Source organism: Chaetodon auriga, chromosome 22 (genome assembly GCF_051107435.1).
Source record: "Chaetodon auriga isolate fChaAug3 chromosome 22, fChaAug3.hap1, whole genome shotgun sequence".
Classification (NCBI taxonomy): domain Eukaryota; kingdom Metazoa; phylum Chordata; class Actinopteri; order Chaetodontiformes; family Chaetodontidae; genus Chaetodon; species Chaetodon auriga.
The window spans coordinates 7,680,180-7,968,537 of NC_135095.1; the positions used below are offsets into that span (position 1 = coordinate 7,680,180).

Sequence of the window (288,358 nt, forward strand, 5' to 3'; positions counted from 1 at the left end):
TCAAACTTACGGTTATTTAGCACAATAAACAGTGGAAAGGTCAGAGTTTTGTGGAGAAAAGATTATATTTATGTCCTCATTTATGATTTATTAGTGCAGCATCTTTGACCCATTTAATGACATCCAGCTGCGTATGTGTTCCATGCAGTGGTAATGAATGTTTTTGCGTTGAACACCATTCTTATCATACATAATTGCACATAATGCAAAGTTCAAGAAATCAGAAAGAGAAAGTGTCCCCGCTCTAGCGCTTTTGCCATTTATTCTTTTTTATGATCTAGCCTGTGTATGCTTACTTAAAGCACGCTATGTGACACCAAGTGCACAGTTATTGTTGTATACTTGGGGACAATTTTGCGGTCAGCAGTCGTCGCCTTCAGAGCAGCAGGCGTATGGCTGGAAAACAGCTCAGTTTATTTCCCAGATGTCTCACTGGTTAAAACTGTGCGAGGAAAGTAAATAAGTAAGACTTCTTTTTTTTCACTGAATTCCAGTGCAGTTGCTTTTAGCAAGGCATTGAATCCACAAAGACTCGGATATTTGTTTAATTTATCCATGTCTTTGCTTTGAGGTTTTTTTTTTTAGCTTCTTGAAAGGCTAAATGAAGGGCAGTAAATTATCAGCTGTAATGTAATATGAAATGAATACATTCTGAGCTCACGTTTGAAACGCTTTCACTCGGCAGTATCAGACAGCAGCTGGCCTTGTGATGAAATGCCAGTCATTTCATGTCATCTTGCGTACATAAAGCTAAAGCTCTTTCATTCATACTATGTTCACTTTTGTCTGTTTTTCTTTGGTTTAGAACTGCCTGGAGGTATCGCAGATTTCTTTCTTTCTCTTTGCATTTTTTCTTGGGGTTTCTACGAATCGAATCCTTGTAATTTCTCTGTCATGTCTCATAGACACTTCAGTAGTGAAAGATGTCTTCAGATCTTTCACTGAGGTAAAAGTAGCAAAAACCTGTTGTTCAAGTCCACCATTCAGCACCCTGAAGGTGCAGTATTTTATATTATTATAAAATTTTAACATATATTCATATTATGTGTGGATTTTAGTTCAAAAATAACTAAATGTATCAACAGAATGTGAAGAAACTGTTCTGATGTCTATGTATTGTATGACAGACTGAACCAAAGCCTTTTTTTACTGATCCAACAATCACGAACTTCGGTTAGGTTGAAATAAACCCTTATTTCACTGAGTTTGATATGAAAATATTCTGTCTCTCTGTGCTGGTGATGTCTGACCTTCCTCTTACTCCTCTCTCGCTTCACACCTCTCCTGTGTTTCCCACCAGCCATGTTTTTGTCACCCTGTAGTCGTGATGGAGCCACTGTAAATCACATCTGTACTGTGTTTGAGGCCTTTGAAGCACTACTTAATAACCTTTTTAAATCTTAACAGTAAACAGTGAACATAACATATGACCAGTAATACTAGTGTCTCCAAAGAGAAGGCTGTTATGTGGTTTCTTGTACATATTCATGGACTGAAACTCAGCTTTTCCAAATGGAAAACAAAACATTTGTATAGAAGGTCAAATGGGAATATTTGGCAGCAGGAGGTATAATAGTCTTAGACAAGATGACTCTGCTGCAGGATTAACTAGGTCATGTCTTGGTTTGAACCAAAGCTTGTTTTATTGTGCATTCAGTAGAATAGCTCTCAGGATGTGAATAGGCATCTGGAGCTGACATCTCACTACACGAGATGTGCAAGGCTCAACCCATAGTGTGGGGGTTGGATATGGACCTTTGCATGGGTCAGAGGCAATTGACATTAGTTTAGACATGGATCTTAAGACACTGCATGTCAATTAGTATAATTGCAAGGCAGAAATTTAGAGCAATTAAGGTAGATGTAGTGGGATTTATGACATCTGTAAAGTACACGGATGAATGTTGTTCTGTAAGTGTGTGTGATGAAGAAACCTGTTTCATGTGTCTTAGGAGGATTAAGTGCAGCGTGTGCAGTTAATTCCATTGGGCCCACGCAAAAAAGAAATAAAAAAAAAAAAAAAGCTGCTATAGGTTGCTAAAAAGAGATACAACTTGCCTTCAGAACACTTGTATAACCATAAGCAGCTGCCGTCGTCATAGATGCTTCAAACTGTCTGTCAAGATGGTAACAAGAGATCCTTTGGTGCCAAATGGCTGGAATATTGTGCCGCAAATGCCAGGCTGAGTAGTTTGATTATAACTCCAGGTACCCGCACTAAAAATAAACATGTGGCAATTTAACTAAAATTGTCCAATAAAATTTATAGAATCACACCTCAGAGCCAACTCCACACAGCAAGATGATTGCCTATTCTTAAATCTTTGAAGAACGCCTTGTTCCAGCAATTACTCACATTTTCAAGAGCAGGGGCTGGTTTGATCACAACATACTTACACTGAGTTTTTCTGGACACAAATGGAGGCTTTTAACAAAATGCCATGGAAAATGTAGACAGCACTGAAATGTCAGATCTCTATATAATTGACATGCAGCTTGCTCCGTTCGAGGGCATGTACATATGCGGTTATCTGAACAAGTGGTGCTGTCATGTGTTTACCTGCAGGCCCGCAGGTCTGTTTTTTTCTGAATGTCAACCTGTACTCAACGCTGAAGCTTCTTTAAGTTTCTACACAGTTCAGTTGACTTACTGCGTGGAAAACTGCACACCAACTATTGGGATAAAAACATCAATAGCCAACTAAGATGCAGAGAAATGTACTGGGGTTGCCAAATGTTAATGTGTATAAATAATGAAATAAACTAAAGGTGTGTTCAGGCAGAACGCAAAACTAATTTTCACCTGATGTCATTTGCGACTGATTTCAGAACTCACCGAGCGCTCCAGTCCTCTCTGTCCTCCCCATCCAGTCTCTTTTGTTTTTCCTCCTCTCTTAATTTTAATTAAGCAAATTGATAAAGCTCTGGGATTAGCGTGACTGATTGATTTAGCATTTCAATGCTATAACATTGTTAGACCATTTCTAAAAAAAAAAAAAAAAACAGATAGAAATTGATGCTGTAAAAAAGATGATAATGTAAAGAGGATGGCCTCTACAGCTGGGTAATGATTCTAAACACACCCCAGCATCCGCAATGGATTTCCTCAAGTAAACTAAGCTGAAGGTTCTGCCATGGCAGACCTAAACATTATTGAAAATCTGCAGATAGACCTTAAAAGAACAGTGCATGCAAGACGAACCAAGAATCTCACAGAACTTAAAGCCTTTTGCAGGAAGAATGAACCAAAATCCCCCAAAAGAAGTGAAAGACTCTGAGTTAGCTACAGAAAGCCTTTAGAAGTTGTGATACTAATAGCTGTGGCAACATTTCTGTAGAAACAAAACTTATTGTGATGCCAGAGGAGAAGTCAGTAAGATCCATCCTCCGGGCACCATGAATCTGTATAAAATTCATGATCATCCATTTGATAGTTGTTGACATATTTCAGTCTGGATTGACTGTCAGACCATGGACTGACATTGCCGTCCCTCGAGCTACCTGTGTGCAGCGTGACTTGTAAACATAGGAGAACATAAGTCCAGATTGTGAAGCATGAAGGGATATTTTTCATGACTTTAACTGTTACAATTTGTGAAAATAGTGCACTGCACTGTTTAAACAGCAAACTGCAATTCAACATTGCATGAGAAACAATAACTGCTCTCATGCAGATCCATATAGTTTCCATATCTTTTATTCTATCCATTTTTATCCCTTTCTGATTATTGTTCAGGGTTTGCAGTTTTCACACAGCAAGGGCCTCTGCACAAACACCGGTGCAGCAACCCCAGCCAGTCTCCTGCATCTTTACCGACTAGGTGTATGTGAGCATGACTTCATGCTGCTGTACAGTATGTGTGCACACATGAGGCCAGTCACACACCCAGTGGTTCAGAAAATGACTCAATCTGACCTTAGTCTCGACTAACAGTGTGTAGGAGCTACATGCCCTATAAACTGCACAATAGGCCTAGTGCCTGGCAGGTAAACACATACGCACCAAGAAAGGTCATCCTATACAGCTTCTAACAAGATTAAAAATGATTCATGAAATCCACCGTGATGCTTTTCACCCTCCTACAGAGAATACCTCTTTACCTCCACAGCAGAAGGAGAGAGAGAGAGAGAGAAGTATCTAAACTCTTCAAACACCAAACTATTGCAAAGCTGAAGAAGCGGCCTGATTGCATGGCAAGTCAATCTTGAGAAAGACCTTACTAAAGAGTGCACTCACCATGTGCAGCAGTTTTAAGGCTGGATGGAAGGAGCTGGCGGTACCTTCTTTCCTCCAGCGCAATCTCTGCACATCAAGCCGTCGAGTTCAGATGAGGCAGGTTTATGCCCGTTGGGCCGCGTTTCAGTGTCTGTGCACATGAACATGTGAAAATATTGTCCTTCTTCCTATCTGCATGTGTCTATTCGTGTGTGCATGTGTGCATACACTGCATTTGCATCTGTATGTATGAGTCCCTAGACTGCGGGCCATTTTATTATCTGAATGGGCCCAGGCAGCACTGGGCTGGAACCAATCACACCAACCTGCTATGATAGGAATCCTGGGGGACAGCATCAACTAAATTCCTTCACTTTTCCATCTCCAATGTGGCTCCTCTTTACTTTATATGCACATGAATCAGCCAAATATGACCATTTAAGATAACTGCAGTCATCAAATTGTCAGACAGAAGAACACCACCGGCATACACATTGTAGTGAAATAGAGTAAACACAAATATTTTTACCTTGCATCTGCGATCATGCAGCCAATGCCTATGTGCATTTTATTGTTTTATGTTTTCAAAATTGATAACAATGCATGACCACTTTGCTTTTAACTGCCTGCACCATTAGAAATACAAATCATCATAAGAACCAGAACAGAGCAAGTACAATTATGTCTGACTGTCAAAAACTGGCATTGTATTGTTAAGTTTTGTCATCGTGCGTGATAATAGTATGAGCTGTTTGTTTTATTTCCTACCACTAAATTAAACATAACAGTTCACTTAAACATAACAATGATTAGTTCAGGTGCTGCCTCCATCGTTGTGTCACTTATACACACAGTAAAACATTAAGGTTCTGCAGCCATAGTTGTGGCTCTGTGAGGCTGTACTTTGACACAATAGTGCTTTATGCTAAATGCTAATGTCAGCATGCTAAAATGCTCACAATTGATTGATGTTCATGTTAAGCAGGTAGGTATAATGTTTAGTATAGCATTTAGCATTTAGCAGTTCCCCTTTAAGGGGTCACCAAAGCGATTTCAACCCATCCTGAAGCAGTCCACTAAGTAGATGTTGAGATATCACAAAAGTCAGTGAGCCTTTGGGAACAATTAAAATCTGTGAAGAACTTCATGCAAATCCATCCAGTAGTTGATGTATTTCAGTCTGAATCAAAGTTGTGGGCCGACTGACTGACAAACACATCAATATGCTATCCATACTGTGGCTGGAAAACATTGGATATTCATTGGCCCTTCTTCAAAGCCCAATAACACGAAATTACCCCACACAAGATCTGTCACCAGCCTTTGTTTATTGCATCTATAATTAAAAAAGAAAAAGATAGAAAAAAAAATGCGATCATAAAATGTAGCAGCCTTATTACTCATTCCAATTTTAAAGTGGTTGGAAGGCATTAGAAGTATGAAAGCTGATTTCTCATCTCAATAAACACCTGCAAAGCTGCTACTTAGCTTCAAGGGAGTTTCACATTATTCCATATTAGTAGTGTTGTCATGACCGTGGCTTTGTCTCCCGATATGATAGGCCGAATGGGTGGAGGAAGTGATTCATGAAACGTGCTTTGTTTGCTTTACTTCCTGCCATCGATTAAGGATGGAAACTGCACAGAGCAGTTGTGCTGCTAAATGTTTCATACGGCATGAATTAAGAATGTGAGGATCCCTAAGGGAAGACGAGAAAAGGCAGTCGGATAGTGGGAGGAAAAAGCACTGAACAGTAGGAAGGATTACTGACAGAGGTGTGCGTGTGTGTGTGTGTATGTGTGTGTGTGTGTGTGTGTGTGTGTGTGTGCTTGTGCATGCACCTTGTAGGTTAGTTTTTCTGGAAAGCCATAGGGCACAGATGCAGTGGCTGCCATGCCAGGCATACACAAATCCTAGCATACAAGCTAAGTCACAGGCACACATAGTAGAAGACCACTCATGCACATCAGTAAAGCTGATGATCTTGAAGTGTAATCCATCCTGAACAACAGCTTCGCTGGTTCCTTCAAACTCATTTCAAAGCATGTGCTCCTTTTAAATTTATGCCGGGATCAAAATCCATTTAACCATGTTTTGAGGCTCCTTAATTCAAATCAATAACAACAACAACAAAAAAAAAGCTTACAAAATCTCTGAAGGCTATTTCAGATGAGGAGAGATGGAGCAAAGAAGAGATGGAGGAGAGCAATGGGAATACTGTAAACAAGGAAAAACAATTTGCTGGATCAAACTTTATTCGCAAATTCACGCTCTAGCACATTTATCTCAGGAAATTTCCGTAAACACTTGAGACATTTCCTTTTTATCAATTCAATTCAGCTACAGTAAAGTGGCAAAAGACGCCGCTCTTTCACCCATTCAGTGTTTGCAGTCACATGATATCCCCTTTAGTGAGCCTCAGCTACAAAATATCAAGCTTTTTGCACCACTTACACTAAATGGCACTCATTTTCTGATGCTTATTTAGGTTTTTTATTTCTTTAACTGTATGTTTTGACCAATAACCCATAGCCAAATCAGCTTAGTGAAAACTACAGGCTGATTTAATCCCACAGGGTCTTTTCAGGTCACGTTTTAGGTATCAGCTTCACACCTTCCTTGTTTATAGACGATTGAACTACCACTGGGCCAAGGAGAGAAAATATACTTGATCTAAATGAGTGCTGAGAGAGCGGGAGGATTGGGCTCTCCAGGAAAGTGGGCTTTCTTTGAATTCAGTCAGGGAAATGAGTGTTGGCTGTAATGGGTTCATTAAGGAGTTTGCCAGCAGCCGGCACACTGGCATGGCTGCTCAAATTGTCCTCCTTTCAGTGAATTCCAGAGAGTTGCTTCTCACTGAGAGGAGAGGTGAGCACACTGAGTCAGTCTGAGAGGACAGGTGGCGCGAACAGGTCTGTGGAAGTGCAGGGACAAACAGAAACACAACAGGCACGGAAAGAATTAGCTGCATGATTGAATTAAAGCTGGAGAGAAGATGGAAAAGATGTCTGGCACAGTAATGCACCTCTGAGATACACGTGGGTGAGAATCCAAAGGGAAAAAAAAAAAAAAAACAACATTCAGCTCTCGCAAATTTTGTTTTGTGCAGGGTCTGAGCCATTGATTGGCTTTGTGTCTCCAAGCAACTTAAAAACACCGTTGCGTATTCAGCTTGTATGGCAGCCCGGCCCTTATTATAAACCAACGTGCAGTGTTGTGGGCCTTCAAACTCACGGACCTATTGCTCACACAGGAGTTGCAGGATTTAATTTTACTGCATTTGTAAGGGGTGCCTCTAGCAACATGCTCCATCAATTTAATGCAGTGGTATTTCAGGTCTAAATACCTGCTAACCTGCCGTTCCAAAATCTCCCACAGGTGTTTAGCTGATTTGAGGTCAGCGATCTTTCTGTCCTAAATGGAAGCATCTGCCTTCTTTATGTTTCTGCACTCATTTATTCAAGTCTTTTTGTAATTGGCCTCTTGCTTACCTCCAACTTTAATGCCAAAAAGCATTGTTTGTAACTTCCCTGCAGGATGACACACACAAGTCACAAGACCAATCGCGTAAACTTTGCCTGGTACAGGCGTCTTTGCACAGGGCAGGCAGAACAACCCAGTGTCATTTTATGGAGCCTTGCAGTCATTCATTCATCCCCATCTCTCTCCTGCTTTCCCTCAGACTCCCTCTGTAAACCAATACTGATCCCAGGCAGCAGAGTGGCTGACTGAGTGCCTGTCTGGGAGACACACCGACTGTGCCCAGTGGTGGATTAATGCGGTTACTATTGAATACCCGGGTTAGGAATCGATCTGTCCATCCGTGGCATGAATGTGTAAGGAGGTGGGATCTGGAGTGTATGGATGTGATCTCTTTGTGAAGTATGTGCATGCTCCAGCACAATGTGTTCACATGCGTGTTTCTCAGATTTGTCGTGACCTTTAAAATGTGCTTGTTTGTCTAGTGTTGACGCGCGCATGTGTGTGTGTGTGTGTGTGTCATTGATTCCAATACGCCGTTGGTTCTTTTTCACGTGCCTGCCTCTGCGTGTGCGTGCGCAGTTTCTAGCCTTCCCTTTTGATTCTCGTTAATTGTATCTGTGGGCCATGTCTTTGCTGATCACCTGTCTCCATTTGGACGACGGATGGAGGGCTGATTCCGCGATAGCTTTCTTCATTGCCCGATGCAGCTCTATTAAATCTACTCTAATTTCATTTTCCTGGGTGATTTGGCCACATGTCTCCAGCACACAGGTCTCAATGAGCTCTAGATTGAATTGGATCAAGACATATCAGTTTCTGAAGAGATCAGACTTAGCTTTAGTTCCATGGCAGCAGGAGTGTGTTTTTGATTTGATTGTGCTGGGAGGCATCTTTTGTATGCTTTTGAGTGGCCCAAAAGCAATATGTGTGTTGTTTCTGCAAGCACCACTTTTTTACGGATAGACAAAACTATCCATGCATAATGAAAAATGGAAAGAGTGATGGAAGATTGTGGATAAAAATAGAGGAGTCATACTGAAAGTAAACCAACAGCAAGTGTTAACATCCAACTAATTGTACTAGCTGACCCAACTATTTTGATAAATCCATTTATTACTGTGGTTTCTCTGTTCTAGTTAACTTTCTGTTTTGCACCAGCTGCTGTACTTTTAGTCATTTATTAAGATTTCAGACTTTGTCAAGGCTTTATCATCATTTCCTTCTTCGTCTTATCAGGTGGTCAGGGGACGCGGGTCACACCCCGGTTACATTTGAATTTCAGCTTCTAGACAAAATCAGTCTATTATCAAATGGGCTGTTTGAAAGTTTTCAAACCAAGAAGAAGAAAAACAATCAAGTCCCATCTGGTGCGTTGAAGCAGAATAAAATATGACTTGTTATTATGGCATTTCTTTTCATTTATTGTTCACGAAAGGGTTCATTAATTCAATTCAGTTCAGTGTAAGGAGGGCTCTCGAGGCTTTTATTCCTTTATTAAGACCTTTATTTAGTAATCAGTGATACTCAGGAAAAGGCCCCGTTAGGTGTGACATCAAGAAGCGCAAATAATTGAAAGAAAGCACCACATAATACTAAAAACACTAATAATGAATAATTTACTGTTATGTTCACATCTAAATCTGTATGATCTAATGTTGGATTCTTCACATGCACTATTCCGTTGATCCGATCATACAAAGATACAGAGCACACAAACACATACACACCCTACTGTGACCCTCCGTTTTGGCAAAAATTTCACACCACGGGCCCCTCCCCCCACCCACCAGTTACTACCTCTGGTCTGTAAATCAGTACCTTCCGGTTGCTTCCCTCCAGCCTGCTGCCTCAGTGACTCCATGGGTGGGTTTCTTTGACTAAGACCATGCAGCAGCATGCAGCCGCTGGTGATGGATTGTGCCATTACTCTGTGACTTCCCTGCTGTTTGCCCGTGGTCTACCACAGTGTGTTAGAGTCGATTGTATGTGTGTGTGTGTGTGTGTGTGTGTGTGTGTGTATGCGTGCGCACATGTAGGCACTTTTATAGTCCTATAGTAATGAGGTCCAAATGTGCTCATGGGAAAATATGAGGACAATTTCTCAGAGTAAAGACTTTTTTTACCATCCAGTAGTGGTGATTTGAGGATTATAATCTGTATTATTGTCTGAGTTATGGTTTGTTTTAGATTTGGTGAGCGTGGAACAAGCTGTAAACACATTAACAGCGGAAATTTACAGGCCGAAAAATTTGGTTGTTGATATTTCTGTGTGGTTTTGTCCCTCTCAGCGACACCTTTCAGATTACACACAGTCGCTGATTCATTGTTGATTTAAAAATATGAATCGTGCAATATTGAAAGTGTAGTTTTAAGACCAGGGTTTTATGTTAATTAACATAAAGGTATGGGTGGAACTGGGATTAAGCCTGGATTAGGATGAGAGCTAATAGTATTCATGTAGTATTGAGGTGTTAGGAATGCATGCAAAGTAAAGGGCTGCACAGGTATTGTAATAAATTTGTTTTAAAAAATTGTGTTTGGACATGCATTCTCTAAGTGTGTATGCATGAAGATCCATGTGTGGGTGTGTGTGTGCACCACAGAGCTACGAACTCTGGGATTAACAGAAAGTAATCATTCCGTTTAAATGGAAACTACGTGCTTGTGATCCATTAAAATCACAAACACTTTTGCAGAATTCAGATTGACAGAAAAATGACCCCCTGTCTGAACGGGCCTGCATGTGCAATAATCTTCTGCTGCGTTGTTTTTTCCTGTGTTGTTTCTTCTACTTTGTGTTTGAGGAAGGTTTCAAGTCACAAGTCTGTTTTTGGAGACTGCTCACAATCCCTCTCTTTGATTTTTCACCGTAGCAGCCTACACTCATAGGATGCTCTCCTACACCCACCCGCCTCCACATCTCCTTGTGCTTAGTCTTCAGCCCAGCCGGTATTGTGCAACAATTCCCGTCACGTCACAAAATTCAATTTCAGACCATACTGAAAAGTTCAAACAGACATCCCAAATGCACACACATCACTTGTTTTTCTCTATCTTTTGGCGGCACCATGACTGTGCATGAAATGACGTGACCACCGACAGCCTCGGATAATGAACCTGTGGGTTCTGCACACCTGTGGGCCAGCCCACCCCAGACCGACCTCTTCAAAACACACAGCGCACAATTCAACATGTGTGTGACAAAACAAAATAGTCCTCAAGAACTCATAACAGCACGGTGATTTGTTGTCTCTTCTCTGTTGCACTTCTTCACTGTTAGACAGTTTGACCCAAACAACATGTACTAAATGTGAGATACTTCATGATTACCTGATACGGAGCCTGATACAATGTACTTCATCCACTCTCGTGCCTTCCTTCATCACCCTCTTGGCCTCCGGGCTCCATTCCATTCAAATACTTCCCTGCTCGCCTATATTATCTTATCATCTTAAATCAAAGAGGCAACTCCTTCCAGATTAATTTCATCTAATCGAGTAAGCCTAAAGCGAAGTGAGCCTAAAGCTACCTCTCCTCTCACTTACCCACACAGGAACCAATCACTAATAATCACCGTCCTCTTTATCAATCCGATTAGCTGCACCTGGAGACCGCCACTTCTAGCTCCTGACGCTGATGCAAACATCCAGCTGTGTTTGGATTCCTTCCGCTGCCTTCCCTTTCTACCTGCGGCACATTGCTGTAGCTGTTAAGTGCTGTTTGCTGTGCTCTGTCGTCTTGTGTGAAGCCGGTTACTAAATCTCCAGGGGGCACCGCCTTCCACCTCGATGTAAACCTGCTGTTGCATCCGTTCTAATGTGACAAAGTCTGTTGATTGTGCCTCAAGAAGGCTTGTTAAGGAAATTAAGCTGTTTGCACCACCCACCCTGCTGCTGTTTGTGAAAATACAACTTGTTGCTGATGATGTTCATAATATGCAGCCTGATTTGTAGCTGCTATCCCTTCAACCCAAATTCATGGGGTTACTGTCGTAAACCTGGTTTTCTGAAACTTGCAAAAATTTCAAATCTACACTTTATATTCAGTGATTTATGTGCATAAATATGTGTCTCCTGATTGAAATACAGCAAACCTGCAACAGCAGTAATTTGACTGCCCAAAGTGTGTTTCTCAGCTATTGTAGCTGACTCAGCTGTGCTGTGCTGCCTGGAGGTAGAGAGAGAGAGAGGGAGAGAGAAAAAACTTATTTCAGCCCAAATCCCTGTCATTCTTATGCCATCCATTTAGATTTGAACATGACTACATCAGTGGATGGCAGAAGAAAACTAAGCTGCTCCACCTCGTCATAGTGGGGATTACAGCCTAAACACTCCATCGCTGTGACTCATACATCAAAATAAGGTTACAAGTAAGGTTGCAAACTGGTCTTTCCTTCATTTTTGCATTGTTCCGTTTGTTGCTCCTCATATTAGTTACTCTGTATCATGATTTCACTCTGGTCATGTCTCATCACCACATGCATGAAACCAAAAATCATGGAGTTACTGTGAGACAGCTAACGTCGTCTACACCCCATCTGCTTTATAATACAAGACAGACACAACACTGTGTGCGAGAACTGCCAATGACTCAGCAGCAAAAAAGCAAAAAGAATGCCCAGTAATAATCAGTGATAACATGAGCAAGCTAAGCTAACTAGCCTCCACTTTCTGAGTTGAAGCTAGCTTCCACTTCGCATCTGAAATACAAACTTATCAGCAAGCCGGGTGTTCCAAATGTAGAGTGCAGTAAGATTACAGATGTCATATATTTATCAAATCTTTAAAGCTTACACAGTTTCCACTGAGGTGAAAAAATATTATACTTAAATGATCCTTTCTGAAGAATGTCCTCAGCACATGCTGTGCCTTTTTTGTCACCTTAAAGTCTATGTAAGTGTACTCACGTAGCCCTTAAGTACCACTTGAATAATACTTGAGTATACTTTGAAATAGTTGCTAAATTGGCAACTTTTTACAAACTTTAAGTGTGCTGAAGCACACCAGAGAAAATCAAAGCACACTTGCAATTGTATTGTATCACCACTGTGTTGGAAATATACTTAAATATACTTTAAACGAAGTGAAATGAAAGTACATGCTAATAGTGTTTTAGAAATGACTTCAAAAGAAGTATGCTACATAAGTACACTTGATTACTATTAAAAGACACTCTTTAAACTACAATTTATAATACACTTTCAATAAAGTACACTTTTTATAAGTACTTTGAAATACCACTTTAAGCGTTGCTGCATTAGTGTAATAATTTTTAATACATTTAAGTAGAACTTAATTATTTTAAAGTACACTTTTTTAAAACTACATGTCAAACGTACTTCAAATGAAGCACAGAAAGTACAAGTGTACTTGACTTTTCTATAATTAAATTACATTTCTAATGCACTAAAGTATACTATATGCACATATATGTCCATAAAATATTTTATCCTATCTGCCCCCCCCCCCCCCAAAAAAACCCCTGCACAATAGCTAAAGTATCATTTTAGTATATATTTCCTAACACACACACACGCACACACACAGAATAGAATAGAAAGTTAAGTTTGTCTTTCATGAAAGAAAAATGAAATCATTAACAGGTTGTACCACAGCCGACTACACAGAGACTGGGAGGAGCAGAAAAAGACTGAGGATCTGAACTTCTTCTTATTTTCTTTTTTAGGGGAAACGATGATTAATAATTGTAAGGAAACACGCAGTAAGTTTCTAAGAGAGGGCGATGAGAAGCTGCGAAAAACCAGTGGTTGACTCATACAAAGGCTGAGACTGTGATTGGTGACTAGAGTGAGAACTGTGGAGTAATGATAAGGGAGCTTTTTCTACCCATGAGCTCAGCCCAGGAGAGTAATGGCATGGAAATATAGACTTTCTTTTTCTTCCCGCTGTGGGCTCCTGGCTCAGGAAAGGCTTTACAGAGTAAGCTCCTCAAGTATTTGGACAGTGACACACTTTCTTATTATTTTGGATGTGAAATGACAGCATCGCTGCTGACTGCCAGCTTTAATTTCAGGGTATTTTTCTAATGTCCTAGTTGAAAAGCAGAGCTACAGTCCTTATTTTCATGTCACCCCTTATTACATTGCGCTTAAAAGAATTTCAGAAGATTAGGATTGCAATGAATTATCATTTCTCCTTTTTTTTTTTTTTTTACTTGTCAGAAATTCTTCATGTGCAATTACTTCTGGGAGAAGAGACGGAGCCGGGAAGGCAGAGCTCATTGCTGATTTGAGACAAGCAAGGTGAAGAGCAGAAAAAGATGGAGATACGGAGACAAAATTAGAGTGAGAGAAGTGAAGGGCAGGAAAAGACAGACTGGCAATAAGAGAAACACCTGACAGCTCCAGCCCTTCACTCCACTTTGCCAGCATGACGCTTTACACCTCTGCAGTATTTGCCCCCAAAACAGCTCCTCCTGTGGGCTGTCAGCCTCGAGACTGTCCCTCGTCACACCCAGACGCCATCCACAGCCTGACAGGCATGCACAAAGCCAAACTAACACAGAGACAGACATACACAGTCACAAAAAAAATTGTACACAGGTATGCTGTCAGGTATGCATACACATCCCCTGATGGGTGCGCGTACATAAAAAACCCATGCAGACACACTCGCAAGGCCAAGTAGGTGGAAGAAGAGTCCTATCAGCTGTCCACCTACAGGTTTGAGAAAAGCTGGAGCCTCACCAGAACACACACACATGCACACACACACACACACACACACACACACACACACAGGCTTGTCACTTTTACTGTGCTAACCTGCTGAAGCTTGCATCTGATGGTGAAATGTGGATGACAGTCGTCACCCCAAGTCCTCTGCATCAGTGTATAAACAAAGAAGTGAGGTGAAGTAAGTGGCAGTGGTGCATTACAGTTCGCCCAGACAAAATCCTGCCTTCAGGAAGAAGCATTGCATTGCATCAACTAGAACAAAGGGAATAAGAAAAGCAGACTTTCTTTCAACTAATTGCCTGATAGGCGTGAATCGACTGATCTTTGTGAAAATGTTTTATTGCCAGCGGCAATTTCGGCCACCTGCTCCACAACTGAAATAGTCGATTCATTAAATGAATGACCGACCTGCTGAATGAACAAATCAATCACATTTTGACTGTGCTGTTTGGTTAAAAGTTAGCACTGCCTGCCAGCCTGAAGATTTCATTTAGTGCCGTACGAATAACGCATAAACCTGCATACAAGTGAATCAGCCATTGACTGACCTGCCCGTAACCGAACAAAATGCCTTTAACTGAAATGAATCTGATACTATCTCTCTGCATCATTTTGCTTTTCATGTGTCACAGAATGAAAATGGCGAATGCGCAGGAAGCATGATAATTTGTTTTTGTGACTGTGTTTGATTAAGCCCACTCTGCTGGTTTTGGCAACTGAAAATAAATAATGAACACCATGCCTAATCAATAACAATATGTTTCACTGTTCACAGCCAAATTGTGTGATGCAGGATGTGTTATTAATGCAATTATCTCCCCTCATGCACAGGTTATGATTTTGTGTATTATCCCACTCAGATCAAAATTCAATCTGGATACGAATACTGAAACTGTATAAAGGTGAAACCACTTTTGCAGGTCCAAATTCTGGCAAGCACAAATGACTGTCTACTAACTGTCCATTCTGATATGTTTCAGATAAAAAAGCAGAGATTAAGGGACTGACAAATTAGGAGAGTGAAGAATTGAGGTATAAGACAATGATTAAATGAAAGGCAGGTAGCAAAGTAAGAGAGCTCCAGATATGAGTGAAACAGACACATGCTCTGTGTCGGTTCTCCAATGAGTTAAAATCAGCTGTTATTCCAGAGCTTGGACTGGGCCGTCCTTAAAGCAATCAACAGACAGACTTAGAACGACATAAACAAGGCCGAACTAGAGAAACATTAGCAGAAAACAAGCCTTTTAGAAAGTAACAGGTTGTGAATCAAATCAAAGCCATCCCACAGTAATAGGCCCCTCCATCTTTGCAAGCACTCTGATCACTCTCTATACATGGTTTGACACCCAGAACCACTCTGCAGTCTGTGAGGAGCTGCTGAGAGCCCTCCCCTTTCATGAGCCTGCACACCCTCCTTCACACAGGAGGATGTCCAGCAGCTGCTGGGCAGGTGCAAGCTTGGCATTGCACCAGCAGCCAGGTGCACCAACAGGGCTTACGCCTGGTCTTATGCTGAGTTTGGAAGTAACTTGGCTGACCTACATCCAACCTAATAGTTATGCCAGTTGCACCATTTAGGTTTAAGCATTCTTCTCAACAACACGGCTTGTAACAGTGATCAACGCTGTAACAACAGTGGCGCATCTTGCGTATTGACTTCACAACGACGAACAGCATTGCTGCATGTTTTTTCAACTAAATGCTTATTTCACATATTGGTCCATTGTGTCTTCACAGAGAGCGAGCGACACAAGCAGACACATACGCAAGCCGGAGCAGAAGCCCCTCCCTGCAGGCCATCACCTAAGGACCCCTCCCGTTAAGGCACACATGGAAAAACTCAAAGTTGTCATGTTTGGACCTTTTGGAGTGAGCCAGGCTGCTTCGTCTGGACGTGTGTGTTCGCGGAAAGCCCTTCACACGACAAGGACTCTTCAATTCCTGAACTTGACGTAACTCCGGCAGGTGAGTACAGAACATACAGCCGTTTACATCAGCGAAGGCGGGTGCAGCTGGGTTGTGGACTCAGGCGCAGATTAGCATACCAGCACTGTCCATGCAATGAGCTCATTCGACCTAAACTAATTAATCCTCGTGGATTCTTGTTAAGTTTTTCATGCGTGATCCCATCGCGTTCACTGACCAATTAACATGCTACATTTAGCACCAAGCACTTTGTTCAATGTATCCTAGCAATGCACACTCCTAGGAAATGGCTACAGTCACACGGACATGCATCGCTTACATGATTGATCTTAACAAAGACCTACTTAACAGTTAGGACCAGGCTTAGTAAAGACCAGTTGGTGCTACCCATCCCAGGGCCAGATGGCCTCCCAGCTAAGGTGCTCAAGATCTATGCCATGGAGCTTTCTCCCATCCTCCACTCTTACCTCTGAAAGACCTTCAGGACAGTATCAATACCCATCCACCCCCTGAAAGACATCCATCATCATACCAGTGCCCAAGAAACCCTGGCATTCAGAACCCAACCACTACCAACCGGTTACACTCACTTCAATAATCATGAAATTACTGGAAAAGCTACTCCTGACCGCCATCATGCCAGATATCACACTACAGCTGAACCCCCTCCACACATACTGCCTCGACAACAATCTGCATTCCCACACTCAAACTCTCAGACATGAGCAACAGAGCCATCACCCTCTCAATCATCACTCATCACTCAATCATGTGTTGCCTTTATCTGTATGCCGCTGTGTTTTGGCAGTGCGCTTCTGTGTTGAACTGGCTGCGAAAACAAATCTTCCTGTGGGACGATAAAGTCTGAATCTAAAGCCTTGCTTAGCGGTTACCAGGGCCTTGAGGAAAAAATAAGAACAGGGGAGCTGTATTTTCACTGCTTGCTATTTGTAAGACTGCATTATTGAGCAAGAATGACAGATACTCTATGCGCTGAAGAAGTACTTGTCAGAGTTCACTGTAGTGCATGGGCTAAACTTGTGTTGATAGCGTAAAGACTGGGCTGGTGCTGTCTTATACACTTGGAGTATATTGCACTCTTTTCCTTTTTGAGATAATTTGGTTGTAAAACGAGTCAGTCAAAGCACTTAAATCAAAAAAACACAATACATTTATCTGGTTTTGGCCTCTAAATGATGACAGTGTGCTGCTTAACTATTGTCAGTTTTGTTAACTAGTTGTTAGCTAGCATGGTGAGCATCTTCTCTACATCGATGTCTAAAACACTGGGCCATTATGCACAGCACATCCTCAGGCCATCAAAAGATCCTTAAAGCTACAACAGGTTTGTGAACTGTGGACAGGCTCAACACGGATGTCAATAACCCGGGCATGACAAAATTTAACAGCAGCTCCAACAAACTTCACGGCTCCTGTACAATCATCTCTCATGCTATGAAAGCTCCTGATAGTGGTCATTAATCATTTGAGTAATTACAAGACAGAGAATAAACAGAGGGGTTGTGCAGCTCCATCACTCTGTTTTTCTTTCTGTCATTCACTTCAGCTCATTACTCCTTTAGATATTATGTGCACAGGTTTTGCTTTCCTTTCATCCCTTCTTGCTTCAGCTATGATCCCCACTCCTCTCGCTCTTCACTCACTTATTCCCTCTTTCTCCCATTCTCTCTGTCTTGCCAGTGCATTGCTTCTGTGTTTGAGAGGATGAGAAGCCATTGGCAGGTAATTTGAGCGAAAAACAGCGTCTCTGTTCTATAGACTGATATGCCAACAATGATACTCACCAACTCAACCTTCCCTAATTACTTCCCAGCCAGACATAGACACTTTGTTGTTTACTTGTGTGTGTGTGCGTTTGTGTGCATCTCTGCTGCATTGTTTGCAGTTGAGCATTTTTCACCGAAATGGGACTTTGTCTCCAGAGCTGACTGGCTAGCTTTGAGCCCGGGCAGTAAAACCCATTTGGGGGTATTATGGACTGAGCGGGAAAGGTACTGTGCATGGTGGAGTAGATTAGGGAGCGATTCCCTTGTGCTCCCCTCTGCCTCTTCACATTACACAGCTAATACACACAGGCTCTGTGGCATCGCTCGTCCCTTGGATCAAACCAGATTTTTATTTAGTCAGCTGGGAGCCGGCCAATTCATGCTGCACTCAACAGTATGGCTCGGCAGACTGTTTTGCCATGCATTTACGTTTGTTTGGCTGTCAACCAATTTTGGTACAATATGAAAACAGGTTGGGACTTGGCAAGGTTAGATTTTGTTGCGCGCCAACAGGAAATCATAAGAAAGTCATCACACCTGCAAGCATTCGCGCTTCTTTCCAATCATTTCCACGTGCACACACATAAGGAAGAAATATCCACCAAAATAGCAATTCCTCCTGTATGTTTTCATCCCATGAGTTTACTGTATATTGCTATTCTAGCTGACTGAGATTGTTAGATAGCTCAGACACATATCCCATATCCCTGGATCTCTTTTGGGGTTATTTTGTATTTAGCCTTCTAGTGGCTGGTCTCGCATGGCTGCACAAGCCTCTTGCTCAACGTTGCGCCGGGAATCCATAAAGCCACCCTGAGGATTCAGGCCTGTCAATTTGTATTTTTTCCAAGAATACTGATTCCTGCCCTTCATGCTTCTCCTCTATTACTCAGCCATAGGGTTGAGGAAAAAGAGATGAACAGGAAGAGACAGAAAGTAGAATGTGCAAAAAGACTGGGCCAAGCCAAGGAGGCTGCAGTGTACGTTGTAAAGTGGGGTTCGGAAGAGAGGCCAAGTTTGGCCAAAAGAGGTTCTGGGGTTTGACGGGAAATACGAAAGGGTGTGAAGTGGAGGCCAGGGGCAGGGGGAGTGAGTGGAGGATATTAAAATGCTTGAGGGGAAATCTGGAAGCAACAGCATGGAAACGGTCTGAAGGGAATGGATGGTGTGGAGGAAAAAGTTGAAATAGAAGCGGGGCATCAGGGTTGCAAAAGCAGTATGGGAAGGGAGTGAAGGAATGACTGAGTGTGAAGTGGTCAGCGAAGTTTGCTCAGATTGGACATGACGGTGGGAGAGAAAGCAGGAGAAGGGAAAGGCTAAAGCAGACCTATGACTGGAGGAGAGATTAGACTGCTGCCTGCCTGTCTAGGATTGATCCGATGCACAACAAGGTGGCTGTTCCTGATCAAATATGGATGATGAGCCAGCAGATTGTCAAACAGCCCGAAGCATGATCGGAAAATGAAATAGAACTTCTCCTCATGTAAATCTTTAGCCTTTGTATTTGTTTATGATCTAATTCAGAAAGTTCTTAACCTATTTAGAAATCAATCATGTTTTCAAAAAGGGATTTGTTTTCACTGGGACACAGTCTTATTACAGCAAAACAATGCTCTTCAGTTAAGCTTCTGTAAAGAGGCACAGTTTCCCTTCTATAAATGGCCCTTTTACAGGCTTTAGACTGAGTCTGGCAGATTTAAACCAACGGGAAATTTACACACAATGGCTTTGATTAGAGCCTTGCTTCATGCTCACCTCCTATTCCCAGACTTCTGTTTCCAAGTATTTCATAGCATCGCATCCAAAAAGCTCATATGGGATCATTTCAGATTCCCAGAGAAATATATTCATTACCATGCAAATTAGTTTGGGAGTCGGTGACTTAAAGCATTCGCCATACTTCATTTCAGACTCTGTAAATGCAATTAATTGGACCTCATTCACAAGAAAGAGAATTGCCTGCAGATAATTGTCATTGTCGGGATCCTATTAAAAGTTTCCCCCCTCCCCCGTAAAACATAGCATTGAGAGGAAATGCTAGCCATCACGTCACCGCGACATAGGCTCCATAATGGGATAATAAAACCTCTTTCATCTGCCATGAATAGAGCGATATTCGCAACAAAGCAACACAAAATGATTCCCGACATGATTTCTGAGAGCACCCCTTTCAATTACCGTTCTGGAACAATCTATGCAAAATAGGCTACCTGCAGCGCCCAGCTGCGACAGATGCCGTATAAAATCCTACTTAGCAAGGATTGGGGAGGAGAAATATTGAAGCTTGGGTGAGACATAAGGAGATGTATGCAACTGGAGGACTCGAACAGAAGGATTCAAATGCCGTACAGTACGCAGACGTAAAGATCAATGAAAACAGGGGAGACGCTGTTTCTTTTTTCCAAATCCAGCTGGTTTCCGCGTCATAGAATAAGTAGCAATGTCAAATCTGGAGGAGGAGGAAGCAGAGGAGGAAGAGGGTTCAAGTTTAAATCTGGGGCAACTAGTCCATCACTGTGGTGATTATCTAGGATCCAGCATGATAGGGGTCAGAAGCAGGTGACAGACAAACAGCCCAGAGCAAATACAGATGGAGTCATTGGACGCTTGTTGTGTATGCTCAAGCTCAGTAAATCTTTGCCACGGAGGACAAACAGTGCTTGAGCTCTGATTTTTTTTCAACTATTGGTTGGAAGGTTAACTCCATTCAGTTATTTAGGAAGCTTAAAGCTGCATTATCCATATTCTTTACTTTGACTCTAATTGCTCATACAGTTGTGACAAACACACAGTCTCACAGATTCAGTCTCTTTTCTCTCCGCCTTTTTCACCAGACAACCTCTGATACACCGACTGTACCCTACCTGCCCACTACTAAATATCAAGGAGACAAAGTCTGCAGCTAGCTCTGGGAATAGGTAGATATTATATCTGATTTTCTCAGGAGTTGTCAGGATCAAACCAGAGCTCAAAAAAAGAGAGCAATTCTGTATTTCTAGCCAGTAACACTGTTCCATTTGAATGCTAATATTGCTCTGCATCTGCTGGAGGCAATTTTAAAAAGAGTGTTCAACATTTTGGACATTGTGCTTATTTCTTTCTTGCCAAGAGTTAGATGAGGGAATCCATACCATTTAAATGTCAGTCTGTTTAAAATGAAGCTACAGCAAGCTGCTGATTAGCTTAGCATAAAGACTGGAAACAAAAGGAAGCGAGTCTGTCTGTCCAGAGGTGATAAAAATCTGCTTGTGCTACGGTTTTTGTACAGATAAGAACAGAACAAACAAGATATTTCTATTAGTGAGCTTTAGAGGTGCTGGTAGGCAAACCAGGCGAGCGGTTTTCCTGGCTTTAGCTTCATATGTCATGGACGAACATGAGATTGGTATCAATCTTCTTATCTAATTCGCAGTTTAACAAGCAAATTCAGCGTATTTGCAACTATTCAACTATTCTGTGATTGAAGACAATGATTTGTCAGTGCTGTTGTATCTGTCAGTTTGTTTTGACCATAGATTAATCACTGCTGTTTTAAGGATCGTGTTGTCAGTGTGATGATGTCGACATTTAAATTAATCGTTTCGGTTACATAATATTAGTTTAACGTGGAAAACAGCCAATACTCTTGATCAACTATGTTTGTATATTGTATTTAAAAAAAACACACACACATTCATGCAGCTATTTGCTGTACCTTTTGCTCAGTTTTGTGTTTCCCCCTTTTAGGGTTTTCAGTTTACTTTTCACCTTGTTCTGTGTTTATTAAGGCTGATATAATGTTCACTGGTAGTTTGACTTTTACTGTGCCTGATGCAGTCTCATTTTGAAAACCGCTGTGGTCTGATCCCCACTTTGTTAACTAACTTACCCTTTATTTCAATTACAAATGTAACATTATGTGTTCCTAATCTCTATTCAATTTTCTTCTGGCCTTGGGCAACGTGCCAAACCAGGAGGCAACACAAGCAAATGCACCTGTTACCCATTTGTAAATGACAGCAGAAAGATCGGTGTAGGGAACAGTTGGGTCACTCTGTTCCCACCATGTTGTTTACCTGGTATCAGGATTCACCCCTGCTGCTGGAGTGCATATTATCCCTTAGCTCTGTTTCCATTAATCAAATGGCTACACTGAAATTTTCATTTGCTGCACGAAAAGAACACACTGCGCTATGGTCAACTCCACTCGATGTAAGATCAGGGTTGAGATGGAGGGTCAGGACATTTATCTCATGCGTGTAATCATCAGCGTCATCTGTGATGGTAAAAATTGATTATTTTCCACGTGTGGGCGAGGATACATGCACGCCACCGCGCACGCACACACATTCATCGTATGTGCCCATTCCCTGTGGATTCTCAGGTAATCAGAGATGTCAGGGGAAGGTCCCCAAATGAAACATACTTTGATTGTAGTCACACATTTCCATTAGCTGAGTGAATAATTACACTGTATGATCACATCATCTCATCGCTGGGTGTTCTGTCCCTGCAGTTTGGGTTACGGCCAGCTGATAGGAAATGTTAGCACTAGATTGAAGAGTGAACTAATTATGTCTCAATTCCACATCATAAACGCAGTGACGCACAAAAATAATAATGCAATGATAATGATAATGCAGTATCACCGGTGCATGGAGGTAGCTTTTATCGTTCAGTTTTGGAACTTGCGTAGATACAATAAGAACAATCTGGCCATGAGTGGGTGTGGGAGAGCAGCCTCAGTGCTGGGCTGACTGGGAATGAGGAAAACGTGGCATTGGCCTCGTGAACCATCTGCATGCGTCACACATCGACACGGTAATAAATTACATGAAAATAAGTCATGCTTTTTTATCACACATGCAGTACAAGTAATATATCAGAAGAGGAGACTGATGTATAATACTGGATTGTAATGGGAGGGTTCATCAATGATTTGGTGAGTTTTCCCTTCTAATTCGTCAACACACAGATTAGTCAATAAAAATCAATTTTTTTCTCAGATATAGATTCGATAAATACATCCACTATGGCATGAGAGACATCACAAATGATTGAGGGGTTGGACACCAGCGGCGCAGCTTCACTGCGCTTTTACAAACCTGCAGGTAAACAGGAATGTGGCACAATAACTGCAAATATTGCCATGTTAGCATAGTCACTGTGAGCATGTTAGCGATGCTGAGCAAAGAACTGCTGTGCCTGCAGCCTCATGGGGCTGCGAGCGGCTGTGAATCCTCATTCTTGCTGAAAGAATAATGCAGGGAAATGCTAGCTATTGTCTCACTTGACTTGTTTAGGATTTGCTTGTTAATTTAACGTGTTCCATTTCAACAATGTCAGCTAGTTGTCAAAAAAGACATACTGCATTCATACGTATTCAAAAGCTTTTATGTCACATTGATATTGTTTTCACTGAAGGCCAAAATGAGGAGACTTTTTGTCGTCGCTGAGGGCCAAAATGAGCGATGTTACCATTATGCTGACGTGTTATCAGCCGAGCAATTAACTTGCTTTTCTGCTCCAGTATTAAGCCTGAGATCTTTCTTTCTCCCTTCCTCTCCGCGGTGAATCCCTGTCTCACACATATTCAGAAAGCTGAAAAGGCTTCTTGGCTTTCTCTTTCTCTTAATCCATGACAGTAGGAGCGGGCCTGCTGTGGTACCAATAAGAAGACTTTGTTCACTTAAATCACTGAGTGGCAAGCTAAGTTCAAAGCCCTCCTCGGTGGCCCAATAAAGAGGAAGTGGCTTGTGTCTGGACGGATCAAAGGGAAGAAGCACAGAGAAAGGTCAGGTCTCAGATGCTCCCACACTGAGAAGCTCGGTGCAGCGCTGAGAGAAGGAGAAGCTCCCCGCCAGGTTTTCTATTACTGACACAATGGCTGCTGCTAGGCTCATGCTAGGTGATGTGTTATTTTACATGTCAGAGGTAGCAAGTGGCATCAGCTAAATTAGAATTTCAAGTTGAGTTTGCAGGCCAGAGATGCAGAGAAGATCCCAGTGCGTATGAATGCCACAGACAAGGACTCGCAGGTATATTTTCATTCATTATTGAACCAGAAGAAAATTCCAGGGCTTATAGCAAAGTCTTTGCTTTAAATGTCTTCTTGATAATTAATCTTTGAAATCCTGTGAGAGGATTTGAAGTGTTACTTGGAAGTTACTTGGACGCAGCTTGTTAGGCTCACAGTAAACACAGTCCACCTGACAAGAGTGCATACCATTCCACATTAAATCATGTACTACAGGAATACTGCATCTTGGTGGTACTTACTTATACCTCAAAGCATATTTTAGGAAAAAAGTGTTGTGTTGTCAAATTAAAGTTGTTACCATTAGAGCCAGAGGATCAGTCAGTCCGTTTCCTGCTTTGTTTCTATAACATAAAACTATACAGCCGTGTGAAGTTTTTCCCGTTCCTCCTCTTTTGCCTTATTAAGGTTTGACCGACTTGTAAAGTCCTTTCAAAATCAATAAAACATGGTGCTGACTACTGCTGGTAATCAGTTACAGAGCTGTTACAGAGAGTCTTATCAGCAGCAGAGGCATGAAAACTGAAGACTGAGAAAAGCGTTCACATATGGAGCCCCAAAGTGTGAATATTGAATAAATAAAGACATTATAAGTTATCATATCAATTAAATGTGAAAATACACAAATGAAGCAAGAATTGTGAAATAATTGAAGAGGTCATCCAGACTCGACCTCATTATTCTGAGATGCTATTTCATCCTTCACATTTTGAAATTAAATGAGTTCTATTTAATTTGAGACCACATTAAAAGTAAGCAACAATAACATTAGACTATATCTAACTAGATTGTTTACACAAAAAAAACTTCCTCTCCCTCCTCCATGTCTTCTCTTTCCTGTCCCCCCCTTTCAAGGCAGCACACGCTGATGACTAGCGAGCTATTTGTGGAGCCTTATTAGCCTTACCCAAAGTTAAGTTTGTCCCATGGGTGGTGCTAAAGGAAAGGTTAGAAGGTCAGGATTCATGGTGTGGGGAGCAGGAATAACCGCAGGGTGGAGATTTGCTCCTCTGAAGTCAAACTGTTGGCCAAGCTGACTGACATCGTGCCCAGCTGGTAGCTGAGTCCTGCTGTTTCCACTGAGACCAGTCACAGAGCACAGAGGAAGACACGGTGCAGCCAATGGAAGTTACTATTATTCACTGAATATTGAACAGTCCGGGCTGCATATTAAGGGGGACTGATTGATGTTCACAGTCCCATAGCCAGAACAAACTTCTTTGACAGGCATCTGATTTCCCCTGGGTGGGGATTATTATTATTATTTTTTTAAGCGTTCATTAATCATTAAAAATGATAATTGGAAATATTGTTGGATGGAATTCAGGGAGGAATAGATGTAGTTAATTTAATTTTTAAGAGACTGTTGCTTCATTATCCTTTATGCAAGATTCATAATTGTTTTTCAATGCAATGTGATTTTCTTAAGTTCACTTACAACCGTGACTCCAAGAAAGCTGGGATGCTGTGTAAAACGTAAATAAAAGCAGAATGCGATCATTTGCAAATGAACTGCGTTTACCAACAACAGCACAGTTAAAAACCTGCCTCCAGTCAAAAACGTGTTCGTCCTCTTGTTCCTACAGTTGAATATTTGAGCTTCACTGTTCAGTTTGACACTAAAAGGCTGTTTTCACATTCATCTGATGAAAGGTAGAAAGTTTCTCTGTGCTCACTGAAAATCCAGTTTTAAAGAGGCGGGCCTTTGAGCATGATTTGTGACATCACAAGTTGTCTGGAAGAACAATCCCGGTCCCGATGTGCAAGCTCGAAGCCCCCCTTACACAAACACTGAGAATGGACTTTCAGTAAAGTAAAAGACAGCTGCTGTGAAGTCGTTAAACTTTTGAAACCACACACAGTTGCGTAATCTTAGACGCAGGATGTTTTAATGAGGGAACAGGAGTAGATGTCATTTTAAGGAAAAACATTATTAGTCAAAGTACAGTGTTTCATGCACCTCTTAAAACACGTCTCGAGGGGATCTTTAAGAAATGTACTGTAGGCGTCTTTGGTCATCAGTAACTACACTGACAGCACATCATATCTGAAAAAAAACAAACAAACAAACAAACATTTTTTAAGTGCTGCAGCTGGTTGAAAGCTGCATCTGAGCCATATTTCTTTCATGCCATAGAGGTTGACTGAATCTGCTCCAAATGTTCCTGCCACAACAGATCAATAGGCCCGCAGACAGGACACTATACAAAACCTCGTGGAAAGCTTGTGAAGCTTGCAGTAATTAAAACAGAAGACATTACAGTTGACAGGGAGTGGGAGAGGTGGGTTATAATACACACAACAGCACCCTGAGCACCTCTTCCCACGGCCGTGTCAGAGCCTGCGTGGAGTCTCTCCTCAGGACAACAACTGTCAGTGAAAACTTTCAATCAACTCACAGCCAGTTTTCATACACTGCAGTGGAGGCAGCAATTGTTAATAAGTTTACCAGCAAGAGTTTTACAAAGTTTTCCTGAGCCCATGTATTAATATCCTTAAGCCAATCATGTGTTCACAAAGTGGTGAACCTCTCTCAATCCTCGCTTGTGATCGACTGAGCCTTTCCAGGATGCCCCTTTCATACCCAATCATGATGCTATCAGCTGTTACCAATCAACCTGTTAACCTGTGGAATGTTCCAAACAGGTGTTTTTGGAGCGTTCCACATCTTTCCCAGTCTTTGGTTGCTCCTGTCCCAACTTGTTTGCAATGTGTTGCTGCATCAAATTCAGAATAAGCAGATATTTACAAAAAACAATGAAGCTGATGAGGTAAAACATTAAATACATTGTCTTGTACTGTATATGTCAAGTCAAGCCATGTTTTTCACAGCATTCCAGTTTTTTTGGAATCGGCGGGAAAACCACACTTACGAAATGCGCAACAGTCAAATAAATTCAATGAAAAGCACAATACACAAGCTGACCATGTAGCAAAGCAAGAACTTAATGAGACAAAAACCTTAATGGCCTGATTCCTTCTCAGTTGTGTGTAGCTCGAAACCTGGATGCAGCCGTTCACTGGTTCACCTCCCATTTAGAAATCATGATTGTTTTAGTTTGAGACTCATTAACTCTAGGTTAATTTCGCCCTTTTTACTTTCCTAAATTCCATCCCCTGCCATTCGTCTGGATTCTAGGAATGGCCTGTTTACCCCTAAATCTTGGATATTTGCAAGCTGGGTCTCTGGAAGTACAGTACAGGGGGGGGGGGGGGGGGGGTGAAGCCTCAAAGGAATCTGACAAGTTGTTTAATGTGTTTTCTCTCCAGTTTTTCATTAATGCCACTCTTATTTTCTGGTGCCCATGGGTCACTGTCTAAATGAGTTTAGGAACACTCATTATCTGACTGTAATGATTTGGAATTTCACAAATACTGAGGCTGTTTCAATTCGCTCTCCACTATTCTTTATTAAACTCCATCGGTTGATTAATTTGGTGTGAGTGCACATTTTGTAAAACGGTGGCGGTTCTTAATTTAAGCTCGAACGTTGCCGTTTGAAACTGCATCTCTTCAAAGGCATCATTAAGCATCAAATTAACAAAATAAAACAACAGGGCTCCCTTCGCTGCTTGCTTATCTCTCTGGGCTGCAGTAGTTACAGGTATCAGTCACTGCTGCCTCCACAACTGAGTGTTTTCATAGTCTTGGCCGCAGAAATCCCGCGCCTGCTGCTCTGACGGGGGAATCATATTTCTACCAAAGGAATACGTTTATCTGATTTTTCAGAGCAGTTGCTGTTGGCAGCGGCCTGTGGATGTTTCACTTCAAATCCTCATCTACATTTTAAAACACAATTTAAACTCCACAGATATTTGACAAATCCATTTGAACTCCAACAGAGGCCCAGACCCCAGCGCCAAGCACCGGCGAACACGCAGAGAGTCAACAGAACCAGTGCCACAGTGTTGATTCATGTTGAGAGGGAATAAGATAATGTTTCATTGTGGTTCACAGCCAAAAAAAAAATGAGTCAGCCAGTATCTTTCTCGTCAACTTTGAAGCCTCTGAAGGGGGGTAACATCCTCCGAAATAGCAATATCCGACTTAGTGTTTTCATGCCTTGTGTGCTCCATTCTGTTTGGAGTTTCAGAAATGTTATGTAAAAGTGAAGGAGGGGGATAACTTATGTAGGCCACGGCTCACGCCTTGTATCCAAGCTGAAACAAATGGCTGCTTTTGTCACTGTGAATGTGTGAGAGGAAGACAGAGGAAGACGGCGCATTTGTGCTTAATTGCGTAATTTGCACTGAAGGAGTGTGAGCCTGAGTTAACGTGCAGGTGCATTGGGTCTGTGCGCTTATGTATCGGTGTGTGTGCCAACGAGGCTTTGGCCTTGCTGTACAGTTAGCGCCACAGTGACTGACACAACGCCGTGTAGGAGGCAACACGCCAGTGCTCTCCAAGCAGGCCTTCAATCGACTGTCTGCGTTGAGTCTGCTGCTTTTCAGATCAGCACTGCAACACGGAAATGGAGAGAGGACGTGAAGACTGAGGGAGAGTGATGGCAAAGAGAGGGAGGAGCGCAGATGATTTGGGGAAAACTGTCCACTGTACTGACACAACTAACTGAATAGAGTAATTACATAGAGATTTAGAGGTTTACAAGGACTGATGGGGAAACATACAGCAATTAAGCATTTTATTGCACCCAGTGTAGTTTACAGTCTGGTTTACAAGAGCTCCAGTCTAGTGCACATTACTGCAGCAAGGCTAAGCAGGGATAACTTGGAATCTCTATAAAGGAACTTGTTGGAAGTGATAGTCCAGCTGACAGCTCCAAAATAGAGGAGCAAAATATCTGGCTCGAACATTGAGTTATTCATGGTTATTTGTTCCCTAAGGACCGCAAGATAGTGCAGGCACAGACTTTACGTTTCACATGCATGGCAGGGTGTGCTGAGGTGAATGCACAGAGGCCTCCAGAGCCTCGCAGCCAGCAGACAGAGCGAGCTCCAGCTTGACAGCAGCAGCCACAGTGCAGAGCTGTCAGTGACGCTGTCCGCGGTGCTGAGGTTCAGGCACTGGCGCTGGCCGTGGTGCTGTAACTCCATTGTGTTCGTCATGGGGCTGAGCGTCGCTCCCTGGCGCTGTCCATGGTACCAGTTATCCATTGTGCTGTCCACAAGGGCTGTCACTGGCACTGTCCATGGTGCTGAAAGTACATCGCTCACTGCACTGTCCATTGGCCATTTAGGCACTGAGACACAGACAAGTGGCATCATTTCTGTTCCTGAAGCAGTGAAGGAGGACGTATTCAGATTCTTTACTGAAATACGGATAGCAGTAGTACAGTGTGAAATATACCATTAAAAGTATGCATCCCGTATTTAAAATAAATCTTTAAGTTTTATATATATATATCATAATTTTTTAAGGTGATATGGTTGTTAAACAGAAACATTTTTCTTTATATGCAGGTGTATTTCTGGCCACCTGCGACTATAAGTATGCAGCATATTCAATATTCACTTTTTTTTTTAGCTCAGTTTTTGGTCTCCGCCACCATATCCTGAGGCCATATCTGGCTCTTTAGCAGCTAAATGCCTCACTATGTTCACCAGCTAGTTGCTAACTGCGGCCACGGCGTTTGGTGCAGAGCAGGTTGCGCACAGTGGGTTCTTGGAGCCTTTTCACAGAAAACAGATGGCCGCTGTGACCAAAGACGACGCTATGAGAGCGATAAGAGTGAACAATACACTGAAGTTTCAGAGCAGACAGCCAAACAATGAGATGAGGCTTGCTATGATGCTCCGTAAAGCTAAGTAGGGCTTTAAAATTTGGTGATAATACTCTGTTGGTTCATCACTTGGAGTGACCCCTGTCACACTGAACAATGTAATAATGGTCATAAAAATATGAATTATAGCCGCTTTAAGTACAAGTATGGAAAAAGCATTCTGAACAAGTAATGAACCAAAAAGTAAAATGTCTCTTTATGCAGAAACATTTACCTTGTGAGTGTTACAGTATTATATTACAGTGTACATAATGATGGAGCTCTAATTCTCACAGCTTCGTACTGTTTTGGTTAATTTAACCCATGGTGCATCATATTTTCCATCATTATCAGTGCAGGAATTGAAGGATCCAAAGCTATCAGATAAATATAGAGAAATTAATATTTCATAAGAAGAAATATAAAGTGGCACAAGATTGAAGTACATGTGTACCTAAAACTCCATTTTAGTACTTTCCACCCCTGCCTTGCAGTATAGTTTTAATATGTCATTTTCCTCAATGACACTTTTTATAGAGTAGCTTTGATCTCCCAGCAATGGAGGGAGCCATATTTTTTTAACTGTGAAACATTGGTTTTGTAAGAAGTACGTGACCAACATGACTGGGCTCAAGACGGCAATAAAGTCCATTCAAACTTGAATTTAGTGCTCTTCGTGATCGCTTTAACTACTCCGTGCCGTACAGTCGAGCACAATGTCTGTCCATCAAACATGAGCGCTGCGTGAAACGCGCACCTTTTAAAATATACATTATTGTGCTGCATTCTGTGTGAATCTCCTACTGAATAATATATGGCTAGTGGGCAAATATCACTCAATCATTATCGATTTAAAATCAATCAGGCATACACAATATGAAATAGAAAATCAATAAGAAAAATACAGCACTCCGTGTTTCACACTGATTTGTATGACGTGAAACGATTTCTTTCGTGTGCGGCATCAAGCTGTTGTGAAATCACCGAAAACCGCGACCTCAAGTGACACACTGCTGACGTAATATCGATTATCAGAATGTTTCACTTTGGACACAATCACCTGGAGTCGCACAGTGCGCACTTTTCCTCTCGCTCTTTTCTCCCACTGTCTCTCTGTCTCTGCCCGTCCATTCTCCATCCTGCCTTTCCTCCTGCAAGCATGCTGTGATCTCCATCGACTTCGTGCCAAAACCGAAAGCTTAAAGGACTTTTTTTCTTCTTTTTTTTTTTTTTTTCTTTTACGACCAACCCTCCTTCATCCATCCAGGCGTTCAGTCACCGGATTTTGCGGGACCGCGTTCATTTTCCAAGCCGGTCTTGGGGCTACGCCGTCGGGACTGGTGATGCTGGAGAGATTCGAGGAAAGCTACCACAGGTGAAAGGAGGTTTTACGACGCTGCGGTATAGATGATTGAACACTTTGAGCATTAACTCAACGCAATCTTCAGGCACCGGCGCACCGCGCTCCCTTTTACTGAAATATAGGGCGAAAATTGAGGTTAACACACTTTGGGACAACTAAAAGGGACGTTTACCAACTTGTGGTTCAGAGCGAATAGAAAAAATACTGCGTTATTTCCCAACCAGGGATTCCTAAGGAAGATGTGACCTTTTCTTTTGCGCACCGGCAATCCGACTAACTCAAGGAGCAAAACGCTGCTTCTCCACCACTTGCTCCATCCTGACATGTCTTTTTGTGGGATTACACGCGGAGATATGAGCATTGTGAGAGGCCGAGCTGGATTGTGAGATTACTATCTTTGCTTTTTATTTGTCTCTTCAAAGAGGAAGTGCTCGGTTTGTTCAATGGCTTCAGTGTCCAGGTTGTCAAGACGCAAGGATGCCAGCCGCTGGCCGAGAATGTCGTCAACTTTCTGGGCTGTGCTGCTCCTGACAGCGCTGCTGGTCCTCTACTGCGGTAAGTCCCGGCGCTCATTCCTGACCGCACATCTCGGCTTTGGGGAGCGTTGGAGAGGAACGCTGGTGCGCAGCGGGTGTCATGAGGGAACGCTTTGACCAAAAAAAAAAAAAAAAAAAAAAATATGGAAGTGGTATTGACGATCGCTTTTAGCGTATTGATCTCACTAGTTGTCGACGTGACATTTCCCCCCTTTTTTTCTGAAAACACGCTTCTGGACTCAGCTGCAGGAACACACACTAAAAGCCACGTAATCCCTTAATCTTTTTCTTCCCTGCGCTCACTCATGCACACACAGGCAGGCATGAGCAGACTTGTGCAGAGAGAGGGCTTGGATTAGAGGGAGATGTGTCTCATTGTCTGGAGAAAAGACTTTTCTTTGGATAGGAGGTGGGACACAAGTGTCCCAGAGGCCTAATTAAGTCTCTTGTGACTCCCTTTAATTCTCTCTCACGAACACACACACACACACATATCTCTGTCCTGAGGACTGTTGCTGTCAGTCTGACTTACTGAGGTCAGACAGTCATGCATCTGTCATATTGTCTCCGGACCAAACGCTGGTTTCAGGAGATGGAGCATATGAAGAATTCACATGAGGCATGCTGTAGAAAACAGACTTTTTATCTCCCATTAAGCCCTGCTCAGTTGGGCAAACAGTAAATCTCAGCCCAGGCCATAACTCAAATATTGCCTGAGGATAGCCTTATTAGGCGCACACACACACACACACACACACACACACACACACACACACACAGTCCCAGTCTCTCTCTCCACTTCTCTGGCTGAGGATGGCTTTCCATTTCTTCTTCCCTGGCGCCCTCACACCTTCTCTCCCTCTCGCTTCCCTTCTCTGTCTCAAACTGCATCTGACTCACTTGTGAGGAAGATATCCAGCTGGCACGCTGCGCTCCAGTCTGCTACGTGTGAAAAACGGAGGATATGTGCAATAGCCATGATAAGCCCATTAAAAAAATATTTAAAGAAATGTAGCTATTTCATTAGCCGCCGAGCTAATGATGAATATAATGGTCTGGTGTTTGAGCTTATTAGCTATGCCGGTGTTGTGCAGATTCATGACCATTTTCTAGAGTTTTCTTCGTAGGCTCTGCAATGGCCCCTCTGCCCCTCTTTTCTTCTTTAACAGATTGAGTTTGCTTTGTAATCACACCAGCCTCAGGTCAATCAATCGGGTGGGATGGGGGTGTCTATATGAGGTAGAGCTTAAAGCTTCAGGATAGGAGGGTCTTTTTCTTCTTTTATGGTGCCTTCAGCCATGTCGATTGATCTTCTGCTTGTGTCCAATCAATGGTGACTTGGGTGTTTGTTTCAGTCAGCAGTGTTTGACTGGCCCCCCACCCCCACCACTAAGGACCCCGACCTCCTACCCAGCAACATCTCACCCCTACTAGAACTTAATAATCGGAGCAATAGCGATTCTTTGATTTCTTGCTCTCTTTAGTAATCTCTTCACTCCATACTGCTCTGAACTGTAGTTTGTGCAGCGCTGAGGCTGAAATCACTCTTTTTCTCTTCTCTCATGACATCAGTGCTATACAATAACATAACATAGACCTCGCTTGCTTCTTTCGTGCTACCGATTTCTGTATTTTAAACTATAGCCCACAGCCTCCTCTTCTCCTCTTGGCTCCTCTTCCTTCGATTTCTTCCCTTTTAGCTTTCTCTTTTGTCTTAGCTTGTGGTCTTTTTGGCTGATAAATCTCCAATCATCTGAACTCGCAGCTCAGAATATTTTACTGCTTTCTTTTTTAGCTTTGTCTTTCTTCTCATCCATTTCCATTTTGTTTGACCTTCCTCATCTATCCCATTCTCTGCTCTATTTTGTTAATGTGTCCTTCGATGTCCCGTGTCTGTTATGGTACGTACCTCCTGATATTACTCAAATTCAATCTTTATCTCCATCTCTTGCGCAGTTTTCCTCATATTCTATTCTCTTCTTTCTCACTTGCTCTTTCAACCTCTTCTTCTCTTTCCCTTTTCTTTCACACTCTGTCATTTTTGCCTCTATTTTCTGGTGAAGGTCTGCGCTGAACTGACCGCCGCATGTTACTGCATGTTATGCAGACTGAGGTCTCTGCTCTCTCAGCAGTTTATTCCTGCCCCTTGCTCGTCATCTCTTGTCCTCTCGCCTGTTCCGCTGCTGACCTCCTCTTTCCTCTTCTCTTCTCTACTCTACTCAAATCCAAATCATCATACCAGAATTCATAATTTGATGACTTGAGTATTGTTGGACTTGAAAATGAGGTTCAATTTTGCATTTTTGTCCTTTTCCCATATTAGAAATTAACCCAGATAGCAACAACTTCACGTTTCACGGTCTCTACATTTTAACGCTGCAACCAGCAGCTTATTGGCTCAATCAATCCATTAATCACTTGGTCTGTTAAATATCAGAAAGTAGTGGAAAATGCCTTGTAGAGCTCTAGGTGATGCCATCACGTGTCTTATTTTGCTCAACCAATTGTGCAAAAGCCAAAGATATCAATCTACTGTAATGTCAGAAAAACCAGATAATTGTCCCTTCTGATGAGCTGGAACTGTCAAATTTGTTAATTGTGCCTAAAAAAAAATAGGAGCTGATTAATTTTCTGATGATTGATTATTGATTAATTGTTGCAGTTCTACTAGATTTTATTGCATTTCTTCACAAAATATTATTGAATTCTCCTTTACATTCTGTTTTCTAATGTTTTCTTAATTATTGTGTTCTTCTTTGGCCATTAATACACCTTTTTTCAATTCTACATCGGCTGGCTAGAAAAACAGTATGTGTAGGGTTTCATAAATGCTTTTATGCCAGTCTGAACAATCTAAACACATCTGAGCTTTTCATTAGTCTGAATGACTTCTGACTGAAAGAAAAAAAACCTGGTACGTATTGTAGAAATTTACATGCACGGTGTGTACTGTATAGCTATTGTTTGTACCAAGGGCAGTTTTGCTTTGCAGTGCTGCTGTGTTGTGCAGCCAAAGGGAGGAGGGGGATTGAGGGGAGCTCTGTGATTATGGCTATGACTCATATGGTGCCTGTCACCTAGAATCAACATCCAACTTCACACGATCTGCCGTCCTCACTCAGGCCCTTCTGAGAGGAAGAGATTGAAGAGAGGAGAGGAGACAATGTGGTGGAGGGAGGGACAGAAGTAGAAGCAAGAGCAGGAGGTGGCTCGACATCCTGCTCGTGCCTCGATAAGAAAAGGGAGAGGTGAGGGTAGAAGAAAGGCAGGAGAGGAGGGGGAGGCAAGAGGGAGGGGGAGGAAGGGAGTAATGAAAAGGAGATTTGGAGGATGAAAGAGAAAGGAAGGCAGAAAGAGGAAGAAAAAGGAGAGGAGCCCTGTTGAGGGTGAAAAGAAGGCACGGTGGAGAGGGGAGCAGGAGGCAAAAAGTGGGAAAAGAAAGTGAAAGGAGAGAGAGAGGCTCAGAAGATAAATGGCAGCAGCTCAACAATTTAACTGCTCATACCGTGTTGGAAACTCTAATCACACAAGAATGCTTCGGTACCCTCTGATTACATTACAAAAGAAAAAATAAAAGCATTGTATTCTGTGCACTAGCTCCCTCCTCTGGAAGCTCTCAGCCATGCATTTGTTTGCCGACGGTGCTATTATGTATTCATGAGACTGTAGCCCTGCATGTGAGTCCGGAGGAAGATAGAGCCAGAAGGCTAGCTAATCAGTATGCTAATCTTAGCTTGGGAGAGCTAAGGAATGTAGCCACGGCTGTGGTCCTGCTCTGAACTGCAAACAAGGAGAAAGGGGAAGAGATGAGGGAAGATAGAGTAACAGTCAGGGAGGAGGAGGAGGAGGAGGTGGGGCAAGTGATAGAGAAAAAGAAAGAAAGAGAGGCCATGCACAAGTCCTCTCACTGCAACCTTCAGTGTCATACATGTTGCAATTGCTGATTCATTCCAGTCTTCTTTTATCCTGTGTGCACATACACACACCTACATGCTCAGACAGACATACGCGCTCAAGGGCAAACCCATTATTCAATATGCTTTATTGGCGTGAATGTAACAAAGACACATACATTAGAGAGATTAATGAACATAACATCAAAGTAGGCACATATGTCACATTGACGCACACACGCGAGCACAGCTGTATCAAAGCAGTTACTCAGGGTCATCCAGAAATATGTTAGTGCCCATGACCTATTTGCACATACGTGAACATCACCCTGCAAGGATTTTTGAGAAGGCAGAAAGGTCGAGCACACGCATGCATGAACACACATGCCACTGCTGTCAGGGACAAAAGCTCTCTGCTGCCACTTAAAGCTGTTCCCATCAGATCTCCCTGTCTCTCTGCACGGTCTCCTGTGTTTCCTTGTGCCTGTTTGTTTATGACTCGCTGCTGAATCGATGGATTGTTGACTGTTACTGAGAACAGCAGCTTGGGGGCATCCATGGAGAAAAGATGGTGCGGCGTGCTCAGGCACCTCACCCTGTCGCTCGAAGACCTCCAAACACATAATCACACGTAGGCAGTGATACAGAGAGTCTCAGATCGGTTCGCCTGCACGCACACACATGCACAAAATCTCTGTTGGAGATCGTCTGATTCACAGGGCGAGAAAATGGGACTGGACTGACCCCGAAAAAATGCAAGAACTTGTGGGTGAGCACGTGGACATATTTGAATATCTTATCTTATTTTCAGCATAGCCTGGAGCCTCTTCCTCTGCAGGGAGGGAGAGACGGAGAGAGGAGCCACAGCCAGGAAGCAGCAGAAAGGGCTGCCGATGGCCCGGGGACATAAATTCATAAAGGGAGTCAACCTGTTGAGTTTTTCCACCGAGAAAGCGAAGAACCACATTATGGACCCCCGGAAATGGGGCCAGAGACCGCATACATATTTGAGCAGCTTTTTAGAAGACAGCTTTGCAAAATTTAAAGACCATGATGAGTGTCATTTGAAGGGGGGGGGTTTGACATTGCTGTCATCGGGTAATGAGAATGCCATCAATGGAAAGCATCATGTTTGGTAAAGGCAAGGAAGGAATATCAGGAGTTTTCACGACTTCTTAAATATGAAGCAGCTATGGGATCTTTTTCAGTGCGCGCAGGGACCCATTGACATTAAATGGGAGGTGGCAGTGTGGCCACAGGCGGTGTGTTTTTCTGTGCAGCCCACACTCGTGTCAACTCGTTGCTACTTACTGTTGTTGGCAGTGAGTGAGGAGAACATTGTAGAATTAAGGGAATGCTTGTTGACAGGGATCTTCAGGCATATGGTTGCTGCTCTTGGCTCTGACTGTAAGGCAAAGGGCATCCATCATCCCACAAGTTTTACTGTAAAAATGTCTGGATGTTTGGACACAATTACATCAAAGCAGGGATGCTTTTTTTTTTTTTCTTTTTACAGTGAGAAATTGCTAAAGTGGACAAGTAAATCGCTTCCTGTCTGAACAACATTTCCCAGTCTCTATTACAAACGTCTGTCAAACTGCATAAAGAGTTTGTTGACTGAAGTATCTTCACAACTATTGATGGGTTGTCATGAGATTTTGTACAGACAGTAATTGCCACAAAAGGATGAAGCCCTCTGACTTTAGTTATCCCCTAACATTTTCTCTAGTGCCACCAGCATGTTGACACTTTTGCTTTTGTAACATTTCTCAATCAATTCTGTATGAAACGAGGCACAGACATTAATGTGTATCTCAGGATGGTTTTTATAACTGATTAAGAAATTATGGATCACTTTGCTGACTCATTTCATTCTGTTCAGTGCAGTTTCATCGTCACTGATTTTATAGTTCACTTTTTTTTTGGTAACTGTTCAAGTGCACCTCAGTATGTGCTTTAGTCAGTGAATACATCAGCGCATGGACTATTCATCACTTATTCTGTTTTCAGCATAGCAGTGTGTAGCTAGTCCAAGCTGTTGCGTTAAGTTCAGAACTAGCCTATCATACATGGACTGTATGTGAGGTTAATAGGTTGTGGTTGTTTATGTGGCCTTCATGGACACAGCCTGCTGTGCTTTACTGCTGAGCAAACACTGTGCTCAGTCACCAGTGAGGGGAGCTCAACTGCTGAAAGCTGCGTATCTGTTCAATTACAATTTAGATTTAGTGTAGTAATTTAAGTTTTAAGATCAATTGTAAATGATTTGTTCATACCCCTACTAAGAAGCAACTTTTAGCATTCTAACAGGAGATGATGAACAATGTAAAGATCCCTAACCATCAGCATGTCAGGTAGTTCATACATTGCCATGGAGCTCAAAGCACTGCTCTGCCGAAGCCCAGCCTCACAGAGCTGCTAGCATGGATGCTTAGTCTTGTTCAATAATGGACTACAGTCATATTCAAGATAAGCAGCCACCACTGTCTAAAAAAAAATAGAACTCAAACAGGATCATTTTGACATTACATTGACAAGACTTATTGTTCTCTGCAGCCTCTCACAGAATCAATGAATGTTGGCCTTTTGGTGGACAAGCCTAATACACATAACACTTATAAAGCCAGGTATGCAATCAATTACAGCCTCAGTGCTTCTCGTTTCAATATTACCACTGTGTGTGTGTGTGTGTGTGTGTGTGTGAGTGAGTGTGTGTGTGTGCCTGCCTGCCTGTCTCTTGTTAAACTATTGATCTTCGGTAAACACACAAGGAAAAACTGCTTAATAGAGGGATGTAATGCCATTCACTGTGGCAGAGTATGAGCATGGGCCATTCTATACACAAACCTTCGCTGGCAAGGAAACAGTGGAGAGTGCTTTTTAAGTATAGCAGGCTTTTTGTTGCAGCCGCAGTAAATCCTACAAGTCAAGTTCATGCCTGTGTTTTGCAGTTTTGTTATCACAGCTTCATCTGTAGTGAAACAGCACACAGCCTGTTCCTCCACAGATGCTCCATGGCCTCAGAACAGTTAACAGCTACAACAGTTGGTGCACTTGTTTACACTGCGATGCAGTAAAAGTTGCATTAAATCCGCTTTGCTGTCTCACTGATTCTGTTTTTCTCATCGCTTCATCCTCTGTTCCCGGGTTTTAAGCCATTTCTGCCTGCACCTTTGCAGCCAGATCCTGCTGTGTAAATAAAAAAAAAATGGATGCCATAATAACATGCTAATACGCTGTGACATTTACTTAATGTGAAAACAAATTGTGAAGTGTTTGGAGTTGGGCAAAGTATCGTCATAGCCGCTTCCATGGCTAATTGCACCTTAAATGCTCCGTGTCCCATCGTGAATTAATTTGGTGTCAATGTGACTTTAATTACCATTAAAACTGCATGTATAATATTTACATATCATATTGTAAGTCGTGCATGACTGCAGGGTTCAACAGGTCGCAGTCAAAAAAAAAGGCAAGTGTTAACTGCTTGTCCAGCTCTGTGATGACAATATAGATCAGGAGTTTCTTATTAAAGTGAAAGTACACACACAAAGTTTAAGATTCGGGAGCCTCAAAGTGATTAATGTTAAGTCTTTGAAACCAATCCTGTAAATTGTGTGAGATGGCTTAATTGGGTCGGAATCCGGACAGAGTCTTGCGGTGTGTTCCAGCCTCGAGAGGATTCATGGATGTGCACTTGTGCTTGTTTTGCCTTGGGCCAGTAAGCCCATTCAAAGAGAGATGCTAAAGCTACTCCCCCTTTATTACTGCAAAAAGCAATTGCTTGGAAGAAAATGCCAGAATGGTGCTTTGAATTCCTGGAGGGGCCCATCACTGAGACGCGGCCCACGGAGCTGAGACAGCTAGCATCTGGAGCAAAGACATGGCGGTAAAGTGGAGAGAGAAAACGGGGAGGAGGGAGGTGGAGACGGGGAAAGAGGGAGTAGGATGGCGGAGAGGCAATGAGAATGAGAGAGTAGGAGACGGAAGAGAGACGGACAGAGAGCACAAGGGAGGCAGAGAAATGGTGAGTGTGAGACGAGGAAAGGGGTTGACGAGGGAGCAGTAGAAAGAGCTTGAGAGAGAAAAAAGGACGGCGCAGGCAATGAGACAAAAGACAGACAGACGAGAACACTCAGACGGTCCACCAATTGACAGCCGGTTGGGGAATAAAGTCAGCTAACACAATGAAGCAGTCGGCAGACAGACTCGCTGCGGAGTAGCCGAGAGGCTCTCAGAAGTAGAAACAAATATTACATTAGAAGAGACAGAAGCCATTTGTCACAGTGGGAGACCTGAGAGGTAGTTAAGAGGCAGAATATAGGGACCCATGGCCTGCTTGATACATGTCGCCACAAGGAGGAAATTGTGCTGAAGTCAACTCCGTTCAATCAATTGTCTGGTGTCCTTCAATGACTCCTGCACTTAACAAGATAACGCCGCTACAAAGTTTTTGCCAGCCCAACTCTCGAGAACTTGTTATAGGGCCTTGAGGGCTTCCCCTCATCCCCCCTCCGGATCCTGTAGTCCCTGCCTTCATCCTCTCGTCTCCCCCATTCTGCCAGCCTGTCAGCCGCAGCACCTCCACATCAAGGCCCAGTGACATACATGCTGACAGCCACGATTCAATGTTAATGTTTGTGGAAGATAAATCTGCTGGACATTTATGGCCTAAATGACAGCTGCACTCTCTTTGCACCCAGATGTCAAAGACGGTTGAGATTGTGAAACCATTTCAAGGATTGTTAGAGACAGACAGACAGCCAGCCGGTCACCTGGTCAGTCAGTAAGTCAGTTTGCGTTTGGCTCTGTGCCACAAGGTGCATTACCTGAACCTCAATTTGAAATGCACTTCATTAAATAATAGCTGGAGTAGATTTTTCATATAACAAAAGCATCTATTTTCTTGTTGTCTCTCCCTTTCTGCCTTTTCTATCCCTCTCTTTCTCCCCAAGTTAAGCTCCTGACGCTGTCCGTGATTGATATGGAAATTACAATGCGCTTGCCCTCATTTATCTTGCACTATTGCTTGTTGCTGCTCCAACAACCATTTTGGGATGCAGAAACGATGAACTGATTTGTGGCTGCTGTTGTAGAGAGCAAAAGGGATATACTGTAAAGATTTGATTTGAGACCCTGCATAGCCCAGAGGATGAGGAAGGTTTCCTGTTCTAATGGAAAAGCAGCGTCTGTGCCTGTGAACAAGGCATAACTCCAATATTTCTAGAGGCTCATGTGTCCCAGAAGCCGCGTCACTAATCATATGAGTCCAATCTATCACAGGATGTATAAATAAGTAATACAATGCAGTTGAATAATTTAAATCTATGCATGTATGACTTTAAGACCTCCCCATTTAACTAACATTAACCCGTGAGTATGAATATTTACATTTAATTTCCTCACTTTCCCTGTTTGAGTCATAGTACACATTTAATCACGTTTAATGCCAACTCATTTTCCATTTTCCTAGTTGTTATTATATTATAGGGCCTATAATAACAACTAGGAAAATGGAAAATGAGTACTACCAATAATATAGGCAGTACCCAAATTGTGCGATGTCAGCGGGTTCAAGTCTCAACACCTGTAATTTGTTCTTTTGAACGGATATTAAACTGATATTTGACACTATTAATTATATGAAAATGGATATGAAGCTGGATGTCTCTTGAATTTTTTTGTTACTTTTAGCTAACTTTTTTAACCATTTATCCACCACTGTTTCTGTATCTTCACCATTTATATCCACTACGTTAAACTGTCAACTGTTTATCCATTAATTTGTGTCTTTTTGAACCATCAATTAACATCAGCTACTTCAACTATTAACCTCTTACTTTTACTTAACTAATTCAGCTAATTCATTTTGGTATTTCAACTATTATCCATTACTTTAAGCTAACTGTTTCAACTGTTAATGGTTAGCGAACTACTTCAACTATTAGCCTATCCATTACTTTTAGCTAATTATTTAAAGCTTTTAAAGATGTATTATTTAGACTCATGTCAGTTATTTACATTCATACCTCCACCATCTAATCCAACAGATGCTGATGCAACATAATTAGAGAAGTTCCCGCAAATATGACAATGTTGCTTATGATTAGCAACAAGTTTAGTGCAGTATCAAAGCAACTCTCTTTTGCAGTGACCATTTTGGAGGAGAAGTTAAGGTTAAAAATCCTTGAAGTGGATAAACCTGATCTCACACTACAGCAGCAAAAAGCCAACTGGTATGACAGACAACACTGGAGGATGCTGCTGCCTGAAAAGACACAAAGCAGTCAGATAAATAAGTAGCTGAGCTAAATGTTTGCACTTTTAACCTCTTTCACAGCTTTAACATCCTCTCGCTACAAGATTCTTAATTGGATAGATGGAGTGTATTTTCTACATGAGACTTTTTTAAAGATTTCACTTCATGAGCCTTTAGTCACACAAGTCATTAACTATCACTGTATCTGGTGAAAAAATGAACACGTTCTTTCTTCTGATGCTTCAGCAAGTTTGGTTTGTACCAGGTCTGTACTGATACATATTGCTTCCAGGAAATAGCCACTGCCTCAAACTCTTGAGTCAAGCCAAACTGACTGCCAGCGATTGAGATGGGAGCATTGCAACCTTGAAGAGTGCTACAAGTACCATGTGAAGTTTAGTTTGCTTTAGCACTACAAACTCGTGAACTCATCTTGACCCGACTTGACTGGGCCGCTGGTAATAGCAGCTCCTGTACATACTCCCTGCCCTTGACACTTCCCATACATTCGGCTAGCAAGGCTGCAGAGTGACTCTTTTTTCAGTAGCAGACCACAGTTATATTGAAGATAAGCAGAGTTCAAAAGAACCTGTTTGATTTACTTCAAAACATAGAACTATTTTGAAATTACAGATTGTTGATTTAATGGAAAATTATTCTCAGCTAGAACTGACCTGATTTTCAGATAGGAGCAGAGTAAAAGCCCTTCATGATTTCATTTCATTTCATCGACTCAATGCAGGCTGCAACTCAACTGAAGGACAGTGAAGCATAAATTGCTTTACTTCCACTCAATTCTAGCACATCCTCTTAGTGTGCTATGTATGTTGGCCAAAAATGTGTGCAATGAGAAAACCTTAAATGTTTGATATATTTAATGGTCTGGTTTAGGCCAAGACAACATAACACTCAAATTTCCTGGCAGTAGCTGGTTGTTGAGAGGCGTGTTTGTCAAGCCTTTTGTCAATCGTCACCTCTGGGGGTTTGTCTTGTAAAAAGGGGGTGAAGATGATCCCTGTCTGCTCTATTTCTCTTTAGCCTCCTGACACAGTCTGAGGGAGAAGGGAGCAACATGCAAGAATAGAGGCAGAGATGCAAGACAGAAAGAAGACGAGTGTGCGAAGAGGGGTGGGACAGAAGGTTAGCACTGCTGCAAGGGACACAGTAGGAAATGTTGCCTGAAAGCGCTCAGCGAGCTGCAGCAGCGTAAATCCAGCTGATACTCCTCTACATGCTGAAACACGCCTCGGCTATGAATGCGCGGCAGGCTGGAGGAGATTTTGTATTTCTCCTGTGCTCTCGTGCTATCTCAGTCTCTCTTTGTATACATTATCCCCCCCACCCCCACCCCCACCCCCAAGCCTTTGGCAGTGATAAACCCCTTCATTGTCACAGTGACAGCAGAACATGCGAGTTATTCCTGCCTCTTCAGGGTTGAAGAGCTCATTATGACTTCTCAGCAGGGACCCTATAGGCAACAATATATGTGATGTGCGTATGACATAGTGAGTGGAATTCATGCAAATGCACTCTATTTTGAATTATATTGTTGATTATTACACTTTTTGCGATGCAACACACATTATCGCTGGCATAACCCACATTTGAAGTGGAAGCCTCCATTTACTCCAGACCAATCTCAGGAGCAGCATATTGAGATAAAAAGCCAAACATAGTTTCTTTTGATTTGCATGCTTTTTGCCACATTTTCTGTCTGGTTTCTTTCCATGCATGATATCATCTTGGAATGTATTCAAATGGTGGCTGATCTTGGTGCCATTTGTGAAAATGACACATTTTCGCACTGATAATTTGATCTGATATTGGACTTGTGTAACTCTTAAGAAAATGCTATCCCACCTCAGGCATTAAACTGGGATATTATCTGCCATTATTTTGTGAAGGAGACACAATCTGCATATCTTCAGTACTGTCTCAGACTCTGTGTGAGTAGAACAGGGAAAAGATATGAAGTGACGGCTATTATTATCACTTGTTCGCAGCAGAAACTTAGAGTTTAAAGGGTCAATACACCAAATTATTTCAAAAAATGTGCTTTGTTTTAACTTATTCCAAGTAATATTGAGATATACTGATTGTTTCGGTTTCATTTGCCCAGTTTTAGTACCTCAGTTTGGTCTCATAATGAAGGTGAATGGAATTTCAGTTTCAGCAATCACAAAACCACAAACAAAATTCCATTTGCCTTTTTTCTGTTGGGATTTAGGTAGAAATCTTAGTGTAGATGGGCACATGAAATCAAAACTATATTCATATTTCGTTGGTTAGTCCATAGACACTGAATTAAAACTATTTTGTCAATGACAACTATTTTTTTTGTTATGTTGGTATAAAAAATTCAATATAGGCAGAGTTACTAATCTATTAAAATGCAAAAGATGATGTTGCAACTATGGAGCATGAAATGAGACTGGTTTGCACTTTTTTTTTTTTTTTTTTCCAAAATGTGGTTGATTTGATGCTTTAAAGACTGAAAATTTGCACTCCAGAACATCTAATGAATGCTTCATTTTGTATTAGCAGCTGAAATATCAATGATGTGGTATTTCAACAGATTTTGTGTCATCCCTTACATACTAATTGACAAACAACATATTTCTTCTGACTCTCAAATTATGAATAATTGTCATGGATTGACTTTTACGTGCACCAAACTGTACATCATCGACTCAGGGCTGCATTGAGTTCTGTATACAATATTGGTTGGTGATTTCATTTTGATAAAAAATGATCTGTTATCACAGGAAGATGCATGTGTCACCAGCTCCCCAATTAAATCAGAAGCTCTTGGTAGCCAGCGTCGGCTGATGAATCAATCACACACACTCGCATAAATGTAATAACTTAATTTGTCAACGTCCGGGGAGACCACATTGAGCTCCATGTGCCCAAAGCTTCCAGCAGAGAAATGAATAGAGAGAACTCCTCGCCATTTCGCCCTCCTCTTCATCTCCTGTAGGGTCTGTCCCGTACAACTTAATCACAGCTATAATCATCCCGTAAGAGCAGAAGTTATCATTTCATCAATTCCCTTTGGCCCGTGGAGGACATTACAAGCAGGATATGAGTTTCAAAGTAGATAGTACTCCCATTCAGACACACATACACACACAAATTATTGCTGTACAGTCCTCTCCTGGAGTGCGGCATGCATTATTCAGCAACATGCTAACATCAATTAAAGAACTATCACATAAAAAATTTGTTCTTTTTTTTTTTTCTTTTTTCTTTACCTCTGAGCTATGGAGGTGGGGGTGGGGGGTGGTTGACATCTGACGATGGGCGTTATTTTTTTTTGTATTCTAATCCCATCTTGCATTGAGAGGACAGATGTTGGCAAGCTAATTAACAAATCCTTTGGCGATGTCGAAGTACGTCTTCGCATTCAGAGGCTTCAGGAGGGGAGGGTGATGTTTTGTTGGATCATACACACTCAGCATCTCAATACACAAGCATGCACATCTTGCTACTGTGTGTGTGTGTGTGCGTGCACAAGCAGTGAAATTCACTGTCTCCCTGCACTACAAACCACCACCACCACCACCACCCCCTAATCCCCTGCTTTTGGAGTGCTGCATGATTCTGAGTGCAAGTGAAACCAAAGCAGCGACGCGGGGCGGATAGAGGGTGGGGTGACTCGTTTCCTATTTCCTGTTGACACACTGTGTCATCAGCAGCCATCAACTGTTGCTATTTTGTGTGGAATGAGACAGGGGCATCAAATTATTGCTTTGATAATTCAGATAAAAGTAACTTCTGAATATTTCAACACTTTTGCATCAGAGAAGTATGTAATAATTATGAATCCAGTTTCTCAGCAGTTGTAATGTTACATTTCATTTGGGACATAATTGCAGATTGAGCAGTTTTGTTAACTGCCATTCATTTTTTTTGGAAACCGGCATTTATTAGCCTGTTTTCAATGCTTCTTTAAAGGGGCATCCCACCGATTTTACACCTGAAATTAAATTCCCTCCTAATGTCATCATGGGAGGTGATTCACAGTCTGTGAAAACAGATGTAACATTTTTATGTATTTATTGTTGCTCATAATAGAGCTTTCTAAAGTCAGAGAAAATGACTCCTGATGATGTCATCAGGGTTATCTTGGCTTGGACCTGGAGACTATAACATTTTGAAAATCAAGCCTGTTTTACAAACTGGGGCGAGGAGTTTTAAAGCTGCAGTAACTGTTTTTTGTTTCTTTGGAGGAACTAAAACAAGTTGAAAACATGACATTGACGCCACAAACTTTCGATTAATAAGGCGAACTTGTTAGCTCACCATTACTTATTTACACATGCAGCAGTTACGGAATCATTGGCTTTCATTCTGAGTTGTGTTTCTGGCCACCAGATGAATGCGTATCCAACAGTCACTCTCTTTTAGCTCTGTTTTTGGTCTCCACCGACTCCTAAGCAAAACACTTGGCTCTTTAGGTGCCAAATGCTCAGTTATGTTCTTAAACTAGCTCCTAACTGTTTCTATCCCCCTTTTGATTCTGGGCAGGTAGTGTTGAGTGGGTTTTTAGAGCTGAAATTTGCTGGCTGAGCATCTAAACAATGAGCCGAAACTCCCTGAAAAGCCATTTAGTTGAGAGGAGTGGCAGATTTGGGTGATAATTATTTGTCGGTTCACTGTGAGCGACCCCTTTCACATTGTCGTATTGTTATAGCACTGAAATTTGATAGTCTATACTGTAGTAATACAGTTAAGCTGCATTATGAGAAATCCAGCATTTTTGAAGCTTGACCCGTACGAGGGACTAACGGTCAGCATCAATGCTCTCTGCTGCAGGATTTTGGATCTTATATTTTGAATGTGTCTTTTGTAAGCCTCCCAACTTATGCAGTCCTAATTGCAGGAGTACCCTTTTGTCTCATTGCCATTTGTATTTTAATGGTTCTTTAATGTTTCTTTTATAGTTGTTTTAGTGAGTCGTGGTAAATTCTCGAAATGTGTCTAGAAATATATTATTATCAGCCAAAAGTTGATAATGACTTCCATAATGAAGAAGAGCAGAAATACATTTGATCCAAACTTTAATGCATTTTCACTGGTTTAACCTACAGATCATGTCGCTAAACTGAAAATACTCTGTGTAGATAACACTAACCTGCATGTGTCATACAGCATATGCAGAACTGTGTATCATTAAACATCCATGTGTGCTGCATTATGCTCAGACTTTAATGTGTGTATCATACTGTATGCTCATGAATACTTAACTGAAAACAGCTTTTTTAATAATACAACCACATATACTTTGTCTCTTGAAATGTTAAAATGTTTTCTCTCTCTCTGTCTATCTGTGCTGATGACTTGATTTACACTGCTCTCTGGGCCTCAGGGTTCACGCTTGCTTTTAAGCCTGCACTTTACTTGCCTGAGCTGTGACTGCCTGATCAGGGGGTCTGGCATCCTCTCACCCTCACCAGAAACCAGGGCTCCCCTTGTCAAGGTGGCAACTCACTGGAGCGCATTAGTAGTTATGTTAGTGCACAGAGCCGCAACTCATGGAATCTTTCTCTTGATCATCTGGACACAAATGTATAAATTCGTACACGTGATTTACACAATCTGCCAGTTACTCTCTTTTCTCTCATTCTCGCACACATTCTCACAGGAGTGCATACACACACTTGACATTGATATCCTGGAGGTTTATCATAACCTGGACCAAACCCCACTTTTAACCCCAGCCACAATCTTTGTTCTTACAAGTGCAGCGAAACGCAACAAGATACACACACATACTCCCACACACTCACTCATCCATATAGGCAGAGTATGCAAATTCAGAAGATAGTGGAGAGAGGGTACCAAATAATGAATCCTCTTCCTACTATTGCAGGGAGATGAATGGCCAGGAGGGTGGAAATAGAATTTCTTGATTTCATAACCCCGTTCTTTTGTTGTATTGTCATCCTCCGTAACGAGGTCACCTCAAATCTCTCCTCACCCACTGGAAATCAGGGAATGGGAGTATGTTAAGAGAGAAAAGAGGAGTGAAAGAGGGCGAAATGTGATGTCAGAAATGTCGGTTTTCTTGAGGGGCCGATGTTAACTGTGTAGATTTAGCAGCAAGTGTGTTGACTCGGAATAAGCATGAATTGTGTTGTTCATTTTCAATGTCAAGATTTGTTAAGGTTTGCCAGTGTGCACTTGGGGCATGTGGATGCATTGTATGACTGAAATGAATGATCAGAAGCTTGTGAGTGAACCCACCCTTGAGCACACGTATGGACACACACACACACACACACACAGTGCTTTCTGCTCTTTTAATGGTTCTCTGTGTCCCATATAGACACACCCACACCTCCTCCACCCTACACCTCCAGTCACAGGAAGGGGCACTAAGTTCTCATCCCTTGGGAACCACCAAGAGAGATTAACGTGAAGTATTTCTCTCTCCACGGTGGTTCACTTCTGTAGTGCTGCTAATCTAATGCACACATTATTCAGCGAGGCCCTGCATCTATTAATGGAGACCATGGCCAGATTTATCGCCCAGGTTTAACTGTATGGCAAAATAGCGCATTAAGCAGATGATATCACAGCATATATGAAATGATTATGCGAGCCAGCAGATAAAAAAAAAAAAAAAAAAAAAAGAAAGAGGCTGAGGGGACGTGCTTAATTAAATGCAAGGTCCACTGTTATACATCACTGGTTTTCTTGTGCATGGACCACTTAATGTAAACTGTGAGGAAGGGAGCTGTTTTCCTTTTTGCTTCTCTTTTAATAGTAAAGAGCTGATCTACAGTGTTTTATCCCACCTCCGCCCACTCCTTCTCCTCTTTATTCTTCTTCTCTGCTGTGTCATCTCGAGAAGCCACTGTGCCCAAATTATGCCTCCAAATTTCCTCCTGCTTGCTGGATTTTCACAAAAAAGGGGGCAAATGGCTTCCTCTGTGGCTCATTCCTGCTGCATCTGTAATCTCTTCCTCACAAGAAGAGAACATTGCTTCAAGTCCATTAAAACTCCAGAAATCTGTTGTTTGACTTTGTTAAGTTAACAGTTTGTGCTCAGAAGAGCTCAAACTGGCACTTTGAGGACTAAATGCGAGTAATGAGTGTTCATACTAGAAAGCTGTGACCTTTCTGTGAGGACACGCACTCCACCAACCCTGCTACACTCCTAACGACCACCCGTCCCCTCCTTTAGTTTGAGCATGAAGGCCTCAAAATTCAACAAGACATCCCAACAACCAGTGTCACATTTAACAATGTACCATGCTACTCTGCAAAGCGGAGAAGCTGTTCCCTCACGGACATGCAAAATTTAGGTCCTGTTCAGGGAAGACGGATTTGAGCATGATGCAGCAACCTTTAAATAAGCCATAGATTTCTTCTCCGTTCTTTTATCAGGCTAAGCACACAAACCCTGGGATAATTCAGGCAGAATTGAATGCTCACTCTATTTTTCCATCCTGCTCCTCGGTGCTCCCGGGAAGCTCCTTTATTGAATAGCCCTAGATGTTGTAAAGAGGAAAAGTGGGAAGGGACCAACAGTGCTGCCAAAAATGCAACAGTGGCTCCAGGGTGAAGCAGTCAAAGTATTAGTCTTGAAGTGCACACGCTCTAAGTGATGGAGAGAGTATAACATGCATGCTTTATATTTTATGTACAGCATGGGAACATAATCCTCTCCCTGTTCTTTTGTGGCGATTGAATGCATGCTGTCTGAAATTTGGTGTTGGAAGTATAGACGCAAATGAGCAAAAAAAAAAAAAAAAGAAGAAGAAGATTGGATGACCTCTTATTTAGCATTTAGTATTAGTATACAGATATTTAATAACTGGGCTATAACACACTATAATGTAGTATTAATACCTACTTAACATTATTACTATGTTTTATTACGTTGTCATTCGTTATCTGTTCATACAGCAGCCTCCACTTATGTGTTCCCACAGAGGGAGTTAGAGCTGTTGACCAAAACACTTAAATTTGCTTCCAACCACATTATAGTGTGTTATAAACCATGTTTTAAATGTTTATATAGTACTTATAAAGGCTAAATATGGGCACACCATTCTATTTTCATTACTTTTACTGTGCAAAACTGATGTCAGTGCTCACTCGAAAGCAATTAGGGTTGTTTTAACCGTGGGATTAAGGACGAAACACCTAAATGTAACTGCAAAGTGCTTCAGGAAGCTGTGGACTATGTGATATTACTCAAATGTGAGCCAAAACCTTTTAATGGTTGCATAATAAATAAAAAAATATGTAGCAAAAAGCGAGGGTGATCTAAAGGAGACACCCCAGCTGTGAAGAGCCCTTTGAGCCAGCAGGAGACCTTGTGTTTGCTGGCTGTGCTTATGCCAAGCGGCCCCTGGTGAGTGCTTAGCTGGTCTTTAACTGCTCACGCACACATACACGCGCACACACACGTGTATCGGGTTACCTTGACTGACAATGACTGGGAATGCAGCCATACAGTCAGGTGGACAGAAAGACCATGTGAGCCTGATTTTCTGCTGCAGAGGTAGAAGAAGCATTTGCAGAGAGACGGTCACACAGACATCATACGACCCTCAGTACTAACAACTTCCAGCATGCACACCTACAAGCCACAACTCCCACGACAGCTAACATCTGCTCTTTGCTCCCTTCGAGAAGCACACATGTACACATAAACAGAGTCACATCCAACGTGCTTTCCTGTGTTAAATAGATGCACATAAGCGGTTCCCTTGGGAAAGTGTAGGTGGAATATATAGGGGCGTTTCCAAAGCCCAAGGCATGCTAAGTCACTGCATTCTTAGACAACAGGCTCCTAATAGGCTTTGCCTGAACTCAGTGGGAGTGAGGTTTGAAAAAAAAAGGGTTATGAAAAAACAAATTCTCTAATAGCACCCAAGATAGTTTGTCGGCAAGGGACTGAGCAGACTTTGTGAAGTAAAAGCTGTAGTTTTATAGGTGCTGCCCCCAGGCCTTGGTATAGTCAAAAGTGAGTAACAGGGAGACTATTTGGCTTGTGGATATCTTTGATTTTGTCAGTTACTTATTTGTCATTGGTCTCTTTTCTTGTCTTCCGTTATCTCCACGATCCGATCCAGCATATCCTTCCATTTTTCTGTTCATATTCCTCAACAGTCTCTAGTTCCCTCTTTCTTTCTACTTCCTTCTGTGTCCATTGTGTTCCTACTGCTTAACAGGGCACCATCACCAGCAGCGGAGCTATAAAGTGCTTCATTTTACGGTAAGGCTTGTGGCTCCAAATAACTCTTGGACAATTTTGCCTAGTCATGCAGTTAAAATCTGTGTCACAATTGCTGTCCAAAACATCAGTTCCTGTCACAGGCAGCAATTTTGATGTGATTTAAGCGGAGGGGAAATGTGCACAAAAGCCAATTACCGCTGTGTTTTTTGTTTCTTACTTAAGAACCTCGGGCTTACTCCCCTTGTCTTCTCTTTCTCTATTTATCCCTTCATCCAAATCAGTGGAGGGAAGAGGAGTGGAGTGGAGAGGAGAGGGGAAAGAGGAGAAGTGATGGTGGGGAAGATGAGATAAGAGGAAAATAGAGGACTAGAGAAGAGGATGGAGGCACATGTGGAAACTGGAAAGGATATAAAAGGAATGTGCAGTGAAAGACAGTGGATTAAAGAAAACTAAAGTACTGAAGAGGAGAGAATAGAAGGAAAAAGTAACATGGAGAGCTTAACACAGGTCAATACAGCCAACGGTGACTTTTTTTAAAAGCACTTTATCGGTCATTCTGCTTGTAAGTTCAGGATCAGGATGAGTCCTTTCAATCACTGATGTGGGAGCATCATGTCTTTGCACTGGGGACTTCCATGCCATCAAGAGATGGTGACTGTTTTTAGAGTGTTTTCAAAAATGCACCATATTCTACAGTCTCTACTCAGCACCTGGTATAGGGGTTGCAACGCAAAGCTACTATCTCTACCTGTCTGTGTCACAAAAATATCTGTTTTTTCATATCTGTATTTAGAAGATGCCAAAAGTGGACCTGGTTTATACTGAAAGTTGTCAGAAATCAACTAGTCTGCTTCATTTTCTGCATTTAACTGCGTCCTGCTGACCTTTATACTCCTCATGTATATGTCTGTAAGTTTAGCTGCCAACAAAACAATATAATGCTTTAACCATGTGTCTGAATTAAATGATAAAGCATGGTTTATATTTGAACCCCACCTTCAAAAAAAAAAAGTACATCAGAACAAAGTAATAAAAGCTGTTTGATTGTTAATGGTCCAAGTAGAAATCAATAGTGGAAACAGAACAGGAGGTTAGTGGGAAAATGCAGTCCTTGTTGCATTAGGTCATATTGCATGATTTTCTTTATAATCTGAAGGTTGGAGGTTTGAAGTCAGCTGATGAAAACTCAGAAAGCTACTGACGAAAAGCAGCACATAGTCAGTCCATCCTCACCAGAAACATGGCCGCATCGGTCGTCTATGCAAGCAGGTTCTTATTATTACGACCCCTTTTTACGTTAATTGTGGGGTAGCGACCTCTAGCGGCTGTAGTTATTACCTCCTTTTGACTGCAACAAAGGAGAAAGTCAGGTGACGTAGAGAGTGGTCTGCCTGTTTACTTACAAACCCTACATTTAAGTTTTGTATTCATACATCGTTGGAAAGCCAAGATTCGTGTGATTCTTTTGATGCAAACGTTTTCAAGGTACAATCCCAACAGTTAAACTGAAAATATGAGCTTATATCCCTAAATATAGTTTTTCTGAATACAAGTATTCATATTTATCTGGATGAATATAAGGAATGGCATTTTTTTTGGAGAACGTCTAGACATACCAGAAAAACATATGTGAAATATTCAGTTTCTGTGGTACTGTTATCAGTTTTTAGTGGGGTAAGGCTTCACGATGTAGTCGCATTGTGTTGTCCACATAAAAAGGCCTAGATATAGTCATCTGAAAGCATCTATTTTCAAAAATAAAAAATTCAGACAGAAATAAAAAACCTTCTACTTCAGTGTGTTCAGACATCTATTACTCAATGCCTATAGCACTTACCGTGACTGCTGGAGATAAACCTTTCAAAAGAGACCAAAACCATGCATGTAATCCAAATTATTCAATGACAGCTTTCAGTTTTCTCAGGAATGGGAGGGGCAGAAATTGTATGAAATGTCTCTAAAAGTGAATGAGAAATCTCTTGCCATCTGAAACACTTTTTTTAGAGAGATGGTCTCAGCTCCACAATTTCCCATCTACTATTTAGTCATGCAAGTTTCCAGGCTTCGGTATCAGACCATGAGGTGAAAATAATCCCTTAGCAACATCAGTGAAGCTTCTTCCTGAACTTCCCACCAAATCTGGAAAAAAATGAAGGTCTGTGAAGGTTTGAATATCAAACTAAACCAACATGTTGATTGCACTTTGGCATCTGAATCATGAAAAGTTATCCTTTGGCTACCAGCACACTCTGTTCACACTGTGCAGACAACAATCACCTGGACTGCTTTTAAGAAAAGTCTGAACCTGATGATTATCACGGAGATGATGTTATAAGGTGTCCCTTTTTGTGTTATTTTCAAAATGTATTAATAAACATTAATATGTGATGGATATCAGAGATCCTGACACCTCTTTAAAGACTGAGCATAAGTGGTGTGATGTGGTGTGTGGTTAGCGAAGCATTGATTCAAGAACTGGAACATGGCTTTAATAATGTCATCCTGGCCATTCAGGAGCTGTCCTTCACCTGCCTGCCTCATAAGAACAATAGTGCAATGTAGGGAAGGGAAATGAAACGCATAATCCCATTGGTCAAAAACAGTACTGTCCTCCCTAAATGTTTTAGGTGTCCTGGCAGAGACACAAAGATCTTGGGCATTGCAAATCAAAGCTGGGCCTTAAGTCCTGATGGCCTCCAAGTGGCCCAGTTTAAAAAAGCCTGCCAAAAACAAAGAACAGAATAGCTGATGTCAGTGTCCCTGAGATAATACAGGAGCTGAGGTACAGGATAGGGTGAGAGGGAACAGGCCAGGACAGAGGAGGACGGTGCAGGAGAGGACAAGAAAATAGAAAGGCCTTCATTTTATGGTTTTTGCCTTGAGAGTGTCCTTGTGTGCTTTGCATATTCATGATGGTGAAGGAACAGGTAGAAAATCAGAGTCAGGATTTAGAATTATTCCCAGCTGACCCCCCTGGCAGTGAAATTGTAATAATCCAGAAGCGATTTGATATTCAAAGGTATATTAACTTAGTGGGTTCAGTCTCTCTTCTCAATGGCTGACTAGCTCATTGACTGAATGACTGAGCATGTTTGAATGTGCTATTGCATAACCTTTACCTATAGTGGGGACCCTTATTTTATCTCATTTAAAGTGTTTTATGTTATATGAGCTTGGAGTTTTGTTTCCAAGCAACACACTGCTACTTTACCCATCACGTCTCCAACTCTAGTCAAGGCAGGTTTATTTGTTTAGCAACTTTAGCAATTCAAAGTGGTTTACATGAGACAGAGAGGTAAGAAGGAAAATATCTAAAAAATCACAAAGCAGTATAAAAAGACAAAAACAATAAATAAACTAGTTGATAAAAACAAGCTGGAATAGAATAAGACAAATCAGTAGAATAAGAATTTTGGCGGCTACTTCAGACATATTTTCCTGTGAAGAGGGAAGAGGAAGGAGTGTGGCTTCACGCTGTGGTCAACTGTTTGAATGCAGCACCAAGGTTTAATAATACTGAGACTGAAAGTGTGTTTAAGAGGATATCTGTCTCATCACATGAGCAGTCTCTGTACTGTGGTGTGGTCAGAATCCTGACTGGAAAACGCTGAAACAATTGTTTAGGACCATGAAGGTGTTAAGCTGTTGAAAATGTCCTTTTCGCTGATCATACTTTGAATTATGAGGTGTGATATAGGCCTGCAGTTGTTCATCCATGATTTCTCTATGTAGATCACTCTCTTGCAAAACGGCTTAACAACTGTTTTCATCCTGCCTGTTGGAAATTGCATGAAAGTGGAGAAGTGTTGATTATTTGTAAAGGTTCTCACGCCATGCTGTTAAAACCATTTTTTGAAAAAGCCTCGAGGCAGCAGAAGGAGGACTTCAGATGTTAGATAATTTCTTCCAAGGTTTTTATAACTGATCAAATTGTGTCATCCTAAATGAATTGGTTTTAAGAGAATGCAAGGGCACTATAGACCCCATGGCTGTTATGGAGGAACTGACGACTTGTGGATTTTGTCAGTAAAGGATTAGGAATGTGTCTTCCTAATACATGAATTCAGGGGCTACTGACACAGGATGTATTATTATTACCTGCATTATTATTATTATTGTTCTTGGCTGGAAATGCAGCTCAAAGTACTGTGTAACAAAGAAGTCACATGTGCGTCACTTAAAAAAGACAGAATAAACATAAAAGCAGGGATTTAAAATTAATGCCAATTAACATGGAGAATGAATGCTGTCTAGGACTGTTCTAAATTCTGACTGTAAATATATGATATTAAATTTGCTTAAGTGTCAGAATGAGTTGAGTGCATCTTGTTCATTCTACTACTTGTCAAACGGTGATCTTGCCTTATCAGCTTCATCAGCGCGGGCAGGAGAGAGCTGCTCTCGCTTTTTGTCATCTTCGCTATCAGAGAGGTTGGTGTTACAGAATGTGCTTGTTCAGGGTGGAGGCAGACGCCGTGGCTGTGACCGTGGGCTGAATTTAATGCCACCATTAACCAGCACTTCCATTTTATCAGTGAATCCCAAAAGGGTGAGGCAGGGGAGAGTGAATGGAGGAGGGAATTAAGAGGCTGATCCATGAGCTGGTTGTCAACATGTTGACATTGAGGCGGGGGTGTTTTGTCTTTGTGGGGCCGAGGCTGCTGTTTGTCAGGGTGCAGCATCTTAGGCCTGGCTGATGGGTGTCTCAGACTGAACCAAAAATGATCCATCGGTACTTTAACTCCAGATCTGCTTGGGGGGGAGGCTGTCTGCCCTGAAAAGAAGCCTGGATCCCCAGAGCAGATTGAAGTTATCAATGTAGTTGATCCCTCTCAAACCGTAGGTTTTGCTGAGCCATGTGTTGATTTCTGAGAGCGTGCTGACCCTGTTTATCCCTGTGTCGACTGCTGCCGGTTTTCCACTCATAAAAAAAGTGGGTGCACACTTTGTCTAGATGGTTGAACAATTCAGTGGAATCCTGCTTTAGCACATCTGATTGCTCTCTGCTAACATCATTTGCTCCCACATTTGGGATAACTGGAAGAATTTCGGAGTGTTTGATAGTTGGGAGATTTTCCTCTTTGATGGTAAGACCATAGCATCTGGGAAGCTGTGTGTTTTCATTGTCTTTCCAGTCATGTTTCTGACTGCAGCATCTTATAGATTATAGATTGAATCGTGTCTTTAATCGAGTTTTTCCCCCTTTACTCTCCACATGATTTCTTTGTCTTTTTCTGTCGACTGGCTTTTTTCATGATTCTCCCATGTTCATTCGTATCAGCAGCCATCTCCACTTTCACCTCATGGAGATTTATGAATGGTTTGATGCTGTTTCACAGTCTTAATGTGTCAGGGTTGCCTGTGGTCCATGTCCATGCTCCCTAGTGAAAATCACCTGAGCTCAATCCATAAATTCTTCCCCCTCTGGGAGTACAGTCTTGCACCTATCTCGAGGTTTAGCAGCCAGATTATCCCATCAGGTAGAAATCCCATTCACAGCACATGACGTCACAGGTTTAGTGTCAGTGAGCCTCAGGAAAGTTGCAGCGACATTTAGAAATAGTTCTCTACTTGATTCTGATTAACTGAGTTACTGTCTGGGTTGCATTCATGTTTGTCCTCCAAATGATTTAGTTATTGTAGGAAATCTCCTTAAAAGTGTTGTAGTGTGAGACAAGCAGGAAAAAGTAGCGAAAATAACAGCGAAGCAGAGAGCATCTGCACTGTAGCAAAAAAGAAAGCAGGGACAACTGCAAGCCCTTATGTGACATTACTGGGTCATACTATTAATATGCACCACATGGGGCTTCCTTGTATTCGTCTTTTTTAAATATTAGTATAATTCAAAGAATGCTATTCTTAGTTCAGGTGCCAAAAGCTGTGTTTGTCAGTGACCAGATCATCGGAGGTGAAAAAGACAGGCTCGTGCATGACTGCTAATGTCACAGCCTGGTAAATATATTTTGTGCTGCAATCAAATAAAAGGAGCTGCATACATAATATTTGTTTTATGGTGTAGGAGTCGTAGTTGACATGAGAGGATCCTGAAGCTAGAACGCTCGCCAGAAGTCTTTCAATCATTATTTAAAAAACAGTCTGACACATTTACGTCACATCAACATCATTCCCCAGCCTCATCAGAATCCCTTTAAACTAAGTCCCTCAGCAGAACCTGTCAAGCAAACCACTGAGGAGTACAAAGTGCATTGAAGAACCTCTTCCCAAGTACAGATCAATTTTCTTTGTGATCAGCCGAGCTTGATGAGATAAAAGTGTTTCCAAACGTTTTAAAGGCAAAGCTGTTTCCCTCTCTGTCTCCCCAGTCAGCCACTTTGAAGGCTTAGGGCTCTTTTTCCTCTTTCTTCTCTTTCCTTGACTATGCTGACGGTGTAGAACTGGGCTTCTCATTTCGCGAGCCCTGCGTGAAGCAGCCACCGTGCAAAATGTCATACATTCATTCATTCATTGTATCAGACACAAGAATGGATGCCATATCTGATACTGTCATTGTTAAACATTCAAAAAGACCATTTCCTCTTTTTGTTTACAAGGTTCAGGTCTTAAATCAAAGTACTGAATCCTTCCCGAAATATTATCCTCTCTGCTTCAGACATATTTTCCTGTGAAGAGGGAAGAGGCAGGAGTGTGGCTTCACGCTGTGGTTCAGGATTTAAACCTGCCCGGGTGGTGGCAGTCTGTGCAAGCGCCAGGCTGTGGTGTTAGCCAGTGGTCCTGCCAAGCGAGGCCCCGCCACATAAACAGGATTCCCCCTTGGCGAGCAGGCTGGCATAGCAGGCCCCGCGGCCCTTTGAAGTGACAGGCCCCCTGAGTCCCCTGGGAGAGGCTTGGGATCTGATCCCTCTGCTCACACACGCACTTGCCAGGACACAAATACACACATATTTGCAGATTCACATCCACGCGGGCACATCCACACGCGCAAACACATAATCTGCTCTCGCTCAATCAAGCACCCAAAAAATATGATCTGCCCCCGTGTCCAGCAAATAAACACAAGCTGCAACACACTAACCAGACTACAGATCTCTGTAGCCAGAGCTGATAAAGGGCAAGCAGGAAGCTCCCAGAGTGCACCTGGCTCTGTGATGATAAAGGAGTGGGTCGCGGCTCCCAGCATGCATGAAGGCTTTGGCCAAGGAAAGAAGGCTGAGGTTGACTGACAGAGGGAGAGCAGGATAAAAGCAACAATACATTAAAAACAGCTTTATCTATCACATGTTTTTGTTGTTTTGTGCCATTTTATCATCACTTCTATCACTGCTAAGACTAAAAATCATGAACCAATAGAAATGTCTGCACATTGTACCAGTTGCATTTTCATTAACGCACTCAACAAGCATATGTTCTCACTTCAAGTGGCATCCAGCCACATAGTTTTGGTATTTGAAATATCAGTCTTTGAGCTTTGTGCCTTTAGACTATGGAATTTCGTTTTTATGAACTGACCCTATTAACGAAGACAGACATTTTATGACTTTGCTATATAAACGTGTCTTATGGCAACCTCGTTACATTTATAAACCATTAATTTGCAGTAGCAAATACGTTTTAAAAGAAATGTCATGAAGCCTGCTTGTATTTTTATACCAGTATAATGAGGAAATTCGGTTTCATGAACAGGTGTTCATGTTGCAGCTCACTTTGGGGGTTTTCCCAGCCCGGAGCTTTACTGTTCTGGCTCAGTCTCACTGCTCTCATCAACCTTGTTTCAAGCCACAGCAGGCAGCAAAAAGCTCTAAAAAACAATAGTATTCAAGGTGCAAAAACACAGCTCAACAGATTTTGAACGTACATTTGGCCAGATCGCCAGAAACACGACTCCAAATGAATGATAATGTTGCTCTGAGTTTGCTGGGTGTGTAAATAGGCAATGTGCTGTATTAAAAAGTTGATTATCAGTGTTCTGTTCATAGGTTGTTTCTGCTGCTTCTAAGGGGCCAAACAAAATCTGCTATTGCAATTTGAAGATTAAGCCAAGGCCATGATTTGTATCTTATAATAGCATGCTAACAACCACCCTGACCTCCATCCTATGACCCCTGTGGAGTTTAGCAATGTCACGCTTTCTGGATTGAATTTTGCCAGTGAACATAATCCAGAGAGCAATTACATTCATACATTTGAAATGCATACTGAATAACCGCTTTGCAATATATGATCACTATGATTAGGATGTTTATGGAGGCTCACCCACATGCATCTTCACGCTGGTCTGAGCTCATATTCAAGCACCATACACAAACCATCCTTTCAACTAAAACGTGCAAAATAAGTTGTTGAAATAGTTTAATTAATTCGCCTGCTCTGTCAAGTGTTTTCCTGCATGATTTAAATACTTCTCGGCCTCTGAATTTGCAAATTGACAATTATAATTATTGGATTTTGCCGGGGGGGGAAAGCTAATGATTTGAGCTCATTCTTTTGGGATTCATTTCATTTATGTTTTGAAGATTGTGTATACTAATTGATTAGCTTTAATCTATCTAATTGTTTGAGTCACTTCGCTCATGGCAGTGTGGATTATGTCACGCGGCTGGGGTTTTGGTTGGGTTAGTAGGCTACACACTTCCTCTGAATGTGTTGCGTTACTCGTCTGCCCACAAACTGATAGGTGTTTGTTATACACATCAGTGGTGGACACAGTGATTGATTACACTGCAAATGGTGTGAAAGATTAAGAGAGAGGGGAAGACGGAGACATAAATAAAGACAGAGCTTGGTGGGAAATACAACTGAAAGGTGCACAAGAGTTAAACAGAAAGATAAAGGATAAGAGAGGGAGCGAGGAGGAAAGGCCAGAAATCAAGAGATAATCAATGACAAGAGAGAGGCTATCAAAAGCTTTCAACTCCGCGCCGAGCTTTGAAAGGGACTTCATCAAAATTGCTCCCCTCAGCCCCACCACCCACCCACCCACTGGGCCACCAGCTTTTCCTCTTGTTGACTGTGGTGCACTCCATCAGCCAGGGGCATGGCAGCAGCAATGGTAATTGAGTTGCCTATTATCGATTCGCTCATGGCAGCCCTCCTTCATTCTATCTGTCACTATTAGCTCGGTGAGTAAGGGGACGCTGAGAGTATGAAGGGAGAGTAGAGTTTGGATGGTGAGGTGTGAGGTCTGCAGAGGAGGAAGTAGAATGACAAAGGAAAGTGTGATCAGAACATACTGTGCTTTATTAGGGACCGTCTTATAATTATTGGCCTTGGGAGGGAGCCTGAACTTCATGATTATCTTCTAAAAAAGCAACACTTTCCCCAGTGTTATTAATATTTTGTGAGCCCTCCCCGTGACTAAGGAAAAAAAAAAAAGAATGAGGTAAAACATTAAATATATTGTCTTTGTACTGTTTTTAATTGAGTACATGTCAAAAAGAATTAGCAAGTTATCACATTCTGTTTTATTTATGTTTCACGAAGCATCAGAACTTTTTTTGGAATCGGGGTTGCGTAATACGCTACACAAGGCAGGTAAATAAAATATAAATATGACATAGAAAAAAAAACATCCTCTGCTCTGCCACAACAAAAATAGAGAGGACTTTTCCTACCCTAATAACTTTCACACAGCCCCTTACAGGAAGGTAGTGAAGGTTACGTTTGAAGTGTGCCATTTTCCCCATATATTTTATGAGCTGTGTCATTTCCTCTTTCCCACCTTTCCTCTTAATTTTCTCTTCTGCGCTCCCTGTTTGTCTTATGTTTCCCCATGGTTTTCCTTCTTTTCTTTCCTCTCCTGGCACTCCACGACCCGCCTCTACTCTTTATCTTCCCTGCTTTGTCAGGCGATTGAGAGGCATGATGCGAAGGCAGGAAACAGGGAGGGAGGGGATGAGGGGGGTAATAAACCCAAAGATGAATCAAGGACCAAGCAGTGAAACCCACATCTTCCTCTCTCTCTCTCTCTCTTCAGGCACAGAAGGGTGTGGTGGTGAGGCTGGCAGGGTAGTAGCAAGAACTGCTGAGGACTCACAAATCCTTGCACCTGTTTTTCTTTTTTGAAGGCCCTCCGCCGATAAACGCATGTAAATAGTCAAGTCTTGTAGGCAGTCCAGATGACAGGCAGCAGATGTTTACCCCAGGGCTCAGTAAATCACAGGTTAGCTGCTTTGATTATGGACCCTCGTCAGTTCCCAGAGGAATAAGTTGACAGGCTTTAAGGCAAGCTTGTGGTATGAATTATAAATAACACAGTCGGTTGCTGCACTTCGATGGCCATCCGAGGAAGGTCTTTGCTTCAAGGAACACAGTTACATTGAAGGAAAAGGTATAAATGTGACAGATAAACTCGTATTAAGGAGGATAAGGATAGAATAAGGATATAATTCCTTCAAGGGTTCCAACAAATGTCAAATATTTTAACAAGCCTGTCTCCTACAAAATAGTTTTATGTACCATTAATTTGTTTTGCCAACTACTGTATATTGTGGATGAAGCCAAAGTGCTGTCTGGATCGCTGTTAATGGCTCTTATAATGGAGGATGTGATTATACTGCATGGAAGTCATATAGAGGAGGTTATATATGGAAACTCAAAGTGTCCAATGTTGGATGAATAAGATGTGAAATCAATGATTACGTGATTAAATACAAATAGCACAAGGAAAAGTGAAATAATACAAAAAAAATCTACTTTCTTCACAATGTCTTTGTCTTTGAAGTCAGACAAACTGACAGGGCCACTTATTTAATTAGATGTAAACAAACAGAAGGCACAGCCAATCAGAGAACTGGCCTTTGTACTAATGATAATTAGCTGTTTTGTCAAAAACAGGGGTCATTGGAGGAAATGGAATTACATAAAAACAGACTTTGGGAATAGGATAGTTTAAAAATTAGAAACTGCTAAAATTAGATAAAAATGAATGCAAAAAATTATGATTTAAAAAATATTTTCACAATTTCTGGCTTAGATTATCTATTTTGCCTGCATATTATTCATCTGATTATTTATTATGACGTCGTTATTTATCTAATATTGGGCACTTTAGGGTTAGGTCTCCGTAGCTGGGGCGGATAACTGGGGGTCAAAGACAAGAGACAGTTTTTTTTTCCAAAACATTTGGTTAAGAGTCAGCAAAGATTGTTCTTCGTGTCTCACATTCTCAATCAACATTGAGTTTTTCAGTATTTAACCAAGACAGCCTTTCCCAACCAAGAGCTTTGCACTGCTTAAACATACCCATAATCATATAAATCATGCTTTACTTGCGGGGAGTGGATACTGAAGACTGCAGATATTTTCAGTGGGAACATTTTATGTTGTGTTTGGTAAAAAATGCACATGCTAATGCAGCTTTGTTGCATATAAATGTCATTTTCAGGTGGTAGTGTGTAAACAGCAGACTGTAATTTGTGTTTATATTCAGCATGGATGCATGTTGTATCACTCGTTTCTTTCTGTGTTTGACATGAGTCCCTCAAAGCAGCCAGTGTTTTCCTCCTCACAGAGGAGCTATCTGCTCAGTAGGTGGTAGCACATGAAGCCAGTACAAACTGCCCATGTGTGTGCGTATGCGGCAGTGTGTCCGTGTGCATGGGTGTGTGGCAGCCAAGTAGGCAGTCAGGCATCATGCTGCCACTGTATCGAACGACAGCAGTGGATGCCAGCTACGCTTCCGCTCCTCACATGAAAGGAGGAAGGATGGAAATGGTTGTGGTTCAGGGGAGAAAATGGGGGAGTGGGGGTCGGGGGTGGGGGATTGCTCGGGTGGAAGCAGGGAGGGATGGATGGGGCGGATGGATGGCTGAGCGTCCCGAGGAGGCTGCCAGGCACCCAACTTCCCTGCACAGATGGAGCCCAACACTGCCCAGCACCAGCCAAGTAGTCCACAGAGTGCGTGTGAGTGTGCGAAAGATGTATGTGTTGGGAATTTTAAGGTGTGTGGGCTAATGTGTGTTTATGAGTTTGCGTGCGCGAAATTGGATTTTTAGCTGAGTGTTTCTGTGTGTTTTAGTGCGTGTGCAGGATTTGCTGAGATATGAGCAGGGGTTATTTGTACAGTACAGAGTTTTTTTGGGGGGGGGGGGGGGGATGGCGGTTGGAATGCAAATGCTCTTCAGTAACGGGAAAACTCAGGCCTCAGCTCATTTTAATGCTTTTTTTTTTTTTTTTTTTTTTTTTTTTTTACGCTTACTGCGCTGGAATCAATCAATAAATAAAGCAAACGTGGGGGGGGGGAGGGGGGAGAAAACGTGCATTTGTTGGCAGAAAATTGTTGGTGGATAAATATGTAAATGTTCGGTGCCGCTGTGAAACATCGCCATTGCCCTCCGAGCATTTTGGGCCTACTTTAGATGCAAACACATGAGTGATCAGAGTCAGAGCCTTGCTTGATAGCGCTCCTCTCGAGGAAGCTTTCAGGACATGAACTCCCTTTTTTCTCCCCCTCTCTTACTTTCTCTCTGTCTTTCTTCTTAATCAGTTTGCCCCTCTCACTTTCAGTTAATCAACCTCTCTCTCTCTCTCTCTCTCTCTCTCTCTCTCTCTCTCTCTCTCTTGCTCTCTCTCTCTCAATCTGTTCCTCTCTACCTCTTTCATACATTTAATTAACAAACCTCTTTCTTTTTTGTCCTGCAGATTCTAGTCACACGAACAGTATGTTGTTGTCATCACTCCTGTGGTTCATGTAAAACCTGCACCTCCCTGCACTGAGGGAGGAGGTGTGTGTGTGTGTGTGCGTGTACCATATCAAAGGAAACATTTGACTCCATTTTGACTCCACCTTGACTCCTTCATGGATCAGCTGCTGCAGTAAAAGCAATACCAGACATTTTTGCCCTTGGTGGCTACAAAGGAAGATGATTATCAGGGATTTACGTGATGTGTTTGTGTGCGTCCATAAATACTATATGTATAGTTGTGTGTGTGTGTGTGTGTGTGTGTGTGTGTGTGTGTGTGTGTAGGTAGGAGAGATGTGATGATGAATATGTTAGAGGCTGCCTTTGGCTCATGCAGGATGCAACCTTGTGTGCCGCTGTGCCTGTACATCTGGGCGGGAGCACTGATCTATAAATTCTCATGTGTGATAATTTTTTTTCTCTCTCTCTCTCTCTCTCACACACACACACACAAAGAGAAATAGATGTCACAGGTGAGGCAGGCCAGCGAGCAAACATGTGGCACTTGCCAACACCCCGCAAAACTAATCTCATATCTGCTTTTGCTGTTGGGAGATTGTTTGTGCGACGGCCCTAAGGAGAGCCGAGGAGGCAGAGAGGGGATAAAATCAAATCTAGCTCTTGTCACCAACTCAATTCTCCAAGTGATGTGTGTGTGTGTGTGTGTGTGTGTGCGCATGTGTGTGAAAGCGACATAAAGTGCATGCGAGAATGAGCACGTGTGTGTGTGTGCTCCCATACCGGCACTTCCAGCACATCGAGAAGCGAGTTTAATGTTTTCATTGGTATGCCAAAGTTACAGAAGATTGTGAGTAAGGCTGCTGCTCGAAAGGAGTGTCATCCATTCTCCCTTCTACTTCTATTTGCCCTTCAACTAAAGAGCCTCTCGAGCCTATGAGAATGGGTGAGAGCATTTTTTTTTTTTTTTCCTTAACATTGGAGCTTCCATATACTACGCAGGTGGTGCCATACCCTCTGTGCTGTGGAATAAGAGATGAAGATGGAGCCCTCACATCTCTATAGCCGGGGATAATGGGATTCCAGGCCATATTTTCATGGTGTAAAGAGACAAAGCCCGGTTGGAATCAGGGTTGATCCTCTGTCTTTCTAGTGTTGTCAGAGGGAGTTTGAGCCCTGGAGAGGCCAGAGGATGGTGCTCCATCTTTACAGTGTTTGTCCTCATTCTCATATCTTCCTACATTCTCTGTTATTGCTTTCATTCTTTCTCTCTCTTTTTTTTTGTCACTGTCTATCTGTTTCTCTTGTCTCTCTCTCATAGCTTTCTGTCTTATCAATGCTCTCTTTTTCCCCTTTGTTGTCTATTTCCCTCCTTATGTGCTGTCACACTCTTTTTCTCCCTATTATACAGTCTTTTAAGGTTGACGTGTCATTGAATTGCCAAAATATTAGTCTACCAGTCAAAAAGAGCCTGTATTTTAAGGACTATGCCGGTGCATTCGCACGGTTCTAGCTCATTACGGTAACTGAAAATCATGTATAGTTTATACACTATGAGATTTTTGGAACTATTTTTGACTTAGACCAACACTTTTTTTTATCTTTATCTTCAGTGTAATTAAATACAAATCATAAGCACTGTTCAAGCAAGTTTTTTTTGTGTATTTCTTGGCTTGTCTGGCAAGCTGCCACAAACAATTGCCCTTGCAAGGATAAAGCTGAATTTTGCTGAATTAAATTGCATTGCATTGCATAGAATTAAATTGAAAGAGTTAGATTTATATACTGCATGGTTTAGAATGGAAATGAATGGATTCCTGCAATGGGAAAAAAAAATCTATTCAGATTTCTAAAACATGGCAGCGTTGTTTATGAAATAGCTAAATGCTGTGTTAAGTATGTGTGATCTGTAGTAAATGGGTTAAATATTGCAAATCCACAACTGTTAAATTAGGCTTGAAGCACCAATCAATATTTGTTAAAATAACAATTCATAATTCATGCATAATTCCTGCGTAATGTGAAAGAGGTCACTCGCAGTGACAAACCCACTGAGAATTATCACCTGATGTTTTAGCGCCTTTCATTGCACTTTCATCGCACTGCTTTGGTTATACGGCTCACAGCTTTACTTTCTTGGTTGCATCCAGTGAAAAGCTCTAGTAAACCCCTTGTACACGACCTGCAGAGCAGCAGATGCAAGACAGACACAGTTAGCGAGTAGCTGGTGAATACAGTGGAGCATTTAGCGGCGAAAGAGATAGATTTTTCCCACAGGAGCTGGTGGAGACCAAAAACAGAGCTAAAAATTTGTACATATTGGACATACATTCTGCTGGGGGCGACGACTGGCTTTTTAGGCCATCAGTACAGAAAGCAGACATGACTACTGCACATACTGTACAAGAGCAAGCACATTAGATCACCATTTTTTGAGCTCACTATGTGCGCCTTTATCTCCAAACAATCCCTCTGGCTGTTCAACCGAAGGCCATGTGTCTACAGTGAAGAACTGGGCAAAGAGGCAGTATATGGTTCCAACAATGTGCGTCCATCAGCAGCCTGTGGTGACGGTCAGACTGTGTTAGTGTCTGACTCTCTGCTCAAGCGTTGCGACAAAATTGTGAATCATCTCACCCTTCATGCCACTCCATACGATTTACTCCCTGTCTTCCTCATGCCCGAAAAGACAAAAATTAGTTTGTCTGTGTCTGATCCCCCCTTCTCTTTTTTTCTTGCTCCAGTCTTCCTCCCTGACTCTGTTTCTCTCTCTCTCTCTCTCTCTCTACATGCCTTCATCTAATCATCACATTTCTTTTCATTTGCCTTTCCCTTTTTTCCCCCACCCAGATTAATGCAGACAAGAGAGGGTGACTCGAAGTTACAGCAATCTAGAGAAGAGACTCTTTTTTCCCCCTTTTTTTCAACCTTGTGCCAGACAATGTTGCTACCAAATATTACCATCATCTTGCTCTATTTTCACAATTGAATTTTGTTCGGGCTAGAGAGGCCACAGCCTCTCCTGCTTTAAAGCTATTGCTGCTTTTCAATTTCCGTTGTATGGCTTTTCATCTCTTTGCAGGTACACACAGAGCCTGCTGTGCATCATTTATTTACAATGAGCTTCAAAGCCACACTGAAATATATACAAAGTGTGCAGTAAATGACCCACCAAGCATAAAAACAGTACATGTTTGACTTATTTGCTTTCATGTTCAGAGTTCACTCGTCATAATTCAAACTATAGTGTCACTACCACGCCTTTTACATGATAAGCATGCATGTACTGTAAAGCACGTGAGCAGTTACCTGTTGTCACAAGCAAAACAGCATTTTAGTCAACAAAATAGCATGGAAGCAAAAATAATGAGCGCATGCAAGGTGTATGTAGACATTATGGACGGGCTGTTTAATGGAAAAAATGGACATTTCAGGTAATATGCTTAGTTGCTGTCTTGCTACGAGTTAGACAAGAAGTTAGATACCCCACTCGTGCGTGTACAATAAATGTGAAGTTACAGCCCAAAAGGTGGTTAGCTTAGCTTAGCTTAGCACAAAGACTGGAAGCTAGCCTTGCCATGTTAACATGTTTCCCGCTGTGTCCAGTATTGGTCCGAAGCTAAGCTAACGAGCTGCTGGCTTAAGCTTCTTATTAAACTGGCAAATATGAAAGTGGCATTTATCTTCCTGTTCAGCTCTCTGCAAAAAAAAAAGTGAATATGCATATTCCCTTTGGATAGCTTTGTGTAGGTCTACTGTTATCCCCCTGTTTATAGAACATGAAGCTATAGTTCAACAGTTCTACAGTACATACCGTGATAATGAGCAAGGTTATGTGTGAGCTTTCAACGATCCTTTGCAGCTACCTGACACACGACTCTTGTGTGTTTGCACAAAGCAAACCCTGAGTTGTTTCATGACTATCTCAACTTGACCCGTTCTTGTAGCTTTCATTGGGGCAAACAGACATGTTATAACCCGAATCAGTGTCTCGCCTCTTTTCCTCTTTTCCGTCTGCCTCCTTTCATTTCTCATTTCCATGCATATAATTTTCCTGCCTGCCTTGTAACTATTGCCGCGTTCACCTGTTTGCTCTGAGAGGAGCTCTTCAGTATGCTGAGAGCTCATGCAGAAGGCCAAACATTCCTCTTGAAAGCTTTTTTTCCTTCGCGTCTCAGTGATCTGTTCCTAAACGTGGCAGTGGGAGCTTTACATTGAACACCAGTGAGGATCCATACATAGAAGATGGGTATGAAAATTAAGGCTTGAGCCAATTAACATTCTTTCACAGGATTCACAATAAAATTGAAAGTGTGGTTCATTTCATGTTGATAGGATATTGATTTTTAATTACTTCTTAACAGATTGAATATGACATCCTCATTACAAAAGTTGATCAATATTTAAAGGATGAAGTCAGCTTTCTTGCTGAATCGTTTGCATTGAAAGGGAGCTGAAGCCAGCCCCTGTGAGATTTCTATATTGACACTGGAGCTTTTGTGGACTCCATAATCAAGGTATTCTATCCAACATGTCCTCTTACGTAAACAGCAGGAAAGGTCATTTGCCAGTGACTCCCAAATAACATATATGACCACTGGACAGTAGCAGAGACAAGTGAACCAGGCAAACATGTGGTTATGACATAAAACTGTCATTTCATTGATATTCAGTTGTATAAGGCATCGTTAAGCTGTTATGCACCAACACTTTAATTTGGTTTCCCTTCTTTCCAATCATTCCAAAGTCTGGTTGTAATATATAACATGGATTAATGGAAACGAGCGCAAGCAACTTTTCATATTCCCTCTAATTGAACAAACTTGTTTTGCAAAGATTGCAATCTGTAAGACAGTGTTAACATCGTTATTCCCCATATTAAAAAAAAAAAAGAAATTAATAAAATACGAAAGATCTTTCCAGACCCGACAAAAGCAAGCGAGGAATAGAGGCGAGAACAAATAGGCTTGGTTCATTTCCAGGTGTATTTATTTTGTTCTTGTGATCATGTGACATTGTGATTGAGGCTGATTTTATTTTCATTTTAGTAAATTTAGACACATAGGCTACTTTGTCCTCTGAGTATCATTACCCACATCTCTCCCTGGGGACAACGGGAACACTTGGTAGATAAACTTGTGTTTGGTGTTGCTCGACTTTGTTGTTAAATATTTAATTGCCAGAGCTGTTGCTTTTGTGTGTGTGTGTGTGTTTTGTTTTTTTTTTGTCCATTGAGATGACAGATAAAGAGGCAGCAGGAGGCTTCTGCACAGCGAGAGATGATTTCTTTATTAGCTATCCATTTGGGGCCCTAATTTATCAGCCTAAGCATTTTATTGTTATCTGTAGAAAGTTTGCTTATATGCAAAACAGTATGCAGGATGTAATGTATTCTCTATGGACACTCTGTAAAAATGAAAGAGTTGAGAAAACTAAATATTTCAAGGAAACAAACTTTAATAACATTTATGCCTTTGAATTTGTCCGCCTTCACTGCTGTGGAAACTCTATATTTTACAAGTTTGAATTTTCATTTCTGGTAATATTCTCTAAGGTCAAGATACTCATATCTGTATATTATTCTTACTTATTATACCGTGTATTAATTTGACCATTAGTAACACAGTGTCAGGTCTGCTGTATGTGTCGAGTGGTTTCTGTGGATACTGTCTTCAAAATTAGAAAATAGAGACTTTCTGTGGGACTTTAATGCAACTGTGTTGAATGCTGGAAGGTATTGTGAGGTGCACCTGAGAGCATCTTTATTAACACCATAGGGCAACTGCAGTTCAAGTAGTTATTGTTATTTGGCCTGCTGGTCAAGGCAGTTAAGATACTTAAAACCTGTAGCACCTGATTGCTGCAATTTGCTTCAAAATCCTCCTCCTCTGAGTCATGTATCTCCGTCAAACCTGAACACACAGACATGTTACAAGTGTTTTCAGATTCAGTATGAGTGACACTTTCCAGGGATATCATTATCTCCAATGTCAGCTGTGACTAAACGTCTGTAAGTGTGCTTCGAAATCTTGGAAAAAAGGCGCTCCAGAACTTGCCTGAGATTCTTCACGTTTTTAAGTTTTCTTGGGTGTCAAAGGAATGCAGTAATTGTCTTTGCATCCACAGGTACACTGCAAACAGGGACTGCTAATAGCTAATTCTGCTGCTGTCAATTTGACAAAATTTAAGCAAATGTAAGCTTGTAGCTGCAGCCCACAGCTAACTAACTGACCCCATGGCAACGCGTTTACGTCCCCTAAAGCCTACTAATTATGGCAACGGTGCTCCCAAAACTTAAAGCATGATTATGCCCAAAATCTAAGTAAGAAAAGACTAATAATAGGAGTGCAGTTGTTCATGTGGGCCCACAGTGTCAGACTTTGACAGTCTGTCATGGAGGGAAGTGGCTGTATTCCCAGACTAAAGAACAGACTTTGACTTTAATAAACTTTATCACTTAATATTGAATCATACCTAAAAATTAGAAATTGTCCAAGCACACTTTTGTTTGCGAGACTAGGTGGGTTTGTCAGCACCACTATGACTACTATTACTACTTCAACAAAGACTATAAGTTGGCATTTTTACAGTCATTGCAGTTGGTTCCATTCTTTTCCTGGTGAAAAGTGCAGAAAAAGAAGTGACAAATTAATCAAGTAAACTTAACTCAGCCTATCTTGCCAATGAGTCATGGTGGCACTGTAGCACTTAACTGGTAGCTAATGGAATCAGGCCAGGTGAGCCTTCAGTGCTGAGGGAAGATGGATGAATGAAGATGGGGCAAATGGAGACTAAATAGAGAAGCGTCTCCCGGATGGGTGACTGTGGGTGCTTGTTTGTTTTTCTCCGACTACAGGAAATGTAAGAAGCTTAGTGGGAGCCTCAAGAGGATCAGTCTGTCACCACTGTTTGCCAGCCCGATGCATTGCATTTCCTATAATAACACTTACTTAACTGTGCACTGCGTGTGCGTACAGTTAATAATGAATGATATGATAACTTTGTTGCTTGAGTGACACTGCTTCCAGTTAAAAAGAAGAGGGTGTCGATTAGATTGAAATGAGTTAAATGACTAAAAATAATGTTTTTCCTCAAACTTCTTAACATATAGATTCTGCACATTGTCTCCTTCTGCCAAGGAGTTTTTGAGACATAATGCTTGTAAGGACCAAAAATATGTAGCTGGATTCCATGCATCTCTGGCTGCTCACTCGTTGGACAATACAAATACAATCTAGGCTGAAAAACTTACGAACTTTTTTCATGACCTTTTGAACCCTTTTTAGATCATAAGGTTCTCATGTTCCCCAAGAATAGAATAGAACAAAATTAATGTTAATAAAAGTAATCTGTCTTTTCTTTGAGGCTAATAATAAGACCTTCACAGAAATAAATGAGCTATAAATGACACTGTTATGTTCTTTATAGCTCATATATTTCTGTCTTTATATTTAGTGTTATATAATGTCTGATATTAGACACTTTCACTAAAAACACACAAACTTTATGATGTGGAAAATTACCTGACATCGCAGCTAACAAATATTCCCTAAATACAAAGACATGAATGTGACAGATGTCTGAGGTGACGTGTTTTTGATGGATTATTTCCTGGCAGACACTTTGTTTCTTTCCTGTGGGTGTCAGGTGATTGACAGGGAGCGAAAAGAAACGCAGCGCGTGCCATACTAAGCACGAGGAAAGACTGATTAAACAGAGAATTTTACAAAGCCAAATTGGTGCTTTGTGCTCTCCTGAAGGAAGATTGATCCGTGGTATCTCCAAGTATGGCAGCTGGGAGCAGATTCGGCTGTGGGTGGTGTAAAGGGGAACAGAAACTTAAATGATTGTCAGGACAATCTGTTTCAGCCACAGGTCTGAGGTCGCCTGCAGGCGTTTTGTTGGACAGGTGTATTGACCTCATGTGGGACTGACATTTTTTTCCCATTCAGCTTTTGTTTGGAAATGTCTGTAAGTTGAGCTAGACTGAAGTAAAGACGAGTCAAAATCTCTGTCCTGACACTACCACACATCACTGCAGATACTGGATTAAAGACAGCGCTATCCTCAGCTAGCTTACTGTCATACTGTCGCAGTGCTTAAAGTGGTTATAATCAGTGTTTTTAGAATGACAACAGATGAAATGACTCAATGTTATGAGAAATGAATTGCTCTGTGTAATGAACTGAGAATTATTGCATCTTCCCTCAGCTCTACAGAGCATTTTAGCATCTTTCAGCTCATTGTTTCGCTTTTCATAGCTTGTTTCTGCTGCCCTCAGTGGCCAAAAAAATCTATTACCAGAATTAACTAATAAGTATGATGACTTATTTTTTATATTCTTCTCCAACAATTGCTGAGCTACTTAATATTTTTTCATCGAACAACTTCCTGTTTACTACATTATACTTTATTGATGATGTAATTTGCTATAATAAACGAGTTATTATCAGAATAAGAATTTATTGAACCTCATTAGACATATGCGATGGTATGAAAATAAGCAATCTCTAAAACAAGTATGCAGAAGATTTTGTTGGATCACAAAAACTTTCCGATCCTTAATAAAGTTAAAGAGGTTTATGAATCTCCAAGCCTCAACTCTTCACATTCAAATGGCAAATATTTACTCGAATGCAGACCCGAGGTGGTCCCAAGCAGCAGATGCCAACCCAGGCAACATGAAACACTCCCTTTTCCAGTATTGATGTTGTATAAAACTCTGCCAGACATATTGGATTATCCAGTCCTGCTGTTAAACTTGGATTCTTCACTGGGTAATTCATGGACTATGAAACATTTATTCAATTATCTGTCTATTAGGTTCTTAAAGGACTTTATTTACAGTCGACCTCATCCCAGGGGCAGCCATTGTTTCCTGACAGACAGCTGGAGTGTGTGCGTGTATCTGCCCAAATAATAATGTCTCCACCTGTCAGAAGACAAAGTGGGTCACAAGGGAAGCCATATTGGTGGCTGCCACCTCAACTTTTATCTCTGATTAAACTGTAAGAATCTTTGTGTTGGACACCCTGCTGGACATGAGCCGTATGTTCCAGCTTTTCCCTCTGATTAAGCCCTCCTTCAAATTTATTGGCCATGGGAAATAATGGGAAACACAGCGAATGTAGAAGTTTTAGGCCATTACTCATGGCTTTTATTGGCATGGGCTCTGTCTGGCACACAGCCAGTGACCTGCACAGAGGACAAAGCAAGTAACGCCTCTCCTGGCTTCTGGCAAGGAAAAGCAGCGGTGAGGGGGTGGCAGCATCGGAGGAGAAAGTGAGAGAGGAGACGTGGCCGCAGTGTAGGTGTGAGGATCCAGGGGAAGGAAATGGTTTAATAAATTACAGGGGAAAAAAAAAGAAACACAGAAAAGAATTCCACAATGCTCCAAAACTTATCTCAAGACATTTTTGATATCTCCTTGTTATATAAAGCAGGGGTTCGAAAAAATGCTAGCAAACACCTAACAGGGATTTTTAATAGTGTCTAGACAGAATAGTTGGTTTCCAAGGCTGCAGAGCAAGAATGAGCCCCCGTGTACGTTGTGAGAAAAATAATGTGGCATGTAAAATACTAACATGTAGGGCCGCGACTAATGGTTATTTTCGTTGTCGATGAATCTGTCTTAATCATATTCAGGATTAATCGATTAGTTCTTCGGCCATGAAATGTCCATCGGTGTCTCCCAAAGGCCAAGACGATGTCCTCAGATGTCTTGTTTCGTCCACAGCCCAAAGATATTCAGTGGAATGTCACAGAGGAGTGAAGAATGAGAAGATATTTACATTTAAGAAGCATGAATCAGTGAATTCAGACCTTTTTTATTATTATTATTACTCAAACCGATGAACAAATACTCAAAATAGTTGCTAGATTTTAATAGTTGATGACATGCAGATATTCATTTTTTCACCTGTCACACCTGTCATTGTACAGGTAACACAAAATGTAATTGTTGTGGGTCCTGGAGCCGCTTTAACAGCCCAAACAACATGCTTAACATTGTTTTATTAGTTTGATAACTCATGACATACTGCACAATTCTTGGCTTGTGAGTGACTTATATTAGTTCATGCACAGCCCATATAACCGAGAATAAAACATCACATATGGCTGCATCTGATGGAATAATAATGCTTTGTGCTAAATTCCATATTTTGTCACCTTCATCAAATGTGCAGACTGAGTTTATGGCTCAAGGAGTGAAGAGTTTTCACTGGAACATTTTGTACATATTAAGTTTTAATGAGGTCAGAAGAGAGAAAAAGTAACTTATCATTCTGCTGATTTTACACAAGATCAGTTTACTCATCATGATCCATGTAAGTACTTGCAGCGCATACACAGTGTATACGTTTAATGTCTTCTGTGGCTTTGAAGGAAGCTTTCCAAAGCTTGGAAAAGTAAGCCTGATCATGTCGTGAGGGTTGTTGAAAGATGCTACTGAGCTTCATTCTGCTTCATACACAAAAATGACAAAGAAAATCCACGCTGGCCTGGTTTGCTGCTTTATTTTTGCTGAAAATGCACAGTGACAACTGACCTGTAAGGAAAAGGCATAGACATGTAAAAGGAGCAGAATTCCAGCAGCATTCCCGCTGTTTTCTCTCCACACTCCAGTTTCTACTCTCAGCCATGGGCGCACTCTTTGTAGAGTGAAGCTACAGCTGACATAAGAGTCTACCGAATGCAGATTTCTACTGTATAAATGACTGAACTGAAAAGCCTAGCACCAAAACCATATGCACTGTGTGCATATGGTTTTGGTGCTTTGGGACTATTTTACACGTTCAACGCAACTGGTTCCTCTGGCATATCAAACATGTATCACTCCTGACTCAGTGTTTTCCAACGGTTTCTTAACCAGAGTTATATTTAGTTGTCCTCTCTTCCAGTATATAGTAGTATAGGCTCAGCAGATGATAATGTTAGACATGCACACACACTCGCACAGTCAGGAGCGCACATACAGTCTTCCCACCTCAAGTCCTTGTGGAGGTCAGGTCTCTGTTAATTGCTTTCCATGCAGTAGATGGATGGAGCACAGTGTTCTAGATGAGGCAGGGAGGTGTCAGGAAAGAAAAAAAAGAAAAAAAAAAAAACAGGTCCTCTCCAACACATACACACTCACACATGTTCATGCAATCATACTATAAACACACACAAACAAAGGAATAGACATTCACAGCATGCACACAAACACATACACAGTCTGGCACGCATGCCGGCCAACAGAGACTGTTATCAGCTAATTAGTGCTAGTAGCTGCAGGGGCCAACCTTATTGACACTGCAATGACAGCTCTCTGGTTTGAGTGGCACCGTCACTCGTCAGACCATGTCATTCTGATTCAATTATAAATACACAGACGCCAGGATAAAACTCACAAGTCCCCCAAGGAGGAAAATGCTGCTTTCAAATGCTGTGATCACTTGAGCGGCCATATGCATTATTGTGTGCAATCTGACCAGTTTCTTCCAAATGACCGACTGACTCAAATAAATGGATGAATAGTTCAATTTTCATCTCATCCCACGTCATGTGTACACAGCATGCAGATATACATTAAACAGAAACAATTGGTGGGTTTGGCGCTCAGCAGGAGGAGGGGGATTACACAAGCCATTGTTTTGCCACTCAATATTGTTCTTCCTCCAGTCCGATTGCTTCCACTCACTAATCCAGACATCCTTTTTAAACATCAGGCTGAGAACAGAGCAGAAGAGGCTTCTTAAGATTCTTGCAATGGCATCAATTCTTTATGTCTATAATATGATGAAATTTTAGGCTACATGTGTAATAGGTTTCAGAGGGTTTTGAATATTCTTGGAAAATGAGCTTCAGGCTAGGCTACCCAAAGCCTTTTGCTTGTTTCAATAACTGGGAGGCTTGGCTAATATGGAGGTGCAGAATTTCCTCAGCACACTTTTTACTTTTTTTTTTTTTTTTTTTTTGCAACATCAAGGCATGAGGTGAATGAAATCCACCTAAAAGAAGCATTTCTTTACAAATATCTGGAATGGAAGTTGCCACCTCTTTGGCTCTAGAAATAAATCTTCGTGACATCATTTTAATGGGGGTTAAAACTCATCACGAAGCACTCTTTCCAAGACTTATTTCGGGGTTTGCAGTCTGTTTGGCACATGATCACCTGCAGCCCACGGTTTGCTCACTTATTTTTCAGTGGAAACATCCTTTTATATAGCAGCACCATCTCACCCGTTGTAGCTGGAGGAGATTATTTGGGGGAGTTGTGACGTAACCTGGAGCTAAGCAGAGAGGAAAAACAGCCCATGAGGAACATACAGAGGGAAAGAGACGTGCCCACATTCACGCCTGCAACTGTTGTGATCTTTATAGATTATCTGATGGGAGAACAAAGTGGACAGAAAGGACCTGCACAGCCGGGTCTTTGGTCATATTGATTTCCTCAAAGAAAAGTCGAAGGGTATCCGTCCACACCGCCTCTGGTGTGGAACAAAAATGTTTTTGTGGAGCTATGACGCGCGGATAGGGGGACAGGGATTATCCGGGAGATGCTTAGTGCATGAAACTGGCAGTTCTCGTGCGTAAATGGCAAGAGTTGCATTGGACTGAATCAAGAGGGAAAGAGGGAGAGGGAGAGGTGGAGAGTTTGGGGGGCGACAGAGAGAGAGAGAGGGGGGAAAGTGACGGAACGACGGAGCGATATAGTGAAGAACCGGGACAGAGAGAGAGAGGGAGGGAGGGAGAACGAGAGAGAGAGAGAGAGAGAGAGAGAGAGAGAGAGAGAGAGGCTGCAAGGCGACTGGGTTAGCAGTATTTGCCTCTGCCTCTCCAGCAGTGGGAGAGACGTGCGTAACATGCAGCGGAGAGCGGTGATCATCATCTGCGCTCCGCATCGCCGTGGATCGCCGTGCGCACTCGAAGACAGAGACACACCAAGGGGCGCAGCCCGCTCCGCCGAACCTGTCGCAATAGACCCTTGAAGGAAAAGAAGGAAGAGAAGGAGAAGTGGTGTGAGAGGAAGATGCCAGCCCTTCAGACGGTGACTGGGGGTTAATCGCCCTGCTGTTTGGAGCCACTCTGACGCACCGGCGGCGAAGCGAGAGCGCGTATTTTTTTTTTTTGTTGTTCTCCGGAATCCCAGCCCTCTCTGTCACATCTAAACCGGACTATCAAGTGAGGATTTTTTCACCAAGGGGATGAATGCTGAATTACACGACCAGCAGAATATGAGTCAGTGCGTGTCTGTGAGCTGAGGTGGAGTGTGTGTCTCTCCCGCTGCACGGCTGTCTCGGTCCGCCACAAGCCTTCCTACGCCAGGATGCAGCTGCTCAGAGTTGCGTGGGCACTGACCGGAGCGGCGATCTGCTGCTTTCTCATTCTCCTTATTCACTCCCGCCTGCTCAAAGAAGGTAATCACTCACATCTCCGCCTGATTACATGTCACTTTTTACACTGTTTGAATGCGCCGCCGCCTTCCCTGTAGCTGAAGTTTTCCGCAACAGTAATTCCAATGCGGAGTGTGTCCGCAGCTTCGGCGCAACCGCAAGCACATATCGACTTTTTTCTTTCAATCGCTGTAAAATAAAATAAAAAAAGGACACTAAAGCAGATTAGTTTGCAGGAACACGTTGTATTCCCGAGCTGCGATTGTCCTCATCCGCAGTTTTCCTTATCAACAAGTCATTCGCCAGAGGTTGATCGATTGATCAATTTTGTGCGATCGAAAAAAATGAATTCAAGCTGCACAGAAAAAAAGCAGCATTAAAAGCAGCAGTTCACTGTTTGTATAGAATACAGATTTGTTGTAAACGTTTTCAATAGATGGCACTAGAGTCTAGCTTTAGGGTAACATTGAGGTCAAGCGGCTCAAATGTCGTTCCATTTACCTTCAGTTGTGTCTTCTGCCCCATATATGTGCACATGTGATACATTTCAGTCCCGATCGCCATTTACGCGCACAGACACACTGTGCACAATGTGTCTGTCATTGCTGCCATGCTGGATGATGGCACAGCCTGCGGGCATGGCTGCATTGAGGCAAGTGGTGCGGCTTGTGGGGTAATTAATTGAGTTTCCTTTGCTGACATTCAGATTAAGGAATGATTGCGTGACTCTGGCAATCACCAGAAACCAGTTCCATCAGGATTTAAGTGATGTTACAGCATGGCATGTTATCCCTGTTAGCAAATCATTAATTCCACCTGATGTAGCATAATAAATACAAATCATTCCTTTTCTGTGGGGAGATCTTCATGCAGAGGTTGAGTACACTTACTGCTCAAACTCCTTATGAAAGTCAAATGGTATAAACGAGGGAATTACTGTACTGTGTGAACCTGGCACAAAAAACAGCACTTAATATTCCCTCTATACATGTATACCCCGGGGCGAGCAGAGTCTCTTTGGCACTTAGGAACTGTCATGGGCTTCCTTTGTACCGGTTTTTGAGAAGCGTGGCTTGGAATGGCCTGCCATCCCCTCCCTGCCTCCGGCCCTGGGCAAATATTCAGGTCAAGCAGTGGCAAACACTCTCCTCACTGTGGTGAGTCCATGACTACTGTGGGGTAGGAGAATGTCCAGCCATACTGAAGGGGGTTGAGAGAGAGAGAGTGAGAGAGAGAGAGAAAACTTGTCTTTCAGCCAAAATGCGAGACAAGGGGAGTTCAGGATTTTGTACTGGCACATGTCCCGAAGCCTTCCTTTGGAGTTTTAATTTACTGTGGCATGCTAGCCTTTTCCACAGAGGTCAAAAAGAGGATTGTGTGGCCACCTACCAATCTGAAAAAAGTGCTGCTCACGGCAGCGTTAACGCGAGGGACCCTCGGTAGATTCAGGCCATCAGCATTGTCGAGCTCGTCGACTGGCAAGGCAATATTTTTGACCTTCACCGCCGAGCTGTTTGTCTGTATCATGTTGTGCTTTTACACCGAGGTGTTTTTCCCCTAAGCCTGCATTTTCTTTGCTTTCAAAACTTGACACCAAATCGCTTTTAACTTTGCGGGGGAAAGCTGCCGCTCGCTCGGTGGAGAGAAGATGCAATATAAGTTCATTATGGTTTATAAGGTCCCTGTTGAAATCTACCAGAGAGAGAGAGAGAGAGAGATGGAGGGAGAAAGGCACACAAAGGAGGGTTGAGAATATGCTCACTTCAGGCTACAAGAATGGCCAAGGTCAAAGCCAGCTGTAAGGGCTAATAATACCAACTGATAAAATGAATTCAAAGGAGTGCATTAGTGACAGTCTTTTGGGGATGAGGGTAATGAAAGGCATGCACAAGGGGTCTTAAAAAGAACAGACCCCTTTTAATCTTGTCTCACATATTCCTTCATGGGAACATCAGGCTTGTGCAGCACATCTCCCTCCAATGTGAGTTACATGCACGAAACAAAAGGAAGAGGGAAAACCAGGAAAATGTATTTTTAGTGTCCTCTCCACAGATTGATCGTCGGTGGCTGTGTTTACACGCATGTGTGTGTCTGTTATTGGTGGTGGTGCAGATGTGTGCGCAGGTGGTATTTTATCTGAAGGTAGCCTGCCGGCAGCACGTGTCATGAGTTATTATCATACCAGTAAAAGCGGGAGTGCTAGCTAGCTAGAGATCTGGGATGCTGATTTCGGCAATGGGAATGCTCATGAAAAAACAAAATGTCACCCATCTGCCAGCCGGTTAGATAGCCGAACACGCCGGTGAGTGTATTTTTGGGAGCTGCACACCTCGTTGTGTCAGCCCCCTTGCATAATGTGACATGGGATTGCGTGCATTGAGAAATGAGGATGCGGCGAGGGCGGATCGGGAATGGAAACATATTAAAACATTATGCATAGGGAATGTGGATGAATTTTGCGCCATAAATTTCTCACACTGTCCACTTCAATAATTCAGGCAATGGAGCAAATCCCATTTTGCTCTTCATTGGCCAAGAAATTTGTCACATGGCAATAGAGAGTCTGACAGATTCATGGAAGAGTTCTTGGTGAGGGAATTCACTGGTGGATCCGGGGCAATCTGTTTTAGCACAGGATAGGGTAAAATAATGAGATAGCCACTGTTCCAGAATATTTTTGGCATGAAATTGAGGCACCCTGTGGGTTACAATTAACGTTATGAAGAGCAGCTTCTTTAAAACCTCAATGGCATATAGTTCTCTCTTAATACAGCAGTAAAGTTGTAGAATCGACTGCAAGTTAGCATCAGGCAGGATTCAGACATTTATTCTTACATTTTCCTCTCGAATAAGAACAGTATTTGTACATAATTATCTTCTTAACTGCTGCAAATCGTGGGGATATTTTAGGACTCGCAGCTATAGAGGAGATAACTTGAATAAGCTTGAATGATTGATCTGTATCTGCCTCTTGACGTGCGTGGTGAGGGAGTAATCTTTATCTAAGATAGGATGATGTGAGCTGTTGCCAATGAACGTTTTGTGTAAGAAAACCACTTTTCGTGCTGCGAAGCTGTTTTGGAATAAGCACCTTTATAGATATCTAAAAAAAAAAAAAAAAAGAAAAGAGCTCAAAAAGACAGATGATACATTGTGATTGAAAGTAGATTTCAAATAAGCCAGGCCTTTTAGACATGCGGTGCTATGAAAGGAATCTCTGGTAAATCCCTCTACTAAACTCCTTTTTAACTGTACCCATTTTGCTAGTAGCTGTTTTATACTTCAAAGAGAAGCATATTGCCTAAACTGTCTCTGTGGCAATGGCATGTTGAATTGGAGTACCGCCGCATATTTCCTTCTTATTCATTCATAAAGCCTTGTGTTTGCACACCCAAGTGGCCTCTCAGTGTCCTCTACCTCTCTCAAACAGGCCACCCGTCTGCCTGATGACTGCAGTTATTGATCCTCAGGTAAAACCACAGGGTGAGCCATAATGGGCTAAAGTGACAGAGATATGTGTATTCATACACCGTGCCTGACATCAGGCGGCCCAAATCAGTTTTCATTTACCGCGTACAGAGGCCCAGTCCAGGGGATCCTCCTTCAAAAAGACATGGATTCCAATGGCATCCTGTGGTGTGGCAGCCCTGCTCGGAGCAGGCTCAGGCAGAATTGGGTCAAGCAGTGGCAAACGCTTGGTGTCATGCACGTATTGGCCCGTGGAGAAAGGGAAGCCCTGTCACGTCTTGAGACATGAGTTTAGAAAGGAAGGCACGTCATGTCTGCACTCCCAAGTAGCTTCTGTCTTTCTGTAGCCTGAGCTGCTTTCCCTAACAAAAAAAAAAAAAAAAAGCAGATGGACTGAAATAATCCAACATTTCATGGAAAGAAAATTCTGCAGTCTGCAGATTATGCGCTTTCACAGAATGTCATCCGCTTGTTTGCACCCAATAATCGGCGATGCGGCTAGTGCAGGGAGACATTGTGACCTGCCAGTCACACCAGAGGTCATCAGGTGGTCATTGTGAAACAGGGTTTATCAGGTTGCCTTTACAAAGCCCTGAACTCAAAGCTCAGGTCAAAGCAGGAAAAAGGCCAATCTAGTGTGCCTCAAATGCACCGCGCTTTCAATCACAGCTTTCAAGATGTGACCCCATTGCCTGTGAATGACCAGCAGATTGATCAAGCCTTTTTGGGACTAGTTCTACAACTCACAGGACTATTGGCTTTGTGTGCCAGAGTTGTCAAACAGTGGACGGTTATGTAAGACACTGAAGGACTGCTACACAACTGTTGTTTATATTGACAGCTGTCTGTGTTTTCCCCTTTATGCTACACTATTTTGCTTTCCCTCTTTTTTTTTTCTCTTACTGCAGAGACTCCAGTCCAACTATTCAATTTCAGCATGCCATCTGTGAATGCTGGGTTTCATTTTTTTCCCATCAGAATATTAATCGTGTTTGTGCTAAAAGAAGCACAATGATGAATATACTTCAGGCACAGTCGTAAAAGGCACAGTTGCTTGCCAAGCATCACCTGCATCTAAAAGATGTAGACTGTTTAATTACAGTCAAAGCCAGAGTGAACTGCACTGTGAGCGCTGACTTGAATATGACTTAGAGATACAGCAGCGCAGGTGTAGTCATTAAGCATTTCTTCCTTTTTAATCATATATTATTAATCTCCAGAAATGAGGGATTTTAGGGAATTTAGCCCTGAGGCACAGCTTCAGGCTCTAGTGACATAAAGATAATATGCATGTGTTTAATGCCGCAGTAATACTCCTGTAGCATACAGAAGCAATGTCACAATCGCCATGTTTTACTGAGCGAATCCCCCGTGATGCCAAATCGCTCACAGCAATGGCACACATAGGTAAGCAGAGCACTCCTGCTTATAATCTTCAATAAACTGATTTAAATTGAGCACAGTTTATCTTTAATGGTCAGTATCAGCTGCAGTCCATAGGGGCAATGCACAATAATCAATTGCTTAATTGATTCATTACTTAAAGGGTTTGTTAATTAATTCACTTCAATGAATCAATCCCAGTTGCAGGAGAGACCTGTGGTGGTTTATCAAGGTAATCTAAGCCTACTCCAAACGACCCCCTAGTGTCCCGAGGCACTTTTCATCTGTGTGTGTGTGTGTGTGTGTGTGTGTGTGTGTGTGTCGGAAATCTCCAGTATTTACTCATGGCACTCTTTTTCACAGTTCCTATTGATTACAGGACAGTAAAAAGTGTGCACTATTGCACCCAGTTTTCCTAAAGTCCTATTGATTGCGTTTTGGCAGTGCTGTGGGACAATAAAAAAAGGCGGTGGTCTGAGTTAGACTGTAATGAAAAGCTGGCTGCGAGGATCCTCTCTGGATTCCAGTTTTTACTGGAGAGACTCATTGGCCTTTGAAAATAGTGATGTCAGAAAGACATCGACCTAACACACTTCATTCCTGCCCTTCCACCCATGAAGCGCCGTCTTAAACTCCCCGAGGTCCTACCAATCCGAGCTTGAAGACATGGAACTGAGCTACTCTGTAAAACCTCGAATCAGCAAGGACATGTGATGTTTTGTCTTACATCCTCGGACGCATTAACGTAATACAGATGCTTGCGATAACACATGCAGTAAATTGTGGCACAGATCGGCAAGCTAGCGCAGATTGCTAGATTGAGCTCTTCCTGGATGTAAGATGTGGGAGAATACATAAAAGATTGAGTGATTTTAATAACTGAAGCTGTATCTTTAATTAAAACCTCATGCAGTAGCCAGGGAATGTGTTCTGGTCAGAGTGATAGAGCTCGACTCTGTAAATTAGTCATGTGAGTGAGTGCGCGCACACACCCGCACGAGGTTGAGTGCGGGAGGCAGACGACACACACACATACCGAGGAGTAGGAGGAGGGCCAGTAGTTTGAGAGGTTAGAGACTAGTGAGGCCATTTGTCTATCGGCTTGTCAGATGGTGGGAGAAAGATCCTCCCAGATCAGCGTTTTTCTCCAAGGAAGGGCGGATTCCTCCGGGCTCATTCTTGCAACACTGGCAACATGTCCATCATGACCATCTCTCAAAGAGCGGATCGTCCCTCCCCTCGGACGGTCCAGCCCAAGATTATAGTTTATTCGTCAAGATATACAAGCTCAAAGAGTGCTGATTGAAGGGAGCTGCGCCAGGCCTTCCGTCCATTTTATTCATAGGCTTACTCTCCAGACTATTGATTCCGTGACCACCAGGGTGCTTGAGTGTGATACATCCACACATTCTCCGGGAAATGATGGGTGAGAAGTGTGCTTACCCTTCTGCGCTTTCAATTTGTGCTTTCCTGCTGTGTCAAAGGTAGAGATGAGGTCATCGCTCCGTTCGATCAATCGGGTGTCTCTGTTCATCTAGCTGATCAATAGCTACTTAAGAAGTTTGATCTTCTTTGCACGTGAGATCACAGTCATTTGAATGGATTTAGAAACAAGGTTTTTCTGCCTTCACAAAAGCTTGGCCCCGGAGGCCATTATGACACAAATGTGGTGTCTGTGATAACAGGCTTGGTCATGCTTTATGGATCCCGTGCGTTTGAAGCGTTTTTCAATTTCCATCTGACAGAAATGTAGGTTTAATCTTGCATTAGGATGGCTATAGTGCATTAGCTGTTTGTGTCAAAGGGGCAGAATATTACCGATGCTATGCTGCTCCACCGAAACAAATTGCATGTTACTCTTTAGAAAACTAATGGAGGCTTTATCGATTCAAACAAGGCCAGCCACTTGCTTTGTCTCGGCTGTCAGATTGTGTCTAAAGCAATTTCATAAAGATCATTATTTTCTTTCTCGGGATGTCTTGCAGCTAAACAAGATCCTCCTTCGTTCGTTCCTGCCTTTTTGTACTGCTCACGGCAGCAGCTCTTATGGTCCAATTGAAAATGAATTAGAATAGAATGACACATAATGAAAATCACTAAAAAACATTGGCACGTCACATCCCCTTAGCTTGTTGCACCCTTGAATAGATTGCTTGTGGGGTTCCAATTCCTATTCTCGACCTAACGCAGTAAGAGAAAATGGGTTTAGCTCACTGTAAAGGACAAGCCATAACATTATGGGTCATAACAAGCGGTGCCACTCATTTATCTTCTAATGCCATTATAGCATGCGGAGGGAAAGGTGCTGACATGGATGTTAGTCATGCAACAAAGCGAGATAACGCAACACGTTCGCTGCACTTACGGTGATCATCATTGACATAATTGACGTAGCCGGCAAGCGTTGCAGTGTCAAATTGCAATCCAACAGGTTGCTTGAATAGCATTATTCAAATGACTGCATGTTTTTATCTTGTTTACTCATTGGAACCCCTTTGTCTTATGAAGTTGTGAAGTATTTCGAACGCAGAATCTGTGATCCATGAAATTCAAAACACAGAAGTGGAACCTGCTCTCACTCCTGAATTGATTGATGTGTCTTGTAGTACACAGACTAAGACTAATTCAAGGTAAATTATGAACGTTTTGAGAGAGGAAAAACCAGGCAGATCTTTTGAATTATGTTTTGTTGAGAAAAGGGAAAAAGGCTGTATTGTAAGTCTTCATTTTGCTCTGTGATTATGCCTCAAAATGCAATAGCATCCATGCAGCTGTTGCTACTGAACAGTAGTTTGAGTCTTGCAGGGCTGGCTGCGCTCTTTCTCTCTCTCTCCCTCTGTCTCTGCAACTGTTAATAGCCCTTTCCTTTTTTTACAATTACATAGTCGCTACATATAGTTTTACGCTTATGTTTACAGCTCTGTCGATTCAACAGCAGGGAGGAGAGGGGGAAAAAAAAAAACAGCCGGCGATTCTGCTTCATCATAATCATTACGGTCCATTCCACATGGGGGAGAGGAACTTCATTATTGTACCTGCAGGGACTGTTAAAACCAAACTCATGAATACAGAAAGCTTTCTTCTGCGCTGCCTTGTTTCTTTACAGTGCTGCTGTTAGGGAATTTTTAAAGCCACATTCTTCACTTAAAAGTAATACATATACTATACGCGCTGTGTACACAATAAATTTACAAGTTGTGCTTGATTCACCGCTATGGGTGCTGAAGCAGCCCGGGTTTGCTAGCTGTCGGTTTGAGCTCAAATAGGTGTATGCGTAATGGGGCAGGCGGGTCACTGCTTTTTCTAACCGAGTGTTTCATCATCTGAGAAGTAATGCACATTTTCAGATTTGGTATGCATTGATGTGCACTGACGTGATCTGAACCCGCCGCCCCTCTTTTCCCTCTTACAGCACTGACTTGAGCCTCTTCTCTTCGCACAGTGTGCCCAATATTCCATATTTCAGGAGTTATTATCACCAAGAAATTCACAGTAAGGGCATGAATCAGACGCACCCTAGATAGCATTTCACCACACAGTGTGAAACACAAAAAAAAGGTAGGGGAAAAAATCATATTTTAATAATGATATGTATTCAGCAAATGAAATACGCCAGGCTTGCACATTTGCCTTGCTGAACAGACAATAAATTATACCTTGTGCACCGCCACCTAAGCCCAAGGATAATACCACATCCAATGACTTGAAAGGAAATAGCGCTTGTGGGATGCAGGAAACAGAATACCCTTGCTTAAATCAAATGGCATTGAGAGGAAACATTGACAGGTGGGTCCTGCGTGTGTTTTCCGGCGCACCTCAGAGCACATCTGTAGGATGAGGCTGGCATGTAAACACGCAGCCGCACTCCTTCTGCAGGTGAACTTCGCGGCCACAAACATCTGTGCGTGCCAAGTTGACATGCAGAAGTGCAGTGACAAATACAAATGCAGACATATGCATACACACACACACACACACTCACACACTCCTGCAAATATACACCGGTGCTTGACAGACCGTATGCACTATCTCATTTTTGCGTTAGTGCATTGCAAAGCGAATTCCTGTAGCTCCAAGTCTAATTTATCAAACAGACTGTGTAAGTGTGTGGCATGGTGTGTGTGCGCGCGTGTGTGTATGAAGTTTCATCATACATTCGGAACACACACACGCAGTTCTTCAAGATAGTGAATAAATGCTGCGAGCAAGTGTAGATGTGCACACACAGGCGCAGAGGCAGCCTTGTATACATATGCATACACAGCCACAAAGGGTCACTTGCCCACACACACACACACACACACGCACACACACACACACACTCTCACACTCTCACACAGAGTGCAGCAGGTTCTTATGGGGCTCTGGAGAGGATGAAATATTGCTGCAGAGGCCACACATCCACACAGTCCACATTGAAGCACACACACAACAAAGTCAACACAGACACACACGGAGGGATCGCTGAAGCAGTCTGGTTAAAGATGGAGACGTGTGTGAGGAGAAAAAAAAAAAAAGCATCTGCTGCTTCTTCTACATGTCAGCAGCTTGATAACCTGACACATAACATGCGCACACATGCACGCACCCTGCATCCACAAATGTTGGCATCATCTGTCATTTGGTTGCTACACATTGACAGAGTACATTCCAGTTATCATGTGAGGATGTGATGTAATCTCTCGCTCTCACACACACAAACGCACACACACATATTACACAGCGCATCTGACATGCATGCAGACAAAAAAAGGCAGAACTGACATCATGGAGGCAGGGCAGAAGTAAAACCAGTGACATCTCACCCCTAATAGTGTCTGATAGGTAAACAGAGCATAGCCACCCACCTGCCTTTTGGCCCAGGTGGAACCACTTGAGCAAATTGCCTCCTTAATTGATGGACTTGAACTGGTTGCTGTGTGCTAGCTTGTTTGTGTGCGTGTGTTTGTGTGTGTGCGTGCATGCGTGTGTGTTTGTGTGCGTGCATATACGTGTGTGTGTGACTGCCAGGGATTCTGCCGGTGCCTGTGGCTAAGGGAGCAGTAATGGTGGAAAGAGAAATCTGTCAGCCGGTAATGAAATAATTGGCACAAACGGTTACACATGCGGGCTCCTGTGCACACACACACACTCACACACACACACACACACATGCACACAGTTGCACTTTTAAATGCACATAAATCCACACACATGCACAGACACAGACTTCTCATAGATTTGGATTCTCTTGTGCGCACACACACACACACACACACACACACACACGCACAGCTCCAACCATGAGTACAGATAACAGCCTAGTGAAGGAGCCTGATGCACCATTTCCTCTGGTTGTAGCTACAAATGAAGTAACCCAGTGGCTGAATATGGACAGACTGTGACAGCAAATGAGGCGGAAAGGCACAGACGGATAAAACTTGAAGATGGAGGGAGACGAAAAGGACACTATATATACATATGTGCGTGTCGCGGCAGGAGAGGAGTAAAAGTGCATGAAAGGAGCAGTGAAAGATTAGAATGATGACGGAGGAAGAAGGAAGAGAGAATGAGACAGACACAGAGAGAGAGAGAGTCACAGGTTGTTGCCGATGGGTTGCTTCCTGAAATAAATTCTTTTTGGGGGAGGGTTGCCATGGCAACTCAGGTAACGGCAGACAGGGATTGGTTGTGCTAGTAACCAGCAGCACTGAGAGGGAGACAGAGAGGATATCATCCAAATTCTGTGTACAGTTTTTATCCACGTAAGATTTGGTTGAACTGCACTGCTTAGGATTATCCAGTAATGGACTCCATGGCAGGGATAAGATTATTTCCTGCAGAAGAAGCAACTGTACTGCGTTTGCTAAGAGTTAATCGGAACTTAAGATGCTTATCGCTGTCATCATTTTGAGAGTGACATGGCGGAGGTCATAAGTTTTGTCTGTTTATGATGTTAATGTGCTGGCTGTCAAATTTACTGCCAGCCAGAACCCAAAGTGTCTTGAGAAGGAGGTTTGACCGTGGTGAACTTTCGGAGGAGTCAGCTGAAGTAGATCGTCTTCACTGTGCTTTACCATTAAACTGTGCAAGTCATTTCAGCTGTTTTATGCTGTGTCGGGTAGCTCCATCTAAAACAAAGCATCATATAGCCAGATCATCGTATGCTCTGGCTATGCAATATGTCCCTCTGAACTGCAGTCTGTAGTAAAGTAGAAGTCAAGATCAGTACTTGAGTCAGTGCACTTAGTTGCATTAGTTGCACTAATAAGACTGCAGAGCCTTGCAGTGTGGAAAGATGTTAGATTTTTTAACAAAAATGATGATAACTCTGCAACACGTAACTTAATTGTCATGAATCTTGAATGGAATTTTGTGTTGATCTTTTTTGAGGAACAAAACATAGTCACCATCATTTTTATTTGGGCTGTTCTGAACTCTCACTATGAGTAAAAAAAAAAAAAAGCTTCCTGCATTTCCATCAGTCTCAGCCTCATTATTTGTTTGATCATGCTTTTGTGTAAGTTGTCTTTTGTAGCTGTTTTGTCATTAGTCTCAGGCTGCTCCTCTGTTTTTCACGTTCCTGCTCGCTAATTAAGCCTCCTTCTATACCATTACTTGCTCTGCTTTAAAAGCTAATGTTTAAACAGTTGCCTTAATTGATTCTCATTCATGCCGCCGCCACATTTTACAGTGCGTGAGGATCCGGCCGTTTGAATCAAGAGCCGTTCGCATTTACTCAGAGTCCTCAAAATAGCTCCGTAATGGTGCTGCGTGATTACATGTGTCTTGTAGTGTAGCCCTCTGGAACTATGAGGAGATAGGAGAGAGGACACAGTGAGACAGTGGAGAGAGAGGGTGTGTGTGTGTAATAAGCCTGTTGGATGCAGATGTGGGGAAGCTGCGCCAGTGAAGGCCTCCGTAGGGGGCTGTGTAACGGTTGTATAACGTCTGTGCAAGTGTGTGTGTGTGTGCGTGCAGGCAGGCAGGTGTTCTTCCATGTTTCCCTGTGTACATGTGTGCCTATATACGGTTTTGTGTCATTACAGACTCCAGTCAATGTGTGCAATCCTATTGTGTGTGTGTGTGTGTGTGTGTGTGTGTGTGTGTGTGTGTGTGTGTGTGTGTGTGTGTGTGTGTGAGCTTCAGAGCCTGCACCACAGCCAGTCAATAATTAGCACAGACAGCAGGGGGAGGACGATGAGAGAAAACAAGAGGGAAAACAAGACAAAAAAAATGAAAGAGAAATAAAAAATAATAAGAGCAGCGAGCGTAACTGAGTCCCCCACCACCCACCCTCTGGTTACCGTGGAAATCCAGATAAGGATGTTTCCTCTCTTATTCTGCTAACAGGGCTCTGCATTGGCTCTGACAGAGCCTGAATACCAATTACACTGCCCTGGCACCTCCTCCACTGGAGATAGAGACAGAAATAGGGGTTGTGGGAGCAAGACGGAGCGATGGTGGCAAGGGGCGGGTGGGCAGAGAGGGACAGAGGGAGAGATGAATGCAAGGACGGGGGGGGCAGGGTGCATACTATATAAAATGACGACAAATGGGAGTGGGAAAGGAAAGAGGAAACTGCAGAATAAGGGACTGCATGGAGAGGAGATGGATAAAAGGAGGGGAAACAGGGAGTGTGTGGGAGTTTTGGTAGCAGTAAACAACTTTCCTTTCTCGAAGGTGACACAACAAGGTGCTTCCCAGGACCGGCTTTCAAAGGGTTAAAGCTTTCTTCTTTGCGTCTTAAAGCGACGGCTGACCATCGGCTGGTAATAATAACGGAGGCCTGATGATAGCTGTGGTGTTGGATCCAATGAATAATTTATCATTTATGCCGCGCCGCAGTGAGCACATAGTCTCCTTTTAAAGCACATTGACTGTCTGTGCTCCGGCTATAGCCCCTGGCTTTATTACTAATGCACACACATGTGGACACGCATGCAGACAGTTGAAGGCACGCACACACACTCATAAACAGAGACCTTCGTCTCCGTACTTGACATGCACGTCTCTCTTGTTCTCATTCCTGCTTCCCTATTTCCGTCTCTTTTGTTACGCAAAACGCTGTCGCTCCGGTAAGCAGTGCTGTTTCCTCTGCAGGAGCAGCGTGTGTTGCGTTGTTGGGCTGAGAATTGAGGTTGTGATGAACTGGTGAAAAGAAAAAAAAGAAAAAAAAAAAAAAAAAAAACAGGGACGTGGATATGCTCAAGTCCTCGGAGAAGAGGTACAATGAAGGAGGCAGTGCAGTCTTTAACTCCCAAAGCACTAACAAGGTGTCGCTACTTGCTGTTATACACAAAGCCTTCCTCTATCTCTTTTTCCTGTCTCAATGGCAGCAGCGGTATTTGTTATTTTTTGTATTTTTTTTTTTTTATTGCAGGAGTCAGTTGCCAGGCACTACCTTTGTGACTGACACAAAGACTTTGTTAGCTTTGAAAAGCAGCAACGGTGCCGAGCCATCGACTTCTGCTCATCCAGTTATTGTGGGACGCTGTCTGTGCAGGACACAGAGTACTCTGCCGCACTGCAAGTTGTTGTCCCTCTTCCATGTGCTTGACCGTGCATTCAGCGCTCGCCAGCCAGTGGGGGAAAAAGTTCCCAAATTTGTAAAAGCCCAAATTTTGGTGGCCTCTGGCACATTCTAACGCCACTATTCCATCATATACACTGATCTCACATTGTCTTGAAGCAGAAGCTAGGGGTCTAAATGTACATGCATAGTGAATCACAGCCAGTTATTAATGGTCATTAAGATAATAAAGTAGCTGGCTAGTCTGCTGTTTGGCCGGCAGCCAGCGCTTATGGAAACCTCTGTTGCTCTGTGACTTCATGTCGACATTTGGGATTAAGCTGCGCAGTTTGCTCTGTTCACGTCTGTGATTTTACAATCACCCTGTACTCAGACTGTGTATGGGACCCTGTGGAGTTTCACTATCTGCATATCTGTGGCTGTAGAAACTAGCATGATCATCGTTTGGCTATAAAATATATTAAGCACAAACCGAAACCAATCTATTTATAATTGATAGCAGGTAACGTAATTCCACTTTTCAAACAAGCAATGCTAAAGGGTAAAGGATTATTAATTGTTGTCTTTTTAGGACAATATTAACTGTAGATATGACCTAAAAATGGATTTTGCAGGGCCTTTTTTCAACCTGAGCAGTGTCTACAGGTACCAATTAGCTAGAGCAGCCTGTATGTAGCCTGAGAGGCAAAATAAAGGACATTGTAAGTCCAGAAACACTCGCCACATCACTTGCTGTTGCTCGTTAAGCTCAATGCTCTGAGTGCACGGTAATATCTGAAGGCGACTCCGACGGGCATATCAACCATTTCTGTCAGCTGTGCTCTTCTCCTGCCTGGACTTGGAGGCTGGACAGTAAGACAGTGTTCGGCGAGACTTTAATAAGACAAGCTGAAAAAATAGAAGCGAGGGGGACAAAAATATTGTTTTAATCACAGCAAAAGCAGTGCACTCAGGCACTGCCAGCTCTTACAGCAGGACAGCCAGGAGGAGAGGAAGAGGTGGTTTAAAAACACACATGGAGGACGAGAGAGAGATTTAACAGGACTCATCTGAAGCCAGAGACATGTACAGGCTGAGACAGGGGATGGAGACAGCTCTTAGTCAAAACACCCCGGAGAGACAAGTCTGAGATAATGACCAAATGTCTCAAAACTAAGACCAGGCTTGAATGCTACAGTCCTGCTTCCTGGTTGTACTTCCACCAGCAGAGGTTACTTTGCATAGCTGCCATGTTTGATCAGCAGTCTCTGAAAAAATCAGGGGCTTTTTGAAAGTCAAATTTTAATTCCTCTGACATTTTGGGAGGGGGGTCACATCAGCTGCCTCAAACAAGGTTGCATAAGCTAAGTTGTAAAATAATTTCACAGTGACTCACATGCATGGGAAATGAGCAGTTTTTTTCCCCCATGCTGCAGTGGTAGGAGTTTAATTAGCTCTGTCACATATTTCGCAGTGGTTTTTATTAGGGCCCTTTGGAGTATATCCAAATGTGTAACCTTAATATTTAGCGTGGTGGAAGTGAATATTAAAGCTGGAGTCAGCGATTCTGCAGAAAGATTGGTGATATTTGCACTCAACAACCAAAGTAAAGCACATCTCCCTTCAGTACTCATTCAAAGGCTCCGGCCCCCATATTCATAGGCGCATTGCCATGCAACAACACTAACAACTGGCTCAGCTGACCAAAAAAGAACTAGCCAAGACATTCCAGTCTTGTGCGGCGAAAATTACGTGAAACCTCAGCAAATGCACAACATGCAAGCACACAAGCAACGCATCCATCGGTGTGCAGCTAAGCTAACAATAAAGCAAAACTAATGTGTACTAATGTGAACAACCTGTCAAGCAGAAACAGAGCAACCTCTACATCCATCGGATTTATCGTCCCTCTTGCTCCCTCTGCCCTCCCGCCACTGGATTGCAATCACTTTCAAGGTAGCAGCATATCTGTCACAGTGCTTGTGATACTTCCAACGCAACCTCATGCTTGTAAAATGACAGTTTTCTTTATCTTAAGTGATCCACCCTGCACAGGTGTAACGCATTAAATATGTTTGTCACTGCAGCAGCCAGAAAATTATGTACTGTACACAAGAAAACCTTCCCTTTTAAATGAAATTGTATCCCGGAGGTTCCAGCATGGTGTCCATGCCAATCTGCACCCCCTCCCTGCAGGGAATATTCCAAACTATTTCAGTATTTTTCTGTATGCGTCTCTTCTTCTTCCTCTTCTTCTTGGCTTCCCTGCACCTGAGGCACAAGATTGCGATATCTCTGCAACCACGGGGTGGGCAGTAAGGTGTGTTATCACTGTTGACACACTTTAAGGGGCACCACACATGCACGAATGACACGTACAGACAGGTACTGCGTTGCACAGATAAAAAAAGATGGTGACACGCTTCTTCTCCGTGTACCTGAGGGGCAGAGGGGAAACAAAGCACACAGTCACACCCCGATAATGACAGAAATGCTATTTCATGTTGTTTTCCACTGGCAGCTCAGCTCTATTTGGTTCGGTTTGGTTCAAATTTGCTGTGTTCTGTGCTCTTCTTTTAAAGTGTTTTACTATGTCTTCTGTCTAAAGTCATAATTACTTATGTATATGGACTTAAACATGCATGCTGGCTTCTGTTTTGCTTCTTGCATTCTGTTCATCGTACCAGTAGCCAGGTTATCTCCTCCTTTATCATTATGTACAATACTGGCCCATAAATCTGTGTGCTGATAGCGCTGCTCCGGCATCCTAATGCATATTCATAACGCCTCTACCTAAATATTCATGAGCAAATGTCTGGCCAAACAGCTTTCAGAATAGTGAAATATAAGACACAGTTTGCCTTTTTATGTGCTTGTTTTCGCTGCTGTTTGTGGCAATGGGTGGGGAGCTTTGAAGGAGATGATGTATTTGCATGTCTCAGGGAGAATTATGGGTGCAGAAGTTTCCCCCCCCAACTACGCAGACGACTTCGCCGAGGTAGTTCCCACTTTTTTTTCTTTTTTTTTTTTCAAAATTGTCCAGGGGCTGGTAGTCGAAGGTGAAAAATGAGCAGAGTAACAACTTTTGATGGGTTTATTTTGCAGAGATGGTGCACATTCATCATGGTTACAACAATAAATGACATATTACCATGCAAATTAGAGATGCAGCACGGCCACTTTTTTACAACCAAAACAAAACAGTAAACTGAATATATTTTATCAGTTGAAATCAAGTGATTTGCGACTTGATACCTTTTTACAGTGTTGTTACAGCGTTGTGCTGCTGAAAGTCAAAGCCTTCGCTGGAGATCTAACCTCTTATTGATGCTTTCTGCTGCCACTCTTGCGTATGTGCTGTCCTATCGCACACCACTGCACCTATCAAAAGTAGTGGAATCAAAAGTAACGCGAGTATCGACCTGGTTGGGGCTCCTCTCTCCGACTCTCATGCAGATAATGGGAGGTAGACAAAGCCATGCACAGAGATGTCATCAGATCGGATGGGAAAAGAAAAACAAAAAACAGCAGAATGAGAGGTTTTTTTCTTTTGTTTATTCACTCCAGTTATTCTCCAGATGAATAACTTGATAGCAGATTGATGGCAGATGTAGAGAATGGGAGATGAGGGATGCTGCGTTGTCATGCGCAGGAAGAGGTTGTCAGGATCCTGTCATTTTTTCATTAGTTACAAGTGTTTGCTACAATGTATTTGCAAAAAAAATATACCACAAAGTGAGTCGCAGAGCATCGGCATTTAAATGACATTTAAATATGATACCCACTGTGACATTTAAACCTTACTTAAAGCAATACTCCACTGTTCAACTTCACGACTTTAACATTAGGAGTAATGATCAGAACAAGGTGTAAAGTTTGCCAGCCTGTGTTGCCCAGGGAGCCGACTAAGAGCGACTCAGACTGGCCTGTGTGTTGTCGTCCAGGGGACATAAAAAGCTACAATAATAATTGTCACCTTCTTTTATTTAGCGTCTAACGTTCTACTCCAGCTCTTCCTCTGGGCTACAACACAGAAGACATTTACATCCTGGATATTGATGAATGAGCGCCTTTTAGCAAACCTGATGATTCAAGCTTAGCTGAACAAAATGGCTGGGTTTCTAAGATTGGGGTAACTGCTAAGTAACCCAATTATGAGTGCTGTGCAAAAAAAAAAAAAAAAAAGGCCTTGAGGGAATTCCTCTATTAATGGCCTCATCCCGACGGATGTTTAATACACCTCGAGTTTCCTGTTTCTTGCACTTTCATTTTACCTCAGCCGCTAACATGAAGTGTAATATATACGACACAGTCATTTACCGTGTTTGAGATTCACTGAGTGCAATAACATTACTGCAACGCATTTTGAGAAAAAGCATTACAGCTACTACAAGTCACTAATTAAGCCTTTACACAAGTGGCTGGAAGTCCACAAGGAGGTCTGCTTGAAAAACTGCATCACAGGTAGCAGCTTCATCCTCAGAAGGCTGTTTTCACACTCATCGGTTTCTCTTCTGACATGTACGTATGGGATTTTGTGATGTCACAACTTGGCTGGAAGCCATATTGAGAGATTTCAGAAGGAAGGAGTAGATGTAATTCATCATTTTTTTCCCCCCATCTACTTAAACTTTTTTTTTTACTTGAGAAGCACATATCAGGCACTAATTACTATTCGAAGCATTTCTGTTTCTCAAAACATGTCTGGTGGGGCGCTTTAAAAGTTTGCTTGCGTATGTGATGTAACAATTTATTCTGCCCGAGAAGCGAAACACATTAATTGTTTATTTTTTAATCTTCCAGCAAAAACTTGGGCAGGTGAGCTCCATTTAGCATTTTAATAAAAAATAAGTTTGCGCCTCTAAACTCTGAGGTATCCGTTATATTCCATGTTTCTTCATGCCAAATGCAAAGCTTAATGTTAAGCCAATACCTGACAGGGTTTTCGTTGTGGGTTATTTTCCTGTGCCTGCATCGGTCTTGTTTGTATCCATGTTTTTTTTTTTATTTGTGTTTTAGCTGTAGCTCACATTGAGGGAATCTCTAGAGGGCAATCAGTGAGCCGGGTGGAGATCAGCAAATGTACAGTAGCTGTTGCCAGGATGAAATGTGACCTTTCTGTAAAAGCTCAGCCTCTCTCACCACTCGGCCACATAGTCTTAATTTTGTTATTGCACCAGCAGACGCGCAGCTTCTCTTCTGAAATTAAGACACGGGACGGTTGTTTGACAAAATGACTGACAGCTTTTCCCTACGTCTGACAGCCTAACGTCCCTCACATTGCATTCCCCCCAGCAGGCGTCATACAGACACCAAATTATTAATCCGCTGAACGCTTGAAATGGAGGAAAATGCAAAGGAGCAAATTTCTTTCTTCCTCTCTTTTTACATCTCAATCAGATGCCATTCCTGAGTCGGGCTAATTCAGTTTCCGACGAGCCAAAATATGTCGCAGTTGCTGACATGCAGCTCTGAGAGAGCGTAGCATGGGCGAGCGCGCGTGTGGGTGTGTGTGTACGTAAATGAAAGCCGCCTTTAACAATGGTCCGACATGAGACGAGCTGTGTGCTTCGTGCTCTGCGTGGTTGTCTCATTGTCAGTCAGTCAGCTGTCAGCAGCATTATTGCGATGATTAGGAAAAGGCCTTTTGTTCAGGCGAGAGAATCATCGCTATTCGGCTCATTTGGTAGCGAGGGAAGGTGGTGAGGAGAAGAGGGGAGTAAGGGCTGATGAGTCTGGCTGAATAGCTTGGGTCATGGCTCAGACCACACACTTATTTTGACTGGGTTTCAGTCTCTTCTCATGTCCTCTCCCCTTCCATCACTTTGTCCCTCTCATCTGTCTTTGCTCCATCTCTCCCCCTCGTTTTCTTCTGCTACGTCTCCAGCTTGTCTCCTCTCGCCGTCCATCACCTCTCTCCTCGTGCTCTTCCTCTCAGACACAGTGACATTCCCCACAGAAACACAAATTGCTAACTTTGAAGTCTGAATGAAGTGACAGCTGCGTGCTTTCTTACCGTCTCCTGGGCTTTTATTGGGGCCCTAACTTTGCACGATGGTAATTGGGTGAGCTGCTAATCAGGCACTGCATAGTTTTTTTTTATTTTTGTAGGCCACTATGACTTTTTTCAAGCATGAAGCATCTGAAGGCATCTGGTAATTGACTGTTCGGTAAACCCCAACCCTCTCTTAGGTAGTCTTTCTACGCTTGTCAAGCTTTCCAGTCTCGTGTGGCACGTGCAGTTTACAATAACACTAGCACATTTATCCAGGGCTGCCAACTTTTCAATTTCATTTTGAGTGGGATTCGGTATTGGCCATTTTATGAGCAGGCCTTCTGTGACATTACTAACCGCAGGGATCGAGGTCATTGCTCCTCAAATCCCACAAATTTAATTTAGAAAGTTCAGCAGCCAAATTCACAATTTTTGAAGCATTTATAGATAAAAATCCAAAGTCAATAATCACGGTCAGGGATGAATGGTCTATCAGCCAACCTCCAGACGTCAGAGCATAAATCAGACCAGACCAAACAAGGAGGATCTTCCCGCAGAAAACTGTTAATTTCAGACAGTTTTCCTGCACTGTGGTGTATTTATGGAGTGATTAGTTGTTGAAACGTGGAGTCAGGAGGACAGGAGGGAAGGGGCCACTGAAAAATGGGACTCCCAGGAGAATGTGGATGGTCGGCAAGGAGCTACATCTGCAAACAGTGACATTGCATGAAAAGTAAATGAAGGGGAACAACACATTGTTCAAGGGCAGTGGATTCAGGATGATTTTGTCCAGAAAACAAACAAGCTAGATTTTATTAGACTAAAAAAAAAATCCAGCTCAGATGTACAATTACAATCTCATCAATTATGGCTGAGGTGCTTTCACACATTTACTGATAAGCCTTCAAATACGGTTTATCTTTTGACATCTTGGCAGCCAAATTACGCAGTTAACCAATGGTACTGCCTCAATCGCATTAAAAGTTGTATTTTTTGGAAGATTTCGGTTTCTCATAGAAGTGAAATTGAAGACCAAAGTGAGGCATTTTTCAGTATTGGTACAATTCTGGTTGTAATTTTGGATTATATTAACCTGAAATCCTGTTATTGGGAATCATGAGAATGTCTCAGAGCGACAGATACACAGAGTTAATGATGTGCTCCTTGGCTTAACGTCAGTCTACTACTATAGTTAGCTGGATATGTTAGCATGTTTTCCACCTTATAAACCCTCTATTTAATCTATTAATTATATGTTTACTCTTGTGAGTTTGGTTTTGGAGAGGCTACAAAAAAGGCGCCGCCCTCCAAACTCTTTAAATGCTGAATGTTGCTCTTACAGCCCCAATCCTTGTTTCATGTCATGCATTTCAAACATACAGATTGGCTACACGGTGTATTGAAAGCATCTCAAAATAGCAGGCCCTTCTGAAATTTGTATGTAGCAATCAGCTCCACCCTCAGTTTCACTGCTTATCAATGCAGACACTGCTGGAACGGCCCACCTGAAAAGCAGCCAAAAGCCGAGACCCATCAGCGAGAGTGGAGGTTTTGATGGGTAGTGTCTCTCTGTTTTCATCTCCTGTATCCCAAGTTGTGCTTACAGCTTCTTTTTCCCTCTGGGACACAGAAATATTAACTTTCAGCCTGGCGTGGCTGCCAACTTCCTGCACCTAACGGCGCATTCTGTCCATCACAGGCACTGCTTTAGACGGGGCTCTGGCAGCGCTAGCCAAAGCAGGGAGCTGCTCCTTCTGTTTTTTTGGAGGTCAGTCACTTAATAGACTAATTTCAACGTGTTACTGAACGCTGAACCTGTAGATTTGTCCAGTATATCCTCCGGGGGTTTTTTGTAAAAAGGGGGTCCACTCTTCCGTTCACTATGTGATTGCACTATACTGTAAACCTCGACCGTAGACACTCTCTTTCTAAGACTGCAGTTATAGAGTAGTGAATTAAAGAGGCGCGTCCATCCACAATGGCTGCAGGAGCTGTTTTCTTCTTTGTGGGCAAGAAGTACGGGGCTTTCTCTGCATATATTGACTCTGCTTTTAAATAATTAAACTCTCAAGAGTTGTTATCCTCTCCCAGTGCTTGCTTGGGTCACCATCTTCAGCAAACTGGATTTTCATATACATCCTCAAAATGAAAAGGCAATGAGAGGGAAATAGTATAAATAGATACATTTGCCTGACTATTAACTTTCAAGTATTTGTGATCATGTGTTGTCTTTACCTTGCCAGTAACCTCACACACCCTTTTTGTGTCCACGTGATGAAAGACATTCTTTGAATAAAACCTGAAAAATCTATGTTCTTCCATTTAGAGGTCCACTGTGTCATCTCACACACAAAAGTAAACTGGTATAATTTTTTTTTGCCGTCATCAAACGACCACAATGAATCAGGTTCAGCAGGTAATGGGATCTTACAGTTGCACCTTCAGTGTGCCGCACTTAAGTGAATATCACAATTTGACAGATGAAAGTGACCATAGGGATTTAATATCAAGCTATCACGAAAAGATGAAGAACAAAACGTTTGACAAAGGCAATATTTTGGCACACGCACATAAAAATCATCATCTTTTTTTCTTGTTTGATGTAAGAAAAAGACCTGATGGAAAAAGTGAAGACACGAACGATAGCTTTCCAAGTGACCAGTGAGCCGATACCAACAGGTGGGCCACATGACATGAAAGCTGAATTTAAAAACACACAAAACGTGCTTTTAGCGTCAGCTGTTTTCTGTCAATTTGAATTCCTTTTTAGGATCCTTATTATGAAAGATAGCAACACTTATTGGTACAATCGTAACTCCCTTCTCCTTATCTTCCTCATATAACCTCAAAGGTCTAAACATGCCAGCAGGGCGACTCCTGCACCGCAGATGCTTGTGTTCCAGGATGAAGAGTTTATTTTAAAGGTGTAGAAAGTGATGAGATTTCAGGAGCGTCGATACGGCAACAAGGCGATCACTAAATCCTATAAAAGAGCACTTTATTGCTAAAGGTAACTGTAACTACACCCCAACCCAAACCACATCACCGATCTTATTATATGCCGTCTGCAATGTTCCCATTTGGCTCATAAAACATAATGGATCATGCCCTGGAATTGACATTGACATGTACAGATACATATATCTTGAAGGAGAAGCACATCATTGAACTGAAGGCTCCATGTTTAGTGCTGTGTTTTCCAAGTTTAGGTGTAGTTAGACTTAATGTTTATTTTCTTGGCTATATTCAGTTTTAGTTTTGCAGCTTTTAGAAGACAAACTAAAGCACCAAAAAGCAGAAAAAAAAAAAAAATTGAAAAACAGCCAATCTGAGAGTGAGAGACGGGCACACACACCAACAGAAAGACAGACAGATCAGAAGACAGATAGAAGTGGGAGAGGCTGGCAGACGGAGCGATGTGTATGTATGTGTGTCTTTATGCCCCAGCTGAGCCTCGGCAGAGCAGCAGCACAGAGGCCAACTTAAATGGGGAGGGGAGATTAAAGGCAGTGCCGAGGCCTGCAGCCTCTGTATTCAATCACCGCTCTCCCCCACACCTCAGCCTGCATGCTGATCAAGCTGCAGTGAAAGGAGCCATGCACCCTGCCACTCCCATACACAAGTGCACAGACTGCATACTTGTGCCTTCTTGATATCAGAGTTTTACTTACCAGAAAATATCAGATTAATGACAGCATCATGTTTATATATATATTACATATCTGTCCTTAAGTTTGTTTATAGTCGTATTTCTTTGCCACATTTAAAAGCGCACCTACTTTGGTACAAATGCCTGCCTGGTTAATGTTGCTGTAGCTGCAACAGTCAGCTTCAGTTAGTTTTATGCTTTTCTGTGAGGTGGTGTCGCAGCAGATTTATTCGTAATTCAATGTAAAATCACCTGTTGATTTGTTGTAGCATATTGTCATGTTGAAGGTTTCTTGCTCAGGATTTCTTGCCATAAATGAGGTGAGATTTAAGGAACACAGCTGCTGATAATTGATATTAATTCAGCAACCATTTTTGTTCTTTAAAGTGAACAAATGCCAACATACAGAATCATTGGATTTCTCACTTTCTCACCATCTTTTAAGCACTGACCCGAGTTTATATCTGCTACAGTGACAGGGAAAGAATATCCACTGCATACATGTTATTTTGGGTGTGTGAGGAACTGGAGCATTTCTCACCGATGTTTAACGTCAGGGCGATCTTCTTCACCTCCACGCTTCACCTGTTTAATGCTGCTCTGAAATCTGCCCTACTTTTCGAATTTGGGCTGCTTGTTAAACCATCTGCGTGGTTTACATTCAGAGTGTTTGCACTCACATTTATTCATTTAATCTGAACAATATATTGCCACACAGGTGAACTGCAAACTTCCATTTTCGCAATAAATGAAGAGTAGAAACTGCCGCAGGTGAAAAGTTTATCTCGCTATTATGTTACTGCAATTGGAGCAATTTGGGTAGAGCATTTTTTGTGGTAGAGTTAATTAGATGTGCAGAGGGCGCCTTTGATTTAGCAAATATGATATTTTACAGTATCTGAACACACAGGCAAACACAGGCTAAAAATCCTGCGATCCTGCATGTATTTCTCTGGGGAAATGGGAACAAATCATGGTGAGAATTCCTAGGAAATGCCGACGTTAAATACCAGTAAATTTCCAGTATCAAAGCCCAGTGTCATGCATTAATTATATACCTGAGGTAATTGTGTTTACATTGCTTTATTCATTTTGAAACCGAGAGCAAAAGTCCGGGGAAGTTTGCTCTGAAAACTTTGGAAGATACTCTAAAGGGAAAATACCTGAGCCTTTCTTCAAGTTGTTCCACTACCCACAGTCTCTGCTGGATTATGGTGGTCTCCATGTCTGCAGACCTTGTGGCCTTGAGCTGCGAAGAAGCCTTACACCTCTGCTCTGGCCTGCCCTGCAGCTGAGCTGCAAAGACACTGATGCAAAAACATATGTCCATTATTTCTTTCTGACTGTGATTTGGGAGGTTAGCTGTGTTTCCTCCTGGCCATCACTGCAGCTCTCCATTCTTCTTCACATCACGTTCGAAAACATGTCGGTCCACTTTGCAGAATCCATAATATGCCCACAACAATGAGTGAACCTTTTTAGGTAGGTATAAAGAGTTTCACTCTCCAAAAAAAAAAAAAAAAGCTTTGTTCAACTGATATTTTGTTGGCAAATAGCCGGAAAGGTTGTAAATTGTGAATGTCCCGCCTCCTGCTGAGTGTCTCTTTGTGTGTGTGTGTCAGTGAGAGAATGAATGGAAGATGGAGAGAGCGCGGGAAGGAACAGTTTTCAAGAAAAATAATGCATGACGACAAAGAAAGCACGCTTTACAAGTGAAATGGCAACTGCAGTTAAACTAGCTCCCCCCTACACAGGCATGAAAGAATCCAGCCATAGAGCACACACAACCTCTCGCCCCAACACACACTTGCAAATGCTTTATTATAGATTGCCACACATTCAGGCCCAGCCGGCCCCGATCAGGAGAACAACACTGCCTGACATACCTTGCTTCTGTCCCCCAAGGGTGCAGAAAAGAGAGAAATTATTGGACTTTCACATATGGACCCAGGGGTCTTTAGTCTGCGGAATCATAGCAACATTTAAGGTATTTCACCTCATCATCATTGCCCCGTCGTGATGTATCCTCTGGGGGAGGAAAATGTGCTTAATTGCAGGAGTGAAGTGGCTCTGGTATTTGTGTGTGTGTGCGCTTAAGCTTTCCTGTGTTACCAAGGGTTACCGGGGTCATTTGTTTTCCTTTTTCTCCCGCCGTTTTAATTGATGATCATTCATTGTTTCACGCCAACACCCTGTTATTAAGCAGAGTTCATTATTCTGAAACAGTGAGGCTGGGGAAAAGAGGGCGTCTCATGGGAAAACACCATTCTTGTGCTTTACACAAGGTCACGGTTTCGAAAAAGGGGCCCTTGCTTCATTATGGAAACCCTATTAAGCTGCACGGGGATTCAGATGAATTTATTTTAATTATAAGTCAAGGAAACAGAAACACATGCATTAGGTTGATCAGAATGTGTCTCGAAGTCTCTGTATTCTGGTGAGGTCTCCCATCTGGGGCGGCTGGCGATTCATCTTTCCATTATTTCTGCTTTATGAAAAAGGGCTTACTGCAAAATTCAAGGCGATTTCCTCAAAGTGCTTGTTTTGTCAAGATAACAGTATAAAAGCCAAAGAGGTTACTCAAGAGAAAAATTTTGCATGGCTCATCCTTGAGCGGCCATACTCAGTGTGTCTTTATAAACTCCCATCCAGCGCGATCAAATGAAGACAGAAAATGACAGAAAACAGGTTTTTAACTCCAAACTGAGCATCTGCTAGCACCTCTGCAATTCTGTATGCAAGCACAGTGGCGCTTTGAGCTAAATGCTAACATCAGCATGCTAATATGCTCCCTTAACAATGCTAACATGCTAATGTTTAGCAGGTATAATGCTCACCACCAAACTTATGTAGGAAGCATAAGTTTGGTTGTAGCTGTGTAGCAACATCCACCTAATGTGTGTGCGTGCGTGCGTGCGTGCGTGCGTGAGTGAGCGAGACACACACACACACACACACACAGACTGAGGTCTATCTCATACTTATATTTGGTATTTGTATGCTGCATTCCCGCTTATGTTCTCTTATAAGTGCATGTGTGTATGTTTTCGTGTGTGTGTGTTTGTGCTTCTGTGTGACTGCTGCTTGCCCAAGCATTTTAGGGAAAAAAAAAAAAGGGCAGAAAAAGGAAAATCAAATCACTTTTCAGAGTAGCTCCACAAAGCAAGCGAAGCGCTCAGACAAGCTTGCTTCACCCAAAATAGATCGGCCAGACCACAGCTCTCTCTTCCTCCCTCTCCCTCGTCATGATGAGAGAGTGCTCCCAGTGAGAATTGTCTCCAGAACTTTCTCTGACTCATGGCAGCACAGGCAGGGTATTAATAATTTCAAGGCCAGCTTTATGATGAGTTTTTGGTCACTCTATCAGTGTTGGGGGGTGGGGGGTGGGGGGGTAGGAGGGTGAGTGAGGGGTGATGAATGTCAACTGTAAATCGAGGCAGTTTGAAGGGAGATCAATTCTTTATAACAGCAATCTACTGCGCGGTACAAGAATGTGGAAAATTATCTACGACCCTTTAATTTTCCCCAAATTCTGCGTTTTCCGTATCAGTTTCCGTGAATTCTCCATTTTGCTGTTTAAACACATTTCGTCATCAGAAAGAGTCTAATCATGTGGTGGATGATTTCAACAATTCAGTGAGAGAATATTCCAAACTTAATGAATATCAGTGATTTTGATGTAAGGCATCAACATTGTTTTTTATCCAGTGGATGTTCTGCAGGACAGCTTGCACATCCAGCCCCAACACACCCAGCTCAGTGGGTCTGATGGAGGCGACTCTCCCGTTTGGCCAGCTTGTTTACAGTGACCAGAAACAGATGTAGCCATTGAATTTTTCCTAACAGAACATGTGACTCCATGTAAAAAGCCACAAGGTCTTCAATGAAGTCTCGTCTTACATCTGCCGCTGTGGTTGCACTTCTGAGAGTTTGTTGAAGTGACGAGCTCTTGCTGGCAAGCTGCCGTTATCTCTTAGAGGGCCCCTTCAACATGTTTCCCTCTGTGTGTGTGTGTGTGTGTGTGTGTGTGTGTGTGTGTAAGACTACTTTCAGGGACAAATTTCAGACTAATGACCAATTAATTGGATATGGCTTGTCCAATTGGGGACAAAAGCTGTGTTCCCAATTGGCAAACAGCTGATATTTGGGCTAGTGTTTAAGGTTAGGGTTTGGGTAAGTCTCCCAGGAAATGGCTGTAAGTTTATATAATGTCCTCAAAGGTGACATGATGTTTTAAAGGGACAGTTTTACATTTTGGAAAGTACCTTAGTTCACTTTTTTATGAGACCTTTAAATGAGAGGATCGATATTGCTCTCGTATCTGTCAGGTCAATGTTATCCGGGCTCTGTTTGAGGGTAACAAAATCTACAAAAATCAATTAACTGGTGAATTGTGAGATTTTTTGAGTCTCTGTGCAAGCCAAGCTAACCAGCTTCAGACTGAATGGACAGATACCAGAGTGGCAGCCTTTCTCATCTCATTCTGCAAATAAGCACATTTCCCAGAACGTCCGACTACCCCTTCAAAACCAGAAATGGATGTTGGAGGAAACACGCGGCCCTCCTGCCGCTCTGTATAGATCATTGAACCGCTGTGCTCACTGTTAATCATTCGTCTGTTACCTGATCAGAATATATTCAAATCCGTTCTATTCATCCTGCCACTGCTCTGAACTGGAACATCATTTTTCACACCTGTGAAAATCAAGGACATACTGTACGCTCTTCAAGCTGCTTTCATCAATCGTCAAGGTCTAGACTCCAAATAAATTGAAATCTAAGTAAGTGGCTGACTGAATTGTTTCTGGACCTCAGTCTCCCACTCAAGTGCGGGTTGTTTTGGAGGATTTCGTTCGTGTCCTATATCATCCAACTGCTCTTTTACCTAAAGCTGTAATTCCGCCTGCTCCGCTCTCCTTCCTGTTACACCACATGCTGTTCAGTTGGCTCTTCCAGCCTCTGATTAGGCTTATTAAAAGGATTCATTTAAAAACTAGCCCGCCAGGCCTCAGGGTAGAGGGATGACATCAAGGTTCTACTAATGCAGCGTTTGGATCCAAAATGGGATTTCAGACTCACAGTCTTGGCGCCGGACTCTCCTCTCTCATTCCAAACAGCTGTAGCGTGCTGGAGTGATATAGCATTTTAGCCTGCCAGTGTCTGACATGTGTACACACACACACACACACACACACACACACTCCGTCCTCTCCAGCAGAACAGATGTGAGTTTCCAACTACATCAAGCTGCCATGTTGTGTTTCTGGGTTAAGTAGAGAATATGTGCAAAAGACGTATTTTTCCGAGCGCGGCTTTAGCCGTTACATGCTCGGTTTTGATGTCGAGAAAAGAGCATGACCGTGTGTTGGCGTCCTTACATTTCATATTGCTTCACAAACAAACACATGCACATTGGGCTCCTCAGAGGCATCATGACAACATTGTTTGCTTAATACACAAATCAATATGTTGTTTTTCAGCATTTTAGGAATCCTTCACCTTACACTGCATGTTTTTTTTAGCCTTGCTAGCCAGATCACAGTGCTCGAAGGATGTCAATGTCACTCGCTTGGTTGGCTCAAACTCTCGCTGCTCTGGCTGAGTGTGAGAAGCAGCATGGTCCCCCACAGGCTGCTAGCATGGCTTTCAAATGCTTGTCTTGTTACTAATTTGTCCCCCCATCAGTCCCAGTCATCACTCTCAGATATTTCAGAAATTAAGATTTGATATTGCATTTCCAGAAAGAAGCCATGGGAGTGTTTTCATTAGTACTAAACAAGCAGTAAAGTAACAATAATGGGCAAAATGAAAGACCAAATGAACTATAATGGAGTCCCATTCATCTTAACAACCTGAATGGATCCAGAAAAATCAAATACCATAGTAGAAGTTGTAGTTCCTGACCGGATTACATAAATTAATAATCCATGGACCGAAGGCTTGTACGGTCTCACTGAAAATTACACAAGAAGTTGAAGCTGAGCAGCTAAGACCAACTAGGAAAACATGCAGAACAAAAGGATTAGCTAACGTTAGCATCATCGAGAAAAATACATTGTGTAACACATTAACTTTACTTTCAACTTCAATTTTTATAGGTTATTGGTCGGAAAGAGATGGTGTCTCCTATCACCTTTGTACATCTTCCCCTAAATGTTCCCTTAAGGAACAGTTTGGCATCAATGTTATCCAGCGTTTTAGCTGACCCTCTTAAGATAAACCCTGTAGCCTCCATTTAGACGAAACTCAATGTATTCATTCTTTGTTGACTAAAACTACAATAAAACTAAAAATAAACTGGCTAAAACACTGCCAATATGTATCCCATCTTAATTAGACAGCTGATCTAAAACTAAATAAAAGATGAGCAGTGCCTGGTTACACAGCCAGTGTCAGATTAAAGCTAATATATTACTTTCTCTCAGAGGAAAATACATATAATTTACTGCTCAGGATCTGTGGTGTTGATTTACCATCAGCAAACATTTCTTTGCTACTTTTTGGATGAGAGCCCTCATCTCTCTTATGTATCCTGCTACAAGTAGCGTTGTAAAAATGAGGGCTAATTAAAAACTCATTCCGTTGGACTGCACTTCAGCTCCTTCAGTAAATTTCATGGCAGAACACATTTTTGTGTCAAATTTAGAAGGACACTCAGAAATACTTTGGAAATAGCTGTTTCTTGTGCAGCACAGTATGCAATCCCAGCATGACTCCAGAGCAGAGGCTTTTGAAAGGACAAAAAAGAAAAAAAAAAAAAAAACTATACCTACCCCCCCTACTGAGCCTAAACCACACATTTTATAAATATCTAAGTATTTGATTCAGCAGATTGAGACTCGAGTAAGCAGTCTTTAGTTGTTTTGGGATCTCTTGAGCAGCAAAAACGAGAATAATTCTTGTAAAAAATGAATGAAATAAAGCCCCTTAACACAAAAAAAAAAAGAATTGAAGCAATAGAAGAGAGAGAAATGCCATGTCTCTGTGCTTCGGAGCCGTGCAGGACATTTGTCAAATGGCCGTGTATGGCAGAGCAATTGTAATGTGTTGAAGAGCGAGAGGAGAAATAATAAAGCATAGGAGCATGTCAATAACATTACGTTGCATTAAGCCGTACGCTCTGCCACATGAATCCATCTTCTGCCTCAGTCAGAGCTTTCATTTCACTCTAGGGTGGCCACACATACATTTTAATCAGCCATTTGGCCGGCCAAGCTGACAACTGCTCGACAACAGAAGCTGATAAGGGTGATGATAAATCATAGCACTACTGGTACAAGCTTTGGGTGTATTTCTGAGGACACCTGCCAGTTTTAGATTTTTCCTCCTATTCATGAGGCTATTCCAGGAAACGGGATTATGTTTTCCTCTCTTCACAGTCCAATTTCTTCACGGGATGACAGAGAAGAGATTGGACATCATCTTGCATATTTGCATGTATGTGGAAAATATACGCCTGCGATTTTAATTCTATACTGAACTTTTTTTTTTTTTTTTTTGGGTCTGAGTCTTGCTTTCTTGAAACTGCCTGGTTGGAGTTGGAGTGAATCCTGTAATATTTTCTAACCTTTTCTGCAGTAGATCCCTCCAGGCCAACAAAAAGAGGAACTTTTTTGTGTCGGGGAGGTTTGGTTCAGCTAGATTTTTGTATTTTTTTTGTTTTGTTTTTTTATTTATTCTTTTTTTTTTTCTTTGTTTGTTTAGTTTTGCTATGTTTAAGAGCCAGTGTATGTGGTATCCCTCGCACTGCGCTCTGGAGGCTGAGCCGCGGGGATGCTTGGAGCAATTTGTTTTAGAAAAAAAGGAATGGAGTCAACTCCTGCTTTATTGGTGCACTGAGACCAGCTTGTCCTCAAGTTCTCTCACATAATATTGTGAAACACTGCAAAACACCTAGAGTACTTGCAGCCGAAACCAACTTGTTTAAAACTCAAATACCCTTTAGCAATTCTCGATGGACTTTTGTCTTTATCATCTCAAATACTTGAGATTCACACCCCGAATATTAGAGTCAACACTAAATAAACTCATTCCTCAGAGCTGTAACGCTGATGCATATTTAGAAGTTGCTGTTTTAATCATGTCTGTGTTATCGCTCCAGGGAGGGCAATGTTGGTCTGTTGATTGGCTGATGGGCTGATCACTCAGTCCACCACTTTGGTGCAGAATAGTGTATTTGGGTGAAATGCCTGACTGGTTTTAGAGTGAAACCAATGAATGGCTTGCCATGAAATTTAGTACAGACATTCATGTTCCCTTCAGGATGAATTGCAATAACTTTGGTGATGTCTTAATTTTTCATCCAGCAACATCAGCTCAAGTTTTTCCTTCCCCTCGTACTTTGGTTTATGACTAAATACCTGCAAAACTAATGGCATTCTTATCGGCCTCAGCTGAACTTTGTGTTTAGTGTAAAGATGGTGAACATAGTAAACATTCAGGGCCGTTAGCATGGCTGTAGCTCTTAGCCTTGTTGAATTATGATGCCTTTTACCAAACTCTATGTAGCGTGTGAGCTCGACAACAAATGGCACTTCTTGCACTTGTTTCAAACTGGAATGATTTCAACCTTATCAGCACCACTCAAAGATGGTTTGCCATGTGCCTCGCAACAGTTTCAACAACAATTTGACGATTTTGGTTTAAACAATGGAGTCATTTTGAAGATGCAGTCATCAGCAGAAGGAATTCATTATGTGGCCCGCATATTCTACATCTGCGGAAACATTTGAATTTAATTCAAATGCGAAGAATTTTCCTCAATCCTATCCTCGGCGTGGACCTATGTACAGTACGCAGATGTTACAGCTGAAACATTTCAGAAGGCAGAGCACAATGACTTTATTTTTATACTGGGTTTAAAAAAAGATGATTCTTTATCGTCCTCTTAAAGAAGTCAGAGCAGCTATGTAGATGACAACAACATGGAAATTCAGTTTCCCGGCAGCTGTGGTGGTGACAGTAAAAGCAAGGCCCCTGTTTGATGAAATGTAGGCAATTAATGAGCTCCATCGACTCAAGATAGAAGAACAGAGAATCACAATGTCAAATCAGCCGCAGTCTTTGAGATAGTTGACTTCACACGTGGTACCTCGGCGCCACAGTGATCCGCGCGATTACATAAGACATCCAAACAGTCTTTTCAGCTTCTTGCAATGGTAGAGTTCCAAAGGAGAAGGAACTGACAAAGAGAGGAAGCAGGAAGAAGACAGCAATGAGATGATCTACAGAGATGGTGGGTGGGGAGGCATGCAGGAAGTAAACGCACATATACACACACACACACACACACACAGGAGCTTACATGACAAGTCATTATCCAGCATCAGCCAGACAAGACAGAAGAGTTGCAAGAGGGAGGAGGGAGTTAAGTGAGAAGGCATGAAGGAGAAAAGAGCAAGCAATGTAAAGGAAGAAAGGAGGATGGAGGAGGAGGAGGAGGAGGAGGAGGAGGAGGAGGGATGGTGAAGGTTGAGGGTTTTGGTCTCGATAGTGCAAAAGGCATGACTGATTGGATTTTGTTCGCATGCATTTTTGAGCAAATGCATCTTGTGTTAAGACTTCTTTCTGCACGTTTTGTTATTGCTTCTTTCATGTTTTTAGTACAGTTGTATTTACAGATACATGTAAGTACCATTAATGGGCCTCTGGCCTTAGAGCAGTCACATTGCAGGAGAGCTGGAGATGGCTGAAGATTAGCGGCCCTGAACATTGTGAACACATCTGTGCTTGAATTAATTGGCCATTTTCAGCACATTTACTATTTTAAATACACAACCTAGTTTTGCTCTCAGCACTGCATTTATTTTATTTTCAACACAAAAGGCATGAATTGGTATCATGAAAAGGAAAAACATCTTTTTTTATTAATACAAATAAAACGATTTTATGAGCACAATAAGAAAGAAGTTGTCATTGTCCACTGAAAAACATGCATCTCCAATTTGTGTGATTTAGAGGTTTTTTTTTAGATAAACTGAAAGAATCAGTGTTCCTGTATGGATGAATAGACTATTTAAAAAGCCACTGCATTATCTGGAAATGCATTGTCACAAAACTGAAAACAGGACTTACATTTTGGAGATGCATGGTCTTTACAGTTGGGGTTGAATGACGAGTTTTAATGATATGCATGTCTGCAGGTGTCTTTGTGTGTCTGGTAACACATCTATTTGTGGCAAAGTAGAAAAATGAGGTGGCTCAGAAGCACAAAAAGAAGAGTGATGTGATTGTTGATAACTCTATTCATATACGGCAGAATGAGATGTCATCTCTGTCAGCACCAGTGTAGAAGACAGACATCACATAAACACTATTTTAAATGCACTGGTGCATACGTTAAAACAACATGGGTGTTATATTCAGAAAATGAGTCGAGGGCTGCACAGCGTCGGTCCAGAAAGATAGAAAAATAGCAGGTTTGTCTTTATTTGCCACTAAGAGAATGTTTTTAGTGAACTGGAAGATTCATAAATCAGGCTGGTTTTCCAATAGCTGCTTAATTGAATTTTTAAATGGAAAGAATAGCTGCCTTTTTACAATACAGATCTGCCCTTGACTGAGACTTAACTAATACCATGACATTGTCGCCCCAGCAGTGTCATGTTTCCTTCTGTCTCTTCCTGAGATAATTGTGCCACTTTGCTCTCCTTATCAGTCTGGCAGGCCCTCTGATCACCAGTGCAGATAATCAACTAAATAATACTTTTTATTATGTGTGACTGTACTGTAGTAGTGCCCCACATACCCCCTTATCTCCACCCTCCTGCTATGTCACGTGTTGCTGTGGTCTTTTATCAAGGCATTGTCATGATGAATAATGTTTTTTTCTTCAGTATGTTCCCTGATAAATGAAATTATAGTAAAAAAAATGGAGAAGAAAGACTACAATGGAAAAATAAATTGTTAAATAGATGAAAAGGGAAGGGAAGTTGGAGCAAGATATAAGCCAACTATTGCTCATGTTACTGCAGTTGCATGAAGTTTAGGATTTTTCCCCAAAAGACACATTATGGTAAAGATTTTATTTATACATTTATACATTTACAGACACGCCTTTTAAAATGCCTACGTACTGTATGCATGCAGACGTTTTCTCCATCGGTGGCCATGGCCTCCACAGGCACCAGTGTGTGGATGAATCCTGATAGATCCCCATTACCCTGGGTGTGACCCCTCGCAGCTCAGTTCATTAAGCCAGCCACCCAAGTGTTCGGGACTCAAGTCCAGATTTAATCACAACTTCCATCCTCTTGCCAATCACAATTAGATCCTGATAAGCCTCTCTAGGATGGCACCCGAGGGCCTCCACACACAGACAAAGGTTAATTTGCAAGCAGCAAGGGCCCGGCTACAAGGCCAAAGGTCACCTTATTGAATACATGGAGGATGTGTGTGTGTGTGTGTGTAAGATGGAGGGGGCTCGGCAGCAATTACGAAGTTCATCAGTATTCATGTGTTTCATTCATGGGTAATGGGTACATTACCTTCAAAGAGGTGTGCTGATAGGATGTGGTCCTTAATGGGAAATAGCTTGTGGGTTCAGGTAGCAGAAATTTAAAAGTAATTTCTTCACTATTGTCTTTTGAAGTCCCTTCACATATGCAGTTACATCTGTGAGCTGCTCACCACAGCGTTCCTCTGTTTGCCTTCTGAGCAACTCCACTGGAACTGTTCGGGGTCGAGGATCTGTAGCTTCTCAAGCAAAACAAGGAAACTGTTGACGGCAATCACACAGTGGTGGAAGAGCTATCCAGATCCTTTACATAAATAAAAGCAGCATTCCCACAGTGTGAAAATACTCCATTACAGGTAAAAGCGCAGAGGTGTTATCAGCAAACTGTAATTAAGATTATGCAGAATGACAGTTTTTCAGAGTGACAAATATTCAACACATTGAACATTTCTGCATCACCATGGAAACAGCTCCGCTTTTTATTGTTGAGGTGGAGGTGATTTGAGCTGGTTTTCAAGATGATCATATTGTGTCTTGCCTCGCACAAAATTAATTCATCATTGAGTCCTAAAAGTCTGTTTAATAAAGTAAGTGGAAAAACCTGCCAGTCACCGCATCGTAGAAGTATAAAGAAGGGCAAAATGGAAATAATCAAGTAAAGTACCTCAAATCTGTACTCAAGTACAGTGAGTGAATGTACTTAGTTACTTTCCACCACTGGTATGATATATTCAGAATGATGGTCTTAGCCATGCATCAAAGTCTTGCTGCACTTGTGTCAGCGGTTCCACTGAGACCCCCCTCCCTGGAATTTGGGACTGTTTGTGCTGTTCCCTGCCAATTGAGCTACAAAGGACTATGAAAAATAACAACTGCTCCACCACTAAACATGTGACAGAATACAAATTTAACAGAAGAGACACACTAGCTTACTTTGCCCTGTTTATGATTTCATCTCTCTGACCTCACATTCTGTGGTGCAATGTCATTTCCAGGCCAGCTGGCAGCGGGGACATGTGAGATTGTGACGCTGGACAGGGACAGCAGCCAACCACGGCGGACCATCGCCAGGCAGACGGCCCGCTGCGCCTGTAAGAAGGGCCAGATCGCTGGAACTACAAGAGCCAGACCTGCCTGTGTGGACGGTAAGAGGAGGAGGGACAGGGGGATCCCGGCTTAGCTCGCTTTCTTTAAGGGGCCACTTCAGCGAAAAGCACTCAAACATGAACACGTTTTTCCTGAGGCGCGTTTGACTTTTGACAACGACTCGTGTTGGTTCTGTGGCATGTGACGAAAATTAAGCTTATAATTCAGCCAAATCAAATGTTGAATCACGTCATGAGTCGCAGGGCAGTCAGGGTTTGCCGGTCTTTAAGTCGGGGCTTAAGGTGGATAAACCTACAATGTGGAGCAAAGTGGATCAGAGGGCTGTCTTTGTGAGGTTCATAAAGCCGGCAACAAATCAACTTACAGTTGAATCATTTTAAAAAGTGGCTGCAGGGGGGTTTCTAAATCGCCCACCAACAGATGGGCTTATATTTCATGGAATAGTGACACAATCTGTGGAATAGTGTCTGTTTTGGCACAGATAGAGTGTGTTTGCATTATTATTATCATCATTGTTAGAGCTTTAAATGATCAGTCAGTCAATCAAGTAGTTGATTGACAGGAAATGGTTTGCAACTATTTTTCAATTGCAAGTCTTTTTTTAAGTAAAAATGCCAAAATCTCACTACTTCCATCTTCTCACATGCGAATAGTAAATTCCATATCTTTGATTTTTGGATGGTCTGTCAGCTTAAATGTGCGGTTTGAGGTTGTTGACTTGGGCTGCAGGAAACTGTGATTTTGCTATTTTCTGACATTTTATAGCCCAAACAGTCAATCAATCGTAATGAATATATCGACAATAAAGCTAAATAAGTTACTTTCCATGCACATTTACACTCAGAGTACATTTAGAATCGATCTTTAGGGGAAAAAATAATAATTTCTTATCCATTTCTTCAAGTTTCTGTAAAATATAAATAGCAGAAATGAGCTCCCACTGTCACTGGTTCATTTCAATACATTTATACAGTGTATTTAAATATTTGGTCAAGTGGAAGCTACCCAAATGAATTTACCATAAGTTCATTTTTGTTACTTTGATACATCAAGTATTCGCCAAGCAAGGATGATTTTACCCATATTAAATGCAAATATTGGCAATGTCGTGTGACAACGTGTTGCCAGAAAAATCCGCTTTTCACAGTCTTAAGAAAAACAGCCCTGTTTTCAACTTCAAGAGAAGGTCAGTTGTCAGAAGTTGTCATTAGCTGTTGCCATGGCTTTCTCGCATACATCTAATGGGGAAGAAGTTTGAGCCATTCCTCTGGTCACCATTCTGCCTTCAATGAATTTCAAGGATGCCGTTGAACGATGGTGTGGGATTTCTTGCATCTCTTCATGACATCTTTGTTGCTGTCCCACAGCCTCTCAGGGTGCCTGTCACTGAGTCTCTCTCTCACATGATGTGGCCTCTAGCCTGAGGAGGGTAGTGGGTTTGTGTGGACAGGTGAAGGCAGGATGAACAGCTCTGTTAGTTAGGAAAGACCTGCAGTGAACTGTACCTTCAGATGTCTTGTTTTTGCCTGTGATTCAGCTGTGGCTTCACAGTTGTGTCTCAGATTGGAGACGCTGCCTATCCTCAGTGCTCTGTGTGACCGGTTTTACCTGCTGATCGTACGAGGAGAAGCTTTCCACCATGTGGAATTGGACGGGGGCTTATGTGAGTGGCAGGCACAGATGAACATGACATTGGAGATTTATCAGTTTCTTCCTTTGACCAAACGGCTTCGCACAGAGATTTGCGTGTCTCATCTAAGTCCCAGACAGAAAAAAAATTGATCTTGTAGACATGACCACATGCCCACCTGCAGTGTGGGGTCACTTTGCTGCCTCTTTTGCCATTGAATGAATGTTGCATAAATCCACAGAATCCAGATAATATCAGGAGGTATTTGTCACAGTGTGGGCTCTGTGGAGCGCTGTGGCATTTTGTGTAGGCTAGATACTCTTCTGAGAGCACAGGCTTATCAGCTGACTTTTTAAATACCTGCACAAGTGCTTGGCAATAGAACCAAAAAATAAACACATAAAATAAACCTGAAAATTAGACTCATATAGTTATGTCCGTATAGAGATGTATACATAGTAATGACAATATGTTGAACAGTGCTCCCAGTACATTTCATAGACAAAAGCAACTGATCCAAGTGATCTAATGAATTTAAACATAAAGGAAATGCTGAATAAAACATTTAAATGCAAATCAAAATGTTAAAAACCATTTGAAAGAAACAAAAAAGCTAAAACAGGAAAATGGATGCTAAAGAGTTGAAGGTGTGCAAGGTGGATAATGATGGAGAACCTACGTGATTTTAATCTGAAATGAATGAAAATTCGGGGAAAGTCCTATATCTAATGGTAGCTTGTCCCACTACAGCTGTGTGGTGCATACTGTAGTAACAAAATGCTGCTTCTCTGTATTACTGTGAGACTGTGGGAACATTTAGCAGACTACTACCAGATGACCTGAGAGGCCGAGAGGGTTCATATGGTAATAGAAAGTCAGAGATGTATTTTAGCCCTTTAGGGTTTTGAGAAATGTACAGACAAGCAGAAGTAATTTAAACTCTTGGAAGCCAGTATAGAATCTTTGTTAGGATATTTGTAAGTCATAAATTACATCTGCATATCTGACTCTGTATGTATTGATATTCCCTATCAAAGGTGCAGTGGTGCATATATGTAGTTATACAGTGTATATCCACCTCTGGCCGGGGGGGATGTACCATACAGTATGCTGGAAAAATTTTGAATAAACCGCAGCTAATCATGTTTCAACTGCAATGGGAGATTTTGCTGTTCCCTGACTTTAGCATTAATGGCAGTGCCTCCCGCCAGGCAGTGTACCACCGCGGGTGAACAGAAGAGCCGTCTGCAGGATAAACCCAGGGAACAAAAAAAACTTCTTCTTTAGCTGTCCTTCCATCGCCAGCAACACAACTGCAAAGCACACTAAAGTACAGTTTTTAGCTCAACAAGCAAGACAATCTTCTAACACTCTAACAAGCATGTCAGGCCAGTAGGTGGCGATAAAGTCTACATCAACGATACGTCAAATACCAGAGAACAGTCTGAGCATGCGTAGAGATCTAATTTTCCTTCTATAACAGCAAAACACAATAACAGCAAATTCTTTATTTATTCCATACATGGCCCAGCAGTGCTAACCAAACATAAACTAAAGAGCCGTCTGCCATTGTTGAAAATGAGATGGAGGCCTACATGTGTTTTAGAAGGAGTAACCTGCCCCGTAATGAAGGTTAATTATTAAATGTAATGTGGTTCATTCTCAGTGTGACCGGGGTAGGATTAGGCATCTCAACAGCGTTTATTTGGCAGAAAACCCAAAGTACATTATGTAAGAGCAATAGTTGGTGGACCACGGGGCATGTCTATCAAGAACATTTACATTCAGCAGCAACATATCGACGCAGCAAGCAGCAGAGGAGGCTTTCCTGTAACAAAAAAAAGCAGCTGAGCTTGTGTTGCAGTATGAAGTGTGGAGATAATGTGAGCCCTGGCTATGTGAGACAACACTAAAAGCAACGTGATAAAATCCAGGCTACTACTCTTTGTGGTCTACAATAGATGCTATGAGCCACATTAAGCACGCTAACGGCAAATTCAACAGGCTAACCAGCAGAATGAACAGTATAATAATGACAAAACTTACAGATTCCAAGTTTGATGTTGGTGTTAATCCATCCTTTAGCTCCAGTTTTGGAGTGAATCTTGCTTTGTGTTGGTCCTCAAAGCAGTCTGAAATAAAATGATGAGCGCACAAATATTGAGCTTTTATATGTTATCCAGTAGCATTTCCATCACGTGAATCCACCAGGTCTTCACTTCCGCTATTTCCGCTGTTTGCGCTATTTTTAACCAGATCTTCTGCACGTTTTATATTTGATTCTTACTTTATTTTAAAATTCTACGATTCCATCCGTGTTGTCTACATCACAGATATCACAGGGCCCAATGTTACTGGAGACGGAAATAGTGATCAGTACATGTGACTCCAGTTCTACGAGCCTGTGTGTAGCTCTCTACCTGCATGTTACCACAGCCACAGTAAAGCACATTATTTTTATAAAGTATTGTGTTAAATATGGTATTGCAAAATACCTACCAAGACACCACAAAGCTGTGGTGTGTAATACGCTATTTAAAGTTGAATTTAATATTTGGGTTTGAGGATTTAACATATGTGCACGCTCTACATTTACATACACATCTGCAGTGCATATTTTTATCGGTTGTATTTTACCATTTCCCCCCATATTGACACACATCCACACGCACGCACCTTTATTGCTGTTCATATTACAAAATCCCAAAGCTTGATATTATTGCCATGCAAATCCGAGATGCTTGTCTCCACAAATGCAATCTTATTTGTTTACTCAGACTCAGGCTCTGCTCACTTTGGGGACATTGCGAGAGAGAGAGAGAGAAAGAGAGAGAGAGAGAAAGAAAGAGAAAGCTGACATAAAAGACCTCAAACCCCACAAATGAGATTTCAATCAGTTTTAATCTACTTGAGTCCTTGAGGTCTGCTCTCTGTTGTAATATGTCTTTGCCTTGCCTGACACAATCTGTGTCCTTCATGCTTCAAACTCTGCATCCAATCCTTGCAGGATAATCCATAGCTCCATCAGCGGTCTCACCTGGTTTCCAGGACAGTTTGCGGTAATGAAAACACAGAGACTGCTGTAGTGCCGTTGATCCTGAAGAGTCAACTCTTTGTTGTTGTGCATTTCCCATCTTCCAGCTGCTCTGTGTGTGTTTATTGCTTTGAGGAGGTGAAAATGGGAGATAAGCCGTCGACATGATAAGGTTTCTGTAGCTGCGCTGTTTGATGCACGAATCCATGAGAAGCAAAAAGAAAACAAAACCTTCAAGAAGCACATCGCTGCGGCATGAAATGCTGTCTCTCTCTGACCCTTCCGCTTTTTCCATTTCTCATTCTTTCTTTGCTTTTTTCCCTTTTTTTTCTCTCTTTCATGCACACTCACACTCTAACAGTCATTTTCTCTCTCTCTCTCTCTCTCTCTCTCTCTCTACTGTCTGCCTTCGGCGGCTCTACCCATTTGAGGCCTATATCGCAGCCTAGTGTTGCATAAGTGCACCCTCTCCCATCTGCAATTTCATGCTCTTGAGCCTTTTTACCTCTGTGCTTGATGACTTTTAAGAGAGCTGATATTGATTCTTATTAGGAGAGTGAGAGACTGAGAGAGACTATTAGAGAGACAGAGAGAGTTGCCGGCTCGTACTGGCTGCAGGAAAGAGTGACAGAGCTGCAGAAGGTGGCAGCTCCAGAGACTTAGAGGAGCTTGTTGAGGGTCACTGGTTGTGGCGGTGATAGCTCAACGGGGAGTCCCTGCCTGAGGTGAATGTGTTTGTGTTTGGTCTCCTTTTGCTGGCATGCTGACATTGATGAAAGCCTCAAAGGTGATCAGTTTGGAGAGGCCCATTGCTGCAGATAATGCTTGGAAAAACAGTGTGTGCCTACCCGCTGGTGTGTAGGGAAAAAGAGAAAGGATGCAATCCTAACCAAAAAAACAAAAACAAAACAAGAGCATTAACTCATGTACCATACTTTAACCACATTTTAAGGGATTTTTAGTTTACTCGAGTATGCCCACATCACATCTACTTGACGTTTGGTGCTGAGCAGGTAGTGCACAGTGGATTTTTAGGGCTTTATCATTGAAAACAGCTGCCTGCTGTTGCTGAAATGAGGTTGTGAGAGCAGTGGGAGTGAACCAAAACAGTAAAGTTGTGGGCTGGGAAACCAAAATGAGCTAAAAGATGTTAAAAAGCACCGTAAGGCCACAGGGAGCTGTGTTCACATTCCCAGTTTACATACATTGCTATTACAAAAATATCAATTATAGCAGCTTTAGCACTGACTTAATGCACATTAATGCATTAGTAGTAATAATCCCATAATGTGATATATAGGTTTTCAATGCAGGGCTTTTACTTGTAAAGGAGCATTTTAACAGCTTGCTGCTACTTTTTCTTAAGTAAAGGATCTGAGGTCTTCTTTCTCCGCCGCTAACTTGCTCTGTCATATCTTTAAAGCTGCATTGCAGGCTGTAAAAATTACTCTCATCCCACTAGATGCACATCCCTGGGTAGCTCGCATATGAGGAATTGTTCTAGTGAATCAGGCAGTGATAGAGACAACAGTATGCGTCAGGCTCAGTCTCCGGGCTATTAGACAGTACCAGAGCTCTAATCATACTGCATCAGCCCACTGGTTTGATTTGATCCAGGGAGGGGAGGAGGGTGCCGCGGTCTGTTGGGGAAACATGTCATGTCAGCTCCGGCAGCCAGTTAGCAAGCTAGCCGCTACCGCAGCGCTGTCCAGAGGGACCGGGACAGGAAAGAATGGTCCAGTGGTGAATCTGTAATGTTGCGCCTGCTCGCTATTTTCTCTTTCTCTTGGCCCTTTTCTCTCTTTCTGTTTCACGTACACACATGCAGACTGAAGACTGATGACCATGGGCTGCGGCCTTGTCAAAGGGAGAGGAGGGGGAGAGGGCAGGCAGATGGGAACCGCAGCCTGAGGTGGGTTGCTTCTCCTTGGGTGTGCTGGTTTGGAGGCTGTAGCCTCTAAACTGGAGCGGGACACAAATCACATGGCGCTTTTTATATACCGATCACACCCAGGATGCCCAACTCTCCCTGTGAGTCTCCTTTACGTCTTGTCTTTTCTTATTCGCTCTGCCACTGTCGACAAAATACCAGTTTTTCATTCCAGAATTCACCAATTTAGATTTCAGCATTGCAGAAATTGCATTTTGATTGCTTCTCTTGTGTTAAGATTGAATCTTCCTTTATAATCTTAGTGTGTAAAATGTTTTTGCTCGCTGACGTCTTTGGTTTTTTTTTTTTCCCCCTGATCAGAATTCATTTTTTAAAGACTGCCAGTGTGTCCAAATAGTACATTTTTCATTTTGGATGAGCCAGTATGTGTGTTGTATAATGAAAGGCGTCAATCCATGATGAATCACGTATCATCCTCCTATTGCTTGAGATTTTGCAAAATGTGTTAACCAAATAACTGAAATAGCTGCAGTTATTCGGTTATAGATGCCGACAACAGAAGAAAATATGTGACGGTAGACAAAACAACCAAACGGAACCATTTCACATGACTGCTACTGACTGATTTTGGGGATACACTGAAAGCAAAAATAAAAACGTTACTTAAATCTGCTGCGGCAGCTCAGTCCACCGTGCTGACGTGACACTGTGACACTAAACCTGATGGTGTAGGTCAGAAATAAGCACAAATCTGGGAGGAAGAGATCTATTTTATGTTCCCTTTGTGAATTAGGTCAGAGAATAAAGCCTTTGGGTGAGATGGAAAAAAGGTATGGCCGTGCTTTCGGGCAGTGATATTTAAAGATTCCTTTTTTTTTCTGCTGGGTTTTTAATGGAAGAACTTCTTATGTTGCATACTTGAAAAGCATAAATTTTGTTTCTTTTATTATAATGGTCGGAAATAAATGCTTTTAATCTTAGTTTTTGTGTTCACACCGGTGTTTCTCTTATTTATTTGACAGCGACAGCAGTGTTGAGACTTTCCGTTGCTGTTTTTCAGAGCTCGTCTCTCCTTCTCCGTACATTCCGCGAACATTATTGCGGCAACTTGCTCCAACTGTCGAGCCATCGCCTTTACACAGTGTGAGACAGAATGAGAACCAAAGCCCCAAACAAGTGCCTGTGATTTTTTTTTTTTTTTTTGTTATTCTTCCCTCTTTTTTGGGCACTCTGAATTTTTTGGAAATATTAATGCGGAGCTCTCCCTCCAGAGTGACTGGTATCAAAATAGCTTCTTTGTGGGTTTACACACACAGATGTACTGAGCCAGTTTGTGTTTTGCAGTCTGACAAGCAGAAATATAATACAAAGAATGCTTGTGTTTTCCCTGCAGGGCGAAAAAGCTGACGAGTGGTGCACATTAGCATAAAAATAATGCAAAGTGTCGCGCTCTGGCTTTCATTCTGTGCCAGAGTTACAGTAAGTTTTCCATCCATTAACCTTGCATTATGTTACTTTGTAGCTTCCCTCCCTGCAGAATTTCCTCAATAAGGAAAATCCATTTTCAAAGTTCTTTAAAAAAATGACCTCTTTTTTTTTTTAAAGATGACTTGCAATCACAAAATATACTGGATGTACTCAGAACACTGAATGAGGTTGGATTTATTTTGAAATTCCCTTTCACATATATTGACATACACAGATACAGTTAAGGTCATTGGTAGTAGTGTTGCCATGCCAGCACAGACTTTAAAGCGCCAGTAACTGAGCTAAAGTAGTTCATCATGTCTTACTTTGATTCCCGCTCCCCATCACTTTTGCCAAAACAGATTGCTGCCTTTTCCTTTTTTTTTTTCTCCAAATGATGGATGTTAATGCAGCCAAAGATGAATAAGTAGTCCACTGGATGTGCGAGTGCAGGAGTAATTCCATATGCATACATTGACTGTAAATATTTAATATCCCAGATGATATAGCTCATACAGATGCCATAATGCATTCAGGCAAGCCGTTATGCTCTCTCTTAATGAAGCTGCATTATCCACATATCCCCTCTGCCTGGAACCCATTGCACTCAACGTTCATAAATCTACGGGCGCGAGGTGATGAAGTGGACCCAGGTGTTCCAAGGTTCTGAGTTGATGATAACGTCAGACGTTATTGATGCCCCATTGTTGTGCATCTTGCTCTCTGTGTTTTATAATAATTAATCCGGGTCGAAAGAGAAAGAGGCCAGTAAAGCTCCTCTTGAGAAGTGCTTGATAAGCATATGTGAATATAATGAAAAGCGGTCACATTAAAAATGCCACTTGCGTTCACCTGAAGCGTCCAGCCCGCTTTGGATCGTTTCCCTGCTCTTTTCAGGCTCTGCTTTTATTCTGACGCAGACAGTCTGTGTCACCGAAGCAACTGTGACTCACCGGTGATTTTTTTGCTCTGTTTTGGGGGGGGGGTCTTTTATGGTTAATTCTTGCAAGGTTCTGCACTGATTCAAAGCCAAATCATCCAGCTGAAGATCAACTCGGTGCTAAGTGTTTATGAAGAGGGATGTTGGCTCGGTAGATTGACTTCATGTGCTGCGTCTGCCTTTCAAATGAGCCATCAGCCTCTTGTGTTGAAGTATTACGGAGCTCTTCATAGAGCGGGCTTCTTAGCAAGGCCAGCACACCAATCACTTGGTAAGCCCATCAGAGTCATCCTAACATCTCGGCCCTATAAATCTTCAAGAGCTAATATGTCTCCGCTCAACTCTCACTCCCACTTTGTCCTCTACATCTTCTTATAACACAGACTCGTGCAAACACAGACGTTGCATATGCACTATACAGCACATCACTTGAAAATGCACAGATGGAATTAATCAGCACATGTGAATATATTTTTAAAAAGGCACCCCCCTCCCTTTTGCTCTCGTTTTCTGCCTTTTTTCTCCTCTTCATATCATCTCTCTCACCTCCCAGCGAGGAGGCCAGCGCAGCCCTTCGGCTCCTCGTACCGCAGCACACCTTCCCGTGCGCCTGCCGCCTGTCCTCCCTGTTCCCCACAAGTCCGCTCACCGGTGCTGTCGTGGCTGATGGTCCGTGCTGTCACCCTCTCCACCTCGCTGGTCTAATTAGAAGAGAAAAGTTCCTCCGCCGTGAACGCATGGCCAAGGGGCCGTGTCTGTACGCCAGACTACGGGCTATGAACAATTAATTAATAATTACGGCTCCTACGGGCTCCCTCAGGGTCAAGGCTACAATTTACAGCAGGAGGAGGATGTCAAGTGAGTGTGTAGTCTTAACTATTGCTGGAGCAGTTGCATAGTGGTTCATTTTCTATCTATGATATCCCATTTTTGTCTTGGCGACCAATAGATTAGGGTTTTTTGCACTGTATGGCCAGTATTATAATGTGTGTTTTCTTGACTTTCCTGTTAATGGAACTGGGTTTCTTTAGGTGCCACGCTTGTCCTGTGTCAAGGAGGATATGTTGTCTTTCCCTACACAAAAAACAGAAATCTTTTTTTTCTGCAGCAAAGGATTTATATGAATAAACAGGGAAAAATAAACCTGAACATTAAACAGCGAAAATGAAATAATAAAAATAAAACCCATCATAAAACACTGACTTTAAGGCAATATATAAAAAGTATTCAGATCCAGAATCACAGACAAAAACAGTTGTGATTTACTGCAATATTCAAGAAATCTGAGTAAATACTAATGAAATAGTCTATGTTGGCTTCTTCTCTAGTCTTTTGAGACAAAACTGGAAGGGCAAACTCTGCTCGCGCTGTTCTGTGTGGAGTCAGCGATTTAAGATCCTTTAAAGCCCCAAATCCCCATCTTGTTTATCACAAACAGTATGTGTCATATCAGGCCCAGCGCCAGGATCAAGTGACGGAGGAGCCTGTTAAAAATTGCGAGGGGGCAATTTTTATTTTTTTTTTTTTCATAAAATAAAATTAATTGATTTAAACCATGCAATCGCCTCAGAAAGGCTACATAAGAACAACATAAGGCTGCTGTCCATGGTTCTGAAGCAGCTAAGTTACAGTCATGTATGTAGACCAGTAATTTTGCTGTTTTTCTGTGGGGGCAAGAACAACAACTGCAGGGAATAAGACCCCTTAAGACCGGCTGTGGCGCCGGGCCTGTGTCACATCAGCTGAAAGCAAAGAGCTCCAAAGCCGACATCAGTTTGTATTGGGGAGGTTACAGATTACTATGTAAAAGAGAATATGAAATCAAAGTCCAGCAATTTGGAATAAAGCAGAGAATGCTGTATGAAATATGTGCAGTTGCTCGTGGTAATTTAACAGCACAAACTTCCTAAAAATATACTGAGGGAAAAAAATCTATGTTGACATAGGTAATGTAAAGATGCTGCTATAAAGCATTCACTGTTTCTTCACTTCATCGTTTCTTTGAAATCACCTCGGGAAACAATGAAATCAGTTTGTCATCTACAAGAATTTCCAGCATCATCAGGGACTCTCGACAATGCCACAATCTCTCATCACCGTACACAGATGTAGATTTTTCCCCCTTCGGGCACACATCGAGATGCGATACGCAAAGACAGCTTGTTCTTCAGTAATTCCCTGCATTTGTCTTAACGTCAGCCCGCGACGGCGCCGCTGAAACCTGTTCGCTCTGGTTTGTAAAGTGGCTTTTATTGCCAGTTCTTGATGGAAGCTCAGAAGAGGTGGGCCAATCATCTCTGGAGTCCCCCGTGCCATTTGATTTCTGCTGTTGACGGAGGGCCTGCCAAGAAGGGCGGCCAGTGTTCACTCGTTCACTCACTCACTCAGTCACTCGCAGCCCCGATCCAACACACACGGGCCCATCTGGCACTGAGAGAGAAAGAGCTTTCCCTTTTTAACCCCCATTACTCACGAGGTGCTGATTCCATATGATGGGTGTCAGAGCCCTGCAGTGCACATCTCCTCCACTTTCCTCCACCCACTTATCTTCCTTTCATCTCCTCCTTGTGATTACAGTTACTTTTTCTTTCTTTTTTTTTAAGAGCCCAGGAGATTCAAATGGTCAGGGGGCCCGTTTTTTTTTTTTTTTTTTTTGTCGTTGGATGTATGGATGGACGAACGGACGGATGGATGCAGGGGATACACAGTGATGGACTGGCAACATGATATTACAGCTCTGCCGGGAGTCAAGGATCTGTGCTAGCTTTGACTGCCAGGGACGTGACGGGAAAGTCAAGAGGAGAGGGAAAAGGGGAGGTGATCTGCACTCGTCACAGTGTCAGAACACAAGCAACAACACAGTGAATGCAATCACCCATTGGCTCGTGTCGTGCTATTTAGCTCATGCTGGCTAATTTTCAGCGCACCTTAATGATGGACAAAAACGGCCTTGTTTTTATGAGCTAAATAAACGAGGGGACTGTGACTATGTGGCCTTAGTATGATTGGGAGGTGGTGTGTGTGTGTGTGTGTGTGTGTGATGCTGCAGAAGGAAGTAATTTGGTGGTCGGTAGATGTAAATATAACATGGTTGTGATTATTCTTTATCTTCCTCATTAAAGCAGTGGAGGAACAGCTGCACGAGTACACTGGGCAACTAAAGAAGGGAGGCACTCTATTGTGACTGAAATGATAAAATGCATAATTAGGTAGTCAATGTTGTGTTCCATCTCTCTCTCTCTCTCTCGTCCCCTCTCTTCGCCGCACTCTGTCTTGCGCTGATAGGTGCAACTCCATGTTTCCTCTCCATTTTCAGAAATGATGTTGTTCATTAATGCAATGCAATTTCGGGCAGGGCCCTCTCTCTTTCTTGCCACTGCATTTTGTCTTTGGTAATTTACCTTTATTGGCTGGCTTAGCAATTTCATCTGAACATGGGTTCATTTAATAATGTATGCATCTTGTTGTTGTGTACCGCTCCAAACCCCACCTGTAATTGCCATGCAGCTGGATGCACTCGGCTGGATGGATGCATCAGCTGAATGCAAGGACTGGTGTGGGAGACAGCGGAACAAAGAAGGAGAAGGGAATAAAAGTCGAGGAGGGAAAGGTTCTGTTCGCAGCCTTGATCTGAAATAGGCAATTTATATCAAATTAATTGGATTCGTTCTACTTTTTGTTTTTGCAGAGCGTGTAAAATGTCTGAGATAGAAATCCAGTTAGAATGTGCACAAAAAGGTTGTTTTCAGTCAAAAAGTAATGTAGCTGATTACATTAGTGGTATTGAATTTTGACAGTCCCGTAAACTGTGACATGAATATTTACGCTATAAGCACGCCGGCTGCAGTTTGAAGGACTGTCATGACACCACGTGGCTAGCTGGCTCTGGTTATCTGAGTGAACTTTAAAATCGCATCTACCAGAGGGACAGACTGAAAAAGGTCTCTGCACACTGATCTGTGCTCTCGGTTTGTGTTTGTTGACGAGGTGTTATCGCTTGTTGAAAAGTGAAGCCGTGGAAGATGACCACGTAGCTGTATAGCTAACGCTAGGCTCAGACTTATCTTGTCGAAGACAGACAGCCGGAGCAGATAAATTAGCATGCGGACTTCTTTGCTCTGTCTGTGCCGAAACAGATTATTAAACCGTGCTCTGTTTATTTGAAGCATCTGTCACTTGACAGAGCATAGCTGTATGAGAAAACCTGCATTTTTTTTTTTTTACATATCCGTAGCTGTGACAGCTTTGCAGATCTTTTAATGTCCTTGCTCAACTGTCTTGCACATGAAAAATGTTTCAATCATCTTATAGGTATAGGTGTTTATTGTTTTGTATGATTAAGATCTCAGTCTGGTAAATATGTAGCTTGAGCAGCAGCTCACTAATGACACATTATATCTTGTTTGTTTAATCTGCACAGAAACCAAAGTATAAAAATGACAGTTTACAATTTCTTGCTCAGGATATATATGTATATATTTTCTTATGGTCAAAGCAAAGCCAGCTGTTTCCCCCTGTCCAGTCTTTACGCTAAGCGAAGCTAAGCTAAGATAAACAGCTGCTACGTATTTAGACATGAGAGTGGGGCCAATCTTCTCATCTAACTCTTGGAAAAAAGCTAAAAAGCATGTTTCCCAATATGAATAATTTCTTTAATTCATGATTGTGCATCTTGTTTGTCCACTCCAGCTTATGCATGCCCTGTGTCCTCATCCGTGCTGTGTGTGTGTGTTTGTATGCCTGTGTGTGTGTGTGTGTGTGTGTGTGTGTGTGCGCGCGTGTGCACTGTCCTGAAACACAACCGCAGTCACCCTCCGCTCTCATCTAATTGTTCTGCAAAGCCCCGTGAGGAGGATTGTGGTCACAGTTGTCTTTGTCCTTGGGTTGGAGCACCACTGGCTCACCTTGGCAGTAATAAAAAAAAAAAAAAAAAAAAGAAAAGAAAAAAAGCCAGACCTTCTGTTAAGTGCGCATGCACATAAAAAAGTGTGCGCGTGCACGTGTTGGTGTTTGCGTGTCCCCCAGTAGGAGGACAGACATCATTATCCCCACCCTTCACACCATCCTGTCCAGAAGAACCTTATAATCTCCCTGAAAAAAAAAAAAAAAAAAAAAAAAATAGAACAAAATCAGATGAATGAAGTAAAACAGAACCCCGCCCCCTGCTCCCGGTGCATCATCCTCTGCCGCCGCATGGGGCCAATTTTTATAAGAGCCAGTTATGGGACATCACATGGGCAAAATAATATTAGTATGGTCGTGACAGGCATGTGAAGGCAAGATGAATCTAGGATAAAAATAAAGGCAAATGAATACAAATGGCGTCTCCTTCACCTAGAGGGGGGAATAAATCATATGTAGACTAATGCTGAGTGTTCTCTCTCCCTCTCTCTCTGTGTCGCCTTTCTGCATCGCAGTCTCTCTTTTTCGTTGCTTTTCATTCTCCTTCATCTGATTAAGTTAGCTACAAAGTGTCCTTCTGTATTAATAATCCGCTCAGAGAGGTGAGGGGCACAGCAGAGGTATTTGTGTGTAGTTGTCAGAGACGTCACTGTGGAGAAAAGCAGCAGACCTCGCTATCTCACTTATGCAAGTGTGATGCTTGTTTCATCTCTATTTCTGTACTTATAAAGTCAGCTGGTAACTAAAGAACACACATTCACTTATAAACCTTCCAAATCACTAATGTCTGCTGAAGTGCGCCATTGTACTGTTTGAATTAGTGGGACAGGGTGAGTAATCAGTGCTTTTCAAAACAACTCAAACAGCAGTTTCCACACAGCTGCCATTGTAATCTGACCACCTACTGTAAGCTGCGTTCTGACCCTTGTAGTGTTAATCTTTGAGGATTTAGGCGGAGTGTTAATTGGAGCCCAAGTCAGGTCTAAAACTCACACTTGTTCAAGCATTCATGGACTCTATTTACTTCATAAACCTGATTAAACCTTTAACATTAGACTGTTTCGTATCAATATTAGTTGCAAGTCAGCATTCATTCAGCAGCACCAAAATGCAGTTTGCGGGGAAAAAAAAAATCTATTTTCACACAACCAGACAGCTAAAGCACAAGAGATTTAGGGAGTGAAAGCGAGCTGTGGAGGTTGCCACAGCTAGCCTTAGCCTAAAGTTAAAACTAGGCTAAATGTAGCCTAGAGCTACTGACAACATCTTGGTATTTTAAATCACACTTTTAAATGTATTAAACTGCAGAATAATTTATCATTGACTTCAATATCCCATTAATATTGATAAGTCAGGCCGATGCCCTAGCAAAACAGAATTGCATTTAGCATTGAGACTGCAAATAAGCAAGATAAGTTTATTAAAAAAAGCTGCTTCAAATGGAATAGAAAGTTGAAAGACCACACTTTGTCTGCAGATTTTGTTGTCCTTTGAAGACTGTCCAAGAACAGAGTGCAGTATCTGCATTTTTTTAAGATATTATGTCAGTTTTTATCAGCCTAAACAGCCTAAAATGAAGGCAATACAACCTTTCTGTCCATTTTCTATTTGTTTTCTGATCACTTTTCTTCTGCTTTGCTTCTTTAGTTTCAGGTCTTTGCGTTGACAGAGCCGTATTTATGACACAGCTTTCCTCTGCAGGTTCACATGCTGGCACAAGCTGGCCAACTTCAGGGTTCCGGTTTTGCACTAGTAATCCATGCAGTAATCCACATGACTCTCCACATCCATCTGTGTGTGTTTGATTAATTCCTTAATTCAGTTGTCAGTTTTGACGATAGTGCAGATTAAAAAACTCCTGACGGCACTTTGAACATGCAAACATGGAGGTAAGCCAATGCATCCAGTCTGGAGTGGAAACAGCTGCGATGTATGGATGGACAGGTAGATATAATGCTAACATGAAGAAGAGGGAATTGGAAGTTGGATGTGACACTTTTATGAATGGATGATTCATAAGAAGGCAGGAAGGGAACATGTGAGGGCATGTGTGTGTCATGGAAATTGCCTAGATTGTCACAAAGTTGTGACTTGCAATGACTGGGACACTGTGGGCTACAAGTGTGGCCCAAGTGAGCAATAATGCTCAGGCCCTTTGTGTCCACTTACAAATGTAGGCTAATGATTGGGCCAAGGGTAAGAAGTGGGAACCTCATGGGAAAAAATGGATCTCAGGATATCTGTGGTTACCACATGGGATGAACATAGGTTGCTTTAGGCTAGTGTATTAATTTAGCCTTTTCTGTAACACCACTTTTTTTATTTGATCAAAAACAGGTTGCTGCATTAGTGTTCTGGGCCATCTATTAGCATTTTAAAGCTTCCATCATAGCCAAAGTCTCAATATACCCTTTTCGGTTGCACAAAATTTTCCATTTCAGGCCCAACCCCATTTGTTACCTGCATTCAACCCACATGGACATGCCAGCTGGGTACACCAGTGCTACTCCATGGGTTCACATAAACATTTAAACTGGAAAGATCTGAAAACAGCTATTTATCACATCAAAGGTTCCAAAATTGTGAGGCAAACTTTTGAAATATTTCTCCTCTGAACACCATAAAAATGCTGCAACTGCTACTTTTCTCTGCCTGAAAATGGATAAACTGTGGTGTAATGGGACCAGGCTAGACTGATTTGAGGGTGCAGAGGGCACGTCCCGATTGATAGATGGAAGAGGAAAAGGTAAAGCCTCACATCAGGTGATTGTGTGTTGCATGCACACCCGCAGGCAAGCAAACCTTGCTCCCCTCAAATCTCTCTGAGTCTAAACTGAGGCCAGAGGTTTGGTCCCAAGGGGAACAACACTTTGTATGAGCACTTACCGTGGATATAACACTTTAAAGGCCAAGGCTGCTGAAACGTGTTGTGTACGAAAATGGGTTTTTGCCAAATACTGGTTCTGTATTCTCTGGTTTTGTAATGGACCACTGCTGTGAAACTAATTATTATGTTAAGTTGTACACTGAGGCTACAGCCAGCCATTGCAGAGTGCTCCTTTAATGAGCAAAATGAAACAGTTTTGAAGTATATAAATGTGCTTTTATGGCATTTTTAACATCCATATTTCATTGCCAAATAAATTTTGATATTTCAGCATAATTACTGTAAAGAAATGAGCCCCTGGTTTATATGAGGGTGTCCATAATCCTACAGTACAACAACAAACACGGCATTCATTTTTTTTTTCTGTTTGACAGTACTTTGGTCCAGAGAACAACATATTGAAAATGATCTTTCATATGGCTTTCACTGCAGAGGAATTTGAAAGCTTTTGTCCTCAAATAGAAACAGGCTCTTTCTACTTTGTGCTACGAAACAATCTGCAGAAGAGCAGTCATTCAAAATGGCAGGCCTCAGGACACGGAGACTGTGGTACACCTGGGATGTCAGGTGAATGCAATTAACTATCATAGGCTAGAAAATTAGCAGTACTCTGTGTCCTGAAGGCCAGCATTGAAACTACAATTGCCATAAAGTGAACAGATTCCCCTTGAAATTCAAGCTGGTGCTTCTACAGTAGATATAAAAACAGTGTACAGAGAGGCTGCCAATTTTCTCAGCAACGGCCTTGAAATTATACCAGTTTTTAAAAAAATCTGTGGTAATGATTTATTGATGTCAGCCACTAAAAATAAAGGTTAACGGAACAAATCATTGCAAAAAATTCATTGTGAACAAGGCCAAATGTGTTTTGTCTGCTATTAATCGAGCAAATATGCCAAAGTGACAGTTCACTTTGTAGTCATCAATGAGTGTCCTCTGCTTTCTGTGTTTTCGCTTCAAATGAAGGAATAGCAGCAGCAGAAATCCAACAGGCTCTTAAAAAGGAGGACCATCGCAGTAGGCCTTCAGTCTGTCGACGGCGGGGAAGTGAATCACGCTCCGCAAATCAACTTTCAACCTCAACAGCTCCAAGACAGCACAGAGTATTCACTGAGCCCTGTGCAATTAGACAATGGATCAATAACTCTTGCATCACATCTCATCTATCCAAAAATGGCTCCCCGTTCCACAGCTATAAGTAACATCAACCATGGAGAATGCCAAAGCATGCACACACGTGGATTCTCGTCTTTCTACCCGAACGCCTCACCTAATCTGTCCTCAACATAACATGATCCTTATTATAACCTCAAAACTAAACCTTACTTCTAGTGGGAATGAAAAATTATACTGCATCTTCACTGCAAACACTGCCACAGAAATGGTCAATGATGGTTGGTGATATTTTCTGTGCGCTGTGTTTGTCCATCATGTGATCTTTGAGAGTATTCTCTTCAGAATAATAGAGAAATTGTGGGTTGTTTGGGTGAAAAAATAGCAATTTAAGCTACAGATGATTTGGTCTGTATGCTTTGTTAATGATGAGGTTGTACACAATGATTGCTTATTATGGTAATAGCGTATTTACACTCGCTCGCAAACACGTGCTGATTAAAACACCTCATTTACAGCTAACAAATGCTGCTAATTGTCATTCAGTGTAATATAACTTGCTTTGTAGTAGTAAATCTAACAGTGACGAAGGTGTTGTGTCTCATACCTGTAAACAGTGTAGTGCCTCGACAATGTGAGAGCCAGCCAAAATAATCTGACTCAGCAAAAATGTATGAAGATAAAAAAAAAAAAGAGGTTCTTGGAAGAATAGAAGTTTGGGAACAGGTCTTATTACATGGAGTCCAGCTGTGTTGGATGGAGCTAATGAGTTAGGCAATGGCCCTACCCCCTCATCATTGGCACTAATTACACTCATTAATATTAATGAGATCATTTGCATGGTGACAGGATGTATGAGCTACGTGTCCATGTTGGAGGTGGTGGCGAGGAAAAGAAAGTCACTGAAGCTAAAAACAAAATAAGCACACGCCTGCACCTCTGTTTACATGCAGCAATTACTCACAATATGATTATGAGACCTTCAGTCAGAAGATGAATTATTATGTTTTTTTTCCCTCTGTAATAACTTATTATCTCATGTTTTTGTGAAATAATTGTAGTGTTATTTAATTTATGAAATTTTGTACTTAAAGGATTCAAAATGTCAAACATTCGCAGCAAAATCAATTAATTACAATGGAAGTGCTGTAATTAGAAGTTGCAGTTAATCTGTTCGTATGATCAACTTTTGACAAGATACCTTGACAGTGTTGACTTTGATGGGATCGAACTAGAAGAAGCTATCGTAGCTTGTTACCTGTGTCACATCATTCACTTTCATTTAACCTCCTCGGTCTGAGTAAAAACTTTTTGCAGATGGTTATGACAACGGTACAAATACATCGTCTCAGTAAACTGTGTTTCCACTTAGCGTCTGAGCTAACCTCAGTTAGCTCGATGGCACAGACAACCTTATTTTCCCTCTTTAATACCTTTGCTTTGGCACGCAACGGTGAACAAAATTCCAGCAGGAAATAAAGAGGAAAGTAGAGAGAAAATAGAGAGAAGCTGGATAAACAACATACATCTTTGTGTGACTTAGGAAGTGCTCAAGGGCACTCAGTAGGGTGGGGTGCCTGCTGACTTGGAGACTTAAAATTGGCTACATTTAGTGAAGAATTGTGTTTGTACTCGCTGAATGTCCAACCTATCTGCTACTGGATATGTTCCGCTTATACAGATATTCATAATAATATATCACTTGATATTTTTAATAGAAACATATGACATAAAAAACCCTTTTTGATCCCTTAAATCAGGTTATATTGGTTAGTGTGACCAAGATGCTGCATGTACTCTACCAATAACTTCAAGCCTCCAAGCTCTAAGACAAAATCAGCTAATAATAATCGGCTATGCCCGTGGATCAGTGGCTGTAATTGCTATTAAATAGATAATAGCATGTAATAGTTGTATTATCATGTTGGAGAACAGTGGCACTGATATGAGATCACACTTCATGTTAAGTGATTAGGCTACAATACAGGTTATTAGCTGAATCTGCACTCTCTGGTTTTAGATATTACTGTGACAGAACATGCAAATATTGTAATATTGCCATACAGTAAGTGGTATAGTGTTGAATCCACCAGGAATTTATAGTTCCCTTAGTGTGTGTGTGTCTGTTTTTGCAATATGAGCATGGGTGCATGTGGATGTGCATAAAAAATGGGGTTCCTGTGGGAGACAAGATCATCTCCTGAGACAGGACAAAGTCAATATGGAGAGTTAGATAGAGCCCACAGGGAGCAGGCCACCAGAGGCTGGACGTACACCTACGGATAAAGATAGAGAGGCAGAGAAGAGATTTTGCTGTATATAAGTGTGTGTGCATGTGAGAGAGAGGGAGAGCAGGGCAAAAAATTGTCTCGTTCACTGTGTATCCGGTTCACACAGCTGTTGGCTTGCATAAAACCCAGCACACACACAGGTATGGGAGTGATAAATTCTCCTTTACTGTTGAGCTGTCGTGTATTTAATCAAGCATTTGAAGCCGTCTTTTTTTCCCCAGAAACTTCTGTCGCCCGTTGGGAACTGACTTTTTGGAAAGACATCATTACAGTATGTGTCTGTGTGTGTGTGTGTGTGTGTGTGTGTACTGCTTTAAGCGTGCATGTGTACAGTGACAGAGAAGACCAGAAGCAAGGAAAGTGCAGCAAGAGTTCAGCTTTTCTAATTGTGTTTTGTGTACTTTTTAAAACCAACTTGCATATCCAATACGTTTCCTTTTTAATAAAATGTAATATACAGGAGATATGTACACTGATGAATAGCACTTAGAAAGCTACATTAGCAGTTTCACATTAATAGAGAATTATTGAAAGTGAAAGCATTATTAAAACATGGTAGGCATTTCATTTATTCATTCATCTCATGATTTTCATGCACTTAAAGCCACCACTTTGCAGCTCATTATGCAAAAGAAGAGAAACAGTACTATAACCTATTTTGTGTGGGACTTTTTTCAATTCCATGGTGGAGTGTTTATTTTACTTCTAATTGAATTTATGCATTTATTTTTTTATATATTGTCTTTCTGGCTAATTGTAAATCGATTTCACTAGAAATAAAGTAACATTAAAATTTCAACGTGATTAAATATGCTGTTAAACACAATTAGCCAACCATTTTTAAATGTGGTAGTTTGACGATGTTAAATATAGCTTTAGGCCGTTGTACAGTAATTTGCATGTATTTCAACCAGCAAAATTTGGATGTAACATATCCCAGTTTAAATATATCCTCTGTGTGTTTGTGTGTGTGCGCATATGAGGATAATTTGCACATCAGTCAGTCAATCCTGCTGCCCAAATGCTTGTGTCTTGGTACAATGTGTGTGTCAGTGGGTTGTACAGATGTGTTCTTATTTTTTTTTTTTTTTAGCCAATTTTTCTTTGCTATAATCACTTTGTGCTTTGGCACTTAAGAGCCTCTTGTTCAGGCAATTCACTCTGAGTGACCCATTATCTCTGCTGCACCATGATTCATCTCCAATGCTAAAATAAACTGGATCTGCCCTTCTCTGCCAGGCATGGGGACATTTAATGGGATTTTACACATTTTAGAAAGAGTAAAAGCAGTTACTCGTGTTTTTCTTAGTTTGGTTAGCTATCGTTTATTGACATTCATGTTTTCACTTCTGGTGATTGCATTGGAAAAACAAATCTGTGAGCATTAAATGATCTAAACGTGTCAGATATAATTAAAATGAATTGCTGATATGCTATTGTTTTCAATGCTTAGACACATTAACATCATTGAATTAGTCGCTGAACTCTGGTGGGATTCACATAATGCGTATATTAAAGTTGTATTTTCTTGATTTCAGTTCTCACTGACCTGGCAACACCAGTGGTTATCGCAGTAATGACGTGGGAAATACGACAACAAATAATCCTTTAGCAGCTACTTTGTCAGAATTACATCAGAAGAGGAAATAGTGCATCCAAACTGACGTTGTTTTAATCAAGAAATCAGTCAGTAATAATTGCAACGGTAAACAGTGAAGCTGAAATGAGCAATTTCAATAGCCAAGTGGGAATCCCGGACCCCGCCACTAACTATGAGGAGTAATATATAGAGAGGTAATAACAGGATATAAATACATTGAATGGATATTGCAGGAAAAAGCCAACCATATAGTAATAATAATAGTATCAAAATAGGGGTTTGGTCTCATGTAAATATTAATGCATATACCTTTAACAGAGAACAGCATGTTTGTCCAAGTTTCACCTGGTTCCCAAAATATTCCCAAGAAGAATCACAAAAATCGCTGAAGGTACAGAAATTGTTTCAACTCACTATAATGGCCTGAATTTCTGAGTGTCTTTGAATGTCGGTAATGTTGGACACTTGATGCATAGTGCTTGTTGCGTCTGAAGAGCATTAGAAGTGTTTCGGCTTATTTTTGCTCATCACTATCATGTTCGTATGCTGGTACTTGATCTCGGCCCCCACAAGCTCTTATGCAGATAGCCGAGCAGATGCTCAGAACAGAGCGGAGAGCGGAGTCGCGTATAGTTTTATAAACTAAGCGTTCTGTGCGTGGAAAGGGAGTTTCAGCAGGAAGTGGAAATGGACAGGTTGTTTAACTGTCTGTGTGTGTGTGTGTGTGTGTGTGTGTGTGTGTGTGTGTGTGTGTGTGGGTGGATGGGTGCAAATGAAACAGAGAAGAGATATCCAGCACAGAACTTGTGATAAAAGCTGCCTTTGGAAAAGAGGGAAAGAAAAGAGGGAGTGAAGCGAAAGACAGACCAAGCCACCCTTATACCTACTTTCTCCCATGGTGCCTGGTTGTTGGGCTGCCTTTAAATTTGTCCAGGGACAAAGCGGTACAAGGTATAATCCACCTGCCAGTCCCGTTCAGCATCAGCAGCACTCTGGCAGGAACATTCTGCCCCCCACTTAAACACAAATACCATCAGTGCGGAACAGTAGAACCCATTCTCCTCTTCGCGCTTTCTCCTCCTCCTCCTCCTCCTCCTCCTCCTCCTCTCTTCTCTGGATTACAAATGCACCACAGTAAAGCAACGTGGGTGGTGTTGTAGAAAGACGGGAGAAAGAGACAAACTCAGAGAAGGGAAACAGACAAGATGCTTTAGAGGCAGAGTGGGTATTAGTGTGAGTGGAGAAGAGATGAGGAAGGAGAGGAGATAAGACGCGGGGAAAGAAATGAGTGAGAAAAGGGAGGCAGAGCGCTTTTTTCCCCACTACCCCCCCCCCCCCCCAGCCCACTGGCGGGGAGGCCCCAGGAGAGAGCCAAGATTGATCGGTTCATTTGGATTGGAAAAGTGGATCTCTCCCCCCCAAAAAAACTTGTTTCCTTCCAAACCAAATGACAAATGAGCCCATCGATTTGTTGTTTACAATCCAGGGTGCGCGGCGCCCCCTCAGCGTGCATGATGGACCTCATAATGGCCAGGTCTCCGAGGTTTACCGTCGCCGCTCGCCACCAAACTGACAGCTCTCTAGGTCGCCGAACGCCCACAACTGTAGTGTATGTGCAACCCCGTTGTTATGTCGAGCACTCAGACGCTCTTCCCCGCTCCACGTAAAATGACAAACAAAGTCGTTTCTGATAGGAACTCTACTTGTCCTCGGAGAAAAAATGGGTCCAGACAGATAAGAGGAAGTGGCACAAACATTGTGGCCTGTAGGTAATAGTCCCTCTTCTTCTTTCTCCATTCTCAGAAATCAAATAGACCTAGCTCGCACCCTGAAAGTGTTTGTCCATTTTCGCTGAATACAAGGACGATGTCAGGATCAAAACATCCTTAATGTCTGTCTGTCTGCTGCCACCGAATACTGTATAGCTCTTGATCGACGGAGATGGAGAATGTATCGTAAAGGCGTCAGGCCGGAGACGGTGCAGCCAGGGGCAGACTTCCTGTAAAGAGCGTCACAACAAGCCGGAGGTTATTGTTTCCCTGACCTTTGTTATTGATCCTTGCTGATCCTTGGAAATGTCAAGTTAAAAACTCCACCAGCCTCAGCCACACTCTCTAAATACAGTGCCCACACACAAACACGCAAGACAAACACACACATGCAGGGAGAGGGAACGAGAGAGGGATATTATTTTTTTTTTTTAACCTGATTTCATTGTGAAATGTAATTATAAGACAACATTATTGTGTGCCAAGTACATCTAATTATGATAGTTATTGGTGTATTGCATGATGTCTGCAGATGAGAAATAATGCATAAGCCTCGTAATCATCAGTCTATTCTTCCGTGTCTACATAACACTGTTCATTACCATCAATGGGCTTTTGCGTGGGAGATTACTTTATTGGCCGTTTTATACAAGATTGTGTGAAATAGTCTTGATTTGTATTCCTCCTACGTGCACACACAAACAACACTGCCTCATTTGCATATGGGTCTCTCAGTAGGATATTATATGGTTTGGTTTACTGTGCCATTGAAGGTTGAGTGCCTGGCTCAAAAGCACTGTGTCAGTGGTGGAGGCTTATAGACAGGGTGATAAACAGATGTTGGCACCACATTGCAGCAGACGAGGGAACCAGCAAGACCTCAGAAATACAATGATGTGGAAAACATATTGGACTGCTGGTTTCATGTAATCATTTTAGAAAGGATGAAGCCTCATTGGTTCACTCCGGTCTGATGTTCTGTATTCCGCAGCTCTTTGTCTCTCCGGTGGAGCGGACGCTTCGGTGAATGTTCAAGTCCCATTCTCCATGCAAGTCGTGATTTATTCGCTGCTTCAATTTCCACTTTTCCAGCTCAGTCAGTTTGTGATAGTTCAACTTTATTTGGAATTTCTGACATTTCTGTTCAGGTTTTTTATGTGCAAATTGAAAATGTGCATAACTTTGAAAATTTTTGCCACAACTGTAAATATCCCCTGCTTATTTCTAACTCCCCCTCTCTGCTTTGGGCTACCTGCAGCACAAAGACAATGACAGGGACCATATGAGGTAAAAATGCATCAAAACTGGGAGGAGGGAAAGTTCTGGCATTAATCTAAACTTGGCAGTGTGATATAGAAAAAAAAAAAAAAAGAAGAAGAGAAAAAAGATAGAATCAAGACTAGAGGCAGATTGGCCAGATTTTGATCTGTAACTCAGCACTTTTCTGGCAAGGAGTGAGGGTGAGGGTGCGGGGGTGGAGGAATTGCGTCGGAGTGAGAACTAGATTGCTTGCTGATGCAGCCGCCATGCCAGGTTGGGAGGAAATGACATCAGAAATCAGCGGAGAGAAGAGGAGACGGGCGGACGATAGGTAGAAAAGAGAAGAAGAGACGAGGCAAAGGGACAAGAGGAGGGAGGTGGAGGATGGGTACAGAGCTCAGCCAAGCACTACTCTAAATACATAACTAATGTTCCTTGCGGTGCAACTAGAGTCCCGGCTCATTTATTGTCTCAATAAAGCTTGTCTGACGGCCTCTGCATCGGTTATCAGTCACAGAACCGTCTTAACTGGGTCAAGACCGCTGGGGAGGATGGGATGGGGATGGGGGGGGGGGGATCAGTTCAACCTCTCTCCCTCCCTCTCTGTCTCTCTCTGTCTTTGGAGCAGTGGTGGTGGCAGAAAGCACAGCTGGGGCCCTGTTATCGCTCACACTTAATGGAGAGAGGTCTTGGAAATTCGGAGTACCAGGACAGATATATTTGGTCCGTTTATCCTTTGAAATGCACACATGCGGCCGAGTGAAGGACACCTGGTGCGTGCTAGTCAATACCCTCCATATGAGTCGCTGTGTTGTGTGATAGTAACTTCTAAAATTGCAATATGTATTTTAACACGACACAGTGTTGGGACTTTTACATTCAAAGCGACATCTTAAGAGGCCGTTTAATTACATGGCGATGAAATGTTCCATAACAGCTGCTGTTTCTCAACTTTTTTCTTCCGTCTTTCACTCTTAATTTTTTGGCCTTTTCTATGCTCACATCTGTCAAAGGAAATTAATAATACAGATTGCTGTATTGAGTGAAAACCTCTAAAAGAGAGGAGGGAGAGAGAAAAAAAAAAAGTGCAGTTTTGAAAGTATGTAGGATAATGAAGCCTGATAAGTGTTTGTTATTACAGAACAGTGCATTAAAAAAAAGAAAAAGAAACAAATCATCAGAAGAGGCAACCTGTAGAAGAACGCTGAGAGGCAGCATTAAGTGAAGCGAATAACAATAACAGCAGCTAAAGTGCTGAGAAATAACTTTTCCTCAACACGGGGAGTTAAGGAAAATGAAAGATAATTTGTTGTCCTTTTCAAAACACAGTAGCTGTGATCTGTAAAATACCAGTACATGCATTCCGGAGAGCATACCATTCTTAATACTACCACGTATTTTGGCAAAGGAAAATGAAAGGGTTCTTTGAAAGGAACATCAATATCCAAGTGCTAAAAATGACTTTGTTAGCTAAATTAAGGAGAAAAGGACAGACTAAAAACAGTCTTTGTTATCGAAGTTTTTATTCTTTACCTTTTGAGTGATGAGCTTCAGTGCAGCCATTCCAAAACAAGGTCGACTTCCAGTGACTCCCAAAACGACATCACCACTGGAGAGAACCAGCAGCAGCAACTTAAAATAAGTGACTTTCATCCATCCACCCCACCTTTCTCCAAACGCGGATTTTATTGCTTTTTATATCAAATCGCCTGACTTCTTTGTTTGCCCCTGCCATAATTACTACGGCCACTAGAGGCTGCCTAACAACAGACGGAAATATGGGTAGTAATAACCTACTTGCACCGTAGATGTATATAGGCTTGTTTTTCAGATGAACTGTCCATTCTCACATTTTCCCAGTGACCAGAGTTGGGGAAGCTACTTTGAAAGCATAACATGACAAGCTGCCAGGAGCTGAACTAGAGCGAAACCTCTCGAGGAAGAAAGCTACTTCGGTTAACTAAATCTACTAAGAAAAAATGTAAAAGTGATAAAATTGATGATGTACATGTGATATGAAATTCTAACAAAATAGTAAGCCAAAAAAAATGCCCAATGGTCATACATAGAAAAAATCAAAATAAAAGAAAATACAGCACTATTCATGGAAAGTACAAGGAATGTCAGCTTTTAATTACAGTAGAGAAGCAATGATAATGTAAAAAAAATAAAATAAAATAATTCCTTTCATTTTACAACCCAGAGTTGTTTGCAGTTCCAGTTGTTAAGTGCATACAAAATATCAAAAAGTGATTTAACTACTTCACTATGCAAAAAATAAATGTAGATGAACTACCTGCAAGCTAGTGCGAAACGCAGTTAAACAACTGGTTAAATTACATGTAGTTCACCCAAAGCAACATTTAGATGAATTGCTCCTGCTGATATTTTTCCAAATCAAAGCTTGAGATGATTATGTGCCTGACACATTGTGAGCTTCCTTTATACTCCCAAGGTAATTATCTGAAGCCGGGAAGTGTTTGGGCTCAAAACATCACATATTCCATTACTATTTCATTTTGTTTTCTTGCTCTAATTATTAAATTATCATACACTGTAGGAGCAGAATAGTCAATGAGTTCTAGTGGGCAAAAAAAAAAAAAAAAAAAAAACCCTGAAGGCAGAGAACTTTTGCAGAGCAGCTCGTCACTGCTCCCATCGTCGCCCAGCCTGCAGGCAGAATGAAAACGACACCACAGGCTTCAAGCACAGTGGGAAGCTTCTGTATAGGATTATCTATAATAAATACCATGTTCTATACATATTTTACATTTCATTTATGGCATTTAGGCGACACTTTTAACAAGAACAGGTTGCGCTGAGTGAACAGATTTGGTCCAAGACAGATTTTCTTCATATTTAGAGGAGATTCAGATCCTTTAAGTTGAAGTCGTTAAGGGACTGTACGACACTTATTACACAGGAGGGGGGTGAGAGGAGAGCAGAGAAAGGTCAGATAACTTTTTCCAGTCACAAATGAATATTCAGCTTCCTCTTGTGCGATGAATTAAAGAAAAAGCTCAAATAGGTGCAAATGGTGTCTTAAACATGTGCAGTGGTTCATACCAATTCTGACTTTTCATTGTTTGATTACAGTTAACTGGTTAATAGAACCAATATTTCTGCTTTACGACGACACTTAGATATTTATGTATATAGCCTCAATCAAAAGTCAACCCTCCTTCACATTGGACGGCATCATAAGAAAAAATGTTGGGATGTTTATCATTTTGCTTTGTTTTTCATAAATATGAAGTGTATTAGTGGCTGTTGTGAAAATTATTTATCACATCCTCAATGTTCTGCAGATTTTCTGCAACAGCCATTCGATGTATTTTCATTATTTAATTACCTCTATATAGAATATTTTTCAGTGGCGGAGTCCGCCATTCCCAGCCTGAATTCAGATTCCCTTCCTGCACACAAGGGATTCCATGCATGCATGTAATCCACTGTCGCTGTCTTTAATTTTACCTCAGTGATGATAGTGAGCCTAGCTGTTTACTGTTCACTCTCCTCATGCCGTGTTGAGTTACTGCTAATGCAAACCAAACATTTCCTCCTGCCACAGCGTCACAATCAAAGTGCTGTGAAATCAAGTGGTGAAACAAAGAGCGGCTTTTATTTTATGTGAAAGTAAGATTTTTACATCATCAGCCCCTGTTTGGATTTTATATATGCATATATACAGATTACATCTCATAGACAGATACTATGTTTTGTAGGTCAGATCTTCAACAAAGTAACTTGTAACCATGAATGTTAGATTAATATAGTGGAGAAGGAAATATGGTGTTTCCCTCTGAAATGTAGTGAAGTGAGAGTGTGAAGTGGCATCACATTGAGATACTTAAAAACAAGTACTTTAAGCATTTATTTAAGTACAGTACTTGAGTAAATGTTTGACCAGACACAATCATAAATCTCTATGCATACACATTACAGTACATCCTAATGTCAGCTCATTGCAGATACATCAGGATAAAGGAACCTTATCCAAGTTTTTTGTCGTAGTAGTTGGTTGTGTAAAAACAATTAAAACAATTTAAATATTAGCCAATTTATCATTATTGCATTGTCTAAACTCTTTAATTTTGGTGAATCAGTATCAGCCTGTAATATCCTGAATCAGTCATTTCATAATATGCAATGTGTCCACATGCACAAACAACATTCATGCATAGACACGGATGCATTAACAGGGACACACACACGCATACACACACACACTGCCAAGGATTCACAAAGACCAAATGACCTGAAAATAATATGCACTAACCAGATTCGAGGGAAACCGAACAGTCTTTTATAAGCGGCCTTACACATAGCAGCAATGATTATGCTCTTATCTGCTTTGGGGACTGCACTGAGTTGAATTATCATTCATGCTGTATTGCTGTTTTGCTTAATTGGAATTTGTTTAGTGGGCTTTGTAAGGGAGCAAACAGGGAATAAACAGATTTATGGGGAGCTCTGCCAAGTAAAAGGTTATGCATAATTTAAGGCGGATTAGTTTGGATGTAGAGGTCAATAAGGCTAAATAGACAAGAATCATCAACATCCAGGAAGGAGAAGGGGTGTCTTGAGGGTCCGGGCCTCCACCAGCTGTACAAACTCTTTATTAACAGACGCCAAGACGTGCTCACATGCATCCAGAAGCATGCATTAGCACACTCATACACGCACACACCTTGCTCATACATCAGTGAGCAGTTTGCAGAAGGCGTACTATAGTATGTGTGCAAACTAATTATATCAGTGTGTTTATTTCTGTTTGCAGCCTGAAGCCTTTGTTCTACTTTAGTCTAAGTATGTCACTATGTCATTTATCATCAACTTCAATGTAGTCACCTTCATTAGCGTTGGCCACATCATGATCACAACTGTCATCATAACCCATCATTACGGCACTATGCTGTCCCGCTGCCGAGCATGTCCATTTGTCACATTTCCTCGCTCTTTGCAATGTTTTTCGGCTTGTTCACTCAGCTGCTGATAATGACAGTATAAGCAAACACTGAGTTTTTTTGCCTCTTAATATAAGTTGCGTCTGTCAGAAAGCAGTTCATTCTTGGCACAGCACGCAAGGCGGTGAGTCCCCGAGAGGTTGAGGTACAAAAAAGGGCTGTCGATAGTAGTGATATGGTGATGGGCTGAGGCATTCACGTGCATGTTATACATTGTTCTGCACGTGTTAAACTGAAGCAACTTCTTTGTACGATGTCAAGTTTTACAGGGTAGTGCTCAAAAATTCGAAAAATGCATTTGACTGAAAACCCCTCTGCCCCACTTCCCTCTACCCCTGTGGTACCCTACCCGGCCCCACTCACAGATCAGTCGGATTATTGCTCCAGTGATCCACTGTCTTTCCCCTGACTAGCTACACTGATATGTTTCAGCCATTTTCAGCCAATTGAATGCCTAGATTTTATATGTCTGTCTATTCATAGAACCATAGTTACATGTGTAACTTCTGTTTGAACGTCTACTCGCAGACAAAAGTGAAAGCAGTAACAGCACAATGCAGTACTGTACATGCAATTCAGTAACACAAAAAGTGGAACTTTAAGTGTTTGCATGACTGTGAGTGATGTATAGCATACATGCTTGCCTGTGTGCCTGACAGAAGTTGTAAAAGTCAGTATGTAAATGTGAATGTCTGTTGTGTGGGCGTGTACGCATGTACTTGTGACAGATTATCTCACTGCACTTTGCCACACGTCCCACAGGCTAAGTGTGCATTTTGCTGCTCTTGAAGTTTCTCCGCTGCCTTCTCGTCACTGAGGGAGCCTCTGCATCCTCTTTGTTCAGTTGTTCATTTTTTGCAGAATTGGTCAGAAAAAAAGATTTTGAGCTCTGTGTGGAGTTGATACACAGCTTGGTAAGTGTTGTTTTGGGTTCCTGATCCTTTTTATCATATTCTGCACAGACATTTTCCCTCAAACTTTAACTTTACTTTTACTTATTTCTATTTTTTCATCTAATCTGTTAATCAACAACCAGAATCAAATGGTTAGGATGTGATGCAAATCATTTTTCTGTGTAGGAGTTTTGAGAAGGTAAATCTGTGTTTGCCAGCTGCTTCCAGCTGTGTATGTCAGGGGTTTACTGTTCACCGCTGATGTACTGGTGTCTCTGTAGACACTGGTGTAAAACGATCTCTTCCCACAGACTCCTGTTCAAGCCGACATTTCCTCTGGCTCACAATACCTTTGGGCTCTCCGTCTTTGAATGTGTGTGTCTGGTGGATGCACGTGCACGTGTGTCTGTGTGTGTGTGTACATCCACAAATCAGGGGTTGCTGTTGGCGTTCAGCCGTGAGGAAATGTCAGAGCGCATCTGCGGATGAACGATATCAGCAGTACCTGGCGGCCTGTACACACACATACACACACACTCTGAAGAAAAACATGCCCGGAGCAATGGCACGTCACACAACCTGCCAGTTCTGCACCACAATGGCACCTAGCATGAATAGTGTGCAGGAAAAAAGGGGATGTAGCTGGAAACAGCAATGTGGCATCCGGACTTTGGTGTAGATGTTTGGACATGGGGGAACAAAGGAAGACTTAATATGGCACAAGTCTCAGGTTTTTTATAGAGAAATTCACAATTAACATACAACAGGTATCAGTCTGCACACAGGTATGTCAAAATGTATGGTAAATCGTATATGGACTGCTTCTTTTCTGCTTAAATGGATGAAATGCTTTACAAATGGCCTCTCTTTCACCCCTTCACACAGATACTCACACACACATAGACACTCACACCCTGACGGTGACAGAGCTGCCATGCAATGCCATGCTGTCTATTGGGAGCAATTCGGGTTCAGTGTCTTGCCCAAGGACATTTTGACATATGGACATTTTGTCATATTTCACTGACTTTAAACATTACATTTCTGATTATTTTCTATTATGAAGCACACTTCAAATGAAACGAAAGGCAATAATCACGAGACCCCCGAACACAATGTTTTTTGTCTCACAGAATCATGTTGTGAAGATAAAGAAAATGTGAATATATGAATTTTTATTGTGGCAGTTGACATTAGCATTTACAGAATATAGAACAGGAGAGTTTTACTCTTGAGAAAAAGAAATAGACAGTAAATTTGCTGTGTTGCCTTGTGTGTTGCATAAATGGCTGATTTTTGCAAAAACGTTTTGATATTATCAGTTTAAGGCCAAGGCTCCTGATGGTAGCACTGGATCAAAATCTTGCTTTATAGCCGAGAGTTAGAAGAGAAGATTGATACCACACATGTCGGGACCATTAGCCTATCTTAGCACAAAGACTTGAAACAGGGAGAAACAGCTAGCCTGGCAGTGCCCAAAGGTAACAAAATCTGCCTACCAGAACCTCCAACACTCACATTAACTCATTGTCCCTTGTTTGTTTAATCCTTACCTTAAGGCTGCCAGGAAATCACTTGAGCCTCCAGGAAGTAGCTGTGCCCAGACAAGAAATAGGATAGTTAGAATGAAGCAAAAGAGCTATGCCAAATAATTTAGCAGAAGGCAGTTTTTAGCCAGAATGATGGAAAGAGGGTAAGGAAAAAAGGGGGGGAAAGAGAGCAATAATCAGTTTCAGAAGTACATAACTTTCATTTGAAAATTGAGAACTTTAATTTCAGTCTTGTGTATTAAAGCGTGCTCAGTTGTAAAGCAAAGCCGTCATTTTCCATGAAAGACGTTCATTTAGCACATCAAACGATTGAGCAGAAGCAGTTATCTCTAAATTTGAGCAGTGCCTAACACAATAAAGCTCTTTTTCCTTTGTCTTTAATTTTTCCAAATGGAAAAGTCCGTTTCATGTTGCAAATATCAAAGTTTCAAAATAGCATACACGCACGAAGGAGGCATGTAGCATGTATTCTCCTGTGTTCATTACCATAGATGTTGTATTCATGATGGTAGAACATTATTAGGTGACTCTCTCTTGTGCACACAAAACTCGAGGCACCCACACAAGCATACATGCATGCACACAGACACAGGGCTGAGGTCTGGAAACGTCAGTCAGCATGCTATCTCATTATTTCTGCCTCTTGAAGTTTCATGAGTGCAGAGGAGCTATTTGGGACACAAATTCACTTCACCCAAAAAACCTCAGGCTTTTTTAAAAGGGGCTTGACAGCTTTTAGTGTGCAGATACTCATCAAGGCCGCCAAACGGGTGGAATAATCTTATGAAAATCAGGCAAGGCACTAGACTGGAAAGGAACAAGCATGGGGAAGGAAAAAGAGGTGATGAGAGGAAAACAGAAGAGGCGAAATGAGATGTAGAGGGGAAGGGAGAGAAAGTAGAAATAGAGGGCAGGCATGAAAGAGCAGAAAGAGAAAATAGTGGTTGTGAGGAGGAGGGGGAGGACAAGACAAGGGGAAATTAGCTGAGAGGAGATGAGCTGCAGAGGAAAGGGGATAGAGAGCTGGTGGCTAATTACAAAGCGCAGGGATTTATTTCTTTGCATTGGGTTTTTCGCTCACATTCCACTGAGCCTCCTCCTAATTCCTGCTAGGCTTGATTCAGGTTTAGGAAACGTCTGCCTACCACGGCAGGTCAGATAGTACAGTTAATTATCCAGATAGTAGATCCACTGTAAAAGGAGACATGGGAGGGGATTTCCATGATGAAAGCAAATCTTGGAGTCTTAATGGCACTCAGTTGGGCTTTTTCAAGCCATCTTTTGTTTGACTTTGTTGCCTGACATGGCAGCAAAGAGATTATTCTGTGTGTGTACGTGTGTGCGTGTCTGGTTGTGCATTAGCGTGCATGCGTGTGTGTTGGAGCTTTTCCATTACTTCGCCGACATTCTTATTCTCACCAACTTAAATTAAGTGCAGTGCAGAGGGATCTTAAATTGGCTGATCACTAGCAACAAAAGCAACTAATAGAGGAGAGGGCAAGGATGCCTCCTTTGTGTGTCCATATGTGCATATGCGTCCATGTGCTGCAGGGGAATTTGCACAGTTAGAGGAAGAAGAACTACACAGGGAGAAAATTCTGACAGATTCATAGTGCTCCTCTGTGAGATGAAGACACAGTGAATTTGCTTAAAAGGCTATTTGACTCACCATTACTGGAGATGGGGAGGCCCGAGCAGCACGCCGATGCATTACAGAGGCGAAGGTGAGCAGAAGTGGCAGCGAATGGACAAAGAGCAGCAAGGAAATGAATATGAATTCTTATGTCTATGAGCTTTTTTTTGTGTGTGTGTGTGTGTGTGTGTGTGTGTGTGTGTGTGTGTGTGGATGTATATGGGTGTGTGAGCTCCATTTTGCAACCAGCTCATTGCAGTGAATCAGGAGTGATGCTGATTTGCCTCTGTCAGACAGCAGTTCACTCCTTGCACACAAACACACAGGCATGCAGGGTGTTGTGCACCACTGTGCTAAATAATGTGAGTGTGTGACACAAGACACTGTAAGGATCCTGCACATGACTGAAATAGACACATATTAAGAATAATTACATTTGTTCCGCATATGGTCGGCACTTTTGTGTGTGCACGCATTTTCATTCACATAGACGCGTTAAAATGTGTTGAAAAGGTTGCATTTTTAGAAACATAAACGCGCAGTCCAACCATATCTGGTGTCGAACATCAGCAGCCCTTGACACACTGCTGATTCTGCTACCTGCACAGGCATTATCTGATCTGTACAGTTTGTAATTATCTTTGCACATCATCTTATCATAGCACCATCTCCTAAAGAGTGCTGCACTGCATTTATTACACCAGATCTGATCTGTCTTTAGGTCTACTTTCTGTCTTTCTTGTCTGCTTTCTCTACTATCTTCCTACCTTCTTCCTACCTTATTGGCTTTCTCACACACACACACACACACACACGCACACACACACACACACACACACAAGCCCATCTTTCTCCTGCCATAGCAGGCTTGGCATGGCATTAGACAGAATTTATTAGGCCAAGATGCTGGCTGTTGACATGAATGTGATCTACCATTTGGTGGGAAGATAAGTGTCCCATGGAGGGTGTAATAATGTTCTCTCCCTCACTAACCTTATCTCCCGCTGATGAAACCACGGCTGATACCTTCCCTTACACATAGCATCAAACCTGTGCGTGTGTGTGTGTGTGTGTGTGTGTTTATTCCTGTCCACGCCTGCCGTGTCTGTGCCTGCCTGCGTGTGTGGGTGTGTAGATGTGTTTAAGGGATGCTTTCATTTCATATCACCCCTGAATCTTATGAGTTTCAACATAAGCCACTGCCCTCACACCAGCACGCACAGCAGTGACATGGTCGAATGGTAACAGATAGTGTCACTATAAGCCAGGATGTTGCCGGGAGATTAAATTGGTGACGCGAATCCAAATGTGAGAGATTAGCGCTGTGTCTTAACTTGTCTTTACAGTTTCTGATTGCCAATATGATAAATCACAGTTGTTGGACTGGTCGCCTGTTAGCGAATAAGTCTTTTCAGTAAACAGTTGGGGAGTCAACACAGGCTGCTGTATTTCCAATCACTTTATCTGGCTATAAAGTCCAAAGCAATATAAACAAACATATCACTGGGATAAAAAAAAAACGTTGGGAATCAAGTAGTTCAATTGGTAGAGATACCGAAATCTATCCGAGCACTGGCCTACTATCTGTTGAAGCTAATAAGTTGCCGTCACACTGTTTGTGTCGCAGTTATTTCATTTTGGATCTGAACGTGATCCAGGAGCCACCACAGCTGAAGATTAAAGCCCCGCTATGCCAAAATATGGTTAAATGCTCAGCTTTTGTTTGTCACAAGAGCAGTTAGCCACATTTGACCATGTGATTTAGCCATAATTTGGTGACAGCATGAGTGTAGGGGAAATACTGAGCATACAGATGGATAGCAAAGAAGTGGACTGTGCTGCAGAGGTAGTTTGGGAAGTTTCTTTGGATTTTGATACTTTTATTTCATTGTGAAAGTGGGTCATTGAAAGTGAGTCCTTTGTAAGTGCTACGAACACTAACGACAGCTCACATCATCCACAAAGGAGCAAGCTACAAACATTTCAGAGCCACCTTTCAAGTGTACAGTTGGCGAGTGTTTGATACTTAAAATATGAGGTTTTGGTGGCGGTTGATGGAGGATTCCTTTTAAAATCATTAAAATCGAGTGCATTATTTTTCTTTTGGCCACTTGTGAGCAGCTCAACGAGCAGCATTGACAAATGATTCCAAATTTGTTTAGGTTTACATGTTTGCAAACCATTGCTTATTAGCTTATTACATCATGTTACCATTAATTTGGAGTTGTGTTTCTGGCCGCCTGGAAAATGTAACATTAAAACCGATATTTGCTCTCCACCAACTCCCGAGGGACATATCTGGCTTGTTAGCTGCCAAACTCTTCAGGTTCATCACCTAGTTGCTACCTTTGTCTGCTGTTTCGTGCTGGATAGGTAGCGTGCTGTTCATCAATCTGAGCTTTGTCACTGACAACGACTAACTGCTGCAACTGGAAGCGACACTGTTGAGAGCAATGAGACAGAATCATAAAAGTAGTTGCTAAAAATATGCTGACAAAACAAGCTGAAAGACAACAAAATTCTCCTGAGAGCAGAAGGAAACTGCTGAGTCGGATGGTAATTGTTTGTCGGTTTGAACTGTGAGGTCTCAACAGCAGCTTAAATGGGATCAAAAATAACTTGGTGCTTGTTTCGTGGCACTAAGTAAAATACTAAGAATGCAGTCATCACAGAGCTGTTTCATAGTTTTTTTCAGTCATCCCTGACACGTGCTGAGAGGAGCACCTACCTAGACACATGTAGCATTAATCCCTCATTACTGTTGTTTACCTGATGCCGCTATACATCCTCATCAGCCGAGGGTCACCCCACTGGGTGGTAATTCAGAAGCGAAACAAAACCCGTTAGTGAATTGTATAAGTGACCTTACTGACAGCATTCATTAGATAAATTCACGGTAATGGATTAAATGAGAAGAGGAAGAAAACACTGGAGAACACTTTTAGACCTCACATCTAACAAGTTCCTTCACCTCAGTGAATGCTGTGTTTTCAATATGTCCTCTAATTTTCTCTTCTACTCTCTCGCCTCTGTTTTCAATTTACAAAGCCTGCTTTACATCCTGTCCCTTACTCTACACTCGCTGCTGCTGAGGTAGTGCCGGCTGCAGATGCAGATTCAGAAACACTTCCTTGTCCTCTAGATTTACATAAAATGGAAATTTGTCTTTGGCACTGGCATACTTCACACAGCACATCAGGACAAACCACACAAAAGACACAATACAAATAATAAATAAATATGTGATAAAATGTTTAAAAGATAAAATAGGTTCTTTTAAAAGGAAAAGACGAGGGCTCGAGGAGTCATAGTGTGTGTGCGTGTTGGGAGGAGTTCTGTTGAAAACAGTCACAGTAAATGGAATGAAGGATTTCTTGAACTTGGGACTTCAAGTGTGTAGTTTGAAGGCAGCATCTGGTATGATAATTCAGGGGATGGTTGAGTTCACTGAAAGTTTTGCATGGCTCTGATGTTTTCATACCATGAAATGAAGAAATAAGAACATGCTTGGACAGTGATCTATTGTCAAATTTGAATCATTTCCATTTCAGATTTGTAAAGTTGATCGACAGGCTGGGTTTATTCCCCGTTACTCGTGCCAGCGACCAGCTCTGTTCACTGCCATTCTATGTTGACTGGCTTGCACTGTAGGTAGAATTTGTCCTTGTCACCTTTGGGTCTAAGAAGGTTGACGATGTCCTGACAGTAGGAGGTTCAGTTTGCACCTTGTCAGCATACATAATGAGGCAGAGATCACTACTGTTACAATGCACATCATTTATGAGTATGGAGAAAAGCAGGGGACATGGAATGCATCCATGAGGACCACCAGTAGGTTCAGGCTAGTCAGAGGAAGGTGTTAAAGCCAGCGAATACATAGAGAGGTGTGACTCGATAATTGTTCAATGTCAATTACAGCACGCACCTTCGGACAGTCTCTCCTCAAAACCATTCATGTTGCAATCATTTGTACACACACAAAGTGATGGATGTACTTGTGTGTGGAATGAAAAAGAGAACATGAGAGAAAAGCTTGCTTACTCTCTCACTCCTGCCCACCTGGCCAAAAGCTTTGTGAAGTGGGCACATTTTTTCAGATTTGTTGCTTGAATTAAAAGCATTGTCAGACGCAGCTCTCTCCGATTCCAATGCCAGAAAGGTTCGAGGGGAGGGTTTTTCAGCATACTGAACCCTTCAGGGATGCCAACGTGACAAGGGTGTAAGAAACACTCAAATCCAAAGGAGCAGATAGCGGCTGAATTTCATAACAGAAGTGCTTAGCATATCTGGATATCCAGAAATTGACAGGAAACTGGCAGTAATGGAGTGCTATGCCTAACTTGTGCCTGATCTATAGGAAACACCCCTTGCTGACAACACGTAATAGTTTTCAGATATTTGAGCTATTTGAAATTGCATTGTTCCCCACATGCAACTTTCTCCCTGAAGCAAAAATATTCAAGTCCCACGTTTTAGATCGTTTGAGTTTTTGTGCAGCTAGCCTTGAGGCAAACTACAGTAGCGTCAAGTAATTCAACCTCTCAAGCAGCGTGTCAGCAAAATGCACTCAGCAATAATAATGCTTTACACTGATGTCAATTTCAAGCTCACTGTTTACTGTGCTGACACAGTGTTCATGGTGCTTTCATTATTTAGACATGTAGTGCTTGAGAAGGTACACATATTTCATGGATTGACTGATATATAGATATTGTTTATGGTGAGCAGATATTAGCATTGGGTACAGTGCTCGCTGATGATCTACATGCAAGGTTATGACAGCTACTGAAGGTGCCCTTAGAGCAAATTTATAGATATGCAACTGAGCACAATTCCCTAATGTTTTATAAGACAGCCAGCACGAACACCATGGCAAAAGAACATGATCTATGGATGCCTAAAATTCATTCTGCGTTATCTATTAAAGTGCGTATGCTTATGAGCATAAATGCAAGTATCCGTCTTCCTTTATCTTGCTCACACTCTGTAATGGTCAAGAATGTTATCTAGATATTCTTATCTTTCACTTTGTCTTGCTCTTCCTCTATCTCAGTTCATCTCGGTCTCTCTGATTTGCATATTCAGGCGGACATGTGTTAGTCGAATCCTTTTTTAATGTAATTTCTGATTTGTGAAAGATTGTGAGGCAACCTGAGGCACAGGGCTGTGATTAGACACCTTATCTTCAGAGGGGTTGTCTCCTTCCACCAAAAAGCACCTCATTATACCACGTACATAATAACCCTTAAATTCTCTGTCACTTGTATTTCCCCAGCAGCCATGATCTCCATAATCTTATAAAAATGTTATTTCTTTACAACAAAAAGTGTTTGTTTACAATGAAATCTCCAGGGTAGCTTTAATGTCTTGGACCTGGCAAGAAGATTGTTTTTATATGTTGAGTCACACCTTGGTTTTGGCTGTTATTATGTAGTCAAGTGCTGTTATATTATAATAGAGGTACTATTTCAAAAGCCATAGATTTGATGTAAATGTATGATCCTGTGACATCGTCTTCAAATGCTTATTGATGATTCATTCTGCCTCATTGGCTCTTACAGGAACAGCATATATTATGTCTGGTATTCTTTTGCGAGTTGACTGCTGATACCCTCATAGGACCCCTGAAACAGGATGAACTACTTCATAAGCCCAGTGCATGAGCTCCTGCCACAAGTTTTAAATGGCTGTGACATTTAATGCATTCCACAAGTCTTTGCCGCAACAGCACGTTTTAATTTGTACATTTTTTGAGTAGTATCATTGTCTCAGTCTGCTGTCCTGTATTTCAGTTCTAGACTTCAGTTAATGAGTTTCTACATTTCCCAGAAAAGCCCCAGGCTGGAGTGTATTACACTCACTTATCATCTGAGCCATAATGATAACAATGATAAATATAGTGACAATTAAACATGACTTTTTTTTTCAGTTTGGGGAAAGTGATGTTGCTGCAATGCAATCTTTCAATTCACCATTTTTTTTAGGCTTTGCATCTCCAATAATCGTTATTTCATTTTGTTTTTCTGCATTTTTGTCCCAATAATTTGTCCCTAAAAGTATCAGAACTTTCTTCTTTTTCAATCCAAATCCATGTAACCCTTAGCAACAGCTTGGCTACGAGTACCCCTGGTTGGGAATCATTGGTATGAAAGCTTGTCTTTGTCACTGGAAGTGAAAATCTATGCAGGGAAAGTGAACGAGAAACACTATCTCAATAATTATCAGTGTTGACTTGAGCGAGATACTGAACTACAAGATGCCTTTTTCATAATAGATATGTTGGACTAAATAATTTAATCAGAGTTTTAAAAAAGAGTAAAACATTGTTTCCTCATTGACCCATTTTGTTTGGTGGTGCAACTATTTTTCGCATTCATGCCAAACTAAGACAGTGTAGTTATGGGAAGGACGTTATGTTTTACTGCAATAGATGATTTCATTTATACTAACAGAAAGTCACCAGACACCAGCAATGGAGGTTTGCAATGACAACCAAAACGCAGGACAGTAGTTCGAAGTCTTTTTGGGACAAAATTTCAGGGAATGCACAAAAACAAAAAGAAGCAGAGTTGAAAGATTGCAGCTGCAACATCATTCTCCTCAAACAGAAGAAAAAAACATTTAATTGTCACTATATTTATCATTGTTATCATTATGGCTCAGTCTATAAGTGAAGCCTACAGCACAAGTGAGTGTAATAGATTCCAGCCTGCGGCTTTTCTGGGAATTGTAGAAACTCATTAACTGAAGTCTAGAAGTGAAATACAGCAGAGCCGACTGGGACAATGTTACTCCTCAAAAAAAGTACTAATTACAACATGTTACAGCCAAGTCCATTAAATGTCACAGACTTTTTAAACTTGTTGTAAAAGCTTAAGCACATGGCTTACAAAATATTCCAGTTCGAAATGTTGCAGGATGCAAGAAGGGCTGTGAACTCGCTAAATATCACTTGTGATGTTTGAATTTATTTACCTGACTGATCACAGCTCTCTCCATCTCTCTCCATCTGTCTGATTTCCTCCATCTTTCGCCTATCTCTCACTGTCATCCCCTCCTCTCATATCTCACAATTGTCTCTTTACTTCATTGCTCTTCATCTGCCTGCACATCCCATATCTCTCCAAAATCCACCCCTCTGCATCTCTCTATCTTTTTCACTCCATTTATATGTATTTCAACATTTTTTTTCTCCAAATTCCCCTTTTCCATCATTTTCCATCGTGTTACATCTTTGCTCCTATCCGTCTTTCTCCATCTGTCATCCCTCAACCCACTCTCTCCATTTTAATGGTTACATCTCCACATCCACCTCTCTCTATGGCTTCTCTTCTTCTGTTGATTTTAACTCGTTTTTTCTCACCTCTCTAATCGTTCTTTCTCTCTCTCTCTCTCTCTCTCTGTCTCCGTCTGTGTTTCCTGCAGCTGGTATTGTTCGGAAAAAGCAGTGGTGTGAGATGGTGCCATGTTTGGAGGACGAAGGCTGTGACCTGTTAGTCAATAAATCTGGCTGGACTTGTACACAGCCCGGAGGCCGAGTCAAAACCACCACGGTGAGTTCAGGCTCTCTTTTAGCCCCCCACGTTACACAATCCACTCACAACCAGTGGGTGTGTTCACAATGTGTGCGCTTAGTGCACCAGTGGCACTGAGAGCAACATGACTGCAGAGCTGAAAAAGCATTTGCATAGAAAATCGATTGTGGACTAAAGACACGTTTAGTTTAATTTCTTTAAATGGAACAGTAATGATTGAATAGTTTTGCTCTCCAAATACGACTGTTTCGAAGTCATTGTAACAAGTATAATCATTGATTGTACAAGATAATAGAACAACCTTTGAGTATTGACACTCATAGAAAGCTAATCTAAATAGATGTTCGAAAGCACTGTTTGCAGCTACTGATTTGAACTTAACATTTCCATCCTCAAACTGCCTGACAGCGTTTACTTAGAGACTGCGAAAATATTCAGCTTGTACTGTGAAAAAAACAATTATTCAGATTGCTCATGAGTTGTCATTTTGCATATTCATTATATGCATACATGCAAAATCCTGTACGGTATGTTCTATTAGGTGAATATATAGTTCAAACTACTTAAAGTGAGATTATGTACATTTTGAATGATGAAACAGTCTTCCTCTCACAACTGAATAGTTAAAAAACTCTTGCTGTCTTGCTGTCAGTTTTCCATAGTGTTCCATTAGCAACATTAGCATTCGTGTGGACTCCTGTTTATGGCCACCCGACAGATGTAAGTCCAGTGTTCTTTTAGCTCTTTTAGCTCTGTTTGGTTTCCACCAAATCCCAGGGAAAATGTAGCTCTTTAAATACCTGAATGAAGCTTTTGTACATATGGCTGTTTCACAAAAATGGCGTGGCCTTGCTTCAATAAACTACACTGTGTTGAAATGCGTGAAACTGACGCGGCCATTCAAGTTCTAGATCGCACCTTCTCCAACTGTTGCCCCATTCCTGCACGTTGGGCCAGCTTGCTCTCTGTCGGCCACGAGTACGCTGATAACAGCAGAAACTCAGTTAAGCATTCACGTCACAATCCGCTGAAAATGTCTCTCTCCCGCCCTCCTCATCATCAGCTCATCTCCACAAACTCTACGCGGTTTGTTTACTTCCTCGTCGCCAGCAATTAGCTTGAATTAGGGACGCTCTTAATGTTAATGGTGGCAGCAGATGGGGAGCCACCGCTTGTATTCGCCGAGATGCCGCCCATTCATTCAGCCGCCCGTCCTTCATACCCTATCCCCAGCTCTTCAAGCCTCCTCCTCCTCCTCTCCACTTCACCCCTAACTCCAACACACACACCTTCCTTCTGCCTTGCGTCCTCCCACTGCTTTCACCCCACCGCCTGCTTTGCAAGAGACGTAAACACTGTTGCTCTCCGCCTGGATGCGCGATCTATACTGTAGCAATTAAAGAGGTCTCAGTTGAGAAACATGTTACACAACACACACACACCACACAGCTGCCCTATCTGTGAATGTCAATGGGTGAACACTGAGGACCGGTGGGGCATCATTAATGCATCTGTCATGATTTAGTCATCAGCTGACTAACTTGTTTATGCCTTCCTGCTGAAAGACAAACACACACACATACACACGCTGAACGCGGAGCCCAGATGATGCGGTTTATCTGTTAGCTGCTGCCCCTCTGCTCTTACTGTGTGTGTGTGTCGCGCAGTGGCCTCACACTAACCTGAATATACCTGCTTGTAGGTGACAGCCGTTACATGTTCCACCTACAATGTAATTTGTTATCTGGACAGGCAGCTAGCCCACACACACAAACATACACACACATATGTAACATATAGCTGGATCCATTCATTATATTTGTCACATATAAGAGCTAGTGCGGTGTGTGTTTGTGTTGTGGGGGGGGGGGGGTTGTGTATGCAAATGTGGTAGTCACAGTGTCTTTGAAGGCTAATGGATCTGATTCATGTGCATTCTCACATGTATGTTAACATGCTCTCACTGATGTCTGCTGGTGTGTGTTTCCAGCTGTTTGCATATTCATACATGTGACTATGTGTCCCTGCTTTCCTGCAAAGGGTGGCCCTGCACGCTTTGGCCTACTTGTGTATTTCAGATCCTGCTTAGGATGTCAGTCAATGTACCTCTCAACGCTGACAATATGTGGGACGTGACAGGTATTCCTCGCTTGCTTCATTGGCTACTTTAAGCTTGGTGACAGCTAGTCAAATGGCTGGACAGCTATGTGCACTCATCTGTGCCAGTCTGTGTGTATGTGTGTGTGTTTAAGCAGCTTTCACTGTCAAGGACTCTAATACTGGCAACAAGCAGGCTCGGGTCATTGTTTAAAATTCTTCAACAAATACAACCCAGATTCAGGAAAAGTTGGGGCGACCTGTTGACTGACAACAGTTTTACAAAGTTTTCCTGAGTCCATGTAGTAATATCCTTTATCCAATCATGTATTCACAAAGTGTTGAACCTTGCTCCATCCTCGCTTGTGAATGACTGAGCCTCTCGAGGATGCCCCTTTCATACCCAATCATGAAGCTATGCAAATGATCATATATCATCCCACTAATTTATCTGATGGATGAACTGGCCTAATGCGGCCGCTTCCTTTAATCTTGGGCAAGTTTAGGAAAGTCGGGAAGACTTCAGGACATTGCTTTATAACCGTGCGTGTAACCTAAAATTGCATAAAATGCATTAAAGGTTAAGGCCAATTCTCCAAAGCAAAAATTACATAAACCTCTTGTTATCAGCAGACCTCAGGGAGAACCACAGGCAAAAACAAAACAAACAATTTACTCCTCAGCCTCCCCCCGGTTAACTTTGAACAAATGGCCCCTTCCCTGAGGCCTTTCAAGGTTAAACCCAAACTGCAGCCGCCCCAATATCGCCTAAGGATGATTGTTGGCTGTGCACAGTCCAGTGAGCATGTCTGACCTGTCTGTCAGGTGTTTGTGCGAAAACATCAATGCAGACAAACAGACATGTCCCTCAGGCCATTTGACTAAGCCAAGTCAATCTGACTCAGCCCCTTAGCCCTATAAAGGGCTATTTTGGACAAATGTCAGGAGGCGGTTTGCGTGTATTGGTCAAATGTTTGAGAGTTTGTGTTTTCTCTGTCAAACAGAGAGAGATTGTTGTTCGGGATGACACCGCTGACCTGTTCTCTACGTTTCGTCTGCAACACGGCTCGTGGTATTAGATGTATGCTGTGCGTTTTCCCTCAACCTACAGAACGTCACTCATCTCAGCAGCCACCATTTGATGTGCGTCTGTTTAAAAATAACACCCTCGCGTGCTTGTTTTCCCTGTCGCTTGACTCCTCAGCCTTTTCTCCGCATTTTCTCCCTCCCGTCCCCCCCTCTCTGTCCTGATCTCCATGCATTTATCTTAGTCTGACCCCACTTTGAAGAGTACATGTTGTTCCTGTCAATAAAAACACAATATGGATTTTTTCTAGGGCCAACGCCAGAAGAAACATATGAAGATTGATATGTACTTTGCTTATTGTTGACAGCGACGTTTTGAGCGAGGTTACTTTTATTAGCGGCGCACAACGACGGCAGCTGAAAAGGACACATATCAAATAGAGGTGCACTTGTGAAGCTTTAGCACATAATTTATTTCAGTATCAAGAGTCTCGCTGATGCAGTGACAAGTTTCTCCTCTAAAGGACTGACCTAACAGAAAATGGAATTCCTCAGATGAACCACTTCAAGCTCTAAGACTTTAAATGATCTCCTTGGGTTCACTTGACTGCATTAATGAAACCATAAATTGCACATGGACACTGAACTGCATGTCCATCAGTAGTCACTCCATTGTCTTTGCGTTTTATCTGAGTACATAAAGCTGAATGCCTGCCAAAATGCAGGCCTCATGGCGACCCATACGGACGTTAAAATGATAAATAATCACTTACAGAAATACTGGCCAGGAAGATCTGTCAAAATATAACTGATGCAACCAAATGTTCAAGTGCTCTGACTGTTCAGTAAAAAGGCCTGTCAAGCTAGTCAGATCAATGCTATCTCAAGACTTTGGAGGTTTTTTTAAGCTTGTCCGAGACCAAAAGCATGAGAGCAAACATGAAAGGAATGGATTCAGCTGCGTTTCTACGCTCAACAGGCAGCAAACATTAGCATTCTCGGCTAACTAGCCTGCGATCTACAGTAGTAACCTAGCATTGTTTCCAAATGGAAAGAGTGTTGCATTAGCTAATTATATCATTTAGTGCTGGAAAAGGTTAAGTTAGAAAACTCAAGTAACAATATTGATAGAAGTATGTATGTATGTATACGTGCCAAAGACTTTGGGTACTCCTCATCCTCAAATCCTTTTCTCATAAAAATGAAACAGGCTGATAACAAAATTCAAACATTAAAGCATATATCTAACCAACGTGTTACTTGTTTAAGTATGTTTTTGTATAGTAATCTATCAAACCATCCAAGTAAATGAATACCATTTTAATTACATTTTATTTCTAATACTGTACTGTAATACAGTTAGCTAACTATGTAGTCATCTAAACTTTTTGCAATGTCTCAGAGTTTTAACGTTAGCATTAGCTCACACTAAAACTCTAAAGATAGATTAAATCTGATAGCTACAGTCCTCATTCCAGCCAACAAAATCCACACTTGTAGAAAGACATGAGAAGCCTGAAATTGAAAATTTCCAGTGGCAAAACGTGTGCAAGGTGTCAAACTGGATATGAGCCACGCTGGAATGAAAAGCAAAAATATCCAGCTGCAGAAAAACTTTTACGTAGCAACCAGGGGTTTATTTCCCACTCCCAATATAGGCTACTTTCCTCCTTGAATGACGCTAAATGAATTGAATATACATTTTATGACAGTTACCACAGTCAAATGCAGCCTTTGCTACCTTTCCAAAATGCTCTTTTTTGGCAAAGCGACATGTAGTCTCAGCAGTCATCTCCCATACCTCCTTCACTCGGTGAAAGGCTTACTGCCGTCTCTCTCCAGAGAGGAGGATGCTCTGCATTGTGCCCTCCACCATTCCAGACTGGCAGATGAAACGCAAGGAGCTCTCTCTCTCTGCGTGAGCCGACGCGGGGAGCTCGGCAAGAAAGGGGGAGAGTGAGTGCACCATTAGGGAGAAAAGCGAAATCACCTCAGGTTATCTGACGGCTTTTGTGACAGCCTGATAAGACGAGATTCAGAACAGAGACAGAAAAGCGGTGGTGGGAGAAGAAAAGAGCAGCGTGAGCGGAAGACAGAGAAATAGACTTGAGCCAGTCAGATGTACGGCGTCGTAAAATATTATCTAAGTCATTTTCTGTTGGCACTCATCAAGCACTTGCTCTTGTTGTCTAGCCTTTAAGTGCCTGTTAAGGTTGTAGAAAAGGACATTCCTTTCAGTAGTGGTTTTTCTCTAAGTTATAATTGCACAAAATACTGCAGGAAAAAAAACTCTGCAGACACTTTTTCTTTGACGGCTTCTGTGCTGTTTATATAGGCTCCAATAGATTACGCATGCTTTAGCCAATGTTCTGTGATGATTCATACACAGCGACTCACTAAAGAAGCATTCGTTATCCTGAAATGCATCAACTTGTCTTGTTGAGTGCTGTACTTTCCACATGTAATGATACAGCGCACGACCATTTTCCAACATCGCAGGAAGCAGTGACTCAGAATGTATAAAACACTCTCGAAACAACTGAATTTACTGAAAATCTTTAAATGTCTATCTAGGTCCAATCAGGAGCGACCTGATGGATCATACGTTTCATTAGGTCGGTCCTGATTGGGGTATTTAGGCTGTGAACAAAGTGCTATGAGCAGGTGGCACCCACTGAGAGGAAGACAGTGATTACTGTAATCAAGACTTTTGTAGAGAGGAGAGAGGGGAAGAGGAAATTAGTAGACAAAGAAGAAAGGAAAAGATGAGGAGTTAGGAAGCGAGTTGGCTGGAGTAGAGAAGGAACAATGCATGCTGGTAACATGGCACAGGAAACATGTTTTAGCACGAGTATAATGCTTGATAATATGCGCTCATGGGTAATAGGCTCTAGGGTGTATGCATGGAAGTATAGGCTGTTTTCATCCTCACACAAACAGCCTTTTTCAACAAAGTTTGCAGTTTACATATGACAATCCCCAGGCCAGTCTGTCTCTCCCTGTAAGCTTCGAGAGTATTTACGCATTTATACATCTGCCAGTGACAGCATGTGTTCGGCAGGGTATGAAAAGCTCTCTTTCAATTGGGGTTTGTAAGTCACTGCTGAGGGCCTCCCTCCTATACCCCCCTCTCATCACTTCCTTTCTGTTTCTTCCTCTCCCTGTGGAGAGGCTGGGGCTGATGGGATCCCCCCAAAGCCCCACCGTCACTACGTCTCCTCCTGTGGTTCCGGGTCGGTACCGGTCTTGGTAATTGATCCCTCTGGGCCCTCCAGGCACATCCAATAGTGGGATGAACAGAATCACCACTAAGAAGACAGCTGCTTGGCCACCCCAGACAGACCAAGAGAAAGGGGAAAGAAAAAGAGGCCCTGTTGCTGTTAACCATTAACTCTGTCTGCCAGGTTCCTACTAAAGGGAGCCAAGTCAGCACATCATCTCAGCTTGGAAAATACGAAGCCCTCCATTTTGGTAACCTGGGACATATACTGGACTAGACTTTTAACAAAAACAAGGAAGTCTGTCTTTTTATGTCTATATCAATAGCCTAAGAGCTTGTGGGATTGATCTGCTAAGTGAGCATCTGCTAGCCAATGAAAGCACCCCTACCTATATTGCATCCCAAGTTTCAACTCAGCCCAGGTACAGAATTTCAGCCATTTCCATGAGGCCTAACAGGCCAATTGATTTCATGAAGCAGGGAGTGATTGCTGGCTCCTTCTCGCACTGCAAGCAGCTCCAAGTTAGAACAGCTGGAGGTTTATTCCAACAAGCAGGCAACAACACATGCACACATGCAAGGACAATGTGTACACTCACGCACAAGTCTAAGACAGTCCAATGTTGCTGCTGAAAACCACGTATCTCCAAAATGGCAAGTTTCATGGGCGAAGAAAATAACACAGATTTCAGCTTTGTGAGGATGTATTTTTCAGATAAAGGTTTTTAAAAGGTTTATTTCGCTTAGGAAGTTGGAGAATTTTGTCAATCTATAAAGCAAATCTGAAAAATTCAAAAGAAAGATGCAAGGTTTTTGCTCGACAGCGATTGAAATTAATGCCATAACAAGAGTCTGCTAGCAGTATCGTGAGACTGTACCTGTGCACAGCGATGCTTTGAGCTCAGCATGCTAACATGCTCACATTGAAAATGCTAAAACATTGACACAAACATACTGGGCCTTTAAATAGGGCATATAAAAGGTTATCGTACTCGTTGATTGCAAATTGCGTTAAGATAATTAATTGTGAATGAATAAATGATTTTACTGCTGTTCTATTCCATTTCATTGCTTAACTGTGGTCATTAAAAACAAATCACTGGAAAAACACAAGACCTCTTTGTATTTTGCCTCCATGTGGGTGCAGAATCAGACCCTGTTTCACTCCCACACTTCTATATTTAACGCTGGATGCTCAGAACAGTCTCCCTGAGACAAACACAAGCACAGAACAGCTCATCAGGTTTGTACAAAGCCAAACGGGCACATTTTCAAGACACCTCAGTGAGACAAATTGATAACGGTGGTGGCGGTGGTGATGGTGGTGTGACTGTGTCTGAATCTGAAAAAAATAAAAAATAAAACGTAAAAATAAAACACTGCATCCTTATTATGAGCTTGATAACCATACCACCTCCACCTCTGCCTCTCCTCCTTCCCCATCTCCTCTCCCTCTCTCCCCCCAGGCTCTATGACGCGACAAGAGTCCCCTTCGACACTCTTGCACTATGGAGAGCATTGATGACCCCTTGACAGACAGCCAAAAACCATCTACCAACACCACCAACACCACCCTACCACCACCACCATCACAACAACTCCACCCTTACCCTGGTCCCGCACAGGCAGGAAGCAACACAAGCAGCTACAGAGCACCAAGGGCCTCATGGAGGCAGCAAGGTACAACAGAAAGTCCCTGAATCTGAATCTTTTGTGACTTATAGTGACTGTAGTTTTGCATACTTTCTTTTTTGGTTATTCAAAGACAGTTTCTCTAATTAAAAAATAATGAAAGTGACCGTATGTCCCGATAGTCAGCTTATTCACCATGAGCCAGTGGGTGCTGCACATATCTAATTTATCCCAAATCAGTTTTCCTTATGTGTGGCGGTTGATTTGGTAATTGAGTTCTATCCTTCTACTAGTTTTTTTTATTTTCTCGCAATCTGATGAAAATCATTACAACCAATCTTATGGTTTTATTAGACCGCAGACACATCATCCTCCAGTTTTAACAGAACATGCAAACAACAGGAAGCAGTGACACACACGCAAGCACACACATAAATCCAGATACAACCGTCTGTTTGTTTGATATCTGTATTTGGCGTACTCCCTTTTCCATAAGCTCACCAGTTCCCTTGCGTGTGTTTAACCGCAGAAAATCCATGTGTGCAGCAATACCAGTAAAACCCACCGGTTTATTTTCAGCTTGTTTTTGCTCTGCTTTATTGGCATGCCTTGTATATTGTCTTTAAAGTATTGTGTCAGATGGCGTCTGTGTGCTCAAATAAAACAAGGCGCCAGACAGACTCTCAGATATTAATGCATGTGATTGGGAAATAGAGAGTAGCCATGTAGTAAATTTAACGGACAGTGCAGTAAAAGGGATGAGGCCAGAGTCATAAAACTGCCCAGTCTCATAGAGTTTCTGAAAACCAGGCGCTTCTGTCGGTCAATATTGTCAGCATTTATGGCCTATGTTATGATTCGCTGTTGAGGAAAAAATCTGATCCTGCTGCTTTTCAGTCCAGACAGCAAGCCAGTAGATTTGAAAATATATATAGAAACAGGGTGCATGTGGTGAACTCACATCCTCTCACAGTGCATCATATAGATGATTGTCTATTTAGCAACAGAGGAGGCTATCTAACGCTATCTCTGATTGGATTTAAACATTTGATCCTTTAATATACTGTACAAAGAAAGAGAACGCCGTATCGCCTGCAATCATCTGATCTCATCCATGCAATACACTGTAGCGGCAGAGATAATCTGTACATTACAGTGTTACTGAGGGGCAGGTTGTTTGTATCTAAAACAAATCAAATGACATTTTGTTGTTCCTTTCTGAAGCCACCACTGTGGGAGTGCAATGTTCAATCTGTTCTAATGTTCCCTCTTGAGCATTAAAGTTCTGATCATATTGTAGTATGCAGATAGTGAACTGTGTTTGCTTTGATGTTCTGAAGAAATGCAGTATGAAAGGGTTGATAATGACATAACACCCCAGATAGCTTTGAACTCTCTTAATGTGGAATGGGGCCTAGTGTCTGGAGGCCCTCGCATACATGTTCATGTGTTTTGATCTCAGCATCTGCTTCAGGCATTATCTAGCTTCGCAGCATGTAATGAGCGATTTCCCTTTCCTTATTAACCTGTGGATCATTCCTAACCTACAAGTTCACTTATGAATATTCATCTGGCAGGCTATTGTGCGGCTTGCGTGCTCCAATCCAAAAGAGAGCATGCTCGACTGCACAAGGCTTAACATTAAACAGTGGGGGCAGGAACAAGTATTAGAAACAAGTATGGTGAGCTGATGCAAAAAAGCAGCAGCACTTTGGAATGACAGATGAGCAAAAAAGGCTTTATTCCATTAGCGGATGTTTCGGCAGCACCTTGCAAAGCTCCCAGCGAATGCACAAAATCGATCACGCGTCCTTTAATCAGCCGCAAACTGCTGAGATTTTGCATTATTCCCATCTATCAGCTTCTCGATAAACAGTTTGGAGGGGCAAAGTAGATCAATTTTCTTTCATGCGTGCCCATTCACACGTTCACCGTGGGTCACCGCACTGTGACATTTTGGAGGGAGTCAGTGAGAGTTCACACACAGAAAGGAAATGTCAAGCCGGGGCTATGAGCTCGGGCGCATTTGCTTTAAATCCTCTAACTCCCAGCTGGAGAGGGACTCCATATGTATTGTGTAGAATCCTCACTGGCTCCAGCAGATGTGTCTGCATTGCTCTTTCACTTGAATGCGCATGCAAAATGTATACGAAAGCCAGCATCAATTTATTCATCAAAGCAGTTCAGCTTTGCCCAGAGACAGGAAACTCTGTGTAACATCCCTAAAATCAAATGTTTTCCTCGTCCTCTATTGAACACTGCTGGCTACATATCAATATGTATTGAGTGGATTGCCTGCTTGATCCATAACAAGAGAAGTCTGCACAAATTAGACATTAACACAGATGGATTCTGCCCGTGACTTTCCTCTCTGTTACTCTGATACCTGCAGCAGTTATCAGTCTCTCTCCAATTCGTCTAAAACTGGTCTTGTTTGAACAGCTAGACCCCGCTGTACTCAAAGTTTGCCCATGTGTTCTGTAGCTCTGCAACACATTTCCCACAACTCTGCGCAAAAAATGTAAAATATTCCCTCTCTGTTATATGATATAAAATAGAGTAATATGGTCGTTTCCTGATAAACCCGAGGTAATAATCACCTAGGGCCTGTGAATTTTATTCATAGGGCAAATTCATCTCATATTCATCTGACATTCGTTCCTCTTTTTAATAGAAGGCTTGCATTTCTCTGAGATGAGATTTGTGTGTGAGATTTATGGGGAACCATTTGCCACAGTGTGGGTGTGAGAGAAAGGGAGAGGAACATAGAGAGAAGAAAATTACCATGGCAGACTATGTGGTAGCTGACATAAACAAGACCTCTATGCCAGGCATCTATTTCAAATCGTGTGTACCATTCCTCTTGAGACGTGGCCGTTCTGTTTTATCTGCGGCTCCTTGACCATTCAGGGCCGCTGTAATCTCAGTGTGCCCACTAGGAGGCGTCGGCATAGGGGACTAGCGCTGGGATTAAACACCTGTTTAGGCAGCGGTCACAGTCAGGCACTTAGCACAGTCATGCCCCCGCTTTAAGCTGTTCTACCTCGGGGTCATTTCATGCTCAGCCCCGACAGAAGCGTGACATTATCTCTATTAAACCCCCGAGCTCATTGAGATGTTTATTATTCCCGCAGCATCAGACATTGTCATCTGTGATACATGCAAGTACTCCATCCAACACCTGCCCCTTTCATGGCAATTTGCACCCTGTGAAATCATCAAGAGTTCATTATTATGAATTAAGCTTCGGTGGCAATGCGGCAGTCTTGTAAGGCATCGGCGCCTCTATCAAGTTGGCTGTATGACTGGCAGGGGCCAGATGGTGAGGAGGCTTCCAGATTTGTCTTTCTGCGGTAGATTAATTGTTTCTCAGTCTCTGCACTGTGAGGCTGGCTTTGTTATTCGGTTGCACCCGCTGAAGAACTCTAAATATTTGACAGGGAAAACACTTGATTTGACAGAGAGTAAGCTGTTGAGTTTTTATTTTTCCTGTCACAATGCTAGAAGAGTGCTGCAATTAACACTTCCATTTGGTAAGGAGCCATCGGTACACACAGCGCTTATAGCAACACACAATGTATGCAATGATTCTTTCCTCAGAAGTCTGAGTTTTTGCTTTTACAAGAATATTTCAGTGTCTTGGGAAAGATGCTTATTTGCTTTCCTACTTAGAATTAGATGAGAAGATTTATACTGTTATGATATGAAGCTATAGCCAGCAGCCAGTTAGCTTAGCATAAAGACTGGAAACAGGAGGAAACAGTCTGAGGCTGCACTATGGAGCACACAAATGAGATATATCCTGTTTTGTAGTGAGCGTTGTGGTGCTGGTTTCCAGTTTTCATACTGAGCTGAGTTCACCGTCTGCTGGCTATGGCTTCATATTTAGCATACAGATGTAAGAACGGCATCAATCTTGTCATCTAACTCTCTGCACAAGCATATTTCCTAAAATGTCAACCTATTTCTTTTAAAGGAGAGGAGAGTTTATGCAAGAGAGCAGGTGCATTTATCCTGCAAAGACAAACTTTCACACCACACACTTAAAGGAATTGTTCCATATCTTGGGAAGTATGCTTATTTGTTGTCTTCTCCTAAGTTAGATGATGGTAGTTTAGCATAAAGACTGGAAACAAGAGGAAACATGTAGCAAGACTCCAGCTACTTTCCACTTATTTCCTGACTAAGCTAAGCTAACTGTCCCCCTGGCTCTAGTTTCATATGTAATGGACAGATCTGAGAGTGATGTCGATCTTCTCGTCCAACTGTTGGCAACAACTAAAAAGGCTTGTTTCCCAAAATGCTGAATGATTACTTGATACTTGATTACTTGATAAAGAAGATGAAGACATGTGAGAATAAGCAGGCGTGTTTATACTGCAAAGACAAACTTTAATCCCAAACACTGAAGTAATTATTACATTTCTGAATTGTGAAACAGAAGATTTACTGTGCTGCTGCTTGTAAAATGAATAAATACACTTTCAGAAGTAGTCTAACTTCTCTCAGGAGCTGAGAATGCAGTGACAGTGACTGTGTCCTAAAACAATCATCTCATGTTTGCTCTGTTCTTGTTGATTCACAGGTCTCATAACAGAGCCAGAGACAGGAAAACCAGGGAGTGACTGTTTGAGGGAGCGAAGTCTCCCCTGGACACTGGACAAACTACTTGCTGTCAAACACTGTCTATTTCCTGTGACCGGCTCCTCCGGGTTTGTGACTGCTCCCTCCTGCTATCTGTCGTTGGGTCAAAATGTCGCGTCCACCTCCTCTCCACTCTATCTGCCTGCTCTGTGAAGTTAGCAGCGCCCGCTCGTGCCACGGAGGATCGGACACCTTAGAGATCCCACCAACGGTTTTTTGCCTCACTGGAAGTCCTCTGTCTGAAACTGCTAGCCACTTTGAATAAGGGATTTCCCACATCACATCCTAGCTTCTAGACCAGGAGCTCCAGAGCAACCGGACCATTACAGACCAGACCCCTGTTGCTTCTCGGACCACCTTGCGAGGCCGTAAAAAACGGAACTGAGCGCACTCTGCTGTGAATAGGCCTTCTGCTGGAGTAAACCTCCCATATTTTTATAGACCAAAGAGCAAAACAACAAATACGCTAATTATGACAGAGCGGACTGTTTGGCAAAGACACACAGAGACCTGGTGAACTTGCTGTTCGTGTCTCGGCCTGCCCCCACAGAGACACGGTGCACAAATGGACCGATGCAAACCGAACTTTGCGTCTGGTGGCATATGTACCGTACACAATCAATGGAGTACTTTTAAAACTTTCCAGACATTTTTTTTCTCAGACTAAGCCCACCACTGTATTTTGGAACTGGAGATATAGGTACTACATACGTATAACTGTGTATCAAAAAAAAAAAAAATATCTGATTTGCATTTTTCAGTAGCTATGGTTGGGAGAGCTTGCAGGATTGTCGAGTTGGTCACGGATAAGGAGTGCAAACCGTATCAAAGAGATGACGAATATCTACAGAGAGTATATACGCTGATGAGTCCGAGAAGAAGGAGTAAAGAAATGTCATTAAATGTATTTTGAAAGGCCCTAAAAAGTTATATATTTAACAGTTTTATATGTTGTACCTTTGTAGAGAAGCTTATTGGATTTAAAATGTGGTCACAATGGCAGTTTAGTAGGATGTGAACAAATGCTGTTGTTCTCATGACTGCTGGCTCGTAGTCCCAGGTTTTCTGTTCACACCTCAGTAGCCGCTTTCTTTTCATGGTCATCTACAAGTCACTGTCTATCAGAACCATCAATGAAAAAAAAGGAAAGTGACACAATTTATTGAGGACTGATCTGCAGCCAACTGAACATTGTAAATCTATGGTAGTCAGTGGAAGCCATTGAAATCTGCTAATTTGCTATGATATTGTATTGTACACGGTGTGGAATACTGACTCATTTCCTCTCTATGGGTTTTGATCTCTTAATTTATTTTTGTGCTTGTGTTTGTTCGCACAAATCTGGCCTCTCTCCGCTGGCGATGAATACAACGAGGAGAGAGAGAGAGAGAGAAAGAGAAAGAGAAAGCCGAGGAAGCACTGCAGAAGTATCAGAGTCATTTACATACATTTTTTTTATCATGAAATATTTTAAGAATAAATTAAATACATGAAAAGAAACGTCCCCTGCAAATTTAGATGGTCTTGGTGTTCAAGGTCATCCGAGTAAAAATTCAAATGATCTTATTCTGGTCCTACTTTTAATGACTCTATGTGCTCTGTCACCAAGAGAGCGACTGAAAATGAAAGTTTCCTTTTCTTTCCCAGGTGATCGCGTGTGGGGAGAGGTATCAAGGTCCCTCAATCAGCCAGTGCTGAGATGCAATCAAGGGTCTTATTTCTTAGCTGCACCAGTGACTTGCTGGTGGTTGAACTGATGCCAGGTGTCAGTGAGGGCGTTACTTTGATGCCAGAGGTTACTGGAAAAGACTAAAGCCTCCATCTATTCTTAAATACTCCTTCAATCCTCCTGTTACCCAGTCGAAGCAATGGGACATTTAATTTTTTTTTGCATACTTTAGTTCTTTTGGACACTAACAGCAAATCCTGAAGGCTCATTCACACCTTCAGTTTCTTGTCGACAGGTGTGTAGGAGGAAATATCCGTGGGCAAGAGGAGAGAGAACTCCTGCACACTGTGCTTTTACATGTGATAAATTTGACAGGGGATACAGCGTTACGGTCCTTAGGCCATCAGTTAAAATGTAAAGTTTTACCAAAACATTAGCCTTAGGGTTAGGGTTGGGTTAGGACAGTGGACTGGAGTTCTCTCTTTTCATTGACACAAAGAGCAAAAAAATGTTTCAACTAACCACTTAGTTTTTTAATCCTGAGGCTCCATCAAACTGCTGAGATGTCCGTCCACAGCGAAAGTGCACTTTGAACAACCTGCAAAACATGAAATAAAGAAAAACATCTTCATATAAACAAGAACATAAGAAAAAGTCATATAATACACAGCGTGACCCAAAGAGAACTAGCTCACAGTTGCTTCTGTGTTTTGGGCAATGAATCCTCTGTGTTTCTTTAGTTTTTTTTTTTGTCCATGGATTCACCAATTTAGTCACGATAAATGATGCTGATATAATAAAGTCCACAAATATATAGTGGAATATGATTGTATACATAGTATTGCCCATAGTTTAAAGTCAGAAAATTGTAATATCCAGCTTTGTAAAAACATTAGTAACAGCACCTTTACCATTAATGGCCATCTCAACCAATTCATATAGCATGTTTTCTTTAAAAAGTGCTCAAACTTTGACAGACTTTTTAGGGTTATTCATATACATTTGTCTGTTCTGTAAACTAAACTACACGAAGAAAAAAAAAAAAAAAAAAAAGGTATGATGAGGTATCATCCTGAAACAAAGCCACCTGGAAAAGTTTGTGGATTTGGGGCCTAACATAGTTCAATAGAAATGGGTTAGATTGAGTTAAGTACAACTAATTTTTCAACAGGGTATCACACACTCAAAATGTGCTCTAGCAAACATTAGAGAGCACCATTAGAGGGTTTAACAGCTCATCCTGTTGTGGGTTACAGAGGATTTGAGCAGCACGGTTACATGTATCCATGCACACTAAATATTATTTTCTATAATTTTTCCAGTGTATGAGAGAAAATTTCTGTACAAGCCATCCAGAAAATATGTCTTTCAAGGTAAGTCAAGGACTAACAAAAAGGACTCTGCTTTACAAGTGTGCATCAGCAAGGGTGTCTGAACCAGCACAACAAAAATGAAAAAAACATATACAAACCCTCAGGAGACGCAATTCAAAGAAAGAGCCCCCTCTTGACTGCTTTGGTGACACTGGAAACATAGGTGAGAAACGTCAAATCCAAAAACAAAATGAAGCTGTAACAGTAAATAAGAGGTTAATCAATGCTAAGAGCTATGATCGGGGCTGACGGACTGAGAGCAGTTCCGCACAATAACAGATCATAATAATAAAAGACAGTGTCAGTTGGATGCGTTAATCCATATACACATGCAATTATGCATTCCACAGAACTGTTTGCTGTCATGTGGTTTCCAATAAGGTTTTCAGTTTTCAAGGGCTATTGAGTTTACTTCAGTGGATGTCACTTGCAATGGTAATTACTGTGCGACTACAGTCCGTAGTTGAGGAGAGCTCATGATTGCTATGTTTTCAGTGCTGCTTAGAAAACAGGCAAACAAGCAAGCTGCTAAATTGCTGCAATGTGATCCACTTGAAATGTATATATTTTTAACTTATATTTTATTAATGTTTAAATCCAGCACCTGTGATGCAGCTACATTTCTCCGATACAGCACTATAAGGCAGTGTCCACATGTGTTCCAATTAAAAGTTCACTATCAAATTAGTCATTAAGTTGTAATAGCCAGTGTATCGTTGTGAAGCCATGTATCGCCAAAATGTTGGCTTTTCAGGGGCTAAGAAGAACAGCCCTGTTAATAATAATAATGCTTACATACATGGAACCTCCCAAAGCAAGACAATACATGGACTGCACGGTGGTGCAGCAGTGACTTATAAATGCACACATTTAAAACACAAGCTAGTGCAATAACATGCTGTAGTACTGGTAAAAGTTAAAGCCCCCCCGCCACTCAAAAAAAAAAGAAAGAAAAATTGCTTATTGCATGAGTTTCGCTGTGCATAATGATGTATGTGCACAGTTTGACACCAGAAGGCTGTTTTCACATTTATCTGCTGAAGATGGAAAGTTTCTCCGCGCTCACACTAAAATCTGATGGCTTGTGTGCAGAAGTTAAAACACATTTGCATAATTATGTAGTCTGGATGTTTTCTAAGCAGAGACAAGGAGATGATTTAATTTGATTCAAAAGGTAATTGAACTTTTTGGTGGAAAAATTCATATCAGAGGCAAATTATTACTTAAAACAACATCTCTAATAACATGTGAGCATTGAAAATCAATGCCTTTAAAACAATGGAGGTACCGTCACTGGAAAAATGGTTCTCCATAAAATACAAAAAGTTAAGCGAAAGTTTAATTCACATGAAAATGGCATTCAAATTAACTTTTAAATCAAACCCTGAAGCATGACTGAATATTTACATGGTTACTACTGTCAAGTCATTTTTATAGAATGAAGCCAACAACAACATGTGATCCATGACAGTGGATGCTGGATCTGAATGGGGTTAACTAGCTTCTTGTAGGCCTACATACTGTACTAAACACAGTTTGGGGCCTGGGTGATAACGTCACTTTCGAGTGCAATGAAGACAGCAGATGCAATGTGTATAAAACTCCCTGTTGCCAGGCGACTTTGAAGTTGCCTGTTCCCTCTCTGTGACCTGGCACACATCACAAAGCCTGAGGACCAAGCCACTTTGTGCACAATGTCTGGAGTGGATACACACAACAGTGGTTCTTCAGAAGTAAGTACACACACTGCACACCGAAAAAGAAAAAAAAAAAAAAAAACGAAGAAATAAATAAACTGTAGACACTTGCAGGTATGCAAGTATTTGCTCCAAGTATTTGCCATATCCTACATTACACCAATGGGAATATTTATGAACCTCCTCAAACAAGAAGCAGAAATCCATCTGAATCCTTTCTGACTTCATGCAGCAAACAAAGTCTTTTGATTCCAGTCTAAACAGAGAGAAGCAAAGGTCTTAACCCCAGCTTCCCTCGCTAAATCTCAGTTTGAACCATTATGCTTGACTTATACTCTGAGAGCTAACACAGTGATCTGGATGGATCATCCTGTGCACCCCCCTCTATGACACAGAGGAATATCTGGAGCCGGAAATGAGACCTCAAAGTAACTGAGGGGTTTTTTTTCTCTCCCCTCTCTCTCTCAGTGAGAGACTGTAAGAAGAGCGTTTAATTACATCAGATTGAATTCCAATAATCTGCTCCATATCCTTGAGGTTTTTCTGACAGCGTTTGGAATCATGCCTTTACACGTATTAATTTGATTAGAACAGGACAATGTGGGGTTTCCTGGAGCCACGACTATAAGCAGGTACAGTCAAAAAGGAGCCCTGCAGAGTATGACGACACAATTGTGGAGACAGATTGGGGCAACTATTATGGAGTGTGCAGATTGGTACCTTAGGTTGGTTTTTCTCCCTTATCTTCAAAGCCTCATGTGTCTGCTCACTTCTCCTTTCGAGGGAACGACGGCAGAGCACGCCTGTGCGCTTGCATTCCTCTGTGTTTGTGTTTATTTGTCGGTCGATGTGTCCATCACTGAGCCTGCAGAGACGAGGGAAAGAGCACGCAGGCTGCATGCAGCTCTACAGCCTGCAGTAAACGCTCAGGGTAAAAGATTCTCCCTCAGTTTACAGCCCAGATAAATCTCCGAAATACCAATACTGCATCACACTGCACAAAATATTATTATTTGCTTTGATGGATAACATTTACCTGCTAATTCAAATTTCATACTGTGAGTCTTTGTTTACAATATAAATCTAATTAAGTGCAGCCATCACGGCACAAGGTGGATCGATACGCAATATGGCCAGCACAGCTGCTTACCTCACAAGGATGCCTTCCCCTGCCAATATTTTCAGCCTATAAAACGGTCCGGGTTTTCTCAGTGCGGCCAATAATCTGTCAAGGTTAGGGCAACGAGAGACAAAACAATACCTCAGTGGGTGACATGTTGGCTACATAAGAACAAATGACTAAACCACAGTCATGTGGTTTTCAGACAGGGTTTATCCATCATTTCTTTTCCTTTAATGGCAGTCAATGGAGGCTTCACCTGTGCTGTGTTCATTTTTTATTCTTGTTTTTCCTTTGTGATTGAGAATAAATGCTACTGAACAGTAAAATTTGTACTTTAAAGCTGCTATAATCAATACTTTTTTATTAACGTTTGACCAATTAACTACAAGCAATGTGAAAGGAATTGCTTGTAGTGACAATCCTATAGATAATTATCACCCAACTCTGTAGTTCTCAGGTTTATGGAGTATTTTAGCCTCTTTCAGGTCATTGCTTTGTTTTGGTTTTACAAGCGGCAACTTTGCTATTTTAGTTCACTCGTTTCCAGCCACAGCAGCTCTGATAAATCCACTCTACACTACCTGCTTAGCACCAAACAGCAGACAGTCAAACCTAGTTGTTAGCTGGGGAACATAGTGGAACATGTAGCAGAATAAGACATATGTTATTGGTAATTGTATGCTAATAAGTTTGCAATTACTTAACTTAAAAGGTGTGACATGCTCTTATTGGTCACATTCACACATTTTTAAATGGGGTTTGAGGTCAAGGGTGACTTTGGAGAACATTTTAATACATAAAATCAAAACCTACAGTATTCAAAATGTTAATGACTTGACAAAGAAAAGTTTCATGTAAGTAATGAGTAAAAAGTCAGAAAAAGCAAACGTCTTCAGATCAACAGCAAGAACATCCCGTGTGCTGCAAATGCTTATCATTATCATATTCAAATCCCTTTTATCAAACATGAAATGAATATACTGTAATTAGGTGGTTTACAAACAAGAACATTTCGAACCAAGCTTGACACTCCTGGCACCAGAACCTTAATTAGTGTACATCCAGCACTAGAGCTGTCTTCACCTTTTCCTCCATTTAACGCCTTGCTGCTGTGTGGAGTTTGACACGTGAAAGCTCAGGTTGAGCTCCAGAGCTCCGAGCCTGCCTTTACTCGCCCTGATCAACCTCTCTGTGGTAGATGGTTCATTGTCAGCTGGGTGTTCAAGCTCCATTTAACTCTAACTAACTGCCTTTAGTCATTATCGCTGCTCATTAATGCTGCACTGGTACTGCTGAGCAGCCCTGGGAGCATCTGGGTGAGGTGACTGCACCATGTATAACTGTTAAGACCATGCAAGAGTTCTGTATTTGCTTTTGATAGTTTTATTGTTGCACAATTAATGGCATAAACCTAATCCTAATAGCGTGTTATATTGAGGTTATTTGCTAACATAAACCTTCATTGTAATGAGGACTCCTATAATCACCTTAAGAGCTAATGTTTATTTTCCACTAAATAGGACAGGAACGAATCTTTGAAGGCTCACAACAAAATCCTCTATGTCAGTCATTTCCAACCAGGGTTACCTCTACATGAGGGGATTCTCTCTCAGTTGCCAGGGGCTGCAGCTCAACTAATTAGTCTTAACTCAGCTAAGCTCAATTAACCCGACTAAAACTGCACGGATGCATGCTAGCAATGAGGTAATGTATGTATAATATATATAGGATTAATGGTGAGACAAAGCCAACTTTGCATTAGTACTGTTCATACAGTCCAATTCAATTCAGTTTGTAACACATTAGAACGGTTATTTTTGCATTTTCAATGGTAAAAGTTTTCTGAGCCATGAATAAAAAGTGGAGTTACAACACTGCAGATCACTGATTGGTCAGAGAGAATCGGAGCAACTATTAATCTGCTCTCTGATGTAGGATTCTCCTGGTTTTATCTGCAGTCTTTTGACTTGCTACTCGAACTTTTTCTCAAACAAGGCTTGTCCTTTTTGTGATAAAGCATTCACAAAAAATTCAATGTTCTCCCATTGCGTTCTTGTGTGTGTAGCGAGTGTGTGGTTGAGAGAGAGCAAGCAGCAGAAAAGTGACAGTCAGTGACAGCGGAGCAGAGGAAAAGGTTAGCAGTGAGTTGTCAGTCTGGCAGTAAATGTACAGTGTTGGTTACAGTATGTCAGTTAATAAATGCTGCAGCTTCTCAAGACTGAGAAAAGTCTCATCTGTGGTTTCCCAACTGCTGGAAAGGTTGATGTTACACATCAGTAACAACCTCCAAAACAGATCCTAGCTTAAGATATCAATGGTCATTTATAATGTTACTAAGCCAACAGCAAGATACAGCTTGGTAGCAAGGCCAACATAACAAGTTTGGTATATGCCAATAATGTCCATCATGACTTATGCCTCCATGGACTGTAAACCGCGCCTTGTAATGTATTTCAGAAATAAGATTTCATAACCAGTTAAAAACAACTTGTAGATGCTTTAAAAGTACGGTTGCCCATCAAACCTAAGTCAGCAGTTATAAATTGAAAGTGAAAAGGCAAAGTAGTTGTTCGCTAAAAGAAACAAACACTTGGAATAGTTAGCTGAAAGTATGGATAACCAGTTCGATTAGTTAGCTAAAATTATGGATAAATAATTTATATGCTTAGCTAAAAGTAAACAGTTGAAACAGTTGGCTAAACAGATGGATAAATGGTTGGATTTTTTAGTTAAAAGCAAGGATGATGAGCTGAAATGGTTAGCTAAAAGTAACTGATAAGCAGCTGAAATTAGCCAAAATTAGGCAAATGAATAATAGCTAAAGGTAATGGATACATGGTCGGAAACTGTACGTTAAACTGTGTATTGTTATATGACAAAATAATGCAACATACACACATTTACACAGCCTACTTAACAATGTTCAACAATAACATTCACATAAATTTGTAAGAGCATATTTGAGTGGTGTTGAAAGGGTAGCCTATTCAAGTTTATGAATGCATCATATATAAAAGGCTGGAAACCCCTGCTCTCTGCTGTGTTCTCAATGCAGAAGAAACAGAAATAAAATGAATAATGAATGACTGCAGAAAAAGACATAAAGAGTGTGAAATGCATCTTCCACCCTATATAACACTAGTAATCAAGGTTTGCTACTGTATGCACCTCCGTATCCCCGGAAAGGCAGGGATGCAGGGTGACAGCTGGGGACCTGGCCAATACACAGGACCACTAAATGAGAAAAATGACCAGCTTTCACCAGCTCTTTTAAAAACTCATTTACATCCTGTCAGATTCCATTATGGCCGGGGACCTGCATCGGAGCTGCAGGACAGGACTGAGCCTGGGTGCACCAACCGTGCTGGCCAAGCTCCTATCAGCCTGACCCGGCTCACCGGTCCAGTAGACAGCTGATTCTCCTGTGTCGAGTTTTTTTGGCTTCCCTCCTTCTTTTCTCTCCCCTTCCATTTTCCACACTACCTTTGGTGTGCTCTTGGCAAAGAGTAGGTGATTATCAGAGTGCCTGAAACCCCACTTTTACTCTTTTATACAATTACTGTACAGTATGTGCACCTAAAAGCATCAGCAAGGAGGATTATGTCTGCTAAACGCTGAGCCTTGAATAAATTATCTGCTGGGACAGTTAGCGTTAAAAGAAAGAGAAGGAGACAAAGTGTAAAGCAAGTGAATTCAGCTTCTCAAAATAAAAATACTGCGCATTGAAATTACTCTTCAGTTTCAGCTAATTCTACTAAGCACCAGTACAAATGTTTCCCATTGTTATCCCCATTAATATTCACCTCAGCATCACTCATGGTTTGTGTGTTAATACTTTACAGCCATGGGAATCTAAAACAGGTCACAATTTCAACAGACGACCCACTGATGGAAAGAGGAATGTTATATTTTCTATCTGATCTAACCAACCTTAACATGCGCTTCATGACAACAGAGGTCAAAGCAAAAGGTCAGTGATCAACACAGCGTAAGACAGGTGTCCTCTTGCAGACACAGTGGTGAAACCACACACAGTGACAGTGACGGGTTAAAACTGTCAGTAAAAACCTGAGATAGCTGAGGGTAATATGTCTTCATTCAAACTACAGGATGCTGGTGAGAAGTGACTGAAAGCCTTGGAAAAAGCTTGCAACTTAAACTCACAGGGGTCACAGCGGCCATGCAGGAAGCCACTTGCATGTCTCTTTCAAACTCTGGGCGCGCGCCTCTTACTCTGTGATCTGATGCATACATCAAAGCCATGGAGAGTACCTCCGCATACACCAGGAGCTCCATCAATCCCCTCCGGCCCGAGGAAGCCACCTCTTCCTACACAGTCGGCCTTCATGGGTGACATCCTTGAGGAGGCAATACAAACAGCGTCTAATGAATTTTTAACGACAAATGTTGTGAGCGGCAAAGAGAAGGGGAGCGGGAAGCAGACAGAGACCCCTGCTGAATGCATTACAGTGATTTGTGGGCTCACCTTTGAGCGGGAGTAAGAGGCCTCCCGCCTCAGATCATCAGGGTGTTAAGTGTGCTCAGTAGGGGAGCTTCTCTGCGCCGCATCGCGGGCCAAATGATGTTTGAAATGTTTTAATCAAATCCTGTCTGTTCATTAGACTAACAATAGGATTCATGGGGTGAGCGCTCAGTGGTTCAGCTTCTTACTGGCCCTGAGGGAACCCTCCTGATAGAGTAACTTCTCTACCCTCCCGGCGACAAATTTTAACACGACACCCTTCTATACATTTAAATGGGCCTTTATCAGTGGTGGCAGCTTGTCATACAGTGTGATTTATATATATATATATATATATAAATGTGGGTTCCAGTCTCAATCTGTCATCTTGAGCGGCACTTACATCTATGTGAGATTACATGTCAGCACAATGTCGCCTGGAATGTACATGTAAATGATCAATAAGACATAGATGACAAACCGCTTGTTGCTAATAGCAGCAGGCTACCTCCTCAGATAAACTCCCTGTCACAGAGGAGAGGCTCGTGTGACACTCAAGAAGAGTGTTTGTGGGGTTGTTATAGATTAAGACAGAAGATCAGTTTAGCCCTTTGATTTTCCCGTTGTGCTCCAAGGAGGGTTGAATGATAGTAGTAGATAAAAAGCTGCATCATGTGATCCAATGTTTATGTATTTGTAAGGAACCGTGTGTAATATTAAACATAAATAGAGCTGTTTAAATTAATGGAATAAAAAGAGAAATCTTGCAATGAGTCATGCTTTGGGTCATGAGGTGAAGGTTACTGTGGCCTCCAAGATGGTGATGATGGTGGAGTCTTTTAGCCCACCGTATATGTTCCAACATGCTCTGAGCAAAGGATTCACGCTGGCCTGTGTTACAGGAAATAAAACCATTGCAAAATGATCAAAACGTGAGTCAATCTGTTGCACTTCAGCATGTTAAAATGGGTTAGAATGCTTGTGACTGTATCAAATAAAGACTGACACAGTAGGTGTGTGGATTTTTATCTATGTATGTATGTATGTATGTATGTATGTATTTATTTATTTATTTATCAAGAGGCCCTGAAATGTTAGAGGTGATCAATTTGGGCATGTTCAAGGTATAAAATATGTAAATGACGAGAAATATCAGTGCTGAAATAGCAAAAATTGACAGGTTTGTTTTTATTTAACTGTAAGGATGTTCTGCTCATTGTATGTTTTGGTTACACTTCGCCAAAAAAAAAAAAATATCTATGTAGAATCCACTATGGTTTGGGCTCTAATGGTGACATCAAATTGAGCATTTATTTCCCCATCTACATCCTTTGCTCAACCCAGATCTGAACAGACCCTGTGTGTATGTATGTGTGCACTTGTTTTCTGAATATCTATATAGTTAGTCTATTGATTACTGTGATATATTCTAAGCGTACAATGGTATGCACCCCTTTGTGGCCACAAAGTAGGTGTCTCCTTCAAGGTGCCCTGTGGAGGCTGTTCTCATTATGGTTACAATTTTATTTATTTATTTATTTTTTTTCATTTTTTTAATGTATTCACAAATGTATTTATTTTTAATTTGAACATTCAGCTGATGTTGTTTTAGAAAACTGAGCCAAAGTCCATTTTGGCTGGCTGGACATGGTGGATCATGTAAGACTGGCTCTCTTTGTGCCAAGAGGATTTTATATAAAGGAGAAAGACGGAAAATGGACAAACCATTATCAATTCTAACAATGATCACATGTATTAGCCAAACTGGCCTTTTTTGGGACAACTGGGACACCTCCATACTTGATTTTTGAATGTCACACCAGACCCGTTTGATTGGCTCTCCCTCTGATCGACCCACGTGCCACTCCGGTGTGACCTTAAGGCGAATCTCACCCACATCTTGCAGATAAAAGAAGCGCTCCTTCGCTCATTTCTAATTTAGAGTCTCAGCTTTCTCATTTCCTGACAGATTCCTACACAATCCCAGCAAAAATCCCACAGTCAATGAAAACGTGCTGGCATCAATCAACTTAAGTACGCAATTACAAATGATATGAAAGAAATTTAACATAGATTTATTCATTAGCACTGTCTCTATAATAATGAACCTCCAAAATACATTTGTAATGTAAATGTACCATGTAGTAGAACATGATGGAACACCTTTCCTGTAAATATAATTACAGTCAACTGCTCAGGAGTAATGGGGATATGTTACTGAAAATATTAGGTTGTGTAGGATCCCATTATCTCATCTCTGCTGTGTCACATATTTGCTTAGTAGGACTAATAATTACTTATATAAAGGTGGATTTTGTAGCTTTGCATATGCAGGATAACAGAAACAGGGCTTTTAATTATTTTCTTAAAAAATAAATTAAATATAAACATAAAAAATCATCCTGTATCATATTTTTCACTGTGTGGAGGGGCCTCATTCAGGATGTTCTGGATAGCAGAGACAGTGTTTTAGCTCCTCTTTCAGAGCACGATGCACCAGCCTTTAATCTGAAGTATGAAATGTCCCCACATTGCTAGACCACTAAATCTACTTTATTGTGTTATTTCAACCTGTCAGACCTATCGATCAGTGGATTAAGACAAAGATGATGTTTTAAAGCTTTGACTGAGGGTTTCATAGCTGTCCTGAAATCCAATACCAATAGGGGTTCATAGATCCTGGCCAGGATTTAGTACTATAGGCAGGATTGATGACACGGAGCCCGAGCATAATAGTGGAGGTGCATGAGCCCCATCCTTCAACATAACTCGAGATAACGGTCTGCTTTTTATTTGGGTATTAGAGTCATTCAGTTGTCTGGTTATTTAAAACATCTAGCATGGCACACTGCAGTGTGTTTCTGTCATAAATAATGTCATGGTGTCCGTTCCTCTTCTGGAGACAATAGATTTGTCCCAAAACTTCTCCTAATGCTCGCCTTGTATTACTCATTGCTGTAAAACTGCAACCAGTGTTAGCCATATTACTCAGAGCCAGAGATATAATCTAATTTGTATTATTTTATAGGCACAAGACAACATCTGTCAGTGGCACCAGCGGAGGATTTATCTCCACTGTAGACTCGGCGAAGCCACCTACAGCTTTTCAATATACACAATATTACATTTCAGTATGAGCGTGGCTTCTTCATTTGGTCTTTCAGCTGCGATCAATTGACATTGGAATATTGTAACATTTACTAATGGCAAAAAGTAGCAGAAAAACTATTGCTGGACTGACTTTTTAACTTTCATCACATAAATACCAACAGTCCAGAAGAATATTGGGAAAACACAACTATAGATAATAATAGAAAACCAATAAGAGCAGAAAACTGCCTGATGAATCTCCTCTATGAAGAGTTTATGGGAGCTTGAGACCTGCACACTAATGTGGATAATTGTAAAGACTTACAGCCCACACTCTGCTCAGTTGTAGGACAAAGCAGCCATCTTTGAATTTGATCGTTTACTGTGTGTTTTAACAGCTCCTGAGGCAAAACAGAGCTGAAAAAGAGGCAGTGGACATTTATTTTACCCCAAGGCAACATTTCTGGCTTCGCTCACTGATGCACACTTAGTTAGTGGAGATTGTATCTTCATTAAAGCTGCTGGCTGCTTTTTGTGTCAGCTATTTATTAGTGCTGCTCCACACTTTGCTGGCTGGAAATACTGTGTGTTAGAATAAGGTGTACAGGCTGAGACCAAAGAGCTCCTGCAGCGGTAACAGACTATGGGCTTTGGTGTGACTTTGGCCTTCATTTCCTTACCTGCCAAAAATGGAAATTTGTTTCTTTGTTTTGCTCTCTTACCTCTGCGTGTGGTTACATGTTGGAAGATACTCTGAACCAGCTGGACCTCCCCGGTTCCTGGTCAAGTGCTCTGTCATCTGAGGGTTAGAAAGCAATATTAGCTCATAATATTAGGCTTTTAAAGTGTTTTGTGTAGAGGCAATGTCAGTGTTATTGATGTCATGTTGCCTTGGCTGGGCCTTCCTCCCTGCCAGTATCAGTGAGCTTTAAAAAGCATTTTTACAGGACAAAATGTTCAAGTATTTACAATGCCATAAGGACTGTGGTATATTTTAAATGTCGACATTGTGTCTGTTGTTTTTAGATGAACTCGTCAGATTTTATTGTATTTTATTTTCCACATGCTAATAAGTGGAAATAGTAGTGAATTCAATCTTTCATTTGGAACAGGAAGTTATATAGACTTGGTTTAACGCAGCTTCTGAATGTGGTGAACAACAAAGTCACAAACTCATCAGTGATGACCTTCAGGAAGAAGCCTGAGAGCCTCACAGTTATGGTCTGTAGGTGAATGTAAGTGCATGAAGAAAAATATACCTTTTCACTGTTAACATGTACCTGCAGCCTTCTGTTGTGTTGGTGTAATTGGGTGAACCCCAAACCACAAGTAATACATTGTATGACGAGGATGAGAGGAGGGCCTGATTCATTACAATGTAGTTCTAACATAAGTGACGCCATGCAAACGGTACAAAAAGAAGCACACGTTGTCACAAGCTGAGCAAAACCATTTTTTTTTCAGCCTAATTAATTAAAAAATAGCCAAATTTAGCAGTGACACTGAATGAATCTTTATGCTATTGAGATTATTAGTATTGTTACTGACAACAAGCCAGCTAATGGTGATTATGTTCATTCTGAAAAGGTTGAATCAGCTTCATCATCTCCATTAAATCACATTTATTTGTTGTTATACTGTTTTCACTTTAGGCACTTTTTTTTATATCTTATATTTTTCATGTATTTTTTAGAGAGAGTCATCTCAGAAGTGGAATCTTTGTGATGCAGCAGCATTCCAGTGTCATAAACATAGAACTTTAGCAGCGTTCCATCTGTGTGAGAGAGCCCTCGAGAAACCTTGAGAACTGTTATTCAAGGCTTCAAGTCTTCACAGTTTCATCGACATCAGTTTGAATTTTAGCAAGTTTTAACAAACATATCTGCAGCCAGACCGAGCGACTTCAGTGAGAGCATGGTATGTAGATTGATTTTGTTGGTTTGTTTGAAGACTTTTCTCAACAGCAAGTCATCCTAAAATGTTGACTGACAGTTCATTTGTAAAAACAGATAAAAGCCTTTCCTAAAAGGCTAAAACCAAACTGCTGTTCGATTGTTGCTTCATAGCTGCACCAGAAAAACATGACTTAGGACAATGAATCAAAAGGAGATATGTTTTGCAAATGAAGCCCTCAGTTGTAGCAAGCTCTGAAACTGAGCTGTTGAAGCGAGCTATTATTTCATTGTTTAGGGTAAACAGAAAAGCCGTTCAAACATCCAAAAATTATATTTCACCCTAATATGGGGTTTCAGTGTTTTGCAAATGATCACATTCTGTTCCTATTGACATTTTACACAGCGTGGATGAGGCATCTTTCTGTGTCAGCTGTTACTCCTATAGATAAAGATGTAATTTAGGTTTCATAGAAGTTTTCCTGCTAAGGGAAGCTAGCATAAATTACTGCATAGCTGCACCTAGACCCTTAATCAAATCTGTTAATATCCATACAGGCATCTGATAGCAGACACTCATTTTTTATTGGTGACCTGATTAGGCATTGTTCTAATTGGATCTCATTAGGTGACAATCTTTCATAAATAGTGCAGGTTTAAATGTCTCTGAGATGACTGCAACCCTGTTAGCTATGTCTTGTTTTTACTCCCTTATAATGGTTTTGCATGTGGTGGAAAGATGGGATATTTAGATATTTACAGGTGCAGACTCACTGAGGATCTCATGCATGGCTGCACAAGTCTGACACACACACACACACTCACAGAGACATACACATTTTATGACCCACTGTTACTTTACACAGGAGAGCAACATGAAAGTGAAACTGGAAGGAGAAGCTCAATGAAAGCAGACCTGGAGCTACAGTACGAGCTCTTTACTTCAATAGAAGTCCGTAAATTCAACTTCAACCCACTGTCAATAGTCCCCATGAGCAAGGGCAAAGCGTTTTAAATCACTGTCATTCTTCAGTGTTTCCACAGGATTAAAGTTTGTTATGAACTTTCAAATCATAATGGGGTCAGGAACTTGACAACTCTATTTCGGCATTGTCAAACCACCATAATTACTTCAAAAGCTCGTCTTCGCATCATCTCGTCATTTCCGCGGCATCACACGGTCTTGTGTCACTGCGCCGAAGTGAATCTCTGCATTTTGTCTTTGTAATGGCTTATGGAGTAGAACGGCGCATCAGCTCGACTTTAATGGCTGCTTTCTGTCTTGACTGACAGGCAGTCCGTGTTCCTCTTTGCCTCTGTAATCTTTGTAATTCCATATACGTTTCTCGGGCTTGTTTTGCCATGCAGGAAATTTCATATCAGACTTTAATTCACTCAGTTGTCGTGACGGTTTGTGCGAAGCCATGAGCTCTCTACCCTATGGATGTTAGCAGTTAACTGCCCATCCTGTTTGATATGTGTTTTTCAGCTTAATTTGATAGAACGCCACGAGGTTTAGAGTATTCATTTGACAGAATAACAGAGCACAGAGATCCAATATCATTATTATTATCATCATCATCATCATCATATCCTTCTCTCCTGGACTGGAAGCAATGTAGTAAAACACAGGCCCATATGTAAAACAGTTTCCATGCCTCCCCTGAAGAGTACTTTTCAATCACTTTGACGTCTGATTGCTTTCTACTTTAATGGTTATCTGACTGTAATTCCATTTGGGTGAAATGATAAAGCAGAGTTGAGCTGGGCCTGCGTGCTCTTTAAATGTCATTTATGGCATTTTCATATATGCAATCAGAGGAGGGGAGAGCGGGCACGTCAGCTGGGCCTTTTTTATCTGAAGCATTTGAATAAGAGTCCAAGTTAAGCAGGTCCCTCCTTGCTTTTTGAATTAATCTTCCCTGACATGCACTCACTGTATAAGTAGACGAAAATAGAGAGAATTAAAGGATAAGGTCACAGTTTTTCAAGTCAAAACAATACTCACGTGCCCACACTGGATCATGTACACTGAAACAGCTTGTGCTTGCTCCTCATACCAGACCGCACGGTGATCGTATAAAGAGCGAAAAAGTCCATGCAAGGACATGTCAGGGTGGATGGATGTGTAAAACATGAGATTTTCACCCAAGAGAACGGTGTTTGTGTCCCATTTGAAGTCGAAAGTGGATGTTATTTTTTTATTTTAACTTACATATATAAGTGAGCTTAAATCGCGTGTGCTAACCTACTCATTTTGACCTAAACCTTGATCTGAAACTATTTAAACCTAACGAAACTGCCACCGTTTCACGACATTAACCACGTGTTAGCAAGGCCTTCTGGTAGGCACCTCATATAGACATTAAAGGGTACCTTGTGCATCTGTATGGGATGCCGAGGGGCGTGAGAAAAACGTTGGTATTAGGGAAAAAAATCACAGTCTGTCAGAGGTTTATCTGGAGGTAATGCAATGTAGCAGCCTGAGTTAATGGATTAAAGCGGGTAAGTTTTTCTGAATCTGGTTTTTGTGCACCATGGTTTCTGTGTTGAGCTGCGGTGGAGAGACAGTAACACAAAGAGGGAATATCTATCATACAAACACCTAAAGCTGGACTTATACTTCTCAGGATTGCACACGGGGTCAGCGGGCTGATGTCTATGTGTTATAGCGGTCACACTCGTATACTTTGGTCCAGCCCTCATCATCTTATTCCAACTGTCCCCAAAAGACCAGGTGAGGAGTGAGGGACTGCACTGCAGGAACACTGCACCTTGATAATGGAGTGGGACTGAAGCGATTAGCACACTAACAGCTTCACACAGGCGGGAGGGGAATTCTCTTAAGGAGGACAGAGGGACTGAAAGGAGGAGGATGTGACACCCCCCATCAGCGCAATTCACGAGCGCTGGTGGTGCCGCGGCACCCCGACACCTTCTGAAGGTCTCTGTGCCCTTGAACTAGAGGTGAAGGTGCACCTAAAGAGCAAACTTTTTCTAAGATTAGCTCTATTTTAAAATTGCTGCAACTGATGCATCCAACCAGCTATTTTCTGTAATGTACTAGATGTGCAGCAGGCACATTATGCACAAAGGGCAGGTGAAGTGGCCTATAAACACATGGGTGCTGTGCTTAATCATTTTCTCCTCAGTCAGTCACATCACTCACCTCTTAGCTTTTTAACAGCCATGTCACTCACGGTGACACATGATGAAAATGGCAAAGAGAAAAATGACTTCTGCGAACTGGGAGGTGTGAAGTGGCACACATTAATGGCACCATAAATTCAGGTGATGTGCCTTTTTTAATTCGAGTCGTGTTTTCCACTTTACACGTTGTGTGCTTTTACTCTGCAGATGGCGACTCTGCGGTTTAAAACAACAAGCACAATTAAGGTAAAGAAAATCTTTTAACAGCTACATTATTTTGCTTGTTGCCTTTAATTTGTTTGACTAAAACGGTCTTCAGCTAGATGTTCTTAGCGCCGGCCCAACCCCGTGTGCTTTTGCTGCCAAAATTGCGAGGAGCCAAATTTCTTTTAAAAATCCTGTTACACAACTATCCAGACTGTAATTTAAAAAAAAAAAACAAAAAAAAAACCAGTATAATCAACTTTAAGTGAAACAATTACTGCAATCATTTTTGCGCTATTATTTCACATCTCCAAGATGGACATGATGATTGTAGCCTCCTGCTGGCATCAAAGTATTTGAAGGAAAATAAATAGAGAGGAACACAAACAACTTTAAATCAGCTTTTAAATAAAAATGTGAGAGCTATCCATGTCCCCACGGGGTGCCATGTCTCTCTTGGAGATCAGTAAATCAAAAAACTTAAGACAATATAAAAAAATTAAAACAATTAATCTGACTCTTTGGCTGTGCTTTAAAACAAATGCCTGAAAGTCCCTCATACAGCCAACAAGTAACTGTGGATGACGGCTGTGTTCAGCATGTTCAGATTAAAACACTGGCTGCTAATATGAGGAAAAACAAGAGTCTCGCTCATGAGTCATCCCTAAATGTTATGCAAGACATTTGTGGACACTCCTTGCACCTCGTTGAGGGACCTTTCCAACTGTCGCCACATTCCCATACTCTCTCCCTCTCACTCTGCTCCTGTCAGCCATGAATAATTGATAATCCAAAGCGATCTCGGGCTTTAGGAGTTTGAGTGCTCTGTATCTGTCTCATAATGATTAGTGAAAGGGTCACACTGCTCAAACCCTTCGGTCGCCAGCATCCGCCCTTAATCCTCCTTAATCCCCAAAACAATGGGCTCCTCCATGCAGGCGACTGTGACAGATTTTTATCATCCTGCTCAGAGGGATCAGTGTGCCTTCACACTGCCAACACAACAATGATAGCAGTTTAGAACTGCCTGCCCTTATGAGCGCCAAGTCCGGCCTTATACATGGCACAAACCAAAGAAAGGCCGTAGGTAATGAAAGAGCGCACAAGAAGACTCTATTTGGGGTGTGTTATGGAGGGACTGTGTGTTGCTCACTCCTCGCCGTGTTTTGTGTTGCGGGGTTGACACATTTACCCCGTCCGACCTCTCTGCAGCCAGCCGCCTTTCATCGTGTTTCATATGGAAGGATCAAGGCTGGCCTGTCTGTATAGCCACAAGCGCTGGCTTTGGTCTTGACTTTGGATTGTGACCAAAGAGCTGAGGTGATTCAGACCGAGGGGGGAAAGCAGAAATGCAACACAGGAACCAAAATATGAAGACAGGTGCATGTACACAAGATGAGAGGAGAGCTGGCTGAAGGTGAGACAAGCGATAGCACTGTTTTAAAAACATAATTCGTGGTAGATTATGTTTCAGGTCTGTAGCACTGTGAATACCTGCATAGAGATTTAGGGGAGATCACATTCTAAAATGGCAAACCTACATACGGTGGGTATCTTCTATGCTGACGCCAGTATTTTTAGATACTTGTTTAAATATGACTAGTTTTAAGCCAACAAAATAATGCATAAATAAAGGTTTCCTAAAATATTCAGACAGCAAGCGGCTGCTCCTGGCTACGTCTGATCCTATCAGCCTGTACATCACGGGCCGGAGCTACACACTATCCACCTAGTATAATCTCATTATGCAGCTAAATACAGCAGGTTGTAGCTTTTTTTAGCTATATGACGATGATCACATTCTTTACTGTCCCAGATCAGATCATCAGACTTCACTGATCTGTCTGTTCTGTGCTGGTGATCAAAGATATATTCCAGAGGACTCAGATACAGCTCCTGTATTGTTTGCCTCGCTGTGGTGGTTGCCATGGTCACATGGCGAGCAGACACCAAAACATTGGAAGTAAGATGCGCTGCACCTTGAGCTGGGTTTTACTCCAAAATTCACCACTACTAAGAATGCTGCATGAAGTTAGCACTTAAACCTCTGGATCGATTTTGAAACAGAGACCGGATGTGTTTGAAAATCCCTGACTTTGACCTTAATGTTGGTGAAAAAAAAAAAAAAAAAAACCTTCACAAAACCCTGATCATTGAAAACGAATCTATGAATGCAGTGCAGCGTTTTGGCATCATTCAAATTCAAGGATGTTTTTACTCAAACTGGCCTTTCTGCACTATTTCATTGTCTCACACACATACACACACGCACATGCAACATTTTTTTTTTTCTATGCAGTGCTGTTTTCAGTCTGAACACCCCACTAATGATGCAACTGACCCACATCTAAAAGAGCTAGATGAGCTAAATGAAATGAAATCAGTGTACAGAAACCTCAATCTACGGCATTCGTACGTCCTCAACAATTATTACGCTTCATAAAATAATTCCCCAAACCTGGAGTTACTCAGACGTGTCAGTGGATGCATTCATGCAGAGTTTACTAAGTCATTATGATTACTTCCCACATGCCTAAATTATACAGCACCTATTGCCAGGCCTTTTGACCCACCTGCAGACACACTGTGAATACTCTAACACTATATTTCTGATTCAGAACAGCTTCCACCCTTGAGCATTATCATAATCTTTCCAACCAGCCATATAGCTGAAAATGGTCTATCACACACACGCACAAAAAAAAAGAAGAAGAAAAAAAAAAAATCACCCATTATGTCTGTACCCAAAAGTGCACAGATACATTCACACACACGCAGCATCGGATTCATCCATAAGGAAACAGCAGCATCGAGACGCACAATAACAGCCGTTATTACTTGGCATTTGGCAGTGACATCAATCAGAGCCAGCCATTCTAAGCACTGTGATGGTACATAACTGCTCAGCCAGAGAGCTGATTTAATAGAGCATGGTCTGATAAAGTCCCTGCAGAGATCACTTCATGGCCAATAGGTTGTTCAGGCAGCTAATTGGTCAAAAAATAAAACCTCTCTCAGGGATTGGATCCAATGTTATCACGGTGAGTCTGGCATGCTATTAATGAGTTGCGTTGGCTCCCTTTAGCCCCCTAACTATATTTCTGCTCAGGCTGTGCGTGGGGACTTGTGCTTGGGCATAATTATGGTGATGATGACCAAATGTTTACCTTATAAGTGCAGCCTGTACACAGGAGGATTTCCGCAGGCTTCGTACGGTTGTAATAACAGCGAGAGTAATGATGCAGCCACCCAGCCTCAGCTGCTCGGTTATTTCACAGCAAAGCATCCAACACTTTTATTGATCCACACTCACCTCTACTTACAGAGATATTCTTTAAAAATCTAAGGGACAGGACTTTCTCATCTCACTGGTTTTCAGTTCAGTAGGGCAGCTGATAATTTATTGTTCGCTGGACATCAAGGCGCTAAAGGGAATCAAAGCTTTACAGACTGAGCGACAGCACCAGAGAAGCATTTCTTGGGTAGATTACAGCTGCGCAATTAACAGCATTAAGATTGCATCCTGATTACAGCACCTATGCCATCTCAGTTTAATGTGGCGACATGCTGCTGTGTTTGAGTTAGCAGAGAGATCTGCTGCATCAAACCAAGCCCTCCCAATTTCTCCCTGAACTGTCTTAGCAAGTGGGTAGTCCTCATTATTAAAATGTGGTGAAAGAAAAAGAGAAAGCCTGTGAGGAACAACAAACATAGTCAGAAGTGTGGAAATACAGCAATGGTGAAGTAAAACAAATGTGTCCACGCAGAGTTCTGTGCACTACTGGCCACTAATTCACTACTTTGTGATTAGTTTTTCCAGATTGCAATTTGAAAATCATCCCAGTGACACTCTGTTACCTCAGCAGGTCGGGGGTCAACTTGTTTGTCATCTTAATGGCAGTTTGATGGGGGGGCCAAACTCTGATTGCAGACCAGTGCTTGATGCATGGGCTGGAGGTGTGGGCGGTTAGCTGCTACCAGAAGAGAAGAAACATGACTCCCATTAACACCAAAGTTGTCTTATCTTTATGTTGTGTCTCCTTAGCTAGCTTGGTAATGTTAGCCACTGATAAGGCGGGAATCAGCTGGGCGTGTGAACGATGTAGCATCACTGTGAGGACAGGACTCCTCGAGTACTGTTGCTTGCAATCAACAGAGCTAATGCTAAGATAGGTGCTAAGATAGCAGGCTGGCTGCTTGTTAAACATCCCATTTTAGTTTTTTTTACATGTGTTACATACAGACGATTAAAGATAATGCTTTGTTGTTGATTCATACTTTGCATATAGTACATATAGTAGTGTTAAAGTGAGAGTGCGTAACTTTTGCTGAACAGTGGCCTTTGTGACCAAACGTGACAATTATGCGGTCAGGGCAAACTATTAGATGTAGTGTGACAGTAACACAAGTAAATGTGGCCTAATGGACATGTTGCTTGTTCTGTCTGCATGGAGACAACATGTATTATGTTATCAGAAAATGGCATGCCTTCGAATCATGGAAGAAAATCTTCATCTCAATTCCCTGTGGAAAAAAAAATCTCATTTTGACCAGAATGGTGCAGCCCTCTATATCTCCACCTTCCATTCAACCAGCCACATACCGGCACATTTTCATGGTATACTGGCTTGCATGGAGTACCCACGAGCGCTCTATCTACTGATCGGCAGCGGCAGTGAATGTCTCACATTTCACCGACCGTATCGGCCTCATCTGCCTCTCCTCTCAGCGCATCATCTCTCCCCTCTCTGCCTCTATGTCTCCATCCTCAGCTCCTCCCTCTCCTCTCCTCTCCTGTCTACTTCTCTCGTCTCTCCTCTCCACGTGCCCACCGTGGCGTGACAGGTGACTGGCGGCGCTAACAATAGTGGGTGCGGCAGCCCCTGCTCAGCAAAGCACAAGCCGCATGATAAATTACCCTCATCAGTTTGTTTTGCCAACAGCCCACACAGGTCACCACCAAGGCCGGTCGTGACATTTTGTTGCATACTGTATATGCAAATACCTGCCAATCAATTAGCGCGTCGCTCCCCTCGCTCCCTGCGCTGCCCATTGTGATTAAAATGAATTGATTGTGGGCTAAAATCAACACCGGCCAGCCTGCCAAAAGCTCAAGGGTCAACAGGACGCAACAGAGGAAATGAGGGGGAAAAATTGAAGTAATGCTGTTTCTTCGTTCTTCCCTTCATTTTATTCTTTATCACCGCTACATAACTGCGGGCATAAAACACAGTGAAATTTGCTGCAAATGAGAAAAGTGCAATGTAAACAGACTGAGTAATAAATCTGAGGGAGGCTGTCACGGCTTTCTGAAGATCAGGGTGATATGTGATGGGAAAACAATGGCGGCAGCAGGATTGCGAGCAGCCTGAAGCCTTTGGGTTATCTCAGCGGACTCGCGTGAGTTCTGTGTGTTTTTACATGCGTGTTACTGGCAGACAGGAAGGTGCACATGCTCAGGGTTGTTAGTTGGCAATGGCAGGACTGATGGACAACGAGCAAGCACTTTGCAGGAGTCGCAAGGCAAAAATACAACCAGCTTTTGATTTAGTATCAAGGGCTTAAAAGGCGGAGTAAACAACCCACTGATGGTTTACGGAGAGGCTGATTAAAGGAAGCACTTATCATTCAAAACCATGCCTGCTCACATAAACAATGTTTGCAGAGGAAGAGCGAGGTAATAGAGGGTGCAATTCGAAAATGACAGCTTCCCTCAAAACCGCTATTTTCTGTGAATTTGGAGTGATATACACATTTCCTCTTTTTTCATCCAGCTGCTTCACAGATGCGTGACAGCACAGGGGATTCAAATGATGATGTGAGTGAATGCTCTTATGAACACGCACCTTTAAACACACACATCCTACCATCTCGGTCAAATTTAATAGACATGGTCGCTGCAAATTTGTGCCACTGACCTGCTCGGCTTTCACTGTTCTGCTCACAGTCTGCTGGACTGACACAGATTATGACTGCACCTGCACAAACAGACATAAAGATGTGAATATGAGATGAGATATAAAGCTAAATTCGGAGCCACGTTATGCTTTTCTATCTGTATCGCAATAAAGAATTAAAGGAATGAATCAAAAACAGATATTTGCCCACTTGGGGGCAGCAGATTGGCGAACTTGTTAGAAAGTTGTTGAGCATTCATACATCGCAGATAAGGAACAGCATGTTCACCAGCTAGTTGCTAACTATGGCTCCTGTTTAGTGCAGGTGGCTTTTAGCACATTTTAGCTTGGAATCAGGGTTGTATGCACCAGTAGCCCTGTGATCCATTCTCATTATAAATGTACCCACTCTGAAGGCAATAAGATTTGAGTTCGGTGTTCGGAGAAAAGGTTTGTGCACGCCTCACCTGTAACTACCCAATCTGATTGCGTTCACCTGCAGTTTATTCGCTAAGTGCTCGGGAACATTCAGGTGCAGTGCGGATCACTGCCTTCAGGTTTAGTTCTAGCCATGACATGAGTCACCGCCGGTTCTATACATGTTAAATGTGACTGCTGATAATCCTGAAAGGTTCATTCAGGTATTTAAGCATATTTTTAGGATTATGGTTTTAGTGGGTTTAGTCTCTCGGTGGTGGATTATTGTGTGTGGGTCATGTTTGATGAAAAGAGGTCATTCATTTTCGATGCACACCTGGAACACATTCATTAACAGGAGACGTGAACCTCCTCATCATCTGCATCCTCCTCCCTCATATGTTGCACCACTTTGTTTGGTTAATGTGACAAGTCTTTGCTGTTTTTTTTTTTTTTAATTACCATTAAAAATCCAGGGCCAAACAATCTCACGTGTAAAGTCATTACAGTCACGGCTGGCAGTGTCTTTGAATTGGATTTCACTAATATTGCTGCTTCTGTCATGTCCACCATCTGCTGTAAAGATCTAAATGTCATTAAACAGACAGACCTCCAGCCACGGTGCTGCCATTCGCTCACAGCAGTTGGACAACCTTTGAGATCTCACTCTTGCGCCAAAACATCTCTATTAGCTCTAAAGCTCAGTTAAACAAAAACAAGTAAATGTGCAAGAAACAACACTTGGCCTGGGAATGGAATGTTAATCATCCATGATCCTCCTCTTATTAATCCTTCCTCCTCCACATGATCCTTGAAGAGTTGAAAGCGTGTTTTTTACAAAACTTGATTTAACTTTTATATGAAGATGCTCGAAGCTGGGTGGTGAGATTCCCAAGATAGAATTCAGTGCTGTGGGGATGGTATGACCTAAAGGGCTAATCCCTGTGTTTCAACCTGAACTTGGAAACATCTTCATCATCCAAGTTTTCTTTCACTCGAGTTAGAAATTGATTTCGATCCACGTTGCTGCACCATCTGAGCTCTAGACGTTTCTTATTGTAGTCTATGCATCTAATGTTTCAAGCAAATTTCGGCTGTGTTTGGCGGCGCAGTCCGCTAACCTCGTCCAAGCGAAACTACTCTGTAGATTCTTCTACCTGAGCGGAGTCGACGAGGAAGAATGGCAGTTTTAATCATCAAAATGGCGCAGGAGGTAAAGAGCGAGGGTTCACAGTACGATCCGGGCCTGCGAGAGCGAATCAAACGTCGTTTCGCTCATTCGCTCCGTATTTGTGAGCCAACGTGTTCAGCTAATTTGAATGTTTGTGCAGTCACTGTGTGTGTGTGTGCTTGAACAATGCTCTGTGGGTGTGTTCTTCATGTTAGGATGAACAGGGAAATTGGTGGGGGGGGGGGGCGCGTTGGGGTGCACGCCGTACCACAGTGCATACCCCATGTATAATTCATAGCCCTGCATTGAGCCATAATCTTTGCTCTGTGCACTAATGAAAGCTGCAGCACTGCATTTTTACTGCATGTAAAAGTCAAGCGGGCTAGAAAATGTGGCAGAAAGGCGAACATCGCATCATGACCGGGTACACTGACTTCCCACTCCTGCCGTTGCTGTTTTCTCCCTCCAGACACTTGCAGCCGCTTTAATCCAACAGTCCATCAAATGTCACTGGAGGCTGATGATTCAACACAGCAGACTTTTATGCTTTTCAAAGCGAAAAGAGGGGGCAGACAATACCCTTAAAAAAAGGTAGGAGGCTTGTGTGGCCAGGGAGAGGAGAGTAGTAATGCAGTGGGCTGTTGTTATAATGAACGAGTTGGAGCGGTTAGAAGGAGCTCCAGCTGACAGCTGGCAGAGGTGTTTTCTTTTAGCTCGACAGCAACACTTTTCACATTTCCCATCGAGGGCTGCGAATTGGCCAACAAAGCCAAATCTCACACCTCCCATTCGATTTCAAAGAATCTTGATGTTTATGTGATGGAATAATGTGCATTAGGGAGCGCAGCACATCATTCGCTCACCTCCTTTCTCCTATTTCCCTCCCATTGCCCATCAATTCCGTGGGTTTGGCTCATTGAGTGCAGTGGAGTGAGACCGATGCGCATGGTCGCGCTCAATAGCACCACGCTGCTCAGCATGGGGATATTAGTGTACTCTGCCAGACGGTTTGGATACAGTCCTCTGACCTCACTTGTAAAGAATCAGTTTTCTATCTGTCAGCCGCGCCGCATGTTTTTGTGTCCTGAGTCCAGAGGTGTCCAGGCAGGGAACATCTAGGGGCTGTAAGTGGCTGATAAATGCTGACTGGGAGAAGACAGCGAAATTATTGAGATGAGAGAACAACGACAGTGAGGGACAGTTTGCAAAGGACGGCTCACGCTGGAAGCGTAAGATAGAGAAAACGAGCGAGAGGCATGACAGCTTTTCCGTGAAACACATTACAGTTGTTGTATTCCAGCATCACTTCCTGATTAAGTTTTTTCTATTTGCACCAAAAGCACAGGCACATTGTTGTGTTTAAGAATTTCAGGGATGAATGTTAGTAAAACCAATCAGCAATTCTTCCCCTCAGGAGACTGAATTTGAATCAGTGGGAATAGCTTGAGGCAGAAGGCGACTGTGAGTCTTGTAGGCGTACTGGTGCTTCCACATTAGTCTCGCTGCAGGCTTCGTATGGCTGGTGTGATGCCTCTGAAGAAAAGTAGGTATGTGTTTGGCATCATCAAAAACAGGAGCGCATTATTGATTTTTACCGGAGCAAAACCAAAGAGTTGAAGCTTTCATTTTGAATTGGAAACCTAAAAAATGAATTTTTCTCAGTGTCTGTGTCTAAGCTGATGTGACTGTGGGAGATGGCCTCATTACAGGCAACAGCTTTAAAGGCTCGCCTAACACCTCGCCACCTGAGGATCCCTCACGGGTGGTTCGTGTCAATCGCCTTGCCGTCTATAAGGTAGGCAGACTTCTGAGGCAGGAGCCTCCTGTTCGTCACCCACGAGGAGCTCATGCATTATTCTAAGGCAAATTCTCTTTCCATTTGAAGAGAAAGTAGGAGGCCTTGAAACATGAAGAAGACACGTGGACAGAGTCTTTTGGACTTGAAATGCAGTGAGAGATGAGTGACTACCTAATTTTCCAAGTCTGTATTTTTCTTTACTCCTCTGTTCCTCCCACTTCATACCACGTTTTTGTCTCTCTCAGCCTGACTTCTGCCATCCTGTGTGAAAAGGCGAGATACAGCGCCCTCGTTTCTCGGCTAATCGTGTGTTCATCTGAACTCGCATCGTGCCATGCTGCATTGACACCAACACTTGTAATGAAAAAGAAGCTTAAAATCTAAGAAAAGGTTTAAGAAGCTGTCAAAATACTCAAGCTTGGCTTGTGATTCAGTAGCATCCTCTCTTCCAAGAATATCTGCTTGGAGAAAAACAGAATAAAGATTGGAGTACATGCTGCCGAGTCACGGCCTAAAAGGGAAGCGGTGGGTTTTTTTTTTTTTTTTTTTTCTTCCTTCTTGTATAAATCTTTTGAAAGTTGCTGAAGGTTTTTAAAAGCACATCTGTCCCTGTGTTGGCACATCCCCGTGAGCCAAATTACTTCCCATAAATTGTTGCTAATCACCTTTGTCACTTTTGAGTTGAAACACAGTCGAGAAATGTTACAATATTTAACATTAAACATCTAACATTTTGGGAAATGTGCTTACAGTATTCTTTTACTTCTTAAGAATTACATGAGGAAATTGATACCACTAATGTCTGCATGCTAAATATGAAGCCGCAGCCAGGAGACATTTAGCTGAACTCAGTGGACGGAAACTGCAATGAGAGAGAAAAACTAAGCCTGGCTCAGCCTGAAGTTAAAAAAAAAAAAAAAGAAAGATAAAAACTATATGAAAATCTGTACCTCTAAGGCTCACAAATGAAAAATACTTTGCCTAAAATGCATAATGAAGACGTCAGAAGGAACAAGAAGAAAGAAACAAGAAGCAGAAACTTACAATAAATGTAGTTTGACACTTTTCACATAATATCTCTAATTAAATGCCAAAATATAACATATAGATATCGATTGGTGCTCAAAGTCTTTACCTGAACAAAGGTTACTAGCATCGCTACAGCTAACTAACTGAAAAGGACTGTGTGCATTAATAAACAGTACATTACATGTCATTTTTACAAAGTGTGTATCTTAAAATCTTGATGATGCTGCGAATAAGTGGTTTTTACATTTTTTTTTGCAGATTCAACAAACTAAATATAAACTGTTTATTACAAATGAAATCAACTAGATGAAAAATAACCATTTGCTCCAGAGATGCTGGTAATATCTTTACGTTTAGACAGAGCCAGGCTAACTGCTAAACTAAGCTAACTGTCTCCTGGCTGTAGCTTTATATGGACATATATTAACTCTCGGCAACAAAGCGAGCAAAAATCTTCCCAAGATGTTGAACTATTCCTTAAATATTTTTAGTCTGAAAGGTAAAAATACAGACACTGATCATTATCCTGAATTTAACTGAAACTTCCTTTGATATGAGGGGATACTGTCATGTCCGGCAGCTTTTACAATAAGTTTCTTTGTTCTCTAAAGTGTTGAGTGTTTCCCTTCCTGTGGATTCCTCCAGCCATTTTAGGCCAAGTATTTTGAGCTGCACACAGAGAGAGAACCTGACCCGATCACGGTGACCCACTGGTTCCTCTGCTTCGGCAGCGCTTCATGGGATACTCGGTCCCTGCAGCAGCTGTGTTCCAATTAGAGAGCCCTGACTTATGTGGCCTGTATTAGCATTTCATTTAGGCTCCCCTGCTCCTCACCTGGCTCTTGCGGTGTGGTGGTCCACCACAAACTGTCACTGGCTCGGACTGCATGGCCGAGACTGCCCACCAATCCCACTAATTGACTCCTGATCCTCCCACAGCGCACAGGTGAGTCCACATCGCATTAGCTTGGATTTAATGCATGATATGGAGTGGAATATCATTTTAATGTCTCAGGTCTTCCCCTGTATTGGCGGGATGAAAAGAAGCAGACCCATGGTAAATTGAAAAGACGTGGATTGGGCCCATTTCTGAGATCTGCAGAGCTTTTGAATATCATTCTTTATTCCTAACACTCCAAAGATGTGGGGTCTTAGTGGCAAAATTATGTTCATTTACTTTCTAACAGCTAAGGAGTTGCTCCAAATCTTATTTTAAAGCAAGATAAAATCAGCCACCACAGGTCCTTTGTAGCTCGGTATGAACAGTGAGGGTGTCATGCTGCTGGCTGTGACTGCAGAGGGGTGCCCTGCAGAGAATAAGAGATTCCTCTAATGACTGTTTGCCTGGGGTGAAGGCTGCACTCTTATCTCTAGGAAACACGCCACAGTGAGTCACATAAACACATGAGCACACGCACAAGTACATACATGCACATGTGAATCCTCCAGGATGCAGCTTGCATAGTCCCTCAGCAGGTGAGATATTCAAAGGGAGGCAGATGCATACGGGTAGCGCTCACGGTGTGTACTGAATTATCTCAAGTATTCAAATAATATTATACGCTACCTTTTTATATGAAAAAGGATCCCTGGACTGCCATTGTGGAGAAGATTTTGAAAGGGCTGATTTCTAAGTTTATTTCCCAGGCTGCTGCAGGGTATCAAAATATTCAAGAATATCTTAGAAAAATAATATATACTTGCATAAAAAGGCATGGCTTGATTTCCATTTCGGTTTGCATAAGTTATTGAAAACGTGTTAATAAAAGAGGGGGCGCAGCACTGAGCTACTGTACCCAGAGAGGGTTTCAATGGAGAGAACCATCAAGTCATCTCACTCAACGATTGGTTTCATTTGTGAAATGATCACATGGCTCTTAGTTGAACTCCCGATGGCTTATCAGTTAAAATATGCACGAATTGTGCAACAAAATATCAGCTACCGTAGCATCTGCACTGCAGTTATCAACAGACTTCTAGATACATTAGTCCCGCTAGGACATTTTAGTTCATTTATTGTACTTCAAAAAGTCCACATTATCAATCAATTTCTGTCTTAAATTAAAAACTAAAAGCTCATTTTCTTACGAGTGAACATTATCTGGCAGCGTATGACTGATATTTCAATCTGTTTGCAATGTGAATCAACTTGTTTAATGAGTTTCAAGAAATACGTGCTTGTATCTTGAAAAAAGAAATGAGACAGTTCTCTTCATTACAGTTTTAAAAAAAGTCTTAAAACAAGCGCATCGGCTTCGGCATTATTTTGATCTTATTTTGAGAAAATCTTACAGTAAGGCCGACTCAATAAGAAGATTTCTACACTGTAATCATACATTCTTTACACCACAGTTGAGCTTTTTGCAAAACACGCATTTGTGTTTGGATTTTTTGGTGCATCTTCCTCGTGGCTCCAGGCTGCAGCTGCTTTCCATTTACTCTTTTACAATATGAAAATGAACAAGATGAACTCAAATCTGCTTGAGTTGTGTAATCAATCACAGTGACTGCCAAGTGCCTATAGCACATTCATTTTCAGTCACATTATCATTGCTTAGGAATACAGTCTGTGTGCAGACTGATTTGAAAAAAGAGAAAACAACAACAACAAAGGACTCCGCTGTCATATTTTGTCTTGTAGCTTCCTGTCCATGCAGGAAATGAGAATGTGTCAGGTGGATATCTGCTGCTTGTCACCAGCTATTTGACCAATTTTATAGCATAATACACAGCGTTAAGGACGGCTGCAGCTGGAAGAGAACAAGAGGCTTTCCTGCTATTAGCGATTGTAGCTAATAAGATCAGTTCTGCTGGTGACTGGTCAGAATGTGTTGGAATTTGTGTTTTTCTATTGTGTGCATGTATTAACATTGTATATTAGAACAATTGGATATCAGCAGTTAAGCTGTCTGAGTGTGGCCATTCAAAATGTGTGCACGGTGGACAGTTTTCAGGCCTTGCTACTTGATTGTTTGTCATCAAGCAAACATGGAGCTCCTGCTAAAACTAAGCTACTTAGGCTATGATGCCTCATAAACACGTGTTCCAGCTTTTATCAGGCTCGAGACTTTTGACTTTTATGCTTCTATACCCAACAACAGCAGCTCGAAGTGAAGACATTTAAGGTCAATAGCACAAATTTTAGCACGCAATAGTTGATAATTATGTTGAGTCTACATGATTTTGCATGATCTTTATTTTTCAGATTTCGTGCTGTAATTTAATGTATATAAAATTCTAATCAAGTGTAATTGTTATCTGATCTTGAACACTCAGTGAAAGGGGTCTGACACTACATTCCTGTTGTTTGGCAGAGCAATCTTATTAATTTGCTGCTGACTGATATGACGTTAGCAGTGATGTTGCAAACTCATGCGTTAGCCCCTGAGCTTCCAAGCTCCCCAAACCACAGTACATACATTCATCACCGCCTCTGTCTTACAACACTTCCCAAAGCTGCCGCTGTCCAAGTTTTTGTTACATCCGTGAGACACCCTGACAAGAAATGGATTGCGGTGCTTTCCCGCCCCAGTAAACAGGCTTCCTGCTTGTGAAGGTATAGATGGGTTTGATATAGGATGCTGTTTAACCCAGAAACGACGCCGTGGCCCCCGGGACAGCCCATTCCTCACACTGCACATCCATCATGTAGGGCAATCGAATGAATGGGATACAGGGCTTCCCTGAGGGAGGGCGAGGAGAAAAGGAGAGGGAAGATGTAGAGGGAGTGAGAGGAGAAGAGGGTGTCAGGTTTCACCCATGCATGTGGGTGGAGGTAACAATAGGCCCGCCTACCACATTTTCCCACTTAGGCTGTTCAATTTTTAACGGCCTTTTTTTTTGTCAGGCTCCATCATGTTCTGACTGCTAACAGGAGAGAGAGGATCCGTGGGGAGGCCAGGTGGAGCGCTGGGGAAATCTTCTGTTTAGGCTTGAAACACAGGATCTAGATTGGTGTAGTCGTGCTGGATTGGCGGTGGCTGTGAGGAATCTTCTGTGTTTACCAGCTCATTTTGATGTGCCAGACCTTGTAACAGCTTTTAGGTGCCACAAACCCCACCGGAACTATATTAAAAAGCACACAACAGCGCTTTGCCCATCACAGCGTGACAGCCGCATACTTATCAAGTGTGCGTAGTTTGAGCGGAGGAGCCGAGCCTGAGAATCGTTAAAGAGTCACCTCTGCATTCGCTCCTTTAAAATTCGACTAAATGGAATCAGCATATACATCCGTCATGTTTGTTTGCACTTGTATACTTATTTGATCCAAAAATGTGCAGTAAAAGTTATGAAGTATTCTATATCATGAGCTCTTTTTTCTCTTTTTCACAGCAGTTTCGACATCCACACAGGCAGTTAGTCAGCGAGGAGGTCAATATTGTTTGCCACTGCTTTTTGCTGTTAGTCCCATCACTTCATACGTTCATCCATGACTCAGCCACTTAGTCATCGTGATTCAAAACAGTGATTAATGCACGGACTGCTGACATTGCAGGACTATCTGTTGCTGTGAGTTTTCACTGTTTGGTTATTTGCCTTCACCCTGATTGAAGCCAGGAGAGAGTGGCAGCTAATGCTAGTTAGACCCCCTCCTCTTAGTAAGGCAGGACGCCTGAACTAAAAGTGATGGTGAAGTGAGAATAAGGGCTAATGTTAGTGGAAGCTGGTCTGTGTACTTTCCAAGTGTAAGTTAGTTATGCTTGCATGCCAGTTTCCACCTTCTGGGTGAAATGCAAACTTAATCGCACTAACAATACTTAACAGTTAAGTGACAGTCAAGGAGTGCCATTAAATGACACAAATATTAATAAAAATATGTCCAAAATGGTTTATTCTCTTTTGATTGATATAGGGAAATTGATGGAAATTGAAAATAGAATTCATTTCTGTGCATGAATATTTGTTTTTGCCTCTTTACTGGAATGTTATTGGCTACTTCCATCAATGCAGTAATTAGAATACTTTCCCACGTAATCTAATATTTCTTCCTAACAGAAAAGATTATAAACGCGCATGTTTTATTGGACAGGTGACATCTCATTCCAGCAGGGGAGCGACTATAATAGCACATCTGATTGGCTGAGACATTAATTATGCACTTGGCTTCCCTTGACCGTCTCCGTGTCCCCCTCGGTCCCGACTCTCCGCTGAGTGCTCATTAGTGAAATGGATTACTAATGGATTATTAATCTAAGAGGAGGGAGTCCGCGGCGACCCAGCTCTGAACACCTGGAAAGTAAACAGTAAATAGCAGTTTACACACACACACACACACACACACACACACACACACACTCCCAGGTACTAAAATACAGCGCATAAACACAAGCACACCCTCATCAGCATATTCACACACGCTTGCTGGGCGTTAGTTACAAGTCTTTTAGGACAAAAATAGCTGGACCATTTGATTTATTGTTGGCCCAGTAAATATAACGGATACATCTAATTAGCCATAATTAATTGTTGCACCTTCTTTGTTTCTCCAGGTTTTGGCCTCCAAATGTACGGCCTCTGCCACGTCCTCTCCTTCGATCCTTACCACCGGCAAACAAATGGCGGGGCACGCTGAACCACACGCAAGACATAACATATATCTTTTTCTGTTGCAGAGGCACCATTACGTTTGCTTTTGTCACCTAATTATTCCTCAGGAGACGCAATTAGGCACCACACAGCAGCTAAGACTGCATGATTTGAATCATACTCCACGTACACACTGGCATTCAGCACGCAGGTATACACAAACACCGCAGTAGATGTGAATGCACTTCAGGCATGCTCACACACACGTATGGTACATGAGATTCACACATGTTGCAAAGCAGTAACACGCACCAGGCATAATCACTCAGGAGCGTAGGTCCAGGGAGAGCACAGTGCACTTCACAGATAAAAGAATCCGAGTCAAACCGAGGCGTTTATATTTAGACTGTTAATTTAATCAGATTTTTTTTTTATTATTATTATTATTATTTTATATGCAGAGATTACCGCAAATCTAAATCTATGTACATATTCTCCATATCAAAGACAGACTTCAAAAGGAAGTAAGTGCTGTGCCTTCAGCAGCCTTAGCATGTCCATTTGGGGTTTGTTCTTTTAATAATAATCACGGGTCTAAGCAGAAGTATCGCAGAGGAAACAATGTGGAGGAAAGGCACAAGAAAGTGTGAAAGCTGCCGATGTTACAAAAGTTTGTGGTGGCGAATAAGTTGCACTGCGATACAATGGACCCAAAGACCGACGCCACCTTTTTTGTGTTTTGCCCTAAATATGTCACGTAGTTGTCAGTTGACTCACAACTGGCCTGAGCGTCGCATAAACACTCAGAGCTTATCAAATCTCCCGGCTACATGCTGGGATGTCACTTCTAATCAGAGGCCAATTACAAGTTCCAATTACAAGTTCCAAATGGGACCAAACCAGATCCCATAAAAACTGACATGCCCGAGTCTGAGCTTCACTGTGTTCTTCATTAAAAATGAAGCAAATAGACTGAAAGCTCTGACAGGCTCATCGCTAACCAGTCTTAAAAATACCTCTGAGGATTTTGTTTGCGAGACTCAGTTAGGAAGTAGCATTGTTTGTCCCACTTAAGCGATGCTGTAATTATTCTATTATGAATTTTGTACACATGACGTACATGACATTTATTTCCGGAATGATCTCATTACAGAGAAATGGCTCAATCTTCTGCTTCTTCTTTTTCCGATTGTTACTGTCTTGGGAGCTGATTAATTCAGTTGGCCTCTCCATGTCTAGAAGAGATACAAGTTTAGAAAGATACGAGGGAGGTCTACAGCTCTCCATTTTCTCTGATTGCTTACAAAGGTCTCCCCCTCGCTGCCGCTATCCTAGCCAAGATCCTTGGCCAAGATAATTTGGCACTCACACACAAACTATGTGCGAGCACATCGCCGCGCACACACTGATGCAGCGCGAGGGTACATGGCGGCAGCCTCCCAGTACACTTAATTTGGCTTAACACACACGAGCAAAGACACGCGCATCCACCCCCGTACTCCACACACAATGTTGATTATTAGGGCCCAGTGTTTTAGGGATGCAAGGGAGAGCAGATAAAGAATTTGAATTCCTGGCAGGACTATCAGTAAAGGTTATTAAGCCGTTGTTGATGCATCCATTTGTCGTGGCTGTATCCAGCAGCGTGACATTTATCAAGTATGTCCAGCTAAATGTCACAGAGAGAGGTAGCTCGCTGTCCTGTTCCTAATTAGGACCCTGAAAGTCATACTGAAAGTCCCTCTCATCCACTCCTCTACTTTGGGGCAACATTGATCTCTTTCTCTGTCTCACTCTCGCCTCTATTTTCCGCACCCTCCCCCCCCTTCTTCTTTCACCAGCATAGCAGGGAGTGCATGTTAAGCAAACTTTGGGATTTAGCAATTGATTCTAAGATGGGGATAAAGCGCAGACAAATGGGGAGGGATGTAGGCCATCCGTCACGGACACAGGACTCATTGTGTGCAGATTTTAACCTATGGGAGAGCTAGCTTCTTCCCCAGTGGGCTCCACAAATCATAGGCAGGCAGGGGAGTGCAGCACAGTAGGCAGGCCTGGCCTGGGAATAGCCTGAAAGCAGGACGGAGACTCAGCTGTAGTGAACAAAATGCATAGCTTGTACTACTCGCTCCCTCTCCCTGCTTAGCAGTCCCAGTTTTACTGGGCAGACTGAGAAATTGATTTTAGGGTGAGGGTTGGAAGAAATGTACAAAAAACGTGTTTGTATACCAGAATGTATTCAACAGTTTGAGTGTGCAACATGTCTGCCATGGCGTTCTTTTGGAAATAGATGTAACGCAGTGTCTCATGTAGTTTGGGAAGACGCAGTATGCACACTACACAGGTAGATATGTACATATTATGTACGCAACAGCTTTGCACTGCAGTGCTTTTGATCACAGGTGAAGTCATTTATGTTGGCTGTTCGCTCAAAAATAAGCTAATTTTTATACCAATTATAGTGTATGGCCACAAAGCACTCATAACTTGCATTTACAGATGATGAATGATTGATTAAACAGTACTGAAACATTGCTTTTTATCACATTTGATGATACATGATGACACATGGGAAGAAATCCTTATGGTATCTATTATTTAGTTACTTTTTATACACATGTAGGAATCATTAAAGGTTAGATTTTTTAAAAAAACTGTTTATTTATAGTTGATATGCTAAGAATGGGCTAAAAATAAACTTTTCGTGAAAGAGTAAAATAGATCTATTTAGTGAATATATAATATATTTTGTTAGTAGTAATTAACAGACCTACAGCTGGTAAAGCAGCGACCAGATTGAACTAAATTCTGCACTTACTTGACACTTGAAAACGTGAAGCGACATCATCATCATGTCCTTGCATTGTCTTCCCCTCCAGGCCACCGTAGATAGCCTCTGGCATGTTGTGGCTCAAAGCAGATCAATCTGTGAGGAAGAAAAGAAACAAACAAACAAACAAAAAAACAAGCTGAAATGCAGTTTCTAAAATAGACATTTTCACAAAATCTGCCACAAGAAGCACTTAAAAAGATCATCAATTGCAATGTCAAATCTTAACTAGAAGATCATAAAAACCCCATTTGCTTTCAAAAAAAAAAAAAAAAAAAGCCCCTTTTAGTCTGTGAGGAAATCAGATAAAGACCCTGGAAGATTTAATTAAGATAAATAATCAATTTGATGACTGACTCGTTTGGCTCAATTTGTCCACACTACAGCATGACATCTGCATTTAAACTACTGGGTAATTAGACCTTGTATATTATATAAGTCAGTTATATGAGTTCACATTACAAATCACCACAATTATCTCGCAGCTTCGACATCGAGCCATTGAAGTTAGTTAAAAAGTTAGTGGGAAAGAAAAGTTTCTTGCTGTCCTTAGTTGGACAGGAAAGTGCAGCGGAGGAGGCGGACCTGATCTGGGAATAGTCTACTGAAAGCAGGGCGAAGCCTCAGCTGTGGAGAACAAAGTGCCAAGCTTGTACTACACCCTTTACTACTCACCGGCCCCATTTCCTCTGGACCCTGTTTTACTCTGAAGGTGAGGAAAAAAGAAAAAAAATTGCAGTCGTGCAGTGCGTAGGAGAGCAGCTTTTGAATCGAGTGTTCTCGGGTTCAGGTGTTCAGGTTGGCAAACACCTGCCCTGCTGGAGTGTTTTCCTCTTCCATGACCTTCCTGTGGAGGATGGGGAGAGAAAAGAGAGTTTCACCATTGGTATTAATTAAGCTGTACGGGCTTAAACATTTCCCAGGCGTTCCCAAAAACATAAAAGAAGCTCAGTTCCTCTTCCCCCTGTTTTTTTTTTCAGGACTGGAAAGCAGATCTGTAAAGGGAAAATTCCCCCATATGAGAAGTCAGACAGGGAAATTAATATATGTGAATTTAAATCACTGCTTATTTTTTACTCCCATCACTCACTAGGGAGGCAAAAACTTTGATTTCTTTTTTGTTAAGCAGCATAAAATGGCCCTGTGATTAGAAGAGGAGAATCATGCCATCATACCCGAACTGCTCTGTGTTTGCAACAGCTGTGGTGAATTTAACAACCTACTTAATTTAACAGGCTACTTTTAATGTTAAAAACACAGCTTCTGCATTAAAAACAAATGTTGCCACAATACAAATGAGGCCACCTGCTGCACAGAACTGTCCCATTTTAAGCCTGAAGCCAGCATGATTACACGATAAAGTCATTTTGGTCACACAATTTCATGTTGTGCTTTGTGCGAAACATTTTACTGAATGTATTTTACTTCATATTTGCGACCTAAAATGTTGCCCAGGAATATAAAAATATGACCAGAGCTATAAATATTTCTGGAAAACTCAGTAGAAGAAGCAATTAGACCTTTAACTTCAGTAAAAAATAGCAATACTACAATGTAAAAATACATTGTCCTGCATTCACAATTCTGCTTTACTAAAAGTATAATCAGCACATTCAATTAGGGGGACCAGATGCATAAATCTATGTGATTAAAACTGTGGAGCTGGGTGCACATGCACAAGCCTCATCTCTGCTCCCACAGTTGGCCAGAAATGGATGCAGAAACTCCCTTAATCATCCCATTGCATATCGATACTTGTGCCTTCGCCACCACTCATTAGACCTGTCAATGAGGTGAGAGCCAAAGAAGAAGTGCAGTTTCACCGGCCGTGTCACTTCACTGATGTTCTCCAACAGGCCATTACGCGCGGCCGTGGCTATTTATAGCGGCCATGTCGCTAATTCATCACCTGTACCTGTAAACCGTCATCAACTGTAATATCTCAGTCGTCGTTATTAAACGTCAGGAGGATGATCAATGATTCATTCACACAGACTTCAAAAAGCGCTGCACAGTTCGGGATGAAACTCAAACATCACTAACAGGAAAATTATGGCTCGAATATAAATAAAAAGAATGAGAAAATTCATCATTCATAAATCATTTAGCGCCATTTTACAGACTGTAGGGGCCCTTTAATATGTAATAATGCATCATGTTTTTCTATGTTTTGTAACGTAATTGGGAACTATAGCTGTTAAATAAATGCAGTGGAGTGACATGTATGACATTTTCCTCTGAAACATAGTGAAGCAGAAGTTTAAAGTAGCGTAAACAAGTACAATTACCACAAATTTCTAACTTGAGTTCATGCACTGTTGCTTTCCACTACATCTCCTGCTCACCAGCCTCATGCACATGAACGCCTGCTGCATCAGTGTGCGTTTCTGTATCGCTACGTGTTGCCGACAGACTTGTGTAATGAATCCGAGGATGCTGAAATGTTGCTCATGTAGCCGCCTGATGAATTTGGCACCGAGTCAACTTTTGAAATTGTTTTTTTTTTTTTTTTTTACTACATTTAATTACTTAATTAATTTGGCACAATGCAGGCTTCGGCGTGTATCTCTCACAAACATTTGGATGCGGTTTCATGTCCTGCCTTCGTTCGAAACTGCAAGCAAACAAACGGAGGTCACCTTGTTCTTGAGTGTGGCCCAAATAGGTTATTGCATGTTCCTCTGTATTTTGCTTTGATAGGAAATGTTGCAACCCCTCATCCAACCTCCCCCATTTGAATTCCTGCTGTTTGTTTTCGCCGTGCGGGCTTTGATGATAGGCCAGCGGTGTAAAACCCTGCACAGAAAGAAAAAGAAACCCCTTGAAAAATCCCACAGGGATATCAAGTGTGGTCCTGGAACATGGAATGTGCTTCCACTGGCTTCTGAGTCAGTGTGCATTTAGATGAAAACACAGCGCAGTCACAAACAATACATCTGATGTCTTATTCAAAAAAAAAAACAAAACACCGGCTTGAACCGTGATTCACCTTCAGTCTTCTAGGTGTACTTGTTCATGCAGAGATTGGTTTCCGTTTTATAGTAGACTCCGCGGTGCTGAAGAAAAGCACCAGAAGCACATACAGGGCTCTTAATGGGGGAGTATGTTGCATTAATGTGTAGCGAGCTAACCCAGTGGTGAGTATCAGGAGACCTCCTACCTGCATGGAGACAGAGCCAAAAACAGAGCCATGGACTCAAGGGGGGAACAGCTCTGAAGCCTGAGATTGATGATAGTTAGGGTGTGCGTGTGCGTGAGTGTGTGGAATCCAGCAACTTATTATATGTATTCTTAGATATCTGTTTGTGTGTGTGTTAGGGCCTTAGGTTCACAGGAAAAGTGGGCGAATCAGTGACAAGGGTCTTGCAAATGAGTATTCCTTTGTGAGTTCATCTCTGTGTGTGTGTGATATCTGTGGTAAATACTTGCATGAGCATACACACATTCAACAAATCTGTGTATGAACATGCACTCCATTCCCCTGATCCTACACCTCCTCTCTGGTTTTTTTGTCATTTAATTTCCCCTTGCTCGTTACCTCGGGGTCCCCACTGATTCCCCCTGGTTCCTCAGATGGCCTCTGCCCTCAAGGTTCCCTAACTGAATCCTGTGTTGTTCATACTCGGAAGCTGTCTAGGGGCCCGCCTGGTGTAACGTAAATAATTCATTGAATTCCTATGCTTTGGCAGAAAGGTGATAATGCCTTTCTGGGTCTGTCTCGTCCCCCAGGAGCAAAGCAGCCCATCACAGAGAGAATCAAGCAATGGCAGCATGTGAGGGATGTTTGCATAACCTCTAGATAAGCACAAACAACAGTAAGCGCATGCACAAAATATGTGTGTGTTTAAACATTTGCAATATGGTGATGTTATAAGTATGATGTGGCTAATGGAGCCTCAGGCTGCTGGCCTCAAGCAGAGATGAGGAGTGGGTGACAGGGGTCTGGTGAGCTCATTTTTCAAACTCTTCATCTGGGACTGATGCTAACTTAAATGACATCACTTGAGGCAATTAATCAGATTTCGCATAGCTCCTTCTGGCGCCACAAAATGCTTTAACAGATTTGTTTAAGGGATCACCAAAGTTATTACAGTTCATCCTGTCTGGACCATGAAAGTCTGCACTGTCGATGTGGAGATATTGTACTGGGTAAGTCAAAAGGTTGACCTGCTGGTGGTCCTACATGAAAAGTCATGTGATCACCAGAATCACTGGGATTCATCCTCGCTAAATTTCACGGCAATCGATTCAATAGTCCAAAATACTTGAGCCTGGAGCACAGTGGTGAAGGTACTAACTGACAAGCCTCTACCACAGCTAACATAAGCAAACACAGGTTGTATCTGATAAAGCTAATCTGATAAAACCAGCAGAAATTAATTCAGTTGTGTTAGTGCGGAGCTGAAAATACGCCACTTTTTACTGTGATTATTTACAGTTTAAAGATGCCACCGTGTAGTGGTCGTCAATTCACAAGACTGTAATCCAGGTGTGTGTGTTTGTGTGCTTAACAGACAAACTGTGAATTCCCTCCGAGATCAACACTTAATCTCGCTTCTCCGTTTCAGTTTTTAGTCAATACGTCCTTTTGGGATCCCGGTAGCATTGAGATGCCAGGGGTTTGAATAAATGGGCCCGTTACTACAGATAGAGCAAAGTGGATTTCTCTGCAGCTGAAAGATGTAACGTCTGCAAAATTATGCCTGTTTAAAGGCCACATAAATTCTACAGAGAAAATAGTCCCCTACTTTGCTGCCTTCACATCCTATTTTGATAATTTTGCAACAGAGTGCACAGAGGATGGGATTCGTGTTGAAAGAGGACATTTCACTGTGGAAGAAAAAATACTGTGTGTCAAATAACATCACGTATAGATACATATAGATAGATATATATTTCTATGTGTGTGTGTGTGTGTGTGTGTGTGTGTGCAAATACTGCATTCACACACAGACACAAACAGAGGCGTGATAACAAAATGTGAGCAGTAATTCAAATGGAGAGGGGCACTGAATTGATTGGATGGTGATTGTCCAATCATCTAGCAACCAACAGGTCTGTATATATGCATGTTCAAAGAGTTTGGAGGGTGTTGTATTTTCTGATGACCTTTTAAAAACCTCAAACAGAAGAGCAAGAGTGTGGAACAGATTTAACGGTGCGTTTATCTGCTCAAACGTGAGCTGCAGTCGTTAGCATGTAGCCTAACTGGCTTACTAACCACAGCAGTAAGTGAGCATTAACCTCCAAGGCCAAGGGGCTTACATTAGCCTGTGTGGTTACATGTTAAAATAAGCCCCATTCCCAACAAGCATATCCACTGCTTAGCTGGTCCTGGATGCTATCAGAGATTAGGCTAATCTTAGAAGAATCAAAGAAAATCACATTTTCCTTATCATACTTACAAAACTAGGACTTAACGAGTCATATTGAACAGTTGAAGAGACTGAAGGTTACTAAAGGTCACCTCTTAAGACAATCTCAATGCAGTACTACGACAGCATGACACCAGACAATGGAAAGAGCAACAGGTCCCATCAAAATAAATAAATTAAAGAAATAAATCCGCCACAGGGCTGATGATCAGTTCTACAAAGCAGAGCGTCTCTCTATTCTCGTCTACGCTTACATGAAAGATTTCTGCATGTAAGCCAACCACATACTGACTGTACCTCCTTTGTGGTTACAGAGAAATAAATGTGCACATGCCTACATGAGTAGACACACACACAAACACACACACACACACACACACACACACACACACACACACACACAGGCAGACTGTCTTCATCAGTAGCCTCTGATGAATGAATCACAGCATCAAAGATGACAGAAAGTATAGTCCCACCAAGGCTTTTTTTTGTGTTTTAACCTAATCAGTGTTTTCTGAGTGTTTGATCCTGAAGGCTTTTGTGCGTGCGTGTGTGTGTGTGTGTGTGTGTGTGTGTGTGTGTGTGTGTTTCTTTTACATTCAGATATGAAGCTCAGCGGGGAGCCTGTGTTAATGGAGCAAGAGAAAGAGACAGCGAGGGGAGAGGAGAGATGGAGACAAAGATTGGTGTTGATATGAAAGGAACAAGATGCGACTCCAACCCAAATAGCACTGATCAATCAGCTCCTAGAGTGATGCATGCTGGGAACATGGCGGTGTGCTTTCTTGTGGCGCGTCCTTGCTTCATCAGCGTTCAATAGGCACAGGACAGCTCAGTCACTACTATCGGTCTCTTCCTCTCCTTTCATCTGACTTCGCCTCCCGTACACTAGAAGCTCCCCAAACCTCTCTTTGCAAATTTACCCTCCAGTATTTTCATTAGTTATTAAAAGCTGTCAGGTCCAGGTTGGCCTTCACTCCATCATCCCCGGGAGTTCCCACATTTGGTGCAGTCCTGAGGAGAGCAGGCATAACATACACCATCTATTAAGCGCAAAGTATGTGGGGGAATTCTGCAGAATATTCACTCAGTCTCACTCTGTGCCTTTTATAAATTATCATATTACTAAAGAGGCACATTTGCTATGTATGGTTTGTTGCCTGGGAGCTCATTCTAATAGCCCTCTATAAAGCAGGAGGGGGGCTTTGGACTCTGATGTATGCTGGCCAGAGCCCACTGTCAGCGGTGGGCTCAGCCATCATTTATCAGATTTTTTAAGAGATCTCCAGATGGGGAATATTAACAAGCATATTTGGCAGAGCTTAAGTCTATAAGAATCTTAGTGCCGTACTTCCCCGACGCTATACAGAGAGGCAGGGCGGGGGTGGTCAGGAGGGCGGGCGGGGGTGGCGGCTGAGCAGGGGGATTGGTATTCAAGATCTTGAGTGGATGAGTGGAGAAAATATCCACACAATATGCCTCAGTCAATTAGCGTGTGCCATGTTGCCGCGCTGCATTCATACATCATCTGAGAGGGTTTAAATCGAAAAACTGACGTTGCCAAAGTGATGACATTTTCAAGCAGCTGAAAATGCATTCCCACTTACAGTGTTGCCCAGAATAAATCCTCTGCATTGTCAAGATATAAAGCAACTCCATTAATGTATTATTCTAACGCATGCATATTCTTGTTATTGTGTTTTTCATGATAGCTATGTGGACTGAATGCCGCAGTATGTAACACCATACAGGCTATTAACACCAATCTCAAGATGTAGTTTTATGGTTAAATACTGTATGTGGTGTAACAGGCATGCATGAGAATGTTTTCAAATTAGATATTGTCATCCCGTACGTGAGACTGTCATAAAGTTATTAGCTGTGATCAAGGTTCAAACCAAGCTTTTAGAGCATTTTAATAAATTCAATTATAAAGACGATCAAAACCGTAATGAATTTAATTCTGAAATGGTTCAGAGAGATGATGAGGCACGCATGGATGACAACGTTTAAACCGTTGGAATATTATAAGAATATTCTGGGCAGTTTCTTCACAACAGAACAAAACAAAAAATATATATATTTCTCTTCGCCTACTGTCAAAAGTAGCATATTTTGCATGCTGGGCAAGAACAAAGGAATTTTAACAGGATGGGCCAGTGTAAGTGTGAAAATACCTCCCCCAAAATACCCCCTGCCAAAATACTCGCTATATCTACACAGACTGGAAATGTAGTAATAATGACAGCAATAAGAGTAACAGTGAAAGAGCTACTCATGGCAGTCGATGCAGCAGTGCAACAAGAGAGGAGAAAGAAAGAAACAAATGAGATAATAGGAAGAATTAACTGGAAAAAATGAGCATTTGGCGGCTGCATATCATGGTCAGCACTTCAACATGTTTTCCTCCATTTTTCGTGCTGAAGGAAACTCACAATGGCATTTTAAAATGTGTGAGCACAGTCCTGTTCAGGTGTCGGGGCCCAGCGTCATTGAACACGAATGTTTGGCAAGCTGAGGTCTACTCAGACAACAACAGGCTCAGCTCAAATTAAAAAGAGAACAGTAGTGTGAGGCCGCTGCGGCTCCCGCAACTGTAGGAATCTGTTCTGGATTTATTGGTTTCAATTTCACACCTCTTCTCTTTTAATGCCCGCTGTTTCGCTCCGTTCCTCCTCTCCAGTGCACGCTTCTGCTCCCCTCTCCAACCTGCTCCTGAGCTCCTTCCAAAACTCCTCTAATTCCTGCTGGTTTTTGCCTCATTTTCTCGTCCCCATCCCCGTCCTTTGTGCTGATTAGTCTTCTATTATTTTTTTTTTCCATTGGAAAGTACTATTCTTGGTTTCTCCTTTTTTCTCCCGCTCTGCAGTGATCTCTTTGGCTCTTTTCTGCTTGCGTGTCCTTTATATCGCACCAGTGGACAGAGAGCTGCAAAGCCACCGCACGACAACTTTAGTTAAGGTTAGGGAGTGTATGAAAATTATTAGGGGGGTGGGTTATGTATTTTTTATTATTTAATTATTATTTAATGGTGCATTGTTTTTTGTGGCTGCATTTTCACTATTTTGTTGTATTTGCAATAATATATTATTTTGAGGTAGTGTATTACAGTTTTTTTTTTTTAAAGTCAGGTTCCGACAAAAACATTAATAATGCCGAGGACAGCCTTGCTTTCTTTAAAATAAAATTTTATGAGACTAAAGATTTAGCCCAGAAACCAACCCAAATAATTTTCATACAGTCTTGTAGCCATCAAAAACCTATTTAAAGTTAGCATAAGGTTTTGGCTCATGGTCAAACAGAATATAAACTATTTGCTGCAAAAGGAAATTTCTCTCCAAACTTTCTTATGTATTAGCGACTCAATCTGGGTCATCCAAATTAATCCCAAGGTATCCACCCCCGCTTACTTCCTTATTTGAATGTCAAACTACCACCTGTTCCCGCCACGTGACTCCACCTTCTGTTTCATTTTAACACAGAATTTGTCCACATTCATTTTTTTAAAACACTATAATAAAGAATTTCAGGCTGCGTTTTCTCCTGTTGCTGTTGTGCCCTCCATCTCTCCTCCCCGTCTCCTCTCATCGCCGGGGTTTTTACTCGCCCTTCCTCCGTGGCGGTGTCTGTCGTCCCACTGCAGAGGCAGAATGACCCGCAGGCTGTGAATTTAAACGAGGCTGAGAGCTGGGCAGGCCTGGGCCGCACCCGGCCATATGGCTCTGTCTCTGATAGAGGGATGAGGGGGGTAGGAGGAAAGGGGCAAGGATGAAGGGGTAGGACAGAACAAGGGAGAGGATGAGGAAAGCTTAGTTGGCAGAATGAAAAAGAACAAAAGGGGGGTTTACAACTGAGAGCAGAGGAACTCAAGTCCCTGAAAAAAAAAACAAAAAAAACAAGAGTAAACGTGGCTCTCTCACCTGGAAGAGGGAGGAGGAGGAACACAGAGGCGCACGGCGAGGAGCAAATTACCTGGCATTAATCTGGAGGCAACAGCAAGGAGGATGGAGTGTGGAGGAGAGAGGGAAGGCTGGTCACAGGTGCCGGCGAGGCACTGGTTCACCTGGCAGAGGAGTGGAGCTCAAAAACAAGGGAAGAGAGAGAGAAGGATGAAAGGAGAATGAGCAGAGAGAGGGGTCGATGCCAGCTCGCTCGGGTAAAAAAAAAAAAAATAAGAAAGAAAAAGGAAAAGAAAATCAAGAAAGATCTCAACCAACAGCGGGCATTAATGTGGAGCAGGAGGGAAGTAGGTACACACTGGAAAAAGTTTAACCTTGACTCAAAAAATGAAGTAAGAGTTCTCCTGAAATATTTTTAGTTGAATGCAGCATCAGCAGTACTGAGGGCATTGCACCAGACAGTCGTGATGAAGAGCGGGCTGAGCTGCAAGGAAAAGCTTTTGATTTACCGGTCAATCTATGTTGAAACCCTCACCTATGGTCATGAGAATAGTGATCGAAAGAGACAGAGATGAGCTTCCTTCATAGGGTGGCTGAGCTCAGCCTTAGAGACAGGGTGAGGAGGTCTGACAGAGGGAGTCTGAAGTAAAACCGTTGCTCCTTTGTGTCAAAAAGAGCTGGCTGCAGTGGTTCGGACAACTGATTAGGATGCCTCCTGGCGCCTTCCTTTGGAGGTCTTCCTCCAAACTGTCCAACCACAGACCCTGGGGGAGACCCAGAGCTCGCTGGAGGGATTATGTATCTCATCTGGCCTGGGAGCGCCTCAGGATCCCACAGGAGGAGCTTAAAAATGTTACTGTGGAGAGGGACGTCTGGAACACCTTGCTCAGTCTGCTGGCACCGCCACCCAAACACTGATACACGGAAGAACATGGATGGATGGATGAATCAACATAACTCAATTATCTAACTGAAACTTGATTTCTTAATAGGAGTGGATGCATTGCTCCCCAAAGTAACGCCACTATAGATACTCTTGTTTACAACTTGATATCAGTTGCCATTGCCCACCCTTACTTTTTATGCTGAAGCTATTTTACCAAAGTGGGGTAAACAATTAAATTGTAATAGGTCATATTAGCATGCTTTGCAAGGTCTGGCTTATAAATCAAAAGCTTCAGGCTTCTCACTGCCATTAATGCTTGGAATGACAGTTAATAAACTCCACTATATGTACCAACATGGTGGAGAATGTCACCAATTGTGCCCACATCACACACGGTCTATCCACATGTATCATTAATAAGTATTGCAGACCACAATCTAAATACAATAATGCCATAGCAATGCAGGAGATTAGATTTTCTTATAGTGCTACTACATGAAGTTATACAAGCCACTAATTTAAGGTTGAATCCCATTAGAATTCTTAATATTAGTCCTCCATCACTTTTTACACCTTGAGAATGGAGAACTAACTTCATTCTGTTGGTTTTAAAAACATAAAATGAATGACCAACATTGCTGTACTTTTTTCAGTTTGTAGAGGTGAAAGGGGTGAAGAGACAGAGAGTTCAAATATCAGGCTAAAGGAGGAAGGGAAAGGACAGAGAGGAGAAAAAAGAGGAAAAAGGCAGTTTTAAGATGAGAGGAGAAACAGGAGATACAAAGTGAAAGACGAAAAAGGTGGACTAGAGAGGAGAGGAGCGGAGAGTAGAGTACAGAGGGCCAGATGGAAGGAGAGAGAGAGGGAGGAGAGACAGGAGGATATAAGAGAGGACAGGAAGGAGGGCGGGAGACAATACATACTGGCCTGGTGCTGAGCCGGCTGTGGAGGCTGGGTGTCGGGCTAGTCTCCACGGCCCCAAGGGTGCAGACGGACAGAGGGAGGGAGACGAGGAAACAGAGATCAATTCTGTCAGAACTGGGTTCATACCCCCGGGGCCACAGAACTGGGCTGGCCCAGGGAGAGAGTCAGAGGAGGAGAGTGGAGGGGGGGGGGGGGGCAGTGGTGCTATTTATATCATTTTATTCTGGACTTAAGGAGATATATGTGAGCACAAGACATACATACTTGTGCACATGTTTGAACATCTGCGCATGTGGAAGCACTGCATACGCATATTTGCACTCATAAATCAGTCAATTAAGGACTGCTGTCTCGAGAAGGACACACACACGGAGAGCTAAACATCCTTTTGTCATTGCAGCGGAGAGTCATACATCCGAGAGAGCACCAGAAGCAAGACGGAGACAAAGACGGAGGGAAAGAGTGAGGTAACCCTGCCTTGTCCCCAGCACCGGGGGAAATCTCCAGCTCCAAGGTTAATTAAGCACTGGAAATGAGATCAAGAAGCTTTCCCTTTCCGACTCATTAACCAATCACAAAGCTTCTACAAAACAGTTCAGCACTCATCTCAGAGTGCAGAATAATTGTCTGTCAATGCAGATCAAAAATCAAATCACGCGATAGAGCGTCTTCGGCAACAGCCAGAGGCGGGCACAAAGAAAACAGGCACCAATTACAAATTAAAAAATGAAATGGCATCATTGTGAAAGTGCTGGTTATTGTATATGGGTGATGTCTTTGAATCAAGTGGGATTATTTAACAATGCAGACAACGGTTTTCGTTTGAGATTAAATCAGAGCTCGGAGTGAAGCCGTAAATGCGAGATGTCGTGAGGACAAAGTCATTTTAATAAAAGGAATCAGAGCCACTGGAATGTTTTCAGTGCTGCCTGAAAGACTGCAAACCCTGTGCGAGCTGAGGTGTCATGGTAAACTGAGGCAGCTTTTTTTGACCATGTTTTTAAAAAAAAAAAACAAAAAAAAAACATATAAAAGTCTCTGTCTACCAGTCTCAGCCCTCCCAGTTCAAATATGCCAAAGCTCGAACCATATTCTCTTTCACAGCATGGTATCTGAATTGCATTGAGATTTGAATACAGTGCTCTGCCTTATCTGTATGAACAATATGACTCACAACTTGCAAGATCAATTCAAAGCTCATGCTGAAAGCAAAGGTTTGAGTCATATCAGGACTTAACCTGCACCCAAACAATTACTGCTGAAGTCATAGCTTGACATTCATTAAATAAATGGCATTAAATTTGATAGGACGACCGTTCAATAGTGATTTCCCAATAGTGGTTTGAGTCTGTTGTTCTATGAGAGAGTCACTATGTAACCACAGCAATTTAAGGCTCATGTCTGCAGCTCTTGACCCCAGATCAGTAGTTCTATCACAGTCACACAGCCACATGGCGTTTTACCAACGTGTACTCTGCTCCGGACAAGGTCACAGCAAGAAATTCTGAGACAGAGGAGCAGAGATCAAGGCGTCACAGCCTGAACATCACTGCACTGTAGCAGCATGATGCATGTACTGAACATGGCGACACTGTAAAAACAAAAAACAAAAAAAAAAAAAAGAAAGAAAGAAAGGAGAAAGACAGTGTTGCTGGAGGATGATCCAGTGCTCTGATGTATTCCTTTATACATAGACTTTATTATTTTTAAGTGCAAAGTCATTATTGACTTACGTATGGAAAATGAATTTGTTCTTTGCTGCATAATTCTGCAATAGAAGTACAGAAATCAGCTTTCCCTACTTCTGAAGCAGTGGTTCTGTTCCTTTTTTGTCTGGTGTACTTCCACAACCCCCTCACTTTACCAACCTTAATTTGATAAAGGCGAATTGTCGAAGTTTAGGTCTGGTTAGAATGGTTTTTCGATATTAAGTGTTTATTCAATACCTTGAAACCATGGGAAAAAAAAGTGCTTAGGAGAAGGTGAAGAGGGTCGTGGCAAGGGATCCCGTATTGATCTGTGGTTCTTAAGAAGTCAATCAAACCAGTTGGATTATTCCAAAGCGGTGGTTCCCAACCTCTTTTGTCTGATGTGCTTCCACAGTCTGAAAAGCGAAAGCCCACAAACCGAAGTTCTCGTATGACAGTGAACTCAAAGCAGCAGAGAAGGAGGCAGGTCCTAGAGAAAGATCAAAACCACCGACTGTATAAATAGTGGTCCGAGGTTCTGGAGCGTCAGAAAGGTGAAGCCAATGCACGTGTGCCTTAAAAATGCATTATTTCTAAAGGCAGTAGGGGGTAACTCCACTGGCTGCAAATCAGATTGTATGTAAACTTATGAGAAAATGACACAACTTCTCACTTGAGTTTATGGCCTCAATCACTAGTTTCAAGTGTTCTTCAATGCAGCATGATGCTCGTTTAGTAAATTATGCTCCCATTTAGAGTAAAATGGACAATATAGTAGGGTATGCTTTCGGACGTGGCTAGCTTATTATTGACAGGGTACTACCATGGTGCATGTTCAGTCAGATTCAGTCAGGATTGGGGAGGTTAGCAACGCGTATCCTCCCCAGCTTCACCCTCTCAGAGATGGCAACAGAGTAACCTCTTGTAAGAATGTTGTCTAGAATAACGAATTCAACAATAGTTTTCTTAAACATATAGTACAAGGCCAGACGAGTTTTCATTTTGTTGCAGAGGTTGAACAAAAACGTGCATGCAGAGTCACTGCAGCACTGGCTCCATCCGCAAGAGTCAGAGTTTAGACAAAAATCAATTTCTCGCATTTATCACGCTGTCAGAAATTACAAGGAATGACTTTGTAATTGCTAAGCTGAGAGACACCGAGCTTTGCGTGAGAATAAACTAATTTTGTTTGCACTGTATAATACTTAAGAAAGAACTCCCCGCAGTATTAGAGTGTGACACGCAGAATAAATGGAGGAAGCGAGAATATCACAATGACTTCTATTGTATAACCTCATTTAACAATGAGGTTTGCCATACATGATTTATAGATCTTAAATGTATGAGAACAGGGAGATGGGATGTGCTGCACTCTATATTGTTATTCAGACTAAAAAAGTGTCAGTAAAACAGGATGTGGATTTAAATAAAAAGACGAAAAAAAAAAGACAGTGAGGCAAAAGGGCAAAAGATGGACTAGATAAATTCACCGCCGTCTCTCTCACACACCTCTCTGCTGTTGTTCATTTGTCTCAATTAGTGAGCATCCATTCAGGTTGTACAGTCGGTAAATTCATCTCACCCAGCCATCTATTTGCTTTATCTTTTTTATTTTTCCTCTCTCTGCCTCTTTTCTTCCTTTATTTACTTTTAATTTTCAACTTGAGTGGCATAAATGTCTTACATTGCCTAAACACAATTACTGAGATAATCACGACAAAGGAAATATGCTAAATATTATGATTACAGAACGAGAGTCAAAGCATCTACCGAATATTCTAATTTAAAAAGAACAAACTCATCGAGGGGGAACTATCAGATAGCACAGAGCTGTGGCTGAATCAGTGTACTTTAGGAGATGGCAGCCTGCCACATTCTGCAGCTAAAATAAGCATCACCTTAATCTTCAGGTACAATAACTTCAGCAATTTGACTTGGTGACATTGATGCCGAAACATATTGACACAGTTCACCACAAATGGACTCGCGTGGAACCGGGGCACCAAGTCCTCGCATTGAGTGCAGAAGGGACACGGCCCTCAATGTTCCACCGATATTAGCATTTCATTGTGAATTGCAAATGTGAAAAGTAATGGTGGGTCTGAGCTGCGTGGTGCACAGAATCACTGCAGCTGTGGCACAGGGAGCGGCCAGTACACCGAAAAAACGCCTGAATAGGTGGCAGATCTTTATTTATTTATTATTTTTTTCAAACGATCTATCATGCGTTTGTTGCCGATGGTTTCTAATTGCGTGCCTGAGCAATCACAGAACAATGCTGCGCGGCTCGTTCTCTCCCTTTTCCTTTGTAATGAAAAACAGAAGCAGCAGCAGCTGGGTGGTCAACTGTTGTCCTTCACATCCCAGTGACCAGCTCGCATTGATCACCGCGCGTTACTTTATCAAGGCTTGACGCAAGCACACACACACACACACACAAACTGGAACCTCGCATGTACGGGAAGTGGGCACAATTTAAAAGAAACACCTGGACATTGTAACAGCGTTACAGACTATTGTGTTATAGAGGCTGTATCCCGTGAAGGTGAGCCAGTATCAGGGTTTGGTATTGTACAATGTATTGTAACAATGGATCAAATAAGTATCTGCAATGTGGATTTAGTCACATGTAGTGACAAACCCAAAGGCAACCGCGCAGATCCCCTCAGCTCTACAAGGCGTTTTAGCATTTTGCAGGTCATTGTTTTGGTTTTTCCACCCCAAAAATATCCTCTTCACAATGCCAGCTCACAAAATCAGCTAAAAAAAAAACCCACAACTGTACACAACTCACCCAGCACCGGATGAGCAACAAGGTATAGCGACTAGCTGGTGAACGTGATGGAGCATTTAGCAGCTAAAGAGTCAGACATTTGTCTAAAGAGTTGCTGGAGACCAGAAGGAGGTGACCAAAAAAGAGCTAAAAGGAGAGTGGACTGGACTTGCATTCATCAGGTGGGCAGATATACAATTTCAAATGAATGCTAATGTTGTTTGGTATTTGCTCCATGTGTAAATAACCAAGTGTTTGCTGACATATCAACTTTTTAAGGTGATGTCAACATTGTGTTTACAGTTTGTTTCTGTTGCCTCCAACTGGACAAAAAGGTTAATGGTGGTTTAAGATAAGGGAAAGATAGCAAATATACCCATCTACGTAATGCACGCAATGGTTAAGTTTAGGGTGTGGTTCGGGTGGACAAAGGGCCTGGTGTACTGCGTGAAAATCCACCTCCCTAATGCTCACACCCTGACGTCCTGTAACACTTCTTTCTGAATTGGCACTGGACATAATATCACATCACCGGTGATCAATCATCAAATACTAAATAAATTCTTAGGGTTACTGGGCTGCAACATCAGACAGAAAGATACAACCCACCCACATCAAATGTCTTCATAAATACACCCATCTAATCAGCCAGAACCACAAGGTAGGCCGGCCAACAGAACTGTCTTCTCTGTTAATTTAGATGCTCTGAACTCGCCCTTTAAACCTTCATAAAACTTTAGTGTCAGCCGCTGACACTTGTCCACCTAAAAAGTGAAAACGCAAATAAATCAAGCCATGGATGCTAATTTGAAGGATAAGAAGACTCGCCAGCAGCACTCCTCTTTTTCTCCTCTTGTCTGTTGAGCCACAGGCCAGCTGAAAAATTGATTTTGCTTTGTGCAGCATGATGGCTGCATATAAATATGGAAAGATTTGTGGTAATTTCTCAGCGCTATCTGGAACGATCAATGTGTGACTTTGCTGAGTGTATCTGATTTCAACAGGTGTCATCGCATTTCATTTTTCGGGCCATGATATAATTGTAAATGAGATAAACATAATTGCCCCTCCAGGCTCACAGTGAAGTTGAATGTCTCTATTAATGTCCTATGGGGAAAGAGTGCGTTTATGTAGAGGGGGGTGTTTCCCCCCTGCAGATTATTCACATTCCTCTCACCCCATTTCTCCCCTTGACACACCATTGTAGTCCCTCCGGCGAAGACCATTTCATTGTTTGTGTGCGTGTAAAGTGTGATATTGGTCATTAATATTTCATGCTGTCTATGTGAGTGGTTCCTTACATATGCACAGAAGGCTTTTTGTGTGTGTATGCACATGTGAGGGGACCGTGTTTGTGGTGTGAAGCTGATGTCTTGGTTGGTTGTCACATCATTTGAATTCCAACCTGACCTATCATGTCCCCATTGGAGAAAGCCCACCAGGGATTAACCAATCACAGAGCCCCCCGCTGAGCAGAGATTAAACCAGCCTCCCTGAGTGGCAAGTGATCAGGGAGGATCAATCTGACAAACAAACACGCACATGCACGCACATTTTGTGATGGAGCTGTTCGAAGCTGCTGCATGTGTGAAGGTGTAAGTGAAGAGAAAGACAAAAGAGGCCCCATAAGTTATAAAGCTGACTCTAACATAAAGTCACAGACCCGGCAGTACAAACTGTCACAGTCTTGTTCCAACAGTCCGTAATTCTGCTTCCCTCTGTTACAGCATGTTCCGTGAGGACCCACCAATACTCTGACCCTGACTTTTATTTCTACACCTAAAAATCTATCCAACCATCTAACAAACACTAGCCAATCAGAGGGGCATCGGGCAGGTCATTGCGGACACTGTTTGGGCAGTTGGGACATCACTCTCTCTCTTTTTTTATACAGTGTATTGGCTCTCTCTTCCTCTTCACTCTTTCTCAATCTTTCCAAAATCATCAAGTGCGTTTCTAACCACTTGTTTTTATTCACAGTTTCAATTTGGGCATTATAAAACCCCGAAGCCTCCTGAAATTCAGAAAAACGGTCTAGTTTTTACGCTTGACTGAGGTGGAAAAATTGATGTATTGATAAAAACAAAATACTTCATGATAAATGTGCAATGGGAACGGACTCAAACCATGAGGTGCACACACATAGGAACACACCGTTTTGACTGAGGTCTGACGACCAATCTTTAATTACATCTCACGGCATTCTCCTCTGCTGCAGTGGTTTAATGGCGCCTGACTAAATTCTGAAGGCTGAACATGTGATTTTGTCTTTTGCATTTTGTATGTAAGGACAGCTCTGTGTTAAGTGTTCTACACAGTAAAATTTTTGTGGAAACTGAGCTAAAGCCACTGCAAAACGCTGTTAATGGAGAAAGACATGGAAAACATTTTTGTCTTTTTCCAACTAAAGCACTGAAATATTGGCATTGCGAACAAAACTCAGGTATTATTCTGGCACCACTCTCAAAAATGAACATACCGAGCGCTACAGAACACATCAACAGATGTCTTTGCGTGGAGTGTGTTCCAAAAGGCCACAGAGCAGACACAGTTATTTATATGAGCAATGGTTCATGGTGAAATCATACCTGCACACTGTTCCAGGAAATAACTGCAAAGCCATTTAAAAATAAAAAATGCAAGGGTATTTAACGGCATCGCATTTGTCGTTAAATAGGTACACAAGATAAAATTGAGCCTCAGGCAGCCACCTCTCCTCTGGCTCATTTCATTGCTTTCCCTCTTTCTCTTCCTCTCCCATCCTCCCAGTTCTAATCCCTGTTATCTATTTGATTGACCAAACCCTTTAATCACATCGCTATCTCGAGGATGGAAATGGCTGTGGCTAGATAATTAGCTGCTAGATAATGGATGCCTTTTTTTCTCCCCAACAGCCATCCTCTCCTCCCTCGTTCGGTGGTCATTCCTGGAACAAGTTTATAGTTAATTGACTATTCATCACGAGCCATCTGATGCTTGCCGAGAGTTGCTTTCGCCAACATTCTCCACTTTTACCTCCCCGCATACAGATACCCAGTCGCACAGAGGTGGGAGTGAATATTAAACACACACATGTGCATGATTGGGCATACAAGTACAAACACAGGAGCTGACATGCATTTGCATAAGCATAAACATATAAGCCAGCTCATCTACATTTATAATAGCTAGTAATTTAGCCAGTTTAGAGCTTGATTATGTGGTAAACAATGTGAATTTAATGAAAAGCTACACGGCACATGTAAAGGTGTGTGAGCTTTGACAAATAGACAAAGCACAGATTGTGTGACCTCCACCAAACACGCAAAGTAATCCCGTAAAGCACAGCGTGAAGGCTAATGTGTGGGTTTGCATGCTCACCTTTTGCATATAAGCACTGGTAGAGTTGAACATCTTCAAATTAGAAAATTACTGTTTTGCTGCAAACTGTGTTTCAAAGCACATCTATATATACTCGTCTTTCCTGTGCACCTGCAGAATGCTCTTTATGCCCGACGATGAAATAATGAGGCAAAACTGACCATCTACTGACCCCTTTTCAGAATTAGCAACAGACATGTTTTTAAGCTACATTTCTCTCATTGATCTCCTTTTAGTCCTGCTGCCCAGCCCTGGAAGAGAGAGTCTGCTCTTGTGATCCTTTCCAATGTTTGTTGTTGCATTATTTAAAAGGTTCATTTCAAGTTTCTTCTGTCCGCTTGAAGCAAATGACTCGTTAGGGGTTGACATGACATGACTTTTTTTTTGGAGAGCACTTTGTGGAGCAAGTTTATTATAAGTGCTACATTAAGATTACTTTATTTTGGAGCATAAGGATTATTTTGGGTGTTTTCTTGTCAGTTTAGTCTAATGTTGGTTTTATGTTGGTTTTGTGTTGGTATGGTTGGTTTTATGTTGGTTTTGTGTTAGTTTGGTTGGGGTTATATTCATTTTGTCTTAGTATAGTTGGTTTTATGTTGGTTTCGTGCTCTTATGATTGCCTGTTTGTTGGTTTTGTCTAAGCGAAATTGATTTTTGGTTGGTTGGGTGGCTGGTTGAAATGTATTTAAACATCTTCATAAGTGTTTCATATGTCAGTGTCAGTGTTAAACAAACTTTTTTTCATCCATGACCTTTTTCAGCTGCAATCCACTACATGTAGGACAGATTTAGTGTGCCGATGCACGCTAAAAAGGAAACTAAAAACACACATTTTGCTGTGCAGCAGAATCTGGTGGGTTCTTGCACATGCACTTATCACTTTGTGGAGTGATAGTAAAGTCTATACTGTGGTCTTGCATTATAAATTAGTCAGAGGAGGAACGTACCATAAATTTTGTATGGCAAAGCCCCCTTAAACAGGTCTGGCAATGCCACTCATCAGGGCACCAAAGTATTGCCCGGTGATCCTTCATCATGAATCTGCAATTTCTTCCAACGGGCAAACAGACATTCACATTTTTCCCCCAATTAAAGTATCTGAGTCTGTGGATAGCTACGGGATAAATTGCCTCCTAATCGGGCAGGTGGGCTGCGAGGACTCTGGGTGTCAGAAGGCTTTAGATCATTCCATTTATTACCAAGTTGATTTAATCAACACTGCCCGCTGATTTGATGAATTGCTCTAATAAGCCGCTTGGTGAATTGTTCATCTTTGGGGGGAAGACACCGTGTTCAAAAAGTCTTTTAATGCTGCCAACACTGATAAATAATTGCGGGTATTAAAAGTGAAAGCAACATATGGAAATAGAGAGCGGAGAAACAAGTGTGATTATGAAAGAGAGAAGAGGTGTGAATATGGAAAGGAGAGAAACAAAGAAGGGGAAAGTGAGAAGTGGTGGCTGAGCAAAAACTTTTCTTTTGGAGAGAGGGTGGAAACTTTATCTGCAGTAACTGGTTGGCATCATCTGAACAACATATTGATCTGTCATAATATTCCAAAGCACCTCAGGTGTCCTGACTCGAAACAAAGTGTGTGCTCACCTCACTTTGTTCACATTGTTTTTGAAAGTTGACTCCACTATGACGACCACAAAATGCACACGCTAACAAGAATCGCAGCATTTAAAGTGACAGTGCTGCATTTTCAACTCCGGAAGTTGAAACTGAAGAATAAACACATAACACACACATTGCACTGGTGTCATTTAAACGTCAGTGAGGTTGGTGTGATCGAACACATGCCGGGACAGGAGCTCATTAACTTCACTCCATCATCCAATTTAAATACCCACAATACAGCAAAGGACAGTATGTCCGAGGCTTTATGCTCCAAATACTCCCTTTTCATGCCTAATTTACACATACAGATGATTAATGAAACAGTAGTTGTTGTCACATGAGCTCCACTATGTGTGTGCATGTGTGTGCACGTGTGTGTGTGTGTGATGCTCTGGCACTGAAACAACCCCACACACTGTGGTGAGAACTCATGCAGAGAGAAAGTAGTATGGGGTGGTGGAGGTCTGTCCCATCTGTCTCCCTCAAGAGCAGAGCAGAGCAGAGCATACCCCACACCCACACACACACACACAGAGAGAGTTGTGTTTCCATCACTTTTGTGGACGTTACATAGACTTACATTTATTGCTTGGAGACCATAACCCTAACCAAAGCCCCTATTTGCTGAACCTAACCCCTACCTTAACCCTCACCTTAACCCATGTATTCACCCTTAAATTTCATGATTTGTGTTGCACACACCCACAAACACACACTCACTGCAAGGCATAAAAAAGTCATTTATTGGATGGGAAGCTTTGTTATGGAGTTAGTATTTAGTTACTACCTGTATTCATCTATTATCCATTTTTTTCTTGTAAGCCAAACTGTGTGACAGGTTGACAAAACTAATTTTCTATTTGATCTATTTTTTAGCAAATATAATTGGAGTCGCAGCCTTTATTTACAGTAATTAATTATGCATGTGCTTTTTCTCTTTGAAACGATGCATTCTGTCCGTGTTTGTTCACATGGGAAGTGTTTAGATTTGCTGTTTGTCCTCGTTAATCAGACTGATGTGAGTCTTTGCAGGATTATTGTTACTTTGAACTAAACTGACATTGTGTGTCTGTGTGTGTGTATAAGCTGCTCTGTGTATTATTAAGAACCTTTCAACAATTGGGAAAACCAGTGTTTGTCTTGTCTAATCATAATCAAATGCTACATTAACACATGGTATCTGTAAACCTCTACAAAAACTCAAAGCTTGCTAACCTGCTACAGCTAGTCTGACTTTGGTGATTTCAATGTCGATGGAGTTGAAACCCTTCAGTTCAGACTACACGATATCAACCCAATAATAGACTAACCCAACAGACATTCGGGTTTGGGAACGAATGCGGGTGGAAAACAGAAAATACGAACGCTTTTCAATGCACAGCTGATACCCGAGGCAAAGCGAAACAGGAATGATGGTGATGGTGCCGCAAGGTGGAACTCTGAAACAGCAGAAAGGTCACCATCGCTCATTCTTTTAAGGTTTTTCCGAACATGAGTTTGTTGTGAAAGATGGCAAGCTATGATTGGTCAGGGACTGTCGTGTCTCTCAGCCAAGACCCCGGTCTAGTCTGACGCAGTGATCGTCATAACAGGCAGGAGTGTCATGGAGACTGAAGGCAGCATTAGGTTGTTGTAACGCTGAACCTCTTGTGAGGTTCAAACAAACTTTGGTGCATTTGTTCGTCTAGTTTGGTTCTTTCTGTCAAACTATGGTGCTGATTTAACAACCGGGTCAAGACTGTCTGAAAAGGTGGGTCTCAAGATTCAATGAGAGTAAATGTGATTTCAGGATTCATTCAAAAGCTAATTAAAGCTATTGAATCCATCTGCTGATCGTGAACTCCCAAGGAGGCGACCTATAAGCAGTCTGTACAAGCAGCATATATAATTATCCAAGGTCATTTGGTTACCATGGTATGTTCAGGGATTTTTATTTTTTATCATTCATTATTTATTTTCTGCCAAGGTTTTAGTTATTTAGTCTTGCTATTAGTTATTTCACATGACAGATTTCTGTGTGTCACAAAGGAAACTGAGAACTTACAGCTGCAGAAATGAAACTAAATCGATGGTGAGACAAGATCCTGAAAAGCAAACAATGAATAAATAAATATAAATTCAATGGAACAAAAAAGTTATTGTTATTATTATTATTAACAAGGATTAAATCAATAAGAGAAAGACCTTCTGCTTCCTCTCAAGTTGAATTGAAAGTGCCGTTACAAGGTCGGTTTGACTGCTGTCTGTTGGCACGTGTATTACATCACGACAATGACATATACTAACAACAAAAGGACAATGATTTCTCGTATAAAAGCTGAAAAAACAATATACTATGACACTTGGTATACACTGCAAACAATTCCAGAGCACAGTTACAGTTTCAATGAGGCTCACCTTCCACTTTTGTTCTGCTTTTGGATGTTATGACAAAAGAAATACCAAAACTAAGCAACAGAAAATTGAACTAAATTAAGCCAAAGTATGCCAGGTTAAGAAGAAAGATGAATGTTTTTACTGAATTAATTTAAACATCAGTAAGATGTGTACAAAAAAAAACCTTACAAACTAACCGTACACTGTGGAGATGTGGCTTCCCCTGACCAATATGGCGGCCACAACACATCACTCTCCAATGAACAGCAGCGGCCACAGCAGTATCTGTGTGCACATACATATGGTCCTCCATCTCCCCTGGTGTCACACAATATGTACCCACTCCCTCACTCCTCTGTCGCATCTTGGGAGAGAATCTCCTTGGAGAGGGTTCTCCTTCATACAGTGATTGTATGATTTTAATTGAGCTTCTACAACAACAGTGCAGCCTTGCTGTCCATAAAGTGCTGGAAAACCCACTGCAGACCAGTATTTCACAGTACAATGCACATGATTGCTGCTGGATTTCTGTGCATCTTTAGAATGTGTAATTTTATCACTGTATAAAAAAAAAAAAAAGTGTCATCGCTTCAATTGTATTTGAAATTAGGGGTTCAAGCAGCATCGCTCGCTGCTGGAGCCCTGTTTTTTTTTGTGTGTGTTCTCATTATTCTTTCTTCTTCTCTCTTATTTTTTCTCCGCTAAAGGTGTTTGTACAGCAAAAAACAGAAGACTGAAAGTCACCAAAATTAGCAGGTGGGCTGCGAAATGGAAATGCACTTCTCAGGCAAATAAAATGAAACTCATTGACCTAAAGGTGGTGCTGTAAGAATGGAGTTTACATTTTTACAATTACCTCAAAAACAGCTTTGATTAAAGTCTAAATTCTTTCAGCATTTCAATCTGTCAAGTCATCTGCATCTTTGCTCCAGTGGTTTCTGCTCTAAATCTCAATTTTCTCTAAATCCATCTCAGTGGAAACCACTGGGCCAGTCGGGATGAGCTACAGACTTTCTCCATCTTAAGCTGTTAAAGAAAAAGTTTCTATCTCACAATCAGCTTCGTGGATTTGTAATAATGTTATAAATCCATGTAAATGCTAGATACAACTTCACCAACATTTGACAAAATTAAACAAAACTACCAACTATTTCTATATGTCGCTCTCACATTTTGACTTTTGGTGTCAATTAAATAAGAAACAAGCATTCAAAATCTTGCAAACTGCTTAGACCTCGATCTCTGCGGCTATAATTGCCTTTCTTTTAATATCATGCAAAGATAAGTGATGTAAACAGCATGGTGAACGTATATTCTTTTGGTGACGAGATAAGAAACAAGAAGGAACTGAACAGTTGTAATGACTGGTGATAACTGAGTGAAAACTCTGTACCAACGCGTGGTGAAGATAGCACGCTCCGTGTAACTGATTCTGCCTTTGTTCTTCAATAGTGGGAGCGCAATCAAGACAAAAAAATACATTCATTATCATCGAGTCTCATTAGCAATGAATGTCACGCTGGTTTAAACAGGGAAAATGGATTTTGATGCCATCTCACATGCCATCCTGATAACATTTTCACACAACACGAAGCGTCTTCAGGTAAGGTTTTTTTGTGGCTAACTGGGTGTCATTCAACTCAACAGAGTGTTAGAAAATTAGAAAATAATACAGGTGAGACAGACTCAATACCAAAAAACATGCAATCCTTAAGAATCACAAAAAATACAGTGTTTTATTTTTTTTCTCTAACAGATCTTTGGCAGAGCGGACGCACAGCGGTTCACCTGCCAGCAGTTCATTTTGTATGAAATGAATGTTAATACAGTGTGTAAAATCTAAAAATAAGAAGCCTGCTAACAGCTTTGATTCTGCCCTTGATTTTATTGGGGTCAGCTGGGAGCAAAGAGCCTGCAGTGACGGCACAGTTCATCTTTTAAGGGGGGGGGCATTTTCATAATGGCACACTCTGGATCAAAGTCTTTGTGAGGCTCACACTGTGGCCAAAAGTCTATAAAATACATAGCTGATGTGATGGCTGTGACATCATGACCCAGTGGAATAAATAACCATCCTGTGAATGTAAATGTGGGTGTGTGACCTTGCCTCTGAGATGCAAGGAGAGAGCAACTTCCCGTTTGAAGAGCATGGACTAAATATGTTCAAGTGATAATGTCACAGATGTTGCTGACCTTTCCTGCCCACCCATACATCCCCGCTCTCACATGTCCACAGGCGTTTGTGGACGCATGCAGCTACATCACCGCATGGATGTGTACACACGCTGAAACAAATACGCATGTGGGCTCCTGTCCTGCTGCTTCTTCATCTCTCCCCGTCTCTGCTCAGTACACCGCGAGGCCTGGTGTCCCCTGAACTCTCCATATCCTCTGAGTGACACTGCACACAGACAGACACACACCTTCAGGTACGTGAACACACCCCCACGGTGTGGAATGACCTGAGTCACACAGAGAAGGCAACATCCACATCAGAGGGTTGTGATGGGGGTTCTTGTCAGAGAGCCTGTTCTCACATCTGTCTCTGTTTTGACCTCTCCCTATGCTCTGAACTCTTCATTGGGCATGTGCACACACACACACCCAGGCACACACACACAATCCATGCAGCTAGCTGGCAGCTGAACCTATTAGAAACGACTGGACATGTCAGGACCAGTACAGGCACAGTCATGAAGAACTACGACACTGCCGCGCACGCTGTCACATGCTCGCATACATACGCACAATTCGTCTTCTTTGGACAATTCAAGAGCAATTAGTCCGTCCATGCCACCGGGGTTAGGCAGCATACCCGAGTGTGGCTCAGAACCAGAGGAGCAGCACTGCTAGCTAATGATGTGGAGCTGGGGGAAAGGGTCGCCCATGACTTTGGTCAAGACTCGCTTAACATGCTTTCTCTCTCTTTTTATTCAAATGCGGGCTGAAGGTTTGTATTCACGGCTAATTGACTAAACTCTTCCCGCTGGCTGTGTCCTGTCCACTGTCATATTATGTGTAATGTACATCGCAAAAAAGTCAAGCCTTTCGTTCGGCTCATTATTCTGAAAACAAGCGTAAAACCCATTCTTAGAATAGCTAATAAGGCGCATGTTGACATAAAACATTTTGGAGGAAGCCAAGTCTAAAAGCACAAACATACAGGAAATCCTGCAGATTCCATGATTTTTGTAAGTGGTCTGAAGCAGCAAGTTTGGCCTATTAACACTAATGGTTGGTGGTCACTGTCGACATCGCTGACAACGGGAACAGGCTGAGTTCAGGTACATCATTATAGCGTCAGAGACATGTGACGGCAAAACTGGAAATGAAACTCAGCGGGGGAAAAAAGACTGCCACTACATCATTGGGAAAACTGCTTGAAAACAGACAAGGAATAAATCATAATCCTGGTTTTTCATTACGTTGATGACATGTACTCTAAGGTTGTGAAAAAAGAAGACGAGGGCCATTATATCTGCTCAGCCAGACACCTAGGTTTAAGGATTTGGCCATTTATAGCAAAATGTTATGTAGTCAACAGGGATTCTGCTGGGAGAGATTTTTGAGCAGCAGTAGGGAGATTAACATGAAATTTGGTCTTATATGGTCCCTGAGAGGAAGAATCCCAATTATTTTTGTGGTTGTCTGACATTTCCTCTGGTGCCACCATGAGCCTGCGCTTCTGCTTCCACAACTATCCGGTGGATTGCCATTAAATTTGGTGCACACGTTCATGTTCCCCTCAAGATGAGTTGTAATAACTGTGGTGATTGCTGGTTGGTGATTCACTGTTCATCTGGTGCCATCATCAGCACAACATCTTCATTCGTAAAATACACCTGCAGAACTAATGACAGGACCGTCAGCCTCAGCTGCACCTTGTGCTAAATGGTAAATGTCAGCAGGCTAACATGCTAAACTATGATGGTAAAAGTTCCCCCGTGTTAGCATTGTCATTGTGACCATGTTGACCTCAAGGCATCGCTGTGCCTCAGTACACAGAGTTGCTACCATGGCTGGAGACCCCTCCTCTTGTTTATTAGACATTATTTGAAAGGTGCAGGTCCACTGGGGTTCACTCTGGCCAGGGAGGGAAGCTGCAGCCCTCCCAGCGCCCCTCCTCTTGCCCCAGTGCACACCACATATTAAAAAATACATGTATTGAAAATAATTCATAATCTTGAATAAATAATGTAATAGTTATCTAAATTATCTAAAATATTAAGCAATACATCAATTATAAATCTAATGAGGTTATACATAAAATCATGTTCTAATTTGATTGATGCTCCGCTGACGGGGTTCACATGAGGGATGTCAAGCTCAATTACTTTCCTTGCCGATATTTTACCCGCTTTCCTGGGTTCACCCTGTTTATTTGAAGGCTGGTAAAGGCAACCATCGCTTATTTGGTACCACCTGAGAAATCCCACCAAGCTAAAAACATTTTATTAAAAATTTAAATACTAATTGGAGAGGCATAAAAGGGTTGACAGACACCTCAACCCTTGGTGGGGGATTGGAGATTAAGACCTCAGGAAGCGAGCCGCGGAGAGTCTTCTCTCCCCGATGCGGGCGCGGCATCCTTCAAGATGAATGGCGAGACTGCTCGCCGCATAACTCACATACCAGCTATACATGACAAAAACCTTGGCACATACAGGGCAACATGGCCGTCGCCTGAAAAAACAAGCCGATGAGGACGCGAGATGAAAAGCTCAGAGGAGGAAGAAAAAAGGCGCGGCGCTCAACATGTGGCGCGCTGAAAAATGAACGAGTGAGTGGCACAACAGCATGAACCCAGAGGAAGTTATGGGAGCGGCAGGCAGATCAGTGGCTTTCCCCCCGTGGCAGATTACACAGAATACACACAATGAGAGACAGGAATATGGCAGCGGCTCACTTTTTCTCCCCTAATTATCAGACGCCATATTGGCTCTCTTCAGGAAGAGAGGAGGTAATTTTGTTTCTGAGTCCTTTTGGGAAATTAATTCATTTTACTAAAGTGACTTGGTAATTACAGTGACATCAAGGTTAATTGCCAAATCTGTATTGCTTTGGTGCCGTCAACGTCAAAGAAATCTGTTCTCTAAACACTCACCAGTAGACAACAGACCACACACACACACACACACACACACACACTCACATGCCCCACTTGGGTTATGTGTGCTTTTTGTCTGCACAAAAGCCTGCAGTTGTGCCCAAGCAAACAAGCACAAACACACACACACACACACACACAAATACCACATTATGAAGGCTTTAAAGATGCTAGTGCTTCATGGCTGAAAGAAAACAGTAAACAAAGCAAAAGGTCAATAGAGTGCATAACAGCAGAGAGGCAGAGAGCTACAAATACCCATTTTTAGAAATATGCATGTGCTCTGCGCCATGTGACATGACCCCAAAAACAGCATCTTTCATCAGCTGACGACAGTCCGCTCTTTCTCTGACGATGAGCTTTGCCCACAGCTCACCGTTTGCTGAGGTTGGCCGTAACATTCACACCGAGAAGTTCAGCAACAAAACAAAGTCATCAGGGTGAAAACTCAGTGAGCATTACTCCGAAACATTTGCTCTCCGGGGACCAAATCAACAATAAAAGACATGGTCCTCATTAACGGATCAGAATAAGGTGCCAACTGCGGCTGTTATGAAATATGTTTATTGAAAGTTGTGCGGAAAGCCCGAGTACAGCATGATCCACAAATATAACTGCTGATTTGCAATCTTCCTTCTTACCCTTTTATCCTTGAATAATTTGAATTAAATTATTTTTGCCTAATGTTGGTGCCCCTGCGCCGCTGCACCCTATTCAACGTACACTTTGATGTCTTCTTTAATGTGTGCGTTTTTGTTTTTTTGTTTGTTTGTTTCTTTGCAGAGCTGGTCGGACAGTTTCCTCCAGACAATATTGCCTGACATCGCTGGATAAATACAGGATGCGGCAAAAGTAGAAACAAAAAGATTACTTTATGGACAAGTCCGGTTCTGTCTCGCGTGCACCTGTCAACCTGCAGCATGACTGGCACCCCCATTACTTTCATGTCTGGCAAGGAACGCCGAAAGCATCAAATACATTTAAAGGTAATTTAACAACCTCAAAAACAATGCATTTTGCCATGTCATGCTTTTTAGGATGTTTTCAAAGAGCACAGCACGGCAGAGCGCAAGGAGAATGCCAAAAAAAAAACAACTTACATGTGCTGAATTTAAAAGGAGGCCCAGTACATCCAAATATTAGATCCCACAGCCAACATCCGTCCCATGTTGCCGCGGCTCGTGTTTGTGCATATGCCTTTTCCATCGTGACAACAGGTGCTGCATCAGCCGGACAGGATGTTCCTGGATGTTGTGGGAATCCCTTAGGCCTCAGTCTCCTGCTGCCTGGTGCGGCTGTCAACAAGCGAACGTACAAAAGAATATATTGAACAGACAATGACACGCGAGAATCCGCTGTGTATATTTGCAGAGAGGGAAAAAAAAAAAGTCAGCAGTGCCATGAAATATAGAAAAAAAAACAGAAAATATGTAGCTCTGCTTTGTAGAAACGGATCAAGCCGCAAGGCTGTATGTGCGACACTGAGGGTTTAACAACAGAAATATGTGTTGAAATAGATACATAAATACCAGCTAGTGCTAAAAAAAAAGCTGAGTCACATCTGGCAGGAAGTGGAGAGATTCAAACTGGATTCAACTTTGATATTTGACACACTCGTGCATGAATCATTAGTTGCAAACTGATAAAAGTTTGGCGTTGCTGATGATGTCTGCGGTGGTTCATGTTACAACTACAGTCAACACAGCATTAATTTACAAATGTTCCCTTTGCTCTGGTGCTGTATATCCAACCACAGAAAAAAATGGAGACAACTGAACCCAACGACACATTTTTATAGTCGAGAAGAAAGAGTGCGATTTTGACTCAAGCTGCAGCATCTGGGCACAAAGGTTTTCCTGAACCTTACTGACTCCGTGAGCCGTGGATCGCAGTCGCTGCGGCTGCAGTTGTTGTTATCTGTGTCGGCACACGAAAGCTAAATCAGTGAGCTAAACTACCTTCACTAACATTTTCAGCTCAAGAACTGCATTATATAACATCACTGAAAAGAACTGTAACACATCTCTAACACATTGAGAATAATACCCTGGCGTCATTCCCAGACTTGGTCCAAAAGTATGGCGCTGGGAACAAACACTTTGTTGAAAATCTCAAATAAAAACTCAATAATGTCACTTCAATCTAATTAGAATTCATTTCATTATACATCATGACACAGCACAATATCTCATATTGCAGTTATATTTGCCTGGATACAGAGCATCAAATTAATCAAATGTGCTGTTAATTTGTCAAACTTTAACGCCTTGTTTTAGTGTTTCAACAGCTCATAATATAGAAACATGGGCACTCTTATTTAGCCAGTAACAAACCATAACATTATCAGGCTCATCTCTCTTGTTATTGCTTACAGATCAATAATGTATCCAGTTACCATATAGATTCATGTTGAGTCTAAATAATAATTAGTTTTGCCTTTGAATACTTAACCCAGGAGTTCACAGCGCTTGTGCAGCTCTTAACCAATCAGAAAACAGCTCAAGGCCACTTGATCCTTGATCAATGATGGGTCTTGATTTGCTCATTAGGCCCAGATGTGAAGTCTAATTAGGCTCACCAGTCTCAATTGGTGTTGTATCGAAACACACACATACACACAAACACACACACACACACACACACACACACACACACACACACACACAAACACCCCGGCCCCCCCAGCCACCCCCAGACAACCTGAGCTTCCGCAGTGATCAATGTCTCTGTCATCCAGGGCTGTGTCCGGGGCGCCAGGCAGGGCCGGTGAGCCGCTGCGGCCAGGCTCGGGGCTGACATTAGCGGACACGGGGTGAGTGATGTCAGCCTGCTACTCCCGGGGGGCGGCAGAGGCAGGGGATCTGGCTCTGCCCAAAGCAGTGGGCTCGGAGAAAGGTCACTGCTCAGCCTGGTGTGATTAATAAGACAAGAAGCTGAGTGTCCCCAATGCCATTATCAATATCCGTGGCCACCAGCCGCCCTAACTGCATATGCAGTAGGAGTCACACGGAAACGGGAAAAAAAACACGGACGCGACGATTCGGATACACACACAAACATAGTTAAGTCTGACTGGCGTGTGTTGGTTTTGGTCCCATTTGCTCGTTAATGCGAGAGGTCAGCTATCAATTAGATCATATTTATTCACAACAACAGCTCTGACTCAACCTGATTCTGGTAATGACTCACAGCGAACAAATCCGAGAGGTGAAAGTCTGGGACTAAAATGTCAGCACAGCCTCGGCGACAAACATGACATTTAAACAGACATCTGTTTCGCTGCTCTGTTTCCCCACCAACGAAAAATATTTATCCTAACCACAGTTATCCCATGTAAATCAGGGAAAGGAAAAAAAAAAAAAAAAAAAAAAAATCCCACTTGTATCAGAAAAGACTGCAAGCCATTAAAATAACTCTGAATCCTTATTTCCATGCGCCGCGTCTCCCCGAGCTCGGGCAAAGTCGAAACAAACTGATTTGGACATCAAAGCATGTGAAAGAAATCCAAAGTTTACAAAGACGGCAGAAACTCCCCTCTGCAGCATAAGCATTTGTTTCCACTCCCATCCAACCGCTTCTGCTCTCCATTCTCCGACATTAGCTGTTAGCTCAACCCATCAGTACCAACAAGCAAATCTTGCTTCCTTAAATCAATTAGCCTCTGCATGTTGAGTGTAACTAATAGCCCTGCTGAATCCTAGATTAAATATGCTAGATACAAGCCGAGTATGGAGCGGGATAGTTAAGATAATTAAGAGTGATAAATCCTTGAGAGGGTGGTGGAGCGGGGAGGGGGAGGCTTGAGAGCAAGCGTGAAGAGGAAAGACAGCTTGAGAGAGACACAGGAGGTCAAGCTGGGATGGTTTAATGGGATGAAAGGCCAAAAGAGCAAACAAACAAACAAAAAAAAAACAAGAAAAGACGAAGAGAAAAATAAAAACGATGTGCGAATGTGAGCTGGAGAGCCCGTGATGGAGCAGGAGTTGTTTTCAGCCTCGCCTCGAGCAGCCCAGATGGCAAGGGCTCGTCTTCGTCTAGCCCTCGGTGCATTTGGCAGCAGCTACTCTTCACTGCTGGCTACTGTACATCTCTCTCTCGTTGGAGAGGCGCATTAGCACAGGCCGTGAAAGATTACCCCCCCATTTTCACACTCCACAAAGTCTTCTGTTTTAACACCCTGACCTCTGTCTCACATTTCTCCTGCGTCCAGATGTGCAGTGCGGCACACTGCGCTGGCGTCTCCTTCGGTGCTTTGTGTTCGGCCGCGATTCGAATCAAGCTTTTTATTTATAGATGTGTGCATGCACTTGCAGCCGCAGAAAGCATTTTTCAAAAGGTACGCAACTGAAGCCTTGAGACAACAATACGCTGAGTGCTTAACACACTCATAGAAGTGTTGTCAGTGTGTACGGCTTCAATTTTTAATAGCGGTCAAAGTAAAGCATACGATTCCAGCCTCTTTCTTTGTGTCTCTGTGTTAAATGGTCTGCTATCTCTTATTATGTCAAATACATGTCCAAGAAAAGAGTTTTTTTTATGTATCAAAATCTCCCGTTTCCAGTAAAATATTTTTGATGACTCATCCTGTACTCAGAGGCATACGCATAAATTTATCATATTATCTATTATGGGTCTGTAAATTCATATTAATTTCCTAATATATTCCTATGAAGGGTTCTGGAAAGAGCCATGTAATTTGGCAACTAATTATAGGAAAAAATGGAGAGTGTTCAACGGGTACATGACCAATCGGTTAATTCCAATTAAATGTTAGCTTGGTTTTTAGTCGGCAGGTCAGCTGAACATGAGAAAAAGTGTAATTTGTCTGCAGGCAACGTACAACACAACATTTCTGATGAATAAATATCCAAAAACAACTTATTGATTTGTGGAAACCACCTAACCCCACTGTTGTATAAACTGCACTTAGCGAGCGCTGTTGGCTCGCGGTTCCTACAGTTTGGATATCAGTTGGCAGAAACTTTATTTACATTTCAAAACCTGTGTGTTATTTTCACATTTCTACCTCCCGGGTTCAGGAAGGAGAAAGATGTAGGTGGAGGTCCTCTACAACCATATAGCAGGTGGTAGCTTGCTTCAAATCACTGTGGTTCTGCAGCTAATGAGCTAAGCTAAGTCCTGTTGTGAAATGAGATCAGATGCCTGAAGAATTTTTTTTGTTTTGAATCCCCTCAGTGTCCGACCTGCCTGCATATTCTTATTCATTTCGAAACACGTCACGTTACAGAAGCTAAAGATGTGCTAACTGCCATTACGCAGACTTTAATGGTTTCAGTTAAAAGCACGCTGCTGCTTTATTAAGCAATGAATGTGCATTTTCAAAGTTACGTTTCAGAATATGAACTCATCATTCATCCGAAATGTTAATCTGTTAATGATTATTCATGTGAAGTATTAAATTGGTTTAATAGTAAAGAGTCCCGGAAACAGATTGCATTACAGCTTCACGCGCCGTTGGATTCAAACACCAGGACCTTATGAGGGCTGTCTTTTCCACCAAGCTAATAAAATCCTCCGGAGCTCTCCATCACTGTGAGAGATGCTTTATATTTTCCTCTGTCATCCCAGACAGAAGCAGGCCTCTGATTTAGAGTGAGCCACACAACAATGACTTTTATTAGGGAGGTAAATATTAGTGTTGGGAGAGCGAGATTCACAGCTGGGGCTGAGATGTGCTCTGTTGACTGTGTAGACAGTACTGAGATCGTCTGAGGGATGTTGAATTTCAGTCTTTTGTCACTTCCCAGAGTCCAATCAATTGTTCTCATCAATAGCTTTGTTCTGTTAGACTGTGTCCTCATTTTAATGAGATAACAGGAAATAAAGGCCCTTTCTGACTTTTACAACTTGCGAAACTTTGGAAGTGGAGTTTTTAAAGAAACACCCACACAGAACCCATGAGATTAATCTGTGGAAATGTTAAGCAATGCATATCGCTGCACTGTGCAGAGGTGGACACACGCACATGTTGATTGCTCATTATTCCCACTATGGCATTACAATGAAGCAGCGGAGTAAATGCATGCAAGCTCGCTGAGCGTTTCGCATGGAGGTTGTACAATGTGCTGGATCCACTCGAAACAGCTCAGTGGTGCTTTTGAAGCAGCGCAGCAGGATATGAGAGGGACTCCGTGGCTAAGCGGCGCATCATATTTTATAAGACATCTCCTCTCCTCCCATGGGTTTCCCTGGCTCATGCCATAGCTGTCAGTTGTCAGCTGCGGAGCCTGGCAGCCAGACCACAAGAAGACAAGTAAAGCCAGAAAGTGCGACACTAAAGTGAAAATGATGAAAATGGCTCCAGGCCCTTTCAAGTGCAATCTAACATGACATATAAACAAGATGCTTCACTTCTTTGCAGCAAACTGAACAGTGGGAAAGGATTAGCATTAATATCTAGTATCTAACCCATATTCATCGAACTTGTCACCGTCCACGCCTCAAAGACTCTTCTTCGTGAAGGTGAGGGGTTTTCCAAATGACATCCTTAGGAGTGCCCTCCCACTCGTTCTCCTGGTCCTCCTCCACAGCCACACCAGATAAAGCATCATTTCCCTTTGTAATGGCCGCCGTGACGGCTTTGAGATTAGCCTAGATAAATATAAAGACCGGCGGTTTTACTACATGGCTCATTGGCGTGGCAGATGACAGTTATTACATGCTGCGGGTTAAGAGGAGAAATCCGTAGAAGAGAGCAGGAAGAGATGGCAAAGGCAGATGGATGATAATGGCAGACCAGATGTTTTTCTTTTTTTTTTTTTAAGGATGAATAGTAAACATTTGCTTAATGATTTCTGAGCAGATTTTTGAATAAAACAGCACCAGCAATTCCCACAGAACACTGTGCTAAGGAGGAAGGTGAGGGAAGGTACAATTTCTGTCATTTCCCTTGTTAAGAAATTAAAATGTTACTGCATCCGATGCTGAGTTTTCTCTTTTATGAAAGAAATCTATAAATGTGCTAGAGTTTGCTGAGACAATGCATGTGCATTTGTGAATTTGTGTTTGAATGCTTTGCTTTTACTTGCTGTGGAGAGGAGAGGACACCGACACGCAGCCTGCAGGGCTTTTTAAAATGAATATGGGGATATATTTCAGTCAGGCAGGGTGAAAAGAGTGTAAAGCCAGACTGTGGGCTGAGAGGAGGATGCATAATGGCTCCGGGGGTTGCTGTTGGGTACTGGGGGCTGTCTAAGTTTTGTCCTGACCCATCCTCTCACAGTGTGCTCACTACAGTGAGTGCTTCTTTATTTCTGACAGCTGGAGTTTGATGTAAGACTTTTGTGTCTTCGCTGACCATGCAATAGCAGCACACAGCATCAACAGTGAACACACAGTCTGTGTTGTTTGTTCTCCCACAGACAAGCAACATTAACCTTGGCATTCTTGGATTTGATAATTATCTCTCAAGTGGATGCAGCTGCAGTGTCTGAGTCAGGCTGCAGTAGTGTCAGGTGTGTCGCTGCTCTGACAACAGTATGTGCTGAATTAAAAAAAAAAAAGAAATCACACTTAAAATGTGTGAAAGACAGTCAAAAACATATCTGAATCCAAACTGATTTGTCTGTATGCGTGTCAATCAATCAATGCTTCAACGTCAAGGCTGTTGCTGGCCTATGAGTGAACGCTTGCGGCTCTTTCTGACAGAACCTGTCAGTATGCTAACGGTTGGCTGTTGTGCCAAAGAAGACGTCTGTCTTTTCTAAAGAGCTCCAGGAGGCTTCTTTTGCAAAGTACCCAGCAATGAACATGCTGCGTTCATGGCATCCATGCTGTTGAAGGGTGCACTTGGTAGGTACACTTGAGCACTGAAAGAATTGTACTATGCATGAATGTGCAGTACACTTAAGGGTTGCACTTTGGGGGTCTGAAATCTGAACTGTACATAAAAATGTGGAGCAAAGTCCTATGGTTTTACTGACAGGGATGATGAGAATAGTCTTAGTGCCCAAGATCTTTCCAGCAGTACGGACAAGACATACAGCAAAATGCTCTGCTGGTGGGAGCTCCTGGGTTTCTAAACCAGTGAGTGATTCCTTCCAAGCATCTGATCTGTTTGACAGGCAAGCAATATTTTTAGGTTCATCCAAAACACTGAGACAATGCAAGATGTTTCAGCTCAGGTGCATTTGAGAGTACAGACTCTTCACCTGTGTACTCGCAACTTGTTTGTGTCTAACCTAACAAGATCTGTACAAGGCTCCCTGCTCTGTAGCAGCTTTGTGGATTAGAGCTGACAGCAAATTCTTTGCGGGTATTCAATTGAAATTCATCTCATTTGCACTAAACTTTATCACAACAAACATTAAAAATGCGCTATGAAACAGCCAAAGATGAAAAACTTAAAGTAGACAAACAGAAAAATGTGTCCCAACACCAAGGAAGAGAAGAAAACGCCTGCACTGAAAGACCAAGCAAGCAGTAAAATCAGTTTTTCTGTTAAATCAGTTCCAGAGTTTATTTATACAGAAACCACAATTCTATATCTTGACCTCGAAATATGAGCGGCTTTATGAAAAAAAAAAAAAACTCTCTCAAGTGTACTAATTAAGACAAAAGAATGAATCTTTTTATAGTTCTATGGAGGACCTCTGTGAAGGTTTCCTGAAAGCAGTTTTAACAAATCAGGTTTCCTCTCTATTTCCCAGCTTATGCTGAAAAGTAATTGCAGATAATGAGCTGTAATCCATTTAAAGCCTGAGCACACTTGTTCAAAAACATGTAATACACAACCTGCATAGTCCCCTGACAGGTATTGCACAGGCCTGTACCTTTCAATCTAACGAAGATGCCAAGAAGTACATTGTGTCTTGCCAAAAAATGTCATTTTCGAAGGATGCCGGGATTGAAAGTGACTGCAGAGTCTTTTCAAAGACTTTGAAACATATAAGGACGTGAACAGCTTCGAAAACGACACAGTTTGTCAACATTTCTCTGCTGTGTAGCATTAGCAGGTTGCCATGCTGAAGCTCAGAATCACTCATACGCTCCATACTGATGCATTCACCTGCCGTACTTTCCATCACCCCTGCAAAGTGCTGCAAAGCTGCAAGTCTGTTCACTCAATGCAACAATCAGAAATGACCTTAATGCTGACAACAAGGACACCAGCAATGGATTACTTGTCAATTTGACTGCATAACAGAATCATGGAGTTGGAAGATGAATTACCCTGCAAACCAGGCAAGACAAGTGGTGTGTGTGTTCATTTAAACCCGATTTATGTATTTAACGGCTTACGACGGGGTGTACGTGACAGAGTGCCACCGCGTGCTTAATTCAGATGTATTACAGCTAACACAGAGCACTTCTGACTGACAGGCAAAACATAACGCTTGGAAACAATCATTCACAAGCTCTGCAGAATTCTAGATTAGGTGACCACTCAGCTTGATGATAAATGCTTCGTTTTCAGCTCAAATTAATTTCCGCCATCAGCATCCATGAACATCTATTTGTGAATGCGTGCAGTGCTGGTAAACTACCGGTCCTTTCCTTTGATAAGTGCCCTCAGCGCTATCATCACTGTCGTCAACAATGCTGCCACTGTTACTGATTTAATCATGGGCTGTCAATGTGTCCGCGCTGCTGGAAGCTTTGTGTTTCATGTTGATCATTAACTGTTACAGACCGTCTGCACAAAAGGAAGGCTACTCTTGATCAATATGTCAACAACGATGACAGGCTTGTCCCTGAGAAACGTCCGCTGTGTTTGGTCATACATTATACATTTATGCTTGTGAGGAATTCTCCTTTACAGATTTGCTTACCTCCAAGTGTGTATGTGTGCATGTGTGTGTATGCCTGTTGATGCCTGCGCCAACCCTCTGGCCCCGCCCTCGCCAGAGGGTTGGCGCAGGCCTCCCCTGACATCTGATTGACCCCCAAACAGAGACAGAAGGTGATAGGTAGTTGGCTTTTTGTTATCGTGGTTGGATCACTGAACATAACATATAACCTACCATCTATAGGCCCAGGGCCCTTGGAGAGATGACAAACAACCACAGAGAGATGCAAGGTGACCACAATGAGACACAAACTGATCACGAGACACATGGCATCAAATAGAGGAAGCACAAAGAGACACAAAATGACCACAAAGAGACGCACAACGACCACAATATGACACAACAACGACCGTAAAGGAGATGAAAGAGGACCACAGACACATAAATTAACAAAGAGATGGAAAAACAACCACCAAGAAACATAAAACAACAACAAAGAGACACACAACAAGCACAAAGAGATGAAAAACAACTACAAGTAGATGAAAACCTACCACAAAGAGACATAAAACAACCCTAATGAGACACAAAAACAACCACAGGGACACAAAAACAAATATAAATGACACCTATGTGTTATTTTGTGTCTCTTTGGGACTCTTGATCCAATGTAGGAGGGATGGGGGGGGCCTTCTATATGTCTGAGTCTGGGGGCACATTTTCTCATAATCTACCCATGGCTGAAGGCTATTTGGAGTTACATATAGGATCTATTTATTGTTATTATTTCATATATTTAAAGTTATTTATTTGGCATTCATTGACTACAGGAAACAAACATTGTCCTGTTCCTACTGCTGCTGCCTCCCTTCCTTCAAACTGCGGCCCAGTCCAACCCACCATTCAAAAGTTTCACATGTATGTAAATGTGCCTTCCCCTATGCACACACACATCCGCATTCTGTCATGTTTGTGTGTCTGCGTGGCCCTCACTATTTTCCGCATGGCCACTTATCAGTTTAATATGCTCCACTCACCTCTTGATTCTGTCCCTGTGCTCCACCACGGCCTGTCACTTCATTCCCGGTGGTAGCCGCGCGGAGGATGTGACACCACACTCGGCGCCGCCACGCCGCCTTGTTATGTGATATCTTTCTTCCTCCTTGCGCCTGATCTTCTGGAACCTTCATCAAGCAGCGGGAAAGAAATGCACAAACAAAAACAACATCATTAAACTCAGAAATTCTTTCTTATTCATGTTGAGCATTCAGACTCCACGCATCACATCTATTTAGAGGAGACAAATTGATTCAATTTGCCGTGTCTGCATGGCGCTTAATTCAGCGGCCCCTCGGTCAGCTGTAAAACACGCGTCATCAGGGAAATGGTTTTATTTGGACTTTTTTTTTCCTTTTTTTTTGGCACTTTAACCACAGATGTGTCTTCCTATGAAATCTCATTTATTAATGTAACTGAACAGATGAAGGCAGCGAAAAAAAGCAGCAATAAATGAAGCCTCATGATGAAAAGCTGCAGATTAGGTTGTCAAATAGCTACAGCGCTGATTTATCTGATATTATGATTGTTTAAGCTAAAGAGTAGATTTATCTCTCCGAAAATTAACAACAGTCTTTAGACACTGCTGTTAAATAAGTATGATAAGGACACACCATTTAAAGCCATTTAGCAGCTATGCCACAGTTAACCATACTGCCAGACTGCCAATTAGACAGGCCCAGGGCAGTGCAGAAACTGCTAAATTATAGAGCTCTTTCTTATAAATTCTGGGGTGTGATATCATGTCATTTCAAAACACAGTATTTATTTTAATCTCAGCTGCATAAAGCACTTCTAAGTCAAAACCAGTTCTATAAATGTATGTCAGTGTGTGAAATAGCAGAAATATGGAGCTGATTCAACAAAAGCAACATAACTGATGTTAGATTTGAGTCGGGGGGGTCATTGAATTGTAGTTACCCTACATTCTGAGCACGTTTTGTCCCTGATAGTTGAGTCTGGACAAAGGTACAGCTGAAACAACTCCTTTACTGATGAGTCAATGGACAGAAAAGGTGCAAAAAATGCTAAATATTCTCTAGTTCCAGCTTCTATATTGTGAGTGTTTGCCGCTTACATACAGTCTGTATAAAAAAACAAACAACACTAAAGCATGGAACAATGAAATTTAATTGTGCTTGATCATGAAATATTCGGGTCTAGAAGCTTTAGTGATATAGGGACTCCTCCCAGGGCTACTTGGTGAACCACTTTAGCTGGAAAGCTAACTGCTAACACGCTTGCTAGATAGGATGTACCAGTGCGAGTCGGTCACAGCAGCTCTAAGAACTTCTTTCTATTTTCTCTGTACTGTGCCGTTTACTCTCTACTGGCATTTTATTCTCAGGGTTGTATATTATTTCATTCAGAGTTTTATTGGGGAGAGGAAAATAGCTCTCCAAGCTAAAGAGCTTGCTAACTGGCGGGTATCAAGCAGGTAGCCATTTTGTTAGCTTAGCCACTAATGGGATTATAAATTCAGTTTCTTCAAGAGGAAGCTTTCTCTTTAAAGGTTGGCGGCTTGCTATTGGTTGAACTTCACATGAAAAATCTCTGCAGATTTACTTGGATTAATACATTTTGCCATGAAATTTGGTGGTTTTAAATGGTGCTTTAGATTCAACGTTGAACACAGAATGCAAGACAACATCTTATCAATCCACAATCAGGTCTCAGCTCTTCTATTACTTGAAGCCTGAGCACCACTTTATTATGATTTCCTAGACTATCAGAACCTCAAAGTTCACTTTCCCCCCGAAGAGTCAGCTCAAGCAACTAAAGCAAGGCTAAATCAATAGCATGTACAGGTTAACAGCAGTCGTGTTTTTGTAAGCCAGCACATCAACTATTAATTAGCTGGTGATTAGAGTCAGCTGGCAACAACGATTCAGAGCCTGAGGAGGCTATCGTCCTTGTGCTCTGCCAGGATAAATCAGCCAGTATTAAAGAGGGAGATAAAGGTTCTCTCTCAGTATGTATCTGTGTGTCCTTTACGGAGGCACAGTCTCAAAACAAATGAACAGAAGAACACAGAATGACCATTTCCAGCCACACAGAGGCACCAACCGAGCATTCGTTTGACCTCCCGCTTGACCTCCGTGCTCACATTCTACACAAGTTCTTTCTCTGAGACAACTTGGGAAGATATGTTTTACACAAGGACGCGAGCGTGGACTTGGCATTGATTTTCACATCATCCAGAGAGACTGAGGCAGGAATAAATGTGTAAGAATAGGGAAAAAACAGAGGGTAGAAATCGTGTCCGCGGCTGCTTTGATAAATGGACTGAAAGAGCTCGGACACGAACAAATGAGAAAAAGAGATGTTTGCTAAATTTGAGAGTCCAATTCTCCCGTGGATGCCTGTGACACTGCCACCACACACCCACCGCAAGACAGCAGGCACGTTTGATTGGTCCCTTTTCGTCCTCTGCTCTCCAATTCTTCCCACAGATATAGGCCCAATGAATCCCCTGCAGCTGAGAGACAAATTCTTCTTTTTTTTTCTTTTAGGATATTGTTTTCACTCCTTGGCATTCATGTTTCAATGAAGGATAATTGGAATGCACACCTCCATATTCAAGATCCAAAGTGAAGAAAAACAGAGAGGATATTGGATTGCAATTCAAGTGTTTATAGTGTCTGCTTCTTCTGCGTTCACGTGGTTCAGTGTTTGGTACGGGTTTGTCTACACTGTTAGAAAAGGAGGTGCTGCGAGGGAAGAATTGATTTTTTTTTTATTATTATTCTGAGTCTATATAGTGAAATGTTTTCTGGAAGTTAATTTCACTGACTTAAACTTGGAAATCCTTGAAATGATGAGCAGGAAAAAAATATTGCATTTGTAAAAATGTGCTTGTTAATGTGCGCACATCAAGAAAAAAGCCCAGATAGAAAATAAAAAATAATGCTGTCTTTTCAATCAATCCGCCCCCCCCCCCTTCCCCTCCTGAGGGTCTCAAACTCAAAAGCAACGTCTACCCCAAATAAACATCAGCGCAAAGACTGTTCAGACATAAAAGGAGATGAAAAGAGGACATGTGTCAAATACAAATCATGTTTCCAGCTTTGGAAAGCAGAGCGCAGTGTAAATGGATCAGGGACCCCTCAAAAGCAATTACTGCTACGATTCCCACAGTGAAAAACAGGTGTCAAAAGAGCCAAACCTCAGAGGTCAGATTTCATATTCTCTCTGTTGTTTGAGTCTGCAGTAAAAACAAGTTTGAAATAGATAAATAGATAAACGTTCATGGCGACAGAGGCGGTTTTTGTCTTCGCTTCACGAGAACGCTCATGTTAAAATAAAAACAATCCGGCTTTGAGTCGAAACACGACATGTGCGGCTGAGTTTCAACACTCTGATGGGTTGACTTTATGTCCCAGCGGAAGAACACACACGCTTGCACATTTGCAGCAACGGGCAGAATTCTGCTGCATATACGGCTTTAAAACACAGTGTGTGAAGTGTAATACATTCATGTTTGTTCCTCGATCATAGATAAAAATGCACATTTAATATTAAATATGATAGAAATGTGTCCCAGCACTGAACGACATGATGGATTTTGATAAAGGAAACTGGCATGTTTATCTGATCTCAGTTATATAAAGACTGACGTTCGTGCACTTTGGTGTGTTTAGCATGTCTTTCGGTATATATCTGTCAAATTTATCTACAATAAGACAGAAGCAGAAGATGATGTGAAGCACTGCAACGCTGCCCAATGAAACCATGTATCTATTAGGGCTGTCATATTAAAAAAAAAAAAGTCTAGTTCGAATGCATTGAACTTGATAAGTAATTCCTTTGAAAAAACAGACTGAACGGTGAGTTTCATCTGTTTGAAGTCCGATGCACTAAATCACAAGACCCAGTGTGAGAGAGGTGTGTGACCCCTCAGTCAGAAAATACTAATGGTTGCTCATATACAGTAACTGCAGGGTGAAAAATTAGGAAAAGGAGAAAAGGCTGCTCGGCTGCAGTGAGTGCAAGGATGTTCTACAGACAATAAAGCGTATGTGATAGAACACTGTATAGCTATAGTCCACTATATATTTCCTGTTCCACCTGCACAAGGTAAAATCTAACTGAGCTCCGTTCACTTGCGTTGCCTCTGCTGCCTCACTTGAGTGACAAACTAACCTCGCAGGCAGCTGCATTTTACAGTCAGCAAACAGACAGACAGACAGAGCGTTTTAGGAAAGGCCCCCTGCTGGAGCACAAGCTGCAGCCTGTTGTGCCTTTGAATTCAAACAGCTGATTACTGATCAAATGTTCATTTTGTTTTCCTACATTTGAACAGTGGCTGAAGTTTGGAATAAAAAGTGACAGCCCTAATATAAAACAAAATGGCTTTTCAGGAAATTAGAAAAAAAAAAAAGTTTGAAGCTTTGATCATGTTTAGGTAAGCTAATGGAGTTTGAGAGGAAGAGGAGGAGGAGAATTGTCAGACCCATAAAAGTTCATTTAATCATTTTATCTACAAACTGAAGCAAATACGGAGATACACTGGACAACAGCTGAGGCGCAGGAGGAAATACAGTTAAGATATAATGTAGACGGCCATGAGGTTAGTACCTTAGTACATGCAGGAAAAAGGGGATCAAGAGGGGCCCGTAGCTAATTTTTGCCCCAGGCCTCCCTCACAGGTTCATTTGTCGCTGCCTGAAGACGGCCTCTTAGCGGCTAATGCTTAGCCGCAATCCAAACAGAAATTGAAGAGTGTCGTGAGTATGCGCCCTTAAGAAAATCTGTTTGAAGGTATATCACACACAGCTGATGCATCTGTGTAAATCTAATGCACAGCCTGACAGTTTTCTTTCATTAAACAGATGAGATCCACCTCTGATGGATGTGAGATCTGCGGCTTGGTTGTAGGGCAGCCGTAATGACCGGCGAACAGCGTGCATTGTTCCAGGCCGCAGCTTTTGATCCCCTGTACACACCTCAGGCGCGCGAAGTTGCATCAAGGTCGATTCAAATCACCCCCGTCTCCATCAAAGCGACAAGTTCAAACCTGATGCATCCCCGCGCTGAAGAAGACGACAATAAATAAGCTTAGTTGACGAGTGAATATAAAGCTTCTGAGTGGGTGGGAGAGGGTGGAGGGAAAAGGAAATATTTTTTCACCTCTTAATGGAGCTGTCAACAATCGCTTTTCAGCAGAGAGATGGAGTCACAAGGCGGATGGCGGTTTTGTGGTCTCAGGCAGAGGGGAAGCATCATTACCATAGAAAACATTACAGCGAACGACGGACATCCAGGCCATCAAAGATGATCATCTCATAAATTCCACGCAGTGTATAATAGGCCTGTCACTCTTGAAGGCTGAAGGGAAAATAATGCCCACGGCTGATTTTTATCTTCCACAGTGCTTCTCCTGATTACTGTTAAATAGGCCTCAGCTTGTTTAGCTAATAGACACCACGGAAGCAAAAACCACAATATGGTGGGCAAGCGTTTGATGGCCACTGTCCGAATCCATATGTCCCTTTCAATCTCCCATGTCTTATCATCAAGCTAATAATTTGATGAGCAATTAAAAGCAAGGCCGCTGTAAACAACCCCCCCCCAGCCAGCTTGATGTGTGGCACATCCAAGTTGGAGGGCTTGCGGTCCTGCAGCCGCTGCTTAAATGCCAGCGGTGGGTAATCAGCATCGGCAGAGACCCTGGCTGGGCAGTCGTGACGGTGGATGATACACTAACACACGCTGCGGATGTTTATGGCAGCACAAATGGACACACAGCCCCGTATGCAGGCACACATGCACGCACGCGGAGAGAATAACAATAAGACATTAATTTAGAACAGGGCCCAGCTAAATAAAAGACTAATGCCTTAGGTAGCGAACCCTCTCCTTGTCTTAAAGGTCACAAATGTCTTTGTCTCTGAAAACATGGAGTCTAGACAATGTTTTGGAGGGAATATTCCTAGCGGGAGGGTACCATTAGACAGGCAGTTTCCCCCCTCTTGTTAATTACATGATTAAGCTCTGCTAAGGTTAAAGACCCATTTAAAGCCCTGCATTGTTAATTGGGACACGAGTGATTCTGCTGTCCGGGCTTCATCTCCTCTCTGTATTCCCCTCACACACACACACACGCACACACACAAACCAACAAATTTAATAGGTTACGTCATGTGAAGGCACAAGTCGCTTCACATTTTAATTTTGCGAGCCACGAAACACCCTGTTGGGGCACCGCATTTAACACAAATAAGCATTTAGCTAATGCACTTACCCAGCACTGAGTGCAGCGGTAGAGTCGTTTAAAACCCCAGTTTTAAGCAACTGATACTATGAGGGTCTCGCAAACAACACTTTCATTCAAACACTTACGCGAGGATGTGGGTTTGGTTTCAGGAGTGAGGGAGACAAAACTATGGAACTGGTTTAATGTGCCTTATATTATTAGGATTGTAGAACAAAAACCTCTCTGTAGATAGATCTATAGCCTCAATACAAACATTCAATTACCTTGACTAATTCTTAATATGATAAACATGTGGACCTATTGGCATCCTTGCTTCAGAGAGCACTGTCTTTTAGCGACTTATCTTTGGTTGACACTAACTTATAATGTCCTTCATGGAGGATTTCAAATGAAGATAAAGAGGTGGAATTCCTTTTTTCAGCTTCAATATTATGATAACATAGAGCGGACTGTGTGTTGCCTGTGAGGAGAAACATGGGGCGAAAAAAAAAAAAAAAAAAAAAGTTTGAAAAGCACTTGCTGCTGCTCGTTAAGCTAATTGCAGTGAGCCTTTGGTAATACTTGAAGGTAACGCATACGAGTATATTAACATATTTATCCACTCCTCTCCTCTCTCATCTCGATTTTTGGTGTCTAGAAAGATTTTAGTAAGAAAATCAAACTGACACTATAAAAGCGGAGGGAGGCGAATTGGAATTTTTAATCAGACTAAGAGGCTACAGCCGTGCTAGCAGCTCTGTGAGGCTGTACTTTGAGCTAAATGCTAATGTCTGCACGCTGACACATTTACCATAACTGGCATGCTGATGATAAGCAGGTATACAGTTTACAGTTTAGTAACTTTGTTAACATGCTAGCATTTGGCTAATTAGCACTGAGCACAAAGCTGAAGCTGAGAGGAAAGTCAATTTAGAGGGTATTTAGACATAAAAATAGTTCTGAACTGCTGGTGGCGCTAGGGGAAATATCTGGGATCACCAAAATCAGTAGGATCAATCCTTTTAGGACCATGAATGTCTGCACTAATCCAGCTAATCCTGCACCAACTAATCCATGAAAGAGATATTATAATAGATTCAGTGCAGGGCCAACTATAAATACAGTAAATATTCAATATTACATCTCTATGTGCACCTTTTTCACAAAAAAAACAACAGCTGACATGAAGCCTGCATTTGCGCTTCTTCAACCTCAAAACTCTCATGTACTTTTTACCATTTTTTTCTGAGAGTCTTTTAACATCTGTCAACACTTCATGGCACTTTTGTTGAAAAGTATCTTTTCTCACAGTGTAGAGCAATCCAGAAATTTCAAACACAGATGAATGGCTCGTGGGAGTGGGTGTACAACTGAGAGGTAGCGAGCTCCACGGACTCTCCTAGGACTGAACTGTAATGAGCACCATGAAAGGCCCAAGTGGTCGGCAGAGCTAGCAGCTAGCTGCGCAGGGTGGAGACCCTCTGCGGTGAGGGGTAACTTTTAAGTTCATTAAAACCGAGTAATGAAAGAAAATCATACGAGCTGTCCGTTAATGAGCAACAAATGCAGACTTCTGCTTCTGCTGCTTCACTTGAGTCCTAGACAGAGACAAATAAACTTAGCTTGTGTAAATGGAGCAGAAAGCATTCGGAGGGGGAAGACGAATCGGGCGCACACTCAGACAGTTCGGGAATCCACTTTTATCCCTCACTATATAGAAATAGCCCCCCTCTCTATCCTCTCTCCCTCTTGCTCTGCCTCTCTCAGGCGAGCTGAGAGATGGTGATCTTTTCAAAGGTCATTTGAACCATTTGTCTTATCTGAGAGTTTCTTCACTGAGATGGCAAGCACAACAGAGAAACCCTGCCTCGGGCTTCGGCTTTGTACATTTCATAACCGGCCAGCAAGAGCCTGAGCAACACGATTCCTCTTAGCAATAAAGTCTTACTTTGTCTGTTATTAAATTATGATGCACTAAATATGGCAACATTGATTTTTTTTTTTTTTTTACCCCTCAACGAGCAATCAACGAAAGGAAGGTTGTAAACAATACTATAAACTACCTTATAAATAATTCATGCAGACCCCTGATGGTTAACTACACTCGTGTAACCGCCTGCGTGCTTCAACCCGAGTTGGAATCTGGCTTTCCCTGTGCTGCCATGACTCGCCCTTTTCATCTCTGCCGTTGCGTCTGCAAACGCTCACAAGTCACGGAGAACAACCCGAACGTTTGTTCACTTAATAAAAATAAGTGAAAAATTGTTGCTGCTGCCAGCGTCCTACTGCGAGGACTACTGCAGCCGTGCTGGAGTATTTACCTGCTATTATGACAAACGAGGGCTGATTATTACCCAAGGTGCACTAGGGACAGCAGTCATTATAACAACTTCCTGTTTCTGTTGCAGTTTGCCAGTTGTCCTCAGTGTTATTCACAAAACACCTGTGCCGGACGCCTCAGGCTTTGGCAAAGAAAGATGAGAAAATTAATATTTATAAAGAGGAACAGCTCCCGACTAATTACCAGAACAGAATGAGCTACATGCTGGAACAATATGGAGGACATAACCCCTCACCCACCCACCCACAATTTCACAAATCTAGAGTAAAGAAAGGCATGTTTTAACTATAATCAGTCTAATGTCTGTGGTGTTACATCATCATATTTTATTTCGAAATGTTGGCAGACTTCACAGTGACAGTATAACATTTGAAATGAAATACAAATAATTAAAGTACCGGTTCTGCTGACAGCTGCATGGATGGATTTCATCATGCTCTCACTCTGAAGAACTGTCATTAGCCATTGCCTAAATGGATTACAGACCCGAACACACTGACTGCAGTGGAAACACATTAGCTCTGCTGATAATTCGTTTAGAATCTAAATGTCACTGATTCTGAGTCGTTTTCTGAGATTTTATGATATTTGTTCGCATTTGTGAATGTTTTCAGTTTCTGGTGTATTCGACAAACAAACAGCAAATTCATCATTGAACATTTACTTGCAAATGAAGTGAGACTGACAGGTCGTTTGAGATTAGGGCTGCAGCTGGTCATTATTTTCAGCATTGGTTAATCTATCGATCATTTCTTTGACTGATCCTCTGATTGTTTGGTCTATAAAATGTAGTTGAGGATCTCGAGGTGACATGTTGAAATTGTTTTCTGTTAACAGTCTAAAACCTCCAGAGATTCCATTTGCAATGATATTTGAGGAAAAACAGCATAACCTCACATTCGAAAGCCTGGAAATAGACAATGTCTGACATTTGACTTCACTAAAAGCTGTCCTCTTCCTTGACTTCTAGCAAAAAACAGTTAAAATCACTTCATTGTGCTGCAGTGCACGAGAAAAATCGATGAATCTGCACATAATTTTTACAGGTTTTAGTGTATGTGCACTGCAGATGCACATCAGACCACCATTGGCTGAGACTGAAGGTGAGCCCAGAGAAACTTTCCTCCTCCAGCAGATGAAACAAACTTCTTGTGGCAAATTCTGCACATTCATCGCTCTGCACAGTGAAGGTCAACCATCCCAGTGAAGAAAACAATAAGCTGGGGGGGGGGGGGGCTTGATAGGCAGATATTATATTATGAGTAAAATAAAATGCAACAGCTTCTTTTACATTGTCTGTGTTCAGTTTTTTGTACACCACCATGATAATAATGGATGCACATGCCCTGATTATTACTGAACAGCGCAGCAGGAAGGTGAGAATTCGTGCATGCGTGTAGGAGGGTATGTGAGTGTTAGCTGGCCTAGCCAATCAGATTTTACAATGGGTCAGCCCCCCCCCCCCCCCCCCCCCCCCCCCAGTACTATCTCAGAGTAGCAGGCCATGATGACAAGGCGCCTTCAATTAACCTGCTGCACTCTGGCCAATGACATTTAGGCTCAAGCATGACCTGAATCACAAACTAGCTTCCCCTCTGTCCTCAAAAGTGTTTCACTTCTAATTGCTGCCTCGCCAGTAACAACAGGCTGATAGTGAAAGCAGCACTGGCACACAAAGGGCTTTTTATCGGATGCATTTACTGCATGTGTGTGTGTGAATGTGCACAGGCACCCCCATCCTCACGACCCACCTCACATGAAGTCACCCACAGTGTTTCTGGCAGACCTCGCTGCTCTCACAGCAGCCGCAAACGTGAAATATTCATCTTTAATAAGATGCTTCCAGCACATGATTTATTTTGATATTCCTGTGCCTGCTGTTGAGAATATTCGTGGTTGATGCCATGTTGTGGAAGCAGAATATTCATACAGCTCTATCTGTTAAATCCAGACACATTCCCTTCTGTTTTCTCTCATTGATTTTGGCTGCTAGTGCCACCAAGTGGTTGGACTGTCTTGGTTTGCAGAGGATGAGAGCACTACAGTCCTCTTCCTCTCCTTTACATCTCAGCCGGCTCGGTCTATGTGCTGGACTTGCTCGCCACAAAGGGACTCGAGATGCCTTTTAAAAATGTTCAAGGCAGCTCCGCAGCTGTCTTCTACAATTCATCTATATAACAGGCCGAGGATACACATGTATGTGTGTCAGTCGTTTCAAAATTACTTTCAGGCCAGGTGATAGATGTGTTCCTGATTGTTGAGTAGCTGCTAGATTGAAGAGCAGTCCACTCGCATCAAGCGCGCTCTTCCTCTCACTCTCTCAGGTCTCCGTCTCCAGGGATTGAGAGGTGGGCAAGAGCTGTGAGTGATATACGAGGCAGCCTGAGAGAGATGAGAAGGACCTGCCATTCCCTGTCAAGAGGGGACGTTGCAAGGCGAGAGGTTACACACATTGAAATGCCATTTTCTGCAGTTCACTATTCCACTCTGGCCCCTACCTTGGAGACCAGGATGAGAAATGTGCCTTATGAAAAATGGCTCCCATTACAGTCTTGACCCCAGCTGATCTTTGCTGTTGACCCCCACATTTTATAAGTGTGACCCCGTTGCAGTGTCTCAACCTCTTCACCTTCCACACACACGCACGCACGCACACACACACACACTCATCCAGTCCTGTTTTCCTCCCGCGGGTGTCTTTAGATTAGTAATGGCCTTCTAGCTAGCTGCCAATAGGACCGTAGTGAGTATCTACTGCTAGGCCTTTCCTGCATCAGCGTGAATGGATCTGCTTCACACCAAAGGACAAGAAATTAATCTAGCACTAATCACTAGTATGGACCATCTATTAGATGCAGTACATCAGCTTGAACTGGATTTATGCTGATGAAACAATGATATATTACCACTGGTACCATGTTTTCCAGGGTTGGGGAAAGTTGCTGTAAGAGTATCCAATGAAACGCTTGCAGTAGCAGTGTGACTAAAAATCCCATTTAAGGCTACTGAATCCTATTTAAGGCCTATTTACTCCTATCAAACACATATGAATGTGTCATTTTGACCTGTGAAACGTTATCAAACTATGACTAGAAGTTGAAAAAGAAATGTGTGTGTGTGTGTGTGTGTGTGTGTGTGTGTGTGCGCGTATATATGTACAACCCCAATGCCAACAGTTTGATGAAGTGTCGCTGAGCCCGTGTAGTAATATCATTTACACAATCGTATGTTTCACACAGCGGTGAATCTTGCTCCATCCTTGCTTGTGAATGCCTCAGCCACATGAACACGGGTATTTGTCAAAACGTAGCTTTGGCCTTTCGTCCACACACAAATGCAGTTTTAGGTCACTGAAAACTGAGCTTTTGAGAGTGAACATATTCAGAAACTCTGCTGTGTCGATGTGTAGACATGGAAAACAGAGTTTTTGGCTGAGTATGCTCCATTATCTCCTTTGTTTACATGTGGAGATTTTGTGCAGTGGTGGATGGGCTGGTGCTAACCTTGCTCACAGGACTCTTTGCACGTTCACACAAAAATGTACTCTTCCATTATATTGAGGAATGGAGGCACTAAAATGCACCGTGGAGGTCACCGTTACATAATCCAACCCTCCCACAATACAGACCCTGCCGCCAACGTCGCTAAATTATGAATCCTACTATGGTGAAAGCAGGTCATACCTTCACCATAGTAGGATCTGGATGGACCTCTAGTGGCATGTAGCCTACTGGAAACAACTTTTTTTTCAGGCTTCTGACTGGTCAACATGGCTTTAAGGTTGATGCATTTCAATGTGTAGCTCTGTATATGAAACCTGATCCTCAAACCAGCTTTTATTAGTAATTATGGCTTAAGATTCTTTTTTTCTGTCCATTTTTTGCCTATTTTCTGCTACCTTTGCCCTATTTTTACGTTAATTCTATTTTACCTATTAACACAGCTTCATAAACATTTTTGCTGTTTATTCAAAAACAATATTTCAACAGAAATGATGAGGACAACGACCTGCCTGTTGTATTGTAAATTTTGTGTTTCCTGTTTTGTCCTGTTAAAAGAGCATCACAGTGCCTGCCTGCCTGCATGGAGCAGTATACATCGTGTGTGGGATTTTCAACTTCCAGCACTGAGAGCGGTCCAGCTTGGAGAGAATTGGCATAAGCTCTTTATATCATCCGCCTACTGAAAGAAAGCCATTTTCCTGCTTCGCAAGTTACAGAAACACAGCAACAACTGCCTGTGCTATTAAAAATACAAGATATGAAAGACAACTGCCATGTTTGTGTGACAGGGGGTCAGGAGGGACAATGAATGTTAGCTCTGGTATCCTGCTGCAGATAACAGAGGCAGACTGAACGCTTAAACTTCTTTTTTCAAACAATGGGTCTTCACTTTCAGACAGAGGTAGGCAAAAGCAGACAGTTATCAACTCGTCACGCTCCATTTCCAGCTTCAGTCTGATGTTACCGCCACTCTAAGCGATTTCCGCAGGGGAGGGGGATCTGGACGGAAGAAAATCAGACCAGGAAGACCGGATCTGGACACACCGGACCAATGAAAGCTCCAGCTGGTGCATGACGTACAGCGAGTTGGGCTATGCTTGATTTTGACTCGTCTGTTTTCAACGTGGCGGCCAGTAACAAAATCCTCTTGATTATCTTGATTATCGGCACTGTTTAATTTCATAGTTTCCTCTTTGGTTCCATATCTGCTGCAAAAAATAGACACTGATGCTGAATCTGCAGATTTAAATTGTAGACTTTTTTTTCCCCACACTCTAACAAATACACTCACGTAAGTAGTCCCAAAAAGAGGTCCATGATTGGTTAATCAAACCCTAATTAGTCTGCAATATATATATATATATATATATATATATATATATATATATATATATGAATGCATTTAACCTGAATTAGTCTGCCAGCTGACAAACAAATGATCGCGTTAATCGATAGCATTTAGCACATTATCATCACATATGATGTGGGATAAAGCCATGCTCGACAGAGACAGTAAATAGGAGACGAGCTGTTTTATATGTTAGTGATTGTTTATAAGAGATATGCCATTATTAGCGGAGACGGAGACGGCGCTCATACTGAGAAATCAAGGATGCAGCGATGCTGTTGCACATTTATGCAAAACAAATCTGATCAGAAGTAACCTCCAGGCAATGATACAAAAGAAAATGTGCTGTGGGAGGAAGGCAAGCAAATATTTGATCAAAGTTAAGAGGAATGTCTGCGTGTTATGTGTTTCATCTACATCCAACTTTGCAGCCTGGCAACAACAACCACCAATCAAATATATTCAAATTTTTATGTACAGTAGCGCATTCTGTTCTGCCAGAAATAGATGATTGATGTCATCATCACCGCGGAAGAGTGTAACACTGCTGAGGAGGCAAAGATGATAATTTAACAATTTGATTACAGCTGGTCTGATGGACACTGCGGTGCTCGTAAAACATTGTTCATTTTCTCAACATTTTATTAGGAAATATTAAAACATATTAAACACGAGGGTGACTGTGAAAACTTGTGCCGATGGACTGAAGCCAGAGCTGATAAAAAGAGGGAGCCAGTACAGAACTAAGCATGGATAAACACAGCTAAATAGAAGAACTAGAAAAATCCAGATTCTTAAATTTAAGTAAGAGTGTTTTATGACACTTTTTGCCACCACAAAAAGCTTTCATGCGCCACCATATCTGCTGTTTTCAGTGAGTTTTGCTGAATCACCCAACCCCACTTGGCTCTCTCATTAGATTTTCCAATGGAATAGTTATTAAAATAATCTTTTGCAATTCAAATCTACAATCTAGAACCCTAGAGAGATAATTTTATCATCTCCATATTCATACGTAGCAGCGTCAACAACACTAGTCTCCCCCATGGATGTTATTAAATGCATAAGTTCCCATGCCAATCCAAAGACTAGCGCTGAGGCACAAACCCTGCAACTCGAAGATGAAGAGTTGTGATTTTCCACCATGTTGTTGCATTAAAATAGTCAGCGCAGGTCAAGGTGACCTCTGGTAAACAGATTTTCCAATGAGCCACTTGACCATAATTCTCAAAGGAGTATGACATAACCAGTAAATCTGATGAAAAAGACTTTCATTGTGCACATGTTCAAAATGTTTTGCAATCATTTCCCTGCTTATTCCATGAAATCAATTAAAGGGTGGAATTTGTATTTAAGATCATCAGGAAAGGGACATTTTTAAAAGGCCGGGCCCAAGCAAGAGGAAAGGTCGACAAATCATTGAATTAATTGCTGGTGGTCTGGTTTTTAAATAAAATCAGCACAGAGAGCAGCAACAAGGGGGTCTGCTGATGAAGAAAAGGAGCGGTCTTCTCTGAAAGTATGACAGAAAGCGATCATGCGGGAAGGAACAGGATCATCTTTCAGGAGTTCTTGAAAACATAACCTTACAGTCACATTACTGTAAGGTAGAAATACATATAGAAATAGTAAAAATACATACATATTGGCTCAAACCTTGGTATGCGTGTTAAGACCACAGAGTTTGGTCTCTTTGTACTCAGCTGATGGAAATGTAGGCATGCGGTGAGCAAAACAAGAATTTTAGGCATTTGCGCACATGTATTAATACAGAGCATGTGGAGGATTTCAAGGCATCTTTGACAGAACTATAATGGAATTTAACCAACTACTCTTCCTGTTGAGTAATTAGTAAAGCAATAAATTATTTCTTTCTGTGAGTAATATGCAGTGGGTAATTGATTAATTATTTTCAGGTAACACATTTTTTTTTGCTCACACAACTTGATTAAAATGCCCCTCCTTAATCCCCAGCCTCCAGGCTCCTCGACCTGCCACTAACAGCCCTCTTGTCTCTTGCTGTTCCCTCGTTATCACAGCCAGCTTGCCTGTCCCAAACGCCCTTCCTCCATTCCATGTGGTTTTTAATACACCACCTGCCTTCAAATGCCCACCTTGCATCTCATTACAACTTCAGAAAATACTTCACCGCCAGCCTCCTCCAGGGATTTGCTCTCATATTTTAGGGATTTTTGCTCATTCTCCTCTCCAGAATGACTTGCTGGCTGTAACATGAGAGTAAGCTTCTGAGATAATAGAAATAACAAGCAACCAATTGTATCACCTGTGTGGGCTGGGACCCACATTATTCCTGTGACCACAGATTGGTCAGATGAGAGGGGCTAACTGGGGAGAATGAGTAGATGAGCACATGGGACAGATTAAGAGAAAGATTTTGGAGCATAATTAGAGTAAGTAGAGGAGAGAGGACATCAGTCAGTGGGGAAAGAGAGATTTGCGTATTTATCTGGATATACTTTGCCAAATGGAGTCTGATCTTGAGAGCCTAAACTAGTCCAAGAATAGGAGAAGTTTCAAAATGTATTATCTGTAATGTTAGTGCAACATCAAACTAGCATCATTCCTCTTTTGGCAGCTGTGATTAGTAGCCCCTGACTTACTTATATTTAGCAATAATGCACTGTATTTTAAAGTTTTGACCACTAGTAGCGCTATGGAGCAACGCTTTTATGAGCGGGTCCAAGTTTAATTTATTGCATAAGTGCATTTTCTGCAAGGTTGGAATCGTAGCTCGCTCCTAATCTCTGCTCCAAACTGGCATCCTAAGACTACATTAGCCGCTAGCAGCATAACACGTCTGAATCTGAACTGTAGGCGGTCGAGTTGCATTGAGGGTGATGTAGGACAAGGAGACAGAACGCTTTAACGTATAGCTTTAACATTATTTAAAAGAATAAAATGTGTATTTGTGTTCTAGAGAGCCAGCTGTTCAGCTTATTGTCTGTTTATTGTTAAGTTCTACCTGATATGTGAACAAACTTCGCTATTTCTACATTGAGAAAACTTTTTTTTTTTACCCTGTAGGAGATCTAATTTTTCTCCTGTTCTAGGTCATTCTCAAAAGGTGGTCAAGAGAGAAATAAAATCCCTCTCCTCCCACACCATCCATCCTTGGCCTTGAGGTACATCATGCTGTTCATCTTCCTCCGCTACCTCGCATTTTTCTTCATTTCGGTTACAGACGTTCACCTGTCCACTCCGCGGGGTCAGCACACAGACGCGGAAGCTTTTTTCATTTAGTCCTCTTTCAGGCTGTGGAATTAGCTGAGCAGTATTTCATTTGTTTCACCGCTCCATTCATGGCGCTCCTCTCCTCCCGCGATGCCAACGCTGATTCAAAATCTGATTTTGAAGCCAAATAAACATGAACTGGAACTGCTTTGCAAGTGGGCCATTTTGAATATCATTCGCTAGACCTCCCATTGTCTGAGTGGGATGAGGCTCAGAGCCATGAGACGAGAGTCTGACAGCACTTCTGACAACTAAATCCACTATGTGGGGGAAGGCCTGTAAATCTTAAGTCTAAATTTGGAGATTTCAAGTCGTTTTTGCAAGAAAAAAAAAAAGAAACTCTTTCTGACTCCTTCCTAATAATTTTTTTTTTCCCCCTTTGCATTCATTACTGATTCTCCCACAAACAAACGTCTCCTCTCTGGCAGATTTGTGACTCTGATCCAGGGGCGTAATCTGCGAACGGCTTTGTCAACATCACCGGCTGCCTATTCACGTTACTGTTTATCGCTGCATTCCAGGAAGACGTGGAGCGGCGACGAAGAGGAAGAAGTGGGAGCAGGGATGGAGGTGAGAGGGAAGGACAGACCTGAGCGGCGAATGAAAGGGGGGGGGGGCCTGGAAGAAGAGAGGAGTGGGGCCGAGCGACGGGGGGAGAGGAGGGAATCACTCAATCGTTTCTGCAGAAGGAAAGAGGTATGAATATTCCAATTTTACCCTGCTCATTAGAGACGGCTGCCTCTTCCTTTGGGGGACAGCACTGCTTGTGTTTGTTTCCAGCCTGATTATTTGCATGATGTATTCCACAGCTTTATATTCAGTGATGGGAAAAAGATGACGTTCTGGCAGGCTGACAATGAGGCCTAAGGGGCGCAGAGGCAGGCACAGTCAGTTTTATTCAATGCAAAGATCAAAGGCCACGCTTCTTTACCCCAAATTAGTCACCATTTCACAGTCACTAAAGATCCCTTCCAACAACTCTGCTTACTTTCGCAGCTCCTAAACAAGGCTGTTGTCTGAGAGGCTGGGCGCGCCGAGGGGGGGATCGCTACTTTGAGACAACGGCCTATCACTAATCATGAGTCCGCGCTGCCAACAACCGGAGAAGCTGGCCTCTAATATGCATTTTGGATGACCCAAGAAAGTCACGTCATTTCCCTGGCGTGAAGGAGACGGCTCCAGCTGAACCCTTTGGACCACATCACGTATCAGCAGCCGATCATGCACTGGCATAGAAATACATCCTGTCCATCACATCATCGTTAGAGCTGGAGCCACCGATGGGCAGTCAGCAAACTGCAACGCAATCATGCCTTCTGTCCCCTAACATAAGGCCACAAAACTGGATTTTCTTCTTTATTATCGCATTTGTCATTTCTGTACCATAAAGTGTGCAAATTAGCATACATATTGTTTTTCTTCTATGTTGTTACTACTAATAACTGCAAGTTAATGAAGTCATGGTGATGAAAGTTCACCCCCTTACTTACAGGAGACACTGGCTGGAATACAAACACTTCCTGTAGTTCATGTCCTTAGTCACTGCCCAAATAATGCTCAGTTAAAGTGTTGACTGTGACCATAATGAAGACTATGGTGATGATACTGGCTGCTGTTATACTGCAACTTTACGGTGAAAATGACAGCTGATCAGACCGATCGCTTCACAGCAGCAATGTCTGACATCGCTGTCAATGATGTCATCATGAAATGCAGACAACTGTACTAAAGCGGAAACAATTAATTGGTTAATCAGTTAGTTGATTGACAGAAGATTAATCTACGACTTTTGATTCATTTTTTTGTTTTCGTTCCTTTTCTACCAAAAATATCAGCCATTCTCAGGCTCCAGCTTCTGCAATTGGAAGATTTGCTGCTTTTCTTTGTTTTGTATCATTGTAAACAGAATGTTTTGGGGGCTTTTGGACAACGGTCTGACAAAATGAGACAATTTTAAGACATCGCCTTGGGCTTGATTGGCATTTTCCCTTTTTTCTGACATTTTAGGGACCAAACATATAATTGACTAATCAAGAAAAAATAACCAGAATAATCAATGATCACAATTATAATTCTTAGTTGCAGCCATGAATTGTTCTACGTTGGTCAGAAGAGGAATTTTCCATGTAGCCACCATCTCAAGGACAGCAGGACATTTTTATATACATTTTTGTAGCTCATTGTAGCTCTTTGTTCTGCAGATTTCTCTGTTCTGTCATACAGCCAAGCTTACCTTTCCCAATTTACGAGGATAACATGCTGACATATGCTGTGTGTAGTTCAAAGCCAGGTCAGCCTAAACAATATGAGGGTATGCTCGGCCTCATATTGCGACAGATGTTGCTGATGTTTGTGCTTCTTTGTGCTCACATTCAAAGAGCGCGTGATGCAAATATTTCCAGGAGCCGCTGCTGCACCTCCCAGCACCATTTCATCAACTCCACTGGATACCTTTAATGTGCCGCATAATGAAATGCAGCAACGAGCGTGCAACAGCTTTAATTCTAAACAAATACAAAATACACAGTCACGCTGCACATTGCATCATAGCGAAGCAGATTGTGCCTGATTAGGCTTCACACATGAGTGTGATGCCTTCTCAGCATGACATCCACCTTCCCTCGCCTACTCAAGTCGCCACTCTTTTTTTTTTCTTTCGCCTTTTCTCCCTCCACTCGAGTTCCCCTCCCTTACTTTGCAGTCGAGCCTGCAGTCACATTAGCTCAGAGCAGTGACTTGCCACTGAGACACCCCCCGTGGTGCACAGCTATCTATAGATTTTAGCAGATACACAAACTTTATGTTTGTCTGCGCCTGTGTTTGTCTTCTGAGAGAGAAGCAGATATGAACCTCTGCACATAGCCCCTTGCTAAACACACACTTGACATGCAAGGCAAGATACAGTGGTATGGTTTCACTGATGGCAGTTTATAAGTGACAGGCTATGAATCATGGCAGACTGAGAAAATAGACAGAGGAAGACGAAAAGAAGACGCAGAGGCCGAGAGGAGAGGGAGCTGTGAGGGCGAGGAGAGTCGAGGTCTTTTGTATAGTACAGAAAAGTCATTACAAGTACACTTGTACTTCTTGTGCTTAATCTAAGGTATGTTTGACATGTATTTTTAAAAAGTGTGCTTCAAAACAGACGTCACTGAGTTCTACTTAAATGTATTAATTCTGCAGTACTGAAAGTGGTATTTCAAAGTACTTTTTTAAAAAGTGTACTAAATTACAACTACTTTTAATAGTAACAAAGTGTACTTGTGAAAAGTATACTCATATCATTCAAGTCCTTTTGTAGAACACTATTGGTATGTTTCACTTCATTTCAACTACATTTAAATATATTTAGAGCACACTGGTGATGCAGAACAATTGTACTGCGAGTGTGTTTGGAATGCTCATGAATCCTGATTTTCACTGGTGTGCTTCAGTCCACTTAAAGTTCGTAAAACTTTTGTGCCAATTTAGCACCTATTTACACTTCAAGTATACTGAAGTGCTACTCAAGGACTACTTGAGCACACACAAACCCGGCGAGTTTCAGGATCAATACGTTTAGAGTTTAGTGTGTTAGCAATGCCTCCATGTTGATAGCCGCCTAAGATTGTAAGCAGCACTCCATCAAACCCTCCCCCTCCCCCTCCCTCTCCCCCACCCCCCAAAAAAGACAACCTTATTTCTCAGCTGTGTGTACATAAGAATGTGCGGTGAGGCTGAAGCCATCGTAGGCAGTGATGTACATTAAGCGTATCTGACATGCAGCTGTCAGCCTGACTCTCCATTATCCCACACCGAACACTCCTCACACACACACACACACACACACACAGAGGCCTGCTGAACTCACCTGATCAAAGTCACTCATTCATGTCTCCCTCGCTCTCTCTCTCTCTCTCTCTCTCTCTCACCCGCTGTCACTTACACTCTTGGGAATCAGAAGGGGACACACCTGCGGCTGTAGACGGCCTCACTAAACAGGCTATTAGGATGCATTCAGGGACGACGGGGACGGATTGTAATGCCCCTATAATGACAAAGGCCGTGCTTAGATCGACAGATTGCTTGAGACGACCGCATTCGCGCTGCATTCAAATCCAAAATGAAATTACTTAAAATTAAAAAATGGAGGAATATTTGTTGAGTTGAATGATAATCTTTATCGACAGACAGCCGGTCAGTGTCAGTTTAAATTGTGTTCTAGCTCTAACTAAAATTGAAATGCCCCTTAATTTCAAGCGGGCACACCCGTTTGGCAATTAATTGTTGGGGGGAGAAAAAAACAGCCAGACGCCGCACGAGCTGAGAATGACACATACAAGACAGCGAAGTCTCGACTGAGGGGGCTCCCGCCGAGTTTAACTGAGCAAGGCGGACGACATGCCTAAAGACTCTGAAGAGTCACAGCCATGAAAGCGCGTAGCTCTCACAGTATCAAATCCAAAATTGAATTTTCTGCTCTGTCGCATGTTGCTTGTTGAGATGGAGACGGGGCGAGCAGGGAAGGGAAGGGGGAGAGCGCTTTGAATCTCTTAACCTTTACGGCTTGTTGCGGTATCAAGCCCTGCGGACAAGATCGGACGCTGACACGTTTGTCGAGGGATGACAAATTAGCTGTCCTTCCAGATGCCTGATTGCCTGACCTTTATTCACTAAGTGGTGGTGGTGGGGGGGGGGGGTGACAGCGGTAAATGGTGCCCGTGTCAATGAGGGGCCTGCAAAGGAAATGCACATTTCACCCTGTCTATTAGCATTCCCAATGAGCATGATGGAAATACAATCCAGAGCTGAGCATCTTCCCTCATATTCCGCTTCTTTTTGACCACATGAAAGGTAATATTTGTTTGTGTTGAAGCTGTGATGATGATTACTGAGAGTTCAAACTGTATTACAAGCTTCACAGATAGCGTTTGAGAACATTTCATTGAAAACTGCTTGAAATGAAAGCGCTTCATGTGATAATCCGTCGCTTCAAAAGTGCTTGAGGAAGACATGAAAGCAGGAATTACAGCGCGAGAAAAAATACTGAATGTCTGGAAGTTCAGATAAATTGAGCTAAAATGGGAATGTGAGTGTGTGTGAGCAGAGTGGACCAAAAACACACCGTTGTTATCTTGGAGAAACGGGTGATACGGCTCTGTCAGTGTTCTCAGATCATACGAGCCCATTATCAGCCTCAGGGCAGAAACACGGTCCACCAAGTATGCGAACGCACATGACAACACGACCTGTCATGAATACGCAGATGCACGCCAACACGTTCAGCCACAGCTTCGTCAAACTGGTCCGCCATGGCTATTTTGAGCGGAAGTCGACTCAAACAAGAAGGGGTCGGCTTTCTCTTGACGTTTCACGCTGCAGCGCCCGCAAGCTGCAGTGCTCAGACTTCAGCTCGAGCTGTACTTGCGTGTTTCTGCCCTCTGCTTTGCCTGATAGGTAATACCAGAGTTCGATTTTGTTGTTGTAGAGCTGCAACATCTCCAAATTTTGTTTTATCAAACTCAATATCTCTCTCCAATTCCCAAAGCTAATTATTCCACCAGACAGTAAAATGCAGAGTAGGAAAGTGCTTTCTAGCTGTTCCATAGATTCGTTAGTACACACAGTTGCTGTAAATGCACTAAGACATCTCAAACATAAAGACAGGTTTCTAAACCACACACCCACCCACACACACACACACAGACACTAAACGCCTCTTGATCTTGATCCTGCTGAGCATGCTCATTCACCCAACGTGCCATCTCTTCATCTGATGGCCATGACTGACGTAAATGCTCTCCAGGTGTGTGTGAGCATAACATGAGCTACCAAAACGTCTGCTTGCAGACACACACAGACCCACACGCACAAAAAAAAAACCCAAGCTTAAAACAAGTTAAAACTACAGATTTGTTTGTTGATTTGCAGATTCTGGAAATATGAAACCTGAACATTTGGTCTCAGGCACCAAACTGCGATATTTTTATACCTCCGCCAGCAGCCGCTGACCGCGATCAGAGAGACTACACATCATGAGAGCATCAGATCTGTTCGTCATTTATGCATGTATTTATTTTAACGACAGAACAAATACCTCAGCGTGGTGCTGGAGAGAAGATGAACAGCTGCAGCGGAGGTGTTTGGTGGAACGACACTGAGGTGTTAGACCACATAATTATTTGGCAGGTTCGCATCAGCACAATAAAAACTCGAGATGATGTAACTGCTGCGTGTTTGTAAGCGAATAGAAAATGTGATGAGGGCACAGGGGAATGTTAGGAAAATGTCAGAGCTAAGAGTCACCATTTATTTATCCGATCTAAGAAAACAACTCTCTTGTAATTCTGATGAACTGTTCAGGCAAGCAAACCCAATAAAGTGTAACGGGTGGCATTAGACGCTTGTTAGATTCTAAACATGTGTGTTTTATACAGAGGCCTCGATTTGGGGATGTATAAATGTCAAGGTCCTCCTTAAATGGCCTTTCCAATAGGCCTGTTGTAATTAAGAATGAAAGAGTGAGATATGGGGGGTAATTACGGCAATAACATCAATATCACAAACAAATGTCATGATTTTATGACATATTGTACTCAGTAAAAATGTCTTTATACAAACACACCATAAAGATAATGAATCAGAGACCAATGAAATGTCACCTTTGTCAAATTTTTCAAAAACATAATTTGTTAAGTTTTGACAATTCAATCAAGTTCTTATTCATGTAAATATTTAAGTGTATAAATGGCAAAAATATAATAGAGAAACATGATCAGAGGAGTGTTTTTTTTTTACTAAGAATGACAATATATTACATAACTTGCAACTGGATTCATTTGCTTAAATACTAGTGATAAATTAGCTGCAGCATGCTAACAGATCTGTTTGCCTTCCATTATGTACTAAGTGCATTAAGAAAATAAAATGTCTTTATGGCACAAAGCCTGTTTATTTAGCAGAATCAAGGTCTGGGAGAGGCAAAAAGAAATGCTAGAGAGCAAGTGCACACACGTTTGTTCATCATGGCCACGCTAAGGCTCAAACCAAAGATATTTCATCCAACAAATAATGGATTTCATTACTGTTGTACTCTGAGTGGTCAGAGTTGGTTGAATGGTTGACTGGTGGTCTTGGCATGATGGAAACCTTTGAAAGAGACTTAGATTTCTAATTTCAGTATTCAGTGAGCATGAATACCTTATAAAGTTTTTAGGTTCCTCATCTCGGAGTACAATCCAATCTGCCAGGCAGCACTTTGAAAAAGTCTCATCAAACTTGTTTGAGGAGACGTTTTTTGCCACCACCTCTTTCTGAGAAGTAAGAGAAGAATGTCGGGTGAAAGCAAACCAGTTAAAAGTTTGAAACGGTGCAGAAACTGTAGTTTTTGATGGATTGCAGGGATCCGGTTTTAACAGAAGTCTGAGGTTGTGTTTGCCTGTGAGCAAGAACACATAAAGCCGTCATATTCCCCCATACGAACACAAGGAGGGACAGGTCGGGGCTCTCCTTAACCTTGACTTTTCTCCGTCCTTTCCTTGTATAAGTCCAAAGGTTTCACTGCGTGCTCCTACGCTGCATGCCAAGCAGTTCCACCCAGAGTAAACTTTACCCAAGTGCATCTTCTCCTACCTAATTGAGTTAGAGGATGCCATCTCCTCTGAGAACAGGACATTAAGCTTCCCTCTCAGGGAAAGTAAATCACTTTTAATTAGAATAAACCTTAAGATTAGATCTGGCCTTTCCTTCCCAGTCATTTGCATAGCTCCTCTCAATACGACTGAGCCGGTGGCTGATAAGTGGGATTTGGAGGCGAGAGAAGAGGAGAGGTTCTGGGGTTAGAGCCCAAACAGCCTAACAGGTGTTTTGGAAACGCCTGAGGGTGATCCCATTTCTGTTTACTGTAGCAACGGACTTTATGAGTTACATTACATATGTTTTTAAGAGTTGGAAGTGGACCTGGCTTAAAAAAAAAAGGTTTAATTTTGTTACTATTTTTTATTAAGGCTGTAGCTAATTAGTATTTTAATCACTGACAACTATGCAAATTACCTCTCCATTTATCAATTAATCATTTGGTTTGCAAAAGGTCACATCAAATGTCTTCAAATTTTGTCCAACCAACAGTGCAAAACCCAAATGTATTCAAATCCCAATGAAACAAAACCAAAAAGTAGAGCAAGTCTTCACGTTTGAGAAACTGGGGCCATGAAATATGTGCCATTTTGCATGAGAAATGACTGAAATGATTAATCGATGATCAGAGTACTTGCAGATTCATTTTCTGTCTGTGAATGGATTCACTGACTAATCGTTTCAGCTCTAATTTTTATTATATATACTTTTCGAAGATCCCCTCCATATATGTTTACAGACATTAAAAAGTACAAACAATAATTTGTCTGATATGATTTACACACAGAAAATGAAATAAACTAGTCAAAATTTTTTAAAGGCAGTCGTTCCTCATTGGATACTGGACCATGATTGGCTTCCAAACTAGCTGTAAAATCCTGCACCAACATTTTCAAATTCGTCAGACTCTGCACATACATCACTCTGCACGCTGAAGGTCAAACAACAAACAGAACACGTGTTTGAGTGGAGGTGGCATTGAATCTTGACCCTTCTTCAATAAGAGATAAAAGTATGAGTCGGAACATGTATAGATTTCTTTCCCCTTGCCTTGGTACAGTGACGCTTAACAACAGGGAGAACCTGAACACTGCATTATAAACGCCTTCATCATGAACTGCCTCACACTCTGAACCCTTCTATCACCGTCTTCCTCTCGAGTGACAGAGAGAGGACTCAGTGTGTCACCAGCACAAACCCGCCCCCCCTCCTTCCTTCCTCGTAATTAAATGAAGAAAGCCTGTCAAGTTATTCTTAGTTGAAAATTTTCCCACTGTGACTGTTTGATCTTAAGGAAAATCTCAAATAGGCTTAAAGGTTCGGAGTCTGTAAATGACAGCTGGCATCTGCAGAGATTTAACCTGCAGCCTTTGTGTTATGGATCAGACTTGCTCTCTAGTAAAGGGGGGGGCAGACAATGGAGCAAGGCAGGGGCATGCAGAGAGAAAGGAAGGACGGATGAAGCGAGCAGAACAGAGGCAGTGACTGAACCCCACTGAGGGAGATGTGAGGGGACGTGTCCCAATCTCCTCTCATTCAGAGGTGACAGTCCATCTGTCACCACCGTGGAAGTCCGCAGGGGGATCAATGTCTGCTGAGGTGGCCAAACCAAAAGCTATCTGCATCCCCATTAGTATTCCTCTGTGGTGGGGCCACGGGCCGTCTACTGCATCGGCCTGCTAGCGCAACCGGCAGCGCAGGTGCCGCGTCGATAGATTGATAAGACAAGCCAGACATGGCCCTGGAAAGCCCGAGACTGGACAAGTGATTTAACCCCCTCTGGGATAAACTTTTAAGGTCTCGCACAGGCAGCAGGCAAGCACTTTGTTACATATGCATGCAAATGTACACGGGGACACACACGAGCAGGCACACACGTGAGCGCACGTATGCGCCCCCCACACCGAGAGCAGATACGGACATCTTACAAGGATGAATGGGCAGCCTGCGAAGGACGGCAGGACGGCATAATAAAAGCCAGGAGAGGCATTAATCCTCCTTGTGGGGTTCACTGATGTTTGCGGCATTAGGGCGGGCATCTAACATTTTTCACGTCTCCGCCGCGTGAGGCGGGGCTGAAATTATGGGGCCACCGCTAAGTGTAATGCTAAATCACAACTATGTGCTTGGCATGTTGTGTCTTCATTATAATGCAGTAGCTCTGAGGTAGTGGGGTGTTTGGATATAACACAGGTGCTTCTTTCAAAGTCCAATACATCCCATTTGTCAGGCTAGCTGTTTGCCCCTGCTGCAGGTTTTTAAACTATGCTAAGATAATAATCTCCTGGCTGTAGTCTCATATCTAGCAAACAGATGTGAGCAGTATCAATCTTATAGATTCTTCTTATAACTTACAGAGTATATTCCTGACTCGAGAGTTATTACTAGCCTTTTCTAACAAATAAACATCTGATGTTGATGGTTATTCAAGCAACAAGAGACAAGGAGAGTAACTAAAAACTAACCTTTGTGACTTCAACAGAGCCACGGGAAACCATAAGTCAGTACATTTTTTTATTTGATTTTCTGGGCCAAGTCTGTCAGGCTGGTTAATAAAAAAAAAAAAAAAAAAAAAAAACAAGTGAGCACTCCATTTTATGAGCAGAGATGACCTTTACAGAGCTCAGGCTACACTGACGGGATTTCAAGCCACCAATTAGCACTCTGGTTTCTGCTGTAGTGCGATCTCAGGCCTCAGAAGAGACGCACACACATCCCATCAACAACATCAGCATATAAAGCAGGAGGCAGGCCATGTGTGTGCAGCTCGGTCAATAACAAATGGGTGCAAAGAGGGCTCTTCAAGCGGAGGTCGCATTGTATTACACTGGCTTTACAAGGGGTTGGATTTGAACTACATGTATAGGAATAATGCATTTTAGCTTTAACGGTCAAGCAAAACAATAATAATAATGCATGTGGTTAAAAATGCTCATAACAAAGGACTGTAAAACAAGCCAGGAGGAGGTCTTCAAGTCTGATTCTCCACATCTATGAAAAATGACAACACCGACGAATGCGCACATGCACTTCGAAGATTATGCCCCAGTAAGCACACTAACAATGTGGTCAAGGGCAAGCATAATAATGAATTGATTGTCCTCTGAGAGTGTCATAATGAATGTGAATCAGACTATGCAGTGTGCTTTTAGCAATCAATAAAGCTATGAATTGCCACCACCATCCAAGTGATTGATTATATTCATTCCTATTTAAGCATAATGCAGGGTGTGATCAATTATGAATATCTTCTGGAGTCCCATGAATAAGACCAACATTGAAGGTAGAATTAAGGATTAAAAACATTGACTCACAACTGCTTTTTTGTTTTGTTTTGTTTTTTTTGTTTTGCAAATGAAGAGGAGGAGGAGAGAGAGAGAAAAAGCTATTTTGAAATTAATTTCCAAAGAGTTGTCAATATTCCTGAAGTGTGGCACATGCAGCGCCTGGCTATGGCGCTGCATTAAGCTTTCATGAAAGTGAAAGTTAATTAGATATGATGACTGAACTCCCGGGATCGTAATTAGCTGAACTGCGTGACTGCTCTCCTGTAATTAAATGTCATTTTCCCTCAGTTCACTGAGCCTGAAAAAAAGAAGAAGAAGAGGAGGAAGGAGAGGAAGAACACTACTGCGGAAAATGTCAGTTACAACAAATTCACCTGTGCCCCGTGGCCTGATCCTGGACATGCCTGAAACACCGGGCAAGACAGGATGACAAAAAGCAGATTTAAGCTAGTAGCTCACACTGAACTAATAAAAATGAGCCTCTGCTCGGTGGTCTCACACTGGTCTGATTTCATCGCTCTCTCTGACATTTGGATTGCGTTTTGGGGGGTTGGGGCTGTGGACACTCGGAGGTCGCAAATGAGTGTAAACACTCAAGGTTAAGTTGAGGAAGGAGACGAGGTCATATCTGCAGGTGAGAATGAAATGTCAGATTCCTTCTACGGTGCCGCCCAGGCAGGTGTCATATGTGGATAACCCCAGGATAAGACAAAGAAGTGAGGGGGAGAGGAGAGACAGAGGAGGAGAAGGGAGCCAGTCCAGCAGAGTACACGGCGGGTCTCTTGTCATATGTTAGAGGAGAGGAGTCAAACCTGCAGGAAGCAACCTACTGACTGACACCAGAGGACGCACCGTAAGGACAGCCACGACGGCAACAGCAACCACAAACCCTGCTTGACGCTATCGTACACATGCGCAGTACCGCACCCTTCCTTTGGTTATTTTTAAACCCCTACCATAGAGCTCATATCATAGAATACATATTGATCTCGCAGTGCACTGGAGATCTATTATTTTCCCAAATTCGAACTTCACAGGGCGTGTTTGAGCTTTCAGATGACTTGATATTTAAAAAGACTAATTATAGCATCAAAGGGAAATAAATTGGCTCGACATTTTTTCATTTGGAGAACATTGTAAAAAAAAAAAAAAGAAAGAAATCTTGATATACAGTTAAGACATTTGGCAAGCCCTCTATATTACAGTGCATGATATGTCTGCTTTTGGATGAAAATTGTCTAATAAGCTATTGTATCTGTAACGATGGGTAGGCACTGGGTATGTACCAGTTGTATATGTGAAGACAAACAAGCTGACCATTTGCTGTTGACAAATCAAGAAGCAGGAAGAAATAGCCAATAGTGACAAGGACAGGATCCCTCACCGGCTTCCCACCCCTGCATATTTCCAATCAAGACGCTACCTTAATGGACTTATACCAGCCAAAGTTGGCACAAATTTGTACCTCAAATTAGCATTTCACTGTAATAATGTAATTCTCCTGTACGTCTATTTCTGTGTACGTTGGCTAAGTCTCTGAGGGCGCATTCATAAACGCATGCATGAATGCATGGATGGTGGATGTCGCTGATAGGAACACCCACAGGCTATGTTCTCTGTAGCAATTACTCATTTTACTGTCTCTATATAGCACACTCTCTCTGATGAGATATCATTGACACTGGAAGAGACAGTGTGAGTGGGGAACCTAATTACCTCTGCCCGATGGACAGAAAATGATCACTGTGAATGTAATAAGGCTTTAACGTGTTTGCCTGAGAAAACGACCTGGGGTTCCCCGCAGTGTTTCGAATTAGAAAACCGTCAGGTTAAAACCCCACCTGTGTCTCTGAGTCAGTCACTAATGTGGAGTCACTTCGCTCCTCGTTCCTTCGCTGTTCCTACTTTTAAAGTGATCTGCATTGGGACACAGTCCTGGTTTGAACCTTTTCATGTTGAAGACCTCAAGACTTTTTTTTTTTTTTTTTTTTGGTCATCCACTCATCCTACATTAGGGAAGATGGAGATCTCCAATCAGCAAGTCTCCCTATCAAGTCCATCACACCCCAACTTTCAGGTTATTCAAGTAGGTACAAACTCATATAATGTATCAGCATATAAATTGTACAAAATTTGAGCACAATCCATTTTCTCAATGAAACAGACCAGGGTGACTGAAGGTGAAAGTCATTTCCTTTTATTATGACAGATGCATCATAAGCAATGAATGCTTTTGTGGGGATCACGGTATATAAGGTATATATGTATTAAATCTTACTGTTGACAAACAGGCCAAAACTCAAATCTTGAGGATAAGTTAAATATGAACTTAGATAGCTTTTGTTAATTTCATTCAAAATTATTACAAGAATGGAAGAAATCCAGACACCCCAGTGACAGGGAAGAGCCATTGAGCTATAGAGGAAGTATTAAGGTCCATCATCTGAATATTATTCCAGGAGGAGTCTTTTATGCGTTCTTTAAATTGGGTGAGTTTTACGACTGCAGCAGCTACATGTAATATAATCAGGTTAAATTCTCCTTATGTTCGCCTGATCCCTCATCGCCATCGACCTGGAGTGAAAAGCATTTTTCGGACTGAATCATTTGAGCGCCGTCACGAACAGCGGCGACATGCCAACCAACTTTCTCAAACACAACAAGTCACTATCGTCGACACGAAGTCCTACTGAACAACAGTTGTCTGCTTTGACCTTTCCTCCTCACCACAGCTTCCTGTGGCAGCATCTGTCCTCTAGCTATACTGCAGCTTTACATCCTGCCTGCCTATCTGACTGCCCGAGGGCACTTAAGGTGTCTACTGCTAATTCCACCTGAGCCCTTAATTACCTCATTAATTTAGGCTGACAGGGTAGGTTAAAACCCCTCTGTGATCCCCAGGCTCCATACACGGACATTAGCCACTGAATGGGAGGCCATAACCTGATCCCCTTTTTTGAGACCCTTAAGTGTTTAACAAGGTTTATACCTAATCCACAACTTTATCGTTATGGATCTTGGCCTGTTTTTTTTTTTGTTTTTTTTCGAAAGCAGTTTAATTGGCTTACAGTTGAACCAACATCATCTTAGTGCTTGGCTACTGGTAGAAAATCGAGTCTGAAAATGGGTTTTAGGCACATTACGCCCAATGTGGCAGCTAAGCTAGGATAGCCCCCCTTATGAAACCATCAGTTGAGGATTTCCACTGTGGCTTTAGCTAAGCCATCTCGAGTCCGGATCTATTCTATAAAGACGGTCACTGAAGGACAGACAGTGAGAGAAATACAATGGTTTGAAGCCTCCTGGAGATCCTATCTAGACAGAGGAGTAATAACAAGAGGGCTGAGCGGAGGGTTATATTGGTCTAGCTGGATGGCATGGAGGAGAAAGGAGGGCCATCACATATGTCCAGCCTTGAGTGAAGATGGGATTAGAGAAAGATGGGGGGGGGCAGACGGAGGGAGATAGAGAACAGACGCAGAGGCAGTGATGGTGAAGGAGAGCAAGAGAGGGTGGACGAAGGAATGGAGGAGAAGAAGATTGATGGCTGACTCGCTCGTTTTTTTTTTCATCTCTCCAGACGAAGCCGGCGTCCAGGAGCTTCCACTTCTGCCACGGAGGAGAGAAATGGGCAGATGGTGACGGAGGAGAAGACAGCGATAAAATCACAGAAGTGTTGAGCAGATAGAAAAAGGAATAGGGAGATGGTTAGTGATAAGTGAAGATTAAGCAAAAGAGAGGGAATGGTTGAGTAGAGAATTGCTGGGGAAGGGATTTCTGTGAGGTTAGGAAAAAGTATCATGGAAAGCATGAAAAGGTTTAATGACATGTTTTAAAATAGGTTTCATTTTTGAAGTCCGTAGTTCATCTGTTTGTTGCCCGAGCCCTTTTCACAGCCACAATGAAATGCACTGAAACATGGTACAAGTGAAACTCATTTAGCAACAGCTGGGGCTCTTGGCCACATGTGCAGGACAGAGCAGCAAACTGGGCTAAATGGCATAATTCCATTTAATATGTAATTATGCCATTTGTATGTTTTGCCATTTCAGTGGTATTTGGGGGGTAGATTGATTATTCAATTAAGCTACAAGAACAGAACAATGAATTTGACAGTTTCATTGCTGAAACTGCCATTATATTCAGAGTGCACTCAGAAATTAATCTATTAATTGATCAGTTTTGACATAATTACAGAAGCTCTGCGCTGACTGCAGATTCTTCAGACGTCTGTACTGAAAAATGCCTGGAAATCTTTGTATTAACTAAATGCATGAAACATTAATTGATGAGTTTAAAGTTAAAATGCTTAAGATGTTCATGAAATCAAACTCACTGTTCACTGTACTGCTGATGCAAACATCTTTGAATGTGTAATGGGTTCTTGCATGCAGATACTGTACACAGTATACATACATACCATATATGCAGTTTTTCTTTACCATCCCCTAATGTACTTGTTCCTGCACTGAAAGATGTTTTTATGTTGCATAATACCTGAACAACAGTTTTAATGTGGATACACTGAATGGAGTGATTATGAGTGCTATATAACTGCATTTCTTTTGTTAGCTACAAATGCGCTGTTATCACGCGTTACCATAACCCCGGGCTACAAAGGCTGCAGCATGGATCAGCAAAGCCAATGCACCATAAACCATGTATGATGTGTGCGAGACCTTAATTTTGTTCGGCTCCAGTGTGCTTTTGTGTGAAAAGAAGGGTATATTCCTGGCACAAAGAACTGGATATGGATTTCGTTCTCTCAAGTCATGTCAGATCGTTTGGTGGAGAGTTCATCGATTTGCAAGAATAGAGATTTGCCACTTGAGCGACTGTGTCAATTCTTTTTACTGTGCATCGGTTAAAATATATCAATTAATGAAAAGGACAAAACACATCATAATCCTTTTGTAGGCATGTTAGGGGCAAATTGGGATCATGTCTTGGCACCGTTTGAATATCTATGAAATGACAGTGCTGCTAAATATTGTAAATACTCTTATAGACCATCAAGATAAGAAGCAAACTCAGTAAAACTTGTGAGGCATTTAGGAGAACTCTCTTCAGATAAAGCATCGACAACTTACCAAACACTATATTAGCTGCAATTTTACAATAACGTGTGCAAACATGACCCTAAAACATTGTTCCAGAACCACTCTCAGCACAAAACACCTAGAGGCGACAGGAAATGCAATAAATGAAAAAAGATCACAAGAGATATAAAAACTTTTCCCATACCAACTGTGCTAAACTAGGCTGAAACTAACACCAAGCAATAAATCATACCAATTTCCAACGAATAACTTGATAATAGTCAAGGCTACTATATGAAAGCAGAGATGAAGCCTTGTATGTCCTTCCCATACCTGCAGGCTCGCTTTCCATCCTTAAAAAAACATTGAATGAACTATACTTGCCGTTTACGGGTCCATTAAATCAGCTGGGATGGTGTCAGAGAGCGGAGGGGAGAGGTATTACATTTGTGTTATTGGTCAAATATCTCTGGCCTGTGAAGGAAAGAAAGGTGATAGCACAGGCCTGGCAAATGGAGAAAGTTGGGGGGGGGGGGGTAAGTCAGCGCAATGTCCTTTCTGATAAGTGAGTTTTCACTTGCCTTCAACCCCCTCCCCACTGTAATAAGAGTTGACACCCATTTGTGACATATGACTGTATCTCTGATTGCCTGGGGCGTGATAGCATCCTGACGCCCTGCTCAGCTGGCAATGGAGGGATAGTGAGAGTGAGCGATGGAAAAATAGAGGGGTTTGTGGCTCAAATGTGCCGGTCACTGCGATATTATATCTGTGGGAGATATGGAGGCTGTGTGTGTGTGCGTGGGGAGGGGGACAGAAAAATTGCAATGTGTGCAGCTCACATGTTGCTTGCTTTTAGATGTGTTGGATGGCATGGAGGAGTAGATGGATGGTTGTATGACTGGAGGAGAAATTACTGGGTACCTCAGGGACTCCATTTATTCACATCTCTATTTGCTAGCCGCTGGTGCTATTTGGTGTTGCAGGGCAGAGCAGGCATGCCTCTGCAGGGCAACTTCCACCAACTGTGGCATCCCCAGGTGTTCCCGGGCCAGCTGTGAGGTATATGCCTTCCATCACGTCTTTGGCCAACCCGGGGGTTCCTTCACAGGTGGCCATGCCCATTACACCTCTAAAGGGAGGCACACTTACTACTGGATGACTAAACCACCTCAAGTGGGTTCTCTCCAGATGGAAGAGGAGATGGCATAGGCCTACAGTCCACCTGCATAGCAGAGCTCTTTACTACAATTTAGCAAATAAGCTTAGGCCCCAGTTGGCACATGGTTATATACATAGGGACGGCAAATTGAACATAAAATGTGTCTTCTAGGCTCTGGGAAAGTCATGCAAATTCATAATACAAAGAGTAATGACTGATCTTGTTAGCAGTTCGAAGTGTCTTTTCAATAGTTTTACAGTCATCTCTTTTGCAATGGAGGACTACTGCCAGCAAAGCTGACTGGCCGCTCCATATTCGGCTTTCTTAATACAACCATGGGCAAAGCGGTGCTGTGATGCCCCCGTGTTTTGTTGAGATGCTGAAACAGTCCAGGAAAACTATCTGTATTCCTGCCAAGTTCTTCATTGTGGTCAGTCACTACTTCTCTCTCTTTCCCTCTCACCTTTTCTTCCCCTTGCACAATGCTCCTAGCATTACTACATTGTTCTGGCTTCCCAGGTGTTCAAATGCAAGGGGGAGCATTGGTGTGGGTGTATTGCTTACAGTATCGTTGAGAGGTTGCAATATAATCCAGGAAGGTCTCTTTCAGAAAAACATCCTTGAGATTGAAGGCTTGGCAGAAGAAACACCGAGCCGCGGTTCGAAACACAATGCAGAGAGAGAGGCTATCAAAACAGGATCATTTCATTCTCTGTCTCGACAATCACAAGGTAATCAGCAGAAATACACCATTCACTTTACAAAGTAATCGACAAGGAACGAGTGCTTGCATGATAGGGAAATGTAGCTACTCCCTGGACAATGTTGCGTTACGCAAGTCTATCTGAAGACAACCTTACCCCTCCAGCTTCGAGTTACGTCCCTCCTTTTCATATATTAAGACCGTGGAAGTTTGGGGGTTAATTATTATCATCATGCATCACTGCCTGGAACATTAACAGGTATGGTCTGACTGGGTGATAATATGTACACATCACACCCTCAAGTCCATCCAAAGTACATGTCACCCAAGTATTTGGTGCATAGTAAAGTATGTATGAAGGTAGATAAAAGTTCCATTTTTAATTGCAGTATTAAAACTTTGAGGATAAAAAACAAATCTATTTGCGTGCAGCCTTGCAGTCAACACACCGTTCACAGAGCAGAGGTTGACACTGTTTCACAGATCAATGGCGTCTCCTCTGCAGTGTCTCTGGCATGATAAAACGCTCCTCACTCTGTATGCTGACTGAGTCCGGGCTACATCTAAAGTGCCTGGTGAAGAAGGTCACTGAGGTTAGATAAAAACGAGTGTACTGGTGTGTTTGTTTTAATCAATAAATTTGGTGTTTCTGACAGTTAGAAATGTAGATTGTGATATAAAAATTAAGTGCACGTGGCATCTACATCTGTGAATCGTGTAATGGAAGCTCTGAATGCATTTCCATGCAAAACAGCAATCACAGAAAAAAAGACACGGTAAAAGCATGTGTATCATCCCACGGTACAACACTTTTAGCTATTTCAACCATGCATCCATTATTTTTAGCTGACTATGTCACACATATATGCTTTAGTTGTCTATTTCAACAATTAACCATTACTTTAATCTATTTCTAAATGTATTAATTATCTTTTCATGACGTGGACAAGAGAACAGTACGTGCCATTATTCTGCAGTGGAACATACAGAACCACTTGTCAGTCAGTAAAACCTTTTGTGTTCCTATAAAATGGTTATGGGTTCTTCCTAGAATATTGTATCTTGATCCACAGAGCCAGCAAAGAGGCCATTTCACGTGATAACTTCATGTCATTTCTTTTCATTAACCTCAAACTCTGATAAAGCTCTAAAACGTTGAGCTAATAACCTTTGCGGCTAATGGCGTAAGACTGAATAATGTGAAGTCATCAGGCTTGGAAGTCGATGCTGCCTCCTGACCTTACAACCTGTAATGAAATGCATCTTCGGCCTAATGTAAAAAGGATTGCCACAATTAAACAAGAGTCTTTTATTTTCTTTGAAATGAAAGCGGCAAGTCAGCTCAGCTGCAGCAGATTTCTTTTCAAAGCAGGAAAAAAAGTCTCGATCATGTTTGACCACAAGTGGTGTCAGAGGTGTCAGACGGCAGCAATCCTTGGCCCCATTCAGGACTACTTTTACAGTACTGACCTTTGTCAACATGCAACAGTGTACTGTATATTTGTGTTGTGCTTTTAGTCTCCCTTGGGGTCTAAAATGTGTGATTTTCCTTCAAACAAAAACACCCCTTGTCACACAGCAATGCTAAAGTTTTCAATCCAAAACTAATATCTCAGTTTAGGTTGGGGAAGTGTGTTTCGGTCCACCTTGAGCCAGCATTAAAAGCGAGTTAATGACTGTTTGCGGAGTAGTATGAAACCTTTGTGGCAACTGTTCAAAATTACAGGTTACTGTAATACGTCTCCAGACTGCTGAAACTGTCACGGTCCTGATCGGGATTCATCAAAGGCTGCTCAATTAGGAGACATCTCCGTTGACACCAGAGAGCTTTTCCATCTAATGAAGTACCTCACATTATTGCCCTGCTGGTAAATTATTCAACTAAACTCCTGACGGGGGGTGGATGGGATGACAGACAGAGAAAAAAAAAAAAAAAAAATGAAAGAAGTCTCCTCATCATTTTCAATTCATCACCTTTCTTCCATATTGCCCTCCAGATCACAGAGAATATTCAGCTAATCAGATTTATGATTTATCCCATTTAAATTCGGTCGACTTTCTCAAACGCTGAGAGATGGTGGGTGGAGAAAGAGAGACAGACGGCGAGAGAAGCAATTTATAATCTACAGAGGAAAGACACCTAGTGTGGGTGACCTCTATTTGAATGAATAAAGATTGGCTCTTTATATGTCCCACTATTGTGCCATTTCTAATGAGCATAAATTATTAACAGTTAGTGTCTCAAACCAAATAATCGCAGGGCAGCTCTCCCTGATATGTCTCATTATAATCAGAATATGGGGATTACAATGCTCTCATGCTACATTTTACCACTTGTGAACATTTTACCATAGTGTGTAATCATGTTATCTTACAGTACATTGTGCAGACTGTGCTGGAGAAGAAAGTCGGACACGCTCAGTTTAGATTTACTCATTTCCTTTAGTATTAGGACTATATATGTAGTATTTATATGTGTGGCTGGACACTACAAAGATTACATGAAAAGAAAAATGGGTGAAACAATCCTTTAACTGCTTCAAGCTCAGTTAAGTTCATTAAATATCTCTGTTATTATTAATAACAAAATAATATTGCTAATAATAATCGGCCAAAGAAGAAAACGCTGATTTGCCAATTACAATCAAATAAATTGAGGCCGCATATGCTGTACATGGCAGCACAGGACAACACATTCAGTTTACTTCCAATGATAACTTCTTCGTATTTGTTAATTAAATTGATTAGCATGTGCTTGCAATCCAGTAAAATACACGTGATTTCATTTTTGAAGGATCTCACGTACCTATCATAATTGGCTGGCCATGACAGAGTTGATTTATTTGGTTTAATTAGCTTAATATTTAGTTGAATAAAATTACATATACTACATTTAATTGCAGATTTTATCATTTATCATGGACAGATAACTTAATTGTGTGAAACTGCAGTTAAAAAAGAATAAGCTATTGACACACCGCTCGCTTACAAAGTTTGAAAAAACATTACTGTATGCTAAAAGGCAACTGCCGTGGTCGTCGTCATGAGCGTGCACAGGATACAAAAGGGGAAGCTGCTCTTTAAAACATTGCTCCATCGCAGAACGAGTGGTGAAAAACCCCCTCAGGGTGACTTTAAAACATCTCTCCAGCCTACGACAAACGTTGCATGGTCTCTGTGGCTCTGGACAGAGCGTTCTTAAGTGTGAAAAAAATAAGAAATTGGGCTTGAGTTGGAGTTGAGGCTTCAAATATTTGAAAGAAATCCACTGTTATAAAGTGGAGGCATGGAGTTGAAAGACGAGGATATTTAAGAGGCAGTGAGGGATCTGATAAAAGCTGCTGTTGAGTTGCACTGTGGAATAAAGCATTTTTTAAGTTTGACTCATATTAGTGACTGAAAGGGAGATCGCAACCTCTGCTGCTTTGATCTTGACATTCTGTTATTTATCCATTTCTCACAAGTCCCCAAATTGACAGAAATGCAATACAAAAACAGCTTGAGTATCCTTTTAAGTAAGTAGAATCAATGCAGGGTATAGCCATGCATGAAAATGCCACGAATTAATCCAATGGAGTCTGCTTGAGAGGCAAAGGTGATACTCACAAAAGCCTCAAGATGTGGTAAGTGAGGAGATAGCCTTCGCAAATAATGGTATTGCTACCGAAATCATGGACGGTTCTGTGCAAAATGAAGTGGATTAGGCTAAAGAGTAACCAGTGACAAAGCATATAATTTCACATTGTATAACTTATACACAGTCAAGAGTAAGAGGAGACAAAAGAAGAGGAGCTTAGTATTTTACATAAGATGAAGCAGCATGAGGTAAGAAGGTGACCTGGAGGTGAAATGCTTACTGAAGGCACTCAACAAAGAAGAAGTCTGGCAGCAGACCATTTCATTTTGGCAAAATGTACGAGTGCCAGGCCTCAATCAAAGACAAGAGTGCAAGCCAAAGCCATGTGGGCAGACAGGACACCTGGTGCCAAGGAGACGTCACCCCTTTAACCACAATGCAATCGTGAATTGGAAGAGCTTTTTTTAAGGGACTGAGCACAAGCTGACGGCTGAAGTCTCTGCAGACACTGCAGAACATCAAAATCCACTCCAGACTTTCTGTCCCCTTTCGGCTGCAGAGGTCCCACAGGGGTTTCCTTCGCTTCTGTTACACTGATTACAAGCTCATTTCTTCAACTTCGAGGCTTCCACTTAACCTGACGCGCCAGATGGTTTGTTACACAGATCCATCTGGGAAGCCATGCATGGAAACTGTTGGAAAGTGGCAGGTCTGTTCAAAAAAATACCTGGCAGAGGATTGGATGAACCTTCAGCCTATGACTATCACGGGCTAACTTCAACCAGTCAGATCAACGAACCACATGACTTACTAGAAGATCGAAACTGAACTGAAGCAATTCAGGAGAACTCTAATGTCAGTCACGCTGTTGTCACATCTCAACCACACCCACCCATAGCTGCCAGTAACTCCTCACAGGATGCTCATTGGTCCGAATGACTGTTGTGCAACCACAACACAACACAACCTGAAGCCTGGCGAGATGGATTCTTGTGATTTTGTGTGATCTTGTTATCTTGCGAATCCAGCTGCCTCACAAGGTAAACGTCCACTGACTTAAATAATAACTATCCTTAAAGTACTGTAGAGTGTTTTTTCCTCTCCTAGATCAGTAATCAGCCACTAGAGAACACAACTCAACCACCTCTCATCGCTTATAGGAAAAAGTTGCCACATGCTTATATTCATTCTGTATACACATTATTTTAGTATGAAGATGACCACGGTTTCTACGCAGGCACTAGTATAAATACACTGGCAGGAATATCTACAAACTGGATGGACACCATTGCGTATTTCTGCAGCATTTCACCGAGAACATACCAGAAAAAAAACTCACCACCAATAAATGGTAAAACGTGATAAAGCTATAAAGCCATCTTTCATGTTCAGGCGAAACACAACAATATGATCAGATTACGTCCTGTTTTCCATTCTGCCTACAGCCAATCCGTGACACACTATTCCGCAGATAAGTCGTACATGTACACGGATGCACAGGCGCATATCTAAGCCATCACTGATGGCTCTGCTGTGGATCCACCGCTCTCTTTAATGAAATGGACAGGCAGTGAACAGGATGTGGTCATGTAACCGTGACATTTCCCCTCGACTCATATGTTCATTTAACACACACAAGAGCCTTTAAAGATCTCGACAGCTCGACGAGCCCTTAAGTGATGGTGGCTTGACCTCAGCAGGTTACTTGCGCAAGTCCCTCAATGATTCAGAATACCCTCTGACCCCTCTTTCTCTTTCATCAAATTGCTTGGTTTGCTTGTCAATCCATGCTCCTCATCTACGGCAATGTACCACTTTTGTCTTTGACAAGATACGAAGCTTTCGAACACAGACATCGAACTTTTCAAACAAGGTTTTCTAGAAACACACAGTGGCACAGCATTCCTACAGATCTGTACAGAAAAATAGTATATTTTAAGAGCGGCGCCGCATGACAAAAATCTTTCTCACAATTCTAAATTGGATTAGCGAAACGTTCTCCCACTGAGTGTGGAAAGAGGAGCAGGCTTGTGGAAAATGTTCTTCACTATGAGGCGTAGCTGGCTTTATCGTCGGCCACCGTGCCAGGATGACACGCTCAAACGCACGCACAGGGACGCGTGTGCTGTCCACGCGGAGAAAAGACAAACACAGGCGCCGACACAGAAGTGTTGATGTGCACACTCGATCACACACAAACAACTGAATATCAAACTCACACGTACACACATACGCGACTGGGCTCCCTCAACATAAAAAGGGTGTGAAATGAGTCCAGGGCGTGTTGCACTGTGGGAAGGCTTTTAACACATGCCCGGACGCCAGCGAGCAGTCACGGCCCCTTACTGTGAGCTGGTCAACCCCACTTGCAAGGCTGGTGGAAAACAATTAGCTGCATCATCTCTCACTCAGAGCTGAGACTCACCGGAGCTTCAACTCTGCAGACGGAACCTCTGAGCTCGACAGGGAGCTAAACTTAGGTTATCTTTTAAATGCTTTGTCTTCAGCTATTCCTAGAGCTGTCATCTACCCGGACTAAATATTTCAGCTCACACTGAGTGCTCTGTTTTGTCAGGTTTGGGGTTGTAAGTGACTGGATAAATAATCAAGACAGGCGGATGGCACGGACTTCTATTTTAAAAGTACTACACAGAATCATATGGCAGATTTCCAGTCAAGTGGAGTGTAAATTTTAAACATGTTTCCAGATAAATCAGGAGCTGGGCGATAAACTGTTAGTGCTGCTACTTCTCCAGCCAGGTGCCATTAAACCATTGCAGAAGAAGAGGGTTGTCTGACCCCACACCAATCTAAGGTTTTCGTCTAGTTTCTGTCTCTTGAGCGGCACATTGAGTGACTTTCAAGCCACATGCCTCACGCACATCATGAGTTATTAAGGCTGTTGCACTTTGCACGTGCCTGTTTTCCACTGTTCATCTTTTCCACTCAGATTTTTTTTACGTACAAATTGAAAATACACATAAAAAACGGATGAACAGCAGCTAACTTCTACTGTGTTTCCAAAGATGTGTCATCCCCATCCCCAAACAGTCTCGACATCCACCAATAAAGTTGCTAGGGTCAATCAAACACGAGGCAAACCACTGGAGAGTTTCACCAATATTCAGTCACCTTTCAGTCGTGACCTGGTCCTTTTCAACTCCGGGAAAAAGTGGGTCTTTAGTTTGCTGGATACTTGATATTTGTCACCAGGCATTCATTTACTGCAGCTCTCTGGCATTTTTCTCTAGGTAGGCAGTGTTCGGGGAAATTCTCTGAACCTTGCTGGAAGTGGCTGCCTGTGGTTTTCTATGCGAGGGTTGATGAAAGACTCGGCCATACAGTCTGTGTGTGGACTGAAAAACCACAGATTGGAGCTAAAAACAGATCACGGCTTCAAGGAGAGTTTGGTGATATTTGTAAGTGAGTTCAGTAAAGGTTGACCCTCTCACATTGCACAGACTTATTTGATTCTATTTTAGCATCAATGATATTGCTTAGAAGGTTTGATATATCCATTTGTACATAGATCAGTTTGTCCAATACATGTAACGTTCATGTATGCAGTACATATGCAGAGATGGAGCAATAAGATGGAGAACTTCTTTACCTCTTGCGTCCAACACCATCCAAGATATTGTGCATGACGTCTATGTGAATATTATGTAATTGTTGTACAGCTCAGTGTGATTCGTAAAATCCCGCAGTGAAGCAACAACAGTCATCACTCAGTCCACCCGAGCAAAGTCTTATTAAAATCCAATCACTGGCATCTCGGATATCACGCATGACATTTGGATGGGCAGACCAGGGTCGATCCACGGTCTCTCTCTTGATTTCATTGTGGAGGACAATTATAAAGGCGCTCTAATCTCATTTCCTGTCTCGGCTTATTGCATGTTTGCTAGGTTTAACTTCCGTGCAGTGTCCTTGAGGAATGTTTTCAGTGTTTATCTTAGGAATTCTCCAGAGGTAGAATGGCAGTATCAACAAATAAACAATGAATCCACAAGTGCCTGAAAATGCCTGACTCGTGTGTGAAAGCCAAAACTCACAGCACGCAGCTTTGAAGTTTAGACAATTCAGAATCACCTTTGTTTGTTTGAAGGTTATCTACTCCTCTTTGAGTACGACTGTTTCTGTCTGAATGAAGTGTCTGTCCTATTATTCATTTGAATGAAGTGTTGGCTTGTAACTACCGAACTGCTACAAAGGAGCTGAGTCGAGGTTCAGATGAAACCAGCAAAGGTGAACCTTGAAAAATGAGGCAGATAAAGAGAATATTTCATACAAAGGCTTGATATGATTTTCAAGCTGTCAGCCGTAATGATGATCGTGGAGTTTCAATGGTTAGAACGGTATTTGTGCACCATTTAAAGTGAGTTAATGGAACTTTTGAATGGAGAAATGGCAGTTAGTTGATTTAGTTTAAGTTACATTACCTTCCCTGAAGCTACAGTCGGACATTTTGGGAAATTGGCTTGGTTGCATTCATGCCGAGGCTTTCATAACTGTCCATTAAATATGAATCTACAGCCAGCAGCTGGTTAGCTTAGTGTGATGTAAATAGTGGAAATAGGCTGAAACAGCTTGAGTCTCACTGTGCTCAGCCAGGAAACAGTCCAGCACACAAGACCAGATAAAGCCCCCCCAGTGTGAATTAAACAAAGGAGAGCACCACAGATTACATCCTCTGAAATGCTTGTACACGTAAATCAACACGTCTTGCACAAAAGCTGAATATTATAACCTTCATGACGGTAGAGCTGTTGTTTTAGACTGCATTAGTTTTAGCCAGGTGAACCTAATGAATTGGCAACACGGTAAATGCAGTGGAAGACCTGCCGACTGTGCAATGACTGTAAAAGTATGTAATCCAAAAGCAATACCAAACTCTTGCAGTTTTTTTTTCTTTAAGTATTTGGCTGTGACTGCACTTGGGTGTAAAGACTATTGTGCACATTGAATAAGAACAAGTGAAGCAAAGGTCCCGACTTAATAATCAATTCTGATTCACCACACACGGCTGCCGAAGTGCCTCAAAACTGGCATGAAACCACGTCAACTCTTTTCCCTGCCTCGCTCAGATAAATAACCCTTAGAAACTGACGACTGTCCTAAAAATAGAAAACCTGAAGATAAATGATTGCCCAAAAGTCCAATGCCAAAACTTTGCAGTTTAAGCCTCAGCAGACACTGTGCCTCTTATTTCCCAGCACAGTGAGCTTCCTTGAATAATGACTTCACACAGACATCATAAACCAATTCTACATTAGGATTAAATGTCGTACTGTGTGAAATAAAGCAGCATATGTATAAATAACAAACAATCTGGTACAGTCTACTTTTATACAAAGAAGCAAATAATGAAAAAAATCATCTGATTGCCGCGCATGTAGTAATATGATATCTTATTTATCCCCGCAGGAAAAACAGTTAATGATCTATTCTAACGCAGAAACTACATAATTGCTGATTCTTCACTCATCTTCATTCCCACAGGAGATGTGGGAAGTGATGATAATGTTACAAATATCGACTTTTACTCAATTAAACTTACTTTATTCACATTTAAACTTGTATATTTGTAGGTGTATTATCAGCAACATGCGGTCGAACCCAGTGTTTCGGGTCAAAAGCAGAAGTGCAAAATGATACTCTGGATATAGAGACTGAAGTTTTCCATTTTAGTGATTGGTTTCATTGACTTTCAAACTGTATTTCTGTTTCAGACGATTAAGAGTGTTGCACTTGAATATCCTAAAATATCATCCCTGCTGCTCCAACAGCTCAGGCTGCCTAAGTCCATTAAACTCCAGACTTTGCAGAGCCTGTCTGACAGTGGAGGGCAGGTGGATTTTAAACCTCTCTATAACCCTGTCAATGAGCAACTTCACTTCACTGTGTGTGTGAGAGGAAGTGTGCAGGCGTTTGCGTGTGTGTGTATGTGTATGCACTGGTTCCCATGTGCCAAGCGTGTGAATGCATGACTCACCTCCAGTGATGGTCTGGGATCGCAGAAAAAGAAAGACGGGGTTGGAGGTTAATCTGAGGTTGGTACAGTTCATCAGATTCCTGAAGTGATGTGGCAGCAGCAGGAACAGGCAGGTAGAGCCTGGAGAGCCCAACACACAACTGCATCAACAGCAAGGACTAATAGAAGCTATCCACATTCTGCAGAAAGGTAAACAAAAGCTTGAGACATCTCTGACAGTTGGAGACATCATTAAAGTTGTACCAGCTACTTTGTTTCCATTTTAAAAGCAAAACCAGACCCCTGTTAGCCGTGCTTTCTCTGCCACCTCAGCCTTTTGCAAATAAGTACAAAGCAGGAAAACAATATTAATGATTGGACAGGTATGCATGGCATCAGTAATGACAGTCTCCAGTATGTGGATTATAATATCACATTGTTGCACGGCATTGTTTATTCACTGTGTGGGCTTATTTAACAATTTCAACCCAGAGAGATGCAGTGAAAAATGGTGTTAAGTTTAGGAATAACAGTCATAACTTGAACAAAGAAGAAGACGGCACAGCTGAATTCATTCTGAGCCATACTGATGGTATCACTCAGTGAACTTTGACGCAGACTGATGTGTCTTAACAGCTACTTAGTGATCTCCTAAGATGGTGAACATGGTCGACATTATACCTGTTTAACATCAATACTGCTATGTAAGCCCAAGTACAGCCTGACAGCTGCTAGCATGACTAGAATCTAAGTCTTAGCTAAATATTAAGGCTACATTACAATATGAGCAGTACACTTCGAGCAGAAAACCTCACAGAGCATTAACCTGTAGGTAAAAACGCGCCTCGAACACCGTCAGCTTTGTGCGGCATTTTGTCGAGAGGGCATGCGGTGTTGACAGTGACAGCAAAAAATGCAGAAAACCATTCAGATTAAGAATGCTAAGCCTCCAGAGGCACAGCCTCTTCTGCCTCCCCATGAAAAGACCCAGAGTGAGACCTGGCATACGCTCTGTTGGATTACAGGGCAAAATGCCTTCTATCAAAAAAATAATTACAGCACCTCTTAGCCAACGTGCATGCAAAGAGAAGGCTGGATGAATGAATAATTATGGCGAGGAGATGCCACGAGAAAGGTGAGGCAGGGGAATAAAGAGGAGGAAGGAGGAGATTGAAGGAGTGGTTGGCTTGCAAAACAGGTATTTAGAGTCTGACATTCATGAATAGTGCAGTATTCATGAACGTATTATGGGTAGGTATGATTTTGTCTCATGCAGTGATCAGTACACGTCCTTTTCAGTCACCCAAAAGGACCTTTGAAGAATCTGTAAAGAAGAGGGAGGCTCAGCGAGTACACTTTTGGAAAAAAAAAAAAAAGGATCTTTTTATCACAATGAAGGCTCTATGAATACATTGAAGCCGACTTACAATGGGATCAATGGAGCATTGAAATAATTCAGAAAGCGTTTGTGAAATGAATAGATGAACAAGGTTTGTATTGAATTAAGATTTTTCTTCATTTTACTGTTTTGTTTACTTTTGGGCCGAACTGGTGAAATAAGGCGCTCCAGATACAACACAGCTCGGTTTCCACAGAGAGCTCGATGTTATTGATTCCACTCTGAGT

General features: G+C 42.0%; 1 protein-coding gene across 4 annotated transcripts; it reads left to right on the top strand.

Moving 5' to 3' along the window:
- Positions 1-30,763: 30,763 nt before the first annotated feature.
- tafa5a (TAFA chemokine like family member 5a) lies at positions 30,764-168,087 on the top strand. 4 transcript variants are annotated; one of them, XR_013075858.1, is made up of 5 exons: positions 30,764-31,765; positions 112,503-112,652; positions 153,867-153,994; positions 161,786-161,999; positions 166,537-168,087. XR_013075858.1 is itself a non-coding variant. In XM_076722348.1 (4 exons), exons 1-4 carry the CDS (start codon positions 31,654-31,656, stop codon positions 166,543-166,545), a joined length of 399 nt encoding a protein of 132 aa, XP_076578463.1. In that variant the 5' UTR covers positions 30,891-31,653; the 3' UTR covers positions 166,546-167,883. The 4 variants fall into 4 exon arrangements, 2 of the variants coding, with proteins under 2 accessions (XP_076578463.1, XP_076578462.1); XR_013075857.1 differs by lacking the exon at positions 30,764-31,765 and adding an exon at positions 76,077-77,090; XM_076722348.1 differs by lacking the exon at positions 161,786-161,999 and having other exon boundaries at positions 30,891-31,765; positions 166,537-167,883.
- Positions 168,088-288,358: the final 120,271 nt, after the last annotated feature.

What these genes read in the sequence shown, in the direction of transcription:
- tafa5a (XM_076722348.1), top strand. Translation starts at nt 31,654, where the DNA reads ATGGCTTCAGTGTCCAGGTTGTCAAGACGCAAGGATGCCAGCCGCTGG. An exon ending in GCTGCTGGTCCTCTACTGCG is followed by an intron (nt 31,766 to 112,502) that starts GTAAGTCCCGGC and finishes TGTCATTTCCAG; the next exon opens with GCCAGCTGGCAGCGGGGACA. An exon ending in CAGACCTGCCTGTGTGGACG is followed by an intron (nt 112,653 to 153,866) that starts GTAAGAGGAGGA and finishes TGTTTCCTGCAG; the next exon opens with CTGGTATTGTTCGGAAAAAG.